The 255,718-nt window shown below is 44.9% G+C and overlaps 1 long non-coding RNA gene across 1 annotated transcript; it reads left to right on the top strand.

Moving 5' to 3' along the window:
• The first annotated feature begins 29,432 nt into the window (after nucleotides 1-29,432).
• Nucleotides 29,433-250,434, top strand: LOC144828973 (uncharacterized). The gene is made up of 3 exons (XR_013610567.1): nucleotides 29,433-29,549; nucleotides 62,098-62,209; nucleotides 250,304-250,434. It is a non-coding gene; the product is annotated as an uncharacterized LOC144828973 (long non-coding RNA).
• Nucleotides 250,435-255,718: the final 5,284 nt, after the last annotated feature.

Genomic DNA, 255,718 nt, shown 5'->3' with positions numbered 1-255,718 from the left:
GATTGTTGTTGGATTGGGTCGGATATTATGTAATTTCCCTATTTCTCGGGATCGAGGAAGCAATGAGAACACCACGGAAACCACACAGTATAGTTATTGCTGATAAGTGTTTGTTTAATGAACACAAGTACACACAGCAAAGAGGAAACTATAGAAGATGCAATGAACAGTCTTGCGAAATAAGCGTAAATTATACGATGCCCATCAGTCGCATGCCCATACCACTAGGAGGGCCAAGTTCCAACCGTCCTCTGCATAAACACCGGTCCCGGTATTCGTCCAACAGAGGACACCGTGCTAAGTAACGTCTGAAAATGCAGTTCGTTTGTGACTGATGGGTTGGGGTTAAGGTAATGCGTCCTGGCGCTGTGTAAGACGCTCGTCTCGGTAACACCCAGCCGGGCACTCTACCGAGGGTCTGGTATTATACTCTATGCCCAAAACAGAGACGCGGCAAGCACCTCGCTTGGTGTGCATCTCTGTTCCAATTCCTTCCAGGGAGCGTAGAAACTAACGCTCAACCTAGACTCCACGGCGTTGTCAATGGAATGAGCAGCCGCTCGCTTCCGATGCTCAGTTCCCAGCTCCCGATCAGCGGGACCGTGTTCTCGGCGAATGCAATGCTTGTTGTCCCTGAATCAAGAGTACAGCGGGACACTACCAAACGGACGCAAGTATTCAAAATATCCGACGGTGTTCCCGGCATTCAATGCGTCTTAAGTACGCCTTCCGTTGCGCGCGCTGATCGTGCTTGGCATGCTGGATCACGTAGTTTCTTGTTCCCCATGACGCGGTGATCGGCGTCTCTTTCCGACTGGTGCCGTCCGCGGTGACAAGCCGCATCCCGGGGATTCTTCCCGACTGGTGCCATCTGCGGTGACAAGCCGCGTCCTGGGGATTCTGACACTTTGATAACCTAAGTGCACGTCTTCTGTTCCATAGAGCTGGCAAGAGATTGGCAATATTATGATAATATTACGATAAACAAAGAGATAGGTCAGCGCCTTTGTTTGCCACAGCACCTACTTCCCTGTTCCCTACTACATGAGAAGTTCTGTATTTTCGTGATTAGTTGTCTTGTAGTCAAAACTTCTGTGTCCTTGCGATGTACGAAGGTGTGATAAAGAGGAATGATCACTGGGCTTCACATGAGTAAGTTGACCATATGAGAACAGTGGGGGAGAGGGCCAGGGTGCCTCGCTGAGAGAAGCTAGGAGGGCAAGGATACGGGTCTCATACCTCAGGTGTGGGCAGAGAGGGCCTGGGGTACTATATGATAAAATAGACCCTGCTTCATTCCCTCCTCTTATTCATTCTTGAACAAAATTCTTACAGCAATCTTTTAAGGCCCTCCTACTAGTAGGTGTATCCCAGGGGTGTCATTCATTGGAACATTGGTTCTCCTGTATCTTCCTTAACACCATAGAGACTACTTCAGGTCTGTCAATGTTGACATGCTGTTTTCTGTGTCGGTAGGCCAGTGTGTGCAAACATAACATCCTACTGTGTCAACTGTGCCCCTGTCCCATCTTTATCAATGGCTAAGTATTCATTTTGGTACAATATCTCTGTGTCATTTAAGCAATATCTCAGGTATAGCACTGTGATCACAATACACTATAAGGAGCTTAGTCATTATAATGGCAGTAATGGGGGTCAATACTGGTAATAACACCCATGGTCATTTTATCTAATTGTTCTGAAAGTCTTGAGGCATTGTTCCAATCGTTGGTACGTGTGGCTAGTGTGACTAGCTGGAAGAATATCTTATCTTCTGCTGTACTTTTACTCTTTTCAAACATTTGCTGAGGAATAATGCAGAGCCTCCGTTATCATACCTGTAAACAGAAAAAGTAACCGTTGGAGCCTGCCTTCAAATAGTTTGAGAGTTTACAAGCACTTCTATTACTTAGGCACTTTCAATATGAAGAAAACAAAGTGATGAAGAAGGTAAAGATGTCTTGTTGTCACAGCTTGTAGACTGAGGGGCTGGAGCATTGATGTTCCAGACGTCTTTAGGTGATGTATCGTCGGGGTCTGCTTACACACTCTTACTTTCTCTGCTGGGTAGCACGTGCAACCCTTCAGGATGGCTTGGCATACCATTCCCACTAGGTAGTTTCTGTGTAGCTCCTAGCCCCTTGCACAACCCCTCAATCACATGTTAGATGAACGCCGGTCCATTGTCAGAACCCAAAAGCATAGGTACTTAATAGCGCAGTATGAACTCTTTCAGGAGGCATTTGGCAATCGTTTGTACATTGCAGTTCTTGGATCGGTATACCACAGTCCATTTGCTGAACATGCACATAATAACCAACACATACTTGTAGTTTGAGTAGGGGGCTATGTTGAAGGTGTCCATTTCATGCAGGGAATAGAAGTGGCCTGGGGCATTGGAAGTACCCTTTCCATTTTACCCTTGGTACCAGCATTTAGGAAAACAGTCTGATCATTCCATCATGTCCTAATAGTGATGAACCATGAAAAAGACGCGCCATGGGAGCAAGCATTATCGTTGGTGAACATAGCTTTCCATTTGGGCCTCTCCATATTCCCTCTTCTGTTTGCCTTCATCCTCCCCTTTCCCATTCTTCCTTTTCTTCCACCCCTTTCAATAATATACTTAGGGACATAGTACATATCATCATCCTTTATCTTTATATCATGATATTATGTGTAGTAGAAGCAATTTGAACCATTGTGTACTCACAACCAGTTAATGCTATTCCTTTTTTACGTATGCACTAATAAAGTATTTACCTCATCATACATAATCCTTGGAGGAGGTGTGTGCAGCACATTCTAAAATTGAAACTTTGGTAGCAACAGGCCTTGCAATAGTTGTGCTAATAATGGTGCAAGCTGCATTTGATGGTAAACTGAGGTAAGGAGGGAACTCCAAATGAAAGAAAGAACCTAAAAATTATATTGGCACCCTAAGAAATCCATTATCTTCAAAAGCAAATGAAGAATTAAAACCTTGTACTATAGCTTGTCCCAACAGCAAACACAGATGAAGAAATCTGTCACAGTAACACCTTTGGGAATCAAGGTACTCATAGTTGTCAAACTGTGCCAATCCTTTATACCTTGACATCTAATTGCAAACACCTTGAAAGACTGCACCTGTATACTAAAAGACATGTTAAATCCGTACACACTGTATCCCAAAAACAGTACAAAATGAAGCACAATTATTCAACGCACACTGTTGTTCTGTATTTACATATACTTATATACTTATTACTAAACCTCAATACATAAATATAATATTACTATATATTATTCATTCTTTGTAGTCCCTGGTGAATGTACTGCATTAGACTGCATTTTAGCACATTCCACGTAAAATGTAATTTGGTACAACAATATTGTCTTCAACTCTGAAGGATCTAGAAATGAAAAACATTAATATACATATACATTATTTCTTTTAGATACACATATAAGATCGTACTTCTCCTTGCACCATTCAAGTAAGCAAAACCCTTCAAGACCGCAATATACCTAGTGCCCTTCTATATATATCTGCTTGTGAAGATGGCAGTGTTATATATTAGGTGGCGGTCAGAACATTAGAATATTTGTGAGTGAAAACAGGGTGATCAATGGGCAATAAACTATTTTAGCTTTCTCTTATTTATTTATTTATTTCCCTCAATTGTGGCGCTTATTTTGCCTATTTTATTTTTTAGCAGTCCGTTCAGGCATTGCTGAAAGTTGTTGCTGCTTTAATATCATAATGGACACATGGTCCAGCTGTGATCCAAATGTGTGGGAAATTGTAGCAGGGCCTGTGGCATGACAAATCTTTCCTGTTGCTGTCTGCTTATCAATGAAATTTAAGGCATCTGAGTGCACTCCTCTGTTATATTTTATTCGTATTTATATTTATATGTTATTTCCAAGCAGACAAGAGATAATACAAACAATATTATTGAGCTTAACTATGCAAACATCCCGAAGACAGGAAATCCAGTACTCTTCTTGGGGACGCAGGGAAGAACCTCATAATAATAATGTTGTAAAACCTCTAATCAATGATTCACTCCGAAAGCCGAAAGCGAAAGAAGAACCAAAACATTGTACTCTAATAGTTCCCAGAAGATAGAAACTTTTAAGGGAGATAAAAACTCATAGTGGTCGAGCTGTAAAATATATGCAACCACCTCTAAAGTCTGCAACTGTACTTTTAAAAGTTATTTTTTTTTAAATCTGCACATTTTCTTCCAAGCAATATTGCAATACTGAGTATTGCTTACTCCACGCATACTGTCCTTTAACACATCCCACAACTTATTCCTTCCCTCCTTCCACACAGCTGCACTCATAGAGGCCCTGTGTTATGAAGGCCTCTAATGTGTCACTAATTAGAACAACAGTGTATTTAATTAAGAGATGTCTCCATCTCTTTTGTTGGACATGTTCCTGTCCTGTCATATTTTGCCACTTTTTTGTGGTCATAGTCTGCAACATGTGTCACTGATTGACATTCGTACATCCACACACATATCTATGTATACTGAGCTTGCTTTATCTCAAACAGTGGTGATGCACGTAGTGATGAAAAGTGTTTTTCACTTTCCTGCTGCTGGCAAAAAACCACTTCACTACCCCTATTCCCAGCACAATTAATTTAATCGATGCCAGGCAAAGATACAACCAGTCAGTAGTGTGTTCAATACAGTTGTCACAAGGGAGGGAAGCATGCATGTACATATATAGATACATGCATACCTAGTCACTAAACTGCATAACGTTTTAACCTAAAACCCTTAATTTAATCCCTTCTTTTCCCTTTTACCAAATCGTGTGATCCTAGGCAATTTATTTCTCTTGTTCACTCACACTGCTCAACGTGTTCTAACTGTATTCAGATATATTTTTACATATATATATATTTTTGTTCTCAATCTCATGTTCGTTGCCAACCACAAGAACTCTCTTTCCTGCCTGGCTCAACACCCAGAATCTGTGGCTTAGCCAGGAAACTATTCTAATTATATAGATGGCATTTTTAGTATTTTAACATTGTGGACTATAGAACATTATTTTGTAAAGATCTATTTTCAATAAAGAAGGAGATATTTTTATATTACTGGCAAGGCACTTTATTCATCTTTAAAATCTTTGTTAATTTTTCTATTGTTGTCAATAATCTAGATGTCGTGGGGCATGTTGAATTGAATGAGGATCAAAAAATATCAAAGGGGATAGGTCCATTTTACCTGGCATTACCTCTTCTATCATTGGGCTCTGGGTGGTTAGGGATGGCAGTCCTTGACCTCAATTTATTATGTCATTTTTTTTCTTTTGTGGGAGGGGACGGGAGGTAACCAATGGCTGCTCTATCATTTGATGCTGGGCCAAGTCTTGGGCGTAATAGCAACCAGAAAATGTAGAAAGGTGGCTGTGTGTAGTGGCGAGAAATTCATGCAAAAGCCTTCCTCTCCCTCTTTCTACCACTTGACTGAATATTCAAGTGGGAGAATCCATTACTAAGGGTCCAAGCATGCCAGAAAGGTGAGGTGAGAAGCGTGAGGTGTGACGGTCAAGGAACTGAATGCACTTCATTCAGGGTATAATGAGTTAAAATAGGGGAGCCTATTTAAAACTGTGCTCAAAAAGACGTAATTAAGAGTCGTGAAGGAAGTTACTTGGAAGCTAGACACAGTATTCACTGAGTGTACTGCGCACCAGTTGCGTGGTCTCTAACTGAACCTGTCTCAGCTAAAGTGGGTGTGCTTGGCACGTACCCAGATGTTCCTGCTGATCCCTTCTCACTGCAGTACATAAGAGAGATTCACTCATATATAAGATCTCGCTAAACAGTAGAGAAAACCTGTGGTACCACTGTGAGAGAAAGAGATGAGAAAGGCCCATAAGTCAGATAAGAGAGGGAGAGACGCAAAATGCGGACCGAGAGAAGGAGAGAGATAATATATCTATTAAAGTACACTGAATGTAGCTGAAAGAAGGCAGGGAACAGAGGACACTTTTTACAGTGAGGAGAGAGAGGTCGAAAGGCATTGACTGCTGCCAGGCCTGAGAGAGGAAACCGTCCTGTTCCCAACAGAAGCGGTCGCTCCCCACGCTGCTCCCCGCCCTGCCTGCAGCCTGGTATCGTAGCGCTTCACCGCCAGACTGCTGTTATTGCCTGATTAATTTGCACATTTTCATAGTAGCGCTAGATTGCCTTGATTGTTTAGTCATTGAATTCATTTTTAGATCGTAGCGCTAGATTGCCAAAGTGCGCTGTTGCTGTGCTCTCAATTGTGCTGCGCTGCCTGTAGATTTGGTGTGTGCCTGATTGTGCCGGTGCCACTGCCATTTGCATCTCATTTGCATCCTGTATCGCTTTAGGCTGCCTGCCATTTTGTTGTTGTTGTCGTGCCTCCCTGCCCGGATCTCCACCGCGCTCCCGCCTCCCAGCTGCTCCTCCCTCACCCCTCCCCCTCCGCTACCCTCTTATGACAGATGCTATTGCGCGCAGCGTTCACACGCAGCGGTCGCGCCGAAGGTGCGCCAAAGGTAAGCCCGTCTACGCCCGTCCCCGCCTGGACCGCGCCCAGCGCCAACTCCCCTGGTCCCCGCAAAATCCTTTCCACCCACTTTACTTACGACGCCGCAACCCTCTCAGCACTTAACCCCGGCCGCACACCACAATGCTATCAAGCTGCCCCAGGACACACCCAAGGACCCTTCACCTGCCACTCCTGCAAACTCGACTGCATCAGGACCCACACCAAATCCACTAACTCCAGACATAACTCTGACTCTAACCACCTCAAGTGCATCCTGTTGAACACCCGCTCGGTCCACAGACACTCCATTGAACTCTGGAACCTACTCGACACCACTTCACCGGACGTCGCCTTCCTTACAGAAACCTGGATGAACGCCTCTTCAACACCCGACATCGCCATAGCCCTCCCGGACGGTTATAAAATCATCCGAAAGGACGGCATCAATCAAACAGGAGGAGGCATCGCCATCGTCCACAAGAACACCATCCGCATCACATCCAGCTCCGACGATAACCTCGCTACCGCCGAACACCTTCACTTCCAGATCCTCACCAACCCCAAGACCACACTCAGAGGCACCCTCATCTACAGACCACCAGGTCCCCGCACACAATTCAGTGAAGACATCACTGACTTCATCAGCCCACATGCCCTCACCTCCGAAAACTATATTCTACTGGGAGACCTCAACTTCCATTTGGAAAAGAAAAACGACAGCAACACCACCGCCCTTCTGGACAACCTGGACAATCTCGGTCTCAAACAACTTGTTGATACCCCCACCCACCTTGCCGGGCACACGCTCGACCCTATCTTCTCCTCCAGCAAGCACATCTCCTTCGATCACACCACAACACTCCATTGGACGGACCACAGCTGCGTCCACTTCAGCTACAAAAAGACCACGACCCACAACCCCCCACATCCTTTTCCTCAAAGAAATTGGAACAAAATCACCACCGACCAGCTCTTCACTTCGCTCCACCAAAACCCTCCTGCCATATCATCGGACCCAAACCAAGCAGCCACCAACCTCACACAATGGATCACACACAGCGCCGACGAACTAGCATCCTTGAAGAACCATCTATTCAAGCAAAGTAACAAAAAAGCCCCCTGGTTCAACGATGACCTTAAGAAATCCAAGAAGCTATGCCGCACTCTCAAGAAAGCCTGGAGAAAAAACCCAACCACTGACAACCTGGCCACCTTCAAGAACGCCACCCGCAAACACCACCAACTGATCCGATCCACCAAGAAATCAGCATTCAAGGATCGACTCGACAACAATGCCCAAAACAGCAAGGAACTATTCAACATCATCAAAGAATTTACCAACCCCACCGCCGGCACCAACGACATCACTCCCTCCCAAGACCTCTGCGACTCTCTATCCTCATTCTTCCACAACAAAATCGCCGACATACATAACAGCTTTGTAAACCAGTCCAAAGACCAGCCCACTCCACCCACCTCCGAACCAAAACCGCACTCTAACATCCTTTCCGCCTGGAACCCAATTACCACTGAAGACACCATCCGCCTGATGAACTCCATCCACTCAGAATCACCAACCGACCCATGTCCTCACCACATCTTCAACAAAGCAGACTCCATCATCGCACCCCATCTCCGCGATGTCATCAACTGTTCCTTCAACTCCGCTACCTTCCCGGAAAGCTGTAAACATGCCGAACTTAGCGCCCTTCTGAAGAAACCCACAGCAGACCCCACTGAACTTAAAAACTACCGCCCCATTTCGCTCTTCCCATTCCCTGCCAAAGTCATTGAGAAAGCCGTCAACAGTCAACTCGCCGCCTTCCTCGAATCCAACAAATCCCTCAACCCCTCACAATCCGGCTTCCGAGCCAAACACAGCACCGAAACCGCCCTCATCACAGCAACAGACGACATTCGAACTCTACTGGACAACGGAGAAACAGCCGCCCTCATCCTACTCGACCTCTCCGCAGCCTTCGACACAGTCTGTCATAACACCCTCATTCAACGCCTCAGCAACATCGGAATACAAGGGAAAGCATTGGACTGGATCATCTCGTTCCTCGCTGGAAGAACCCAAAGAGTCCGCCTCCCCCCTTTTAAATCAGAGGCCACTGAAGTCATCTGCGGCGTACCACAAGGATCTTCACTCAGTCCCACCCTCTTCAACGTATACATGAGTCCCCTCGCATCCATCGCTCGCCAACACAACCTCAACATCATCTCCTACGCAGACGACACCCAGCTGATCCTCGCCCTCACCAAAGACCCAAACACCGCCAAAACCAACTTACACGAAGGAATGAAAGAAGTAGCCGAGTGGATGAAGAAAAGCCGTCTAAAACTAAACTCCGACAAAACGGAAGTCCTCATCTTAGGCTCATCCCCCTCTGCCTGGGACGACTCTTGGTGGCCACCGGCCCTAGAAACCGCACCCAGACCTACGGATCATGCACGTAACCTGGGCTTCATCCTGGACTCCTCCCTCTCGGTGACCAGACAAGCCAACGCCGTCTCATCATCTTGCTTCAACATCCTCCGCATGCTCAAAAAAATCTTCTGTTGGATCCCCACCGAAACAAGAAAGACGGTCACCCACGTACTGGTCACCAGCCGACTGGACTACGGAAACACACTTTACGCCGGAACAACAGCCAAACTACAGAAGAAGCTCCAACGCATCCAAAACGCCTCAGCCAGACTCATATTGGACATCCCTCGACAAGCTCACATTTCCGGCCAACTGAAAGACCTCCATTGGCTCCCCGTCAACAAGAGAATAACGTTCCGTCTCCTCACCCACGCACACAAAGCCCTTTACGACCTAGGACCCGAATGCCTCAACACGTGACTGTCCTTCTACACCCCCACCCGCCAACTACGATCGTCCAATCAAGCCCTTGCCGCCATTCCGCGCATCCATAAATCCACCATGGGGGGAAGATCCTTCTCCTACCTAGCGGCCAAAACCTGGAATTCTCTCCCCACCCACCTCCGCCTTACACAAAACCACCTCGCCTTCAGAAAGCAACTACAAACTTGGATATTCGACAAGTAGAGCACACCCCTCCCTCAAGCGCCTTGAGACCCTCTGGGTGAGTAGTGCGCTATACAAATCTCTGAACTTGAACTTGAACTTGAAACCACAAGGCGATGTGATGAAGGAAAGTAGTTCCCCTTTTGGAAGCACTCAATTGAAAAAATACACTGTTAATCTCAATTACGATAAGATGCCTTCCATTCCATGCAGAATTAAACGTTCAACAATACAATTTATACCAAATAGTTCATCGAAATTCAAAACAAATGTGAGCTGCCAGATGCAGTCCCATAAACACGTATTTGTGGCACAAAGTGGGAGACGCCAGACGCAACCTCCTGTCGCCAAATACAGACACCAAAACATAAATATGAAGAACTATTTCAACAATTTAGTGTTGGTTGTTGTGCATTACGTGGTCAGTTATCTGAAAGTAACTTATGCTGATGAAATGTGGTACAGCACCACAGGGGCAAGGAGGGGCAGCTAGTATTAGCTGATCCTGATGATGTAATTCTACAAGTGGTAATGAAGATACTCGCACTTTCGCTGTTGGTGTGAAGATGTCTCCTAGTAGTTCCTATGCTAGTGATATCAGATTACTTTGGTAAGGCTGTAGTGGAGTTATTGTAACCACGTATTCTATTCATTCATTTGACAAAACTGTGGCACAAAAAAATGTTTTTATGAATAATCGAAGGAATCAAAAAGGACAACCAATATGCACCTGGATATTATGGTCTCAGTAAAAAATCACCCTAAGTTGGCCTTTGCACCAAGGCAGCGGCTCCCAATACAATAGTAAAAAAAAAAGCTTAACTGTCACAAATAAAGCTGAGGTACATACAAAGGTATTGCAACTTTGAAACTGAGTGCAATGGAGGCTGGGTCAGTGAGTGTGTGAACGAGGTCAAAGGCATGGCTTAAAAGCACAAACAATTTTGTTACTATTTTGTTGGTCTTTTTCCTATGGGTTACTGTATATAAAATGACTCCACACCTCACATGAGAAATACATTAAAGTTAAAATAATCGGTGCAAAATGCACTCTTTTAATGTCAGTGTGTGTAATCAGAGAATTAAAGAATTGAATTCTGGTTATCAGAGTGGGGAACAGTGAATTGTGAATTCATAAGACATCTAGGTCCCAGCCTGGGCCTAAAAGCACTCAGAATATGTAAGTAATTATTTTTTAATTGTATTAGTCACAGTAGTAGCAGACAGGCTGCCACAAAATAGCATGAGTTTTTGAGAGTGTTATATTGCGCAAAAACAGAGCCTAGAAATCAGGTATCTGAGTGCTTTACATGAGCACCAGTTTCCTTACAGATGGACACATTCCTTTTTGATATGCACAGGGATATTAAGTGATTTGCCCAGAATCACAGAATGTTGAGCGTCGTTGCCGAGACTCAAACACGGTTCCCCAGCTTCAAAGTCGACTGCTATAGCTGTAAGGATACATCCTCTCCCCATATGTGCTTTAATAACCTTTGCAGTTCATTATATTTCTTTTGTTTTAAATACAATAAGAATTCTGCAATGCCCGCGATCTTGAGATCAGTACGAGCAAAACTAAATTCATGGTTCTCCACAAGCATCAGGCAATCAAGGGGAGTGTATTTTTAAACAATGAACATCTTGACCAAACTGACATTCTCCAGTATTGGAGTGTCTTATATAGATTCACATGCTTGAATATCCTCCGGTGTCGAAGTGGGAGTCCCACGGTACATAACATAGCAATGTAGTCATAACATAAGTATATTATAAGAAAGAAAAAAGCATAGAGTTTTCTTATAGAGAGAATAGACTTGTCACTTCTATAACATATCACAGTCATTATGATTATGCCAAATTCCAGCCAATCAGGCACCAGTACCCTCTAGAATGCTCTCCTCAGAGGCTCAGGCCCTCATATTTTCTACCGCACGTCGTGTGAAGGGAGTCTTCCTGAGCTCTGCTCAGTTTTTTCTTTTTCTTCTTAAAGAACATCTTTATCATGTCTATATCAAGAAGTCCCTCTTTAGACCTTGAGGGACTTGTGGAAAACAGCGACTTCATTCAGAGGATCCTCATAAAAAGTGCAATTTTGGCCTCTACCCTGAACACCAGGTAAAGGGTTGTAAAATGTGTAGGACTTTCTCCAAAAAGACTCTAAAGGATAGAGAAGGGCGTCTCCTTCTGTGGCTACAGAAGTTGAAGACTAAGGATAACCCTCTATCAGATGTGAAGAGTGTGTCCTCAGCCACAACTACTTCATCCTTGAAGAGAACCAGTGAGTCTCAGAAGGTTTCTCGTAAAGCTAAAGTGGTGAAGAAACATCATATTGAGAAGTCCACTGACAGACCTTCAACATTAAAAGGGGTGATTTCTGCCCCTCAGAGTCTCTCATCACCTGCTACGCCCCCGAAAATTCTTCAGGAAGGGGAAAGGACCTCTTCAGAGATTATTGATTGTGCTGTTGATGTGTCTTCTACTGGGTTCCGTTTATTGGCAGGTGCAGCAGTCCTCAGGCGGCAAGTCTGGTTAAAGGCCACTTCTTTCCGTCAAGAGGTGCAGATGAAAATATTGGACATGCCATATGACGGTGAATCACTGTTTCGTCAATACATCGATGATGCCCTTCAGACAATCAAGAAGGAAACCGACACTGCTCGTGCTCTCAGCACTCTTCAATTTAAAAAACTACCCTTTCGGGATGCGAGAGGCCGTGGCTCCAAGTCTTCCTTTCGGGGAGGTTCCAATCAGTATCGACAAGGCCAACAACGTTACTCCTCCCAGAGTCAGCAATCGTACAGACAACTACTTTTTATAGACAATTCAGAGGTAAACCCTCTTACAGGGGAAAGGATTCCTCCAAAAAGCAATGACTTTTTCCATCCGCCATCCCTGACACCTCCTGCTTTTTCAAGGGTTGGAGGTTGAGTCTCCCTCTTCTACTCCAAATGGTCATTGATAACTACTGATCAATGGGTTCTGGATATTGTGCGCAGAGGTCACGCATTGGAGTTTGTAAAGGTCCCTCCCAATTCTCCACCCAAGGGCCCTCCTCCTGCCCATCTAAAGGAACTTTTGAAACAACTCACAATTTTACTAAGAAAAGGCGCGATCAAAGTCGTTCCGAAACTACAAAGGGGCAGAGGATTCTATTTGAGGTTCTTCGTTATTCAGAAAAAGTCGGGGAAATGGCGCCTATTCTGGACCTACGCGCCCTAAACATATACATCAAGAAGCAAACATGCTGCATGCTGTCCCTTCAGGAAGTGCTTCCTTTACTATCCCAAGGGGAGTATATGACAACGTTAGACCTTCAGGATGCTTATTTTCATCTTCCAATTCTACCAAGACACAGAAAATTCCTCAGATACAGAGTGGCCGGGAAGGATTTTCAATTCAAGGTCCTTCCATTTGGCCTTCAGTCCGCGCCCGAGTGTTTACCAAAGTCCTCGCACCGGTGGCAGCTTTTCTTCGTCTACAAGGAGTGCACATTTTTCCTTATCTCGACGACTGTTTTCTAAAAGCACGGTCATTCGAGCAGGCATCCAGACACACTCTATTTTGCAGGTCCCTCTTCCAGTCTCTGGGCCTTACGTTCAACATGGAAAAGTCTCATTTTCTTCCCGCGCAAAACAGACTGATCTTAGGAGCCATCCTAGACACCAAGCCGGCAAAAGCCTTTGTATCACACGAAAGACATCAACGACTTTGCAACCTATCGGGTTAAAAAAGTCAATTTCTGTTCGGCAGTTGAAATCTTTCCTAGGGATATTATCCTCTTGCATTCCCCTAGTCGCTCACTGCCGCCTAAAAATGAGGCCCATCCAGGAGGAATTGGACAAGCAATGGGCTCAAGTCTCAGTATCCTTCAACAATGTGATAAAAGTCACATCTCAGATGAAAACAGCTCTACTTTGGTGGTCTCTCTAGGAAAACGTCTCTTCAGGTCGTCCATTTTTGGTGGACACTCCGAATTTCACTCTCACAACAGACGCATCTCTCGAAGGGTGGGGTGCACATCTTCAGGATGTTACAGTAAAAGGAAGATGGGACATCCACCAAAGGACCTGGCACATCAACCTGCTGGAGTTATTTGCCATTTTTCTGGCTCTGAAAGAGTTTTGCACCATCATACAGGGAGCCTCAGTGTTGATCCAGATGGACAACACAACGTGCATGCACTACATAAACAAACAAGGGGGCACAGGGTCCACCTTGCTGTCCCTTCAACCCCAACAAATCTGGGATTGGGCAATCCAACATCAAATCACCCTCCCAGCAGTGCACGTTCCGGGAGCATCCAACTTTCTTGCGGATTCCCTGAGCAGGTCGACCTCGACCAATCACGAGTGGGAATTACATCAACCCACACTGGATCGCATTTTTCGGCTATGGGGTCCCCCGAATCTGGATCAGTTCGTAACACATCTGAACCACAAATGCCCATTCTACGCAAGTTGGCTTCCCCAAACAGAGTCGTGCAGGAATGCCTTTTTGATGAACTGGTCAAAAATATATGCCTACACTTTTCCACCAAATCCTCTGGTCCCAAGAGTTCTTCAAAAAATTAGGAAGGAACCCTGTCACATTATTCTAATTGCTCCCAGGTGGCCTCGACAAGTCTGGTTTACTGAACTCCTGCTCCTGTCTCAGTGCGACCTGATCATGCTTCGCCCGCTTCCGAATCTTCTGACCATGACTCAGGGCCAGGTTTGTCATCCCGACCCAGCATCTCTTAACTTAGTGGCTTTGAACCTGAGCACTATGAATTTGCAAATTTTAACATTCCTTTAGATTGTGGGGAAGTTCTTGCCAAGGCTAGGGCATCCTCAACTGTGAAGACATACAAGCTCAAATGGAAAAGATTCAGTCTATGGTGTGATGTGGCTCAAGTGCATCCTGTTCATTCCACGCCGAATCAACTCTTGCCTTTCTTTTTACATCTGGCAAAATCAGGCCTCTCGCATTCTACTCTAAAAGTTTTTTCTGGCAGCAATCTCAAGATTTTGTCAGGATGGTTCAGACTCTCTTTACTCCTCTGGAGTAATTCAACAATTCTTCAGGGGTCTCTTTCGGATGTTCCCACCAATTCGTCGATCACCTTCTCCTTGGCGTTTAAATATTGTATTGGCACAACTTATGAGGTCTCCTTTTGAGCCAGTCCATAAAGTCGATCTCAAATTCATTACTTGGAAGACTTCGCTGCTATTGGCCCTCACTTCCTCACATTGAGCCAGTGACATTCAGGCGTTTACCACTAAACCACCTTTTCTTCAGTTCACCAAAGACTCTGTTATGCTCCAAACCAATCCGGCCTTTATTCCCAAGGTGCCATCGGATTTCCACCTCAATGAACCAGTTATCTGGAAAACGTTTTTTCCTAATCCTCAAACATCAGCAGAGAGAGCACTACATTCTTTAGATATCAAAAGATGCCTAAACTTTTATCTTCATAGAACGGCTAATATCTGTAAAACTGATCAACTTTTTGTGGCCTACGGACGGATGCGAAAAGGGCATCCAGTCACCAAACAAACTATTGCACGCTGGATATCTACAGCGATTGCTTTTTGCCATCAGCAAGCGGGAAAACCACTTACTGCTACTGTTTGAGCGCATTCTACAAGAAAAGTTTCTTCTTCTACTGCGTTATTTGCTGGTGTGCCTCTTCAACACATCTGCAGAGCTGCAACATGGTCCAGCAGACACACCTTTACAAGGCATTACTGTCTGGATGCTGCTGACAACGCTGACTCAACCGTGGGGCAGGCAGTTCTACGTAATCTTTTTAAATAAGGTGAGCCTCTGTTGCTTCTCTCCTCCTGTATAAAAGGTACTATTTCTTTTATATATACGTCAGTCTCTTTGTACTGTGTATTATTGTTATATTGATTCATATGTACCTTGCATTATTCTGATGCCACTGCTCACTACTCTTATTCAAGCATGTGAATCTATGAAAGACACCCCAATACTGGAGAAGATCAAAAGTTACTTACCTGTAAACTGTGGTTCTCCAGTATTAGTGTCTTTCATAGATTTACATGTGACCCACCCTCCTCCCCTCAGAGGCTCTCCACTACAACTTGATACTTTGTCACTCTTGCGCTATGGAAATCTAAGGGCCTGAGCCTCTGAAGAGAGCATTCTAGAGGGTACTGGTGCCTGATTGGCCTGAAATTGGACTAATCATAATAACTGTGATATGTTATACAAGTGACGTCTTTTCTCTCTATAAAAAACTCTATTATTTTTTTCTTTCTTATAATATACTTATGTTATGACTACATTACTATGTTATGTACCATAGGACTCCCACTTCAACGACGGAGGATATTCAAGCATGTGAATCTATGAAATACACCAATACTGGAGAACTCCAGTTTACAGGTAAGTAACTTTTGTTCTTTCTAATTATCTAGGAATCACACTTGGAGAACTACTTAACTGGAAACCCCAGATAGAAACAATGGCCCTAAAGCATCACCAATAAGCAGGTGCGGTTGTATGTTTAAACAACTACTGCCGGAACCACGACTTCCTTAACCACGATTGCCTAACCACGATTTATCTTAACCACTACCTTTTTTTAGCACGACTTCCTTAACCACGAAATGTTATATCTCGTTTTTGCCCATTAGATGGCACTATTGTAATTATAATACTTCTTGCGTGAACCTTTCTTTTGAAAAAAAACGGATCTAAATGTATTATCTTATTATTCTTTTACAACGCATACCATTATCTCTTTTTTTTTTATTTATCATTTTTTTGCGGGGGGAGACCCCCCACCCCCCTTTTATCCCTTAATTATTTGGAGTGATTCTTTACAGGTGCAGAGTGTAGTGGAGAGACTCGTGGTTTAGGGAAGTCGTGCTTAATGAAATTCGTCGTTTTTGTAAGTCGTGGTTCCGGCTTCATTGTTCAGGTAAGTCGTTGTACAATCTTCGTTGTTAAGGATGTTTCCCAGCAGGTGCATTGCTGAAAAAACATAAGTCCTCACTAACCAAGCATATAAGCCCAGTTTTGAAGATTTATAACACCAAAGTCATAGCTTCTGGACTCTAGGGTTATGACAATTTGACTCCACTAGTTTTAGCCCAAAATAAATTTATGAGCGGCATCACCGGTCTCCCACAAAATACTCCGCTCAAGCCCATATACTATGACCAAGACTGTAATAGGTTGGATGAGATAGCAACTGTTGACCAGTGGGTCAACAGTTCCCCTCTAAAAAAGAAATGAAGGAGTCTACTGGTCCATGGTCGTAATGAATAGTACCCAAGCCATTGAGAGTGCAACGCTGATAGGAAAATGTATAGAGTTCTAGCCTTGTCCACAGTACGAATCATTCTGGGATGTTATATCTAAGCCCAGACTATGTATATGAAATTGACACTCTGCACTCCTTTCAGGAATCTATTTCACTTGAATAAGTACTGTGTTTGTATAGGTGCTGTCGCCTGACCTGACGGGCTCACGTCAGTAACAAAATGTGAACACAAACAGATACTGTTTGAAAGCGACGCACTATTCACATGCCCCCTCAGGGTGCTCTATATACCGTAGTGATGCATGTTTTCTCAAAGGTTTGAAAACATATCTCAAAACTACCCTATATCAGGTTCATTCAACAAAAAATAATGTAACAGAAAAGTATCAACAAATCAAATGAAAAACATTGAATGTTTAATTGAAATTTTCTTTTGTTCTCTTTTTCCTTTATATTCTTCAGTCAGATAATACATTGCTTCATGTACATCCCATCCTCTGTTTCAGTTACTCCCAATGCATTTCGGTATGATTATACCTTCATCAGGGGAATACTGTAATTGAAATGAATACAATGACAATAATCAGACTTAGAAATTGGGGAGCCCCAAACTCCACCCTGTGTACATTTTGACTATAGTGCAAGTTTGTCAAAACTAGTACCAGCTTAGCTCAACCCTCACCTACGTGCAAAACAAGAAAGTGCCAACACCAAAATCGTTGTATGGTCATGCACAGTGTAATCCCATGTACACATGTACCTGAGTCTGAGCACTGAACGACTTATCCTCTCAAAAAGGTGATTGTCCTGGATAAATAAAGTACAGAAAAAATGACTACCTGTCCAAACCACTGACGGAAAAAGTTCTACCACAGCACCTGGGGACCCACCGCCGCCTACCTTAATCACTGCGTGTCCTCTCGAAAAATGCAATGTAGCCCTGATCCGCTTTATCACTATCTGCGGGAAACACAAGAATCACTATGAGTCCTCCGCTGCTAAGATTACTGCTGAAACCTAACGCCTCCCCGCCTTGTGTCTAACCCCTTCTCTTCCGCGTACCTGTTCGTAAGAAACGCCTCTCCTCTGCCCGTCGTCTTGCGTTCACAAGCCGTTGCCCTTCCGCCTGCATTAAAAGAATACTGACGTGTTCGTATAGACATCGAAAACGGACTACTCAACTCCGTCTTCCTGCGGGCGCCATTGCTAGCTAGTCATTTGGTCAGAGAGTCTAGTGTGCAAACTCCTCATGAACCAATAAAAATCAAAAAAGAAACATAGGAAACTCTAAATAATGCTATCCTCCTAAACTAAGTAAGTGCTGGTTGTGACAAAGTTGCTAACAGTATTGCCAGAATAAAAACAACCACAACAATAACAGATGTTGCTCTCAATACAGATACGTATTTACAAGAAACAACTTAATTCAATTTTATCATTAAGCCCATCAGGTTCAAGCGTATTCAAATGGCGAATCCAGTATGTCTCCCTTTGTGCTAATTGGCGGTTGGTGTCAGCATGTACCTCTTGATTAATGCTTTCTAGCACTGTGAACCGTAATTGTGGGATTGTGTGGTGTCTCTCTTTCCAATGCATGGCTAGGTTGGATTTTGGGTTACTGGTTCTTATCAAACTCTTGTGCTCTGTTACGCGAACCTTGACCTTTCTTGTGGTCTTCCCAACATAGACCAACCCGCAAGGGCATTTAATGGCATAGACTACCATGCTTGTGTTGCAATCCGACGTGTGTCTCAATTGTATGTGTTTGCCTGTCTGGGGGTGTGTAAAAACATCCCCTACCATTACATTTCCACAATGTCCACAATTGTGACACTTTACCATACCTCTGTGCCGGACATCAGTCCTTTTTGTCTGAGACTGTTTTAATATCTCCTTAATGTTTTTCGACCTTGTGTGTGCAAACATAGGTTTATCAAAAAACACTTCTTTAAAATCATTTTCTTGTTCGATGACTTCCCATCGTGTCAGGATACTATTTTTAATGTGTCTACTAGATGTGGAGTGTTTGATTACGAATACCTCCCTCTTCAGTGGTTGTCTAACTGTTTTTTCAAGCAGTTGTTGTCTGTCTTTTTGGCTGGCTTTCTCTTTAGCCTGCTGTAATACTGTTTCTGGATATCCTCTCTCTCTATATGCCTGCACCATGACATCCATCTCATGTATACCTTGTTCTTCCTGTGAGCAAATTCTCCTAGCACGTAAAAACTGTGAATAAGGTAAGTGGTTTTTCAAGGAAAAGGTGTGAAAACTGCTGTAATGCAATGCGCTGTTACGGTCAGTGTTTTTCTTGTACAGACTTGTGTGTAAACCCTCTCCCTTGTTGTCTATCAGTATATCTAGATAGTTAATGGATGTGTGGTCAATAGAATATGTGATCTTGATTTGATCATGACAGCTGTTTAATTCTGTTATTCACAGTTTTTACGTGCTAGGAGAATTTGCTCACAGGAAGAACAAGGTATACATGAGATGGATGTCATGGTGCAGGCATATAGAGAGAGAGGATATCCAGAAACAGTATTACAGCAGGCCAAAGAGAAAGCCAGCCAAAAAGACAGACAACAACTGCTTGAAAAAACAGTTAGACAACCACTGAAGAGGGAGGTATTCGTAATCAAACACTCCACATCTAGTAGACACATTAAAAATAGTATCCTGACACGATGGGAAGTCATCGAACAAGAAAATGATTTTAAAGAAGTGTTTTTTGATAAACCTATGTTTGCACACACAAGGTCGAAAAACATTAAGGAGATATTAAAACAGTCTCAGACAAAAAGGACTGATGTCCGGCACAGAGGTATGGTAAAGTGTCACAATTGTGGACATTGTGGAAATGTAATGGTAGGGGATGTTTTTACACACCCCCAGACAGGCAAACACATACAATTGAGACACACGTCGGATTGCAACACAAGCATGGTAGTCTATGCCATTAAATGCCCTTGCGGGTTGGTCTATGTTGGGAAGACCACAAGAAAGGTCAAGGTTCGCGTAACAGAGCACAAGAGTTTGATAAGAACCAGTAACCCAAAATCCAACCTAGCCATGCATTGGAAAGAGAGACACCACACAATCCCACAATTACGGTTCACAGTGCTAGAAAGCATTAATCAAGAGGAACATGCTGACACCAACCGCCAATTAGCACAAAGGGAGACATACTGGATTCGCCATTTGAATACGCTTGAACCTGATGGGCTTAATGATAAAATTGAATTAAGTTGTTTCTTGTAAATACGTATCTGTATTGAGAGCAACATCTGTTATTGTTGTGGTTGTTTTTATTCTGGCAATACTGTTAGCAACTTTGTCACAACCAGCACTTACTTAGTTTAGGAGGATAGCATTATTTAGAGTTTCCTATGTTTCTTTTTTGATTTTTATTGGTTCATGAGGAGTTTACACACTAGACTCTCTGACCAAATGACTAGCTAGCAATGGCGCCCGCAGGAAGACGGAGTTGAGTAGTCCGTTTTCGATGTCTATACGAACACGTCAGTATTCATTTAATGCAGGCGGAAGGGCAACGGCTTGTGAACGCAAGACGACGGGCAGAGGAGAGGCGTTTCTTACGAACAGGTACGCGGAAGAGAAGGGGTTAGACACAAGGCGGGGAGGCGTTAGGTTTCAGCAGTAATCTTAGCAGCGGAGGACTCATAGTGATTCTTGTGTTTCCCGCAGATAGTGATAAAGCGGATCAGGGCTACATTGCATTTTTCGAGAGGACACGCAGTGATTAAGGTAGGCGGCGGTGGGTCCCCAGGTGCTGTGGTAGAACTTTTTCCGTCAGTGGTTTGGACAGGTAGTCATTTTTTCTGTACTTTATTTATCCAGGACAATCACCTTTTTGAGAGGATAAGTCGTTCAGTGCTCAGACTCAGGTACATGTGTACATGGGATTACACTGTGCATGACCATACAACGATTTTGGTGTTGGCACTTTCTTGTTTTGCACGTAGGTGAGGGTTGAGCTAAGCTGGTACTAGTTTTGACAAACTTGCACTATAGTCAAAATGTACACAGGGTGGAGTTTGGGGCTCCCCAATTTCTAAGTCTGATTATTGTCATTGTATTCATTTCAATTACAGTATTCCCCTGATGAAGGTATAATCATACCGAAATGCATTGGGAGTAACTGAAACAGAGGATGGGATGTACATGAAGCAATGTATTATCTGACTGAAGAATATAAAGGAAAAAGAGAACAAAAGAAAATTTCAATTAAACATTCAATGTTTTTCATTTGATTTGTTGATACTTTTCTGTTGCATTATTTTTTGTTGAATGAACCTGATATAGGGTAGTTTTGAGATATGTTTTCAAACCTTTGAGAAAACATGCATCACTACGGTATATAGAGCACCCTGAGGGGGCATGTGAATAGTGCGTCGCTTTCAAACAGTATCTGTTTGTGTTCATATCTAAGCCCAGAGACAGAAGACTCTATTTTCAATTTTGGGTGGGTACATTACCATTGAAATCTCTCTCACACAAATGACATAATTTAAATGACAGCAAATGCCAATTGTGTGTAGAATATGAAGAGACTCATTCACACATTCTATTTGTCTGTCCAGCTTATAAGGACCTTCGGGAAAAATGGTTAAAACCATTATGTAGAAACATGGGCACCAGGCTTAGCACCATTGCATTGTGAATAATGTTGACAAACACAATAGAACTGTGCGTAATAGCAACTGGCAAATTCTTAATCTGGATGAGGTCAATCCGTGACAAAATGTCAAAGACCTTTGTGGCCATACAATCCAATTGCCAACAAAAAGAATAAAGTTGATGTAAAAAATGGTTAGGCCACTGCTAATATTGGCCGAGTAATGATGAATGAAAACCTCTGTTTTTGTATAATTGCGGTTACAATTATAGAAGCCCGCTGTCACTTAGTGTTGTAAATGCTGGTGTGTTTCTTATAGACATTATGTTGCTCATTCTATGGCCCATTGGTCCAAGCACATTTTATACTATCTAATCTGCTGTTCATTTTTATGATACTTTTAGGAAATAGATATTTTAAATCTTAAAAACAAAATGAGTTTTATATATGAGAATATAATGGCTTTATGGTTTTTTCTTAACTTCTTAATCTTTACCTGGTCCTAAAGCTCTCAAACACCAATTTTGAACTTTCGTACATATACCAAGTACTATGGCTAAAAGGGTGCATACACCCCCAAATGAAATGTTGAGTGTACCGTTGTGAATGTCTTGTGATCTTGGTGATCGAAATCTAGATTATAAATTTAATAATACATTCCAGTAAAAAGTGCAAAATGTATTCAGTTTTAGTTTTATATTCCATGTAAAGAGATACACATCTGAATGTAAATGTAAATGTAAATGTGTGGGACTTGTAAAGCGCACTGCTGCCCGTAAGTGTCCTGGCGCTGAAGACCGCTGGGGAACCCGTCCTGGCTTTCCCCGTGAAATGATCCCTTCTGGGTATCTCTAAGGTGAAACCAGGCATCCCCGGCGTCTGTGGGAGGCCGCTGTAGAGATGAGGCAAGCTTAATGCCCAGAGTTGCCGAGTGTGATCCCTGGTTAGAGTAGGCACCGTGGCGAGAATTATCGAGTCCGCTGACCCTGGTCCACGATCCTGCCGCGTCGGGAATTGAACACTGGTCCTGGGCCATTCTCTGCTTCCGGGTCTGCTGCCTCTAACCAGTGAGCCACGCCCATCTCTTGGAACTCCTCTAAAGCCCTAAACAGCAAATGTTTCAGTGCTAATCATCAAGAGAATTACCATGACCAGCTATTCTTAACCTATTACTTAACCTAATTACTCACTAAAAGGAAAACTCACCTACCTAACGGCAGTGAGGGAATATAAAAAGGCTATTTCAATGACTAAAGCTGTGCACTTCTCCTCTAGAATCCTAGCCTCTAATAAAAATCTAAGGAAATCTTTACAATTGTAGATGAACTGTTCAACCCAGACAGAGTCCTAATTAAACCCACACCCTCCCAAGCTCTCTGCAACTCCTTGAATAACTTTTTTATTGAAAAAATCTCCCCCATTAAAGCGAGTATCCCCACATGCACCTCTCAGGAAACTTCCTCCCCTACGCCCGGGAACCCCTACTCCCTTGAATCTTTTCCGACCATCGACACCCAGACCTTCCAGGACCTCCTGTCCAAAGTCAAATCTGGTTCCCCCATGGACTGTTGTCCACCACATGTCCTGAAAGATGCCCTCACTGCCATCCCGGGTCCAGCCCTCACTCTCCTGAATGACTTCCTATTCCAGGGCTGTGTCCCTAAGGCCTTTAAAGAGGCAATTGTGGTCCCCCTCTTGAAAAAATCTGGGGCAGACCCCCAGATTTTGTCAAATTACCGCCCTATCTCCTTGCTTCTGTACCTGGCCAAGGTGCTGGAGGCCCATGTGGTGAAATATATGTCCAACTTTATGGAACAAACCAATTTTCTCGACCCACACCAAGCTAGATTTCGTCCTGCCCACTCTACGGGGACGGTCATTCTCCCTATGAGAGAAGGCCGATAGAGGTACTCCTCTGGCCATGTTGCTGTTAGATCTTTTGGCCGCCTTTGACATGGTCGACCATGGTATCTTGGAGGATCGTGTCAGGGAGGCAGCATCCAGAGCTCAGCCTTCAGCTGGATCAACTCCTTTCAAGAAGATCGCTCCCAGGCAGTCCGTATAGCCCAGTTTACTGCTCTCAAATTAAGAACCACGTGCGGGGTGCCACAGGGCTCCTCGCTTTCCCCTCACTTGTTTAACCTCTACCTTCTCATGCTGATTAGGTCCCTGAAGGAAAGGAAAGTGGCGACCTTTAATTATGCAGATGACCTACAATTAATGTTCACGATCTACAACTCACCACAATCAGTCTCTGACTTTCAGTCTACCATGCTGTTCATCTGCCACTGGATGGACTGCAACCACTTAAAGGGTAAACCCAGGCAAGACCGAACTAGTCCTGACAGGTGGCAGCCACAACTTCTGGGGCTCACACTATTGGCCAAGGGAACTAGGACTCCCCCTAACCCCTTCCTCCTCCGCCAAAAGCCTTGGTGTCACAATAAACAATGACCTATCTCTAAAAACACAAGTCGCTCTGTGATCTCCACCTGCTTCTTCCAGCTGCATAAGATTAGAAAGATAAGCAGGCTACTCACCCAAGCAGCTTTTATACAGGTCTTGACAGCCATGGCTCTGTCACACATAGACTACGCCAACGCAGTCCATCTCGGTATGCCACTTTTCCTAAGCAAACAGTTACAGATGGTACAGAATCAAGTGGCCAGACTGATTTACCAGCAACCTAGGTGGCAACATGGCTCCCCCTCTTGAGGAAGCTGCATTGGCTCCCTATTCCTCAATGCTGCACATTCAATGTAGGCTGTTTAGTGTTTAAATGCCTGCATGGCTGGAGCCCCAAATTCATAGACAGCCTTATATCACCGAAGAACTCCAGACCTCCAAATGTGCATGCTGGAAGCTGGAGAAAAAATGGCTCCACGACCACACACCAGACAGCCACGCAGCCTACAAGGACGCCACTCGCAGACATCACCACCTCATTAGAACAACCAAGAAATTGTCTTTCAAAACCCGACTGGAAAACAACGCACACGACAGCAAAGAACTTTTCAACATAGTGAAGTAACTCTCCAACCCCAGCGCCAACACCAACGACATCCCACCCTCGCAAGATCTGTGCGACTCACTGGCCACCTTCTTCCATCGCAAGATCGCCGACATCCACGACAGCTTCAACTCCTCATCAGCCCCGACCGCAACAGACCCCACCCCGAACGCCACCTGCACCAACCAGCTGACCTCGTGGTCCCACATCAACGACGAAGAGACACGCAAGGTCATGAACTACATCCACTCAGGATCTCCGTCGGACCCCTGCCCACACCACGTCTTCAACAAAGCTGACACAACCATCGCACCCCAACTATGGAAGGTCATCAACATCTCCTTCAACACAGCGACATTCCCGGAAAGTTGGAAGCACGCCAAAATCAACACCCTCCTCAAGAAGCCCAAGGCGGACCCCAAAGACCTTAAGAACTTCCGGCCCATCTCCCTGCTCCCCTTTCCGGCGAAGGTCATCGAGAAAATCACCAACATGCAGCTGACCAGCCACCTAGAGGACAACAACATCCTAGACCCATCCCAGTCCGGATTCAGTTGCAACCACAGCACTGAGACCGCCCTCATCGCCGCCACAGACGACATCAGGCGCCAGCTAGACAACGGCGAAACTTCAGCCCTCATCTTCCTGGACCTGTCTGCCGCCTTCGACACTGTCTGCCACCGCACACTAAGAACACGCCTCCAAAAAGCCAGAATCCAGAAGAAGGCCCTAAACTGGACCACGTCCTTCCTCTCCGGCAGAACCCAGATAGTCCGCCTCCCGCCCTTCCGATCTGAAGCCACCAACATCATCTGCAGCGTACCCCAGGGCTCATCCATCAGCCCGACCCTGTTCAACATCTACATGGCCCCCCTCGCACAAGTGGCCCGCCAGCACGACCTGAACATCATCTCCTACGCCGACGACACCCAGCTCATCCTCTCCCTCACCAAGGACCCGCACACCACCAAAACCAACCTCCAGGAGGGAATGAAGGCTGTCGCCGAGTGGATGAGGAGCAGCCGTCTGAAACTGAACTCGGACAAGACAGAGGTCCTCATTCTAGGCGCCACCCCCTCTGTATGGGACGACTCCTGGTGGCGGACTACACTGGGAAAAGCTCCAACACCCACGGACCACGCACGCAACCTAGGATTCATCCTCAACTCCACCCTCTCCATGTCAAAGCAGGTCAACGCTATCTCCTCCTCCTGCTACAACACCCTCCGCATGCTTCGCAGGATCTACAAGTGGATCCCGACCGAAACTAGAAGAACAGTGACCCAAGCCATCGTCAGCAGCAGGCTAGACTACCGCAACACACTCTACGTAGGAATATCGACCAAAAACCCGCAACGACTACAACGCATCCAAAACGCCTCCGCCCGACTGATCCTCAATGTCCCTCGCTGCAGCCACATCACATCCCACCTAAGAGAGCTGCACTGGCTCCCCGTCAACAAGAGGATCACCTTCAAGCTCCTCACCCACGCACACAAAGTACTCCACAACACCGGACCAAACTACCTGAACAACAGACTCAACTTTTACACCGCCGTCCGCCAGCTCCGCTCCGCCAGCATCGTCCTCGCCGCCGTCCCCCGCAAAATCATCCGACAAACAACCTCTGGAGGCAGATCATTCTCTTTCCTTGCCGCCAAGACCTGAAACACCCTCCCCACCCATCTGTGACAGACCCAAAACCTACTCACCTTCAGAAGGCTCCTCAAAACCTCGCTCTTCGAGCAGTAGCAGCAACCCCCCCCCACCCCCCACCCCCCACAGCACCTTGAGAACCTCACGGGTAAGTAGCGTGCTTTACAAATAGATTGATTGATTGATTGATATCACATCACACCCCCTCACGCAACCTCCGCTCGGCTCACCTCCAACTTCTGGCAATCCCTACCTTTAAGTTGAAGCGACAAGGGGGATGCAGGTTTGCAACTCTGGCTCCCAGACTATGGAATTCCCTTCCCCTGGAAATCAGGTCAAGTACCGACTTACTGAGATTCAGAAAATCCCTCAAAACATGGCTGTACATCCAGGCCTACGAATAACTTCCCACCAGGTTTGGCACCTCCTAGAATCAGTGCCATGAAACCAACCGGTGTACGAGCGCTTTATAAAACCCTTATAACATAACATATCACATACTGATATGTGCTTTCTTAAATGTTTAAGTACTACTTTGTATGTGTGTACATATATTTATAGATATATTTTTACACACATGCACAGTCTTCCAGAGTGTCCATTACAAGTGGCCCCATGATGTTTATCTGTGGCCCCTTGGGTGTCTCGCCCAAAAATAATTTCTAGAGAAGCCCCAGTTCAAAATCTTGTGTTTGGTCAAATTGAAACACGCCCAGAGAACACCTTGCTGGTGCGCAAGTCAGTCAGTTCCAGGTAAGTTTTGAAGTAATTCCCATCATGGTTCTAGCAGCTGCAGCTTTTCATATACCACCACTTGCACCAGTGTTACCCATAGGTCCCATGCTTGTAATTCCTCACTTGATATGTCTGCCGGGACTCAAGAGGTACTACGAAAGGCAAGGAAGTGGCAGACATTGTTTACAAAATTTAAGTTATACCACCTATGTCTTACTGCACAGCCTCATGTCCCTTTTTTCGCCTCTCATCTGAGTGGGGATTGGCAATAAGGGAGGCAGCTTTCTCTGGTTGGGTAACAACTGGCTGCATAGTCAGTTGGGCATATGTCCATGGGCTATTCCCTAGCCCCAAAATCTTGTAGAGCAAACACTCTGTGCAACAGAAGTAGCCATATTGGAGAATGGGAGCAGGAACAAAGGACTGCATTTATTGTGATGCAAAAATACATTTTCTGAAAGGAAAGAAGTCTTAGAAATGAGAATTTATCTTTCACCTGGAGGTCTGATGTTATCAGTGACATTCTCATACGCCTTCAGGAATGCCACCATGCACAGTTTAGGGCAGCTTCTAAATGCTGGGTATGAAATAAAGGAGTCAAAATTCTGCTCATCAAGTCTTGAGGACTGACGTCAGAAAATCTCCTACAAGATACCCAGCACATGAATGTTGGAAGTTTCCCTAATAGTTCCTCTCTAGTCAGATATTTATTCTCTGGCCAGCAAAACAATTAAAACTATGTTCTCGACCCACAATGTGGAGTAACATGGTCAAGGAGGTAAAGAGAGGCACATGACCCTGTGTAGATTTCGCACCATCGGTGATCGCCCACCTGTGTATCATTCATTTGGAGGTGACCTGCTGATATGGCAGAGCAGAAAGTGTTTGTTAGACCTGTGAGCAAAGCCCTAAGAAGCCCTTTCTCAAAGGAAATTCAGGACATATATCAGTTCTGACTGGATGCCACCAGTCGAGCCATCTTTTCCAAGCTGATCTGTAGAGCTTTAACCTTTCTTCTGCCTAGACCTTTTGGATGAGATCCTCAACTTCTCTCGATAAACCAGAGATTTCCCAGCATCCCCTGTAACCCCTAAGACCATGAGGCACAGAATGCCCTCCTTTATAAGGTGTTGAGGGAAACCCTCCAGATTCCTCAGTATGTGACGATCAAGTGGGAGATGGATTGGAGAATCACTCGAAATTCCAGAACACCTGCTACCAAACCTGAGATTTCCTAATCAGACTGACCGTTACCACCTCCACTTTCATTCTTCTAATGTAACCCCTAGCTCCATTATCATAGCAAATGGAAGAAATGTGTGCCCTTGTATTGTCCCATGTCATGGAGAAATTCATCAGTTACCATTGTGGCCGGATCTGATCTCCAACTAGATTGATGATCTAGCCTGGATGCAAAGAGGTTGAATGAGAAGGGCCCCCATGCCTGGTGCAATATGCTGTAAACTTCCAGATCCAGTTTCCATATGCTGGAATTCTTCATGTGTCTGGAGTGCCAGTCCGCTACTGTGTTCCTCAATCCTGGTAGGTATTCCACCATTACCATGATCTTATTGCCTATGTAGAAGTTCTAAAAATCCTTGGCAATGTCAGCCAAGACCTTCAATCTGGTGCCCCCAAGGGGATTTATATATCAAATTGCCGACATGTTGTACATCGTGAGTAGGGTTCCTCCTAAGAAAAGATGCTAAAGGAACAGGACTCAGATTTTGAGGTTTTGAGAGACAAGTCTATGGGAGAAAGAGTTCAGCACATAAAAAACTGCAGACATTGTTTAGATTTTTTCCATTTCTGAGGAGGGAGAACTCTTTTTTTTACGCACAATGCTTCACTTTATTAGTATGTGACCAGACCTGAGCAGAGACAAAAGCAGCAAGTATGACTTTGCTGCATCTTTGTTAATCCAGCAACTAATCACTAATTGTACTTCTAATTGCCAAAATCACCAGGCATGACCATGGGGCCCAAACCTTTGTCAATCTTTGTAGCTCAATCTGCTCAAACTACCCAACCACCTACTCTACAAGTAACCATATTTGGTTATAAAAAGGCTTTGATTTTCATAGGGTAGTGATCATGAAATACCAATTTGGACTCACACTTCATATACCGCTGACATAGCAACCAGGAGTAGCACTCTGAAAAACTCCAAAAATAAATATACATTTACCTTTGTAGATAGATTTGTAAATATAAAGCATCGGTCTGCTGCAGTGTCTAAAGATGGAGGTGAATACTAACTTTGTGAAATTGTAAACTGCAATTCTACATTAGGATGTTGCTTTAAAGATGCAATGCAATGTGGTTAACCTGATTTGATCAGGACATATACAATTTGATATTCTTCATCATTTAAGGACAAATGGGATTAAAATGTAACAAAGTCAAAGAGATTTACCAAACTACCCCGAAAACGTTTAGGTCTGTTGTGCTGTATTTCATTTTTGTCTGAGATTTAAAGTGAGACAATCAAGAGTTGAAGAGAAACTTAATGGTGATTAGGGTAATTTACATATATTGTATAATTTCCTCTGCAGCCATTTTATCCTATTGTATCATCAGTTCAACAGTGGTGCCCCTTTGCATGGAGAAGAATGTCAGGCTATGATTCCATTGGGCCTCTGGTCGAGTCAGAAACAAAGCGTCATGAGGTAACCTATACTTTAATGAGTCACTGTGCTTTTTTAACAGTCTCACAGAAATTCAGACCTGCGTTGCCCTTTGAGGTAATAATGCATTAGACCGATTAATTGGCTTAAAATGAGCTAAAATCAAATCAGGCTTCCCTGAATGGCAATCCAATCCCCTTATCTCTGTGTTTCAGAGTTCCAAAAAATATTGTCCAGGAGAGAAGGCCATAGGAATGCTAGTCCTTCACACACACATTAATACTTCATGTTCTAGGCCCCTAATAAAATTAACCTAGTGTGTACTTTGAGATTTGCTAAAAAGTGCAATTTTGTTGGCTTCCATTATTTCACTATGTTCCAAGACAGTATAATGCCTGTTGCAGATTACCAGACCCATACAACTAGGTTTTGCACTTATTAAAATGTGGAGGTACGTTATTGGCATTCATATAGCATGCAATTCTCCATCGCTTTTGGTTTTCTGAAATGATGATCCAAACAGTTCAGAGCTAACTGCTGCAGACTTTTGATTCCCATGTGTATGCAACTTTCTGACGGACATAATCTGTTAGCTGTTATGTGGACAATGCGAAATTTGAGAGGCATGCTGTTGGAAATACCATGATACCCAAGTAAATGGCATGCATGTGCTGTGCTGGATGCTCACAGTTCTCTGCTTATCATGTACTGCTAGTTGTGTGGGCATGTGATTAGAGATGGGTTGCACGTGCATAAAGCTAGTGGATCCATGCTAATATTTCAACACCAAAGCTCATCTCATCTAGCAGTACAAATGTTTCAAATTTGTGTTTAAATGTCTTTATTGATTTCCGATTAACCATGAAACATACAAAATTACTGTTTACTCTGTGAGTTCCATCAAGGGGCTGGCTTAAGTAAATAGAAAACAAAATTAAACAAACCCCCCCCCTTCCGTTCCCTTTGAGGCATAAAGCTGTACGGTAAGTACCCTCGGACTCGCCCCCTGGCTTGAGACTTCGGTCTCGAAGCAGCCTATGATCGTTGGTGTGTCGTATCTTCTTGTGGCATTGTTTGTGGTGGGTCGGCTAATCGCAACAGTCTCAAATACCTTGGGCAAGTGAGTTCTTTAAACTCAGAGGTTAACAGTGACAGGAAGGGTTTCCAGAGATCTTGGAACGAGGCCCCAGGATTGGAGAGCAAAATAGAGATCCTCTCCATCCCAAGGACATACCATAACCTATGAAGTCACCCCAGATAAGTGGGCAAGGTGGTTGTCCCTCAGTGAGATAGGATATTTTGTATAGCCACCCCCAACGCCAGTGCAATATGCCGACCACTACGTATTGTAAGTGGAAAGGTAAGAGGATTGGGAAGAGCCAGCAGAGTGTAATCAGGAAAGCGGGGTATCTGGGTGTCAAAGTGGGCGTTAATATCATCTAGGACTTGCGTCCAGTAGCTCGAGATTTGAGGGCATTCCCACAACAGGTAGGTTAGAGTGCCTGGCGAGCCACACAATCTCCGGCATTGGGGGCTGCGGGTCGGGTTGCCTCTGTGAAGCCTTGGGGTGTGAGAAATGCCAATAGGTTGCTATTTTCATTGCGATCTCTATGTTCGCAACACTGCATGCCGTGTGCCGAGCTCTGTGATAAATGTTCGTCCATTCTTTCAGCGAAAGTGTCCTGCCCAACTCTCCCTCCCATCTCAACTGTCCGCGGGATTTGTCTGTCTATGGTGTGCCTCTGAGAAATCTATAGAGTTCTGTTGTCAATCATGAGTCTGTGTGCTTCGTCACTAACCACTTCTCAAATGGTGTAAGGGCCCTCTGTGCTCCCTCCCGAACATCTGACTGCATAACCCAATGTCGGATTTGGTGGTATCGGAAGTGTTCCTTCTCTGGGAGACTCTGTTGTGTACGGAAGTCAGTAAAGGATAAGGGCCCCTCCACATCAAAGTAGTGTCCGATGAACCGGCAGCCCTCTTTTGTCCATGACTCAAATGCTCCCATGTCGAGACCAGGAGTAAAGTCAGGATTCTGGACTATAGGTGTAATTGGAGATGTGAATGTTGTAAGCCCACAAGATGTGGCCAACCTATCCCAGGCTGATAGTGTAGTGTAGAGTGTGTGACCTTTGATAAGTATAATTTGCGGGCCCTTGCTGCCTTTGTAAGAAAGGTGACTCCCCATTGGCTGTTCATGAACAGAGCATGAACAGAGCCTTAGCCAGACAGCCCCTATGGGGAGTCACCTTTGTTACAGTGACCACTTTACCAGGGTTCTCAGTTGCACCGCCCAGTAATGTAAATGTAAATGTAAATGTCCAGTATTTGTAAAGCGCACAGCTACCTCTGAAATGGTGGCCCTGCGCTGGGGGCCATTGGGAAGATTAAGCAAGCTATTCCCGTCACATGGTGCTGGGCTCATCTGCTGCCGGCACCGGGGATCGAACCGTGAGTCCCCGGTTTTGGAGTCCGTCGCCCTGGCCACTGCACCACACCTCTTGCAAATTTGGGATTGCTAACCCCCCTGCGGTTGGGGGCCTGTAACATAGTTCTCTGTGTAATTTGGGTCGCTGGTCTCGCCAAATAAATCGCTCCAAATCACGCTGCATTGAGTGTAGCAATCCTGAAGGGGAGGCCCATGGGAGGGTCTGAAATAAAAATATTATCTTAGTTAAGAGTGTCATTTTGAGCACCGCTATGCGACCCAACTAAGCCAGCGAGTGTGGTCTCCATCTGCGGAGACAGTAACGTCTATGTTTTTTTGCAATTGTCACCCCGAGTGGGACGGGCATGCCCAGACGTGGGTCCCGTCCTCTCCATGCCACTGGGGTCAAACTATCCTGGCTGATGATGGCTGAAAGCTCGAAACCGGTCCTAGAATGCTTGTTTCCAGTCCAGGGAGGACCTGGCCTGGCAGTTCGGGCTGGACTGTTCCCATTGGGCGCTGGGTTAAGACTGATTTGCATATGGCTGGGTCCAAACTGGAAGGGCATTGTAAGCAAAAAAATATGGATTTAGGCCCAGATCTTTGTACTGGGGTGAATGTATGACATTGTTCCGCATTCAGCCCATCAATTGTTCCTTTTGCAATTGTCACCCGAGTGGGATGGGTATGCCAAGACGTGGGTCCCGTGCTCTGCATGCCACTGGAGTCAAGCTATCCTGGCTGATAAGGGCTGAATGCCCGAAACCTGTTCCAGGATGCTTGTTTCCAGTCCAGGGAGGACCTGGCTTGGCAATTCGGCCTGGACTGTTCCTTTGAGGCACAGGGTCAAGACTGGTTTGCATATGGCTGGGTCTAAACTGGGGTGGCATGGTGAGCAAAAGAACAATGGATTTAACCCATATCTCTTGACTGGGGGTTAATGTATGATTTATTCAGCATTCCGTCCATCATTTGTTTGCGTAGTCCTGGTCAGTAGTCTGCTCTTGCCCAGAGTGATCGCTAACCGTGGGTATGTTGGAGGCCTGCTGCTGTACTCTTAATCTATTAGCCAGGAGTCTCCCACTTCTATCCCCCAGAGTAGAAGGAGTCTAAGCCTAAGTGCCGCATACTCTGCCCTATCAAAGTCCAGGCCTGCCAATTGGGTTTGCGCTGCCTTGAGCTGCCTCTAGACCCTGGGAGCCCCTGTTCTTTGGTGTATATGCTCTAATTCTTTCACCTCGCTAGAGAGTTGCTCCCTCTTTTCCCGCTGGGTTCTATTGCCGAACTCAGTGATAGCTATAAACTCTCCCCTGACTACTGCCTTCAGGGTGTCCCAAAGCGTGGCAATGGGGGTATTGGGTGTGTCATTCACATTGAGGTAATTCACCATTGCTTTAGTAATCCGTTGTACTACTGTGGGGCGTTGAAGCAACATCTCTTTGAACCCCCAAAAGGGGCGAGCAGGTCGAGGGCGAGTAAGGGCCAATGACAAACACACTGCTGAGTGATCTGACAATGTGCAAGGGAGTATCTTTACCTGTTGTGCCTGCTGAGACAGTGTATTGGTAGTAATCTGGTAATCAATCCTAGCGTAGGTATTATGAGGATGCAAGTAGAAAGTGTACTCTCTGTCCTTCGGTTGGTGGGACCTCCATATGTCCGTCAGCCCTGCCTCAGTCAGAAGCTGCTTCCCCTTCGGTGTGAGAGCCCCAGTCTATCTGTGTCGCTGGCTTGATCTGTCCATATCATTATCAAAAGCTAAGTTGAGCTTCCCCCATGGCCCATTATCTGTCAGGGGATTTGGATAGTTCCAGCACCACCTAATGAAGGAAATCCTCCTGTCCATCGTTTGGGGCATAGACTGTGCCGATGGTGAAAGAGTGTGGCCCTAGTGTGAATGTGTGCCAGCAGTCGACCCTTAATTTCGGTCTCTTTAAGGTCAATTTTGCCTTGAAACTTAGAGGAGACCACTCAAGCCATCTTCCTAGTGTGAGGCGAGAAAAGTTGCTGGGGGAACCCCTTGGCTCGTAATCTATAAGTGTCTTTTGACAGAAGGTGTGTCTCCTGGAGGAGACAGTTATGTGCGTCCGTGTTTTCAAGGAATGAAAGGACGGCCCTCCTTTTAACTGGATTGTTAAGGCCTTTCACATAAAGTGTGATAATCTTAAGGGCTGCAGTCATGTGAACTGTGTCTTTAGATCGCTATGCATATCTGGAAGTGTGTTGTGACCATGAGGGCTGGCCTCAGTTGTGAGTTGGCAGATGTTGTGCGACAGAGATCTGACCCTGGAAGAGCCCATTCGAGCCTAAAGTTGTATGTGCGGAGGGGAGGGAGACCAACGAACCCCAAAACATTATAAATAAAAACTAACGAACTGGCAAACTGAAAAATAGTTCTGGGTGAAAGACCAATGGATAGGCGTGAGATGTCAGCAGGACCTAATCTGTCTCCCTGTACCACCCAGTCCCTAGCAATTGAAAAGAAACGGGAAGTCCATGATACAGGTCTGCGATACATCTGGCCCAACCTGGCTAGCAGTGTTCAATCTGTGTTGGCGGAGTCTACTGCCAGAGAAGCAAAGACCGCCTTTCTCTCTTTGGCAATAGTCTCTGGGCCCGGCTGAAGGCGGAGCGGTGACCGGCCAACCTTCCGCCATCCCTCTGCTCTCTGGGACCTTCTCTTGGTTTCCTCCTGCGTAGAAGCGTTCAAAACGTCATCCGATAGGTTCAGCAGCCTTTTGGCCTCCTGCAGTGAGCGGATTTAGTGTACTTTACCGTCCCATTAATAAATTAAGGTAAGAGGATGGCCCCAAGAGTAGGGGATCTCATTGGAGCACAGGTGAGCAGTGACTGGTCTCCTCTTTTGCAATGTGGAGGCTGCCAAATCTTGATACAAGAGGGGCGTGAGGTCCGGAACGCGATAGGATGTTTGTCTCAGGCCTCTCGGAGGATCCGTTCTTTAAGTTGAAAGTCATGGACACACATGAGGATGTCGCCGCTCTCCTTGGGCCCACTCTGTGTGTTCTGTCTAATTTGATCCGCTGTTCCGGTGGGACTCCCAGTATAGAGTGAAAGAGTTCCTCCACGTAGGCTTCGATATCTGGCCCCTCCGCCCCCTGGGGAACTGCTCAAATTCGTATGTTATTACGTCTGGAGCGGTTTTCGAGGTCCGTCGCTTGTGCCTGGAGATCCAGATGCTGGTCTTGAAGATGGAGGACCTCTTGGTGGAGCTGATCTATCTTCTCATCCCTTGTAAAAGTTTGTATCTCCAACGTGTCAACCCTTTCGCCGGTTGAATCTAGATCCCTCTGAACATCTCGGATCTCTTGGGCCAGCTCCTGCTTGATAGAGCAAAGATCGTCTTTCAGGGAGGCAAACAGAGCCTGGGTGCAGCAACCTATTACACCAAGATGGGTGCCCACACTGCCAGGGCCAGCGCAGCAGGCGTTTCGTCCTTCAGGTCCCAGCCAGGCTCGGCCGAACCCCGGGCTTGTGGCCACCCCCACTTGGTCAGCCCTGTAGAGCGTATGGCCCAATCGGCCATGGCACGACTGCAATTCTGGGGGGGAGCTGTCTCTTAGACAGCCCTGTGGCTTGGATCCGGGTCCATAGATGGGAGAAGGGGCATATGTCACTCCACAAAACCTGCTTTGATCTCTAAGCCTGAAGCTATAGACTCAGTGGTGGTGGCGTAGCAATTAGTCTCTTGCTGTAGGCAATCAGAGGGTTCCCACAGCAGGCAAAATGCTTCCCCCTCCTCTTCCCCTGGCAGCACCAACTTCCTTCTTCGGAGATCACCCTGGGCTGCTTCCCCCGGCCCCTGCTGCACGCTGTCTTGGTCTAGGCCTTCCACGTTACCCAGGCCAGTCTCCGCTGCACTGTCAGCTGAACAGCCCAGGGGAACCAGCCTCATGCTCATTCAAATCCAGGCCAAATAGGCGAGGGACAGGGGGGCGTCCAAGCAGCTGGGTTTGCCCTACAATCGGGCGGCAGCAGGGTCAGCGCTCCCGGCCATCAGCCTCGACCCACCGCAGCTCCAAAAAGCCCCAGGTCCCTGCTGTGGATTCAGGCTCGTTGGAACAGGAATAACAGGAATTTTCACTGGGGCGTGATCATGGGGGGGGGGGGCACCACTCACCTCCCCCGGAGTCTTAGTATAGCCGTCCAGTCTCCTTGCAGATAATGAGGCTCTTAGCAGTGCAAAACGCCCACTCTCCAGATCAGGAGCAGGTCAGCACCCCTCTTTGCCCAGACCACACGTCATCTCTGCCTTGCGGCGCATCCGCTAGTGGCTCTGGTGCGTACGCTGCTGGGGAAAAGCAAGGTCCCAGGAGCAGACTGGCACCCTCTCCACTGAGGCCCCACACGGTAACCACCTCATGGTGCCTCCGCTAGTGGCTCCGTTACATTCGCCACAGGGAAAGGGCAAAGTCTTCCCGGTCTGAGCCCTGCAGCCCCTGCACCAATGCGCAGTCTGTGTCCCCTCTCCGAGTCATCTCGGTGTGCCCGGGCTGCCCATGCTCAACCAGACAGCTGTCAGGGAGACCCACTGGCTGCCAAGTCACCCACATCAGGGCACGCAGGGCCGGGCTCCACCTCCCCTGGATTTGCGGGAGCTAATGCGGCACCTCGGTGGCCTGTTTCCACCGGATCTGGCTTCAGGGTATCATCAAAAGGGGGGGAGAAGCTTCTACACCCTTTCCGGTCTGCTACTCGAAGCTGTGTCAAAGGGGCCCAGGCAGTAGGACGGAGCGATGAGCAGGCACATCCTACTCGGCACGCATTCTTGGCCACCCCCCAAATGTTTCCGATTTAGATGGTAAAATACTTTCTCCAAGTAGATGGATGCCACCATGGGCACCCAGGGATAGTTTGGTAAATGAAATAACTGCTTTTTGTTGGGAGGTATGCTACAGTTTGACATGAAACTGGATTAGCCCACATGTATCAACTTGGCTTGGCATGTTTCAGGCTATTTGTGTGTGCTTTACTGAGTATTTTGCAGTCCAAATTGGGCATTGATTCCTTATGATTGTGAGAGATTGGGCTGTTAGTTTGAGCCCTAGAAAAGCAACAGCCACAAACCCTGGGAGGATAAACTACAAAAAGTTACTAAATTAACCTGTGCTAAACCCTGGGTAACTTGGCACAAATAAGGCAGTCAGTCTTAACATAGAGGCATTGTGCAAAGTATTTATGAAGCACACAGAACATACAAATGGTGAAAACACAACTCTAGAAAACTCCTGCAACAATTTAGTAAACTTTAGTGAATGATTTGACAAAAAAAATGCAATCAGTAGAACTGGCATTATGAGTTTTGAAAGTTTTTTAGTAAAAACTAGTGCCTAAAAGATCAAGGTACCAATCACGAAATATAGTTACACAAGAGGGTCAAAGTTGAAAAATCTTCAAGATCCAGTCCAACGCCTGGGGAAATTCGTATTAAGGCATCTGCGGCTAGATGTTGTCTCTACCAGATAAGAGTTTACAGAAGGTAAGTACTGTGCTCTTTAATGGTAAAGTAGGATTTTAGATTACAGTTTTGAAAATGCCACTTTCAGAAAGCTGAGGGATTAGCGCAGCAGCGTGTGCACTCGGTAAACAACGTTAATAAGTTAAGCAAGTAGTATTCAATGATCAAAACTTAACTTTGCGTGCAAAAAGGTAGAAGGCCCTGCTAGACCTTTAATCTGAAAGCAAATTAAATATCCTGGGAAGTTACCCGGAACCTAATGCACTGCCCTGATCACTCAATCGAGTGTAAATTGTGAATTTTCAAACAATAAAAAGTCTGCTTTACGTTCACTCCAGAATAATTCCACATTGCATTTCACCAAGGACGACAAAGGTGGAGCCTTGGTTATTATGGACACATCTCAGTACGAAAACAAGGTCGAAAAATGATACAAGACACTACCACGTACCTACCTTTACCCAAAGACCCAACGAGCGAGTTTCAGGTGGTCTTAAATACCATCCTCACGAATGCCCTTGAAATGAAATGGATCAACTCGAAAACAAAAGAATATCTGTACACCATGTTTCCACGTAGACCCAGGCTCTACATGGTGCCCAAAATACATAAATCTCTCACAGACCCCCCTCTGAGACCTATCGTCTCGGGGTGTGGTTCGATTCACGATTCTCTAGGTCGCTATTTAGACACATTTCTTCAACCTATAGTCCAATCAAGCACGACATACATACAAGATACCACACATCTTCTCAACATTCTCAGAGAAATCACAATTCCCACAGACAGCCAGATCTGGTTGTGTACTATCGATGTCGTCGCGCTATACACCTCCATCCCACATTGTGAAGGGATGGAGGCTATAGAATGGGCACTGCTGAGAGCAGACAGATTACAAGCCAATCACATTTTTCTCACGGAAATCTACATTTTTGCCTGTTCCATAGCTATTTCAACTGGCAAGGTCGATATTTTTTACAGTCTAATGGAACTTCCATGGGCTTTTCGGGAGCCCCCAGTTACGCGAACATCTTTATGATGAAGTTCGAACAAGAACACATACTCTCACAACCCCAATGGAACACTCACTTACTCGCTTTCAAGCGATACATTGATGATATCCTCATCATATGGCGAGGCACACTCCAGGATCTTGAGCATAACATAGCACAGCTCAACACAATCAATCCTCGCATTCAATTCACTCACCACATTGCAGCACAACAAATTCCATTTCTTGACGTCTTGATTAATGTGACTGATGGGAACATTGTGACCTCCATCTTTTCTAAACCCACCGACACGAATAACGCTTTAGCTTATCATAGCTTTCACCCATGGTCACTGAAAAGGCACCTCCCGTACTCCCAGTTTCTCCGAATTAAACGCATCAATTCGGATCAAACCACTGGCATGCAGACCATTGATGTCTTTAAAGAAAGATACAAACAGCGAGGCTATCCTGAAACTGCCTTGGATCAGGCAGTCAATCGAGCTTCTACTGTAACTCGTGAGGCACTTTTAGAGAAAAAAACTGCGTCAAACTCTCCCTCTCTGGAAGTTTTTGTATCAACCTTTTCCACTCAATCCAAACAAGTCAAATCCATCATATTGAACCGATGGTCCTTACTACAATCAGAACCAGACTTTGGGGGCATGGTCAGCGCCCAACCACTTTTCGCTTACAAAAGGGCGAGTATCCTAAAGGAAATTTTGAATAACAAATCTTCCCAAACTAATGTTCAACACAAAGGTTTGCTCAAATGCATGAATTGCTCTAACTGCAATAATGCTATTACAGGGAAAACCATGAATCACCCAAGATCAGGCAAACCCATCACTCTTGCATACACAGCCACCTGCAACAGGAACCATGTTGTGTACTACATAAAATGTCCATGCGACCTATACTATGTAGGAAAAACCGAGCGTAGTTTGCGCACACGAATCACCGAACATAAGAGTAGAATACGCACACAGAACGCAAACCCCCCATTAGCCCAACACTGGGTCACTAACAGACACAACATAGCCCAACTAAAATTCGGCATCCTGCAGGTTATTGAACCCAACCCTGAACGTGATCGTGCGCAGACACTTTCACAGCGAGAATCATTTTGGATTTGGCACATGCAAACCTTGACCCCGACAGGGTTAAATGAGCTAGCATGCTTTCTGTAAAAGTCTATTCCTTGGGTCAACCTATTGATACTTTTACTTGTTTGTTCGACATTGTCATTCTCTATACAGCCACCATGAAGATTGTGCACACGCTGAGTGGCAGTATCACACTGTGGCTCTTTATGATCTCAATGTGGTAATTCCATTGCCATTGTTTGATTGCGTTTTTACATGTTAATTATCGGGACCGATCCTGAAGTGTATCTTATAAATCACAATAGTGAACAACATAGTTATCTTCACCTATTCGGTGTTTTTTTCACAGGTTTTTTTTCACATGTCTTCATTATCGTTTTAGCGTTTCTAGTTTCAAGATGGCGCACATTCTAACAGCCCTCTTTCAATCACTATTCGTTCCTTATAGTCAAGCACTTCCCCTCACGCATTTGCTTCACTCGCCGCAATCACTGAGCAGCCTGTTTGCAGACGAGAAACCCATACCGGTGAGTTTCTACTAGTTACCACATGCCCGCCCTAGCAGGCTGGTAGTGTCTTTAGGAGTTAACTTACAGCATATTCCCTTTTGCTCCCCCAGGGACGCTACCCTTACGCGACACCACCTAACTTCCGATATACGCCTATGGGTGAGCACACAAACTTATTTTACATTCTCAACTTCCCCGCTACTTGCCAACCTTCGTGTGACCTGTTACACATATTTTCCCCACCAGTTCATTCAGGCAACATCGCGCAGAGTCACTGACTCATACCGTCTCTACACAGCGCCCCCGGCCAGATAATGTAAGCACTCTTCCCCATCCCGCACATGTTTCTTCGCTCGAAGCAATGCACGTCTGACTTGCTTAAGCTTTCCATTCACATTCACCTGGACACGGCCATTTCTGGTACTATGGGCCTTTTCTTTGGTTATTCAGCATCTATTCACTATTTATGCAATGTTGATTCACACATGAGTTCCTGTCTTCTGAGCATGATGTGCTATCTAGAGCTCTGCCGATACAGGCTATTAATGCATATAATTATCGTTTTGTAGATTCCCCTGACGAAGGGCACGTTGTTCAGCCCGAAATGCATTGGGATGTATAAACAAATACTGTTGCTACAGTTCTGGAATTTGTGATTATACAACAACTTCACAAGAACATTTATTAAATATCCATCGAGCAACATACCACCGACAACGACTTCTGTGACATTTATTTGAATTGTTAATATTGTATGTTTACTGTTGTTAAATTGGAAATATTTACGATCAACATTTTTTATTGTTTGAAAATTCACAATTTACACTCGATTGAGTGATCAGGGCAGTGTATTAGGTTCCGGGGAACTTCCCAGGATATTTAATTTACTTTCAGAAAGCTGGCAGTTTCCTGGTCATATAGATTTGATGCTTAAAGCCTTCTCTGGGTCATGACTGGGTGTAGCTGACAGTTAGACTTTGTGAATTTCTCCCAGACAGTCACACAACAGGGGTATTAGATGTGCCTGAATAGGACATCTGCTGACAGGATGGAGGGGGCAAAGCACACTGAAAACTTAAGCATTTGAAACCCCAGAATTCAAACTATTGTCTGCACAAATTGCTGTGGATCTCCTCCCGTTATTACCAATATATGATACATCGTCTGGCGGGCAAACACTCACCATAGGATTATCAAAGTTTTTTTTATCTCAGCAATTTGAGCATCGAGTGCCCCACCTTCTCAATCTAGAAAGGTATCGATTGTAGTGGGAGGGGCATGCTTTTTGAATTGAGTAGCCTCAGACAAGGCACTTACTCATGATAAGGAATCCTCAATAAATAACAAAAAGTGGAGAAACCAAGAGGTGGCCCAGTCCAGCCATTTCCAGACTCCAACGGGACGAGTCTACTCTCGGGCAGGTCGTGGGCATGCCCATGTGCATCTCACACTGCAGGAGGCAATGGCGCTCTTTGCAGCACAGATTACTTGTGATACGCCTGCCTCCCTAGCAGGATTATGGGCACAGTAGTCATAGGCGCCCTCAGAAACAGAAAAAGAGTCCCGCACTGCAGTAGGTGATGGCACACTTTGTAGTACAGGTGACTTATCATTCGCCTCCTTCCCCAGCAGAATTATGGGTGAAGTAGTCCCAAGTGCCATCAGAACACTCAATACATCAGTGAAGAATAATATGAGTCCTGTGGCATAAGGAGCACAGGAGCTACATCTGGATATACCCTTCACACTTAGGGTGCTGACTACAGTAAAATACACAGTGATGGAAGGAATGCTTGAATTAATCTGAGCCTGAGGTGATAATTCGGTCCACAATCCCAATCCATGTTAGTTACCCACTTTGCCATTCTAGATAGTTATGGTCAAATCATGGGTAATAAAGCCTTCAAGAGGTAATTGGCCTTTTCAAATAATTATGAAAACATATTCAACCCCCCTTGGCCGTTCAACCAAATCCTTGAAACAAGCAGAATCAGAATACGCTTTATTCAATTTAAAAAAGATATTAAACCATAAAAGCACAGTACATAGTAAAAAGTCGTACATTTCATCAATATGATTTAAGTTAAAAAATGTATTAAAAAGAAACTCAGACAATTTAAAAAAGAGGGGGACCATCCATTGTCATCCGGTGTCTAACCACTTCTTTCAGAAATTTGTCAATATGTTCAGTCACGGGTCCGTCATTCAAATGTTGCAGCTTTAGAAGGGCGGGTCGACATTGTCTCAGGCCATACCTCATTAGAATAGGTAAAATCTATTTTTTCCTGGACATGGAGTAAAATTTGCAAAAAAACATTACATGAAATATCAACTGTACAGAGATGTTATCACACGGGCATAAACATAAAATGCGAGACCAATCGTTGAGCTTTGGAAAGGTGACCCTAATGTGGAAAATGCTGAGGTGTAAGCGGGTCAATAACAACCTGTCATAAGCTCCTACAGTGTTTAATAGGTATGGTTGTATTCCTGGTTGAATCAAGAGTAGTTGGTGTGCTCTCACTGACAGTTTTGCAATATTTCTAGCTAAATTAATGGACTCCAAATAGTCCAAACTTAATGATTTTAGATTGTTTCTAGTAACATTATTCATACTGTCAGGGTTAGAGAAATACTCGGGGTGTCCTAAATTCTCTAGGAATTTTTTTACGTAGGTTAACCAGGGGATGCGGTCCGCCCCGTCAAGGGACAGGCAATCGTTGTGCCACAGCAGGATAGGCTGCAATTTAATTTTAATCCAATCCGAAAGGTAGGGCAGACCCAGCTCAGCATGGCATATGAATACGGCTGTACTACTCGGGACCGCTAGAAGATATCTTAAGAACCTATTTTCAACTCGCTGCAGGCACTCGACGTTAACATAACCCCAGATGCCTGCTCCAAACATGACAACAGGTATACATTTAGCTTTGTAAATTGTTAATAGATCAGCGATTGAGTGCCTCCCCAACTTCCTGGCAAAGTTAATTAGTGCGCCAGTTGTTTTACAAAATAGTAATTGTCTGGATTCTACAGCTTTAGCCCATAGACCCCTTTTTTCAAATACAATGCCCAGGTATGAAAAGTGAGCTGTGAATTCAAGTTTCCTATTATCAATAAAGAATTAACAACACTTAGTGCTGGGCTTGCAACATTTCATTGTAAATGTTTTGTTTATATTTACACGGAGGTCAAGATCTAACATGTAAGCAGAAAAGCTAGAGATGACATTTTGTAGGTCAAGAGGGGTACGGGCCAATAGGACAGCATCGTCCATATATAGTAATGCTTCTATTGGTTGTCTATTTATGCATGTAAATCCTGACAGTCATTATTCATTTTTACTCCCAGGCTATTAATATAAAGAGTGAACAGGAGGGGTGCTAACACGCACCCCTGCCTCACCCCCTTCTTAACAGGTAATCTCTGACTGAGCTCACCACCCCTTCCGTAGCGCACCCGGTTCCTGGCGTCTAGGTAGGACTGTTTTAAAAAATTAAGAATGGGTGGATCGACACCCATGGCCTCTAAAATGATGCTCCATAGCTTCTGGTGGTTAACACAGTCAAAGGCTGAACTCAAATCAACAAAACACAGAAATAAGCTCTCCCTTTAGGCCTGTAAATATTTTCCTAACAATAATTTCAAATTCAAACTCTGTTCGACGGTTCCCACACCTTGGCGGAAGCCGTACTGTAAATCAGAGATTATACCATTTTCCTCCACCCAAAGCTGGAGGCGGTTTAAGACAACACGCCCGGCCACCTTTGCAAAAGAATCCAATAATGATATTGGTCTGTAGCAGGATGGGTCGTCACGATTACCCTTCTTGTAAACGGGGACAAGTCTCGACTCCGTCCAGGTGGCTGTGAATCCCAGGGTGAAGCAGGTCTTTAAGACCAAGGCTAACAAGGGTCCCCATAGCAGTGGATTTGATTTAAATAAATCCACTGGTATGCTGTTGGGACCCGGGGCTTTACCCCCACACTTTCATTTACAGCTAAAATCACCTTCTGGGCATCGAAATCAATTTCAATCGGAAGATAGTTTGGGGAATTTATGCATAAGGCTGCCTCATTTTGGGGATCCACCTGATTGTTATAAAGGCCAGAGAAGTGGGTCACCCATTTATCCTCCCCTATTGTGATTTTGATGCTGGGTGAATTACCTGAAGCAAGGAAAGGGGCATTCACTGCCTTCCGGAAACCTTTTGTGTCTTTTAGGTCTGATGCTCGTATTACGTTTTGCCATAATTCAAGCTTTATGGCTGCCTTGCGTTCCTTAAGGTACGTCTTGTAAGCTAATCATACCCTTTTTTATAGCTCCTTGGTCTTTTATGGGCTCATGTAAGGTAGTTATCAGGGCTGCATGGGCTTGAACATTTGGAATCAAACCAACCGCTTCTCTTGTCGGCCCGTTTCTTACATTTTGCCCGTAGTCTATTTTGTATGGACTGGGTATATTTTTAAAGGAGCAAAGAACATCTGATTTATCAGCCGTTTCATCAAGGCAGACTATGAAATTGTCTTTACAGGTGGTTAAAGGTGCTTACATAATTCAGATGAATTTACACCTGCCTATTTGACTGTATAGCCATTTTGTCTATTAATGACAATGTCTTCCGCCGGGTGAGTTACCAATATTTTGCTAGTTAACACCTTGGCGGGGAGATCTAAAAGAACACTAATAGGGTACTTTAAAATTGTGTATTCTGTCTGTATATCTATTTGATACCAATATGTGGTCTATAACTGAAAACAAGCCACGTCCATTAAAGGTACTACTAGAGGAATTGGGTGCGAGCACACATTATTAGCAAATCCCAAATCCAAAGTATATTTTAACAAGTTAAATAGATCACCGGGAGCAGAATGCAAAAAATGGGACGAGTCGTTTACATCATCAGGATCTATACCACAGACATCTCCCATGCTATGTGGGCAGGGTCCACAATTGAAGTCCCTGCCCCAGATTATACAATAATCTTTACCAGTACTTCTTTGAGTCTTGTCCAGATCTCTCTGCAGGTGCATTACAATTTATTAGATATCCACAGCTGGTATATTATTCTAAAAGTTTATCAAGACTAAATAATGACTATTATCTAGATTAATTTTAAGCACCTTCTTGGACTTCACGAGATCTATCTTGTGTGCGTTTAGCCTGTAGGACTCATAAATACAAAGGCCACCCTTTTTCCTCCCCTGGCTTGAGGGAACTGCTGGGTTGGAAAATGTCTTGAAGCCATTAATATGTAAAGTATTATCAGACCAGGTTTCTTGGGTGCATATAATGTCAAATTTGGGGATAAATTCCAGGCAGGCAGGGTTAGCCAACTTGGCTTTGAGGCCTACCACATACCAGAACAGGATTTCTATTTCTTTAGTTCTAGACCCAGACTGAGATACACAATTAGTGGGGGAAGGGGCGACATAGGGGCCGTCACGGCTATTTGGTGTTTCACTATGAATAATGCTAATGTTAGATTGGGTTGTTTCATTCTGGATATTGCAGTTATTAGTGATGTCTCTTGCCTCGATATCCGGTTGCTCGACGTTTACAGTTAGAGCTATACATGGCAAGGATTTTCCCGTGAGTTGACATTGAACCGCATTGCTGCTACTGTTGCGGAGTCAATCATTTTCTTCCAGGGAAGAAAGAACCTCAAATCTATTAAGCAAAGGTATGATAGGTTGAATATAATACATATTATTCATAGGATAAGCCGGGGGTTGCGTCTGCAGTCCTACGTAAGGAGGGTAGATAGTGGGGGGATAGAAATAACCCAGGGGAAGTACGTTTATGCCACGATTGGTCACATGGAGGGAGCCCTATTGGCGAAGGATTTCTTGTATTAAGTTTGTTGTTCTAAATGTAAGGACCATACAGTCACCCGGGATCCTCTTATCACTTTTCCCCACCCATCCTACTCTCCTTACCATTTTAAATTCCCCGAATAGGACATCAGTTAGGCCAGTTTTGGATCCAAGCCAGCCAAGGGACTTATTATGTAAGGACACCCAAGATTCAATTATTTTAGAGGTGGGTTGTGGTACATTTGCCAGTATTATTGTGTAAGGTGTGGCTTCTGGTGGTAAGTTTAAAATCACCCTCTCTTCATTTGTCCTGACCCTTTCCCTGGGTGTAACATCTGGGTTGGTCATTCTTTGGGTGACAATGGGTGCTATTTGTTGTGGTGCTTTGTTATGATTTAAATTAAGATGACTCTTGTATCCAACACTCCCCCCGGGTTGTGGGGCTGGTTGTAGGGTATCTGCCATGTGGGGGTTGGCTGCTTTTCCACTTTTTAGAGTACTCCCTGAGCAACTAAGCAGGATGTTATGTATGCCCAGGCCCTTTACTTTGCTCAGCAGGACCTCGATGACCAAGGTAATTGCCGACAATTTCTCTAATGTAACCAAGGCTGAGTTTTGGTGATCTAAAGCGTTACCAGAACTCTGTCCCTCACTAAGCACCTAGGGGTTCTCAGGGGTAGGACACGACTCTAAGCGCCCAGACAGATTAGTCAATGTGCCTTCCAGAAGCTTTAAGCGACCATCCAATAAGGCAACATTTTTGTCTATAGATTCCCTGATCCGTTCAAGGGCGATGTCCAATGCGGTCGTGCCGGCAGCGGTAGTGGCGGTATGGCCCTCCAAGGGGCAGGGTTGCGTAGGCATTGAAGCGTCCGTGGTTTGTGTGCCTACAGAGCAGCTTCTCACCACAGCTTTGGACTGAGTCTTGCACTGGGACTCTTTTTGATGTTTTTGTTTTAATGGGCCCATGCCCTTCTTACGATTAACGGATGCCTTCGCCTTTGGTTTAGCCTTTGTACCCTCTATAGGAAAATGGGAAGTCCGAGTCCTAGAGGCTATGCTAGGTCCATTAGAAATATCCATATGTAATCCTGGCGAGTCATCAAATACAAGGGCCGGAATGTCCAAGGCGGCGGATGCTGTCCCCTGGTTAAATGGGGATGAGCAAGATTGAGTTGGGTTTAAATTTTGAGGAGTACCAGATGGGTTAAGTGATCCTATTGAGGATCGCCTTGAGTGAGATAAGGGATCTAGAGACAGCCGCCTCTCTGTTAGTTCTATTTCGTGGCATAATAATGATTCTGCCCTCGTTATGAAGGTGTCCAAAGTCCCCTTGATCCCCTTGCTCTTAGTCACTGCGGGATTACTCATTTTATAAGCGTCAGGGCAATCGCTCCGCCACAACAATGAATACCAGTCACACTGCACACAGGACGTGGGGCGGGAAATATAATGAAAGTCAGTACCTGAAAGTCGATGTAGAATAGATGAACTAAGATGGGGGGGCCAGTTTTTAGAGGGGTACCCAGCCCAGCCTCCTACGGGCTCCAACGCGTTTGGACGGGCCCGCCCTTGGCCCAGGCTTTGCCCGGGCGTGGCACACGCGCATCCCGCACGGGACACCGGCTGCAGTTTTATGCGCCTCCTGGCGTGTTGCACTGGTGCTGGTGGACGCTGTAGTCCCACTCACGGTAAACAGATTGGTGGGACAGGCTGGAAGCGGTGACTCTCCCACGCTGCAGGACGCACAACGCAGTTTTATGCACCTCCTGACACGCTGCACTGGCACCTGTGCTGCTGGACGCTGTAGTCCCACTCACGGTAAACACATTGGCGGGACAGGCTGGACGCCGTGACTCTACCGCACTGCGGTACGCCGGCCGCAGTTTTAAGCACCTCCTGGCACGCTGCACTGGTGCTGGTGCTGCTGGGCGCTGTAGTCCCACTCGTGGTAAACAGATTGGCGGGACAGCTGGACGTGGCTCTCGACCAATGCCAAGTGTGGATCGGATTGTCTGTCCGTGCGGCTGTGCGGGGAGTACTCTGAAAAATAGAGTCCTTGGCTGGTTTTGCCCCCCCTGCTTTTGTCCAGGCCGAGTCTACCTCGGGACTACCTTCAGAGCAGCGTGAGAGCTACTCTAGTCCCCCTCCTCCTCACAGGTGTGCGCATTCAGTGGAGAGGCTACTGACGCCGAGACCGCAGATCCTTCGTTTCTCACAGGAGGCAGCGGAATCGCCGACTACGGAGCTCGCCCGCCTTCGCGCTTTTACAAATTGCGCGCCAGGTAGTTATCTCATCATCTGGGCTAGTTTAACCCTGTGAGGTCCCTTGGCCTGAAGTTTTCCCTGCACCCAAAATGGCGGCGCTGTAACTCTTTACGGGAGCAATTTTCATTGTTCTGGCTCGCTAACATACAGCAAGGATGGATTTTGCAAGCATCCCTATCAGCAAGCATCCCCATAACTAACAGTGCTGCAGCCTCTGAGATTGTGTTCACTGGATTGGTCTGCATGTAGCTTCTTTGCATTCCTTCTACGAGCACCGGCAGGCAGCCATCTTACCACTACAGAGGTAACAAAGGGAGCAGCCGACACTGAAGAGGTACTAATGCGAGCACAGGCAGGCGGCCATCTTACCACTACAGAGGTAACAGTGAACCAAGGGAGCAGCCGACACTAAAGAGGGACTGCACTGCGACCCCCGGCAGGCAGCCATCTTACCACTACAGAGAGGTAACAGAGAACAGAGGGAGCAGCCGACACTGAAGAGGGACTAATCTGCGAGCCCTGTCAGGCGGCCATCTTACCACTACAGAGGCGAGGGAGCAGCAAACACTAAAGAGGGACAAATAACATTAATCCCCGGGAAGAAAACACATTGGCAATGAGAAATTTCCTAGTTACACGAAGGAAAGTTTCAATTCTGTTAAGGACGCGGAGGCGAGGATTATGCATATCCTTTCTTCATTTATTAAACAGCATGCCCAGAACCTGGATGCCTGATCCTAAGATGGCGGCCTTTGCCACCAGGCAGTGCATAGAACAGAAAGAGGAAGGCTCCTTCAAATCTTTGATGGCCATCTTGGATTGGTGCTTCCTCTTCCTTTTTTAGAAACTGAAGAGGTATGCACTCATGATTCAATGCTGCTTCTCCCCTGTACCTTTCTACCTGTTTCTTGCCTTGTCGAGTATCTACCTTTGGTCCTGTTTTGACCTCACTCCTATTGGTTTTATTCTCACTGACTTCCGGAATTTGCGCACACCCTCTTATTTTACCTCTTTGCGCCATCACTACCCTAGTGGCCCCCCTTTTTCTGTCCACCACACCACATCTTCACCTCATCTCCTTATTATGGCTTCCAGTCGAATTAAGTCTGGATTCAACTGCTTCAAAGTAGTATATCCCCCTAATATGTCCAAAGCAGTAGCTAAACGGTTCAAACATAACATCATTGAACAATTTCCAGATTCCCTCTTTGTTGACCAATTCCATAATGGGCGCCTAGGGAAGATAAAAAATGACTTCCTTTTCTTCACTAATGACATCCCTTCCTGGTCCTCCAGCTTCTCCAATTCCCTCAACGTTTCCTCCTCCTCTTCTTTCCCGCATGGGAAGCAGTTAAAAATGTCTCCCTCCGTTCGCTTTAATGGCTTTCTCACCATTATACTTTATAACAATGACACTGTCATGATCAAAGCTTCTGACTCCTGTCTCTCTCTCTTTGACCACATCTGCCACTCCCTTCTTCCCACACCTGCGACTACTATCTCTCTAGATTCTTCCTCTTCTTCTTCCTCTAACTTGTCTTCTGTCTCCCTTTCTCCCCCCTTGACCCCCACACATTCATTCAGACCGCTCTCCCGGGAGTCACAGGTCGACCCTATTTTCCCCCTTTTCTCATTCCCTCCCTTCCAATTCTGCCACCTTCCCAACTGGACCTCCCCCTTACCTCATCTGCTTTACACCCCACTTCACCTCTACATCCTGCATCTCCCCACTATTCCACTGCCTTCTAATACCCCTCAACTCCCCTATTCCTTCCCAATCCCCCCCCTTTTAATCCACCTTCCTTACAATCTGAATTACCGATCAACTCGCCTTACCCTCCTCCCCCCTCCCTCCCCTCTACTCTTCACCCCTCTCCGCTCTTCCCCTTTCCTCGTATCCTCAATTCTGTCCTCACATCCCCCATCTCTCTACAACCTTCTCTCCCCCATTCCCATGCCTCACATCCCGGCCTCCCACTGATCTCACACCCCATCTCTCCTCATCTTACATTCCCCCCCTATGCTTCACAACCCTGTTTCCCCTCTTGGTAATTCCTCCCTCTTCCCTCCCTTTGACTGCTCACTCCTCCCACAACTTTCATTTTACTCGACCCCCCCACTCGGCCTGGTGCCTTCACCCCTACACTCACCTTTCATTACCCATGGTACCTGGCCTGCACCCTCTCTCTTCTCCCCACTCGTGTGGATTCCCTTTGACCTCCCTCCCTCCTCTCCCTGTTCAGCCCCTTCTCTCACCTCACCGTATCATGGCCTTCCCATTACTCCACTCCTTCCTCCCTCTTCCTCCAGCCATCCATTTCTACTTCTCAACTTTCTCCTCCTAGGTATGATCTCTATTCTTCACCTCTGCTCAACACCAGTAAAAATATCTCAGTCACTCCATTCACTCCTTTCCACCCCTTCTTTCCCCCCCTCAGACCCTTACATCACATATCTCTCCCCAGTCCCCCACAGCCCATTTCCCTTCTTCGCATACTTCACTTCCTCCCCCACCTTCGACCCTTGCACCCCAACACTCTCCCCGGTCCCCCACTTCCTCCTGTCCTCCTTTGCCTAGGCCACTCTCTCCCTTAACCATTGAGCCACCCTTCACTCCGTGCTCAGCACACCTCACTCTGGAAACTAAACTTGATTCCCTCATCGCGTCCATTTCCCAGCTTGAAGCATCCATTTCACTCCTATGTGCTAAGATATCCCCCTCCCCGAACAACCTCCAGAGGAGTTCCTTACTCCCGCGCCCTAATAGAGTCAACCACAATCTGTCCTCCACAGACATTACCAACCTATTGACTACCTACAAGACCATCAATGTCAATACCCCTACACTCGCCTCTCCTAACAATTCTACTCAATTTGCCATTCAGACCATCTCTTCCATCAGAACTTGCCAGCCTCCCCCTCAAAGGGCACCCACATTCAAGAATCTAATCCCTATCCCCCTCATCAGTCCAGACTCTCACATCACCAAAACAGTTGCGTCAGAGCTACACTGTATGCTCCATAACTGCAGATCTGCAACCAAACACAAACTGGAAATCTCCGACATCATCACTCACCACAATCTTGACATGCTCTTTCTCACTGAGACCTGGTTTAATGACTCCTCTCACACTTCATTTGATCTTTTGTTACCTACCGACTACTCTATTCTCAGAAACGACAGACCAGGCAAGATCAGAGGAGGTGTTGCGATCATCTTCAGAAACACCCTCCAAATCAAAAGCCTTGCCCTCCACCCTCTTTCGCACCTTTGAATGCCTCTCCCTTGAAAGAGGGAACTACAGCAGGAGGCCTGGGAGCATCTTACTCAGGCAGCAGAAACTGCGGATAGCCGCCTGTTTTGGTCCACTGTTAATTCACCCTTCCTCCAAGACGATAAAACCCCGCAACTTTCATCCAACGTTGGGAGTGAAGATTGGGTAAACCATTTCACCGCAATTTTCGCAGATAATGATATGACGCCCAATGAAAATAGAAGGTGGCATGTAGTGCCTTTAGATATTTCATTGGGAGAGGTGGAGAATGGAATTAAGAATAGTAAGGGTGGTAAGGCCCAGGGACCAGATGGTGTCCCGATTGATGTCTATAGGGACCAGCCGCAGCTTTGGGGTCCAATACTTACTTTGGTACTCAACGCTGCCGTAACCACCATGATTCCACCAACATGGGGCGATTCTATCATAGTCCCAATTTATAAAAAAAGGGGATAAAGCCCTGGCAAGTAACTACCGGCCCATCAGCCTGCTCGACTCGCCTGTCAAAATCATGAGCAGAGTTCTGCTTATCAGACTAGAGGAGTGGGCTGATGAAAACGGAGTTCTTGCAAACTCCCAATATGGATTTAGGAAGGGAAGAGGGACCCTTGATCAATGCCTGAATCTAGAGCTGTTGATAGGCAAGTACACCAGAGCCAAACTTGGGAACATCTATCTCTGTTTTGCTGACCTTAGCAGTGCTTTTGATTTAGTTAATCACTCACTTCTTTGGTCAGTTCTGCTTGACATGGGTGCCCCGAAAGAAATTATCTTTTGCCTCGCCAGACTCTATAGCAAGCTGGAAACATGTGTCCGCTATGGTGCTAGTGGGGAATGTACAAGAAATTTTAATGTGAAACGGGGAATTAGGCAGGGTTGTGTCCTTGCGCCCCTTTTATTTACCCTTTTTATTAGTGGGGTTGAAGCCGCCCTGAAAATTGTTAAGGCCGATTCCCCACAGGTTGCAGGGGATAGTGTACCAGTCCTGCTATATGCAGACGACGCGGTGCTCCTGTCACGGACACCCGTTGGTCTGCAACATTTAATGGATAAATTCACTGAATTTATCGGGAGCAGGAGACTGTTGATCAGTAAGAACAAAACTCACACGATGATCTGTGGAAATAAGGGGGGCAGAAACCACTCCTTCTTTATAGAAGGGGTTAAAGTGCAGAATGTGAGTAGTTTTTGTTACCTGGGGGTAACTTTTACCAGTGATGGCAGGTGGGGGAATGAATTAATGAATGTTCGATCTAAGATGAGCAAAAGCTGTTATGGTATTTTTAAATTTGCATCTAAGCTAGGGGACAGACGTATCAAGGATATGCTGGAAATCTACAAGGCTCGCAGCGTATCCATTGCCCTTTACGGGGCGGGGCTTTGGGGTTACTGCAAAACCGACTGCCTACAGTTAGAAAAAAATAACTTTCTGAAGAAATTATTGTGCCTCCCTAAGTCCGCTCCAACAGAGCTGATCCATAGAGAGGCGGGGGTTTTTCACCTGACTGAGCTCGCCTCACTTAGGCCTCTATTACTTTATCGTGCAATTTGGCTTAAGGAAGAGACAGAGTTCAATCAACTTATAATCAGGGATTGCCTTGCATTAGACAACTGTATGCAGATACCTTGGCTCAAATATGTGGTAGATTGTTACAAAAGTATCTTTGATATTAATTTGTTGTCAGAAAATTGTCCCCCTAGAGGCCTTGCGAAACAGGAATTTAAAAATATCTTTATGTTACTTAAAGCCCAAAAACGTTCAGTAATAACCAATTCCCTCGCTTCTGTTAAGATTTACAATAAATATATTTCTGCTGAGGGATTTCAATGTTATCTGAAAGTTGTAACTAGGCCAACTCACAGATTTGTACTAACCAGACTAAGAGTTGGTATTGCTCATGTATTGGTGGCCTTCCCTCACCCTAAAAAGCCCCCTGTGGGCCCATGTCCATGTGATGGACATTCTAAACAAAGCACAATGCACTTTATGCTTTTTTGTCCCCTATTTCAGAATGTTAGGATCTCCATTTTAAAACCATTATTCCTTAAGTATGGAGTTTTAAATGTGGAGGATGCTATGTGTTTGTTATATAACTTGGACCACCCTGATGTATGTTTTTATACTGCCAGTTTTATATGTAAATCAATGGCTTTTAGAAAAAGTATGAGTTTTTAATCACGTTTGTATTTTTAAGTCTGTTGCCTGTGCTATGCTTTTGTGGTCATTTTTATCATGTACCGAATAAAGCTTCATGAACTGAACTGCCTCTCCCTAGAATTCAAAGTTCATCATGGCACACCCTTCAGGTTCCATACCATCTACCACCCGCCTGGTAATTGCTCTTCTTTCATGGAGGAATTCATCGACTTCATTAGTGACCAATATTCACAGAGCGACAAGCAGATCTTCCTAGGCGATTCCAATCTCCACTGGGGCTCTGTGGAATACTCGGCTGCCAACAAGCTTGCAACCTTTCTCTCAGCTAACGATCTTGCACAACACTGCTCAGAAATTACACATGCCAAGGGCTCAATTTTGGACCTTGTGATTTCCAAATCAGACCAGATTACCACTGCTTCACCCATCCGTGTTGACTGGTCTGACCATTTCCTCATTCCCTTCTGTTTTCACCTCTCTCACATTTTAACGCTCAGCCAACCCAAAAGAGCCTCTACGTGGTTCCGAAACACAATAAACATTGATCTTGAGACTCTATGTGATTCTGCTATGTAGTCTCTTCCTAGGCTAGACCCCAATACGGATGTCAACGAGCTCACTTCCCTTTGCCTCTCAATCCTTGCAGTCGAAATCAACAAGGTTGCTCCACTCCAAAGCAAAAGGAAAAGACCCACCCCATCAGCTCCTTGGTTCAACAAAGCTCTCTATGACGAAATGAAAAACATTAGAATCTTGGAGAAGCACTGGAGACAATCTCCATCCACCCCCAACCTCTCTCTTTTACGTTCAACAAGAACCATATACCACAAGCACATCTTCCAGGAAAAAACATCACATTTCAGATCCCTCCTCGATTCAGCTAAAAACAGACCCAAAAAACTTTTCGACCTCATCAAAAATCCCAATTGTTCTCCCCAACCCATCAAGCCTGAGGATGCTTCTAAGAAAGCAACTGAGTGCGCTATATTCTTCGATCAAAAGGTAAAATCTCTGGTGGAACAGGTCACCCACCCCACCCCCATCGAGGAGCGAAAATCCTTAGTCACTTGGCAGAACTTTGCCGCCATCTCAGAGGTTGATCTCCTCAAATGCATCCGCGAAACCAAACCCTCCAACCATTCCTCTGATCCCATTCCCAGTGGCATCACCATTGATTTCTATACTAACACTCTCTCCTACTGGACCAGGCTAGTCAATCTCTTCCTCAGGCAAGGATCCCTCCCAATTGTCGTCAAAACAGGACAGGTTACCCCCCTTCTAAAAAAAACCTCTGCAGACGCGAATTACCTCAATAACTTCCGCCCCATCACCAATCTCCCTTTTCTTTCAAAGATCACAGAAAAATGTTTTGCAAAACAACTCTCCCAACACATTATGGACAATAATCTCCTCGACATGTTCCAGTTGGGCTTTATACAAAACTTAGCACTGAAACAACCCTGCTGCAAGTGATCGATGATGCGCTGCATATTCTCGATTCGGGGGAATCGTGCCTTCTGATTCTTCTTGACCTCTCTGCAGCTTTTGACACTGTTAATCACAACACCCTCCTTAACATTCTTCAACAGAGAATGGGCGTGGAAGGCACAGTACTCAAATGGTTTGCCTCTTTCCTCTCGGACAGATTCCAAATGATCAAGATTGCAAACAGTCTCTCGTCTCCACTGGTGGTTGGTCAATGCGTCCCTCAAGGTTCTATCCTCGCTCCCACTCTGTTCAATCTCTATCTGGAACCATTAGGGAACCTTCTAAACAAATCTGGAACCCTCTACCATCTCTATGCGGATGACACCCAAATCTACCTCAAGGTGTCTTCCCCTCATGATCTCTCACTACTCAGCTCTACTCTCAATACTATTCACAACTGGATATTAGTTCACCAACTCATTCTCAATCCCTCCAAAATGGAATTCCTCCTCTTATCTAGCTCTCTCTCTCCGCCTCCTGTTCAATCCTGGATGGATCAATCAAATCTACTCAACAGTAAACCCATCATTGTGGACTGCGCTAAATCCTTAGGTGTGATACTTGACAAAAGACTCAACCTAATCTCACACATCAACTCCATGGCCAAGAGCGCATGTTATCAACTGCCCCTTTTATGGGGGATTCGCCGGTTCTTCCCGGAGAATGACCTAAAAACCTTGGTGCAATCGCAAGTTCTCTCTAGACTGGATTATTGTAATTCTCTTCTGACTGGTCTTCCCAAATCTCACCTCTCCCCCCTCAAATCCGTCCTCCATTCAGCAGCTCACTTCATTACAGGGTCCAAACGTAGTGACCACATCACTCCTATCCTGTCTTCTCTCCGATGGCTTTCCATCGAGGCTAGAGCTATCTACAAAACAGCGTGCATCACCCACAAAGCTTTGCACTCTTCCTCCCCTCGCTATATGGCAATTAAACTCAAACTGTCTGGAGGCTCAAGACCTTCTCAAATGCGGAAAAGTTCCTTCTTAAACCCCCCTCCTTCAAAAGGGAAAAATTGTTGGCACAATCGTTCTCAGGTAATGCGGTGAGAATCTCAAACTTGATTCCTCCTTCGCTCCGTGCCATCACCTCCATCCAGATTTTCAAAGCGGACCTCAAATCTCTTTTATTCCAAAGACACTTTCAGAACTAATTCCCTCCTGCTCAGACCCCACCAGGAAGTTCTTTAGTCATTGTAAATTTGTCACAAATATATATATATTTTTTTGTACATCCTGTGCTTGCTGCGTTTGATATTGTGTTCCTTTTGCCTGCGTTGTTTTGATTCAATGGCCTGCTTTTGTTCGCCAGGAAGTTCTTTAGTCATTGTATAAGTTGTCATATTTATTCTTAGTTTTATCTGTCGAAATCCCCCCCACCGGGCCCCACCGCCCAATCGCTCTTACCTGCACAAGCCGCGGCTGGTGACGACTGGCTCTATTCAGCCAGAAACTGAGCCGAAGAGCATTGTTTGGTACGTGAAAGGCTGACACCGTCTTGGTCATTTGAAGGAGGTGTCAATTCTTGCTTCTTTTATGTATTTTATTTTATTTAATGCATTTTTATAAAGCGCGGACTTTACCCGAAGGTGTCAGAGCACTGTACAATAGAACCATGAGAGAACTGTTGCAGGAATAGAACAAACAAAAATAGCATGCCATAGAATCAGAGCATCGCAGACAAAAGGCACACAATCTCAAGCACAGCATGAACAGACTGTACAAGCAGATGACAATGAGGGAAAATGAAATATTTATTCAGATTTCCCTTGTGGTCGTCTGTCGAATCACCCCCCAACCCGACCCCACCGCCCCGCCACTCTTACCTGCACGGGCCGCAACTGGTCGTCACACACACCGGTCAAGGAGCTTCGGCACCAGCAGCAACGTGTGCTTGTGTGCTAGTGGCAGGGAAGATTTCCGGTGAACACGGGCGTCGGGCAAGCACTGTTCAAGAGTCAAGGGCCTCAAACGTCCACGCCGAGCAGAGGAGGCGCTCATCAACTCGGAGCAGGGAAAAACCTCCCCCTCACAGGTGAGCGAAATCCATGTACTGTCTGTACAGAAGCCCGTCTGCTTTACGCAATACTGGGAATAGGGGAGCAGAAAAAGAAGAACTGCTGCCGGCTCGGCTTGACCCGGCACGACCCCCTCAGCTCGACCCCGACTCCTCCAAGCACCGGCTCCAAGCATCGGCACCGGCTCGACCGCAGCTCCTCTCGAAATGCACAGGCTGCTGACTACGCAAGACTCCTCCTCTTCACACCAGCCTGACACACACTTGAAACAAGCATTTGTTGTACAAACACAAAACATTAGGCTGAAACTTTATGAATTATGCAGCTTTAAATAAGTAGAATGAAATTAATACAATCCTTGCCCATGAATGATTGTTATACGCCTAATAGTGCTTTGTGACTCTCCTCCAAATGATATTGTTTGGATAAAATAATCTGAAACTGGTCAGCCAAAATGCATGAATCAGTAACGTACGTTTGGCACGTTCCTTTGATTTTCATTGGTAACTTGTGAAATAAATCTGTGTAACCATTGTTAGTGTTAGGGAAGTGTTAGAAGCAGGCCTGGTTCTAGCGGGGTGGGCCAGGTGGGCCAGGCCTACCCAAACTTGAGCCTGGCCCACCCAAACAGGAGCCTTGGCCCTCGCGTGAGAGCTTGAAGGTAGGCGTGTAACGGCATTGTGTGTGAGCGCCCGGGCTGAGACAGCTTCCCGGGCAAACACACACACACACACAGACAGTTCTAGAGATCATTGCAGCCCACCCGAGTACTTCCCAGGTCTTTAAAAGACCATTTACATGTTAACGAGGCTTTGTTTATTTTTTCACCCCTTCATCTCCACTGGCGAAAGGCGACAACAGTCCCCTTTGCCTCCTGTTCTGCTGCGTGGATATTTCTTTTTCGATGCAGTGCAGGAGAAAAGATGTTTGTCTTTTCCTATTCACCTTTCCTGACCCCTGCAGCTGCTTATCATATTGGGCTGTGACACAAAGCTTGTTTTATGGAGTAGGTAAGAGAATGTATTACTATATGTGTTTCTTTTTTAAATCTGCACAGGCCCAGCAGGACACATACTTCTTGTGTGCTTCATTTGAACACTTTTTATAATTATCATGGCTGATGCAGGACAACAATAAGACAATGCAAAATGCCCAGATAACGCTCATGATTAATGATCCTGCTGGAGAGCATTCATTTATCTGTTAGTAGTTTTTAAATGCAGATGAACTGTATCGTATGTGGAAGCTCAGTGGGTTACTGCCTTTGTCACAGAGATCCTTATGTTGCTTGCAGTTCAGAAGTTACAGTCATACAAGGACAGTGACCAATGAACTGTCACCAAAGAGCTGCATTCAAACAGAACTTCGCTTTTTTTGTTTTGTGATACAGTTAGAACTTCCTCAGTCTTTCATTATTCTAATGTTGCTAAAATGAGTATTTTTGGGAAGATATACATTTTTTTATCAGTAAAGCTGACCCTATACTCTTTAAATCCTAAGGTTGTGTTTCTACAGACCAAACCCTCTTAAAATATACTGCCCACCAGTATGGACGACATGTGATTCATACACCTTGTAATCTCCATTGGCTTATGTGACATTCCCGGTAGACTGATTTACATACTTGTATGATTCATTGTCTCTGTATAATGTGTACGTGGTGGAAAGTACTGACACACACTACACTAATATTAGTAGTGCTATACAACAAATGAAATGCATATGAGAGAGGGGCTACATAAAGATGAGGGGCACTGGTGGAGGGTGGCAGTGCGGGAATCCGAGGAAGAGGTCATGGGGTGGAGGGGATGCTAGGGAGAGATAAGGGGCGGTGGTCATGAGGGAGTCTGAGGAGGAGGTCATGGGTGGAGGGGCTACAGAGAGATGAGGGGCACTGGTGGAGGGTGGCGGGTGGCGGGTGGCAGTGAGGGAATCCGAGGAAGAGGTCATGTGGTGGAGGGGTGGAGGGGGTGCTAGGGAGAGATAAGGGGCGGTGGTAGTGAGAGAGTCTGAGGAGGAGGACATGGGCCGAGGGGCTACAGAGAGATGAGGGGCACTGGTGGAGGGTGGCAGTGAGGTAGTCCGAGGAGGAGGTCAATAGGGGGGGCTATGGAGCGATGAGGGGCACTGTTGGAGGGTGGTAGTGAGGTAGTCTGAGGAGAAGATCATGAGGGAAGGGGCTACAGAGCGATGAGGGGCACTGGTGGAGGGTGACAGTGAGGGAATCAGAGGAAGAGGTCATGGGGTGGAGGGGGGAACTAGGGACAGATAAGGGGCGCTGAGGGTGGTAGTAAAGGTATTTACGGAGAAAGAGGTTATTGGGTGGCGCCAAAAAAGACTTTCGCATCAGCGCTAAAGCCGGCCCTGTCATGGCCTTTCTGTTTTTGTTTATTAAAGTAGCAGTCGGGTCATAGGGGCTACTGTGGAACATACTTTAAAAGTGGGTGCTAATTATATTTACCGCTATATTCAATGTTTTAAGTTTGAAGGTGATTTTACTAATGTGCACTGGAGAGGAGTAGTTGATAATCAAGCCTGTAAGGGAGTGCATTGCAGAGTACGGGGTCAGGTGGAGGTAGTAATAAAGAGGGATTCTCCCTGAGGGCTCGCACAGAGGGAGCCCGAGAAGTGTCACTTGCCTGATACTCCCACCTCAGAGACCTCCTCTTCCCATCAAAGGAACATTACATGGAAAAAACACTTTTTGAGAGTGATAATATTTAGAAAGAGACTTGCAAAAGAGTGCGTTTTACTGAGCCTTGTAAGACTAAGAAGAGATAAAGGAGGGCCCTGAAGCAGGCCTGCCCAGACATATATGCGACAATCGAGCCCGTAGTGGCCCACCCAAATGCACCCTTGGCCCACCCAAATAAAAATTCCAGGAGCTGGGCCTGGTTAGAAGTAGGAGTTCCCTGAGTTTTGGCGGAGGTCAGGCTAAACTCCATCAACTACCATGTGGCGACTTTCTTCTTACATGCGGCTCGCCAATGGTAGGTTGGCGAGCGAGAATTTGTGTCCCTTAGTGAGATTTTCAGGGGCTAGGAGGGCACGCAGCGAGATTTTCTCAACGTGTACGGTTGCAACTATTTGGGGAGAGAACGCTGCCGCTCAAGTAACAAATCTACTCGAGCGACAGCAAAATAGCAGCTCCCTCTGGCGTGCTGGGTGGTGTCGTTCGTGCCGATTTCGCAGTGTGGAACAAGCTCCCAGCATTAAGACTCAGTACAAGCAGCGCATCATGTCGATTTCTGCTCTGAGTTTTCATATACCTTCACGAATTTCAGCAGAGTGAAACTCTGCAAGTGCCGCCCACCCCAAGGTAGAATCCCCTCAAAGGCAATAAAAGTTCACCTTCTCAAAACTGAGGCTTTTCAGACGGATAAGAACTACCACAATCCTAGGTTATGAGGATTCAAGCACTAGCATAGTGTTTTTCTGCCCATTTACCAAAGGATGACTTGTTAGATGCATGACCTGATATTGCTGCATAGTTTCTAAGAGTGAAGTGTCACATCCCATTAGATAGCTGTGCAGAGAGAGAGACCAGGAAATATGAAGATACCAATATTTTTTACTTGCACATCTTGCACAAGACTTGCAGAATATGGAGTCCTGTCACAAAACTGGGTGAGGTGAACACAACTAAACACAGCTTTGCATAAAGAAGCTGAAGGGAAGGATGGCAGGGCACACATTGAGGTTGATGTCTAATACAATCAAGCCAAATCAAAAAACGAATGCTATGCACAAAGTTGGAGTAAAGGCTTTTTGACATTTTTAAGGATTGTAAATTGCTGGGGTTAACAGTATCCAAATTATTGGCCTTGCGAAGTCTGGATTGGTCATTCTGGGATTCATATCACACTAGCTTTCAGCAGTAACTACTTTACATACTAGTAATGTTTACAGTTTTATATTTGTGCATACCATGATAAAGGGTCCAAAAATCACTAAAACATGGAGGTTTTTTAGAATTTTGAATAAAAACAAATGTACTCCTTTCCATAAAAGATGCAGGGGGATATTTAGTAATTTTTCACGCAACAGAGGATAGCAAGCATAGTTGCCATGCTGTGTTGCATGAAAGGGAGACAACGGAAAGGCGCCATATCGTCTAAGATAATAGCACATTCCTGCTGTCTCCGAGAATTGGCGCACTGTGTTGTGTCTGTCGCCAACACAGGCACACTTGCACCATGGTCCAAAGGAGCCTGCATTAAGGCAGGTTTTTGTGCATAAAGGGATACCTTCTTGCCCAAAAATAACCCATAAAGGATTTTCCTCTTTCTTTGTGTGCTACAGAACGCAGCACACATAGAACAATTAAGTAATGAGAGAAATAAATATATTTCTCCTCGTTATGCGTGTTTCAGGCAGGCGTAGCTTTTTGGTGCAATCCTAAGTTTACTCACCTTAGCAATTGTGAGATTGTGTTAAAATCCATGTGTGGGTGCATGGAAAAGCCCATGCACACGTGTCACTTTTTCCTCATGGCACCTTTGCTACCTCATGTATTTTGTTTGCTCACAATTGTCACTTTTACCTCATGTAACTGAACGTCTGCTTTTGTAATTTGTTCACGTGTAATGTAACAGTTCTGTTCCTTGTGTGAAGCGCTCAGGCGCCTTCGGGTAAAGTCCGCGCTTTATAAAAACGCATAAATAAATAAATAAATGCTCTACCCATGGAATGCAATCGCTGATACAAAGCAACTCAAGGCAGCATTATGCGCTGGGGTCCTCTGTACCTACTAAACCACACAAAGCCATTCAAAGTGGCTTTGCGTGGCTAAGTAAATCTCTGAAATGAATTTTGCGTCAGGCTGCCCCACAGTTTATTGGTGCACTTCGGTGTGGAAGATTGGCTGGGATAAAAGTTTTTACTAGAAGAAGACATTTTATTGAAAATTTGAAAGAAAAGGCCTACCTTTATCTAGAAACATTTAAAAGGAGGGAGCAATTAGGAATGGTATTTCTTACAGGAATATTAAATTTTAAGAGGCACAAGGTAAAACTTATAAATAGTTCTCAAATTCACTATTGTTTTCCCCCTCAGCTGCTAAATCCTCTGCTATTATCAATCCATCAGCGGCGTCAGATGTTGTGGAGAAGGATAAAAGGATGTCCCCGGATTGGGCCTTGTCACGTCAGAAACAAAGCAACATGAGGTAATTTCTGCAGTTTACATAGCTCCATGGTACCACATTATCGCATTGAGAATAAATAGTTTGCAAGACAATTAATGTCAAATGGTTACAGTTTGCTGTGGGTAATCTATTGATTAAGCCTTCACCCGTCATTCTTTTCACAGTCCTTACCACATGCGGCTACCCGCTCCCCTGACATAGTTTGTGCCAAACGCATTTACAAAATCTTTCTTTCTTCTTTATAAAAATTTCTCATGACACAAATGCCCTTCCCTCATTCTGCTTTGATCTGTCTCCTAGCAGATGGAGGGAAGATTGTATGGTATTAATGAACTTACACTATGAATTGATGTTTCGCTCCAGGGAGTGTTGTGTACGGTGCACAGCGGACCCTGTGGCTACCTGTCCATGTGCTGGGCTGGGTTGGGGGCATTGTTGATGAAATTATTTGAGAGCCCTTGCTCTGCCATTTGGAGTGGGGCATAGTATTGTTATATTAGTGTGTTTAGTAAATTCATTTTGGCTGGCACCATGGGGGTACATTTTCTGTAGTATCCGGACCTCACAAGAAAAGATCTGGTTGGTATATAAACCCCCTGAAACAGGAAGCTGATGCTACTAGCTCAACAACAATGGAGCAAAGAAAATGCTCACATAAATACCGCCATGTGGGGTGGGAGAGGGGGCAACCAGAGGTCATATCCCTCACCAGAAATGATTTATAGGCCATGATTCGGGATCCAGTTTCAGATGACCGAAATGAGCCAACAACAAAAAAAGAGCTTAAGGACAGTGCAAATACAGATGAGCAGGAATAAATCCTGATGGTCATATTGGAAAACGTTTTGGAATCAGAAAAGCCTTCTCTACCATTGGAAGATGGGTTATGGCCTGTATTAGTTTCAAGACTCTGACAGCCTTCCCTTTCATGATGTATTAACAAACATTTCACTAAAAGAATCTCAAGATAGATAGGTCCAAAAATCCCTGCTTTCTTAACAAAAGATATTAACTACAGAACTTCAATCCTAAAATACCCAAAGTAAATACATTCATTTTTGTAGAACATGGCATCTACTTCTTCTCTGGCCTCCGAAGAATCATTGCTGTCAGACCCCTGTGATAAAACTGTGGAAAGTGCTCTAAAATGTTCCTATGTTGCCTTAATTTTGTTTTCAGATACGTTCTAATGTGGCATATGTGTCTCAAAAACTCTAAAACGTTAAATCCTGGTTTGACTGCCTGCAAGAGGACATGGCTCCTACAGCCATATTGGGCAATGTTGAGTTTTTGGTAACGTTTAGTTCAAACTCAATGCTTGACTCCTAATGTTCCTTTCCTACCTCACCTGGAACTTCTGATTCAGCTGGGAGGCCGTTTTAGGTAAATGTATGGAAGTTTGATGCAGGCCAATGATCTTTGATTCATCATCTCCCATTCTACAGTCCGAATCTGCTTGGGCCAGATTTGAATGATTTAGTTCAGAAAACAGAGGCAGAATGAAGATTTTGCAGCCATTTAGAGCTGCCCCACTAAAGTATTTTATTCAAAAGCAATCAACTTAGAATACACGGTAAGATTGTCGACCCCTTCAAGGCCATGACCGAAGAGCTGTGCTTGTTAACAAATCCCAGCTCCAGCGGTCTCAAACCCAGGATCCAAAATTATGACTGTTAAGTTAAAGTGATAGGGACAAGAACCTCTAAGTTCCCTCGACAAGTGGAGTCAACTGGTGAAAGACAGATTGGTACTGTCACTAGTAAGAAATTGATATTCTATCTAATTGAAAGAAATTGCAGTGTAAATTTGTCAGGAAACTCTACTCCCGCAAAATCAATTAAAATAAACAATCATTACTCTGAGGTATATGACATCTCAAGAAGGGTTACATTGTAGAGGTTTCATATCCACAGAAGCAGCAAGGAATATGTTCCATTCTGTTCCTAGTGCTGAAACTAGAACAGAGATTTTATGTTGTTTTGAACTCAAAGTTTCTGAACCTGTGTGCATGTCACATTTCATACATTATGACTGCCATTCAATCTGTAATCCTGTTGATATCCCATGGGGATTATTTAGCAACACTTGACCTGCAAGACGCTTACTTCCAGTTCTAAAAGTCAGTTGGTTTTGAGGTTTGCAAGGGAAGGTTATCACTTACAGTTAAAATAACTGTAGTTTGGTGTGTTATCAGTTCTAAGGGTGTTCACAAAGGTACTGCTCCTATTGTGGCTTCTCTTAATTTGGAGGGTCTTTGGCTTTTTTCCGTACTTGGACAAGTGGCTAATTTCTGCCCTTCATTTTCTAAGACACAGGTTAATATAAAGAAAGTCGATAACTACCTTCTGAATCTTGGATTTGTTTTACATTTCCAGAAGTCGCATTCCATCCCGTCTCAGACAAAACTCTTCATGGATGCTCTATTTGACACTCAAAAGAGTTAAGTTTTGCCAGAGCAATATGCAACATCTATTAACTCCTTCAGAGGCCCCAGCATGGCTATGATAATGGTGGCTATGACAGCTATGCAAGAAAAAATGTGTAATCAAGATATAGTCAATCCTTGATTTATGATGGTATTTATTGTTACAAAAGGAAACACCCAGCAGCTGACCCGATCTTTCTCTCCAAATATCAGAGAGACCAGTTTGCACCCTAATATCTTGTAGCTAAACCCATGATTTAGATAGAATAGCAGCGCTATTGTTTGGAGATTTGTCTAATATGGGATTAAGTATGATGTTGAAATCTCAAGCTAAAACTACCGGGCCTGGAAAATCTAACAGGTGAGAGAAGAGGGTTTTGAGAAAAGAAGGATCATCTTGATTGGGTCCATAATAACCAACCAAGGCAAACTGGAACCCCAAGATAATAACTTTCACAATGACCCATCTGCCACATGGGTCAACTAACTGGTGTAATATCCGAGCCTTAGATTGTTTTTTTAAATAAGATTAAAACCCCTCTAATATTTGCAGACTGATTTGTGCTGACATATGAGCCGACCCATCTTTTATTCTTAAAAAGGCTAACAGTCTCCTCTTGGAGCAAATATGTTTACTGGGGAACACTGACCTGCGCGGAGGAATCCCTAAGATATTGCAAAATCTTATCTCTTCTTGGTCTTACACTCAGGCCATTGACATTCCAGGACAAAATCTGTATAGAGCTCATGGCAGCTCAAATCCACGACCTAGTACCCATAAAAGACAAAGAGAAGACCAGCACCAGATCCATCGAGGTTCCAAACCTATTGAGATGGCTGAAACGTTTTTGAGACAAATGAGGGTATTTTATTTTTTACCCCTATGCTCCCCACCCCAAATCCAGTGCCCCAGACAACCCTCCCCCCCCCCAGCCCTGGAGAACCCTTACCCCGATTATCTGGACAGATGGAGTCCAGAAACTGCAACCCGGAGCAGCCTAGCCCAGCCTTAGAATGTGTGTAAACTAAAAAGCTCTAAAAAAAGGAAGTGAAAACTCTGATAAGTGAAATTTAAAAAATACTATTTGATTTTCTTTCAGTTTTTTCTTTTTTCTTTTCCTTTCTCTCTCCCTTTTTTTCCTTTCTCTCTTTTTCCTTTTCTCCCCCTCCCTTTTCTTCCTTCCTTTCCTTTATGAGATTCCCTATAGCTCTGACCCAACTATGTATAGAAGTGGAAAAAGGGGGTATCTACACTGAAAGAAAAGGAGACCCTAAACAATTCTCACTATTAAGGGGTCCCCTTACTGATCATACCAAGCAGCCTCCTGAACTGATCTTATGTTATGCATTTTATTATTATACATAACTTTCAGGAAGGCTGGAAACTTTAACTAAGCGACTGCACCGAGTTTCTTAAAATCGTCGATCTTCCTTTCCAATTCCCACTGCTTGTCAAGTGTACTCCTGGAAAGATCTGAACGACCTTCAAAAGAGAATTGTCTGGCCTTCAATGATTTTGTTTTCAATGCCATATTGAGTATCTTCTCCTTTAGAGTGAAGGTAAGGAAATTAATGAAGATCTTCCTCGGTTTAGATCTATTTGGGTTCCTGCGAAAGGGATCCCTATGGATTCTCTGTATATCATGGCTCAAGGCCTCTTCTGATTCCTCAAGTTGTAGAGACTCTTAGAGTAGAGAGATGGTAAAGGGTCTAAGATCGGACCCTTCGCTCTCTCTCGGGATGTTCAACAGACGTAGAATAATTCTACAAGCATTATTTTCCAATGTTTCCATTCTATCACAGAGGTCTGCTCCTCTTTTTTAACAACAGAATGTCCGCCTTTGCCACCCCAAGTTGATCTTTCAATTCACCAACCTTGTTCTCTAGAGTCTCAGTCCTAAAATTCCCTAGGTCTACCTTCCTCTCCAATGATTCACAAACGTTTCTGATCTCACCCTGGTTTACAGCAGAAACTGAGAATCCCTTCTTTATATCTTCGGACAGTGTGACAAAAAGGGCCTCCAGGGATGCAGTTGAAGACCCAATTGAAACCTGCTCCTTAGGGAAGCCACTGTCTTGGTCCGCATGCAACCGCATCTGGTTATTATCAACAGGGCTAACAATCCCTGTAGACTTTGATTCCACCCCTAAAATGCTGGCCAAGTTATCCTGCTGGGGAATCGGGTCACTAAAAGGCTCTATATTGTTTCCGACAACAGGTTCCAATAATGATTGTACAATTGGGATGATTGGACTTTTCCTAAGAACTTCGCCCTGTTTTACAATATCAAGAACCTCCGGTTCCACTCTAAAGTATAAGCGTAACGAAGGGGTAACCCTGACTTTAGTATCGGAGGGATTACTTTTGCACCATCCAGATTTAATGCTTCTGCCTTTAACCTCATAAGTTTGAAAGGCTGAGCTGCTAGTCAGAGCAGAGGACGCAGTGGGTGTAGTGGGTGCCTTAAATAAAACCTTGTCTGTGGCTTGTTCCACTGGGGGATGCTAATTAGATTTATTCTTTGGTTTTATTTTATGGACCCTAAACCTGCCCCTGCACGCTTCTTATGTTCTTAATGCCCTCTTTAAGAACAGTAGTAGATGGCAGCCTCACCTGAAATACAGGACAAATATGGTCTTTTTGATGGTCCTGAATCCCAGAAGCGGAAGACTGCTGTACTTGCTGATTTTCAACCCCCCTTCCCGACGAAGGCACTGTAACAGCTTGTAGCACCAGCTCAGTAATCATTGTGGTTTTACAAGGCAGCTCCTGCTGTCCTCTTTGCTCACCCCCCTGGAAGAGAAAGCCGCTGATACTGTCTCTGCCACCGCTAACCCGGAGGCGCCCGCGAGCAACTGCTTATCGCCCTTCCAGAGCTCCAGGACGGCCTCGGACCAGCGGGGCAAAAAGGAAAACCTAGGATCCGCTTCTCCAATACACATCCCCCGCCAAGCGTCCTCGTCGATAACGACGGAGTCAGAAAAGAAATCCCCAAAAAAGACACGATGAGATGTAACACGCAGGACTTAAAAGGGAAAATAACAAGCGGCGGGAACGGGAGCTCTGGGTGCAAGCGGCTGCTTAGCGAGCAGTCGCTATGTTCTCCCTCTCAAACTCTCAATCTCTAAGGGGCAGAGTAAAGCACATTACCTATTTCGCATCCCATCTGTCAGACCACTCTGGCATTTTAATATACTTTGAATGGCCACAGTCTTACCAAGTAAGATCATGGTATTTTGACCGATCCTTACTCTTGGAAGAGGAAGAGATGTTTTTCTTATCACAGTAATCTGAATACTTTTTGAAAGCAAATTTAGACTCAGGTACAATATCGGTCGTCTGGGATTCCTTAAAAGTATTTTTGAGTGGTCAAATCACAAGCAGAATGAACTTTAGAAATAAAAAAATATAAAGGGGAGATCGTGTCAATTCAGGCTAACTTGAAGGCAGTAGAGGTAGACCTTAATAGGCAGACTGTACCTGAAATAAGAACTCAGACTTCATAGATCTATCCCATTTTTTCTGATCCAACGTAATTTGGAGTCTGTACAATTAATCATAGAGGTTACAACTATTTACCAAATTGATATTTCACTGATAAATGTGAGCAATTGCTGTCTGACGAAATAAAGAAAGTGAAGTTCCGAGTGTTTAGAGAGCAGATTCAAGAACGCTTTTCGCCGACACAAGATTGGTTTGCAGCTAAAAGAAACAGTTTCCAAGAAGGAAGCCTTGGCCAAACCAACATTTTTCACCTTCACTATCGAATAATTAGTGAGAAGCAAATCTGAGTTCCGTCAGAAATTATCTTTATCTGTGGATCTTGACCTACACCGATTAAGGGTTCATCGTCACATTGTATTTAATATAGTCCTGAAGATGGTTTTCAAAATCGAATAAGAAGACCGAAACATCGACCATCAAGTCCATCTCCACACTTTTGATTAATTTCGCATTTGATACTCTCTATTATTCAGATATGAGTGTTCATCTTCCATTAATTGTGATTGGACTTGTGTTATTCAAATGTTCATCAGGATAATTTCTTATTCCTTTGCTCATTTGTCTCTATGATTAAATCTGTATGATCTGTGCCCTTTGTTTTATATATAAAGATATAAAGAATAATTTTTTGGATATAAAATCTTCCCCGTGTTGTTGTTAGTTTTTTTCTTTTAAATGTACACATTTATCAGTGAAATATCAATTTGGTAAATAGTTGTAACCTCTATGATTAATTGTACAGACTCCAAATCACGTTGGATCAGAAAAAATGAGATAGATCTATGAAGTCTGAGTTCTGATAAGATAACGAATAAAACCCTTGCAGGGACTTATTTCTTCTACATTTGCCCGAACCTGCAAGGGTATATTGGGTCTTCCACCCCCCCTTTTTCATGTACCTGAAATAAAGCAAAAATACTTGATTCAATTTAATAAATTGAAAGAACAGCTGGAGAGTATTCTGCATTCTGGGCTTAATTGAAGATGGGATACAAGTAAGATTGCACACTTTGAATATGGTGAAGGGGCAGGTAAGCTCCTAGCTTGGAAAACCAATTCAGATCGGTTACAAAATCAGATCAAAGAAATTGCTATTGAAGGGGAAGATGTCACTCTCTCTTAGGATGAAGAGTTTGGAGACGCCTTCTTTAAATTCTTTCAAGATCTTTACCAAGATGACAACGTGGTAGATAGATCTAAAGCAAAGGGTTGGCTGGATACAATTTCACTCCCCTCCCTGAAACCTGAACAGCAGGACTATTTAGATCAGGACTTTACGCAAAAAGAGGTTAGGAAGGCTATGTCTCTTTGTAAGAGTGGAAAGGCTGTAGGGCCTGATGGGCTTTCAGCCGAGCTTTACAAATTATTGAGCGATAAGATCGTCCTACCTTGACAAGGCTCTTCAATGAGATATTACAGGATGGCCTAAAGCCCCCAATATCTTGGAATGATACCACAATCATTGTGATTCTGAAACCTGGTAAAAAAAACATTGCGCTGTGGGTCATATAGGCCCATTTCGCACTTGAATTGCGGATTATAAAATCTTCACTTCAATCTTTGCGGCCAGGTTAGGGCTTGTGGTGGGTAATATTCATTCTGATCAGAAAGGGATTTGTCAAGGAAAGGCAATTAGCGAACCTTACCTATGATCGTATAGGAGCGATTGACCTGGCTTCTACGTACTCACTACCCTTAGCTGCTATGACTTCGGACGCTACCAAGGCCTTTGACAGGGTTAATTCGATCTACTTGTCGGAGGTCTTGGGAAAGTTTAACTTAGGAAAAAAGTTTTGTCAAACTGTCCAATTGATATACCAGGAGCCAACAGATAGACTTCTGGTCCATGGTAACATCACAAAACATTTAAAGATATCCAGGGGGGCGAGGCAGGGCTGCCCACTCTCCCCCCTCCTTCTTGACCTATATATTGAGCCGTTTGCTCAACGGCTCAGGGAATATCTTAATATTCAGCCTTTCAAGTATGGGGATTGGGAGAGGAAGGTGGCCCTGTACGCGGATGATATTTTAGTTCTGTCTGCCGACCTATCGACAGCTTTTTCAGCAGTGATTGATTTGGCACAATACTTCGGGCTAGTCTTGGGTTACGAGGTCAATGCCGCAAAGACCAAAATTATGGCATGGAATCTGGAGAGGACTCAGCACCAGATCAGTTCCAATGTGAGATATCTGGGGATTAGAATCGCCCAAGATATAACAAAGATAGCTGAGGTAAATCTAACTTTGGTGGCTAAAGAGTGTCAGAAGCTGATGAAGTCCTGCGCCCATCTCCCTTTAACCATTCTTGGGAGGGTGAATCTGGTTAAGATGACAATATTACCTAAGGTAACCTTTCTCTTCAATTGTATCCCTCTTCATTTTGAAAAATCAGCTATAGATAAGCTACAGCTGGACATAAATTCCTTTGTTTGGGCTTATAAAAAAACAAGAATAGCCTGGAAAAAGATGAGGCGTAGGAGAGAGAAAGGTGGTCTTACTCTGACAAATTTGCAGCTTTATGCTTGGGCTTTTCATTTTTCACACTCATGTATGCTCCTGAAAATGACAGTAAGCACGGGAGCAGGTGAGATGTTCCTGGCCATGCTGAGGAGAGCTGACTTACCTGAGGAGGGCTATCTGTTCATATTTGGGGACCCACATTTTTTAAAAAAAGGTTAAGCTGAATGTTCTTCACGGTCTTGCCAAGACATTGGCCAAACTTAAAAGCATGGTTGGACTCAACTATTTCTCTAGCTTGGCCACGCTTTGGGAATCTCCTGGTGCTCCGGAGTGTCTAAGAGACAGTGGCACTACCTCTCAGAGAAGCTGGGTTGATGGTCTTGGGGGACCTGGCCTTTGAAGGCACTCTTATTTCTTGGGAACAATTCAGAGATAGATAGTTGGAGAAGGCCTCTCAAGGTTTAAATATTTTCAGTTGAGGAGTTGGGCCCAATCGCTGCAAATCCTTAAAAAATCTATAGAAAGTGGCAACAGCTTAGAACATCAGCTTGTGGCTAAACCACCTGGGAGGAAGGAGGTTCCCTTTTGGTACCAAGCCATAATGGAGACTGTAGACGGTGAAACTGGCAGATGAATGGTGGTTGAAAAGAAATCATTTGTTTACTATTCATAGGACTTCTCTCTCCCCACAAAGGCTTTCCAAAATTTTGAAACATCCACCAGTTAGTTGTGCAAAGTGTGGTTTGGTTGGAGCCTCAGATATACATGTTTAAAGAGTGCTCTGCTTTGGCTACCTTTTGGGAAAGTGTTGGTAAATTTTTAGTGGACATCTCGGATTGCCCAATACGAATAGACTTGTCCCTGATAATCTTTGGCTTCACACATCAAGTTACTGGTCCATCCAGATCCCTGCTTTTTTATGCTATTTTGTTAGCAAGGCGACAAATATGCAAACGATGGACAGAATCTACTCCTCCCAGTTATTCTGACTGGCTGACCTCATTGCTTGAGACTTCTAAGATGGACTTAGCCAGATCTGGCAGCGGAAAGAAGACAGCATTTTGGGACTTGTTAAAATGGGCCCAGAACCAATTCATTAATTGAATTTGGTGTTTTTGTTTTTTTTCTTAGTTTTTTTGTACAGGGTCCTATGATTATGCTGCCGTGGCACTCTTTGGACTAAGTCGGTTACTCCCAGTTTTTTGGAAGTATTATGACGAATATGGGCTCATATGAGCTTAGTAAAAGAGTTACCTCATCTGGTGTTAGTAACATCCAAGTCTGTCAATATACCTGTTGGCGGGTCTTCCCCGAGATTACCACTTTCAAATGCCTACTTTTTCCCAGATTACTGAGTAAAGGTATGGACAGCTTGAGTGTGAAGCAAGGCTGGTGGCGAATGAGGAAACAAAAAAAAAACCCTAAGACAACAGGGTTTAAGCCGAGTAGGGACTATCACAGACAGATTTCTATGCTAGATCCTCACGAGGTATGTCTATGGTGCCTGAGGTGTAAGCATGATTGCAGGGCCTTTGATGACTCCCCATCGCAATCCTGGTTGCCTCTGTCCCTCCCTTGCTCCAAATTCTCTTTATCACTCATGATAGCTGTGTTATTAACCTAGAGGAGGGAAAGGGAAGAAGATAATTTGCTGATGTGAGACGTTTTCATAAAGATGAAAGAAAGACTTCACAAATGCATTTGTAACAAACTGTCTTAGGGAGGCGGGACGGCCTCATGTAGTAAGGACTGTGATGGGGAGGACTATGGATCAGGGTAATTAAGATTACCAGTAAGTAATGCATTCATCAATTGAATGACGCTACTATGACTCATCCATTCTGTACTCGTCGATGTCACAAATTTCAAAACATAAACCTGTAGTAAAGGTGAGAGGGACGTAATGACTCATACTTGTCCTGCACAATTCACCTAAAATGCACCTAAACCAACAGTATCACTGGCCTGATGTGATAGAGCTACTCTGTGTTTACCATTCTCTTGCTTTTCACTTGCTTAGTTCTCGCAATACTGAAGTGGAAATCTGTAATAGCAAACAAATGATGTAATGTCAAATACGTTTTTCAAAAATAGGCCAAAGAGTTCAATAAAAGGACTGTGTCTGTTTGGTGATAATCTTTCTGAAAATTTGTGCAATTTTTTGTATCTGAAAACCCCTCTTTAGATTCTAAGAACTGAGTTATTGTTCTACAATGACAACTGAATTAATGAAAACATATTCACAAGGTGATTTTGACTTTCACAGGGCACAAATGGGTACAAATGGTATTACATCCATTTTGCACTATCACAAATTATAAACATAGAGCAGTTTGGTCTAACTCGGGGATTGCACAGAAAATAAATTATGACTGAAAACCACACACAAATTATATTTAACACCATTATGCCTAATTTGCTCATATAAATGTAAAGTGGATGTAAAGCATGTCTCATGCTGCCAAGTGCAAATAGTATTTATGCTAGGATTGTTTTGAACCCATAATGTATTATGCAGTAGTATGCATTTCTTCTTTTGGTAATGCTTAGTCTATTAAAATATACATACACACACACATATATATATATATATATATATTACCTACTGGCGGTCGCCAGTAGGTATATATAGTTAGGATTTTTTCTCTATGGGATTTTTGAAAATTCTATGTCTAATAACTTTGGCGTTTGTGGACGGAATTGGCTGAAATTTTCAGGAAAATGGCACATTTTGTTTCTGAGCAGCCCTTGAAAATTTGGGGGGGGTTCGTCAAGGGGGGGCCGAGAAAAAAGGGGGGTCCCAAAACGTGTTTTTAACATTGAGTTTTCCATAGGGCGGTTGGCCTCACTTTTAGCCCGAACGGCTGAATGGATTTGCACGAAACTTGGCAAAATTGTAGGGACTGGTAGCCCGATGTGCCTTTTGTAGGTCTCAATATATGTGCTCCAGTGGATTTTGAGAAATTAACGTTTAAAAAAAGATATATATCTGTAACAGCGGACCAGGCAGCGTCCCAGGACGCGTACTTTTCGCGCAACGGAGCTTTGTGAAGCGAAGCTGATTGGTTCTCCGGCGTCTGTCAACATTCCAAACAGTCCGTAGCGGCCGCCATCTTGTCTCTCGGTAGGATCGAGAGACAAGAGGAGGCCAAAGCGAAGGGGCAAATGACCATAAGGGGGAATAGTAGATCCTCGCTGACCCCCTAGGTTTGATGTGGAGGTTTTAAAAGGGCCCCGCGGGGCAAAAAAAAAAAATAATAATAATAATCGAACGGCTGAATGGATTTGCACGAAACTTGGCAAAATTGTAGGGACTGGTAGCCCGATGTGCCTTTGCTAGGTCTCAATATATGTGCTTCAGTGGATTTTGAGAAATTAACGTTCAAAAAAAGATATATATCTGTAACAGCGCACCGCTTCGCGTACTTTTCGCGTTACGGAGCTTTGCGAAGCGAAGCTAATTGGCTCTCCGGTGTCTGTAAACATTCCAAACAGTACGTAGCGGCCGCCATCTTGTCTCTCGGTAGGATCGAGAGACAAGAGGAGGCCAAAGCGAAGGGGCAAATGACCATAAGGGGGCATAGTAGATCCTCGCTGACCCCCTAGGTTTGATGTGGAGGTTTAAAAAGGGCCCCGCGGGGCAAAAAAAAATAATAATAATAATAATCGAACGGCTGAATGGATTTGCACGAAACTTGGTAAAATATTAGGGACTGGTAGCCCGATGTGCCTTTGCTAGGTCTCAATATATGTGCTTCAGTGCATTTTGAGAAATTAACGTTCAAAAACAAGATATATATCTGTAACAGGGCTCCGCTTCGCGGAGATAAAATTATATCTGTATTACCTAGCTGTTGCTAACACCAGTTAGCGACGGCTAGTAGGAGATAGCGACCATCTTGGGCCCCACTTTGCATGTGAGTGATATTTATCACTAATGACATGCAAAGTGGGCATGCCAAGATGTTAGCGACTGGAAACAGTCGCTAACATCGCTATCTCCTATTATCAACTTTTGGAAATATTCGAGATAAGCGCGAATATCTCCAAAAAGTAACAGCTGCCCTGAGCAGTTCTTAGCCATGTTATGCAATGGGAGGTGGATAACATGGCTAAGAGTATTAGCTCGGTAATGCATGAATATCGCTGAGTTTTCAGCTATATTAATGCATTGCGGTCATTTTTTATCGTATTTGCGATAAACCTTGATAATAGCAAGGTTTATCTGCGATAATTTCTGACGGTAAAAAAATCTTTGCAATGCATCGTTAGGGATAAATATCGCTTAACTTTGGTAATATGCCCCAACGTCTGTTAACGTTCGATTCGAAGGAAATCAGGAAGTGTTGAAAAACATTGTCTGCGCCATCTTGTCTTTTTTCAAATGCCACACTTTTGTCGTGCACGGCAGCCATTTTAGATGCCTTGACCAGACCCACTCTGTGCACGCTGTCGATCCTTAGCATGGCTCCCCACCCTCGCAAGCATCTCACCCAGGCAGTGGTCACCCCCGCTCTCTGTCTTATGCATGGGTAATAAACCTCCCCCCATCTGCGCTGCTCTTCCCTGAGAATCACACCCTGTGCCCGCCCGACACCTCCCTTTCGCCCTATTCACTACCGCACCCTCTGACACTCCTTTTCCTCTGTGTCCGATTGTCCAGGCCGGTCCTAGGCTATCAGCTAGCCCTGCAGATGTAGTTTATGGCCACAGCTGTAAAGAATCACCCCTCTTCAAAGGAGTTATAGTAGATCAAGGCCCACACTCGATGAGATCCGTCACAGCAGAAGCGTTGCTATTATCTGAAAACCATCCTGTATTGTGATTGGGGAGGGGACCGAGCGTGAAGCGGAAGATTCCAGGGATGACTCTTTGTACATCAAAGTTTTTACAATTATGTGTCACATTAAAAATATATAGCACTCCGACAAAGTAGTAAGATTATAAAACTTTAATAATTTATAAATATATACAAGAAAACAAAAATAGTAATAACATATAAACATTTTTAGGGAAAAACAACGAAGTAGCGGTCGGCTGTGCGAATAGTCCCAATGCAGCACAACGTCCAGATTTCCGGCGTGGGGCGTCGCGGGGGGTGGGTCATCAGTAGCAAACTGTTGTGCGAATAGTTCCAAGGCAGCAGAACGCGCCGAAATCTAGATGACACGAAAGTGATGTCTAGTAAGTTGCCACCCAGCAAATAACGGCGTGGGGCGTCGCGGGGGGTGGGTCATCAGTAGCAAACTGTTGTGCGAATAGTTCCAAGGCAGCAGAACGATGGCACCAAGGTGATGTCCAGTAAGTTGCCGCACTGGTTTTGGTATCCTACAATGCTGCTACGAATAACGGCGTGGGGCGCCCCGGGGGAGGCGGCGTGAACGGGCCTCTCCAGGTGGAGTGTCATCTGTTGTAGTGGGGCGCCCCTTTACCGTTTCAGTTGCCATTCCGTCCGTTTTTGGTCCACTGTGTCAAAAGCCGCAATTCAGCTGAGTTGCGCCCACTCTTGCGGTGCAGCGATAGGCGGCTGTCACAGGACTCTCAAAATGGCGGCAGGCTCTTTCCTTTTTGGGCCTGGTCCACTGAAATGGCCCTGGGACACCTTGGAAATCGGACGTTTGTCTGCTAGGTCTTGGACCCCATTCTCGAAAGCGTCCCCTCCGCCTTGAGAATTCATCAAAAGTTTTGGGGGCCCCGACTCCTGCAGGCTTCTGGTGGGGAGCGGCTGCCATGATTGCTCGCGGAATGACCACGACGGAGCTACGAGATGGTGGTGCTCTCATGCTGACGCCAGTTTAGTCTGAAACATCCAGAAACAAGGTGGGGCTTTCATCGTTTGGGAAAAAAAAAAAAGTTTTCATCCAATGAAAAGTGTTGTTTTTAGGTCATATGATCAAGCCTTCCATCATTAGGAAACCAAAAGTAAAATGAACCAATGAAAAGTTTTATAAACAAGTCACATGACCTGTTATGCGGCATAGGGTATAAAATGCGGAGAAAATACGTTGGCACGTGAGGCGGCGTCAGTAGCGGACCGATGTGCGAATAGGCCGAAGGCAATACAACGCGCCAAGATCCGGATGGCACCGAGGTGGTGTCCAGCAAGTTGCAGCACTGGTGTGGCCATCCTACAATGCTGAAAGTCGGCGTGGGGCGCCCCGTTGGCCTGTGAGTTTGCGTCAGTAGCGGACCGATGTGCGAATAGGCCGAAGGCAGCACAACGCGCCAAGATCCGGATGGCACCGAGGTGGTGTCTAGTAAGTTGCCGCACTGGTGTGGCCATCCAACAATGCTGAAAGTCGGCGTGGGGCGCCCCGTTGGCCTGTGAGATGGCGTCAGTAGCGGACCGATGTGCGAATAGGCCGAAGGCAGCACAACGCGCCAAGATCCGGATGGCACCGAGGTGGTGTCTAGTAAGTTGTCGCACTTCTGTGGCCATCCTACAATGTTGAAAGTCGGCGTGGGGCGCCCCGTTGGCCTGTGAGATGGCGTCAGTAGCGGACCGATGTGCGAATGGGGCCAAAGGCAGCGCAACAATATTTTCTGACTGACACCACAAGGCGCTGAGATGCCAAGATCCGGATGGCACCGAGGTGATGTCTAAGTTGCGGACTGATGTGCGAATGGGGCCAAAGGCAGCGTAACAATATTTTTTGTATGGAAGATACCACTAGGCGTTGAGATGCCAAGATTCGGATGGCACCAAGGTGATGTCTAGCAAGTTGCTGTACTGGTGTGGTCATCCTACAATGCTGAAACTCGGCGTGGGTCGCCCCATTAGCCTGTGAGATGGCGTCAGTAGCGGACCGATGTGCGAATAGGCCGAAGGCAGCACAACGCGCCAAGATCCGGATGTCACCGTGGTGGTTTCATAGTTGAGAGGCACTTCATCTGCAGTGGGGCGCCGAGATCCGGATGGCACCGAGGTGATGTCTAGCAAGTTGCTGTACTGGTGTGGTCATTCTACAATGCTGAAAGTCGGCGTGGGGCGCCCCATTAGCCTGTGAGATGGCGTCAGTAGCGGTCACGCACCTACTAAATCCTTCATCCAGACACTTATACATCCACTCATTCTTCAATATGTAAGACATATTTTAACTTTACAGAAACATACAGTCACTGGATGTTGTCATCAGTGATGTCATCAGTGATGTCATTTGAGATGTCAGTGTGTGAGTGTCTGTATACACTGAGTGTATCTAAGGTTATATTAGAGTCTGAAGAGGTTTATCGTATTAGCACAAGAATGATGTCAAATGAGATGTCATCAGTGATGTCATCAGTGATGTCATTTGAGATGTCATCAGTGACGTCATCAGTGATGTCACTGACCATGTCATGAATGATGTAATATGTGACATGATCAGCAGTGGATTGCGGGTGCGCAATATATAGTTAGTGCAACTAACTATATATGGAATTTCAATGGTTTTGTGTGAGTAAAATAAGGTTTTTTAAATGCTAATTCCTAACTATATATGGTCTATAACCTATGGTTTTTTCAGTGAATATATATATAAATAAGATTGATGAAGGCTGTTGATTCAGCCGAAACGTGTTACTCCTGGTTACTGGGTCCTGGGAGGCCCATTACATTAAAAAGAAGCCTTATTCCTGCAGTCTTCGTGTGCGTGCTGGTTTCTTTTGAAAGCAGGGTTGTTTGATTGATATATATATATATATATATATATATATATATATATATATATATATATATATATATATATATATATATATATATTCACTGAAAAAACCATAGGTTACAGACCATATATAGTTAGGAATTAGCATTTACAAAACCTTGAAAATTCACTGAAAAAACCATAGGTTATAGACCATATATAGTTAGGAATTAGCATTTATAAAACCTTATTTTACTCACACAAAACCATTGAAATTCGCATATATAGTTAGTTGCACTAACTATATATTTCGCGCACCCGCAATCCACTGCTGATGATGTCACATATTACATCATTCATGACATGGTCAGTGACATCACTGATGACATCACTGATAACATCTCAAATGACATCACTGATGACATCACTGAAAACAACATCCAGTGATTTTATGTTTCTGTAAAGTTTAAATATGTCTTACATATTGAAGAATGAGTGGATGTATAAGTGTCTGGATGAAGGATTTAGTAGGTGCGTGACTGACTGTATGAGTGAGTGATTAAATGTGTCTTACTAAATGCATGGGTTGGTTACTAAACTATCTGAATGTGTGCATCAGCATGTCTGTTGTTGTGTAGGCTGCTGCATGTGTTGATCAGTAGCTATATGAGTGGCTATATGGGTTATTGATTGGTTGCCCAAGTATTTGAATGGGAGACTGAGTGTGTGTATGGGTGGCTGGGAGGTGTGTGACTCTGTGCATAGACGTGTGAGCAGTTGATTCACTAGGTGTATGAGTTCAAGAGTGCATGTGGAAACAGCTATATGGGCGGTTGTCTGTGTGCATGGGTGTGTTGGTGAGTGAATGGATATCTCAGTGCTACATGTCCAAGTAAGTACATATGTAAAACACAGTGCATGTGAGAGTTAGCATATATAAATGACTATACATGAGAGCCAGTGAATGTGCGAGTGGCTGTATGGATCATTGTGTACTTGTACCAGTGATTGTATAACAGATTAAGTATGTGTTAGTATATGTTTGAATAAGTAAGGTGTTGTGTGTATAACTGTATAGTTGAGGAAATGGAGGTGTGATTGATTCTTTGCATGACTGACTAGGTGTGTGAGTAACTCCATGGATGAGTGACAGTCTGTGAGTGTATGTTTACACTGAGTGTATATAAGGTTATATTAGAGTCTGAAGAAGTTCATCGTATGTTCACATGAATGATGTCATCAGTGATGTGATCAGTCATGTCAAATGAGATGTCATCAGTGATGTCATCAATGATGTCATTTGAGATGTCATCAGTGATGTCATCAGTGATGTCACTGACCATGTCATGAATGATGTAATATGTGACGTCATCAGCAGTGGATTGCGGGTGCGCGAAATATATAGTTAGTGCAACTAACTATATATGCGAATTTCAATGGTTTTGTGTGAGTAAAATAAGGTTTTATAAATGCTAATTCCTAACTATATATGGTCTATAACCTATGGTTTTTTCAGTGAATTTTCAAGGTTTTGTAAATGCTAATTCCTAACTATATATGGTCTGTAACCTATGGTTTTTTCAGTGAATTTCAATGGTTTTTTAATAGCAAATATTAAAAGCTGTTAAATGTATTCTTCTTTTAAAGGAAAAATATATTTTATATGTATTTAAAATAATTTTTTATGTATATATTTTTTTTCTTTTTTTTTTAGTTTCGCTACCGGTCCGCGCACCGGGTAGCTTCCCGTTAGCTCATTTTTATGCCGCGACCCGGTCCGCGTACCGGGAAACGTACCGTTTGCACAACTGCCGCGTTCGAGAACAACATCGTGACGCGTCGCGTAAACGCGACGTATCGCGTTGCGGCGTAATGCGTCTTATGACGTGCCGCGTTCGCGCACTCGGAAGTGCTCCGGTGCGCGAACCAGGCACGAAGCGCAGCAGACCGGAAGCGCTCCGGGTGCGGAGCGGGACGCGTAACGTAAGCGTAACAGGTCATGTGACCTGTAAATAACACTTTTCATTGGTTTAGAACTTTTTTTTTCCCAAATGATGAAAACCCCTCCTTCTTTCCTCACTCTGACTTTCATCTTTGTGAGAGGAAGACCTTAGTTAGGGCATCTGTAGTAGCTGCAGCTGGTGGACCCCCACCACCACCACAACCACCTAGGAAGAAAGGACCACCTCCACAGTTCCTTCCCAACCCAGAGGAAGACGAAGAAGAAGAGGAAGAAGACGTAGAGCCGGGGCAGTTCTTACGTGAAGAGCCCCGGAAATCCCAACACAAAGACAGTTTTATTTGGCAATTTTATTCATACCCTCAAGGCCAAAAAAAGGTTAATGCTCGACATGTGACATGCCTCATTTGTAAAGATGTTTTGTCTAGCGGTACAGACAAAAAGTATAGTTACGGTAACTATACTATGCACCGCCATATGCAGAGGTGGCATCCACTTAATTACAGTGTTGCAGAGATGCGTCACCTCCAAGAAAACCTACGAACTCCTGTGGCCAGTACATCGGCAGAAGTAACTCTATCGGGACCAGAGGCGAGGGAGACGGTCCCAAACATCCAACAGAATTTTGTGCACATGAAGATAGTGTGCCTTTATTGTGGTGACCTACTTTCATGTGCGAATATGAGTATCAATTTGATAAACAGAGCATTTGAAAACCACAAGTGCTCAAAACGCCCCAAGAAATAAAAACATTTTTTGCTCCTGTTGAGCCCTTTCTAATGCCTGTTTTTCGTTGTTCCCCCCCAAAAAAACCAAAAAAAACATAAAATTGTAAAAAAAATACAAAAAAAATAAAAAAATGTTCAGAAAAATAAATAAAAATATAAAACAACAAAAACATTTAAAAAAAAGTTCTTTTCAGAACTACCTCCCATTTTAAAAAAATTACAAACATTTTTAGCACTCTTGACTTCATTGTTCTCATGGGTGCGCTTCCCGGTACGCGCACCGGTGAGCGCCCCGTTAGCGCAACACAAAAAAAAATGAAAAAAAAAAACCAAGAGAAGGAGAGCATAAGAGAAAGAGAAAGAGAGAGTAATGTTAAGCGACAGACAGCAAGAGAGAGCAACTCAGATGTACTGTGTAATACATAGTAAAACAGTGTAAAAGATATAACAAAGTGTAAGAGAGAAAATGAAAAAAATATAAGGCTGTGAAACAAAGAAACAGAGAAGAAGAATACTAAAGCAGAGGCACATGAAGAATGTGAGTGGTTGTAAAGAGTAAAAGGAAAGAGAAAAAATGATGTACAAATAAAAGGTAATAACGGAACCAGATTTAAATAACACTGGTAAGGGAGAGAAAGAAAAAAGTAATGTGCATAACTAAAGAGGGATGAAATAAGATGGATAACATTGAATAAAGTTGAAACATGTGGATTGACAGAGAGAAAAAACTAAAAGAAGAAAAGAAGAAGTAACAGAAAGGGAATAATTGAAGCAGCAAAGAAATGTAAATAACGTAGTGTGCTTGAACTTCAGGGAGAAAGCATAATGAACAAGTAGTGAAAGAGTGAAGAGACAGAGATAATTACAGTAAGATAGACGGACTCAGTGAACGGGAATGAGGAACTGTGAGAACAGACGGACTGAGAAAAGGAGTGGAAGGAGTGCAGTAAATAAATCACCCACACAACACAACAGCTACCCTACCTCAAAGCACTCTAAAATATTATTTTACTGTTTCTCTTGGTTTTCCCCTTGTTACGCTCCCCGGTGCGCTACCCATAGTAAAAGTAAAGAGGGGTGATAGAGAAAGAAATATTGAATTAGGATAACACATGGTGAGTGACAAAGAGAGAGGACAAAGAGAGTAAAGGAAACAGTACCTGAATGGGCTTGAGTACAACAGCAAAAAAAGATAAGTAATGCAGTGTATGTGACTTACAGGGAGTTAGTGGGTGTAGATCAAAGTGTGGGTGTGTAAGGTGTGTCTGTGGGTGTGGTTGTGTGGAGTGTTTTGGTGTGGGTAGAAATGAGGGTGTGTGAAATATGTCTGAGAAGTGTATGAGTGTGGGGTGTATATGTGTTCGATGTATGTGTGTGTATGGAATGTGTGTGTGGGGTGTATGTTACAGGTGTGTGTATGTGTTGGGAGGGGGATGAGCTATATGTGTAGGAGTAAGGTAAATAATTAAGAAAAAGAGAATGAGTGAAGAAGCAAAGGAAGGGAACAGAGGGTAAGTGAAGTAAACAATAGGGATCAAAAGAAGTTGAATATGAGAGGGTAAATAGGGAAAGGGGAGTAAACATGGAGAATAAGAATAAGTGAAAGAAGCAGAGTAAAAACACAGGAGTGAGGTAGATTGAGAAAATGTTAGTGACCTTAAAGCAAAGGGTGATAACAAACTACATTTTTGTAGTCATACTTACCATATAATAAATGTATTTTTTTTTTTACTACAGTTGGTATCTGTGAAAGAGAGAAGAAAAAATAAGTTATAATTAATAAAATATGTATTTTAAATTAAAAGATACAAATGAAGAGCTAAAAACATCATAACACTCTATTTAGAAATAAAGTTATAGTGAAGAACACAGAAAGGGAAATAAACTAAGGTAGAAGGACAAAAAGAAGGAAAAAGAAATAGAAGGAGAGCAAATTACAAAGAGTAAGGCATATAGATTCACTGACAAAAAGAGAGAGAAGAACAGAGAAATGAACTGAAGGTAAGAAAGATACTAAAACAATGTGAGTTAACAAAACTAAATCAGGAAACAGAAGTAAGTAAAAAGATAATGACTGAGACAGAAAACAGTCTAATTAAGGATGCATTTAGAAGAATGAGGAATACAAGATAACTGAGAATAAGTGAAGAACAGTCATAGAGTGAAAGGATGAAGGGAGACAGAATAATATACAACAATTGAATGAAATGGACTGAGGAAGTTATAAGGTAGACACACTAAGAGAAAAACGGAGTGAGGTGGAGTACAATGAGTGAGAAAAGAAAAAAGTAAGTAAGCAAAAAAAAGGAAAGAGAGGAAAACACGACTAAAACAGTGCTACTGAGAGAAAATAATTTGGTGATGAAAGTAAAGAGAAGGACATTGAAAGAAAGGAAATGATGGATAGTAACGGAACCAGAGTAAAAGAAATGGGATGAAGAACGACGAGAGAGGAGCAGTGAAGTTGTTGTAAAAGAAGTGATAGAAGGTAGATAAACACAAGTGAAAATAACACAAGTAGAGTGAGGCACTGAGCACAGAGAAGTAGTGAATGAAAAATAGAGAGAAGAGGTCAAAAGTAAGGAGCAAACAAAGATAAGCGAGGGAGAGTGGATGTCAGAGAATGGGAATACAATTTAATTTACACAATCCAAAGTATAGAATAATTTCTACAACATGTTACATAGTTTATTTTTGCTGTTCTCAGAATATATTGAATTTCACTTAAAGCAGTGAGTTCAAATTACTCATCATATGACAGCGGGAAAAAAAAAACACAATCTAAAAGATTGTGTTTTAAAAAAAACCTTACATACTGACAAACGACAAATGTACGCTAATCTTTGATTGACTTACTTTTCCTTGAGGCCAAATAGTATATCATGGAGGTCCTTTTCTCGTTACATAGTATTTTGCTGTTCACTTAGAAATCCATTTCATCGACTTTCTACAAGAAAAGCTCCAAGAACATCTGAAATATTTTCAACATTTTAATATACTCCTTTTTTTCAGTCATGACTCGTTACTCATTCTTGCACCTTTCCATTTGGCCAAATAGTGTCAGATGTATGAGTATATATGAGTACTCCTCCCGTCTTCATAGGCCAATTACCTTTACCTAAATTTTGGCTGTAAAAACACTAGATATGAATTCATAAAGCCAAAAGGCAAACATTGTTTGAAAGTCAAATGATTGTCGTTACATTGGGTCCAACCTTTAGAAGTTTTTAAATAGCATGTGTAATGCCCTGATGTTGTAGAAGGACCGTCATGAAAAATAATAGCTACAGTTGCAAAGTTTCTTCCTGATATCGATAACTGAGAAGCCACGAAATTTTTAATAGAAGTTGTCAATTTAGTTCCATCAGGTCTACATCGTTGGAACATTAAAATAACATAGTGACCATAATTTTGTAGAAATAATGTGGACAGCATTGCAGACTTACATTGGGTACACACCATATTGTGATCCGCTGCTTTAACTAGATTATTGAAAGACACTGATTTGCAGTCTGGTAAAGTTAAATATATAAATCTTTCAGAGTCTATTCTAGTAGTACTTGATGAAGCACAGTTATCACAGTCATGTTGCCATTGATAAGAAAGGCAAAATAGATTTTTTATATCTACTCCTTCATCTTGTAATACATCAAACATATACATTAAAAATTCCTGACAATCCTGCTGAATATTCTGTGAAAATTGATTTTGACCTGAACATATATCTAGAAGATTTCTAATTTCTGAAACACTTTCTATTTTAGCTCTATCACTACTACATTTCTCTAACACAGAATTCAATAAACAGCACAATGTTTGTTCCCGATTTTCAACAATCTGTCTTTGTAAATTTTGAAGAAAAAAAACAACATTAACTACTACATTAGCATGGCAGTTGACACCAGAACTGTTTTCAAACTGAAATCCAACAACATCTTCAACAGAATCCTTTTTGTTTCTCTTTACAATTACACTTTTATCTACTTTATGCCTTTTTGCTGATACCTCACTGCAATTACTCTCATTTCTTCTTTTTCGGCCTACCACACGTTTTTCAATCAGAGGATATTGAGGCAAATGTGGAGCATACTCTCTTCTTAACCTATTGTATTCTTTTACACAATCTAAATCTGCACAAATCTTTGTTTCATCACACTCAATCAAGTACAATCCTGCTAAAGTTCTGACTCGTGATAATGCCACATATGCCATACCCTCTTTAAACACAGAACTTCCAATGTTCACCAAAGCGCTATCTACACTTAAACCTTGAGACTTATGAATTGTCACCGCATATGCCAAACAAATAGGAAACTGTTTTCGGCGAACATATAAGTCTTTCACGAGCAAAAATCTAGCTGAACAACGACAAATTTGTTCTATTTCATCAATGTCATCAAATTTAATTTTTAAAATCTCAATTCCATCTCTATTTTTGTAATTCAGAAAACCAGCAACATAACCCATTGCTCCATTTACTAGACCTCTTTCAACATTTTAATTCCTTCTTAAAATGACACGACAATTCAAACACACATTCAGAGTCTTTTCAAAACCAGCAGTTTTAGATATAGTCTTCTCTAATGAATCCAATTTTGATTTCAAATTTTTAGACAAAATTGTTGCTCCCATATGCTCTATTTTATCAATAGCTTCCAGTTTCACTATCTCTTCATTTTCTAACTGTAACATTTTGTTGTTGAACATGGAACATTCTTTCAGAGTTGGCAACAAACATATGCCAGATTTCTTCTCGTTAATTTTCTTAAATATGTTCTCTGGAAGAATGTTTTCATTTGGGTACAAATTTGAAATTAATCATGCATGTAAAGCTTCTTTCCCTTGCTGACTTACTTTTCCGATCCTTACATCTTGTAGAATATTTTTATAATCTTCATCATTTGCCTGCCGCATATTTTGAAGCAGTTCTGCATATTTAAAGTTTAACCATATATTAACGTTTCCGATGCTCCCTAAGCACTTCCTGGTATCTTCATGTGTGAGCATTTTGAACACAGGTTGTCCTTTCACTGGAGTCAACTGCAGAAGATCTCCAAAAACAATAATATGTTTTCCACCAAATAAGACATCATAGTCTGTTCTAAGAATTTCTTGCATTCTCAAATGCACAAAAGCAAGCATGATATTTGACACCATGCTTACTTCATCAATGATAAGAAGTTTCATTTTCTTCAGGACTCTCGAAACTTCGGAACACGCATCTCCTGATAGCTTGTGATACTCCAATTTGTTATCATGCTCCACTGGCAGCATCAGTAAACGATGTAAAGTAATCCCTTTAATGTTATGTGCTGCCAGCCCAGTTGGAGCAGTAACAACACAAGACAGCGGTGATTCAGTCCTTTTCTGCAGATAAGTTGCAATGGCTTTAATCAGAAAACTTTTTCCAGTTCCCGCTTCTCCACTCACGTACAGTTGGACATGCTTAAATGATGTACATGAGCACTCTTTTTTCTCATGACTGAATCCATGTTCAATCTGTTCTGTGACTTCGTCATATATCTGTTTCTGCTCAAGGTTTAGTTGTTTCACCAAATCTTCTAAGTTAACTTCATCATCTTGACCTTGTACCATAGCTCTTTCCACCTCATCCATGGCAGTAGCAGCTTCATTTTGGATAATTGGTCCTCCTAGTGGATCCTGACTCAATGAAGCAGAACTCTGACTGCCTTGAGAACTGTCTCTCGCAATCTCTGCAGAAATTGTGGCTTCTTGCTCTATTTCTTCATTCAACATTTGCAGATAATTTGGAAAAACAGGACATTATATGGTATCCTTCGTTGCATTAAAGGAGTCTTCATAACAGAGAAAATCTCCAAGAAGTTTCTCTTCTTCACGCCATGGTTTAAACAGTTGCAAAAGAGCCAAATAATAAAATTCTCTTTTATCTGGATTATCACAACTCAATTTGTGATAATTAATCAAATGACCTTTTTTCTGTTTCACTAGACATCCTTCACATGCAATGACTCCATATATTCCATTATTGATATCTTCTCTGATGTTCCTCTTATAAATATATCTCTGCAGAACTTCATAGAGACAAGCGTTCTCAAGGTGATGACTTCTATTTGGATAGTATGTATCCAACATGTTTGTCTTCAAAATATCTGTACTTTCTGGTTCTTTCTCCGCCAAATACTCTATCTCTTGTACAGATTTCAAAACTCGATTTCGTGTTGCAGCAAGACCTAGACTCACCCAAATGATGGTTCTAGATTTGGCATAGAGACTTGCTGACGACAATCGATCAGAACATTCATACGCTCCAATTTCTCGATGCGACAACATCTTCAGACTGTAACTGTATAATTTCTTGCTTAGACTCTTTTCATGTGAAATGTCCTCCCACATTTCCTTTAGTTCTGTCTTTTCTTTTTTTGTGATGTAAGACGTCACATATCGAGCCACAGCAATAGAGTTGTCAGCAATGAATTGAATATCCATGTTAGCATTCCACATGGACAAAATCACTGGGTTGTAGTCGTTGATGTACTTGGACTCTTCGTCTCTTTTTAAATTGTATGTATTTTTTGGTGATTTCCTCGTCACAGTATGTCGCAGAGAAGACATCAAATTATTTACTCTTCCTTTAGAAATCACTGGTCGTGGAAAGCTGAAACGACATTTTGTGTAGAACTTGTCCTTGTTTCTGAATTTTCGACGACAGTACTTTCCACAACGATGGGATTGAAAGCATAAAACTTGTTGCCTTAAACTGTTTTCTTCCGTAGTTTTCGGAACAGCACATGTTGAATACTCTTCAATGAAACTCATCACTGTCTCATCCGAATCTGTTCCAAATTTGGGTGCATCTTTAATCCACAACAACATATGTATGTGAGGAGCACCTCTCGCTTGATACTCCTCTCTCCAAAAGAAATCCAAAACCTCTCCAAGGGGAGGATTTTTTTTGTTGGTAATAAAAGATATCATAGCTTCAAATCTATGAATAAAATATCTGCATACATTCACTGGATCCAAAGAGCACAGTTCTCCAGGTGTTTTGAATTCTATATTTTATATATTAGCATTGGCCTCTCGTAGAAATTGAAGTAAGTCCTCCCATGCATACTCGGCACAGCTAAGAGTGAGGAACCATGTAGGAGTTCCTAAGTTTCTTAGCATACATTTCAATTCCCCATGGCGACGGTACCAATACTCATTTGTACCACGCTGACATGCCGTGAGATTGATTAGATGAGATTCTAAAATATTATCTTGCAGATTCACTTTCTCCATAAAGTCCCTCACCGAAACATTTTGTAGATGTGCTCCACTTTTCAGAATATGGTTTACTGCATAAGAAAGCCCAGACAAGTCACTTTCATACAGTAGATGAAACAAATAGGGAATGCATTGACGAAACCTTGCATCTTCAGCATATAATCTTACAGTTCGATATTCAGATGCAGGAATTTGAAGTGGTCGATTGTCATATCGTCCACCTCGACCTATTGGAAATAGCTGTGGAAAACAACAAGCTTCCAAACTTTCTTCCCATACACTAATGGGACTTCCTTTTGCTGTTTTTATTTGAAACAAGTCAATTGCATTCCCCATTACTTCTTTGGAATGTAAAGAATGAACAGTATAATGTTCATATATTTCTTCACTTCTAGACACATCAACTTTTTCAATTTGGCCGCCTGAACAATCACTGTCTTCATCTGTAGCTGTTTCCTCTGCTGCAACACATGCATCTTTGTAGTACTCATTGTTTTTGACTAAATACAACGTTGCCTTTTTCACTTTCCTAACATCCACTAAATCTTGCCAGATTTTTTTACTCTTTGTTGGAACCCCATTAACTAGAATAACTAAAGGTTCCTCTTCTACTTTTTCTATACCAATTGTATCAATATTTTTTTTCAAACAACTCTTCCCTTTAATCCTCTCTGCAAATCTGTAGGAGGCAATTTCCCTATCTTAGGCTACATGCGAACAATTGCCTGAAAAGGATGGACACATTGAATCAAAATAGACTCATATGTATTTAAATCTATCAATTCACGGGGAATGTCTATCAACTCCAGATTATTATGAACAGCTCTAGCAGGCATTCTGTTTTGATTTAATTTGTCATAACAATATTTACAAATACGCTGATCAGAACTCAAATCAAAAGAATTCTCCACCCACAAATAAGTTGCTAAATCTTTCCACTCATAATTATCCATCTTTTCACTTTTTGCATATAAATCAACTAACCTAGTCTGAATCTTATAATGAGTCCGTCGACAACACGCACAAGTAAAATTCGGCCTTTCACTTGATTTCACCTTAAACCTGGTAATTTCCTTCTCAAACTTTTCTGTATTTAAAATCTGTACATTGTCTTCCACATTATCTTGAATTGCTGTCTCAATTTCTACACTGTCCTCTTGCTCATGAAAATAACAAATCTCAATTTCTTCACAAATCTTCTTCACATCTTATTCTGTTCCATGCAAAAGAGCACTGTTTAATTGTTTAAGCTTAAGTGCTGGACTTTTTGCATAATACAACATTCTCACTAATTTCCTCATTTTGGTATGATGCACTGCTAACATCCTAAAATGATGAAAAACACTCTGACAGACTTTTCTAGAAAGACAAGCCAGTGAATGGCCTTGCAAACCTGTGATTCCTCTCACTCTGCAAGGATCTAAGTCTTGCAACAACTTCATTTTCTGCTTTAGACTTTTCTTACTATATGTACGTAAGAAATTACAAAACAAATCAATTGATTCCTGTCGCACACTACAAATACTACTACACTTCCAAGTGTACACTGGACCCTTAGTACGTCTCCCTAAAACTCCATCAGATAACACCTCTTCTGGTTCTCTAGGCACAAGTTTCTCTTTTTCAATCGGACAACCGTCTTTCACTTCATACGCTCGACCACTGGTGTCAACTGCATGCACTAAATCATTCTCCTGGAAGTAACTCTCCTCATTAAAAAATGGCTCACAACTTGAACTGTGCATCCATTCTCCAGAAAAAACTTTACAAAAATTAGTCCGATTAATTACTCTTTTCCATCTACTGTTTGATTTGAAAACATCAATTGTCTTGTTAAGTGTCCTAATTCTATTGATTATTAAAATAAATAATTTTTTCTTAACTTCAAAAGCCTGATCAACAATCTTCTCTACACTTTTCTTTTTCTTATAAAAAGCAGCTCTCTGTTTACCTTTCCTAATGTTTTTTAACAAATTTAAAACCACCCTATTGTGAAACATTCGTCTACGAATGTCTCTAAACTGATTCTGCCTTCTATTCCTATACATATTATTCTCTCCTGCTCCAGTTTTAGGATTCTTTGAAGTTCTCTCCTTCCTTTTCAATTTTACTCGCTCATTTTCTTTTTCTACATGGGGTCCATTATTTTTTCTGGATGTACATATGTTGCGTAAAAAAGACTTAGTTGTCTTACCAGGAGCTTTGTTCCTGTTTTTTGAAGTATCTGTTGTGGAAGAATGCTGTAATTCCGTTGCTGTTTTTGATTTTTCCCGGTTACGTTGTTTCTTTGTCCTTTCCTTTGTGGGCATCTTTGCTTTTTCTTCAAATAACGATTTCAATCTGTGTTAAAGAAAAACAGTAGCACATTATAGACCACTATTACCAAACAACAAAGCAATGACAAAAAGCAAACGATCAATACAGGGTTTCAGATCAGGTGAGGATTCTCCAGTGGTGCACAAAAGGTGAGGACTGTATTGAAAAATATAGTGGAAGACAGCTCTGTCCACAACTACAAAGAAGATCAGACCTATGTCTAACTCCACTGCACTCTTATACACAGGCTTCACTACCTATGCTTCCCAAGAAAATATTGAGTTATATAGTTATATAAAATTGTATTTTATAAAATTGTGAAGCTCCATGAGAAAGCGTTTGCCTCAGTCTTATTCCTGTTGTGAGGCACGTGCAAGATTTTGCCTCAGTCTTATCCCTGCTGTGAGGCAGATGATTGTAAATAGGATCTGTGCTGTGTTTCCTAAATGTGATGTCAAAAACGATTTTGGAGAAAATTATTGGTTTTTACATTTTTGATTATAATGTGGCACAGAGGTTTAAAAAGTGACGCATCTACCTACATGCATCAATTTTTAAATATGGAGCAAATAGGTACTTGTTTGGGTTTTCCTGGGGAGCGTAGTTGGTGAAGCTTGTGTCTAAGAGTGCAGTGGACTAGGCTTCATGAAGCATATACCTGTCTGCATTCTTAGACGCAGGTGTCAATTTGACTCTTTACAGTGATGTTAGCTGTGTTTTAAATCAGTGTAGGAATCATATTGAGCTTGTTTGCATAGAGGAATTGTATTTTGTAAAATTGTGAAGCTCCATGTGAAAGCGTTTGCCTCAGTCTTATTCCTGTTGTGAGGCAGGTGCAAGATTTTGCCTCAGTCTTATCCCTGTTGTGAGGCAGATGATTGTAAATATGATCTGTGCTGTGTTTCCTAAATTTGATATCAAAAACGATTTTGGGGAAAATAAATGTATTTTACATTTTTGAGTATAATGTGGCACAAAGGTTTAAAAAATGACGCATACATGCGTCACTTTTTAAATATGGGGAAAAAAGGTACATGTTTGGGCTTTCCTGGTGAGCCTAGGTGGTGAGGATTGTATCTAAGTGTGCAATGGACTAGGCTTCATGAAGCATATCCCTGTCTGCATTCTTAGAGACAGGTGTCAATTTGACTCTTTACAATGATGTTATCTGTGTTTCAAATCAGTGTAGGAAGCATATTGAGTTTGTTTACATAGAGGAATTGTATTTTGTAAAATTGTGAAGCTCCATGAGAAAGCGTTTGCCTCACTCTTATTCCTGTTGTGAGACAAGTGCAAGATTTTGCCTCAAAACACCTGTGTCTAAGAATGCAGCAGAGATAGGCTTCATAAATCCTAATCCACTGCACTCTTAGACACAAGCCTCAACACCTATGCTCCCCAGGAAAGCCCAAACAAGTACCTTTTTTTTCCCCATATTTAAAAAATGACACATGTTGGTAGATGCGTCACTTTTTAAACCTCTGTGCCACATTATATTCAAAAATGTAAAAACCATTTATTTTCCCCAAAATCGTTTTTGACATTACATTTAGGAAACACAGCACAGATCCTATTTACAATCATCTGCCTCACAGCAGGGATAAGACTGAGGCAAAATCTTGCACCTGCCTCACAACAGGAATAAGAGTGAGGCAAACACTTTCTCATGGAGCTTCACAATTTTACAAAATACAATTCCTCTATGCAAACAAACTCAATAAGCTTCCTACACTGTTTTAAAACACAGCTAACATCATTGTAAAGAGTCAAATTGACACCTGTGTCTAAGAATGCAGATAGGGATATGCTTCATGAAGCCTAGTCCACTGCACACTTAGATACAATCCTCACCACATAGGCTCCCCAGGAAAGCCCAAACATGTACCTTTTTTCCCCATATTTAAAAAGTGACGCATGTATGCATCATTTTTTAAACCTTTGCTCCACATTATACTCAAAAATGTAAAATCCATTTATTTTCCCCAAAATCGTTTTTGACATCACATTTAGGAAACACGGCACAGATCATATTTACAACCATCTGCCTCACAGCAGGGATAAGACTGAGGCAAAATCTTGCACATGAAGCTTCACAATTTTACAAAATACAATTCCTCTATGCAAACAAACTCAATATGCTTCCTACACTGAGTTAACACAGCTAACATCATTCTAAAGAGTCAAATGTATTTCTATTAAACATGCACACATTCTTTATTCCTTTTAAAAAATGTAAAAACAATTTTTATGCTTCATGAAGCCTAGTCCACTGCACTTTTAGACACAAGCCTCACTACCTACACTCCCCAGGAAAGCCCAAACATGTACCTTTTTGCACCATATTTTAAAAGTGAGACATGTAATTAGATGCGTCACGTCTTAAACCTCTGCGCCACAATATACTCAAATATGTAAAAAACATTCTTTTCCCCAAAATCGTTTTTGACATCACATTTAGGAAACACAGCACAGATCCTATGTACAACCATCTGCCTCACAGCAGGGATAAGACTAAGGCAAAAGCTTTCACATGAAGCTTCACAATTTTACAAATTACAATTCCTCTATGCAAACAAACTCAATATGTTTCCTACACTGAGTTAACACAGGTAACATCATTTTAAAGAGTCAAATGTATTTCTATTAAACATGCACACATTTTTTATTTTTTTTTAAAAATGTAAAAACTATTTTTCCCCCCCAAAATCGTTTTTTACATCACATTTACAAAACACAGCACAAGTCCTACGTAGAAGCATTCCATGTCACGACTAAAAATTCACAATTTTACAAAATACAATTACTCTATGCAGTAAAAACTTTTTACCAAGCATTATCAAAAAGCATGACACAAAGCAACATGTAAAGACCACAATTTTCTTCCAAATCTTCTCCATAGAGTATACAAGTCTCTATGTATATTAAATGAATCATAACTCACCTTTACAAATGCTTTAGGAGATTCACAACAGTGTCAGATACACACACCAATATTTCTTTAGCAGAGCAAAAGGTATGTTCTCCAGGCACTGCAAACCATTAAGGCACAGAAAACCTCTAATTCTACACAGATATCCCTTTTTGTTAACCAATTAAAACTCTTCCCTCTCTATATTCAAACCAACACCCTTCCCCCCCTCAGCCCTTTCTACCTGTTACCATAGCAACTCCCTCCTCACTGAGCTCCCAGGGTTAAAAGTTTATTCTACAATGTTGCAAATCACCTCTGCAAGGATGTTTGACCTGCAAATACACCAGCTTAACTGGTGTAAGGTTTCTTTAAATAACTTTTTTTAACCATTCAAATTACTTCTTACACAGAACACAACCATGCACCTTAACTTTCAGTTTTCACCTATCTTATTCTACCAATCATTGCTTGGGATTCAAGAGCACTGAAACTCCACAGGTTTTTTTTTGCAAACTCCTATTATTCCAACTGCCATTTCTTTTCCACACTTCATCTAACTGCACCAGAATCTCCTCTCACCATGTATTCTGTCTGGATTATTGGACATAGCTATATCCACTGGGCTCAAAGGTATGCTAGTACCAGAAATTTACACAACCTTGATTTATCAAACATGAAAATAAAATGGATTGGCCACAGAGGATTAAAATGTCACCAATTGATTATATTGGTGAAAACCTTTTTGCATTTGCCACACCCTAACCTGCTAATTGTGCACTCTGGAGGAAATGACTTGGGCACTTTGACTGGGGTAGGTCTGGAAATGCTTTTAAAGGACACCTTTGAGCAATTGATGGCACTTTTTCCACAAACTGCCTTGGTATATTCCAATATATGCCAAAGGCAGAAATGGAAGTGGTCCAACCAATTTTGTCCACAATTTGAAAAAGCACGGAAACATGTGAATAAATCTGTTTCTGCTTACATGAGAGACTATGGAATGGGTTCAATATACAACAACAACTTGCGTTACAACATGCAAGATATTTACAGAGAAGATGGTGTGCACTTCTCAGATGAAGGGAATAGAATATTCCTCCTGAATTTAAGACTGTGCATTGGTACCTACTTGTAGGTACCTAAATCAGCCACAGAACCCAAAAGCCCTTTTCAGGGCTACCCTATCTCTGATCACTCCAAATGATTATCTTTTTCTAACTTTTTTCACTATTTTTCACTATAGTACGCTCCCCGGTACGCTTCCCGGTGTGCGTACCGGGCGCCCCCCCCCCCGCAAATTTTTTTTTTTTTTTCTTGTTTGCCTATTTCGGCCTCCTAAGACCCCCTCAGAAAACCTAGAGGGTCAAGCAGTGCATACGATGCCCCCTTATACCCATTCCCAACGTTGTTTGTCCTCCATTTTCTGTCTGAAATCTACCAAAACACAAAATGGAGGACTCCCGTAGCACTGCCGGTACGCGTACCGGGGCGCGCACCGGTGAGCGCTCCCAAAATTTTTTAAAAGTTAATTTACATAAAAACCTCTGTAGAAAAGTTCACCAAATATAGAATAGGCAATACTACATACCAGTCCCTACCATTTTCCCAAATTTGGTGGAATTCCATTCAGCCATTTGGCCTGTAGCCCTGTCTAAATATCCTGAGGTAAATTACATGACAAAAACACATATGAAGAGTTAGGATTAACAACCAATTAAAATGTTACTTTCATTTTGTATTTTTATGTGCTGAAATTTCATTGGTTATGAACATGAATATATATGAAAAATGAGAGGGAAACACGGCCATTTTGAGTACCACTACCTGAGGTACATTTATAAAGGATTTCCGCTGAAAACATCAACTCCTTTCTGAAAGGTAATTTGTTAATTTTTAAGGGGAACTATTTTCTGCACTTTAAGTTAAATTGGAAAAACGTTTTCTGATAGTTTTTTTACTGTCCCTCTGTTATAGTTATAGATTTAGATAGGCTTCTCTGTTGTAGTTATGGATTGATATAGGCTTCTCTAGTATAATTATGAATTTACTTAGGCTTCTTCACATGCACTTTTTTATATTTCTACTTCCTGTCTGATAACATACACTGCCCAAAGATAACTTCACTGGTAAAAACTCAGAAGTACCTGTCTGAACTTAAACCCAACAGTGCCCTAACTCTTCTAATAAAGTTATTTTTTATGCAATTTACAGCAAAAAAATGGAAGGGGAGCAAGAAAATATCAATGTTTCCTTTGACATTACATATGAGGAGATTCTTAATGAAGATTTTGCTGAAGAAGATTTTATGGATCAGTCTTTGGATGAACAATTTATTGAATGTTTACAAGACATAGAAACATGCATGTTTGAGGAGATTCCAGATGATGTAATGCTGGAAGTTTTATTGAACTATGAAAATTCTGACCAATAAATTTTTATTTAATAATTAAAAATTGTTTGAGACATTATTCATTTTTATATCTAATTCATGAAGTACTACCAAAATAATTATGTTTATATTATAGTATAAAGTGAAACTTACAATATACTGTGCAATTTTAAAACATCATAAGGGAGCAGAGTAGACTACCCATGATCCTGTATGTCTTCTCAGGGAGTACTTAAAGGATCTGTTTCTGCTTTCCTGACAGACTATAGTATGGATTCCATATACCACAATAACTTCTGTAGCAACATGCAAATTATCTACAGAGCAGACGGTGTACATTGACTTTAAGACTCAGCATGTGTGTGGGTGTGGGGGTGTGGGGTTGTGTGCATGTGGGTGTGTGTTGTAGGTACCTAAAACAGCCACAGAACCCAAAAGCTCTTTTCAGAGCTACCCTACCTGTAATCACTCAAAATGATTATTTTACACTATTATTTTCACTATTTTTCACCTAAGTACGCTCCCTGGTACGCTCCCCGGTGCGCCTACCGGGCGCTCCCCCCGCGAAAATCGAAAAACATGGCCCCCACATCAAACCTAGGGGGTCAGGGGGGGTGTACCCTGCCCCCTTTTGCTCATTTCCCCCTTTGATTTTTGCCACCTCTTGTATCTCAATCCTACCGAGACACAAGATGGCGGCCGCTGCTGACTGTTTCAAATGTTTACAGACACCCGAGAACCAATCAGCTTGTCGTGCGCAAGTCGCGTGCCGCGCCCGGAGCGCTCCCCGGTACGCGTACCGGGGCGCGCTTACAGATATATACATTTTTTTAAACCCAAATTACTCAAAATCCACTGGAGCACATATCTTGAGACATAGCAAAGGCACATCGGGCTACCAGTCCCTACAATTTTGCCAAGTTTAGTGAAAATCCATTCAGCCGTTCGAGCTAAAACTGCGACAGACCGCCCTATGGAAATTAACATGGGGAAAACACGTTTTGGGACCCCCCTTTTATCTCAGCCCCCGCTTGATGAATCTCCCCCAAACTTTCAGGGAAGGAGCGGAGCCTGATTGCCTGATTGCTCAACCGGCGCCAAAGTTATTCCAAATAGAATGTTGCAATTTCCCTATGGAAATCGATCCTAACTATATATACCTACTGGCGACCGCCAGTAGGTAATATATATATATATATATATTACCTACTGGCGGTCGCCAGTAGGTAGTTATAGTTAGGATCTAGTTTCCATAGGAAATCCGCAACATTCTATTTGGAATAACTTTGGCGCCGGTCGACGAATCTTCGCGAAATTCTCCAAGAAAACGTCCTGCTCTGCTCCTTCCCAGAAAGTTTGGGGGTAATTTGTCAAGCGGGGGCCGAGAAAAAAGGGGGGTCCCAGAAGTGTTTTCCCCATGCAATTTTCCATAGGGACCTTTAAGTGAGGCTACAGCCTGAACTGCTGAACGGAATTACACCAAATTTGGCAAAAAGGTAGAATTTGGTTCGCAGATTACGCTTTTTGTTAAATGGTGCAAATCCTTTCAGTAGTTTCTTAGAAAATCAAAAGTAAAATCATAGATATATCTATAGAGGAAGTACCGTACGCGTACAGTACGCGTACCTTCCAGAGCACGAGCTCTATGCTAATTGGCTGTCAACACTCCAAACCTGGAAATGTTGGCAGCCATCTTGTGCCTCGGTAGAACCGGTAGAACCGAGGCACAAGAAAGCAGCAAAAGAAACGCGAAAAACACGCAAAGGGGGCAGGATAGAAATACCCTGACCAGCTAGGCCTGCTGAGGGGGTCCCACAAGGACCCCAAGGCCCAAAAAAAATAGTTTTTTTTAAAATCGCCTCGCGGCTCCCGCCCTACCATAGCAAACTGCTTTTGTTTTTGAAAGAGAGAGCACAAAACCTGCTCTCTCTTTCAAAAACCAAAGTGGATTGCTTTTCTGCATGGGGAGCAGCATGTTAGCTCCCCAAGCAGAAAAGCAATGCCGGCTCCCGCAGGATGCGGGGAGCCGGCAGGGATCGTGGGAGGCTTGGGGACATCCCCACGGCCTCCAACGAGGAGGGCCAGGCCCCCGCATAATGGAGGTTCCTGGTGGGCAAGTTGGCCCCCAGGGACCCCCAGTATGCAAGGAGAATTAGTGCAGGGAGGGGGAGTGGCCTCCACCCGATCCCGTTTTTTAAAAAATGTTTTGGTTTTTAAGAAGAGGGGCTGTGTAGCCCCCAATCTTTTTCTTTTTTTTGGGTCCTGGGGACCCCACCCCCCAGGGCCTCACCCCCAAAAAGTATTTTTATGTTTTTTTAACGGGAAGGGGGCCGTATGCGCCAGGGGGCTGTGTCGCAGAGAGGTGTTCTGAGGCCACGCCCCTTTTTACACCTCTCTGCGACACAGCCCCCTGGCACATACTGGAGGTTTCCTGGTGGGCTAGTTGTCCCCCAGGGACCCCCAGTATGCAAGGGGAATTAGTGCAGGGAGGGGGAGTTCCCCCTCTGCAAACACGCCAGGGGGCTGCATTGCAGAGAGGTGTAAAAAGGGGCGTGGCCTCATTGCACCTCTCTGCAACGTAGCCCCCTGGCGCACACTGGAGGTTCCTGGTGGGCTAGTTGGCCCCCAGGGACCCCCAGTATGCAAGGGAAATTAGTTACCCCTCTGCATATGCACCAGGGGACTGAGTTGCAGAGAGGTGTAATGAGGGCACGCCCCTTTTTACACCTCTCTGCAACACAGCCCCCTGGCGCATACTGGAGGTTCCTGGTGGGCTAGTTGGCCCCCAGGGACCCCCAGTATGCAAGGAGACTTAATACCCAATTTAGAACACGCAATGGGGCGCGTTTGCACAGTGGTGAAGGTAGCGGGCGGGGCTTGAGGTGATATGAGTGCAAACATGCCCTGTGGCGCGTTTTAAGTTGGGGGATTATTTCCTCTTGAATCCAGAGATCCCCTAGGGTCCAACTAGTCCAACAGGTACCTCCAGTAAGCGCCACGGAGCTGCGATGCAGAGTGTTGTAAAAAAGGGGCGTGCCCTCTGAACACCTTTCTGCAACACAGCTCCCTGGCGCATACTGAAGGTACCTGGTGGGCTAGTTGGCTCACAGGGGACTTTAGGATTGAAAAGAAATTAATTCCCCAACCTAAAACGCGCCACAGGGCGTGTTTGCACCCATATCACCTCAGGCACCTCCCCCTTCCTTCACTATTGAGCAAAATATTCCTCTAAAATCAGCTGAACTACGAATTCCGATTTACTCACCTGTTATCAGACGAGACCTCAGTTCTGCATCTTTCAGCCCACTACTGATCCTGAAAAGTAATTCTAATCGTAGTTACAGTCACTTGAATTTTTTCCATAGGCTAACATTGACTGGTTTCACCTGGAAAAAATTTTAAGTGTGGAGTTTTGGAACTTTAAAAAATTCCTCAAAAATCAGCCGAACTACGAATTCCGATTTACTCACCTCTTATCAGGAGAGACCTCGATGCTGCATCTTTCAGACCACTACTGATCCTGAAAAGTAATTCTAAACGTAGTTACAGTAACTTAAATTTCCATCTATAGGCTAACATTGACTGGTTTCACTGGAAATTCTTCTAAAGTGTGGAGTTTTGGAAGTTTAAAAAATTCCTCAAAAATCAGCCGAACTACGAATTCCGATTTACTCACCTGTTATCAGGAGAGACCTCAGTGCTGCATCTTTGATCTCACTACTGTTCCTGAAAAGTAATTTTAACCATACTTACCAGTAACTTGAATTTCCTTCCATAGGATATCATTGCCTGCTATATAAAATATATATAAATAAAAAATATATAAAATAAAAAAATATATATTACAATTTCAATATTTTTTAAAACATTTTTTTCAATTTATATTACAAATATGTAATGTAATTTAAAAAATAAAATATCAACAAATAAATACTTTAAAACAATGTAGTAAATCAGTATAAAAAATATAACAATTAATAGATTTAAAAATTATCATTTACAAACCTTTGAAATTCACTGAAAAAACCATAGGTTTCAACAACGTTATAGTTAGGAATTAGCATTTAAAAAACCTTAGAAATTTACGGAAAAAAACCATAGGTTTCACACATGTTATAGTTAGCTGGACATTTCACTCATACAAAACCATTGAAATTCCCCCATTATAGTTAGTTCAGCTAACTATAACTCGCACACCCGCAATGCACTGCTGATGACGTCACATATTACAGCACTCATGACATGGTCAGTATCAGTAACATCACTCATGACATCACTGATGACATCTCAAATGACATCACTGATGACCTCACTGATGTGCCACAAACCAATGTAGAACTCACAAGGGAACTTACAAAACAGGCTAGTAAAAACACAATATGTAAGAAAGCTACCATCCCACCGCCCAATACTAAAATAACGAAAGGACAAATAAAAAATCCTAATAATACTTCTGAAAATTTAAATATCATGCAACAATCACGGCCTGAGGTGACCACTCACGATCTTCCATCTTCATCCAAAATCCAACCGGGCTCAAAAAATATTGGGTCAAAAAGTACGATGGTTGCTCCTGAAAAAATTGTACCTAATAGTAGTAGCAATAACAGGATAGAGGGTACTCTGCTTAAAAACAAGGACACTCCCACACCCAGAAATAGCAATCCAACTCCCCAAAGGAGGGCAGAAAATAGAACTCGGCCAGAGATCCAAATTACTCTTCCCCCTGATTCAGCCCCTTATGTTGCTGTGTTGACGGGGGTTCCTGAACTCCTTGCAGATCAATATGAGGATTACAGGAGCCTCAAAAACAAGACCATTTACTGGTTAAAAATAAATAGACCCCTCCCTCCAAATATTAATGGAGACCTACTGCATGTGAGAAGGACAAAATGGTTGGGTGTGAGACCAAAGGACATCAGTGGAGATGTAATAATAATTAATTTTAAAGATCAGAGGGTTATGAACTACCTAAATGACTGGTACCAGGAAAAAGGGAACCTAGGTATATAGCTCCAGCAATTATACTATTTTTATCCTAGGTCACTCATAGTACCTCAACATCAAGTTAAGCTTCAATATCAGAGACAGCAAGAGGCCTATCACTACCCACTCTCATTAACAAACAGATATCATTCTCTACTAGGTTTGGATGGTTCAGACTGACGTACACAGGGTGATCCCAGTGAGATAAACCTTCAGCCTCAATCACACTTGATTTGTGAACAACTATCAGTCCCCACTCAATCCAGAGATAATATGAGAGATTCACCTGGCGCTTCCCCCCAAATGATTACAGCTGACGTGATGCCAGTGCTTCTAAATGATTCACTACCCCTTCCATCAGGGAAAATTTTGGTTCATTAATTACCTGGAATGTGGCGGGCCTTGCTGGAAACATAAATGATACCAACTGGCAATCAATAACAATGACTCACTCTATTATTGCCCTCCAGGAAACATGGGCAATAGAAGAATCCCACTTATTGGGATATAAAACGATTTTTACCCCAGCTATATCCAGTAGAAGAGGTAGGCCCAAGGGAGGTTTGACCCTCTATTTATCAATCACCACTGGTCCAACCATTTTAAAAACCTTCACAGATAGTAACTACTATCAAATCTTAATTACTACATGGGGCTCTGTAAAAAACCTAGTTTTGTAAATTTCTATAACAATATCCCCACCCCAGAAGTAGAGAAGGTCATTAAAAAACTTTCAGCTATCCTCAGTAATATCGAGGAAAGTTTATCAGCTGACATGGCCCTTATATGGGTAGGTGATTTTAATTGCTCCCTATGCCCGAGGAGCTTACAGGGGGTATGTGGTCTAGAGAATTTAAATCAAGGGGTGGGGAATCATTTTTCTCATACTAAGGTTGGGGATCTACTGAATAATATAATGGGAGATCACTCCTTAGCTTTTATTAACGAGGTCTGTATTCCCCCGAAAACGTTTACCCCAACTTTTAATGGCAGAGGGGCAAATTCAATCATTGATTTTACACTCCTTTCTTCTCGATATGCAGCCCTAGTTACTAACTGGGAGACCGTCCCTACTGGAGTGAGTGATCATTACCCCATCTCGGTAACCCTTAAATTTATCTCGAGTAAGTCAGTCCAAAATGACTCCTCCAAGTATGACTTGAATCCTATTCTTGGGCAACAAAATGGGTTCTGTATTAAGTGGGCGAAGGTAATCCCACAAAATGTTATAAAAAGTTTAATAACAAGTCCCAATAAGGAAATTAATACATGTCTGTCATCAGAAGAACATCCAACTTCCGTCCTTCAATCTTTTAATAAAATTTGCTCTTCTATTAAAGAGCTCCTGGTGAGAATCCCCCGTAACACAGTTAAGGGTTCTCCCGGGTGGTTTGACGCACACTGCACTGGGGCACTCTCTGCACTTAAAAAAGTATTACACTCTACCTCATCTACTAGAGCAGAGATTCAATTAGCAAGAAGCAGGTATCGCATTGCCCTGGCTAATAGAAAAAAAAGAGCTCAAATCTAAAGCCTGGTCCGCTCTCCATGCGGCCTCTGAATTAAAGGATAATGTTGCCTTCAGGAAGGCGGTAAATGCCCCGTTCTTACAAGACCGACTGGGCCCCTGTATAGATAATGCCATATCAGCCCAGGAATGGGTGAATCATTTCCAGGCCCTTTATAGCATTCCTGCCCGCCTAGAAGATTCCTTTCACCCAAGAATCATATCACAAACAACACGCACTTCCTTCCCCTTAGATATACACTTTGAGATTGAGGAGGTCCATAAAGCACTAAGGGAAAGTCCAGAGGCAAAAGCCCCTGGACCAGATTGTCTTCCCATCGATATCTTCGAAAATCTCCCTGAACTCTGGGCGCCAATACTCACAAAAGTTTTAAATTGCTCAAATAAAATTGGTTTTATTAAGACCTGGCAAGAGGCACTCCTGGTCCCGGTGTATTAAAAGGGGGACAGGAATGATCCTGCCTGCTATCGTCCCATATCGCTCCTAGATGGCCTTATGAAAATGGCGGGCAGGATCATTCTTGCCCGTATACAGGAGTGGCTCAAGGATCATGATGTTTTATCCAAACTACAATATGGGTTTAGGAGAGGGAGAGGGACAATAGAGCAAGGCTTAAACCTTTCCCTTATCACCTCTAAATACATACATGCCAAAAAAAACAATCTATACGTAACATTCGTAGACCTTAGCTCTGCCTTTGACTGCGTGAGGCATGATACCCTCTGGCAAACTTTGATGGATATTGGGCTAGATATTAGGAGACTTACCTTTATTAAAGAACTTTACTCCGGGGCTGGTGCACGCGTAAGATATGGCAGAAAAGGGGAATGCTCAGACTTCTTTCCTATTCATAGAGGAGTAAGACAGGGGTGCATTCTTGCTCCCCTGCTTTTTAATTTATATATAAATGATGTGGGTTCCTTTCTTACAAAACACTACTACGATTATCAAGTAGTTAAAGGTAACCCCTTTCCCCTTCTCCTCTACGCTGATGTTGCGGCCATCTTATCACAGACAAGGAGGGGACTACAAAAGGCAGTAGAGACTTTCTCATATTACATGAGGGAAAGAGGGCTACACATAAATGTTTCTAAGACATTTACCTTGTCATGTGGACCGAACAAACGTAGAGCACCTTGTCGGATCACCCTTGAAGACAGGCGTGTGGAGTTAGCGGATATATTCTGCTACCTGGGAGTGCACTTCGATAGACACGGCACATGGAAGCCCGCTGTAAACGCGAGGGCTCTAGCCTTTAATAGAGCAACTGGAGCACTCTCAAACTTTGCCAAAAAGCTAGGGTCTAGGCCAGCAAGGGAGCTTTTGCAAATATTTAAAGCGAAATGTGTCTCAATTGGAACCTATGGGGCGGGCTTATTGGGATCACAGTCTGTGGAAACTATTCAACGTATTGAAAACAAGTTCCTCCGATACCTATTGGCAGTGCCGATGAGCACATCTACATATGTGCTCCATGCCGAACTTTCCCTACATCACATTTCAGACATCATAAAAATGGCGCCGATTCTACTCTGGCATAACGTCTGGACCAACCCGGCCACAGAATTAAATAGAAATATTATAGAGGATTGTTTGGTCTGTGATGGAGCAAAAAACATTACATGGTTTACTTATATAAAAAAACTTGCATTTGAAATAGGTCATCCTGAATACTTCTCAAACCCAACTACCATGGAGTTCATCTCAAGATCTGTTCTAAAAAAAACTCTATTAGAATATCTTGAAATGAAAAGATGAAAGGAAGAAAGAACCAAGATAACCGTCAGCAACCATGATGACGTTACACTGCACAGGGACATCCAGTTATACCTTGTAGTAGACCAACCTTTTTTTTATCGCAGGCTCCTAACATGTTTTCTTTTAGAAACTTTCTATAGATTAGTAACCCTGCCTCGATGTAATGATTGGACGAGAGAAAATAGAATTTGTCCCTGTGATGAGGTCTCACTCCAATCAAATATTAATTGTATCCTTTATTGCACCCTCTATAGCCATCCGAGGCGGCAAATCTTGAGACCTCTCTTGTTATCTTGGGGTGTAAGAAACTCTAGAGAAGCATATAATAAGTTAAGGACTCTGGAGGATTATTATACTATCAACACTGTAAGTCTGTACCTGAGAGCAATACTAAGATTGAGAAGGTCTATTATAATTGACTAGCTCTAGTTTGTATTAATGTATCAATTTTTAACTTCTTAACTAGTTTGAATGTACTCTTTGAACTCTTAAATGTTCCCAAGAATTTTTATTGTACTGTACAAATAGCTTTTTCAAGAGTGTAATTGATAGGAATTTTAAACGTGATTTTATTGTATTTGCATTTATGAATTGTTTATACACTTCGAATAAAGCTCTTTGAACTTGAACTTGACATCACTGATGACATCCTCCTTGTGAAAGAGTGGCAGACCTCCTCTCACCCTAATATAACCTTTGATAGACACATTCAAAAATAGAAACTAACATTTTCAAAAAAATTGAGATACCAGTACCAGCTACAACAACCTATTCAGTAATTCCAACATCTACATACACATCCACTCATTCACCAACAGTTCTATATAGGCACTCATACATGTACTCACTCATAATATGTACTCATACACCTATTCATCCTGTTAGACTCCGATACTCATCCATAGAGTTACTTACACACATACTCACACATGCAAATAAACTATCAAACATCCATTTACTTGCATATACAGCTATACACACACCACTGCACCTACTTCTACAGAAACGCACATACTTACTCTCTTAAACAATCACTTATAGAAACACATACTTCTTTATACAGGAACTCGTTTAACCTGTCACTCTCATATTTACTCACTTATATACATCAATACTCACATATACTAGTTTAAAACATTTGTAGTTACTCATAAAGACACTATTGAGACAGTCATTCACTCACTAACACACCCATACACACACTCATCCACCCATACAGTCCTGCACACATGCTGTCTTCAAAACACATACAAACAGTGAGTCACTCATTCATGCATCCATACGCTAAGTAATATCCCTCACCGAACTATACAGACACTCATACTGATACTCAAAAAACAAAGTAATAACCCATATACACACTCATGTAGCTACTCACCAACCCATGCAGCCACTTATACACAAAGTGAGACACTGATACAGATATTTAAATATTTAAACATTACTCGTTAATACATGTATTCACTAAGATACACTTAATAAGTCAGTTATACAATCAATTTGACAAAAAAAACATCCATTTAGACACTTATTTACCCATTTATTCTTCCATCGACCTTTAGATATACATATATAAAAAATATTTATTTTTCAGAAAGACACAAATTCACTGGGTGATGTCATCAGTGATGTCATCAGTGATGTCATGAGTGATGTAATATGTGACGTCATCAGCAGTGCATTGCGGGCGCGCAAGTTATAGTTAGCTGAACTAACTATAACGGGGGAATTTCAATGGTTTTGTATGAGTGAAATGTTCAGCTTACTATAACGTGTAAAACCTATGGTTTTTTTCAGTGAATATATAGATAGACAGATAGATAGATAAATATTATTTTATTATTATTAATATTATTTTGTGTTTTATAGAGCGCAAACTTGACCTGTTAGGGTATCAGAGCAATTTACAGGATTAACAAGTTGTGTACAAAAGATTGAGGAGGGGGGATGGAAACATTTGGGATAAAAACAGGTACATGCATTTTCCAAGAGCGAGAAGGCTGGGATGACCGGAGGTGCTGGGTGGATAGCATCTGGTTAACCCAAGGTGTGGCAGTAGTAGGATATAAAACAAAGTCTCTGAGATGCATGCAATGCACAAATTAGGAGAGGAATTTGCCGATTAGGAAGGTTTTGGCCTCCTTTTTAAAGAGTGCCAGAGACGGAATTCTTCTAATGGCGGGTGAGAATGAGTTCCATATTCTAGCTGCGGCCCCAGAGAAAGCCTGATTGTAAGTTTCTTTTGCAAGCGCGGAGGCTAGAGCAAGAGGTCTCTGGCGGACTGGGAGTTTTTGGTTCCTCCGGATAGCACGAGTTTCAGGGCGAGAAATGCAGGGATTTAGTGTATAGAGCCTTGTGAGTGACACAAGCCAATTTAAGTTGGATTCTGGCCTCAAGAGGAAGCCAGTTCAGAGCTTTCAGGTGTGGTCAGATGTGGTCGAATTTCTTAGAATCTGTTAGGAGTCTAGCTGGAGCGTTGAGGCAGGCTTTTAAGGGGGCCAGGGAGATCTTGGGTAGACCCGAGATGGTAGAGCATCCATATTTGAGTCTGGAGATGACTAGTGCCTGGGCTGCCATTTTTATGTCTGGAGCGTCTAGGAAAGGTTTCAGTTTTCTTAAATAGCTCAGGTGAAATCTGGCGTTTTTGGCCATCGAATTGATGTGGGCACGCATATTCAAGCTGCAGTCTAAGGTTATTCCAAGGGATTTGGCAGAATCCACTTTGGTCGGTTGGCAGTTTAAAGCTGTGATCACCTTAGTCCATTCCTGAATTTCAGGGTTGGTTTTGGGTGGGGAGATTAGAAGAAATTCTGTTTTTTATGCATTAAGTTTGAGCTGGTTAGAGGTGAGCCATTGGACAGTCACCTTCCGGGCCTCATTCAGGGAAAGAATCTCCTCAGGAGAAGAGATTTTGATGGAGATCTGGGTGTCGGCGGCATACATGTGTAGGAGATATTGGTGATGCGTAGTATTTCTGCTAGCGGTTGGAGGTAAAGATTGAAGAGGGTAGGGGACAGGGTTGATCCTTGGGGGATTACCACCGTGATCGGAGAGGGAGTAGACAATTTACCATTGATAAGGAATCTCTGAGAGTGGTTCTGGAGGAAGGACCTAAACCATTCTAGAACTAAGTTAGTTTCCTACGGTAGTCATTTTGTCAGAGAAGGAGGAAAATTCCTTGCATGTTATTAGAGATTTAGGGCTTTCTTTGGAGGTTTTAGCCAGTTTGTTAGATTGGTGTTTGACCATTTCGAAGAGCCTGCGAGGTCTGTTCTTGGCATTCCTCAGTTCTGATCTGAAGAATTATTTTTTTGAATTGAGGATGTTCCTATTATAGGCATTTCTGGTCTGGCAGAGAAGTTTTAAATGGGAGGCTGAAGGGTGCTGTCTCCAGTTTCTTTCTGTCTGCCTGAGGGTTCTCCTTTCATTGTTGAGAGATCCGTTGAACTAGGGGTTTCTGTATTTGAATTGGGTTCTTTTTAGCTTTAGTAGAGCAAGATCATCAATAATGTTAGATATAGTCAAGGTATAGTGTTCTGTGAGGTTGTTGACCATTGTGATTTAAGGGGGGGAGATCAGTCTTGCAGTGTGCAGCCAGTTTCCCGGTATCAAGGTTCTTAGTGTCTCTAACCCAACATTTTGGAATCACAGGCTGCGGTGCCCTTGTCTTGTGGGTGCCAGGTAAATGGAAGGTAATAGCGTGGTGATCAGACCAGTTGCATGGTCTATAGAGATAAGCTTGACAGTGAATTCCTTAGCAATGATCGAATCTAGAGTGGCGCTTTTCGAGTGTGTTGGGAATGTGCAGGCTTGGGTAAGGGCTTGATCGGCCAGGAGGTCTTTGATGGCGTTGACCTGAGGGTCCTTGAGGTCGTTCCAGTGAAGATTGAAGTCACCAAGGAAAATGTCTTTAGAATTGGGGAAACCGTGGCTGTGATGATTTCCATGAGGTGGTCAGTGAGGGTGTCATTCAAGCCTGGGCAATGGTAAAAGATGTGCAGTCTGCACAGTTGAGTGGCTCTGCTGCATATGGAGAGTGCAAGGTATACACAGGAGTCTGTGGGATATGCCAGAAGTTCAGTTATGAGGAGGTTAGGGCGGTAGATGCAGGCAAGGCCTCCCCCCTTTCTTTTTTTATTGCCTGTCCAGCCTTGCGATAATATAGTCAGCAGGGACTAAGAGGTCTAGGGAGGGAGATGAGGATTCATTGAGCCAAGATTCGGTCAGCATTGTTAAGTCAGATTTTTTGAGATCGGCGACATCAGTGGCATGTTTTACTGCTGAGTGGCAGTTAATTAAGAAGCCAGGTAGAGGGGGGTCGGGTGTGTGTCATGAGTTGAGGCGTAACTGGGTACTTGCACTAGGTTGTTATTAGTAACTCCTCTGTTGCGGAGAGTAGCTGATCTGTTAGGGTTGATTGCAACAGTATGGCTAGCGTGTTTGTCACTTAAGTCCAGTGGACTTGGGGTTTCATGGGCGGATTTCAGTTATTTGAGATGTCATCAGTGATGTCACTGACCATGTCATGAATGATCTAATATGTGACATCATCAGCAGTGGATTGCGGGTGCGCGAAATATAGTTAGTACAACTAACTATATAGGAGCAATTTCATTGGTTTTGTATGAGTAAAATGTCCAGCTAACTATAACACAACTAAAACTTATAGTTTTTTGAGTGAATTTCAAAGTTTTTTTAAAAACTAATTCCTAACTATATAACTCCTGAAACCTATGGTTTTTTCAGTGAATTTCAAAGGTTTTTTAAATGCTAATTCCTAACTATATAAGGCCTGAAACCTATGGTTTTTTCAGTGAATTTCAAAGGTTTTTTAAATGCTGATTCCTAACTATATGAGGCCTGAAATCTATGGTTTTTTCAGTGAATTTCAAAGGTTTTTTAAATGCTAATTCCTAACTATATAAGGCCTGAAACCTATGTTTTTTTCAGTGAATTTCAAAGGTTTTTTAAATGCTAATTCCTAACTATATAAGGCCTGAAACCTATGGTTTTTTCAGTGTTTTTTTAAAATATTGATTGGTTAACTGACTTATTAAGTGTATCTTAGTGAATACATATATTAGCGAGTAATGTTTCAATATTTAAATATATGCATGAGTGATGTAATATGTGACGTCATCAGCAGTGCATTGCAGACGTGCAAGTTATAGTGAGTCCAACTAACTATAACGTGGGAATTTCAATGGTTTTATGCGAGTAAAATTTCCTGCTAACTATAACTGGTGTGAAACCTATGGTTTTTTCAGTGAATTTCAAAGGTTTTTTAAATGCTAATTCCTAACTATAACTGGTGTGTAACCTATGGTTTTTTCAGTGAATATATATATATATATATTACATTTCTATGGCAAAATGAAACCCCTCATTTTGTTCCTTTTCAAATTAAATGTATTAAGTGTTACCACTTTATTCCAATCAAGATGACTTCAGGTGTGCCATACTTTTGTCATAAGTAAGACTGTTAGCGTTCTAGTTGTTCTTTAGAACACTCTGTGACATTCTGTCATTGGGCTATAGTTGGGCTACATCTGGCTGATATTTGGGCTCTTTTGTCTCTGGTAGCCATCTTGGGAGACTGCATATCAGAATTTTTTTAATGAAATATAAGAGGATTTGAGAAGTCACTCAAAATGTGCCCTAATTTTTATTTCTTCAGCACTAATCATATTTTTTATGGCAAAATGAACCCCCTCATTTTGTTCCTTTGCAAATTAAATGTTTTAAGTGTTAACACTTTATTCCAATCAAGATGACTTCAGGTGTGCCATACTTTTGTCATCAGTAAGACTGTTAGCACTCTAGTTGTTCTTTAGAACACTCTGGGACATTCTGTCATTGGGCTATAGTTGGGCTACATCTGGCTGATATTTGGGCTACATTTGTTTTTTTGGTCTCTGGTGGCCATCTTTGGGCTACATTGGGCTACATTGGGCTACATTTGGGCTCTAACATATATATAGCCCAATGTAGCCCAATATATATTTTTTCAAAGTTAATTTTCGTAAAAACCACTGGAGCACATATCTTGAGACATAGCAAAGGCACATCGGGCTACCAGTCCCTACAATTTTGCCAAGTTTGGTGGAAACCATTCAGCAGTTCGGGCTAAAAGTGAGTCCAACCGCCCTATGGAAATTAACATGGGGAAAACACGTTTTGGGACCCCCCTTTTATCTCGGCCCCCGCTTGACGAATCCCCCCCAAACTTTCAGGAAAGGAGCGGAGCGCCGCGAGGCAAAGTTAAGGAAAATGTCAGGAAGATTCCTCAACTGGCGCCAAAGTTATTCCCAATAGAATGTTGTGATTTCCCTATGGAAAACAATCCTAACTATATATACCTACTGGCTATCGCCAGTAGGTAATATATATATATATATGTATATATATATATATATATATATATATATATATATATATATATATAGCGACCATCGCAGGAAAGCCCAAAAGAATGACGCCTCAGACAGACAAATAGCTCTTGCATTTTGATGGCAACATGTAAGCAGGCGAACGTACTGGATGTCAGCATCAACCTTCGAAATTCACTGAAAAAAACATAGGTTTCAGCTATGTTATAGTTAGGAATTAGCATTTAAAAAACCTTAGCAATTCACTGAAAAAAACATAGGTTTCAGCCACGGTAAAGTTAGGAATTAGCATTTAAAAAACCTTAGAGATTCACTGAAAAAACCATAGGTTTCACACATGTTATAGTTAGCTGGACATTTCACTCATACTAAACCATTGATATTCCCCCATTATAGTTAGTTCAGCTAACTATAACTCGCGCGCCCGCAATGCACTGCTGATGACGTCACATATTACATCACTCATGACATGGTCAGTGACATCACTCATGACATCATTGATGACATCTCAAATGACATCATTGATGACATCATCCTTGTGAAAGAGTGGCAGACATACTCTCACCCTAATATAACCTTTGATAGACACATTCAAAAATAGAAACTAACATTTTCAAAAAAATTGAGATACCAATACCACTTACAACAACCTATTCAGTAATTCCAACATCTACATACACATCCACTCATTCACCAACAGTTCTATATAGTCACTCATACATGTACTCACTCATCATATGTACTCTTACACCTATACATCCTGTTACACACCGATACTCATCCATAGAGTTACTTACACACATACTCACACATGCAAATAAACAATCAAACGTCCATTTACTTACATATAATGCTATACACACACCACTACACTTACTTCTACAGAAACGTACACATACTTACTCTCTTAAACAATCACTTATATAAACACATACCTATTTATACAGGAACTCTTTTAACCTGTCACTCTCACATATACTCACTTATATTCATCAATACTCACATATACTAGTTTAAAAACATATGTAGTTACTGATAAAGACACTATTGAGACAGTTATTCACTCACGAGCACACCCATACACACACTCATCCACCCATACAGTCCTGCACTCAAGCTGTCTTCAAAACGCATACAAACAGTTAAGTATGGGCGGAAAATTCGTTCCGCTCGCAGAATTTGCTGATTTTCTGCAATCTGCGATCTGCGAATCTCGTGAAATTGCAGAAAACTCAGCGAAATCGCGAGTGGAACGGATTTCGCAAAACTGAAGTACATGAAGCACTTACAGGGTTGCAGCAGGTGCCCAAGTTGAAGCTAATTTCTTTGTAACCATTTACAAAACGGTTAGAAAGAAATTAACTTCAACTTGGGCACCTGCTGTAACCCTGTAAGTGCTTCCTGAGCGGCGCCTCCAGAGTTCGTTGCCTACTTGCAACTATTCTCTGACCCTGCTCTGACCCTTGAAGCAGGGTCAGAGAATAGTTACAAGTATGGCACAATGCTCCTGTCACAAAAATTAAACCACAACAGGAAGCACTTACAGATAAGGAAGCAGGTGCTGGACTTGAGGCTCAAATTCAGTAACACATTAACCAGCCCCAAATTAATTTGTCTCGGTTGAGGCTGGGCAGGTGTGCTTTTACCCCATAATCTACAGTGGTGAACCAGAGGGTGCTGTGATGAACCAGAGGGTGACAGTGGTGAACCAGAGGGTGACAGTGGTGAACCAGAGGGTGACAGTGGTGAACCAGAGGGTGACAGTGGTGAACCAGAGGGTGGCGGTGGTGAACCAGAGGGTATTGTGATGAACCAGAGGGTGGCAGTGGTGAACCAGAGGGTGGCAGTGGTGAACCAGAGGGTGGCAATGGTGAACCAGAGGGTGGCAATGATCGACCAGAGGGTGCTGTGATGAACCAGAGGGTGGCAGTGATGAACCAGAGGGTGCTGTGATGAACCAGAAGGTGCAGTGGTGAACCAGAGGGTGGCACTGATGAACCAGAGGGTGGCAGTGGTGAACCAGAGGGTGCTGTGATGAATCAGAGGGTGCTGTGATGAACCAGCGGGTGGCAGTGATGCACCAGAGGGTGGCAGTGATGCACCACAGGGTGGCAGTGGTGAACCAGAGGGTGACAGTGGTGTCCAGAGGGTGGCAGTGGTGAACCAGAGGGTGGCAGTGGTGAACCAGAGGGTGCTGTGATGAACCAGAGGGTGCTGTGATTAACTAGAGGGTGGCAGTGATGAACCAGAGGGTGGCAGTAGTGAACCAGAGGGTGGCAGTGATGAACCAAAGGGTGGCAGTGATGAACCAAAGGGTGGCAGTGGTGAACCAGAGGGTGCTGTGATGAACCAGAGGGTGGCAGTGATGAACCACAGGGTGGCAGTGATGAACCAGAGGGTGGCAGTGGTGAATCAGAGGGTGGCAGTGGTGAACCAGAGGGTGGCAGTGGTGAACCAGAGGGTGGCAGTGAAGAACCAGAGGGTGACAGTGGTGAACCAGAGGGTGCTGTGATGAACCAGAGGGTGGCAGTGGTGAACCAGAGGGCGCTGTGATGAATCAGAGGGCGCTGTGATGAACCAGCGGGTGGCAGTGATGCACCAGAGGGTGGCAGTGGTGAACCAGAGGGTGACAGTGGTGTCCAGAGGGTGGCAGTGGTGAACCAGAGGGTGGCAGTGGTGAACCAGAGGGTACTGTGATGAACCAGAGGGTGCTGTGATTAACTAGAGGGTGGCAGTGATGAACCAGAGGGTGGCAGTGATGAACCAGAGGGTGGCAGTAGTGAACCAGAGGGTGGCAGTGATGAACCAAAGGGTGGCATTGGTGAACCAGAGGGTGCTGTGATGAACCAGAGGGTGGCAGTGATGAACCACAGGGTGGCAGTGATGAACCAGAGGGTGGCAGTGGTGAATCAGAGGGTGGCAGTGGTGAACCAGAGGGTGGCAGTGGTGAACCAGAGGGTGGCAGTGAAGAACCAGAGGGTGACAGTGGTGAACCAGAGGGTGCTGTGATGAACCAGAGGGTGGCAGTGATGAACCAGAGGGTGCTGTGATGAACCAGAAGGTGCAGTGGTGAACCAGAGGGTGGCAGTGATGAACCAGAGGGTGGCAGTGATGAACCAGAGGGTGGCAGTGGTGAACCAGAGGGTGGCCGTGATAAACCAGAGGGTGGCAGTGGTGAACCAGAGGGTGCTGTGATGAACCAGAGGGTGGCAGTGGTCAACCAGAGGGTGGCAGTGGTGAACCAGAGGGTGGCAGTGATCGACCAGAGGGTGGTAGTGGTGAACCAGAGGGTGGCAGTAATGAACTAGAGGGTGGCAGTGGTGAACCAGAGGGTGGCAGTGATGAACCAGAGGGTGGCAGTGGTGAACCAGTGGGTGACAGTGGTGAACCAGAGGGTGGCAGTGGTGAACCAGAGGGTGCTGGGATGAACCAGAGGGTGCTGTGATGAACAAGAGGGTGGCAGTGATGAACCAGAGGGTGCTGTGATGAACCTGAGGGTGCTGTGATGAACCAGAGGGTGGCAGTGGTGAACCAGAGGGTGGCAGTGATGAACCAGAGGGTGGTAGTGGTGAACCAGAGAGCGCTGTGATGAACCAGAGGGTACTGTGATGAACCAGAGGGTGGCAGAGATGCACCAGAGGATGACAGTGGTAAACCAGAGGGTGGCAGTGGTGAACCAGAGGGTGGCGGTGGTGAACCAGAGGGTGCTGTGATGAACCAGAGGGTGCTGTGATGAACCAGAGGGTGGCAGTGATGAACCAGAGGGTGGCAGTGGTGAACCAGAGGGTGGCAGTGGTGAACCAGAGGGTGCTGTGATGAACCAGAGGGTGACAGTAGTGAACCAGAGGGTGGCAGTGGTGAACCAGAGGGTGGCAGTGATGAACCAGAGGGTGGCAGTGATGAACCAGAGGGTGGCGCTGCTAAACTGCCCGGGAGCCCTGTCGGTGTGAACCCCCACGCTGCTGAGCTGCCCAGGGGTTGTGAGACCCCGCGCTACTGAACTGCCCCGGGGCCTAGTGGCTGTGAGCCCCCGCGCTGTTGAACTGCCCCGGAGCCCTCTCAGTGTGAAAATCATTTAGGCTCAATTGCCTGGGAGCCCTCTGGGTGTGAGCACACATTGTGCTAAGTGCCCCCCCGCCCCCATTACATATATACCCGTACTGCACAGCGCAATTATGCTCTTACACCATGAAGTCTGGTGCCTGGATGCTCCTGATCCGTGTAGGTAGTACCACCGTCTGGTGCAGTCAAATGTAAAGTCATAACTTGCTACACAGCACCAATAAACATGTGTCCCCCCTGGCACCAGTATGCGCATGTACCAGGCGTGCAGCACCCGCATGCCACTGCACCCTACTGCCCAGCATATGCCTGTACGGGGCAGTTTAGTATGAGATGGGACATTGTCCAGCAGCAGCAGCTGCATGCGCCTGACCCCCCTGAGCAGGATCAGAATGGCGTTGTACCAAAACACGCAGCAGAGCTATCTTGGACATCTGAAGGATTCTGGGGTCCTGTGCCAAACGTATTTTTGCATCCATGAGTTTCCCGAGCGCCATCCCCGTGTAGCTCCTGTGACCAGGAGGCTACTTTCTCCTCATCTGCTGCTCTGCTCGGTCTCTGACTCTTTATAAACAAGATGCATGTGAACTCGCATAGAAGACCCGCCCTTTGGCCCTGTCCACCACACACTAGCGGTATGAAACGTCTTCCCGCCCGTCCCCACTATAATGGCCAGCTCACACAAGGGACCTCGGCGCCTTTTGGCGCGCTGGCAAAGTTAGAGGCACACGTGGTCAAAGATTTGTGCAAATGGCAAAAAAATCCGCGAGTTCGCGGGAAAATTCGCGAACTCGCGGATTTTTTTGCCGTTTCACGCGAATTCGCGAACCGCGAATTCGCAAATTTCGCCCATACTTACAAACAGTGAGTCACTCATTCTTGCATCTATTTGCTAAGTAACATCCCTCACCGAACTATACAGACACTCATACTGATACTCAAAAAACAAAGTAATAACCCATATACACACTAATGTAGCTACTCACCAAACCTTGCAGCCACTTATACACAAAGTGAGACACTGATACAGATATTTAAATATTTAAACATTACTCGTTAATACATGTATTCACTAAGATACACTTAATAAGTATGTTATACAATCAATTTGACAAAAAAATCTATTTAGACACTTATTTACCCATTTATTCTTCCATCGACCTTTAGATATACATATATAAAAAAGATTTATTTTTCAGAAAGACACACATTCACTGGATGATGTCATCATTTGAGATGTCATCAGTGATGTCATGAGTGATGTCACTGACCATGTCATAAGTGATGTTTGGGAGGAACACTTCAAAATCCTGTATAAACCACACAATCAGGACCAATTGGAGAACCTACAAGAAGACACAATGCACCAACCTAATGAAAGTGCAGTTCCTATGAACGAATTCACCTTGGCAGAGGTTAGTTCGGCAATCAAGGCTCTGGCTCCCGGAAAGGCGCCAGGTCTAGATAGGTTGCCAGGGGACCTATATAAACACGAAGTCACAATTTGGGCCCCGTACCTCAGGGCGCTGTTCAATGCAATTCTGAATGGCATGACGATCCCCCCAACTTGGCTGGGGGCAGAGATAGTCCCAATTTTCAAGAAGGGATCACCTCTGCTCCCAGCCAACTACAGGCCAATAAGCTTGATGGACGTCTCCCAAAAATTGTTCGCCAGGCTGCTGTTGGACCGCCTGTCGGAATGGATGAGGGAATATAACATCCTGAGTCCCTTCCAAGCAGGCTTCAGGGAGAAGGTCTCAACCATAGATCAGGTCTTTCGGTTCGTCCTCATTTTTTGGAAAACGGTGCAGTTGGAGGGTGGCAGCCTCTATACTGTATTCGTGGACCTGAGGGCGGCCTTCGACCTGGTTCCCCGTAAAAAGCTTTGGGATGTGCTGGCCAAACTGGGGGTACCTGAGGGTTTGCTGGAGATGATTGTTCGTCTCCACACTGCTAATTTTGCACAGGTTAGGTGTGGCAAGGAGGGAGCCCTGTCAAATAGGTTCCCCGTTGGCAGGGGGGTGAGACAGGGTTGTGTGCTCGCACCAACCCTGTTCTGCCTCTACGTCAACGGGGTTATCTCCCACCTAAATGGGGTTGCCAACTCTGACGCGCCCAAGTTGGCGGGCGCAAGGGTGCCGGCGATTATGTTCGCCGATGACACCCTGTTGCTTTCCAAGTCCGCAACGGGCATTCAGCGCGTTCTTGATGGCTTCACTGACTTCTGTAGGGTATATGGTCTAGAAATTAATACCTTAAAGACTAAATTTATGGTGTTTAACCCCCCTCAAAATGTAGCTTTAGACCTAACATCGGGCAGAGCAGGCTCGAAAGGGTGAAAACTTTCGAGTACCTTGGAGTCATGCTAAATGACAGACTGACATGGAGCACGCACCAGGAGAAAGCACTCCTTAAATTGACTCAATACTCAGGGGCTACCTTGAATCTTCTGGGCAATAACAAATCAACTATTCGGCCCGTTGGTCCTCCTATACAGATTTACAAAACACAGGCTAGGGGGGCAGCCATGTATGGGTGTGAGCTTTGGGGGCATGCAGTAACATCGGATCTGGTAAAGGAGGAGAACAAATTCATTCGGAGGGTTGTAGGACTCCCCTCCAGTTCGCCACTAGTCCCCCTAAGGTTAGACCTAGGGATGCGACCATTAGATGAGGAATTGGCTTTCCGTCCCTTGGCTTTCTGGCGTAGGCTGTGGGTAACTCCTGAATTGGCCAGCTATAGACAGGGACTACAGGAGGTGCTTGCTATGCCCAATGCTGGGAAAATCAATTGGCTGAAATTTATTAAATCAGAGTTGGAGGGTCTGGGACTTTCAAAGATGTGGTATGATCCTCTAACCAATTGCCCACTTTTTCCCAAAAAGAGACTAGCAAAGATATACCATGACAGCAAACTGATGAAACTTGTACAGCACCAAAAACCTGGCCCACTAACAGAGCTTTTTTATGTATTAAGGACATGTATAGCTTTGAACCAGTTCTAGACAAACTGTATCCTCCCCTGCTTAGGAAGTTATATTTGCAATGGAGGCATGGGTCACTCCCACTTCGAGTATTTACAAGTAAGTGGAGTGAACAATCACCCAGCATGTGACCAGCTTGCAGAATGTCCGATGAGTCCGAACTCCAAATACTCTTTTTCTGCCCCATCTACCAAGGGATTCGTAAGAAATGGATAGTTCCTCTATGCAGAAACTTGGGATTTGGAGAGTGTTTGGTCGCATTTAGAGTCCTAAAAACAAATCTGACGGACCATATTGTTTTTGCAGTGGCCAAATATTTGGGTGCCATATGGTCTCTGAGAAGAAAACATCTCAATGCTGGTAATTGATTCCAACGTACCAAGGTTATGCATTGTACTGTGAAATACTGTTTTTTAACGATAATGGACAATTTTACAAAGTATAACTTTTATTTTTTAACAATATTATGGATGTACTAAATGTCTTTTATGGTGAAAAATGTTACCGAAATAAAGATTTATAAAGTAAAGTAATATGTGACGTCATCAGCAGTGCACTGCGGGCGCGAGAGTTATAGTTATCTGAACTATCTATAACGGGGGAATTTCAATGGTTTTGTATGAGTGAAATGTCCAGCTAACTATAACGTGTGAAACCTATGGTTTTTTCAGTGAATATATAGACAGATAGATAGATAGATAGATAGATAGATAGATAGATAGACAAATGTATTATTTTATTATTATTATTATTATTTTGTGTTTTATAGAGCGCACACTTGACCTGTTAGGGTATCAGAGCAATTTTAGGATTAACTAGTTGTGTACAAAAGATTGAGGAGGGGGGGTGGAAACATTTGGGTTAAAAACAGGTACATGCATTTTGTAAGAGCGAGAAGGGTGGGATGACCGGAGGTGCTGGGTGGATAGCATCTGGTTAACCCAAGGTGTGACAGTAGTAGGATATAAAACAAAGTCGCTGAGATGCATGCAATGCACACATTAGGGGAGGAATTTGCCCATTAGGAAGGTTTTGGGCTCCTTTTTAAAGCGTGCCAGAGACGGAATTCTTCTAATGGCGGGTGAGAATGAGTTCCATATTCTAGCTGCGGCCCCAGAGAAAGCCCAATTGTAAGTTTCTTTTGCAAGCGCGGAGGCTAGAGCAAGAGGTCTCTGGCGGACTGGGAGTTTTTGGCTCCTCCAGATAGCACGAGTTTCAGGGCAAGAAATGCAGGGATTTCGTGTATAGAGTCTTGTGAGTGACACAAGCCAATTTAAGTTGGATTCTGGCCTCAAGAGGAAGCCAGTTCAGAGCTTTCAGGTGTTGTGAAATGTGGTTGAATTTCTTAGAATCTGTTTGGAGTCTGGCTAGAGCATTGAAGCAGGCTTTTAAGGGGGCCAGGGAGATCTTGGGTAGACCCGAGATGGTAGAGCATCCATATTCGAGTCTGGAGATGACTAGTGCCTGGGCTGCCATCTTTATGTCTGGAGTGTCTAGGAAAGGTTTCAGTTTTCTTAAATAGCTCAGGTGAAATATGGCGTTTTTGGCCATCAAATTGATGTGGGCACGCATATTCAAGCTGCAGTCTAGGGTTATTCCAAGGGATTTGGCAGAGTCCACGATGGTCGGTTGGCAGTTTAAAGCTGTGATCGCCTTAGTCCATTCCTGAATTTCAGGGTTGGTTTTAGATGGGGAAATTAGAAGACATTCAGTTTTTTATGCATTAAATTTGAGCTGGTTAGAGGTGAGCCATTGGACAGTCAGCTTCAGGGCCTCATTCAGGGAGAGAATCTCCTCAGGAGAAGAGATTTTGATGTAGATCTGGGTGTTGGCGGCATACATGTGGTAGGAGATATTGGCGATGCGTAGAACTTCTGCTAGCGGTTGGAGGTAAAGATTGAAGAGGGTAGGGGACAGGGTTGATCCTTGGGGGATTCCCACCGTGATTGGAGAGGGAGTGGACAATTTACCATTGATAAGGAATCTCTGAGAGCGGTTCTGGAGGAAGGACCTAAACAACTCGAGAGCTGGGCCATCTAGTCCCATCCTGAGTTTGAGGCGTTCAAGGAGTTTATCGTGGTTGGCTGTATTGAAAGCCAAGGATAGCTCTAAGAGGATTAGGAGACAGGTTTTGCCTTGGTCAAGGGCTTGGAGGGCATCATCCACGATGTGGAGAATGGTGGTTTCAGTGCTGTGCCCAGTCCTGAACCCAGATTGGAAGTCGTCTAACAGGTGGAAGTTGGTGATGTGTGGCTCATCTACTGTTGCACACATTTCTCCAGGACTTAAGCTAGGAGTGTGATATTGGATATAGGTCTAAAGTTGTCAGGGGAAGCAGGATTCAGGGAAGGTTTTTTTTAAGATAGGGATGACTTGACTGGCTTTTAGAGAGTCAGGTATCAACCCCTGAAGAAGGGAGGCGTTGATTATTGCAGTCCAACTTGGAATGACAGATTGTGAGGCAGCGGCTAAGCAGTTAGCGGGGAGTGGGTCATGAAAGTTGTTGTTTGGGTTTAAGGAGGATAGAATTTTCGAGATGGAATGGTCATCATCAACTTTCTAGTTGGACTAGTGCGCATGGTTTTTGGGTGATATCTGGGGGGGCAGCGCGGAGAGATGAGGCAGTTCCGGAGGTGGTTGGGAGTAGGTAGCGGATCTAAGTTAGTTTCCTAGGGTAGTAATTTTGTCAGATAAGAAGGAGGAAAATTCCTTCCATGTTATTAGAGATTTAGGGCTTTCTTTCGAGGTTTTAGCCAGTTTGCTAGATTGGTGTTTGACCATTTCGAAGAGCCTACGAGGTCTGTTCTTGGCGTTCCCCAGTTCTGATCTGAAGAATTTTTTTTTTTAATTCAGGATGTTCCTATTATAGGCATTTCTGGTCTGGTGGAGAAGTTTTAAATGGGAGGCTGAAGGGTTCTGTCTGCAGTTTCTTACTGTCTGCCTGAGGGTTCTCCTTTCATTGTTGAGGGATCCGTTGAACTAGGGGTTTCTGTCTTTGAATTGGGTTCTTTTTAGCTTTAGCAGAGCAAGATCATCAATAATGTTAGATATAGTGGAGGTATAGTGTTCTGTGAGGTTGTTGACCATTGTGATTTAAGGGGGGGAGATCAGTCTTGCAGCGTGCAGCCAGTTTCCCGGGATCAAGGTTCTTAGTGTCTCTAGCCCAACATTTTGGAATCACAGGTTGCGGTGCCCTTGTCTTGTGGGTGCCAGGTAAATGGAAGGTAATAGCGTGGTGATCAGACCAGTTGGAGGGTCTATAGAGATAAGCTTGACAGCGAATTCCTTAGGAATGATCCAGTCTAGAGCGGCGCCTTTCGGGTATGTTGGGAGTGTGCAGGCTTCGGTAAGGGCTTGGTCAGCCAGGAGGTCTTTGATGGCGTTGACCTGAGGGTCCTTGAGGTTGTTCCAGTGCAGATTGAAGTCACCAAGGAAAATGTCTTTAGAAATGGGGAAACCTTGGCTGTGATGATTTTCATGAGGTGGTCAGTGAGGGTGTCATTCAAGCCTGGGCGATGGTAAAAGATGTGCAGTCTGCATAGTTGAGTGGCTTTGCTGCATATGGAGAGTGCAAGGTATTCGCAGGAGTCTGTGGGATCTGTCAGAAGTTCAGTTACGAGGAGGTTAGGGCGGTAGATGCAGGCAATGTCTCCCACTTTCTTTTTTTATTGCCTGTCCAGCCTTGTGATATTATAGTCAGCAGGGACTAAGAGGTCTAGGGAGTGAGATGAGGATTCATTGAGCCAAGATTCGGTCAGCATTACTAAGTCAGATTATTTGCTCGGGTTGAGATCGGCGACATCAGTGGCATGTATTACTGCTGAGTGGCAGTTAATTAAGAAGCCAGGTAGAGGGGGGTCGGGGTGTGTGTCATGAGTTGAGGCGGAACTGGGTACTTGCGCTAGGTTGTTATTAGTAACTCCTCTGTTGCGAAGAGTAGCTAATCTGTTAGGGTTGATTGCAACAGTATGGATAGCGTGTTTGTCACTTAAGTCCAGTGGACTTGGGGTTTCAGGGGCGGATTTGTAGGTAAGGAGGAGGGCTAGAATTTCCTCCTCCGAGATGTGCAGGGCTGCTTGCGAGGGCAAAGGTGTCTCAGGGATAGCCATAACGGGTGATGGAGGGGCTCAGTGAGAGGGGGGAGTAGAGTTCTGTGGGTGCTTGAAGTTCGAGAAGGAGAGTTCGGTGAGGTGAAGGATGTTCTTTAGTTCAAGAATGGAATTATGGATGCTCTGAGTTAGTTTGGCTGGAGAGTTTCAATATCCATAAATGAGGAAAGAGCTTTTGGGAAGGAGGTCAATGGTTGGGGAATGGTTCTGCTGGCCTCCGCTGGTAGCATGGTAGTGGGGCTAGATCGACCTGTGTCATAAACCCTTAGAGGAGTGGTTTGTGAGTGGCTAGGCTGTATTGGCGGATTAGTTGAGGGATCGTTGTGGTGGATGGGAGACGAGGGGGAGTGGTTGGGTGTTTGGTGTGACTAAGCGGGGGGCTTTTAACCTTACCCTTTGGGCTGCATTGAACGGAGCGCGGGAGGGGGTCTGGTGGCGAAAGTCGGTGTAGGGGGAGCGTGGACGGATGAGGGTCGTGCACATGTTTTCTGAGGAGGATGAAAAGGTCAGCAAATTTATTGAGGTCTTTGGTTGAAGCTTGGATCAGGACAATTGTGGTATTGGGTTCAAATCAGGCCTACATACTTTCCTAACCTTCGTCACGACCTTTCCTTCGGGCATCCGAGTCGCCGATGAGTCCCTTCGTGGTCGCCAATTGTGGTATCGGGTTCAAATCAGGCCTACATACTCTGCTAAACTCTCGAACACCTTAGTATAGAAGTTGGCACGGACACTGGAAAAGGTAAAAGACAAGTTTATTAAGACCCCATGGGGTGGTGATACATTCCTACAGCACCCTTCGGTAATGTAAGAAGTAGCACACCGAACATCGGTGCGCGACCTCTTTTATATAGTTTAATAGCAATAAAAAGATAGGCGGTTACAAGTTACACATTTTAGGTACATATAAGGTCATTTTTGGAACACAGCCAACATGTGGGAGGAGTTTCAACAGCACTGGTCAGTTAGCATGAGCATTCCTGAAGAGTGACCAATTGGTGCGTAATGCGCATGTGCGCTTGACCAGTACTAAAAATAGCTTGTTGCCGAGCAGACTAGTGACCATGGGTATCGAGAAAGGACAAAAGGGCACACTGACCACGAGGCAGCGTGTTCATTGAAACGGAAGTCAGAGGGATTCAAAATGGCCCCCGTTCGGTTTGGTCAAGTTTACAGAAAAGACCGTGTAGCTGTGCTAAACGCTAACTCAGGAGCTGTCAAAACACGACAGACGGCCCTTTTAGCGTTTAGCAAAAGCTACCTCATAGTGGACATAGTCAGAACGTTCATCCTCAATGTTAATAGCCATAATTTTCAATACTTCATCATTGCTCAGTTTCTCTTGCTTGACAATAGTTCGTTTGGACGGAATGCAGGCTGTGATACATATAGAACATAATGTAGGGCCACACTGAATACATAGACAAAGGAAAAATAGTACTCCAATAAAAACACAGAGAATCGTTAACAATTTCCAGCCCCAAGTACTAAGCAGGGTCCAGAACCAACCAGAAAAGGTCCATGTTCCATTCTCTGGGTGGATCTCAGCAGCTATCTTGTGTAATTTTGTAATCGAATCATATACAGAAGGTGAGTTATCTGGTACGTACACGCAGCAACTACTTCCGATGACGCGGCATGCTCCACCTCTATCAGCTAATATCACATCTAGAACCATTCTATTCTGGAGCGCTACAATTCTGGTAATTTGCAATTCCTCAGTAATGTTCCCTAAAGCAGAAGCAGTTTCGTTGGCAACGGCTTCCACCACACGTGTAAGCCGCCTTATCTTTCTACTATTTAATGCAGCTCCTACGAATGAAAATAACCCCAAATTGAAATCTACATATTGTTGTAAAGTGGTATCAGTCTGGTCTATTTCATCAAGGTCTATTGATCGTTTCACTCTATTCAATATGAAATCATGGTACAAAACATAATCATTGTGATACATGGGAGGAGCGATAAACACAGGTGGTAATACAAATGCTACATAACACGTTCCTAACCAACCCAATGGTAGACGATGGTATCCCTTATTTCCACAAATGAAATATGTGTTATGCGAAGCTACAAATGCAATTCCAGTTGGTGTATCAAAGGTAAGTGTAATATTACATTCACTGCGACCTACGGGGATTGTACCTTTATTTCTAATACACAAATCTGCTTTTGTATCGATGACGGTTATTATATGCATGTTCGTAACATTTATAAATCTTTGATTCGTATACACACGAGGTGTAGAAACATTGTCCGGACGATATTCTTCCCATTCAAATTTAGTTCCTTCAGCGTGTGGATAGCCATCTTTATCGTTATAGCATATTTTATTCAACCGAAAAAGTAATCCACCTTTCGTTGGCCATCGCAGAGTAAAAAGAAGAGTGTACCAAGCATGACAAGAACCATTATGAGAAAACGGGAGAGGAATGAGTGGTGTTCCTCCCTTCTTCTGGTGTCCGGGCAACATTCCACATACCCAACAATTGGACGTGTTGGTCATGTTATGAGTATGATGCAGAATCTTAATAAAACTGTTATTCAAATAAGTCTGCCTATGTCTTTCTTCGTGAAAAGGCAGAGTGAAATGAAAATGTTCAGACGGACTTGGAGTGGTGGGCAGTAAATGTTCTCGTGCAGGAAACAACAGTTCTATAGTCCAAGCTAATACTGCGATCACCACTACGGTCAAGACAAACAAAACAGCACCAAGAATTCTCCCTCTTCGTGTCGAAGGAGATGCCATAGTTCACAAAACAATACTCTTCAAAAGCAACACTAAGCGAGAAAAAATAAAACGATGGTTCTGAACCGAGGCTGCCGTTGATTTGTTCTCCGGGATTCAAGACGGGTGTCGCTACACTGGGCAGAACTGATCCCCCCCCCTTGATATTCCCGGCTTCCGTTTCACAAACCTCAGAGCGGTTACCAACCAGTTTCAAAAACACAAAAGAAATCTTATTTCCTGGGGCGTAGATTGTACTTCACTTTATCAGAAACAACGTGGTCCGGGAAGGCTCCCTCCAATTCATCAGGCGTGACAGCTGGGTTCTTTTCTGTATCCAAAATCTTTCTGTAGTCGGATAGCACCACAGGGCTCACCAGATCCGGAGAGACGCGTCGGCAGTGCGTTGAATGTATCCACCGCTTCTTGTTAGTGACTCTCACCGCAGTTCGCGTAGCCAGCAGCACTTGCTCAGGGCCATGCCATCTCGGTTCCAAACTGCTGGATCGCTCAAAGATTTTGACCATCACGTGGTCCCCAGGACGGAGATCGTGAGCCTCACCAGCGGAGTTATCAGGGAGCGCCTCTCGAACCTGTTGATGAATAGAAAGCAAATCATTTGTTAATCGTGCCAGATAATCGTTCATCATTATACAAGGCATATCATGTATCAAACGAGGTTTTGGAACTCCCCAAATATTCATAGGCCTTCCAAACACTACTTCATAGGGTGTGAGGCCAGACCGAGAATGTGGCACTGATCGAATGGACAGCAATGCCAGAGGCAAAGCGTCCGGCCATTTCAGAGATGTAGATGCCACTATCTTTGCCAGCTTCAGCTTCAGAGTTGCATTGTATCGTTCTACTAAACCTGCTGATTGCGGATGAAAGACAGCATGGAATCGTTGCTTGATTCCCAATCCTTTCAGGACATATTCCACTACTTTTCCAATGAAATGAGGGCCATTATCACTCCACATAAGTTTACAAACACCGTAGCGCGGGAAGTACTCCTTCAGTAACACCTTAGCTGTTGTCAACGCTGTATTGTCTTTCGTAGGGTAAGCCTCAATCCATTTGCTGAAGGCACACACCACTACTAGGACATACTTGAGATTATTACAGCGTTCCAGCTGGATGTAATCCATTTGTAGTACTTCGAATGGTGCAGTAGGTGGAACAAACCCACCTTTAGGAGTATAAGTCCCTTGTCCAGGATTGTGCTGCAAACATATCAGACAGGTCTGCACTACTCTCTTAGCCGTGCTAGCAATGTCAGTATTTTCCCAAACTCGTGTAAGCAATTTAGTAATTGCGAGAGCTCCAATGTGTGCCAGTCCATGTGTCATTTGCACCATTGTTTGTAAATAGGCCATGGGTAGTTTCCATCTCTCCATATCTTTACTACGCCAGCAACCCTCATCATCCAATACTCCCTCGGTGGCCCATTTCACAAGTTCTGCCTCTGATGCTGACTTCTGTATATCGAGTATTTCTTCTCTAGCATCATGCCACCGCTCAGCTTGTGACTTCACCACATACATGGGGCAATTATTTTGCAGCATAGCGGTCTCTCTCGCAATGCGGTCTGCAAAGGCATTGCCTTGCCCTATTTTGTCCGTCACCTTTTTATGTGCACTGCACTTGACTATTGCAACTTTCTTTGGGCATAACAGTGCATTCAGGAGATCGCGCACCAACTCTCCATGCATGATGTGTACTCCGTGTGAAGTCAGGAATCCTCGTTCCTTCCAAAGTAGGCCAAAATCATGCACTACTCCAAAAGCGTAACGACTATCCGTGTAAATGTTCACACATAACCCAGCACTTAACTCACATGCCTTCGTTAAGGCTATCAACTCAGCCGCTTGAGCCGATTTTTGGGGTATCCGTGCTGCTTCTACCACAGTCTTAAGTGTCGTGATCGCATAAGCTGCGGAAGTCGTACCATCTGGTAGCCTCACACACGACCCATCAACCCACAGTTCCCCATCCACATCTGGAAATGGCGTATCCTGTAAATCGATACGACCCTTTGTCTGTTCCTCAGTCAGAAAAACACAATCATGTTGTTCTTCCTTCTGGGTCTCAGCAACAGGATCCGGCAGTAAAGTAGCAGGATTTAGTGCTGCACATCGTTTTAGTGTGATGTGCGGCGCCAACAACGTTAGCTCATATCCTGTCAGACGGGCACTGGTTAGATGCTGTGTTTTCGTTTGATTTAGTAACGCATCTACCGCATGGGGAACTAGCACCAACAATTTGTGTGACAAAACTATTCCCTCACTTTGTCGTATCGCAACTGCTGTTGCTGCAACTGCTCGAAAACATCCAGGCAATCCTCGAGCCACAGGGTCGAGTACCGCCGAGAAGTATGCACAAGGCCTCTGTTTATCTCCGTGTGTCTGCACTAACATTGACAATGCACACCCATCCTTCTCGTGTACATATAATGTAAAAATCTTCGTGTAATCAGGTGTACCTAACACTGGTGCAGAACAAAGAGCTTGTCTCAATTGCTCAAAAGCATTCTGACATTCATCCGTCCATTCAATGGGAATCGGTGTATCTTTAGACAACAATGCTAACAATGGTTTAACGATATGTGAAAAACCCAATATCCATTGCCTACAAAAAGACGTCAAACCTATAAAGGCGCGAACATCCTTCTGAGTGCGAGGGACTGGAGTATCTAGGATTGCTTGAATTCGATCTGGTGTCAATGCACGGCCCTCCTTAGACAAAAGATGACCGAGGTAGGTCACCTTTGGTCTACAATATTGCAGCTTTTTCTTCGAAACTTTATGATTATGTTTGGCCAGGAAGGAAAGCAAAGCAAAGGTGCTCTTCTCACATTGTTCTGGCGTGTCTGCAGCAAGTAAGATATCGTCTACATATTGAATGAGAACCACTCCCTCTTGTAAGTCAAAAGAATCAAGCTGTCTTTTTAATGCTTGACTATAAATGCTAGGACTTTCAGTATAGCCTTGAGGAATTCGACAGAATCTGTACGATTTATTATTTAATGTAAAGCCGAATAGATATCGACTGTCAGGATGTACAGGGATCGAAAAGAAGGCATTCTTCAAATCAATGACCGTAAAAGTAGTCGCCGTCGGTGGAACCAACGTAAGCAATGTGGTGATGTCAGATACCACTGGATACTGAGGCACTACTATCTTGTTTATTTCCCTCAAATCAATAATGAAACGGTAAACTTTAGTATCGGTATCTCTCTTAAGGATCGGTAAAATTGGACTATTACAAACATTGTAAGGAACTTCCTCGACTACTCCTGCCGAAATTAAATCAGTTACAATGTGTATTAAAGCAAGTTCACCTTCTCTAGAAATCTTATATTGCGGGACACGTGGTAGAGATACTCCCTCCTTTACAGTAATATGTACTGGAGGGATTAACATCTGCCCCACATCCGTGTCTGAAGTGGCCCACAACGTGTTTGGTAAGGAGGCCAATACTTCAGATTCATGGAGAAAACACACTCGCTCAAAGTCTGGGTAATTCTCATTCAGCACAACTCGCACTCCTTCTGGGGCACAGCGAATAGTAGCTCGAAAGTGTTTTAACATATCGAGTCCAATAATATTATCGGGTGTATTTGGGGACAACAAAAAGGGACAAGGGGCAGCAAATTTATCAACATGAAATGCAACAGGTTGAGACAGTGGGCTAGAAGTAGGTGTTCCATCGAACCCTATTGCTGTAATTACCTCGCCAGACAGGGGAGCCCTTGGAACCAAGTGTTTGGACAAAGCGCTACGAGTAGCTCCTGTATCGACCAGAAATTGATCAGTAGAACCCAAAACATGTGCTTCTATGTATGGACCCCTCTGATCAACTGGTACCTCAACCGATTCCACACCCCATCCTACGCAATCCTATGCGTAATGCTCATCCCGTGGTTCAGCAGGATCACCCTCATTTATCTGATATTGATTGCGGTTATCAAACGTATTATAATCTGACTGACCACGACCCCTTGCTCCATATCCTCCACGATCGTTCGTGCCATAACCTCCTCTTGACCCTCCATAATAATTCCTAGATCTCCCACTTCCTCGTCCCCTCAAATTACGCTGCTCTCGAAACACCGGACAGTCTGCAATCCAATGCCCAAACTGTTTGCAGTATGCACATTGATTCACAGAAATGTCAGAACGAGGGGGAGGAGCATTACTGTACGATCCTCGCCCTCCTCTATTGGTCCCTCTCGTAGCCTGAACCTGAGCTAACATTACCTTCGTTTTCAATTCCTTCGCCTTCTTTTCACTACCTTCTTTCGCCTCCAATTCCTGTCTTTCATAATATTGAGCCATAGTCAATAAAGAAGCAGGGGTTGCTGTGGTCCATGAACTTTCACTCGCTTTTAATCGTTTCGCAATCTCCGGTAGGAGATTAGCTACATACTTATCAACGAATAGATGCCTGCCAGTATCTTCTGTCAATAATTGACCACTGTAATCATGGAACGCTTCCTCGAAGCGAGAGAAAAAATCGGAAACTGATTCATCCGCTTTCTGCTTACAAGAGGCTAATATAGTCCAATCAATCTTTTTAGCGGGAGCAAGAGTCTTTAATTTTGTTAGTATGGCACCTGGAAGGTCTAATATTAATTTACACGGTTTACATGCTGGTTCTCTATCTAAATCAGCCTGAACAATATCTTTCCAAGTGGCCCCGAGAGTCGTCTGGTCATCAAACCTACGAATGGCTCTCCACATATCAGGGGGCAATATCAACCCGAAAAATAGATCAATATCAACTAACGTCATGATACATGAAGAGATTGCACTTTCAACATTTTCATAAAAAGCCGCAGGGTTTTTACGGGGATCAGGTAACGCATTCTTAAGCGCCATAACATCTGCTCTATTCCAAGGCGTATAAACCCAATTATATACAAAATACCCTTTCGCGTCTTTGGAGCTTTTATCATCATCTGTGCCATCCCCTTTATGAGGGACATATAAAGGCGCAGCTTCTCGCATAGGTCTAACATTAATCGCAGCGATCTTATCTGTTTCAAAGATAGGGCATTCTTTGGATATCCCCGTTGCTCCGGACGTAGACGAATTCTTCGACTTTTCCAACTCCCGTAGCCGTGTCGTCTCATTACGCAGTTCAAGCAAAGGCTTGAAGAAGTCGTCCGCATCTGAAAGAACAAAAAGACCTTTACGAAAATTCTCACGATCCTTGGATATCTCCTTAGGTTCTAACTCGAGAGAATATTTTCTATATCGCTCAACAACTTCATCTCCAAAATGATCTAAAAAATACAGTCGTTCCTTATCAGACCACTGTTCCATTTGTTTAGTAACATCAGAAACAGTAACAGTATTACTATTTAGCTTTCGCGCAATCGAGCGCAATTCCGTAGCTCGTTCCGTATATAACCTGGTACGCTGTGTTCGATCACTATCCTCGTCCGAGTCCTCGTTCGGAGCCGTAGGTGCGACGTACGGAGGCGGACAACGATCTAGTAATGAAAAATCATCCGTTTCATTAGTAAGGACTGGATAGAGAGGACGCCTGATAGGGAATTGACCATTAACCTGTAGATTACGTTCTCGTCTCTCCCTCTCTTTCTTTTCCTGTAATTCCTTCTCCTGTAGCTGTAAAGCTTTGTCATGTGCAGCCTTCCGCTGCACTTTCTCCGCCAAGGCTTCCTCACGCTTCGCTCGTTCACGCACCTCTTTCTCCCACGTACGCACACAATCAAACATATCTTGTCTAGACCTTCGCTGAAACAAGCACTGCTCTACATATTGTACCTTTCGAAGGTCAAACGACCCATATAGTGGCCACTGTAATTCACGATCAGTCTTAGTATACTTATGCCATAATGCACTATACATTATAGGTGGAATACCGTATTTAACATACATTTCACGATTTGGAGTCCCCTCTGGGGGAGCCGGCTGTTTTTCACTTAATCGATAATTGGTACCATTTTCAGAACAGCACATCCTACGGAGTGTGCTAAAAACAGGCATGTTTCAAAAAGTACCACGAAACCGCGATACTACAAAATGACACCTAACACGGTGCACTATTCAAATCAAATAAATCAGAGAAATATCCCTACATGCCTGCCTATGTGAGGTGCACTTCACATATTCAAATTCAAATTCATAGATTCAAAACGTTAGCTAACAAATTCAAATTCAAAATCAAAGTTTCAAAAAGCCACAGTAAGTGTCAGTAGACTACCTCACCACTCAAAAGCTTACCAATTTTCTTTTCAAACGTCCAAAGTCCAACTGCCAAGTTCTGTGGTCGAATCAGCCAAAACGGCACATCACGACAATCCAAGATCAGAATCTCAGTCGAGGACCGGCGCCACCTGGAAGGTCAGATCGGAAGGACGGGAAAACACACCGTGGGTGCCGAGACTCGGGTCACTCAATGGCAGCGATCGCGTCCATGGCGAGTTTCCTAACCTTCGTCACGACCTTTCCTTCGGGCATCCGAGTCGCCGATGAGTCCCTTCGTGGTCGCCAATTGTGGTATCGGGTTCAAATCAGGCCTACATACTCTGCTAAACTCTCGAACACCTTAGTATAGAAGTTGGCACGGACACTGGAAAAGGTAAAAGACAAGTTTATTAAGACCCCATGGGGTGGTGATACATTCCTACAGCACCCTTCGGTAATGTAAGAAGTAGCACACCGAACATCGGTGCGCGACCTCTTTTATATAGTTTAATAGCAATAAAAAGATAGGCGGTTACAAGTTACACATTTTAGGTACATATAAGGTCATTTTTGGAACACAGCCAACATGTGGGAGGAGTTTCAACAGCACTGGTCAGTTAGCATGAGCATTCCTGAAGAGTGACCAATTGGTGCGTAATGCGCATGTGCGCTTGACCAGTACTAAAAATAGCTTGTTGCCGAGCAGACTAGTGACCATGGGTATCGAGAAAGGACAAAAGGGCACACTGACCACGAGGCAGCGTGTTCATTGAAACGGAAGTCAGAGGGATTCAAAATGGCCCCCGTTCGGTTTGGTCAAGTTTACAGAAAAGACCGTGTAGCTGTGCTAAACGCTAACTCAGGAGCTGTCAAAACACGACACAATGGCGTTTTTGTATAAGGTGATGGTAAGGTCAGCTCGTAAGTTTGAGGAGGGCGCGATCATGAGCTTAGTGCCGTACGGAATGTTCCTGGTTTCATGTACGTTAAGGAGGTTCGAGATGGTTTCGCTCCATAGGGATGTTTTTCTGGAGTAGAAGATGAAGTAATTTATTATTGTGACCATGTCAGCGCTATATCGTAGGTCGGAGATCAGGGTCTCAGAGTGTCTTTTCAGATATATATATATGTATATATATAATATATATATATTTATTTATATATATCCACCGTCGCAGAAAAGCCCAAAAGAATGACGCCTCAGACAGACAAATAGCTCTTGCATTTTAATGGCAACATGCAAGCAGGCGAACTTACTGGATGTCAGCATCAATGTACATTACACGCTATACTCGTTTCGGGAGTCTTCAAATCCCTTTCTCAGTGGCGTTAACACAGGAGTGAAAGCAATGTCTTTACGTTCACACGTTTTTAAACAGCACCGGCCCCAGTGGGCGTGGCCGCCGCTCGGCCTTCTGGTGTTTGTAGTGCACCATATGTCTTCCTCAGTGGGCTGCTTATCAATCTTGCACATTCAAATTAGTAGTTCCACAGTGGGTAGATGCATGATTCCAGCAGCCGTCTGCCCCGCTTTGTTGTTAGCCAGAATAAGCATCAGCCCTCTCACCACCCTGCATTGGTGCCGAGCTGACCTGTCTTCTGTAATTGCAAACCCCAGCGTGGGGCCAGCACGGACTCGCCAACACAGCACTGGGCGTCAATCCACGGCTGGGCGCCAGCCGTACAAATCCACCATCGCAGGAAAGCCCAAAAGAATGACGCCTCAGGCAGACAAATAGCTCTTTCATTTTAATGGCAACATGCAAGCAGGTGAATTTACTGGATGTCAGCATCAATGTACATTACACGCCATACGCGTTTCAGGAGTCTTCAAATCCCTTCCTCAGTGGCGTTAACACAGGAGTGAAAGCAATGTCTTTACGTGCACACATTTTTAAACAGCACCAGCCCCAGTGGGTGTGGCCGCTGCTCGGCCTTCTGTTGTTTGTAGTGCACCATATGTCTTCCTCAGTGGGCTGCTTATCAATCTTGCACATTCAAATTAGTAGTTCCACAGTGGGTACATGCATGATTCCTGCAGCTGTCTGCCCCACTTTGATGTTAGCCAGAATAAGCATCAGCCCTCTCACCACCCTGCATTGGTGCCAAGCTGAACTGTCTTCCGTAATGGCAAACCCCAGCTTGGGGCCAGCACGGACTCGCCATCACACCACTGGGCGTCATTACGCGGCTTGGCGCCAGCCGTACAAATCCACCATCGCAGGAAAGCCAAAAGAATGATGCCTCAGACAGACAAATAGCTCTTGCATTTTAATGGCAACATGCAAGCAGGCGAACTTACTGGATGTCAGCATCAATGTACATTACACGCCAGACGCGTTTCGGGAGTTTTCAAATCCCTTACTCTGTGGCGTTAACACAGGAGTGAAAGCAATGTCTTTACGTGCACACATTTTTAAACAGCACCAGCCCCAGTGGGCGTGGGCGCCGCTCGGCCTTCTGTTGTTTGTAGTGCACCATATGTCTTCCTCAGTGGGCTCCTTATCAATCTTGCACATTCAAATTAGTAGTTCCACAGTGGGTAGATGCATGATTCCAGCAGCTGTCTGCCCCGCTTTGATGTTAGCCAGAATAAGCATCAGCCCTCTCACCACCCTGCATTGGTGCCGAGCTGACCTGTCTTCCGTAATGGCAAACCCCATCTTGGGGCCAGCACGGACTCGCCATCACACCACTGGGCGTCATTCCGCGGCTTCGCGCCAGCCGTACAAATCCACCATCGCAGGAAAGCCAAAAGAATGATGCCTCAGACAGACAAATAGCTCTTGCATTTTAATGGCAACATGCAAGCAGGCGAACTTACTGGATGTCAGCATCAATGTACATTACACGCCAGACGCGTTTCGGGAGTTTTCAAATCCCTTACTCAGTGGCGTTAACACAGGAGTGAAAGCAATGTCTTTACGTGCACATGTTTTTAAACAGCACGGCCCCAGTGGGCGTGGCCGCCGCTCGGCCTTCTGGTGTTTGTAGTGCAACATATGTCTTTCTCAGTGGGCTGCTTATCAATCTTGCACATTCAAATGAGTAGTTCCACAGTGGATAGATGCATGATTCCAGCAGCCGTCTGCCCCGCTTTGTTGTTAGCCAGAATAAGCATCAGCCCTCTCACCACCCTGCATTAGTGCCGAGCTGACCTGTCTTCCGTAATTGCAAACCCCAGCATGGGGCCAGCACGGACTCGCCATCACAGCGCTGGGCGTCATTCCGCGGCTGGGCGCCAGCCGTACAAATCCACCATTGCAGGAAAGCCCAAAAGAATGACGCCTCAGACAGACAAATAGCTCTTGCATGTTAATGGCAACATGCAAGCAGGCGAACTTACTGGATGTCAGCATCAGTGTACATTACACGCCAGATGGAAAATCCCTAGCAGAAATATGAGTGACATTGCCTAGAGAACCGTTTAGAGTGGGAAATGGCAAGGGTTGGGTTGGTCTAGTGTACCCTTGGAAGGGGTGGGGGGACGAGGGGGTGTGGTTGGATCTTTGGTGGAATTAATTGGGGGGCTTTTAACCTTACCCTTTGGGCTGCATTGAACGGAGCGCGGGAGGGGATCTGGTGGCGAAAGTTGGTGTAGGGGGAGCGTGGATGGATGAGGGTTGTGCACATGTTTTCTGAGGAGGATGAAAAGGTCAGAGAATTTATTGAGGTCTTTGGTTGGAGCTTGGATCAGGACAATGCCGTTTTTGTATAAGGTGATGGTAAGGTCAGCTCGCAAGTTTGAGGAGGGTGCGATCATGAGCTTAGTGCCGTACGGAATGTTCCTGGTTTCATGTACGTTAAGGAGGTTCGAGATGGTTTCGCACCATAGGGATGTTTTTCTGGAGTAGAAGATGAAGCAATTTATTATTGTGACCTTGTCAGCGCTATATCGTAGGTCGGAGATCAGGGTCTCAGAGTGTCTTTTCAGATATATATATATATATATATATATATATATATATATATATATATATATATATATATATATATATATATATATATATATATATATATATATATATATATAGCCACCATCGCAGGAAAGCCCAAAAGAATGACGCCTCAGACAGACAAATAGCTCTTGCATTTTAATGGCAACATGCAAGCAGGCGAACTTACTGGATGTCCGCATCAACCTTTGAAATTCACTGAAAAAACCATAGGTTTCAGCCACGTTTTAGTTAGGAATTAGCATTTAAAAAACCTTCGAAATTCACTGAAAAAACCATAGGTTTCAGCCACGTTATAGTTAGAAATTAGCATTTAAAAAAAACATAGAAATTCACTGAAAAAAAACATAGGTTTCACACATGTTATAGTTAGCTGGACATTTCACTCCTACAACACCATTGAAATTCCCCCATTATAGTTAGTTCAGCTAACTATAACTCGCGCGCCCGTAATGCACTGCTGATGACGTCACATATTACATCACTCATGACATGGTCAGTGACATCACTCGTGACATCACTGATGACATCTCAAATGACATCACTGATGACATCACTGATTACATCATCCTTGTGAAAGAGTGGCAGCCCTCCTCTCATCCTAATATAACCTTTGATAGACACATTCAAAAATAGAAACTAACATTTTCTAAAAAATTAAGATACCAATACCAGTTACAACAACCTATTCAGTAATTCCAACATCTACATACACATCCACTCATTCACCAACAGTTCTATATAGTCACTCATACATGTACTCACTCATCATATGTACTCATACACCTATACATCCTGTTACACACCGATACTCATCCATAGAGTTACTTACACACATACTCACACATGCAAATAAACTATCAAACATCCATTTACTTGCATATACAGCAATACACACACCACTACACTTACTTCTATAGAATGTAATTTTTTATAATGGGCCCCGGGGACCACCACCCCCGGGGCTTTAACAATACGTATGCGGGGGTTACGGCCCCCCAGCAGCCCCGGGGACCGCCACCCCCGGGGCTTCTTTTTTGTTATAATAATGGGGGGCCCAGAGGGGCCCCGGGGACCGCTACCCCCGGGGCTTAAACATTATGTATACGGTGGGCTCACGGCCCCCCATAGCCCCGGGGACTGCCACCTCCCCGGGCACTAAATTCTTAAATTGGGGGTCCGTGACGGACCCCGCAGCCCCGGGGACCACCACCATGCTAGGCTTTTAAATTTTGGGGGGGGGGCCCTCCTGGAGTCTTGTGGTGGCCCAGGGACCGCCACCCCCCAGGGCCGGCTCCTGCAGTGTCCCGGGGTGCCTACCTCCGGGACACTGTAGTTTGCTATGGTAGGGCGGGAGCGGCCATAGGAAACTGCTTTGGTTTTTGGAAGAGAGAGCAGGAAACCTGCTCTCTCATCCAAAAACCAAAGACGATTGCTTTTCTACATGGGGAGCAACATGTTAGCTGCTCCCCATGTAGAATAGCAATGCCGGCTCCCGCATTATGCGGGGGGCCGGCAGGGACCGTGGAGGGATTGGGGACCCCCCCACGGTCCCCAACGGCGTGGGCCAGCCCCGGGGAAGGGGGTCCCCGAGGCTGCAAGAGGCCCAGGATGGGGGCCACGCGGCCCCCGTCCGCCAAAAAAATGGTCGACTATGGGGGATGGGGTCCCCGGGGCCAAAAGTGGCCAAAGGAGGGGGGCAAGACAGCCCCCCTCCTAATAAAAAAAATATTTTTAAAAAAAGTCCCATGCCCCAAGGGAATGGGCTCCCCGGGGCAGACTATGGCCTTGGGAGGGGGGCCAAGCGTCCCCCTTCCAATTTTTTTTTTAATTACAAATTGGGGGCAGGCCGTGGGGGATGGGGGTCCCCAGGACCCAAAAAATTGAAAAAGTAGGGGGCTACACAGCCCCCTTCTTAAAAAGATAAAATAAAAAAAAGACTGGCATCGCGCCGGAGGCCACGCCCCCTCCTTTCACCACTCTGCAAACACGCCCCTGGTGCGTTTGCAGATGGGAATACTGGGGGTCCCTGGGGGCCAACTAGCCCACCAGGAACCTGCAGTATGCGCCAGGGGGCTGCATTGCAGAGAGGTGTTCTGAGACCACGCCCCTTTTTACACCTCTCTGCAACGCAGCCTTGTGGCACTTACTGGAGGTACCTGGTGGGCTAGTTGGACCCCAGGGACCCCCAGGATTCAAAGGGACTTATTTCCCCAACTTAAAACGCACCACCGGGCCGTTTGCTCAGTGGTGAAGGGAGGGGGCGGAGTCTGAGTTCACATGTGTTTAAACACGCCCTGTGGTGCGGTTTAAGTTGGGGAATTAATTCCTTGTCAATACTGAGGGTCCCTGGGGGCCAACTAACCCACCAGGTACCTCTAGTAAGCGCCACGGAGCTGGGTGATGTCATTTGAGATGTCATCAGTGATGTCACTGACCATGTCATGAATGATGTAATATGTGACATCATCAGCAGTGGATTGCGGGCGCGCGAGATATAGTTAGTACAACTAACTATATCGGAGGAATTTCAATGGTTTTGTACGAGTGAAATGTCCAGCTAACTATAACACCCCTAAAACCTACATTTTTTTCAGTGCATTTCTAAGGTTTGTTAAATGCTAATTCCTAACTATATCAGGCATGAAACCTAAGGTTTTTTTCAGTGGATATATATATATATATATATATATATCATTTTTTTAGGGAGCTAGCAAAGCAAATCTGGCCTCCTCAGGAGAGGTTTTCCCCTGAAAAAGTTTTTAAGAAATTGTGCCAAATAGTGCATTTTACAGCATATTTTTTGTAGTTGATTATGATGTGCATGGCATATACAAATGACTGCTTCTTAACATTGTAAGTTAGCCAGAGTTCTCTGGCAGACTAACTCTTCAATTATGTTTTCACAGAACCATAAGTAGGTGCTGCATGGATGTATATGTGTGTGCATCTGCTATAGAACAACAGGAGTGGTATCAGCGAGTTAGTTTCCTTGGTCCTGAAGAAAAGCCTTGGAGAAAGGCCTAAAACATTTTAACCTACCCTTTCTAATTGCTTCTGTTTTAATCATACCGACTAGAGGCCTGAATAAATAATATTTTACCTACTAAGCAGGTATTTTTAATATCCCACTCTCTACACAATACACACACAACCTCGCCCGCTTCTATTTTTTGTCATCGATTTACATCATAAAAACCCAGAAAGTGTTCCCACATAACACGTAGGTTGAAGCACGCCCCATTCCACAGCAGAACGGGATGAACCCGATGATGAAGCATGCCACCAACAGGCAACCCTTGTGCGTGAGGGTTATCTAATATAACCCTACGTTCCTTCACTGTGGAGAGTTAGTGCATATAAATAGTAGGGGTCTTTTTTTGAATACCAATACTTACAATGCAAGGTCAGTGGTCATTATGGTCCTTAAGAAAAGGGAGTGCAGTAACAAATTACAATGATCTGATAGGATACATGTTGTTTTTTAATGTTTACATTGCCTTCACATATTTAGTAGGAGCCTGGGAAGAAAGAAGCTTAGACACTTTCACTTGTAGAATAGTGCAGGACATTGTGGGCCAGATGTGTGTAAATGTCATTTACCGATTCTTAAATACTGAATTTTACCGATTCGGTATTCAAGGATCGGTAAATGAGATGTAGGGAAAAAATCGGTAGTTTTTTACCGAATCTGTAAAATTCGGTCTCGGACTTTCGGAATTTACCGAATCGGTATTTACCGATTCGGTATTTACCGAATTAGTATTTCCATTCATTCCTATGGGCCAAAAGGGAAATACCGAATCGGTAAATACCAATTTGGTAAATACCGATTCGGTAAATTCCGAATCGGAAAGCAAGCAAAAGTGAAACTTAAGAAAACAGCCAATCAGGTGCTACCACCCTCCCCCTCCCTTCCAGGAAGTGGCTACCCAGGCAGCTGCAACTAATTAGAAGGTTCTGGAGAGGCAGTCAGAGCTGAGCAGAGTCACAGAGCAGCAGGGAGAGTTCTTTTTGAAACTTTACCAACTGAAAAATGGCAAGCAGCAGTGAAAGCCAGAAGGCAGAAAGAAAGAGGAAAATAAAGTTCAGGAGCATGGAGCTGCAGGTACCTGTGGAGGAGGTAGTGAGAGTGCACAACAAACTTTTTGGCAGGCACTCCCTCACTGTTCCCGAGTCTGCCAAAAGAAAAATCTGGCAGGCAATATTAGAAAAAGTGAATGCTGTGAGAGTCACGACCAGGAATACTGAGGATCTCAAAAAAAGATTCTATGACCTCAGGAGCCTCACCAAAAAAAAGATGGCTGAAATCCACAAGCAGGCAGGCCTAACCGGTGGAGGCAGGAACCCAGCGCCCCCCCTGACTGACCTGGAGGAGATGGTGGCCTCAACCATTGAGGCAGACAGCGTCTGCGGACTGGGAGATGTGGACAGCTCAGCCAGAGCTGCAACAAAAAAAGGTAAGACGCATGCGCTGCATTACACCCCATACCAACCTGCTTCCCTTTACCCTTTGTGGACAAGCAAACCCCAGTCCAGTACTGCTATCACTACACAGGAACAATGTATTATGGGAAATATAGTCAGCAAATGTCAGACCATGTGTAACAGCGCAGACATAAGCAAGTTAGTGAAATGAATGCAGATAAATGAAAGTGAAATGTGTAAAGCATTTATTGTAGTGACTGTGACACAGTAGCACTCAGTTGACATACGCTTATTTATACCTAAGGGCCAAATCACGCAGTGGACCCACTGACACAGAAGGGACTGCACCAGCGAGAGAGGAGAGTGAGGAAGCAGGTCCAAGCCAAGTGCAAGCCTCGCAGGAGGAAGGTGACACGACTGCCATCTCCCATGAAGATGACACTGTACAGACCCCAGAGTTGCTGCACTCCCCACAGCTTTCCCAATCCCCTCTCTTGGTATTCTCACCAGAAACTTCACCATCACTGCTCCAGTCCACTCCTGCAACCCCACCAGTCAGGAGGCGTGTCGTGGCCTCACTACCATTAATGGAGGCAGCAGAGGGTGAGGGGGAGGCTCAAGTCACCGTAGATGTGAGTTCAGCAGCACTGCAGTCCACAGATGAGACAGTCACTGCTCGCAGAAGACAACTCAGACCCAGCAGTGCAGGTGGACGTGGTGAGGGCACTGTGTTCCGTGGGCTGGAGGGGCGCATGGTACGCATTCAAAGGATCCAGGGCAAATCCATCCAAGCCTGCCAACGCCAATTCTGCGCCCTGAATGTGCAAATAGGAGACATGGGGAAGGGCATGAGAGACATTGTGGAGGCAAATAAACAGGTTGCCAAGACAAATACGGACATAGCAGCAGGGATGCAGCAGATGAGCAACTCAATTACGCAGCTATGCTCCAAACTTGATAGTCTGTCACACTCAAGGCGCAGGGATGCCCGTGTCCACAATACGGCCATCAATCGCTTGGCCACCGCCACATCTCTGCTATGCAGGAGGGGCATAAATATGCAGGAGGCTTTGACACAGAATACAGCTGAGGTCACCAGGGGCATGGCCGGAATAACGAGTGCACTAGAGGCAATGTTGATTTCGCAGACAGCACAGAATCCTGCCCTGGACGTGGCAGAGGCTGATGACACTAGTAGCCGGAGCAGCATAGCAAGCACTAATGTGGAGACACGGAGGAGTACCAGGCGCCAAGCTGAGGCTGCAGGGCACGCTGAACAAAGCGAACAACATCCTAGTGGCTCAGGGAAGCACCGGCGCAAGTGACATTAACGGTCATGGGTGAAGTAACCCGGGACATACAGTCCCCACGTGTATAATGTTTATTCTGTTGCACTTAAGTGCTTGAACGTTGTGGCACCATTAAAATACGTTGGTCCCATACACAACCTGTCTGTGTCTCATTACTTACTCAGAAATAGTTGTGTGTAATCTCCTCACGTCTGTATCTGATGTATCTGCCATCACTTGGTGTTGCCACTCCAGCAGGTTGTGTTTCAGGCACAGCAATCTCGTCATCATGATCCTCAAAGTCTGACAACTCCACCTCAGTGCCCTTCTTCACAGCAAGGTTGTGCATCATAGCACAGTCAGCAATGATTTTACAGCAGGTGATGGGGGTATACTGCCGTGCACTTCCACTCTTGTGCAGGCACCTGAACCTGCTCTTCCATATACCAAAGGTACGCTCCACAATATTTCTTGTGCTCTTGTGGGCCCTGTTATATCTCCTTTGGCTGGGTGTTGAGGGGTTGAGGTAGGGGGTGAGTATGAAGGAGCGGAGGGCATATGCACTGTCTCCTAAAAGGAAATGGGAATACATTACTCACATGCATAACTGTACTTCTTACTGCAATAGGTGTTAATGGGGTCGCACACTGTGTCTTACCTAGGAGGTATCCTTCACCAAATTCACCTGCTGTCAGCCGTGCATATATACCGCTGTTTTGAAATATGAAGGAGTCGTGGGTACTCCCAGGAAATTTTGCCACAAGGTCAGTGATGGTGCACTTGGCATTGCAGATCACCTGCACATTGATGGTGTGGGTGGACTTTATATTCCTATATATGTATTCGGTGCCAGCAGGGGGACAAATGGGAATGTGGGTGCCATCAATGCAGCCAATGATATTGGGGAAATGCGCCGTCAGATAAAAGTCAGTTTTTGTTTGGAGCAGTTCTGCATGGGTTGCAGGGAAAGTTATATAATGGTCCATCCTCTGTAACATGGGGTCAAGGAATTTGTGGAGAAAGCGTGACAGGCTGCTCTGGGTCACCCCACCTACCGCAGCAACCACACTCTGGTAGCTACCAGACGCAAGCAGGTGTAGGCTGCACAGCACCTGCACGAGGGGTGCAATAGCGTGTGCCCTTGGGATAGTGTGCTCCAACAAAGGTTGGAGGTCCCTGATGAGGTCCAAGATGGTGTCTGAGTCCAACCTGTACCTCTGGAGTATCTCTGCCTCTGTGAGCATGAACAAGGTGATCCTCTGTCTGTAGACCTGCTCCTGTCTCTGCCATTCCCTCTCTCCTTCCTCCCGTAGCCGTAGCCGTCTTGCAATGAAATAGAATGCCGCCATTGTGAAAAAAGAATTGCATTTTGGGTCCTTTTTTATAGGCTGCACCTGGTTACCACCTGAGTTCAATCCATGGTAAATACCGACTCTTAAATACCGAATTTCAAGCAAATTCGGTATTTAAGGGCTTACCTACATCTCAATATACAATTTTACCACTTCTTATTTACAGATTCGGTATTTTACCGAATCGGTAAATTGACCGATTCGGTAAATTTACCAAATCGGAAACTTTACCGAGTCGGTAACTTTACCGATTCGGTAAATTTACCGAATCGGACGATTTTCTGTCCCCTACATCCCAAATGATTTCGGTAACGGACGAAATTCGGTAATTTCGGCCGTTACCGACTGGTATTGGGCCACCTACATCTGGTCCTGTGTGTATACAGCGAGACTTGACCAGAGCACATTGTCAGTAACGTTGTGGCTGTTTGTCCATTTAGGAGAGGAGCCATGGCCAAAAAAAACATGCATTTGACATGTAAAATCTGTGCACACCTTAGACTGGGTGTATACCTTTGAGTAATATGGAGTAAGACAACGTTGTGGAGGTTTATTAATGAGTCCAAAAAGTATGAGCTTGAAAACAGCTCAATAGACATTAGCATTATCTTGGAAAGAGTACTGTATGTACACTCTTGAGATACACTGATCATAATGATATATTTTCCGGCTGGCTCTGACTCTTAGAGATGCACCTGTACTCTTTGGGAGCTAAATTTCACTTATTGCTTTACCTTATGAATACAGACATGAGCACTTCCAGGAGGTAAAGTCAAGCAGCTCGACCACATTATAAATAGTTGGATGACCCTACATTGCATGCGTACTCAATGAAATATTCCACATTTTCCATTTGTCACCTTCATTCAACAATTTCTGGACCACCCTAGTGCGCATGCTTCTTCGGCGGTACTCAGCTCAACTGGGACCATGTCAACTTTGACCATGGATTTGTCTTCCTTTAAATTTTACAAGTTGTTGGCCATATCAGCCCATGTTCAAACTGGATGTGCATAAACTTTGATATACCTTCCTTAAACCGAGGGCCACATCAGTTACTTAAGCCTGGCGAACCTGGTTTTGGTTCCTGTTTTCTAACCTTTACTAAAGGCTTATATCAACTTCCAACACCTGAAGCATGGCTGCATTAAGGCTTTTATTGGATGAAGTGGATTGTCTGGACCTTCCATTTGTTGACTGTCCTGGCTTCTCCCTCCTGTACTTTTCTAGACATTTTCCTCTGCTGAATAACAGAGGATTCCATTCCTAGACTTCACAGTAAGCCTTTACATTCAGACCTGATTCAAGACTGATTTGCATATGGCTGGATCCATACTGAAATGACATGGTGAGCAAAAGACTGATGGGTTGAGACGCTACCCTAAGCGATTGCTGGTAATTAGACAAATTGCAAGCTTTCCTCCTATCACATTTTGTGTGTTTGATACTCCATACTATTATCACCTCAATGGATTCTTCTGTAGTATATGCCTATTCTATGAAGAAGAGAAGTTCAGATCATGCCTGTGCAGCATTCTTCTTCTTCAGTAATAAACAGTGTTTTTATTTAAAATATAGCCATTACATGGGCCCAGGTGAGCTGAGTACTGCCGTAGAAGCATGCGGTTTGGTTGGGGCGAGGGGTTATTCTCACCATAGTTAAGCATCACATCTCACACTACACTTTTATAGCGAAACTTAGTTTGTGTCACAATACAATAGGGGGAGAGGGGTTGGCCTAACGGCTAAGGCGCTCGACCTCGGACCTGGGGAACTTGGTTCGAGTCTCGGTAACGACGCCAAAAAACCCCTGTGATTCTGGGCAAATCACTTAATCTCCCCCTGCCTAAAAAAATGAAAGTGTGTCCTCATGTAACGTAACTGGTGCTATGTAAAGCGCTCTGATAACTGATTCGGTTCGGTTCAAGTTCGTGCTATATAAAACTCTAAAAAAAAATAAAAAATAAAATAAAAAAATACGGCACAGCCATACAGAAAGCTATCCACACTTCTTTAATGCTCTGATGTCTGACACAACTCTCAAAATATTGACTTTGAATGTCAAGGGCCTCAATAGTCCAGTCAAACGAAAGGCAGTTCTGTCGTACCTCTAGAACTCGGGAGCTGACATATGCCTGCTTCAGGACACACCTCCTGTCCAGGGATTGCTACTGACTCCATTCACTAGCATTCCCACATCAATTCTTCTCCGCTGCCCCTTCTAAGAAGGCTGGAGTGGCCATACTGGTGGCGCGCTCCTTCAAGGGGACAATCGGACGTGGGCAGATTACTTACATACCACCTCATATTAGGGAACAAGACATACATTGTGGAATCACTATATGCACCAAACGAAGGCCAAGAAATGTTTCAATGCAAAGCCCTAGCAGAGGCACTCTCCACAGCAAATACAGAGGTTCTTAAACCTGGATAGATCGACACAACGACATGGACTGACTGGGACATTATCAAAAAGCGGTTATAAATAGATCAGAGACATGGGGCTCTGTGATATATGGAGAGATCTTCACGCAGAGACACAGGAATATACTTCCTACTCACATGCGCAGAAAATGTGTGCAATACTAGATCACTTCCTTGACACAAGGGATAGTCATAGCTCCACCACAGAGATAGAAGTTCTCCCAATGGCCATCTTGAATCACTAAATGGTGATGCTCTCAATGTCTCTACCCCCAATACAGCCTTCCCACCGGACATGGTGCTTGCTTGAAATGATGCTGCAACATCACGTAGTAATATCCCAGATTCAAACAGCTAATCTAAATTATCTCACACTCAACGATACACCTGAGGTATCTATAGCGACATTATGGGGAACACTGAAAACAGCGATCAGAGGGGAACTCCTCTCTATCGCGGCTGCTGATAACAAATTGCAAAGGGAAAAAGGGACAGTCTCTCTGTACAGGTTAAGGAGTTAGAACATATTCACCAGCACACCAGTGCTCCAAGGGTGTGACAGTTAACGACACTACGTGCACAACTGGCAAGACTAGACCTTGATCAAGCAGAGTATGCAGTGCTGTGCCTATGACACTCATACGAACAAATGTGGCGGTCTCCTAGCCAACAAACTGCGTATGAAACGCCAAGAGACAGGAATTCCATCATTACAGTCTCAGAGGGAAGGGCTTTTTACTGGCGACAGAGCTATAGCACATGAATTCAAGGAATTCTACTCACAGCTATACACGGGACAAGACCTAGATCCCCAAGTTAACGCCAGCTGTATTCAGGGAGCGAATACAACCAGCCTCACCCTGGAGCCAGCAGAGATATTAGAAGGGGACATCAGACCAGAGGAGATAATCTCAACCATTTCTCGCTTAAAACTCCCCAAATCACCAGGCCTGAGGGATACCCTCCTATTTTCTATAAGACTTTCTGGTATGCTTTAGTCCCCACACTAACAAGGCTTTTCAATTCCTTCACACAACCTAGTGCAATTCCTGCTTCAATGCTGGTTGCCTCTATTGCAGTGGTGCCCAAACTGGAGAAAGATAGACAGTAGTGTAGCTCCTATTGCCTATTTCTCTGCTGAACTTAGACTTTAACCTATTCACCGTTATCTTAGCACACAGAATAAGTCCGCTCGTAACCGTTATCATACACCCAGATCAGGCGTGGCTTATACCACACAGACAAACCAGTGACAACACCAAATGCATATTACACATAATTGAAAAGGCGGCTGGGATTCCAGGGGAGACAATGCTGCTAGCCATAGATGATGAAAATACCTTCAATAGGGTACATTGGACCTACTTAGAACAGGTTATAGCACACTTTGGTCTAGGTGACAACTTCAAGACGCAAATTATGAACTATTACCATTTCCCTACTGTGACAGTGAGGGTGAATGGCCATACCTTAGAACCCATTTCAAATAGGCAGAGGCACAAGACAGGGTTGTCCGTTCTCTTATTTGCTCTATGTATAGAGTCTCTATCACAAAGAGTGAGGGACAATCCCCGGATAGTCAGTGGCATCTTTGGGGGTGAGCAACATAAGTTGAATCTATATGCAGATCAAATACTGTTCATGTTGGGCATTCGTGGAGGAACTAGAGGCATTTGGACGGACATCAGGGTTTAATGTTAATGTAGAAAAATCACAAGCATTAGGCCTATCGATATCCCAGGAATTGGTGCACAAGTTACTTACCTTCAGTAACGATATATCTGTAAGAAACCGTAGTTAGTATTAGATTCCTTAGCTTAGAATATCCCCAGGCATCAGACTGGATCCGGAAACCTTTGCGTAGCAGTACCCTTGCGCGTCGGTAGGCGTCGTCTGCGGCTCCGCGTCCTTCGTCGGCGTCGTTGGCACCGGGATGACATCGCCGGAGTACTTAGACGCCGCCCTCGCGCGCTGACGTCAGTTCTTATACACAGCTTTTCCGCGCCAAAAAACGCAGAGCCATGATAAAAACCAACACTGGTGCCATAAAAACTAGGGCCCTGAAAGGGGATGATCTTAACCCTAGATATCGGTTCCCAGAACGGGGAGGATGGGTGGGGCGGTAAGGAATCTAATACTAACTACTGTTTCTTACAGATATATTGTTACCGAAGGTGCACCGCCCGTCCCTTCTTAGCGCCCACGTAACCAACAAAGAGTTGGTCATCCACCCGGAACTGGCGTGTGCGATCCAGATAGTATGACAGCGCACGTTTTGGGTCCATACAGTGGAGCCGTTCTTCCTCTTTAGAATCAAACACTTTATTATGCGGCCGAACAGCATTGTACACAGCCCATCTGTCTACATCATCTCACCGGCAGGGCGTAGTCCCACTAGAATCGTACACTGCGTCTGGGCCTACAACCCGGAGGTCGGCCCGCTTATCTGTGGCAACATCATCACCCCAACGGATGCACAATTTCCGCCATTTTTAAAGGAGAATAGTCCAAAGAAAACAGAAAAAACATTACCAACTTCCCGACCCCCCCTCCCTTCCCTACAACCCCCCCGCCCACCGCCCCAACCCGACCCCAACCACCCCACTCCGCATCAGTCAAATCCAGGATCAACCATCGCATATGACCACCCTTCCCTTGGGGCGCACCTCTCAAAGTCTCAAGTCCATGGTGCGGCGCCGACCGGCTCTAGAGGGATAAGCTGTAGGATTTGCAGATATTTCGGGCATGTCACTTCTAAGCATGGGCGGATGGCGTACGCGAACTTGCGTATTTACGGATTCGCAATCCGCAAAATCCGCGAACTCTCGCGAATTTGCGGATTTTTTTGTTTTTTTGTGTTCGCAAGGGTTTCTGCCAGTTTGCGAGGTTTGTTTACCAGTTCGCAATTGCGAACTTACTTTTCGGCTCGCAACGGCCACGACTATGTTGTTTCTACGTCTGGTTCATCATCACAGGTTCACAGCACCCTCTGTTTCACCACTGCCACCCTCTGGTACACCCATGCCACCCTCTGGTACATCCTCACTGCCACCCTCTGGTTGGTTTATCACTGTAGATTATGGGGGTGAAAAAAAGCAAGCACACCTGCCCTGCTTCAACTGCCATGAAGTAATTTGGGGTTGATTAATGTTTCACTGATTTTTAAACTTCCAGTCTGGCTGGCACCTGCTTCCTTCCTTATCTGTAATTTGCTTTCTGTTGCAGTGCAATTTTTTTTTCACAGGACCTTTATGGCCTACTTGTAGCTATTCTATGAGCCTGCTGTGAGGGTCAGAGCAGGGTCATAGAATAGTTGCAAATAGGCAACTGAACTCTGGAGGGGCCCCTCAGGAAGCACTAGAGTAAATGGTTACTAATGTTAAGATTGAACTTTTGCACCTGCTGATTGCTTTCAGTTTTGCAAAAATCGTTTTTCTGCAATTTCGCGCAATTTGCGGGGCGCGAATCCGTGCGAGACCGTTTTTTGAAGCCGCGAATTCGTGCGAATACACGATTTGTTTTTTGCTGCGTGTTTGTTCGCAAGATTTTTTGCATGTTCGCAAGCCGCTTGTAGCGCAACGTTTGCGAAGTTACCCTAGCGGTCGTACATGGGCGTGGCCATCTTGTTTGCGTGACGTAATTCCGTTTCCGGGCGCTATGTGTAATCTCGCAAAGTGTGCGGCTCGCTTGTACATGTTCGCATGTGATCGCAAGGAAAATCTTGTGCGAACTTACCCACGCGGTCGTGAACGGGCGCGGCCATCTTGTTTCTCATTCATTGCTATGGTTCTGGGCATGCTCTCTGTATCCTTTCTTAATCTCTGCCATCCTTTGCTTGTTTGAAGTTTTTTTATCTATTTTACTCATTATCTATCCCTCTATTTTTCTAGCTCTATATTTTTGTGTTTTCTGCTACTTTTTGTTCATTTTAAACTACTTTTTAAACGCTTTTCTTTTCTTCTTCCCTGTTCTATTTCTTGTTTCTTATTTTGCTTCCTTTCTGCCCAGACCATGGCAAAGGGAGCCGGGAAGAAGCCCGCAAAGGGGAAGGGTCCCGCACCCCGTGCCCGGCTCCCGTGCGGGCGTTTGAGGGGGGAGACAGTTGTAGCTCGGGAGATTTTTAGTGCGGAGGAGGTGGCCGCACTAGTCTTTCACGTCCAGCGCCGCCTCCCCAAGACCATCATGGGAGGCGGCAGGATCGCTACCGGCTACAGGATCCGGGAGCGCCGGAAGCGGTGGGAGAAGGTGTGCCGGGCCATGTTTGAACACTCTGGGGTCCGGCGCACCTATAACCAGGCCACCCACCGCTGGACGGATCTCATGGACCGGGAACGCGACTTGCTGGACGTGCTCGGCGTAGAGATTCCCGGGCTTGGTGAGTAGAAGTAGCTATTTCTAGCTATTTCATCACTACTCTGTTTTATCCCGCTCTGTGTGTTATTATATTGCAAATTTTTGTTTTTTACCAAGAGCAATAATGCTGCCGATTACATTGTAGGTAAATTATATTTCAAAATCTTCTATGCATTTCAGGTGCACTGCTCTCCTTCTCAGTAGCCTTGCTACTATGCTTATTTGTTTTCTATTTTGTGTTCATTTCATTGGCCAGAGAAATTATGTATGAGTGCAGTGTAAAGAACTGCGTAATGCCAGTAATTGTGCGCCATGCCACCACCACCCATGGTGCGCCGTATTTACAATGTGGCGCACCATGGGCCCAAAACATCACAGAAGCCTTACGCATCTGTGCCGTAAAGGCGGCACATTGCTGGAGTTGCGTGCCAACGATGGCGCAGCTCCAGCAATGCTCTGGGGTGCCCTATCTCCCCAATGCTGCATCAAGCCGTACGTCGGCTTCAAGCAGGCGCAGGGTTTGAGTCACGCATCATTGTCCTAAAAGTGACTGATTGACATCTTGTAGATTTCCCTCAGCCACTTTTAGGATTCGTTCCTGCGCAGGAACGCCCTCCCTTGCGCCGGAACGCCCCCTGATGGCGCAGGGCTTTACAACGTGATGCATCTCCCATATGCGTCACTTTGTTAATATACGCCGCACCATGGCGCCTCTTTTGTTCTGCTGCTGCGTCACAAAAGTCACGCAACAATGGAGCAAAAGAGCCGCAAGGGGCTTCTAAATCAGCCCCTACAGACTCAAGTCCAGTCCTTCCTTTAGACACATGGCTATAAGAAGAAATAGTGGTGGTGGTCGGTGGATTGATAGTTTGAGTATTCACTGATCTGCAAGCACGATGGACTTTGTCTTTCACTTCGCGTGCTGCGGACTGCTGCATGCCAGGCCTAGGCAAACCTTTTTAGTAGTTTGTTTAGTGAGTTACATAGGAACTTTCCAAGTCAACGGTCCGCAAATCAATAACGTAGTAGACCACATGAGATCAGTCAATATATCCCGTGGAATAGTTGTCTATTTGCTATTTCGCCAAAATATTTTGTTATTGTTCATTTGAAATGTTTGATTTGGTTGACAAATATCATCCATGTTTTCTGGTCTTTCTTTCTTTCATGTACATCAGCTCCCCCCAGGGGCAAGAGGACACAGGAGGAGGAGGAGGGTGCTGTTCAGGATGCAGGCCAGGATCGGGCAGGCGAGGGCTCCTTTGCTGGCCCCAGTAAGTTTTAATTTTAATATAGAGTACCTAATTTTTCCTAGCGTTCCTCATTCGATTTTTTCTAAATCGTCTTTGATCTTCTTGTAGACTTTTGGTTTGGCTAGTAGGACAATCCATTCTACTACTGTTGCAGGGACAAATCTACACAAACAGAACTATGGACACTGAATAATGCATTGCTTAGCTTATCAATTATAATAGGTGCTGTTAGACTTTCCACATACCTCAGTGATAACAGACTTTGTAGTTGAACCCCCAATCTCCTTACTGACTAGATAGTGTGGCAGAGTCATTTAGCTCCCAAAGTCACCGATGATTGATCCCCAATGATGATTAGATTATCCAACGCAGGACAAGAGTACGGAGTCAGAGTCAAGAAGTGTCAGAGGCACGGACTCATGCTTGCAAAAATTCCACAACCTTTAGCTCATCCACTCTAGTCTGGAGGACCAAAAACCACAGAGTCTATTTAAGTTTAAAAGCTTTATTAAAAGTAAACACATTTATAAAAATCATCTTTGTCAAAAAACTAAACGTTTAACTGAAAATGGAAAAGTGCTTAGTGCTGACGATTAATTGGACACATTTCTTGTGGTCGAGCCGAGCTCTCACCTGGTTTGAACTTGATCCTGCTCGTGTTCTTAGAAGTCAAGCTTCTGTCTGTTAGGAGAAAAAGTGGTGCGTGTTAAAAATAAAAAGCAAGCATTCATCAGTTGTGCCAAAAAGTGCAGCAAGACAACAGCCTTCCCTGGAAAAAGGGACATTTTTACTTTAGAGTAGACAGACACAAATTATTACATTGTATTCTGTTTTTTTCACATTTCTTTATTCCTCCTAGACCAAATATTATATAGTAGTGAGTGGTGTATTCTAACATTCTTAAATGTACTTTGTAGGTGGAACATCTGGTGGCGGGGCCAGCGCGGAGGTGGTGGTATTGGACGAGGGGGACAACTCTGGGGAGGAGGCGGTGCAAGTGCCGGACGTGCCTGTGAGGGTTCACACGGTGGTGGCGGGCAGAGGTAAGCTATATATTCCTTACTTATTGAGATTGAAGACTGCATAGTGTGCTTTCTGCATGGGTGTATTATAAATCAACCAGGTAGTAGCCTCCTCTAAATGTACTTCGACTTAGCTGTGAAGTTTTTGGCGAGAAGAATCCCAATAAGATCTGAGATGAACTTGATTGATGGGATGAACGAAAAGCGAAAGAAGGGTGTAAGTAAGTGTGGAAGGATGAGAAATTTAATGATGACTGGCAAAGGAGAAAGATATGTGTTTGCTTGGTCCCCGAGGTGGCTGGGAAGGAAAGAATATGGTATGGTGCATGGCTGGGTGAATGATGAAGCAAGAATGGGTGGAAGGAGAACAGCCTGGGTGGGTGAAACAGAAACTGTATGTGTGCATATACTTTGAATGGATGGATGCCTGGATCATGGTATTATCTGACTCTTAGATAGCATATGTGTATCTAGAGAAAGTAGACGGTCACTGGATGAACTAAGTGTTAATTTGAAGAGCATGTAACACCGCACCCGTACGTCCATTCCAGTGTAGGAAAGGCAAGGAAAAGAAGTTGTAATTTTGTCCAAATACTACCATGAATAGTAGCAGTAGTTTGTATTGCAACTGCAAGCACAGCATATATCCGGTTATTACGGTGGACACTCCCTACCTCTCTTAATAACTTTAGTTTAGTAGTAGTACGTCATTCATGTGTGGGCACACTGTTCACTCAATAATAAGCAAAGCACCTAAAGTCATCCCATATGTCATCAAATACATCCCATGTGAAGTGATAGATAATCAGATTATTTAGCTTCTTCATTTTCCTTTTCTAGTACTCATTTGCACTGTAGGGTGAAAGCTAAATTAATTAAGCAGTAGCCCTTTTAACAGAGTATTCTCAGTGCCACCCGTAATAGAAAAGTAAGAGCTTCACCACCTGCATGTACTGGACCGGTACAGTAACGCAAGTCTGTCTCACTCATCATGTTGTGCGTCTGTTTTGCTCGGGTGCAAGTTCACTGCGCTGGCATTATGCCGGCTTGCATAAGATAACGTACCAATTTTCCTAAACAAGAGAGAAGAAGAAGAATAAGACTGGTGTACTGTCATAGTCGACTGTAATGGAAGTCCATAGTGCTCGTAGAATTTGTTCCTTAAACTCCCACTAATGTTAGAGCAAGGATGAAGAAGTGGGAGGTTAGATAGATACTGTCCTCAATAGTTAAGTACTGTGCTTTCAATTTGCTACTTGTACTGTGACACAACTTTCTGCTCAATCATTTTGTGTTAATCTTAAAGAGCATTGGTTACAGACTATGTCCTTCTTTCTTCATATAGTTGCTCCTTCCAAATCAACCAGAAGATCATCAAGGAGGGAGCTGGCTCAAATGGCCCGGCAACGGAGGCTGGATGCCACTGTCGCCGAATATCGGCGGCTGGTGGCCCTGGAGGAGGAGGAGACGCAGTCTACCGGTACAACAACAACATCCACTGGGACAGCTGCATCCTCCTCCTTGCACCCACGGTCTGCCAGCCAGCGCAGTGCTCCAGCGGTACGGAGCCGGGCTACCAAAGCCAACCGCCACCGCCCAGCAGCAAAGACAGCAGCTGCCCCCCACAGGAGTTGCAAGGCACGCCAGCGCCGCTTATCCCTAAGAGTGTCCTACCTGGAGCAGGAGGTCCATACCTATAAGAACTTGGTGGAGGGCCTCCGCTTCGACTATGCCACCCTCCGCAAGGAGTATGATGCCCTGGCCGCTAAAGTCAACAGCACCCTCCCGTAGTGTAGTGTCCCTTGCCCCTTTTTTAGAGACTTTTGGGGGGTGGGAATTGGGAGTTGGGTTGTGGGACTTTTGAAGGACAATCGTTGGGGTTAGGGAGGGTCTTGCGGGAGATTATTTTGTTAGGGTTACAAAAATATACTTTTTGAAACTTTATCTGACCATACCTGTTTTTTACTGCTTTTGAGTCTGGTGGGTGGGGGTTTAACAGTAAGTTTGTTTTCCTGAAGAGTCCTAGGACTTTAGTAGTACTACCGTCAATCTCTCGTCTATTCCTAATACTCCATTATACTACCTCCCACCAAACGCTTATCTTACCTGTAATTTGTGTATGAAAGTAGGGCTAGGCCCAGGGCTGGCTCCACGGGAAATGGCGATTAAGGTTGGCAATCCTGGGCGGTTGAAATGTCCTCATTGCGGTGGTACTAGTGGTGTGACACAGTGGCAGTTGCATGCCTATGGAAAAAAAGAAAATGAAACCTGGTTTGTCCTTACTGTAGCATTACAACGGTACGATAGAGAATATAGCAGGTGACAGTACACTAGAACAGTGCCACACAGAGCCTAACAAATGGTAAAGTATTGAAAGTATAACTAGTACTTGCGTTGAATTTCTTTGACATTGGCTACTACTACAAGAAATAGTACTGAAGCTGAGTAAGTCTAGAATATATCCTCGGATTCCTTCACCAGCCTGTTGCTATGACCTTATCCTCCCCAGCAAGTGTGTGGAATTATTGATGTCATTTAGTTACACATCAAGCAAAACCACACAGCCCGGGGGAAGAGGGTAGGGTTTGGAAAATGGATGAGAATGGGGGTTTCTTTTTGGGTAGGTTTTGTTGAGAGAAAAAAAAAGCACAGCATGGACAAACAATAATTCAAGATAAATAAATCTTTGGGTACAAAGCTAACCATAAATCTTTTTAAGTGACATAAAGGAAGTGCATGCCCTACTGCATGCATTGTTACTGAAAAGTAAGTAGTACTAGAATGCGACAGTACAGGGCTGCAGCGTTTTCACTTGCCTATCTCTGCACTCAGAGAAACACTTCTTATTTTTACATTAAATTAGGTTTAAAAATTAGCCGAAGTAAAACCTATAGAATGGCTGTAGGGATCAATTTAGAAGCAGAGAGAGATCCAAGAAATGGAGTCACACTCATAGAAGAAAACAATGGATACTGTATCTGTATGTTGTTGTAGTTGTCCTGTTGAATTTGGTAAGTAAGTTGCATGCAGCAAACAATTCCTCTTATTAGCGGCACTCCTCCATTCCAGCTTACGCTTCGTCCATCAATGTTGGTGACCAGAAGACACCCTGTCCACTGCTTGCCTGGCGGATGCTGAATTGCGGCTCGCTAATGTGAAGCTTGACTCCATCCTTTTTTCCCCATTGCACAGACTGAAACCCGGCCTGTAATTATTGAACGAAAAATAGGAAGTGCTATTACAACACCACTGATAAATAAATACAAGGTGTGTACGCTGTGTAGTGCAAAAAGTCACACTTTGATTTTCCAAATAGACAGTACAATATTTTTGAAAGTGCGTACTCTGTCTGAGTCACCTTTTGAAGGATAAATAAGTATGGGCAATATAATTTAGCAGATCTTTCCCCTCAAGGTAGGTGTACTGTAAACTGTGTTTTAGAACAAAATTAGACCTTCCCAGCAGTGATCCCGCCTCCCACCCAGACCCTTACGAAAGCCAGTCGCAAAAATGTAGAAGACCCCCAATCAGATCTCAAAAAAAGAGGCCTAGCAGATAACTGGTGACAAAACGTACTTTGAAAGTAAAAGTAGGCCCAAATACCCCCTTACCCACCGTGGATTGTATTTCCAAACCACTTGCAAGCAAGCAAAAGTATCCATAGCCAGCATCGCTCCAAGACTCGAAAGCCCCCCACCCAAACACATGCAATAGAAATACTGTTAACCCTAACGAGCCCTAAGTTAAGAATAGTGGCAAAGGCTTTCTTTAACTATGCCAAATCCCCCCTTTCCCACCATACTACTGGTTTAGAGTCTGGTGGTTGGTGGTTTAACAGTAAGTTAGTTTTCCTGAAACTCAAGTCTGTGTCATTTTCTTCCTTTAAGTGTAAATGGCTAAATGTTTTCAACAGTAAGTGCCTCTCACCGAGTAAGTGATCCCCCTTTCCCACCATGGATTTTCTTCAAATCGCTTGCAACAAAAATTACACATTCCCACGAGTTCTCTAAAACCCCAGAACTCAGTTGCAAAAATCAAGAACACCCAAACACAGGCAATCCTGCTGCTAGGGCTAACCCTAACGAACCCTAAGTTACAAAAAGTGCCTAAACCTTTTTTCCTCATGGATGTTGTTTAAACCAGTTTTATCCGGTATTAGACCTTCCCAGCAATGGCCCCAGAGCCGTCAACCCAGGCGAAAACAAGTAGAAGACCCCCAAACAGCCAAAAAGCAAAAGTACAAAAATGTGGACTTGGTCACTTTTGTGAAAATTTCCAAAATCACTCAGCGCGCGCTCTGCAGCTAGGCCCTAACTCCCCCCTGCCTCCATGGATTTCCTTCAAACCTCTTGCTATCTAAACTATCCATACCCAGTAGTGCTCCCAGACCCCGAAACCCACCCACAAACACCAGGAAGCCCCCCAAACAGGCCCCTGAAAACGCTACATTGAGCGAAAAGTCAGAAAAGGCAAAACCTTTATTCCTCATGGATGTTGTTTAAACCAGTTTTATCCGGTATTAGACCTTCCCAGCAATGGCCCTAGAGCCGTCAACCAGGTGAAAACAAGTAGAAGACCCCCAAACAGCCAAAAAGCAAAAGTACAAAAATGTGGACTTAGTCACTTTTGTGAAAATTTCCAAAATCACTCAGCGCGTGCTCTGCAGCTAGGCCCTAACTCCCCTCTGCCTCCATGGATTTCCTTCAAACCTCTTGCTATCTAAACTATCCATACCCAGTAGTGCTCCCAGACCCCGAAACCCACCCACAAACACCAGGAAGCCCCCCAAACAGGCCCCTGAAAACGCTACATTGAGCAAAAAGTCAGAAAAGGCAAAACCTTTTTTCCTCATGGATGTTGTTTAAACCAGTTGTATCCGGTATTAGACCTTCCCGGCAATGGCCCCAGAGCCGTCAACCCAGGCGAAAACAAGTTGAAGACCCCCAAACAGCCAAAAAGCAAAAGTACAAAAATGTGGACTCAGTCACTTTTGTGAAAATTTCCAAAATCACTCAGCGCGCGCTCTGCAGCTAGGCCCTAACTCCCCTCTGCCTCCATGGATTTCCTTCAAACCTCTTGCTATCTAAACTATCCATACCCAGTAGTGCTCCCAGACCCCGAAACCCACCCACAAACCCCAGGAAGCCCCCCAAACAGGCCCCTGAAAACGCTTCATTGAGCGAAAAGTCAGAAAAGGCAAAACCTTTTTTCCTCATGGATGTTGTTTAAACCAGTTTTATACGGTATTAGACCTTCCCAGCAATATCCCCAGAGCCGTCAACCCAGGCGAAAACAAGTAGAAGACCCCCAAACAACCAAAAAGCAAAAGTACAAAAATGTGGACTTAGTCACTTTTGTGAAAATTTCCAAAATCACTCAGCGCGCGCTCTGCAGCTAGGCCCTAACTCCCCTCTGCCTCCATGGATTTCCTTCAAACCTCTTGCTATCTAAACTATCCATACCCAGTAGTGCTCTTAGACCCCGAAACCCACCCACAAACACCAGGAAGCCCCCCAAACAGGCCCCTGAAAACGCTACATTGAGCGAAAAGTCAGAAAAGGCAAAACCTTTTTTCCTCATGGATGTTGTTTAAACCAGTTTTATCCGGTATTAGACCTTCCCAGCAATGGCCCCAGAGCCGTCAACCCAGGCGAAAACAAGTAGAGAAGACCCCCAAACAGCCAAAAAGCAAAAGTACAGGTGATTAAAGTTTTAATTATATTAATTTGTGCAAAACAAAGAAAGACAGAAACACAGGAATAAAAGTCAATAAGTACGAAAAAGAAAATGTCTGAATTCATTGGCTCATTTTCAGGCCTCGGTGTCAGGGAAGAAGATTTCGTCCTCATACTCTGCGAAATCATCAGGCAGGAGTAGGTCAGTGTCACCTAATACAGAATAAATTCCCTCATCTAAGTTGCTGTCCTCCTCATCTTCTTGCGTCGTGCGATCTGGTACTTTGAAATCTGGTGGTATGAGGTGCTCATTCATCTTGATCATTGTCAATATCTCCACATTTTTGGGCGAGAGGCGGGTCCGTTTGCAAGTTACAATGCCACCAGCAGCACTGAAAACACGTTCAGAAGACACACTTGCGAGTGGGCAAGACAAGTAATGTATAGCCAGGCGGGAGATCTCTGGCCACAATTCTTTTTTCCCATGCCAATACGCCAATGGGTCAGCATTAACATAGACCTCTGTTGAGTCATTCAGATAGTCCTGCACCATCGACTCAAAGTTCTCCACGTTTCCTCCACTTTGCTGAATTTTCGCTCGGACCTTTTCAGAACCATAACCAATCTCAGCTAGCCAATCCTCTTCATCACCCGATATTTCTGTTGTGTCTGGTGCAGATGATGCGGTTGCCGGTGTCTTTAACGGCTGAGAGGTCACTTCTGCCACAGCCACAGGTGCAGAAGTGGAGTCTTCTGACTGGGGATGGCCTGCTGATGCTGATGTACTGCCTTTTCCTTCAATTTGCTTCCGTTCTCTTTCAAACCTGATGGCTGACCAGGCTACCCAACGTTTGTACTTTGTAGCATCTTCATCACTAAAAGGAAATAATGCAGAGCCTGCCAGCGCCTTTTTGTAGCGTGGATGCAGAATAGTAGCACAAATGTAATGCTGTTCTGAGTGGATCTTTTGAAGACGTTCATCGCCACGTAGACGCTCTAACAATTTCTCCGCCAAAACTAAAGCTTCTTGCTTTTCTTCATCGTTTTGAAACTTTGAAGACACCGCCTTCAGTTTGTGCTCCAGCATGCACAACAATGGGATAGCTTTTCCCAAATTACAGTCCTCCCTGCTGACTGCACGCGTGAAGAACTCAAAAGGACGAAGCATGTCTGTCAAGCTTTTAACTAGCTCCCATTGCGCCGCATTTAACCTCAGGTCCTCCTTCACAGCTGTACCCATTGTTAAGAAATACTGATCGAGTACCGTAAACTGCTCATACAGACGCTCAAGCATGTAGAAGGTTGAGTTCCAACGTGTTGGCACCTCCTGGATGAGTGCTTTCACTGGCATTCGACGTTCATGTAGCAGGCTCCTCAGATGCTTCCGGGCCTTAAAAGAATGGCTGAAATGGTTGCACATTTTTCGGCAGGTGACCACTAACTGGCATGCTGGACTTTCTTTATCCAAGAATTTTTTAACAACCAGGTTAATACAGTGTGCCAAACACGGCACTCTGAAATAGTCACCCAGTTCCATGGCCTTAACTACATTGGCGCCATTATCCGTGGAAACATAACCAATGCCGCGTTTTTTTGGAGACAGCCAGTGAAAGACCTTTGTGTTGAACTCATTCAAAATGTTTTGTGCTGTATGACGTTTCTCCAAGCCAAACATGGCTAGTGTTGCATGTTTCCGAGCAGCTTTAAAAACTTGGTCCAGGTCAGCACCTGCGTTTAGCTTTGCTTTAACCCCTGAAAAAGAGACCCAGTGTGCAGTAATGCACATGTAATCAGTGCCTGCGCCACTGGTCCACATGTCTGTTGTGAGATGTATAGTGTGAACAGCACTCTTCTGCAAAGCTGCCCCAATCACCTCCAGCACATCTTCATGTAGTGCTGGAACCGCAACTCGGGCAAAATAGTACCGGCTAGGAACCTTCCATTTAGGGCAGAGCGCTGCCACTAATTCGAGAAAACCAACCCCTTCTACAAAAGAAAAAGGGAGAAGATCCAGCGCTAGCATTTTAGCCAGCTTAGTGTTATACAGACGCACCATTGGGTGGTTGCGGTCATATGGCGCGTCTGAAAACAACATTGTTTTAATGTTGCCCTGGACCATTTTACGGGATGATGATGATGACTTCTTCGACCCAGTTACGCTCGCTGATGAACTTTTTCGCATTGGTGTCTCACTCTGTCCCACACTCTTAGTGTGGCTCCCAGGGGTACTGGGTGTAAGTGAAGTGTGTGACACTTCTTCCTCCTCGTCATCATCAGATGGAACATCAACGTTTTCTCAACTTGCAATTCGGGCTTCCTTGATCTCCTTTAGGTGCGCCAACCATTGGACAGTGTGCTGTCTCTTAAGATGACCTCTCTGGCCTCCAGTCCCATAGTTGGTACCAAGCTTACCACGGCTAACTGCAAGCTTACAAATGCTACAAATGGCTATGTTTTCCCTTTTTGTGGAAACACTAAAGAAGTCCCAAACTGCGGACTTGAAATGTCTGTGGGGGCCGGAGGAGGCGATACTGGTGGTGGCTGTGCTGCTAATGCCAGACGAAGTGGAGGATGTGTATTGCTGAACTTTACTATTTTGTGCACTTTCACCACCACTAATTGAGGAGAAGGTGGATGGAGGTCCCTTCTGGCGAGTAAGACATATGGAAGCGGTAGGTTGTGGTGTACTAGTTAACATCAATGATTCTGGTGTTCCCATTGCCTCCTCGTCGACTTCATCATCACGCTCAGCAGCCTGTCGGGCTAGCGTCAAAATGTCTGTTTGCTGCATGCCCGCTGGGGCTTCAGTGACGTTAGTGATGATGACTGCGTCGTCGTCGTGAGAGTCTTCAGCAGCAGGAGTATACGCCACTTCTTGTTGAGCGTCATCACACTCCATAACTTTGAGAGTTTCGACGACCTTCCTTTTACGCTTAGCTACCTTTGTCAGATCATGGTGTGCCTCCTCAACCTCACTCTCAGACGGCAGTGGTGCTGGTTCCCAAGTAAGATCCATATCATCAGAAGGAGGTGGGCTTGAAGAAGATGTAGACACCAACACCCTTGATCTTTTCCTTGCTCGGGATGTGGAAGACAATGAATGATCATCAGGAGGAGTGGCTTCCTCGAATGATACCTCGGCTTGATTTTCGATTTCCAGATGTGCCCCTACTTCTGGAGGAACAACTATTGTGGCCACTTGTTGTGCCCCTCCATGCACCTCTGCTTGCTCCTCTCCTTGCACCGCCTCTCCTTCCACATGTACTTGGGCTTGTACTTGCACATGTGATTGTTGTTGCGGCTGTGGTTGTTCAACACTCGTCAGATGAGTTACAACAACCTGTGTTGATTGAGGGACATTGCTGCTACTTTCTTGCGATGAGCCAACATCACTGGTCGACGGTGATTGAACAACTATACTGGCTGCCTCTGCAGCACTCAAGGGCTTGGACCTAAGTTGGCGTGGTGGTGGTGGCACTGAGCCCAATGGAGCGGAGGTGCTGCTCCCAGCTTGGTCCCCAGCAGACCCCGCTGCTGCAGCAGGCGTACTTTTTTTTCCCCAAAAAATGTGGCGGTCGTCATCACACCAGTCTCCTTGGTAAGTGGCGCCACTTGCTTCTTCTGCTCCTTACTGGCAACTTTCTTGCTAGAGGAGCTACGGGCAACTTTTTTTGGGGCCATCTTCTTCAGATGTCACTCTGAACAGCAGGCCGCAGTTGCACAAGTTGCAGAGTTGTCTGTGGCCACATGTGACGTTGTGCTGCACACACCGCAGCAGGACTTCTTCCTGGCACTGGTGGTTCTCTTGTGCACCTACAAGCAATGGAAGACAGAGGAACATCAGTTATACACCCCAAAAAGTCGAAAAAACACACAAAAATCAGCACAATCCCAGCCCATCCATGGCCTCAATGGTGTTTAAATTGAAGAAGACAACCCACAGAAAGACTAGGCCCATGCACCACTCACTACCCCTGGGCAAAAGGCCCCAACAGCAGCCCCAAAAAAATCGACAAAAACCACAAAATTCAGCACAATCCCAGCCCATCCATGGCCTCAATGGTGTTTAAATCCAAGAAGACACCCCACAGAAAGACTAGGCCCATGCACCACTCACTACCCCTGGGCAAAAGGCCCCACCAGCAGCCCCAAAAAAACCGACAAAAAACGACAAAATTCAGCACAATCCCAGCCCATCTTTGGCCTCAATGGTGTTTAAATTCAAGAAGACACCCCACAGAAAGACTAGGCCCATGCACCACTCACTACCCCTGGGCATAATGGATGAAAGCTAGGCAAAATAAGTGCAGGCCTCAGACACTGCCTCTCTTCAAAATGGCCCCTTGCACCCCAAGCACATGTTGCCTCTACCAGCACTCAAGATGGCCACCACCACCACCCACATGGCCAGTCCAAATCAACAGTAGCACCCCAAAAAAACCGAAAAACACACAAAAATCACCACATTCCAATGCCATCCTGGATGTTTACATTAAAGAGAGTGAGACCCCACAGGCAGACTCAGTCCATGCACCACTCGCTACCCCTGGGCAAAAGGCCCCAACAGCAGCCCCAAAAAAATCGACAAAAACCACAAAATTCAGCACAATCCCAGCCCATCTATGGCCTCAATGGTGTTTAAATCCAAGAAGACATCCCACAGAAAGACTAGGCCCATGCACCACTCACTACCCCTGGGCAAAAGGCCCCACCAGCAGCCCCAAAAAAACGACAAAAAACACAAAATTCAGCACAATCCCAGCCCATCCATGGCCTCAATGGTGTTTAAATTCAAGAAGACACCCCACAGAAAGACTAGGCCCATGCACCACTCACTACCCCTGGGCATAATGGATTAAAGCTAGGCAAAATAAGTGCAGGCCTCAGACACTGCCTCTCTTCAAAATGGCCCCTTGCACCCCAAGCACATGTTGCCTGTACCAGCACTCAAGATGGCCACCACCACCACCCACATAGCCAGTCCAAATCAACAGTAGCACCCCAAAAAAAAAAAACACACAAAAATCACCACAATCCAATGCCATCCACGATGTTTACATTAAAGAGAGTGAGACCCCACAGGCAGACTCAGTCCATGCACCACTCACTACCCCTGGGCAAAAGGCCCCAACAGCAGCCCCAAAAAAATCGACAAAAACCACAAAATTCAGCACAATCCCAACCCATCCATGGCCTCAATGGTGTTTAAATCCAAGAAGACACCCCACAGAAAGACTAGGCATATGCACCACTCACTACCCCTGGGCAAAAGGCCCCACCAGCAGCCCCAAAAAAACGACAAAAAACACAAAATTCAGCACAATCCCAGCCCATCCATGGCCTCAATGGTGTTTAAATTCAAGAAGACACCCCACAGAAACACTAGGCCCATGCACCACTCACTACCCCTGGGCAAAAGGCCCCACCAGCAGCCCCAAAAAAGCGACAAAAAACACAAAATTCAGCACAATCCCAGCCCATCCATGGCCTCAATGGTGTTTAAATTCAAGAAGACACCCCACAGAAAGACTAGGCCCATGCACCACTCACTACCCCTGGGCATAATGGATGAAAGCTAGGCAAAATAAGTGCCGGCCTCAGACACTGCCTCTCTTCAAAACGGCCCCTTGCACCCCAAGCACATGTTGCCTGTACCAGCACTCAAGATGGCCACCACCACCACCCACATAGCCAGTCCAAATCAACAGTAGCACCCCAAAAAAAACGAAAAACACACAAAAATCACCACAATCCAATGCCATCCAGGATGTTTACATTAAAGAGAGTGAGACCCCACAGGCAGACTCAGTCCATGCACTACTCACTACCCCTGGGCAAAAGGCCCCAACAGCAGCCCCAAAAAATCGACAAAAAACACAAAATTAAGCACAATCCCAGCCCATCCATGGCTTCAATGATGTTTAAATTCAACAAAACAGTTGTGTCATGCACCCATAACCAACCCTGGTCCTACTGGATACTGTGGCTACCCACAATATATTTTATTTAATGTTCTGAAAAAGTTCCAAAATTGTAGTTGCAGCAACTGTAATGCCCCAAACAAACTTACTTGTGAAAGTTGATTTCTAATCCAAAAGTGATCCTAAGAAAGTCAAAAAGGCCTCAAATCCAAATATCCAGCAGCACCCACAAAAAGTTATCCTTCCAGGTCAAGGTCCAAATGAAAGTGACCAGCACATGAAGAAAGCACTGGGAGGAGCCTGCTGGACAGGAACAGGAAGTTGGAGACTGTGGGGCACTTCCTTCCTCCCCCCCCCAAAAATGGACTCCTTGCAAAAAATAGTGCAGGCAAATGTCAACCTGAGGAGTGATTGTGATAAAAATCATCATTTTCTGAAGGTTTATGCTGTTTGCTGGTGGATTTCTTGTGCAGAATTGCAAAATCTCTATTTCGCGAGTGCGAGATTGTTCCTGCCCGCCGCACCTACGTGTTCGCAATTGCGAACTCTCGCGATGCGTGCTGTGCAAGGTAAGGTGGCAAGCCGCGATTACGTATTCGCGGGCGCCAACTCCCGCGGGATCCCACAATAAGATCCAAAATGGCGCAGCACTCGCAAAATATCGAGAAAAACAACTCAGCAAACGCTGAATGACGGAAAGTGAACGCCGTGCGCCACGCCGCGCGCCGCAATATTGTATCACCAAGCAAAAAAATCCGCCGCGTGCGAATCGACGGATTTTCGGCAAATTCGCTAGAGTTCGCGGATTGCGAATTTACCGAAAATCCGCAAATTCCGCGAGCGGAACGGATTTTACACCCATGCTTAGTCACTTCCCGAAGGTCTTTGGACAGAAACTGCAAAAACCGCGCCCATAGGGTAGCATATTCCGAACCCCTCCCGTTCATACCCAGGGAAAGACGTTCCATAGCAAGGGTGTGCCACAAACGCTGAAGCCAATCTCGTATGTCAGGCACTACCGGGGAACCCCACCGCACCAACAGCACCTGCCTCGCAGCCAATCATGCCAGCGCAAGTTGCCGGCCAACAATCGAGCGTAGTGGGAAACATTTAGGATGAGGTAGCCCAAGTAGGGTGTGTTCGGGGAGCCGGGGCAATATTAGCTTGAACGCATTGTCCAACTCATCAAGCACCATCGTCCAGTAGCGTTCTAATTTCGGGCAGTGCCACAGCAAGTGAATCAGATTCCCAGACATCCCGCACCTCCTCCAGCAGAGACCTGATTTAGCTTTATCCCACTGTGTGACACGCGCCAGCGTGTAGTACCAGTATGTCGCTGTTTTATATGCAGATTCAGTCCTTGCCGTGTTGGATGTCGTGTGATGTGCTCGATAGAACACTTGCTCCCATTCCTTAGTCGAGAGGGGTCGCCCTAGCTCCACCTCCCATCGAACTTGCGCCTTCATGCGCTGCTTCCGAGAGCAACGTAGGATCATAGCATACAGCTCCGAGATAAGGCTCCGGTCGTCTTTTTTACTAACGAGCCACGCTCAAAAACTGTGAGAGGCCGCGACATAAGGGCCACATTGGCCGGGCGGGTCACCCAGTGCGCCACTTGAGTGTGGTAGAAAGCGTCCTCCGCATCCAGTGGGAAGTATTCCGACCGCAACACGGAGAACGGGATCAGTCCATCCAAGTCAAAGAGCATACCCACCCTCTTGCAGCCCTTCTCCCGCCATCGGTGGAAGACCGGCGACGAACGCCCTGGGGGAAAATCAGGGTTGTCCACAATCGGCGTCATTGGTGAGGGAAAGGAAGTCCACCCCTTCGAAGCACCAGCTGGTCCCAAGCCCGTAGCGTCGGGGATGTCACCGAAGAGGAGTATAGTCCCCACGCTCTATTTTTACGCTGCAACCAAAGCACTCTCCAGATATTGCATCCTGCTATCGTTTGATCCATGAAAAGCCAATGTTTACTGGACATGGGCCTATTCCATTCTACTACATATCGTAGGCAGGATGCCTGAAAGTATGCAGAGAGCTGAGGGAAGCCCAAACCTCCAGCTGCCTTCGGGGACGTCGTCACTGTGAACATGGTACGTGGTCTTTTATTGTTCCATAAGAACTAATTAAGCAACCCCTGGAGTTTCTTCAACATGCCCCTCGGTGGCGTCAGTGGCAACATCTGAAACATATAAAGTATTCTAGGGAGGATTGTCATCTTAACGGCAGCTAGTCTACCTAACCAAGCCAAATTAAGGCAGGTCCATTCCGATAAGGACTTAGAGACCTGGTCAGCTAGCCCAGAATAATTCAAGGAGAGCGTTCTGGTCAAGGTCGGGGCCAGGCCAATACCAAGATATATGATGTCGGACTGCATCCATTGAAAATCAAAGTCCCTCTGCAGATCTGCCACATCAGCAAGCGGGATTGATACATTCAATATTTGTGATTTAGAGAAGTTGACTTTAAACCCTGCCGCTTTGTGGAAGGCCTGAATCTCTGCTGACAAGTCCCGCAGGGAGGGGTAGGGATCCTGCAGCGCCAAGATAACATTGTCTGCATATAAACTTATTTTATGCACATTAGCCCCAAAGCGGAGACCGATGATATCGGAGTGTGACCTGATACGCTGGGCAAATGGCTCCATATAAAACGCGAAGAGGAGCAGCGAGAGGGGGCACCATCTGCCCTGTCCCCCTGGCAATGGAGAAGGATGCCGATTTGCATCCATTGACTCGTACCACCGCTTTGGGAGTTGCATAGAGTCATTAGACCCAGCGTAAAAAGTTGTCACCTAAGCCGAATGCTCTCAGCACCTCGAAGCGGAAACCCCAGTCTACTCGGTCGAAGGCTTTCTCCGCATTGATGGACAGCAGAAAAGCCTGCGCCTTCGACCGATGCACCAAGTCCAGCAGGTGGAGCAGCCTCTTAGAATTATCTCCACCCTGCCGGGTGGGTATGAAGCCTGCCTGATCCGGATCAATCACTCCGTCCATTAGGGGACTAAGGCGCGCGGCAAGTATTCCCGCGAACAGCTTAGCATCTATATTAAGGAGCGAGATCAGCCTATAAGAGCTGCATTCGGCAGAATCCAGACATAGAAGGGGTGACCGACCCGGTGTCAAGGAAGGAGTTGAAGAGCCGCGTTAAAAATGGGGCCAATTCCCTGCAGAAGGTTTTATAAAAAATGGCAGAGAACCCATCGGGCCCTGGAGATTTAGTCAGCTTAAGCCGGGAGATGGCCGAGATTACCTCCTCCACGCAGATCTCCGCCTCCAACGCCTCAACTGAATCAGGGAGCAGGGGCGTGATACCAGCTGTCGTGAGATATTGCTTTATGTCTGCAGGCGACGCACCCTCCCTCGTATACAAGGACTGGTAGAAGTGGCGAAAGGAGTCGACAATGTCCGCATCATTAGTATGGGACGTCACCCGGTGATCCCTGATTTCCGTGATGGCAGAGGCCTGGGCCCTCGCACGTAAGCAGTGTGCCAACATCCTGCCTCCTTTATCTCCACATAGATAGAATTTGTGGCGCAGGCGTAGCAAGGCGTATTCTGCCCTATCAAGATCCAGATGCTTGAGCATGCGCCTGTTTGTTTCTAGTTCTCTCCACACCCTAGGCGCACCTGTCCTCTTATGTATAGCTTCCAGTCCCCGCACTTCACCCTCCAACTCCCCCCGTTTCTCCCTGTGCAACCTAGCTCACGTGGCCGCTAGCGCAATGAAATCCCCCCTAACCACTAACTTCAGAGCCTCCCAGATTGAAGCTATCGCAGTGTCCCCCACCGTGTTTTCAGCTAAATAGTGAGTGATTGTGTCTCGAATCTTCGCAACGACTGAGTCAGCGTGCAGCATGGAATCTCTAAGCCGCCAGCCAGTCAAAGGGGGTCGTGGGCTGTTCAGGGAGACCTTCACCGATAGGAGCGCGTGGTCGGACAGAGAGCGAGGGGCAATGTCAGCCTCAGAAAGGTGTGGTAAAAGGGCCGATGTGGCCAGGAAGTGGTCCAATCTCGCATACGTCTTGTGCGCAGCAGAGTAATATGTATAGTCACGTTCCTGGGGCTGCTTCAAGCCCAACACGTCATGAAGCCCTCCCTCCGCAAGCCATTGCTTCCCTTCTTGGGACCTAAAACCGGCGTGGGACACCCTGTGCTCTGACCTGTCTAAACCCCCATCCATCACAAGATTAAGGTCCCCACCTATCAATATGAGCGCATCGGGGAAAGCAAGAACCTGCACTAAGGCCATGCGCAGGAAAGGCTCCTGATGGGTATTCGGGGCGTATAGGGACCCAATGGTGAAAATCGTGTCCCCCCACTGAACCCGCACCGCAAGAAACCTCCCTTTGATATCCACAAGTTGGGCCAAGACTTTACACCTCACACGAGAGCTAAACAACAGCGTTACTCCATTCATCCTAATGGGGCTCGAGGACCAAAGCTGTAAGGGGTAACGCCTGTCCCGCATGCGCCGGACATCTTTAGGGAGGAGGTGAGTTTCTTGCAGGAGGCACACATCACCATATGCATTCTCGAGTAGGAACAAAACCGCAGAGCGCTTCACAGGATTGTTGAGCCCACGGACATTGAGGCTCACCACTTTCAACTCCCTAGACATTACACCACAAATAGGAGAGGGTAGCTATCGTGCAAGACTCTGTCAGAAATGAACAGCATGCCACTTACCAATCGAGTAACCGGGGCCTGCTCCCAGCAGCCCCTTGACGGCACCACCGTCGGACTGACCTCCCAGGCACCCACCCATAGCAGATATGAGACAGTCACACCCCAGACTCTTCCAAAAGCCCCCTGTATCTGATGCGGAGCCCCCCCTCTCCTTACCCACCCACCCCCAACCCCACTCACACCTAAAAAAACAAGTCCCAGCAACACAGAACATAATAGGACAAAGAGAAAGCAACCAATGACAGTTCGTAGAACAGGCCCCAAAGGCAGGGGGATGTGGCACCAGTCATCATTCCTCCAATTCCCGATACAGGACTCTCTCTCAGATAAGGACATAGAGTACAAGTAGTACCTGTTGGGGTTGGCCCCCCCGATGCCAGTGATCCACCCTCTTAGGACCTCACGAAACCGTTGCATCGTCGTCCGTTGCTGCTTTTGTCACTAGGGCCACGGAAGCCACCGCAGCCCCTCTCTCTTGAAGGCATGCTGACAGGTCGGGCCTCTTTGCCGACACGGGCCTGCCTACTCTATGCCAATCCGAGGGGCATCGCCGTTGCCCATTGGATGTGCCACCACCTTCGGACGCGGAGTCAGGACTTCCATGGCCGCTGCTAGGGACCGCACCTGAACCAGTTTATTCTGCCATCGGACGATGAGCCGAAACGGGTGCCCCCAGGAGTAGGCAACATTGTGCTCCCGCAAGGGAGCTCTAACAGGTCTAAATTCCCGCCGTTTCAGCAGTGTAGATGCTACCAAGTCCTGGAATAGCAAGGGACGATGGTCCCGGAACTGCAGGGGGTTAGAGTTGCGTGCCTTCCTGAGAATGCGCTCTTTCAGCTGAAAGTCATGCACGCATACCAGTATATCGGGGGGGTGGGGCCTTCGGACCCCGCGGTAATCCAACTCGGTGCACTCAGTCCATTCGTATCACTTGTAAATCCTCTTCATTCAGGACATGTTTAAAAAGGGCCTCCACGTACTCTCGCAAGTCCGACCCCTCACCCTTCCAAGGCACTGCACAAATCCTTATGTTGTTGCAGCGGGACCTATTCTCTAAGTCTTCAGCATGGGCTTGAAGGTCTAGATTCTGTTCTGTCAGCCGAATGACATACTGCTGGAGCTGTTGTATGTCCTCCGCTGTCCCCAAGTCGTGCTCCTCCAACGTCGCAACACGTTCCCCCACTCCATCCACGTCCCTCCGGATTTCCCGTAGGTCCGATGCCAATTGGGAGCGCAGCTCCGAGATATCTTCCTTAATGGCTGTGAAGAATTCGATCATAAAGGCTTTGGTTGCAGGTTCCTCATTCCCACCCCGTCGTGGTGACTCATCGGACACTGGCGATACAGGTTGCGTTGCTCCCTTCGGCATCCCATCCTTCCCTGGTTTGTCCTTCCTCAAACTAGTTGTTGCCATGTCGCACGTCATCAAACCCCACTGTCAGGTCACGCAGGAGTCAAGGGGTTGGCACCACGACTGATCAGGGATGCTTCGCTTCCCACACACCTGTGGGGGGACCCCGACGTCAAACCAACTAGGCCCCTTGCGCCAGTTCCCGGGCTGAACTCCACGTGCCAACAGGTCTGCTACTCCTGCACTCCACGTAGCTTTTCCTCCAGAGGCCCCACCCCAGGCAGCAAGCACATGCGGGGGGCCGTGTAAAGGCTCCACGATGTACTTGACCCACCAGTTTGGTCACACAGGGTGCACTACAGGCCGCCTCCTCCGTGGACTGCTTCCAGGGTGTCCGCCAGACACCGACCACTGCTTTGCAGGCCGCAAGGCATGTCCGCCCCCGCTGCCTCTCACCTCCTCTGTCGCACTCCGGAAGGGCCGGGCTGGTTCTCTTACCCCTGGAGCCAGGCTTCACCAGGCCGCAAACCACTCCAATGCAGGCCCACCACCACACCTCGGCCCACGATATTCCAATGCACTCCAGGGGCGTTGCAAGATGGATCAGAGCTCCTACTCAGGGAACCCACCTCTGCTGTCAGCACGACGAGCCCCAATCACCGCCTCGCTCTGTCAGGGTGCGCTGTTGCCGGCGCCAATATCGGCGATGCGGGAGATCACAAGCTTCACCGGGAAGGCAGGCCCGCACAGGCCCGGAAGCCCCGGCCTCGAGTGGTCAGCGTCGCCGAGCCTCTGCCCTCCGAGCCTGGCGCCTGCTTACTGCACCACACACGCACGGGCGCCGGGGAATGCTGTCGCTGCACCTCCCGGCCCTTTCTTCCGGAGCCCATGGTAATCAAAGGTGCCGATTCCGCTGGCCCCCGTCTGGGTGGCTCCTCCGCTGCGCCGCACTCCCCGACTCGGGCTCTCCTGCCGCCAGGGCCCACACCGGCTACAGGCCGCTCCGTCAGCAGCGTCGAAACATCGATTTGGCGGGCGAAATGGGACCTCCAGCCGGTCCTATGCAGCAACGGGATATCAGGCGGTAAAGAATCACGGGTGTATGGGGACCCCAAGAGGGTGCTGGACAAGGCTGATGAACTCGTGGTGTCGGAGGGACTCAGAAGCACGTCCTACTCCGCCGCCATCTTGGCCACGACCCTCTGTTCTTCCTCTTTAGAGGGATGCGGAGGTGGAAAGAAGGTGGGCAAGGTGATGGACTGCCCGATGTGGAAGGCTGTGACCACCTTGGGCAGGAAAGAGGGTCTTGTCCGCAACACAACCTTGTCCGAATGGACAGAAAGGAAAGGAGGCTTAGAGGAAAGAGCCTGGAGATCACTCACTCTCCTGGCAGAGGTGATGGCAACCAGGAAAGCAGTCTTAAGTGTAAGAAGACGGAGAGGACAGTTATGAAGCGGCTCAAAAGGAGCGCACATCAGGTACGTCAGAACCAGGTTCAAGCCCCACTGGGGCATCACGAAAGGAACAGGGGGGAACATATGAGTGATGCCCTTCCAGAATCTGTTAACAATCGGGGACTTGAACAACGAAGGCTGGTCAGATAGCCTCAAGAAGGTGAAAGGGCAGAAAGGTAGCCCTTGAGAGTGCCCAGAGCAGAGCCCTGCTGAGCAAGAGAAAGAAGGAAGAGGAGAACCTCAGAAAGGGGGGCAGAGAGTGGATCCACAGCCTTTGCTGTGCACCATGCCACAAATCTGTTCCACCTGCAGGCGTATACCGACTTTGTGGAGGGACGCCTGGCTGCCAGAATCACAGTACAAACTTCAGGAGGCAAGTCAAATGGCCTCAACTGTCGCCGCTCAATCTCCAAGCATGGAGGTCGAGACTGGACAGGTTCGGGTGGAGGACCATCCCCTGCTGCTGCGACAGAAGGTCCTCCTGAAGGGGCAGACGAATCAGGGGATCGACAGACCTGCTGAGAAGCTCTGGATGCCAATATATTCGTGCCCAGTCCGGAGCCACAAGGATAACTCGGGCCCGTCGCGCCTGATCTTCTTCAGCACTCTGGGCAGAAGTGGTATATGCGGAAAGGCGTACAACAGACCGCAGCTCCACTCGCGATGAAAAGCATCTCCGAGCGAGTGCCGCCTTGGAAATTCCAACGCGCAGAACTGATCACATTGCGCGTTCTCTTCTGTGGCGAATAGATCTAACCAAGACTCTCCCCACTGCTGAAAGAGGCCTTGCGCCATGTCTGAGTTCAGACGCCATTCGTGATCCATCATGCACCGACGGCTGAGTTTGTCCGCCCTGGCGTTCAGGGAACCTGCCAGGTGTTGAAACACCAGGGTCACGCCCTGATGTTCCAGACACAGCCAGAGGCGCAGAGCCTCCTGGCATAGGGTCCACGACCCCACAGTGCCCTGTCGGTGTAACAGTACCACATGACGGTGGTGTTGTCCGTGAACACCTGCACTACACTCCCCCGGACAGAGGGGACGAATGCCTTCAGTGCAAGCCGGATCGCCCGCAGCTCCAGAAGGTTGATATGGAGCTGGGACTCCACCGGAGACCAGAGGCCTCTGATCTGTGTCTCTCCCATGTGGCCTCCCTAGCCGAGCTTCTGAGAGGGGCACAAGTGCGACTTTGGCACATTGATGGAGAACCCCAGCAGATGCAGGAGGTCGGCCGTAGTCTGGAGGTGGCTGATGACTGTCTGGGGCGAGCCCGCCTTCAACAACCAGTCGTCGAGGTAGGGGAAGACTGAAACCCCTAACCTGCGCAGATGAGCTGCGACCACCGCCATCACTTTCATGAACACCCGTGGGGCGCTGGTAAGGCCAAAGGGGGGCACGGTAAACTGAAAGTGCTCGTGGCCTACCCTGAACCGCAGGTAACGCCGGTGGGCCGGCAGGACGGGGATGTGAAAATAAGCGTCCAGCAAGTCCAACGCTGCCATCCAGTCTCCCGGGTTTAGGGCAGCCATGACCGGAGCCAGTGTCAGCATCTTGAACTTCTTCTTCCGGAGGAAGCCGTTGACGTTCCACAGGTCCAAGATAGGGCGTAGGCCCCCTTTGCCCTTCTTGGGTACCAGAAAGTAGTGGTAGTAACAACCACACCCTACTTCTGGCCCAGGAACGTGCTCAATGGCCCCCTTGGCCAAGAGGGCTGTAACTTCTTCTTGTAGAAGTTTCAAGTGATCCCCCAACACGTGGTGGTACTGCGGTGGCATGGCTGGAGGGGACGCCTTGAAGGGGAGGGAGCAGCCCCTTCGGACGATTTGCAGCACCCACCTGTTCGATGTGACAGTGCACCAGTGGTGGTGGTGATGGCGAACCCTGTCCCCCACTGGCATCACATGGGTCTGAAAGCTCAGACTAGGAGGGTTTTTGAGGCGGATGCTGCAGGGGCAGGTGTGGACTGGCCTCGCCGTTGTCCCCGACCGCCGCCACGGTCTGGTCACAGAAAATACAAAAGGTCCAGTGTTCTTGATGTTCCTCATATTCGTGAAGACATATGATTTCGAAATATTGTCCGGTTGATACTTTTCCCATTCCCATTTAGTCCGTTCAGCTTGAGGATAACCATCTTTATCCTGATAGCATACTTTATTTAAGTGATATTTCCACCTACTGAAGGTTTTTCGGAAGCAAACAGAAGTGCATACCAAGCTTGACCTAACCATTATGGGGAAACGGTAGAGGAATAAAAGGTGTTCCTCCTTTCTTTTGGTGTGCAGGTATCATCCCACAACACCCAACAGTTGGTAGCATTTGTGGCATTGTGTGTATGATGCAACATCTGGATGAATGTATTATTTAGGTAGGATTGTCGATGCTTCTGCTCATGGTAGGGAAGCGTGAAGTAATGATGTTCCACTGGAGCTGGAGTAGTGGCAACAAAAAGCTGTCATGCAGGAGCCACTTTCTCAACAAACCAGGTGATTAATGCAATAACCACCAGAGTAACAACAAATCCTATAGCACAAATGATTCTTTTGTTATTCATTTCAGCAACAGCGATAATTGATCTTTCTAAAAACTCGTTGAAAACAATCGTTGGAGTTTTTATCCCTGGGCAGCCGTTGATTTCTTCACCACGGGCCAAGACGGGTGTCACTACACTACGCAGGACTGATCCCCCCCTTGCCACATCGGCATTCCGTTTCACTAACTCAGGGCGGTAGCTCAACCAGTCTTTTTTGGCGAAGCAGATTCTTTTCTTGGCCTCAGCTGAAATCTGGATTCTCCAGCGATCGTGTGGTCCAGGAAGACTTCCGCAGATTCGCCAGGTGAGACAGCTTGACCTTTCTCTGTCTCCAGAATCTCTCGATGGTCGATCAACACAGCAGGTTCCAACAAGGCAGGCGACACACGTTTGCAGTGTGTGCTATGGACCCAGTTCTTCTTGTTCATCACTTGAACTGCTGTCCTTGTTGCTAGGAGCACCTGCTCCGGTCCTCGCCACCTCGGTTCCAAACTGTTCGATCTGTCGAAGACCTTGACCATCACGTGGTCGCCAGGACGGAGTTCATGGGCCTCACCTGTAGATCTGTCAGGAAGAGCTTCTCGAACCTGTTGATGAATAGAGATCAAACTGTCAGTTAACTGTGCCAAATAATTATTCATCAGAACACATGGAACATCATGTATGGGGCGTGGCTTAGGAACTCCCCAAATGTTCATTGGTCTCCCAAAGACCACTTCATATGGGGTAAGGCCAGATCGTGAATGTGGCACTGATCCTATGGACTACAATTCCAAGAGTAGCGCTTCCAACCACTTCAAAGACGTGGAAGCCAGTATTTTCGCCAACTTCAATTTCAAGGTAGCGTTGTACCTCTCCACTAATCCTGCTGATTGCGGGTGGAAGACTGCATGGAATTTCTGCTTGATCCCTAATCCTTTCAGGACATGCTCAACAACTTGCCCAATAAAATGAGGTCCGTTGTCACTCCACAAAAGCTTACAAACACCATATATAGGGAAAAACTCCTTTAGAAGCACCTTTGCTGTGGTGAGAGCAGTATTATCCTTTGTAGGGTATGCCTCTATCCAGTTGCTGAAGGCACATACCACCACTAGGACATATTTCAGATGATTGCAGCGTTCAAGTTGGATGTAATCCATCTGCAAAACTTCAAAAGGTGCGGTTGGTGTAGCAAACCCTCCTGTAGGAGTCTGTGTCCCTTTTCCAGGATTATACTGCCAACAGATCAAACAAGACTGTACTACTCTTTTAGCTGTGCTGGCAATTTCAGGATGCTCCCAAACTTGTGTAAGCAATTTAGTTATTGCTAGAGCACCAACATGTGCCAGCCCATGTGCCATTTGAACCATAGGTTGTAAACAGGCTGCAGGCAATTTCCACTTATTCATTTCTTTGTTACGCCAACAGCCCTCATCGTCTACCATTCCTTCTTTAGACCATTGCTCAAGTTCTTCCACAGAGGCAGATCTCTGTATATCCAATACTTCCTCTCTAGCATCATGCCAACGCTCAGCTTGTGATTTCACTACGTACATGGATGTAGTGCTTCGCTGCATCGCAGTCTCACGGGCTACGCGATCTGCAAGGGCATTGCCTTGTCCTATTTTGTCAATGATTTTCTTGTGCGCGCTACACTTCATAATAGCAACTCTCTTTGGGTATGTAAGTGCAGTCAAGAGATTATGCACTAATTCTCCGTGCATTATCTGCATCCCGTGGGATGTAAGAAAGCCTCTTTCCTTCAAGAGTAGGCCAAAATCATGGACCACTCCGAAAGCATAGCGGCTATCCGTGTAGATGTTCACACACAAGTCAGTGCTAAGTTCACAAGCTTGTATCAAAGCTAATAATTCAGCTGCTTGAGCCAACTTCTGTGGTATTCGCGCTGTTTCCACTACTGTCTCAAGTGTAGTAATTGCATAAGCAGCTGAAGTCGTGCCATCTGGTAACTTCAAACAGGACCCAGCAACCCACAGTTCCCCATCTACATCTGGAAGGGGCTTATCTTGCAAATCGATGCGACCCTTTGTCTGTTCCTCAGTAAGGAATACTATGTGGAAAAACAGGGGCCCCTGCCTAAAAGGATAAACCCTAGCAAGGAAATTAAACTTATTTAGAAAAAGAGAGATTAGCACCGGGTTCTGTGCACATATTTACATCATACTAGTGAACGCTAAAAAAATAAAGTCAATTACTTGGTGAATTTAGTAGGAAAGTATTTTTCTTTTATTTTATTTTAATTATAAACTGTATTCCCATATTTGAATCAATTAGTCTCTAATTGGAAGGTTATTTACATATATATAATACAGTTAGTGTTTTACAATTCAAAACCAATTTGCAAAAAATAAACTATTTCAAATAATACAGAATTAATTCCCCTTCAACGCGTTTCGGCGGTTGGCCTTCCTCAGGAATTCTGTATGTACAAGTTGATACTTTTAGCAAGGCTGGAGGAAGCCTCGATTGATGTCTGTTCCCGGAAACTTTTGCTGAACTTCTAATTAGTAGGTGCTTTTTAGCGGTTGCTGTGGCGGACCTGGATTTATGCCCCGTGAATTGGTTGCTCAAGGTTGCGGTCCCCAATTGATTATATGGCCGATATCCCTCTGTTGGGCATCGCAGGGAAGATGTAGATTCCCAGGTGGTTAGGCGGAGCTGCCGTGATTGCTAATCCCGATGTGGTCCGTCCGCACGGTAGTCTCCCGAATACACTATTATAGCAAAAGTTTCCGGGAACAGACATCAATCGAGGCTTCCTCCAGCCTTGCTAAAAGTATCAACTTGTACATACAGAATTCCTGAGGAAGGCCAACCGCCGAAACGCGTTGAAGGGGAATTAATTCTGTATTATTTGAAATAGTTTATTTTTTGCAAATTGGTTTTGAATTGTAAAACACTAACTGTATTATATATATGTAAATAACCTTCCAATTAGAGACTAATTGATTCAAATATGGGAATACAGTTTATAATTAAAATAAAATAAAAGAAAAATACTTTCCTACTAAATTCACCAAGTAATTGACTTTATTTTTTTAGCGTTCACTAGTATGATGTAAATATGTGCACAGAACCCGGTGCTAATCTCTCTTTTTCTAAATAACCTCAGTAAGGAATATACATTTGTGAGGCTCCTTTGACTGAGACTGAGCCGCAGGATATGGCAACAAAGTGGATGGGTTCAGTGTCGCGCACCTCTTCAAGGTAATATGAGGTGCTAACAGTGTCAGTTTGTATCCTGTCAGGCGAGCACTAGTTAAGTGTTGTGTCCTAGTCTGATTCAAAAGGGCATCTACTGCATGAGGTACTAGCACCAACAGTTTGTGTGACAAAACTATCCCTTCACTCTGACGTATGGACACAGCTGTCGCTGCAACTGAACAGAAGCACCCAGGCAACGCACGAGCAACAGGATCGAGAACTGCAGAAAAATATGCACAGAGACGCTGCTTGTCACCGTGTGTCTGTACTAAAACTGACAATGCACAACCATCTTTCTTGTGTACATAGAGAGTAAAAGCCTTCATGTAATCTGGTGTGCCTAACACTGGTGGAGAGCAAAGAGCGTGTCTTAACTGACGAAAATCATTGTGGCATTCATCTGTCCATAGAAGGGGAATCGGAGTGTTTTTAGTCAAAAGCGCTAGCAGGGGTTTAACAATGTGTGAAAAACCCAATATCCATTGCCTACAAAACGAAGTCAAACCAATAAATGCACGGACATCTTTCTGTGTGGAAGGTACTGGTGTGTCTAATATTGCTTGAATGCGATCTGGTGTCAGTGCACGGCCCTCCTTAGGCAGAAGGTGACCCAAGTAGGTTATCTTCGGTCTACAATATTGCAATTTCTTTCGTGATACTTTATGGTGGTGTGTAGCAAGAAAAGAAAGCAAAGACAAAGTACATTTCTCACACTGCTCAGGTGTATCAGCTGCCAACAAGATGTCATCGACATGTTGTATGAGAGCCACTCCTTCAGACAAGGTAAAGGAATCGAGTTGTCTTTTTAATGCTTGACTATAAATACTCGGACTCTCAGTGTACCCTTGAGTAACTCTACAAAATCTGTATGATCGATTATTCAAAGTGAAACCGAACAAATATCGGCTATCAGGATGAATAGGAATCGAGAAGAAAGCATTCTTCAAATCGATTACAGAAAATGTTGTTGCTGTTGGAGGGACCAGGGTAAGTAATGTCGTTATGTCAGAAACCACAGGGTACTGCGGTACTACAATCTTGTTGACGTCTCTCAAATCAATGATAAATCTGTAAATCCTAGTGTCAGTATCTTTTTTCAAAATGGGAAGAATGGGACTATTGCAAACTTTTTAAGAAACTTCTTCCACAACCCCCACTTTAATCAAATAATGTACAATGCGTGTGAGTGCTTCTTCTCCTTCTCGAGAAATTTTATACTGAGGCAGTCTTGGCAATGAAGCACCCTCCTTGACACTAATATGCACTGGCGGAATAGCCATTTGTCCTACATCAGTGTCTGAAGTAGCCCACACAGTACTAGGTAGTGAAGCTAATGCAATGTCCTCTTTAACAATACAGGATCTCTCCATAACAGGGCAGTTGTCATTCAAAATAACCCGTACTCCTCGCGGAGAACATCGTATCGTAGCCCTGAAATATTTGAGCATATCAAGACCCACAATATAATCTGGTGTGTTTGGAGAGAGCAAAAAACGGACATGGAGCAGAAAAACTTATCAACATGGAATGCAAGTAGTTGTGACAATGGGTATGTAATAGAAAGCCAGACAGGGGAGCCCTAGGAACCAAGTGTTTAGACAAGGCGCTAAGAGTAGCTCCTGTATCAACCAGAAACTGATCAGTAGAACCCAAAACATGTGCTGTAACATAGGGACCCCTCTGATCTACTGGAACTTCAACTGATTCCTTACCCCATCCTAGGCAATCCTATGCATAAGCAGAATCTTGTAAATCAGAGGGCACATAGATATTGGTTCCGTCTATCAAAAGTGTTAAACCCATCCTGTCCATGTGCATCAGCATCAAACATAGCACGATCATTTGTGCTTCCTCTAGGCCCTGGATATCTCGAACAATTTCTCATTTGTCCCCGACCACGTGGACACTGCTGAGCACGCAGTACTGGACAATCAGAGAGCCAATGTCTAAATTTCTTGCAGTACGCACACTGATCAACTGATTATTCGAACGATTATAGGAAGGAAAGGACGAACCATAAGATCCACGTCCACCTCTATCATTACCTCTAGAAGGCGGGCCATAAGCTTGAGTCAACGTAACCTTTGTTTTTAACTCATTAGACTTTTTATCCTCATTACTTTTAGCTTCTATTAATTATTACTGAGCCATAGTTAGGAGAGAAACCGGAGAAGAGGTAGTCCATGAACTTTCACTCGCCTTTAGGTGACTAGCTATTCCTGGCAAAAGGTTTGAGACATATTTGTCGACAAACAGATGCCTACCCGTGTCATCTTTCAATGACTGGCCACTAAAATCATGGAATGCTTCTTCAAAGCGTGTGAAGAAGTCAGAAACTGATTCATCTACCTTTTGCTTGCAAGACGCCAACACTGTCCAATCTATCTTTTTAGGGGGAAGGATCGTCTTTAACTTAACTAATATAGCTGCCGGAAGATTTAAAATTAACTGACACGGTTTCTGTGCAGGTTCTCTATCTTCATCCAACTGCTCTAAATCTTTCCACAATGCTCCAAATGTCGCACGATCATCAACTTTACGCACAGTTCTCTACGTATCAGGCGGTAATATTAGTCTAAAAAACAAATCAATATCAGGCAAAGTCATAGTACAAGAGCTAATGGCACCCTCAACTTCCTCATAAAAGGCTGCTGGATTCTTTCACGGATCAGGCAATGCATTTTTAAGGGCCATAACATCTGCTCTATTCCAAGGAGTGTAAACCCAATTATAACTAAAATACCCTTTTGCATCTGTAGTAGCCTTATCATCACTTGTACCCGTTCCCATAGGAGGAACATATAAAGGCGTGGCTTTCCGCATGGGTTTCACATTAATTACAACATTCTTATCTGTTTCAGGAGTAAAAGTTTGTGCCATGTTGATTCGGATGTTGGTGAAGCTGCGTCTGCTGCCTTTTTCTCCTCTCGCAAACGGGCTGCGTCAACACGCAGTTTAACCAAGCGTCTGATCGTGTCAGCCACCTGGGAGTAGACAAAAAGACCTTCACGTAGTTGTTTACAATCAGCTGCTACATCATTGGGCTCCATTTCTACCGAATATTTTCTAAACCGTTCAATAATCTCTGCGGCAAATGTATCAGTAAAATATATTTGCTCCCTTTCCTGCCAATCGTTTATACTATCTAAAAGTTCAGAAGCAGCTTTAGTACTAAGAACGGCTTAACGCGCAGTGGATCTAATCTCAGACGCACGTTCAGCAGATAACATTGAGCGAGTATCTCGAGCTTTGTCCTGATCTGTAGAATAGTCCTCATCTGAAGGAAGGAAGAGTATACGGAGGTGGACAGTGATCAGCGTATTGGTCATTTACCTATAAGTGACGCTCCCTATCTTCCCGCTCTTTAATTTCTTTAATTTCCCTATTTTTCATTTCCAATGCTTTCGCATGAATCCTCTTACGTTGTTCTTTTTCAATCAAGGTTTGCTCACGCACTTCTTTCTCCCACATTCGCACACAGTCAAACATATCTTGCCTAGCTTTTCGCTTAAACATTCGCTGCTCCACATACTGAATCTTTCGCAAATCAAATGACCCATGCATAGGCCAACGCAACTCAGGATCTTTACGGGTGTATGTGTTCCATAACTTGCTGTACATTATGGAAGGAATACCATACTTAATATACATGTCCCTATTAGGCGTCCCCTCCGGGGGGGGGGGGGGCGGGGGGGCTGTTGTGCATACGTCGAGTCTCAAATTGGTACCACTACAAAAGCAACACATCCTACAAAGTGTGCTGGAAACAGGCATGCCAAAAATAGTGCAGAATATGCAGAATTATAATCAAAGTAGCGCTTAAGGTACTCTTCGTACGTTGCGCCGTTCAAACAAATTCAAATAGAGAAAAATCTCCTCATTACCTGCCTATATGAATTGCAATGCATATATAATTGTCAAACAAATACTAATATTGGCCAATCTTACAAACAAAAGCTGCAGTAAGTGTTACTAAACTACCTTACCAATCAAAGGCATCAAAAACCAACAGCAAGTGCCGCAGAACGGCTCTTACCAATCAAATGGTGTCCAGGTTCCAACTGCCAAGTTCTCAAATCGACCAAATGGTCACTGCATGGCGAATCAACAGAAGAGATCTCAGTCGAGGACCGGCGCCACCTGGATGGTCAGATCAGAAAGAAAGGAAAAATGCAGTGGTTGCCAAGACTCGGGTCTCCTCAAGCAGCGATCGCGTCCAAAGCTAGATTCCAATCCTTCGTCTCGACCACTCCTTCGGGCATCCGAGTCTCCAATGAGCCCCGCGTTGGAAGCGCCAATTTGTGGTGATGGGCCTCAGCAAGGCCTACCAGTGCTAGGTGTTCTCCCTTCTTTGCACAGAGTCCTCAGACCATAGAATAGAAGTTGGCACAGAAACTGGAATAGAAATTACAAAGTTTATTAAACCTCATGAAGTAGCACACTGAATGGAAGGAGCTTGGTTTTTTATACCCACACAGGGGCTCAAATGAAGGCGGTATAAGTACAAAATGCTGGTTTTAGGTACATATAAGGTCATACAGAAAATGCACATTCAACAAGTGGGAGGAGCTAACAGTTGCTAATTCTGGTGAACACATCCTGGGGGCAGCTGCAAGGACAGCTGCAAGCTCAACTGAGCATGTGCGAAGCAGAAAAGGCTAAATATATCTCGTCTCTAGGCAGATTTCAAGAGCAGTTAACAGGAAGGTAGGACAGAGCACATAGTGAGCACATGGTAGCAAATGGCAAACAAAATGGCTGACAGAAATACAAAATGGATTCCACAAAACGGACAAGAAAGTCTCTAAATGCAGGATGGCTTCCGCTAATGCTAACCTAATCGCTGCCAAATTACAACAGTCCCTGGGGCATATATGGAGTGCAGACGCTTCGAATGTTGTTCCATGGGGCACAGGATAGAAGAAGATGGGGTGATTCCCTTGCAGCAGTTGAGTGGGTACTTTTCCCTTCCTGAATCTTAAAGATTTCACTATCTACAACTCCGTCACTGGTTAACGCATCCCAGTAATAAACACTCCATACAAAGACCATTCACGATGTACGAATACTGGTTGGTCACCCATACTTTAGGTAAAGATCTCATCTCAGAAATATATGCGTTTCTGATCCAACGCTATAAACACATGTACAAAGCCAGTCAACTCAGATGGGAGCAGGAGTTGGGGAGACAGCTAAAGGAGAAAGAATGGAGAGATATATATTTTAGAGCAAGACACAACGCTACAAACACTTCCGTCACCAAAACATTTGTTAAAATCACCACGTACTGGTACCTCACTTCATCTAGATTACATGAAATGTACCCAAATCTTAGTAATAGGTGCTGGAGGCGCTGTGGTGCTCAGGGGACTTCGGGTATGTGTTATGGGACTGACCCGATTTCAGTGACACTGGACCCAAATATTTGACGAGACTGACATTTACTTAGAGATGCAAATACCTTGTTATGTCTTATTAGGGCTAGCAAATCCCTTAACATATCTCTTGAAATCCAGGTGGAGCAGGCAGATAGGTCTTGCACTGGGTGCAGCTACACACAATGTCCTAGCACACTGGGTCACGTTGCACCTACCAACCCACACAGGATGGTTATACATGTTAAGGAACATACTGGGCATGGAAAGGATATCCTTGACACTCACAAACCAAGGTGAGGCCTTTGAGAAACAGTGGCGCCCTTACATATCTCTCCTATCGCAACACTTTAGAGAATTGACATGCCCTAAATGTCTATGACTTTTACGGCTCTCTGAAGTGAATCCTAACGTATAAGCAGTTACAACTAATTATGATGTGAACTATTCAGTCTCAATTATCAGGAGCAAAGTGAACCTGATTTTGTGGGTAGGGGAGGGATTGGGAAGGGAATGTTTTAGTAGAATTGTTTTCACTCTGCTTTCCTTTCTATTCCTTTCTTTCGGTTAATGCCTTGAGTTCTAGCAATGGTATCTAATGAAGACAATTGTAATGATGCATACTATATGTGCTGGCCATTCTTTTCAAAACAATAAAAGTTTTAAACCATAAAATAGCCAGGACATTTCTGTTGGGTTGTAAAAGTAGTAACAAGTATGAGAAGTTAGCCTGGCATATGATGTCCACTAGTTCTAGTGGGCACCTTGCACCGGTCTAATCGACCCTTATTGATGGTGGTTGTAAAGTCAACCTTATAGAAAGCTATCCTAGTGGTAGCATGAACCAGCAGTCTTCAGGCTAAGACTTCAGTAGGCGAGTTAAGCAAGTTGTTTTACCACATATAATCCCTTGAATACCAAATGAAAGGACACCACACAAGGTATATATCAAATATATATGTATTTAATCTATACACAATCCCTCTGCACTCTTTATGAGGTCAGAGGTAAAAATACAATACAAGTCACAGAGTTAATATACAATAAGTTGCACGTTATACGTTATGCCCTAGGGGCCTCACAAACCATATACTAAGAAAGTGGTATAAGTACCACGTGAGAGTTAGAAAGCAGGCCTAGGGCCTGTGGAATCGCTGGGGCTACACTAAACAACCAAAGGTTAGGAAGTAGGAGGCCCACGGGAGGCGCGTGCAGTGTCTAAACACCGCCGCGGGTTCCCATTGACTTTTTATGGAGATCGTAAAAGTTACAAAGTTACAGTTTAAGGACACTTCCGGATGGACAAGGATGGAACCCTTTTAAACTAGGACACTTTGAGAGTCAAGACCCACGGGAGCACCGGAGTACTCATGTTACCTCACCCAGGGAAGCCGGGCGCATAGGTGTCTTTTTGTGTCGGGTTTCGTCGTCATTTTCTATGGAGAGCTGCAAAGAAGTGTTTCAGGCGACCAGAGGAAAAGTGTCGGGGTGGATCCAAAGGTGTATCGGAGATGTGATGAAGCTGAAAGCAGAGGGGACACAGTCTGGATCACTAGCCAGTGACCAGGAAGGTAACAGGAAAGAACCAGGCAATGTCAGGTGCTTGAAGGTGAAGAAGGTGAGTTTGTCTTTTCAGCCACGAGGTCCAGGAGGCATCCACGATGACCAGGCGCTGGATCCGAGCTGTCCCACAATGGATCTAGAAGACTGCGGTGTCGGTATCCGGATTAGACCCAACAAGCCTTGGCAGTCACAACCCACGCAGGATGTCGAGATTGGCTCTGTTGCAGACCAGCAAGGTCTGTGGTGCTTCTCCTTTTATGGGAAGCTGGAGCAACCAGGAAAGCAAGTTAAATTCAAAAGAAGGTTTTCAGCGGGCTCATAAGCCAATGGGCAAGGAACCGGGAAGATGCATCAGGCTCAAACACAAAGGCGGGGCCCATAGGACACTCGCGGAGTGTGGGGGCCTGAGCTTCAGTGCAAATGGTGCTCAGGGATAGGGCTTCTTGTATCCCAATACACAACGTACTGAGGATTCAGAAAAGGAGTGCAGGTAGCAAAATGCAGGATGTCCAAGATGTCTGGTCCCATGTCTCTTGTGTCTGCCACGAGTCTCAGCTTTACTGTGGATGTGGGTCGGGGTCAGAGAAGTCTGGAAGTCTAGTTCTTGTGTCACAGAGTCTTCGGGTTCCAGCAGGACCCTTGAAACTGCAGACCGGCAAAGTTGCTGTTGGTGCCTGTTTGCACAGGGTGGTCACTCCTTGAACACAAGGGAGATGTCTTCCATCTTCCACTCAGAATGGAATGTCGAAGATCCAAGATAGGTCTTTCAAAGATTCGTCCAGGATAATCTAAAGTCCTGGGGACACAGCTCCTATACTTATACTAAGAAAGGGGGCTGGATTACCTGACTAGGTCCCTCCTATGGGTGGACTTGAAAAGGGGGTGGTTACACCCCTTTCCCTTTGTCCAGTGTTGCACCAGAGCTGGTGCTGGAGTGCCCCAGCAACTGGTTTGAACCGAGCTATTCATGGAGCACCTTGTGTGCCCCAGCAGTGTCTAGATGCATTCACTGAATGCAGCCCTCCCTGCCCCAATACACAGAACCCCTGTCTGGGAAGGTGCCAGCACCTCCCTAGACAGGAAACCTATTGTCCAGGCCTCCCCTGCCGCAGTTTCCCCCAGCAACAGGAGGTCAGACTCGTGTCTGTGGCAGCAGCATCCATTTTGTGATGCTGAGGCTCTGTTTAACTTTAACCGGGTAAAGCAGTAACTTACATGTCTTTTCCCTCTAGAAGGGTAGAATGCTACCACCGCCGCCAGAATTGGTGGGGGGGGGTAGTATTCCAAAGTATTTGACACCTTACATGACATGTTTTGATAAAGCCAAACCAAAGTTAGCATTAACCGCGAGGATTACAATGCACTTAAGAGTATATGGTATGGCTATATCATAGAACAGCTATAAGGAGATGATTCCGAAAGCTCCAGAGGGGCTCAGCTCATGCCAGAGCACCCTCTCACATAAAACCAAGCACTCTGCCTCCAGGATTGTCGAGGCCTACCATAGGAGTTGCTTATAGGTGTACATGTGTCTATATCTAAAGATAGATATAGGTATACTATATCTAAGTAAAGGGTGATTACACCACCTTACCCAGGCTGTGTGAACAGACCTGTGGTGTCAGTTTGGAAGGCAAACCAGGGGTGGCACAATACATGCTGCAGCCCCTGGTAAGCCTAGGGTGCACCTAAGCCCTGGGAACCCATGGTACACTATACAGGGGCTCACAAGGGTGACCCAGTAACCAATCTGGTATGCACCTAAAGTGCATGGTATGAATTTAGAGAGAGAACAGTTGGGCTGTGGATCTGATTAGCAGGCCCACAGCCACATTAAAGTCGAAAAACCAGAGAATCACAGCAAAAAGTGGGGGTGACCATAGGAAGCAGACCCTACTCTCCTACAACGAGTACAAGTTAAGAGTCAGACACACTTTCTGTGAATGGCGTGGAAGCCCAGGAGAATAAAGCATGACTGCCCTTGACACGCCTCCACAGAGTTCTTTTCTAGCTGAAGCAAGTATTGGCAGAAGGACTGGAAGGGCACCCAGTGGCTTTTACAACATTCCACCAGTGCCATCAGATATCCTCTTACCCTGCTGCTGTCTATAGATGCACAGTTTGACCGGCAAAGGATTTGGGGGACCAACTGGACAGTACTTTAGGAAAGCACGGTAAAGGCAGCTGGCCACCTATTGATACTTATTATAGCTACTCCTTCAAGGCTTAGATGGCGCTGAGCAGCTGGAGGAAAGTGCAAAATGTTTCATAAAAACTCAGCCAAGTTTTCTGAATCTTGTATTGAACTCTGCTGAACTGCACTGTACTATGCTGTGTCATTTACAAAGAAAAAACAACAAATGCCTATACCACTCTACTATTTTAAGATAATATGTTTGCTTGTTGGTCAAACACAATCCTTTTATGTTTGCACCGGTATTTTATTTATACCCTTTGATTTTTTTTGTTAAATTTGCATATATATGTCTGAAGAGGAGAACATATTTACACAATTTTTACAAACACACACATATATATATATATATATATATATATATATACAAATATTTACAAAAACTAATTTACAGTCCACATTTTGACTAAGACATACTTGACATATTACATCAATAATACAAAAACATTTTACACAAAAAAAACAATTATGACCTTCTTGAATTATAACTGATTAGATCAATATCCAATTGTAAGACCAAATTTTCAAAAGGAGCAATAAACCAAATATTAGCACTTTTCATTGATAGCAAAACTTAATTGAGGCTACCCCTAAACAACAATCATGGTTCCTTCTATTTCTTTTGCTCCTTTTGATTGTGCCGACATGTTTCGAGGCAAGGGCATTAAGTACCTAGACTCCCATCAGGGCTTCCTCTATTTTCTGTATAGAGTGTAAGAAAAAATAACAATAACAATTTTTTATTTACAATTTAACACTTCAATACTGTACACCAACTATGTATAGGGCTTCAAATAGTACCTGAGTATTGTACAGGAGAGGTTTTCTGTTTTAATTGCGGGCTCTCATCTGGCTCTCGCTATTGTGATTTATGTTGGGGGTTCACGTTCCGATTTTAGGGCAACCTGATCTTGTTCCTGTAAAACATACAATATTTTTTGCAAAGGCTTTTTTGGGAAGTAATCTCTGTTCATACTGCTATTTAACTGAGACCATAGTGCCTACCTCAAATGTATTGTTCCATTTCGTTTAACACTGGTTGCTACTTATTGACATCAGCGAGGCCGCAATCCCTTCGTTTTCTCAATCTACCGGGAAATCAATAGCTATTGTTAAATGCCAAGTAACTTCCTTACAAAATCCTTCTTGAAAATTATAGATACGTGGCATGTACCTCACGGGATGCTGTGTCACGCTTGCTCTACTTCAATGTAAAACTCTACAAGTAGCATTCATTTCCTCCTCCGCATCCGTTTAGAGGAGAAAGCTGGCGAAAGAAAGATGTGCTTGTAAAAGTCTTATTCGCTACATTTGTATCACTTAAAGCCTTTACCGCATTTGAGACAAACGACGCATTTACATACCTTATGAAGGCGCTTTCACGGATTGCGCTGCTGCTTGGGGTTCGTGTTCTTTAATTCCACGATTCCTACTGCGGAAAGAGGGGTCGTTTTAGATGTCTATTAAGCCAGCAACTGGCTTTAATACGATTTAAGCTAAACTTGACTAAATCTTACCTTCGTGACATGCAAGGGTGTGGTTCACTACTCCACGGACGATGAGAGCGGACATCTTTGAAGTAGAAATGCCACCCCTTTATGCTATTGGATTGAGTTACAGAAGTTGTAGTACCCTATCTATGGAGCGATTCTATTTAACTCGAGGAGTTTATTTGTTTTATTATCCAGCAATGAAGCAGGTGGTTTCCGTGCCACTCGTTCTTTAAATAATTGCCATAACATCAGCTCTGAGATCAGGTAGTCATTTCTCAAACAGTATGGCAGATGGGATCGGGTTGGGGCCCTGCTGCCAGTTCCCCTGAATTGTGGGGAATGTAGTGCATGTTTGAGGAAAGTGGCTCTATTAAGCTCAAATAAATAATATGTACCTGGAACTACAACCATTGGACAGAATCCCACTAAGCACCAGGGAATTGTGTTTTAAATCCTCAATATTTTGGACAAATTATTCAGCCCTGTCTGTGCACATTTGAATTTCAAAATCAAATACGCAGTTTTGGATAGCGGAGAGGAATAATTTACTATTCCCACTCCAACAAGTGCAACAGTAGGGAAAGTGTAGGATAGCGGAGGGGAATAATTTACTATTCCCACTCCACTGAGTGCAACAGTAGTGAAAGTGTTGGATAGCGGAGGAGATAAAATTGCTATTCTCACTCCAGCGAATGAAACAGTAGGGAAAGTGTTAGATAGCGGAGGGGAATAATTTACAACGCAACAGTAGGGAAGGTGTTGGATAGCTGAGGGAAATAATTGACTATTCCAGCTCCAGGGAGTGCAACAGTAGGGAAAGTGTTTGATAGCGGAGGGGAATAGTTCACTATTCTAACTCCAGCAACTGCAACAGTAGGGAAAGTGGTGAATAGCGGAGGGGAACAATTTACTATATGCACTCCAGCAACTGCAACAGTAGGGAAAGTGTTGGATAGCGGAGGGGATGAAATTACTATTCCCACTCCACCAAGTGCAACAGTAGGGAAAGTGTTGGATAGCGGAGGGGTATAATTTACTATTCCCACTCCAAGGAATGCAACAGTAGAGAAAGTGTTGGATAGCGGAGAGGAATAATTTACTATTCCCACTCCAGCAAGTGCAACAGTAGGGAAAGTGTTGGATAGCCGAGATAATAAAATTACTATTCCCCCTCCAGAGAGTGCAACAGTAGTGAAAGTGTTGGATAGCGGAGGGGAATAATTTACTATTTCCACTCCAGCAAGTGCAACAGTAGGGAAAGTGTTGGATAACAGAGGGGAATTATTTACTAGTCCCACTCCATGGAGTGCAACAGTAGGGAAAGTGTTTGATAGCGGCGGGTAATAGTTTATTATTCTAGAATCAACCGCAATGGATCGCACACCGCTAGCCCCTCCTCCGAATCGCCCCTGAGGATTCTGGTACATATAGTTCGTGAGTGGTTCACCTCAGTAGGTACAAGTGAGTACTTGTTGTTGTGAAGATCTCTAGACCCGAGACAGGGCCCGGGTTTCGGGATATCTTCCCTCATCAGTAGAGAACGTATTTGGGTTGGAAAAGAAGGCCCCCAAGCAACCGTCACAGGCCTTGATGCCTAACCGGCACGCAGGTGCGTCATCCAGAAGCTCGTCAGCTTAAAGGCTCAGGGGAGCCCATTTGTAGAATCAACCGCAATGGATCGCACACCGCTAGCCCCTCCTCCGGATCGCCCCTGAGGATTCTGGTACGTATAGTTCGCGAGTGGTTCACCTCAGTAGGTGCAAGTGAGTACTTGTTGTTGTGAAGATCTCTAGACCCGAGACATGGCCCGGGTTTCGGGATATCTTCCCTCATCAGTAGAGAACGTATTTGGGGTGGAAAAGAAGGCTGCCAAGCAACCGTCACAGGCCTTGATGCCTAACTGGCACGCAGGTGCGTCATCCAGAAGCTCGTCAGCTTAAAGGCTCAGGGGAGCCCATTTGTAGAATCAACCGCAATGGATCGCACACCGCTAGCCCCTCCTCCGGATCGCCCATGAGGATTCTGGTACGTATAGTTCGTGAGTGGTTCACCTCAGTAGGTGCAAGTGAGTACTTGTTGTTGTGAAGATCTCTAGACCTGAGACATGGCCGGGTTTCGGGATATCTTCCCTCATCAGTAGAGAACGTATTTGGGGTGGAAAAGAAGGCCGAAGAATATTTCTTACCTGCATGTCAATATTCTGGTCGATGATATTCTTGCATGTCGATATTGTGTCACATCGATATTTAAACATTGACATTATGGCATATCGATATTTAAACATTGATATTTTGACTCTATACCGCCCAATTAAGCAGAATGAACCTGAAGCTGCTATAAGTCTCTTTCCAAATATAAAGCTGCAGGTGAGGATGGCATTCCGTCAGAATGGTTTCAACTATTTTATCCACAGTTAAAAATTCACGGGCATATTTATCAATATGTTGCATTGCCCTTGCACCAAGCAAGGGGGGCCCAAGGGTGACGCACACTAAAGTATGATTTATCAAGTCACGCAAGGCACATTGCGAGGCCCTGCATGGCTTGATAAATCTGTTATCATACAGCTCTGTTAAAATTGTTGTGTTGTGTGTTACTCTGCTCCAGGGAGGCTTTCCATGGGTGCTGTGTGTTCCTATGTATCCACCCATGGATTTTGGCGCATTTCCAGATTTATCATTAGTGGTAGACCTGGGAATGCATCAAAGTGCTATGAGTCCCCAGGGGAGGAGCAGCAAGGAGAAATATCTTTATTTCTCTTCATTGTTTCCTCTGTCGAAGGTTGCTGCATTCTGCAGCACACTTAGAAAGAGGCAAATGCCTCTGGATTGTGTCTGTGCAGGAAGGTGCCCCTTCCTGCACAGGAAAAATTCTGCCTGCAACATAGGCCCCCATGCACCATGGCACAAGGGTGCCTTCGTTGGCGCTAGGCATCTAGAAGGGCGCAACAAAAGGACAGGAATGTGTAGTATAATGTTACCTACGGTGCATTACCACCCTTTCCCTTTTGCGCTGCACAGCAAGGTGGCTTGCTGCTCTGCACTGCATGAAAGTTGATAAATATGCCTCTCAATTATTAAATCTTTATAACCAAATTTTGAAAGAGGCCAGTATTACACACTCTTTTTTAAAATGAATTCTTACTTTCTTTCCAAAAAAAGACAGAAATATGAAAGAGGTAAATACTTCTCCCTCAGTTAGTCCTGTAAATGCAGATTATAAAATGTTCATGAAAATCATAACATTACGACTTGCTGTGTAAATATTGAGTCTCATAAATGATGATCAGAATAGATTCATCCCTGCTTGTCAGCTATATTCTGGTACACACTTCTTAGTTGAAGCCAAACTGATGTTTGAACAGTGGGAAAAGCCAATTGCGAGAGTTGTTTGTAAATTTTTTATCTGTGACATGGTCAATGAGTTAGATTTTTTTTTTATTACCACCATGCACTTTTGTTTTTATATTGAATCATGTTTTTAACTGTGGTCTCAGAGTTCGGGGAGAAAAAGCACAGGGGAACAGGAAGTGAAGCCTCATCTAGCAGCAGTAGGTGCTCTAAATAGGCCAGGGAGGGGAGAGAAGCACGCTTGGTTTGTGGATGCGCAGTAAATGAGCGCAGCGGAAGCGCTACAGGCCTGTGTGTGCCAATCAACACTAAGGGGCCGATTCTGATCTGGGTCGGAAAGCACTCCAACCGAGCCGGATCCGGGGTGTTTTCCGACCTTCCCCACCGTACATGCCTGTGTTGGGGAGACCTATGGGTCTCCCCCTGTGTCCGAGCCGTAAGGCTGCAGGTAACAGGGGGTCCGATGTGGACCCTGAAAGTTGAGCTCTGGGAGCTATTGCGAACCGGAAGCTCCGACTCGATCCGGCTGCCCGAATCGAGCATCATACTGGCTCAGTCGGAATTCGTCTCCATTTCACGCCACTGTGAGCTTATGGCCGAGACGTACGGAGCGGTTTGGACCCGGAAACGATTCGGACGGAGATTTTGCACCTGTTTGCATCATACGTCGATGTCCGGACCCTTGTACGAACCGGACGGAAATTCAGCCTCCGAATCTGACCCGCTAATGCCGAACCCGGTTCGGAGCCCTTCCGACCAAGATCGGAATCGGCCCCTAAACTGAGACCAGGGGCCAACCAATAATCCTGGTCTACGAACATACTGAATTAAACAATTATACACCTGGAATCAGGTAAGGCTAGGCCCATGTCTGAACATTCTAAAAAATCTTTCAAACTTGGGCATACTAAAACACCAAGGTACTCAGTACGGCATTTTAGGAAGAAAGTGAACCCTGATAATACACTGAGGCGCTGTTAGTTAAATACCAGGGGGGTTATTTACAAGTCCCTTGTGCCGTGCTGCACCACTTTTCCCCATATTAAAAGTGATGCACAGGGGGTCCAAGGGGCTTGTAAATATGCCCCCAGGTCATTAGCGAAACATAGCCTTGAAGTCTTTGATCTCTTTATGTTCAACCTGATGTTCCGCTACTGACAGAACTGTGGTTAACAGACACCTCCTTTCTGTCTGTTCTAGAGGCTATACCAAAGTGTTATTTGCTATTAAATGTCAACTGCCCCAAAATGAGTGGAGGTGTAGAAGCAATTATAAAACAATCACTAACGGCTAGGGAGTTGCAAATGGAGCCAATTTAAAAGTCAGATGTGCTGCTATTTACCTTATTGTTTGGGGATTTGACTGACACTGTTCTAATGGTCTAATGATCTCCCTAATAAATGAATGATTTTCCAGTATAATTCTATGATTTGGTGTGCTCATTACTGAATAGTTCTAGCAGATTGATTATCGTTGGTGATTTTAGCTATCAGGTGGATGAATTTGAAACTACCCCTAAATGGCAACAATTTATAGAACTCATGACCTCCCTCAAACCAACACAATATATACATAAACCCATGCATCAAATCGGTTGCATCCTAGACCTTGTCAGGCATTTTGATTGTGTATTGAAGAACTTCTATAATATAGAACCATTTGCCTGGTCCTATCATTACCTTATTCAGATGGACCTACCAATCCCATGTATTATTAATAGCCAGACAACTGAATTTAAGTGTTGCAAGAGGTGGGACACAATCGATGATGAGAGGATGGGACAAAATTGATACTAAGAGGATGATGGATCCCTTAGAAGAGAGTAGACCTGTCCTTAGTAACAACATTGGGGGAGCTGCTCAAGCTTTTAATAACTCATTTGACGAGGAAAGAACTGGCTCCTCCGGTTAGTAGGTGGCAAGTTAAAAAACGTCCTTTCGACCCTTGGTACTCATAAAATCTAAAAGAGGCCAAATTGACCTGAGGAATTAAAAGCACAAATGGCGAAGCAACTGTGAAGGAAACTGGAAAGTTAACTGTAGGAAGGTCTTATTATACTATAAAAAGATAATCATTCAAGGTAAATCTGCCTACTATTCCAAAAGTATGTGTGGAGACCGCAACTCCCAGAGAAAACCCTTTAACATTATGTGTGATCTCTTGACTATAGATAGTTAGTCAGTCGATGGTGGTCTCTCAAGTATGCTGCAATAATTTGAATAGGCTTTTTGCCAATCAGATAGATCAGATAGATTTAAGGGGGCGGGTTCCATGGCCTGGACTTACCCTGGCAGATGTCTCTTTTTGCCTGCTTGAAAGTGTGGAGAGAAGGAAAATTATAATTAGCCAATTATGAATTATAGTTCCAATGACCCATGACTCTGAAGAATCACAGACTCTGAGTCAGTTTAGTTAGTTTATTACAAAGCCAAGAATGAGGGTATAGAAATACATTGGAACTAATACAAAGCCAAACCTACGGGTAAAGTTAAGATGATGTAGCAGACACAGAATAACCAATTCAAGAACCAGGACACAGAATATCACAGTGCTCTCATCCAGAGTCCCCTTCATCGGAGAATCGTAAGTAAGCATTAGTCTGTCCCTACACTACCACTAACGTGAAATCCCTACTTAGCATTCCCCAAGGCAAGTTCTGGAAAGGTGTCAGCTCATGAAGGCTTCCTAGGAAGACCTTTCACGTTGAATGGGTCAAGTAACATAAAGCTACAGAGCTCGTTCTAAGATGCTCTTTTCTCTCAAGGCAAGGCTGGTAGTCCTGGACTCCGTTCCCAATTCCAATACAAGAGTGTAAACTTCCATCAGGTTGTGCGGTATCACCCCATCCACACAAGACTACTCTTCATAGGTAACTTTCCATGCGGGCAACAATGCTCCAAGGCCTTGGCTCAATGATCTTGATTCCCAGGCTCTCCTCGGTGAGAAAGAACATCATCTCACATTATCAGCAACGTTGTTCAACTCCTAAAACGAAGACATTATTCTAACTAACAATAATGCATTTCTCCCCCTGCAACTGAAAACACGAGAAAGAACAAGTTCTGCACACGCATGAATACTACTAGCAAACTCGACTCAAGAGCAACAGGGAGAAATACACATTAGGCCTACAGAAATCGGCCAATATAAGAAACAACAAATAAAGACCTAAAACACGCGTACATGAGCATTATTACTGTGTACACTTAATTTAATGCATTACATTAGCATACGAATTATAACGTTCATTAGTCACAGTTGCAATTCTTTACGTTAAGGTTTTCATCTAATCATACATAATTGCAATATTGATTTCTCCACGTTATATGAAAATATGCCTATCACTTCACCTTCCACATTATTACAATACATGAGCGAATGGCACAAATGTTAACACGATGAAGAGCATATGCGGGTGCGGACTACCCATGAGTATGATGCACCCCTACATATGCCAGACAGAGTACAATTATGCTCTATCAGTTCCCCCCTCTGATGACTAGTGTCATCACACTCACATTACTCCCTGTAGAAAGAACCGACCTAAACAGAAGTCGTAGCCAGTCTTCCCTGTTGACAGTCTTCCCTGTTGAAATATATCCAAACTCTTGAGATTCTCATGGTAACTATCCTGCAGTCTCTCCAGTCCCCTCTCTTGCTATCAAAGTGAATTCCCAACTTGTCTGGACCTATGCCACTTGAAAGCCTTTACTATCTCCATCAAAAGAATTACACAACTCACAACTATGACTATTGGCTTCAGGATATAACCACAAATTCCCTTCCTAAGATTAGCAAACCAACTTCTAATCTTTCCAGATCCTTTATCTACCTAGCTCCAAACTCCCTCTGTGCCAAGTCATGTATCTTACGATGTATCTCAGTGATGTTATTTATATACTTCCTCAGATCCGTACTATGGTCTGGGATACAAGTACAGCACTGTTGAACCCTCAGCATTTTACAGACTCCACCTTCTTTTGCCAAGAACACATCTAAAGCAAGATGGTTTTGCATCACCATAGCTCTTATCGAGACCATCTCTCCATCCACGCTTAGTAATGACTGAGAGACGTATTGACTAACAACGTATCTACTATAGTTGACAAGTTCCTAATCTCAGCATCATTCAAGACTACTATCAAACTTGATTTCAATGCTCCAAACACATCTCCTGCAATCTCTACTGCACTTGTATCATGTGTTTCTCTCTATGCAGTGACTTCCCCTTCAACGACTACAAATCCTTCACATGGTGTATCTTAGGAAACGCTACAGCCACATAACATGTTTCATACTAATTCAGTGGCAATCGGACATGTGAATTCTTCCCACAAACAAAATACACATTTGGCACCACTTTGCATTTGCTTCACTTGTGAAGATGTGATCACACAAGCTTAGCCCCACCAAGATCTTGTCATAGTACGCCTGTACCTGCCTAATGCAAAGCTTTCCTCATTGTTCCCAGTCTAAAGCTATTGGACCATAACTTCCGTTAGCCTTGTGAGCCTACTCCTCCTTGGTACATTCAAAATGTATGTTTCTACTGTTGAGTTTAACTGTTAGTTACCTATGTCTATCTTCTACTTGATTTACGAACTTGTATTTTATGTCAGTTAACATGCATTTCAAAGTATGTCTATGTGCATAAGCCATGTTAACGTAACAGTAGGTATGAAATTCTCTCTTCTTGCTTGCAATAATCATACTTTTTCAGGTGCTTATGAGCTGGAACCTCCGAAAGCACCACATCATAATTAGAGAAATAGTTCTTGTAATGACCTTTACCATAGAACATGCTAAGTAACAAGCTATAAGTAATACCATACGTCAAAGGCAAATGATGCTACCTAATACCCTCCTCAACTGACGCTGGTAACTGCATACACACATAACAATCTCTCACATCTATCGTATTCACATACTCATACAACAGTTTTGCGCAAGCATTCTCCGTATAATCATCTTTAGAAAACTCTGTGTGCAGCAAGTGACTAGCCGGATCAATCATAGCACTGTCAGCTCCTAATGTACCCTCTTTTGTACTAGAAGTGGTAGGTGTGGATGTCCCATGTACTCCCACCCCATCAACTTCTGTTTCATATGAACCTATAACAGACATGGTAATGACTACTGCTATAACTATTATCACTCCTACTATAAAGTGTACCTATCACACATTTATTTCTACGGTTTGAATTTCCAGACTCCATCTTCGAATGAATTTGGGTAGCCACAGCAAGAGGATCAATACAAAGTCTCTTTCTCTGCCTCTCACTGCGAACACAGTTCCTTGAAGTCGTGGAAACAGTTTTCACAGTTCGTTGTACAAGTATTTACAAACTCGAAGACTTCCTTAGCCCTCTTTCTTCTTCTACGGAATGTTCCCCAATTTTGTTCTTCTTCCACTCGGGCATAGGTTATCTTCTTCTGAACAAATAATTTTTTATTTACAGTTCACAGTTCAATTTACATCTCTTATAAGATCAGAGCCAATTTCCTCAATGACACACTGAAAAAGTTCAAAATGAAATGCTGTAATCTCCTGAGCTGGTGGCTGATATCCAAAAGTCGGGAACGTAAGGTCTTCCAGAAATGAGCTCTGCAAGCCACTTGGTCTTCGAGGATCTCGCACAGTCTGAATCAAAACTCCATTGGCTTCTACTCCAGGGACCAGGGACCAACAGTTCAATCACTATTATCAGCACTGCTGCTCCGCGCCTCACTCGTCCGGAGCTCACTCTCCCAGACCTCACTGTTCCCGGCATCTGTAAACAGGTAAGTCCACTCCAGCATATCTCTGTCACGTGACTCTCGCTCTCTGCATCTCCTCAAGCTCCCCTGTGCTTGTTCCCAGTCACTTTGCTCTGATTAAAATGTTTCAGATACAGGAGCAAGATCTCTTTCAGGTGCAAGTCTCAAGTTCTGCCTCCTCTGTCTCCCAGGTCACAATTCTCTTGCAATCTCTGTTCTTTTTTGGTGCACCAAACTACTTTCCATACCAGTCTCTTCAGCTTAGCTTGCCCTCTCCTATGGTCTTGTAACCATGGCTGGAATCTCTTCAGGGAGAGGATCTGTTTCTTCTGAGGGTCCTGAAACTTTGCGGGTATGGGAGGCATGAATCTAGTAACGCAAGCCTCCTCAGTTCACAGCAGTGTTCGTTACCAAAATCACTTGATACGGACCTCGTCAGCAGGCATGAACAAAGTCCTTCCTCACGCGTTTCCTGACCAGCATCCACTCCCCCGGACACAAATCATGGCAGAGGTCCTTTGTGGTCGGTGCAGTCGTAGCTTCAACCTGGTGAGACACAGAACGGACCACATCAGCCAGTCCCTTGAAATAATCAAGGATCAGATCATCGGTGATGTTTATCAACACTGTAGACAGGACTGCAGGCAAGCGTATCACCCTCCCCATCAAAATCTCATGCGGAGATAATCCATTCCTCCCATCTGGAAGGCTGGAAGGCTGAGCAAAATCATCAGCACCAAAGGCAACACATCAAGCCAACTTAAGTCGAGGAGCACACCTTTGTCATTCTGATCCTTAGAGTTCCATTTATTTGCTCCACAATGCCCAAAGCCTCCGGCCTGTAGCTAGAGTGCAATCTCTGATCAACTTGTAAGGCAGTACACAACAGCTTCAGTATCTCACTATGGAAGTGAGTTCCTCTTTCTGACTCCAATGAAGTTGGAATTCTGAACCACAGAATCAACTCCTCTAAGTAACAGCTTGGCTACGGTAAGGCTATCACACCTTCTGGTTGGGTATGCTTCTACCCACCGTGAAAAGACAGACAGCATAACCAAATGTACCTCAGCTCATTGGAGCTAGGCATCTGAATGAAATCGGGTGTATCCTATTAAAGGGACCTCCTGACTTCCCAATGTGACTTAAGGAGACCACAGTTTTCTTTCCAACATTCATCTGTTCACATGTAACACATCTGTGGCACACTGCTTCTGCAAACACACAAAACCTTGGTTTAAACCATGTTTGTCTGAACATTCGCACCATTGCATCTCTCCCAATGTGCATAGCTCCATGAATATGTCTTGCCATAAGGCTCAATAGACAATCCGGCAACACAGCTCTACCATCGGTTGAGACCCACATGTCATAATCTCTCTTTTCGCAACCTGCTTTAATCTAACCAGCTTCTTCTTGATCAGACACCTCTCCCTGCAGACGCTTGACCTCATCCCAAGTGTGCTATGGCTAACATCAAGCTAAGCGCAGTTCTTTCTGTGCTCTCGCCTGAATAGTCCCTATTAAAAATACAAGCATGGATAGCACAAAAGCGGGTGACTTCATTCACGTATCTGTTACCCAAGGTGCAAAAATCTTCCCCCTTCCCATGTGCAGCACACTTCACTATAGCCACTTCCATAGGCCGCTATAACGCTTCCAACAGTCGTCTCACATATTCCCTATTCCTCATAGGAGATACTGATGACGTTAAGAACCCACTCTGTGACCATAACTGTCCAAAGTCATGAACCACACCGAAACCGGCGTACAGGGTATCGTTATAGATAGTGACTCGGATTTGACCAGAAACAAGGCATGCACAGGTCAAGGCAATGATTTCAGCCACTTGTGCGGAGTGTGTTCCCAGGAAACAAGCACCTTCCACAACTCCAGAAATGGGACAGACAGTGAATGCTGCTCTCAAGTAACCCTCATTGTCTCTCAGACACAAACCATTGACAAAAAGGACTTGGTCTGATTCAGGTAGAGGTTCATCGACAATGTTGGGTCTCGGTTTGGTACAGAGTTCAGTCATAAGCAGATAGGCATGGTCCTCACAATCTTCTCCTTCAGTACTTGGAACAGGCATCAAGGTAGCAGGATTTAGCACAGACATCTCTTCAATGTTACATTCTCAAAGGCCAATAAGATATGTTCATTTTGTGTAAGCCTGTTATTAGTCAAGTGCCCGTATGCTGATTTTAGGGGTCTTAGACAGCCTTAGAAAGCTCTCTAAGTGGTAGCTGTCCAGAAGTCCAGTCTGCTTTAGTCCAGAAGGAGTGTAAAGCCACTTGTTTTACCAGAGTATAATCTCATTGGTATTGATTAAGTGAAAATGAACCACAGTCTTGGAAGGACTTGCAGGAAAACAAGACCAGTTGTAGTCTCGGTACCCAGAGCATGGTCCAGTGAGGTCCAGAGTGCCCAGATGGTCGAAGAAGAAGTGGTGTCTTGATATGAATCTTGTCCTACGATGGATCAAGGTACCCACCTACAGGTAAGCCTTAAGTACTCGAAGGAAAGGGTTGGGACGATTCAGGGTTCGCTCCCAGGGGAGGGGTCGGACAGTGGGGAGAATACTCCCATGTCCTTTGTCCATTTTGCACAAGAGCAGGAGCCAATGGCTCCTTGAGATGGTTTGAACTGGTCTATGCAAGGAGGGCACCAGATGTGCCCCTCAAGTAGACTGAGGGGTGCTGGCAAGCCCTCCCACCCTGCCCCAATACACTAAACCCTGTCTCGGAGGTGGTCACATCTCCCTGTGACAGGATACCTATTGTTCTGCCTTCCCCTGCTCGAGCTTGGCTCAGCAGTAGGAGGGCAGAATCGTGTCTCTGGTCGGCAGCATTCATGTTGTGCTGTCTGGGTCTAGAAGACTGGTACTGGGAGCATGGAGGGCCTCCCGGAGAAGCTTTACAGTGCATAGAATCATACCTCCCACACTGTTTATGTCGTGGAGGTATGATTCCAACATAGTTGATACCAAACATGCCAGGGTTTGTTACAGCCAATTTAGAGATGGTCATTACATAATGACGCCTGCCCACTCTATGTATCTTATGGCTGATGCACTTACGACCCGGGAAAAAGGATTCAGGAGGTTTTAGGGGTGTCCTGCTCATGCAGGGGCACCCTCATCCTTAGAACCATGCACCCTGCCCTCAGGGTTGAAAGGAGTGCCTTAGGGGTGACATAGGTTTTAAGTGTAGTGACCTCAGATATAGGGAAACCTATATCTGTCTTAAGTGGTGCTAGCACCAGTTTACACAGGCTGTGATGGCAGGCCCGTAGTCAAGTCAAGTCAAGTCAAGAAAGCTTTGTTTGATTGTAGACAAACAATCATAAAAGCGCAATAGCAGCATTTCATACATGTTAAAAATATATATAAGATACACTTAGACAATTTTATAAAACATTTATTAAACTATACATCCTTTCCTGAAATTTATGAAAAAGGAAGATTAAGATAAAATCAATTATTTCTTTAAACGCAGGACTTGTTTCAAATAAGTGACCATACTGAAAACAATGTGGACATTATCTAGTTGTTTTAGTGCCAAAAGAGCAGATCGACATTGACGAAGCCCAAACCGTTTTAACACAGGGACAATGCTTATTCTTCTGGCGTGCAAGTAATATTTGCAGAAGAGAATAACATGGATTGATGTCTGCTTAGAGCTGTTATCCCAAGGGCACAACTGTAAAGTTTGGATCAGTCATTCGCTTTAGGCAGGGTAACTAATCTATAGAATATTCCCAAACGAAAGCGAATTAAAAGGAACCTATCAAAATCACTGAGGACCAGGTAGGGTTGAATATTAAAAGTAGTTAAAATCAATTGATTATTCAGGACTGTAGGTTTTACAATTTCATTTCACAGCCTAGCAGAGTCAAGTAGAGACAGGTCCATTAGTTTTAATTCCTTCCTGGTTAACTCCTTTATGGTACTGGGGTTGATAAAAATCTCAGGGTGATCGAGATCTTGGAAAAACTTTTGCACATAGCACAACCAAAGGAATTCTCGAGGCCCTATCCAATTTTCAAAACGTCCAAAATGATATCTCTATTTAATTTTGTCTCATCCTTTGACCAGAGTCTGTGCCATAATAGCACTGGCTCGAGTTTTATTAAATCTGAAACAAAGGAGAGCCCCAGCGCCGCATGACATATAGTCGCAGAGGTACCATTAGGGACACATACAATATAAAAAGTTTTCTACTCTTTGAATGGGGGGCAAATCAACGGGTCCGCAAACCCCAGTCCCATAGATTGCCGCACTTAGCTCTATCAATTTTAATGAGTGCCTCCGGTGATATTTTCCCGAGCTTAATCGCAAAGGCTCTAAGTGCGGACGTGGTGCAAAGTAATGCCAATTTTTTGGCCGCCACCGCCTGTGACCAGGAATCATTATGGGCAAAAAGGATGCCCAAATATGAAAAATTCTTAGTGACCCCTATCTTTTGTCGAGACACAAACATACTTTTAGGTTTTTTAGTACTCGAGCCACAGTGCATAGTGAAGGTCTTAGAGGAATTCATTCTTAGGTCGATCTCATGCATAAATTTGGAGAAGCTATCCAACAGCCTCTCCAGTCCAATACTGGTGCGGGACATCAGTACCGCGTGGTCTGCGTATAAAAGGGCTGGGATAGGGGGGGCGCTAGAGGGCACACACGCAGAATGGCCGCACTAATATGAGGCTCCTGCAACCTGGAACAATGATCCTTCTTTTATCCTAATAAGCCGACTCCTTACCCGAGAAAAACAACACGCAAGTGCCGAGATTACAATTTGGTGACCTCGGCGGAAATTTGGAAGCTCCACGATATCCTACGACGAAGTTAGAGGCAGTGGAGTTTTTCCCGGCACCTGGGCTGGAGCTGTGTGTGGAGAGCTGAGGGGACCGGAAGATCACGCCAGGAGGCGGCGCACCACGAGGCGCACAGGCCTCAGGGCGACTGAACGCCGGAAAAGCGCCCTCCTTTCGCCGCTACTGAGAGGCGACGCACCGCACGGCACCAAAACACTACTGCCAGCTGCCGACATTGGGTTGCGGAGCCCGGCGGGGCTACTGTACAACGGACGGCTGCACTGTGCAGGGCCGGACGTTGTCGGTCTTCAGTGAAAAGAGTGCCCGAGGAGGGTGACTGCGGGCGGCTGCAGACCGCGAGTGCAAGGCGGCACCTTGGGAGACGATCTACGGTCAGCGGGGCACGGACACAGATAGCGCCCCCGTGCAACTAGCAATCGGTCAGCGGGCTTTGAGCGGTGGCGGTGGCGGCTCGGGGTGCGGCGCGGCCCCCCGGCTGTGCTGCCTCGGCGTGTCTGTGCGGCCCGTGTGCATCCTTCTGACGAGGCCTGGACATTGCTGGTGAGTGGAGCGTTGCTGATTTGACCTGCATTTGTGGTTGCTTAGGGAAGTAGCTGCGGGGATATTACACAGCCTCACCTCCAAAAACCGCAAGCTACGAGACCTACGGGCTGCGTGTTGACGCGCCCTGGCATAACAGCTGCTGAAAGTCTGATCTATGCTCTGAAGGGGCCTCCAACAATTTAACAAAAAAAAATACACGACCGTGGTGCGACTAATAGGAATTGGATAAAGTGCCTACACAAACTTTAATACTACAGTGGTGGCGGTGTGGTGACCTTGCGCAGCCAATGCGTGCGCGCGTTGGCAGCCCCGGCGGCCGGATTGCGCCCAGGAGCTGAGATATTGCGCAGGAGAAGAACGCCTCACAACGGTGCGAGATTGTATTCCATATGGTCTAGGGCGCTGCCTGGTGCGATGCTGCGGCTGTGCAGTCGGGCCTAGGAAGCGCTGGACATTAGCTGAAACACGCCTTGATAAGACAGAGGGGCAGTGGTGGCACGCCATTCGCGATACCGCGTGACACTGGTGCAATACATCTACGTGCTGGCGTCTGCGGACATAGTGGAGGTACTACCGTGACACGGACTCAACATGCTCTGACCGCATTCTCTTGGCCTACAAGCGGGAAGAAACTACTTGAGATACCGGATGGACAAGCCCCGGTTGTTGCCTTGAGCGTGGGCGTCTATGCATGGTGCCTCATTGAATGCGGAGACGTTGCGGTGGGGATTGCTTGCTGCCTTTATAAACCCACCCACCCACTGATATTGATATAAATGCCACGTGGTTGTATAGAACTGAGACTACTCCACTAGACGAGGGGGGTTGAACCTCCTTTCCCGCCTGCGCGCCGAGGCGGATACCACCAGCTCAGACTTCTCAGCACACTGGTGGTGAGTACGCCCTGTTGCACTGCACTGTGCTGATAAGTACAGACTCCTTTCCTCTCCGAGAAAAACCTGGTGGGGGACCCTCGCCAACCGCTACAAGTCCCTACAAGAGTCCCGCTATGGGGAAGCCAGTTAACCGGCAATCTAAGCTGTCATTCGATTCCACCGCTCCCAAAAAAGGGCTGCGAACTGCACCAGACTCGGGGGGATCCCAAAGTCCAGCGACCACTGGTACGAGCTCTAGCTCTTCAACATCGGACATACAGCAACTGATGCAGGAGATGCGGCAGGGGTTTGCCACAATAGTGGACAAGGTCGACTGGATCTCGTCGAGGATGGACGCCATCGCACAGAAAATGTATGTCCACGAAGAGCGCATCACGGAGGCGGAAAGGCGAATATCTGATAATGACAACACCACGGCCTCGCATACCACGCAACTCTCAAGAATGGACAACGTCCTCAGAGTTATCGCTGCGAAGAATGAGGAGTTGGAAGCGCGCAGTGGGCGAAACAATATTCGCGTCATAGGCGTGCCGGAATCCACCAATACAGGGCGAATAGAGGAATACGTAGAGAGGATACTTCTTGCTGCAGTCGGACCGGATGCGTTTTCTAAACAATTCATCATTGAAAGAGCGCACCGCTCGCTTGGCCCTCGACCTAAGGCTGGAGCCCCACCAAGACCCATCATTGCACGGCTTTTAAATTACCAAGACCGAGATACTGCCTTGAGGGCGGCACGCACCAACCAAAATCTCTCGTGTGATGGTGTCAATTTTTCTATTTACCCGGACTTCACGCCCATAGTGCAGGAACAGCGACGTAAAATCCTGGATGTCAAGAAAAAACTCTGAACATTCCAGATTGACTACGCGTTGCTGTACCCAGCTAAACTAAGAGTGACCCACCAAGCAAAGCAGCATTTCTTCACAAATCCGCAACAAGTGGACGATTTCTTGAAAACTCTACGACAGGCACGTTCTGGACATAGGAACAATGACGAAGAAGAGCAGGAAGATGCATAATTGCTGAACGAGGACAGCTAAGCTGAGATCTGATTAAGTGAGTGCATTGTTGGCCCACTGCCCCTGGCCTAGGGGCTCACAGGAGGACTTCGTTTGTGAAAAGACACTGCTGCTGATCGAGTATACCATGGACGGGTATTGGACTGTTGGTGGTAATGTATTCCAGGCACCACCCCCTTCCCTTACTTGTGCCCACCTGAGGCCGAATAGGACGAAGGGCAAGGTGTAGGGGGTGGCTATGTGTATTCCCTAGATGACCCTCATAGGGTGTACCCCATTGGACATGTTGACTGCATTGCAGATGTTGGGGTGTTTACTTTTTGTTGGGGGTGGAGGGTGGGACGGGGATTCTGGCAAGTTGGGGCTGCTTCAGTGGGAGGTGGGTGGGGGAAGGACCTCTGTGCACGATTTGAAGCTTTATGCATCCAGGAGTGTTCTTGATGTATCTCTGACAAAGATACGTGGTTCTATTTGGTCCCTAACTGGGCAATGTAACCTGTTAGCAAATGGGAAGAGGAGGCCATGTTCTCGGGCCTCAATTGTTATTAAGCATGGGCGTAAAATCCGCTCCGCTCGCGGATTTTTCGGATTTTCGGCAAGTTCGCAATCCGCGAACTCTCGCGAATTTGTCGAAAATCCGTGAATCCGCTCGCGGCGGATTTTTTGCTTGGTTGCGGCGCGCAGCGTGGTGCACGGCGTTCACTTTCCGTCATTAAGCGCTTGCCGAGTTGTTTTTCTCGATCATATTTTTCTAGTGCCGTGCCATTTTAGATCTTGCTGCGTGATCCCGCGGGAGTTTGGCGCCCGCGAATACGTAATCGCGGCTTGCCACCTTGCACAGCACACCTCGCGAGAGTTCGCAATTGCGAACACGTAGTTGCGGCGGAAAGGAACAATCTCGCACTCGCGAAATAGAGATTTTGCAATTCTGCACAAGAAAATCACCAGCAAACAGGATAAACCTTCAGAAAATTATGGTTTTTATCAGAATCACTCCTCAGGTTGACATTTGCAAGGCCTTTTTTTTTGCAAGGAGTCCATTTTTGGGGGGGGGGAGGAAGGAAGTGCCCCACAGTCTCCAACTTCCTGTTCCTGTCCAGCAGGCTCCTCCCAGTGCTTTGTCCATCTCCTGGTCACTTTCATTTGGAGCTGGAAGGATTACTTTTTGTGGGTGCTGCTGGATATTTGGATTTGAGGCCTTTTTGACTGTCTTTGGATCACTTTTGGATTAGAAATCAACTTTCACAAGTAAGTTTGTTTGGGGCATTACAGTTGCTGCAAGTACAATTTTGGAACTTTTTCAGAGCATTAAATAAATTATATTGTGGGTAGCCACAGTACCCAGTAGGACCAGGGTTGGTTAGGGGTGCATGATACAACTGTTTTGTTGAATTTAAACACCATTGAGGCCATGGATGGGCTGGGATTGTGCTGATTTTTGTCGTTTTTTTGGGCCTGCTGGTGTGGCCCTTTGCCCAGGGGTGGTGAGTGTTGCATGGGCCTAGTCTTTCTGTGGGGTGTCTTCTTGAATTTAAACATCATTGAGGCCATGGATGGGCTGGGATTGTGCTGATTTTATTGTTTTTTGTCGTTTTTTTGGGGCTGCTGGTGTGGCCTTTTGCCCAGGGGTGGTGGTGCATGGACTGAGTGTGCCTGTGGTGTGGTCTCACTCCCTTTAATGTAAACATCATGGATGGCATTGGATTGTGGTGATTTCTGGCTGGTTTTCTGTTTTTTGGGGGTGTACTGTTGATGTGGACTGGCCATGTGGGTGGTGGTGGTGGCCATCTTGAGTGCTGGCTGGTACAGGCAACATGTGCTTGGGGTGTAAGGGGCCATTTTGAAGAGAGGCAGTGTCTGAGGCCTGCACTTATTTTGCCTACTTTTCATCCATTATGCCCAGGGGTAGTGAGTGTTGCATGGGCCTAGTCTTTCTGTGGGGTGTCTTCTTGAATTTAAACATCATTGAGGCCATGGATGGGCTGGGATTGTGCTGATTTTATTGTTTTTTGTCGTTTTTTTGGGGCTGCTGGTGGGGCCTTTTGCCCAGGGGTAGTGGTGCATGGACTGAGTGTGCATGTAGTGTGGTCTCACTCTCTTTAATGTAAACATCCTGGATGGCATTGGATTGTGGTGATTTTTGGCTGTTTTTCTGTTTTTTTGGGGTGTACTGTTGATGTGGACTGGCTTGGGGTGTAAGGGGCCATTTTGAAGAGAGGCAGTGTCTGAGGCCTGCACTTATTTTGCCTACTTTTCATCCATTATGCCCAGGGGTAGTGGGTGTTGCATGGGCCTAGTGTTTCTGAGGGGTGTCTTCTTGAATTTAAACACCATTGAGGCCATGGATGGGCTGGGATTGTGCTGATTTTATTGTTTTTTGTCGTTTTTTTGGGGCTGCTGGTGGGGCATTTTGCCCAGGGGTAGTGGTGCATGGACTGAGTGTGCATGTAGTGTGGTCTCACTCTCTTTAATGTAAACATCCTGGATGGCATTGGATTGTGGTGATTTTTGGCTGTTTTTCTGTTTTTTTGGGGTGTACTGTTGATGTGGACTGGCTTGGGGTGTAAGGGGCCATTTTGAAGAGAGGCAGTGTCTGAGGCCTGCACTTATTTTGCCTACTTTTCATCCATTATGCCCAGGGGTAGTGAGTGTTGCATACTTGCATGGCCCTAGTCTTTCTGTGGGGTGTCTTCAATGTAAACATCATGGATGGCATGGGATTGTGGTGATTTCTGGCTGGTTTTCTGTTTTTTGGGGGTGTACTGTTGATGTGGACTGGCCATGTGGGTGGTGGTGGTGGCCATCTTGAGTGCTGGCTGGTACAGGCAACATGTGCTTGGGGTGTAAGGGGCCATTTTGAAGAGAGGCAGTGTCTGAGGCCTGCACTTATTTTGCCTACTTTTCATCCATTATGCCCAGGGGTAGTGAGTGTTGCATGGGCCTAGTGTTTCTGAGGGGTGTCTTCTTGAATTTAAACACCATTGAGGCCATGGATGGGCTGGGATTGTGCTGATTTTATTGTTTTTTGTCGTTTTTTTGGGGCTGCTGGTGGGGCCTTTTGCCCAGGGGTAGTGGTGCATGGACTGAGTGTGCATGTAGTGTGGTCTCACTCTCTTTAATGTAAACATCCTGGATGGCATTGGATTGTGGTGATTTTTGGCTGTTTTTCTGTTTTTTTGGGGTGTACTGTTGATGTGGACTGGCTTGGGGTGTAAGGGGCCATTTTGAAGAGAGGCAGTGTCTGAGGCCTGCACTTATTTTGCCTACTTTTCATCCATTATGCCCAGGGGTAGTGAGTGTTGCATACTTGCATGGCCCTAGTCTTTCTGTGGGGTGTCTTCAATGTAAACATCATGGATGGCATGGGATTGTGCTGATTTTTCTGTGTTTTGTCGATTTTTTGGGGTGTATAACTGAACTGATGTTCCTCTGTCTTCCATTGCTTTTAGGTGCACAAGACTCAAGAGAACCACCAGTGCCAGGAAGAAGTCCTGCAGCGGTGTGTGTGTGCAGCATAACGTCACGCGACGTCACGTCTGGACACAGACAACTCTGCAACTCGTGCAACTGCTGCCTGCTGTTCTGACCTGCTCTGAAGAAGATGGCCCCAAAAAAAGTTACCCGTAGCTCCTCTAGCAAGAAAGGTGCCAGTAAGGAGCAGAAGAAGCAAGTTACCAAGGAGACTGGTGTGCCTCCCGCCCCTTTTTTTGGGAGAAAAAAAAAAAGTATGCCTGCAGCGGGATCTGCTGGGGACCAAGCTGGCAGCAGCACCCCCGCTCCATTGGGCTCAGTGCCACCACCACCACCACGCCAACTTAAGTCCAAGCCCTTGAGTGCTGCAGAGGCAGCCAATCTACTTGTTCAATCACCATCGACCAGTGATGTTGGCTCATCGCAAGAAAGCAGCAGCAATGTCCCTCAATCAACACAGGTTGTTGTAGCTCATCTGACGAGTGTTGAACAACCACAGCCGCAACAACAATCACATGTGCAAGTACAAGCCCAAGTACATGTGGAAGGAGAGGCAGCGCAAGGAGATGCGCAAGCAGAGGTGCATGGAGGGTCACAAGTGCCCACAATAGTTGTTCCTCCCGAAGTAGGGGCACATCAGGAAATCGACAATCAAGGCGAGGTATCATTTGAGGAAGCCACTCCTCCTGATGATCATTCATTGTCTTCCACACCCCTAGCAAGGAAGAGATCAAGGGTGGTGTCTACATCTTCTTCAAGCACACCTCCTTCTGATGATATGGATCAAACTTGGGAACCAGCACCACTGCCGTCTGACAGTGAGGCACACCATGATCTGACAAAGGTAGTTAAGAGTAAAAGGAAGCTCGTCCAAAGTCTCAGAGTTATGGAGTGTGATGAGGCTCAACAAGAAGTGGCGGATACTGCTGCTGATGAAGACTCTGACAACGACGACCCAGTCATCATAAAGGTCACTGCAGCCCCAGCGGGCATGCAGCAAACAGACATTTTGACCCTAGCCCGAAGAGCTGCTGAGCGTGATGATGATGATGTTGTCGATGAGGAGGCAGTGGAAACACCACAATCATTGGAGTTAAGTAGTACACCAACTCGTCCCGCTTCCATATTTCTTTCTGGCAAGAAGGGACCTCCATCCACCTCGACCTTAATTAGTGGTGGTGAAAGTGCACAACGTACAAAAGTTGGGCAATCCAGATCCTCCACTTCAACTGGCATTAGCTTCATGACCACCACCACCAGTATCGCCGCCTCCTCCAGGCCCCACAGACACTTCAAGTCCCCAGTTTGGGACTTCTTTACTGTTTGTCGAAAAAATCCAAAGTTTGCCATTTGTACCCTTTGTAAGCTTGCAGTTAGTCGTGGTAAGTCAGGTACCAACTATGGTACCGGAGGCCAGAGAGGTCATCTTAGGAGACAGCACACTGTCCAATGGTTTGCGCACCTAGATGCGATCAAGGAAGCCCGAATTCAAGAAAACGTTGATGTTGCATCTGATGATGACGAGGAGGAAGAAGACGTGTCAAACACTTCCCTTACACCCAGTACCCCTGTCAGCAGCACACCCAATGTGAGGCACACTAAGAGTGTTGGAGCGAGTGAGACACCAACGCACAAAAGTTCACCAGCGAGCAAAATTGGGTCAACGAAGTCATTATCAGCCCGTAAATGCTTGGTCCAGGGTAACATTAGAACCATGTTTTCTTCAGACGTGCCATATGAACGCAACCACCCACTGACGCGTCTGTATAACACTAAGCTGACTAAAATGCTAGCTGTGGACCTTCTCCCTTTTTCTTTTGTAGAAGCGGTAGGTTTTCTGGAATTAGTGGCAACGCTCTGCCCTAAATGGAAGGTTCCTAGCCGGTTCTATTTTGCCAGAGTTGCGGTTCCAGCACTACATGAAGATGTGCTGGAGGCGATTGGGGCAGCTTTGCAGAAGAGTGCTGTTCACACAATACATCTGACAACAGACATGTGGACCAGTGGCGCAGGCGCTGATTACATGTGCATCACTGCACACTGGGTCTCTTTTTCAGGTGTTAAAGCAAAGCTAAACGCAGGTGTTGACCCGGACCAAGTTTTCAAAGCTGCTCGGAAACATGCAACACTAGCCATGTTTGGCTTGGAGAAAAGTCACACATCCGAAAACATTTTGGACAAGTTTAACAAAAAGGTCTCGAAAATGCTATCCCCAAAAAAACGCCAGATTGGTTATGTTTCCACGGATAATGGCGCCAATGTAGTTAAGGCCATGTCGCTGGGTGGCTATTTCAGAGTGCCGTGTTTGGCGCACTGTATCAACCTGGTAGTTCAAAAATTCTTGAGTGATAGAGACAGTGCGGCGTTCGCGGTAATGGCCACCTGCCGCAAAATGTGCAACCATTTCAGCCATTCTTTTAAGGCCCGGAAGCATCTGAGGAGGCTGCTACTTGAACGTCGAATGCCAGTGAAAGCACTCATCCAGGAGGTGGCAACACGTTGGAACTCAACCTTCTACATGCTTGAGCGTCTGTATGAGCAGTATACGGTACTCGATCACTATTTCTTAACAGAGGGTACATCTCAGAAGGAGGACCTGCGGATGGCTGCGGCGCAATGGGACATAGTTAAAAGCCTGACAGACATGCTTCGTCCTTTTGAGTTCTTCACGCGTGCAGTCAGCCAGGAGGACTGTAATTTGGGAAAAGCTATCCCATTGTTGTGCATGCTGGAGCACCAACTGATGGCGGTGTCTTCTGAGTTTGAAAAAGATGTAAAAAAAAAAGACCCTTTTATTTTGTCTGAGAAATTATTAGAGCGCCTACGTGGTGATGAACGTCTTCAAAAGATCAAGTCAGAACAGCATTACATTTGTGCTACTATTCTGGATCCACGCTACAAAAAGGCGCTGGCAGGCGAAGCATTCTTTCCTTTTACTGATGAAGATGTTCAAAAGTACAAACATTGGCTAGCCTGGTCAGCCAAGAGGTTTGAAAAAGAACGGCAGGTTATTGAAGGAGAAGGCAGTACATCAGCATCAGCATCAGCAGGCCATCCCCAGTCACAAGAATCCACTTCTGCACCTGTGGCTGGGGCACAAGAGACCTCTCAGCCGTTAAAGACACCGGCAACTGGATCATCTGCACCACACACAACAGTAACAGTGGCTGCTGTAGAGGATTGGCTAAGTTTGCTTGGGTATGGTTCTCGAAACAAAGTCACAGGCACAGCAAAAAGTAAGCAAAGTGGAGGAACCGCTGATGACCTTGAGTCGATGGTGCAGGACTATCTGAATGACTCAACAGAGGTCTTTCTTAATGATGAGCCATTGCAGTATTGGCATGGCAAAAAACAATTGTGGCCACAGCTCTCCAACCTGGCTATAAACTACTTGTCTTGCCCACTCGCAAGTGTGTCTTCTGAACGTGTTTTCAGTGCTGCTGGTGGCATTGTAACTCCCAAACGGAGCCGCCTCTCGCCCAAAAATGTGGAGAGGCTAACAATGATCAAGATGAATCAGCACCTCATACCACCAGATTACAAAGTACGAGAAAGCACGCCGCATGAAACGAGGAGGACAGCAACGTAGATGAGGGAATTTGTTCTCTGTTCGGTGACGCTGACCTCATCCTGCCTGAATTCGCAGAGTATGATGACGAACTCTTATTCTTATTCCCTGACAGCGAGCCCTGAAAATGAGACAATGAATCAATAACTTTCTTTTTCGTCCTTATTCACTTTTATTCCTGTGTGTCTGTCTTTCTTTGTTTTGCACAGTTAATTTAATTCAAACTTTAATCACCTAACCACAAAAACAAGCCCATCAGCAGAACTGTCTTCACTTGTTTGCTTATTGATTTGAAGGTGCCGCAGTCTACATTTCTCAGGTTCACAAGTTCAGAAGAACATGCTCCTCTATCCTCCTCCTCCAGACTGCGATTTCCCTCAAAGCAGAGTGCTGGATTACGCCCAATGAAGAAAGACTCAGCACTTGTGGGGGTGTTCTACTTCTTTGCGGGTGAGTTGACGGCTTTGGGCCCATTGCTGTCAAGCTCTAATAATGGATAAAAGTGTTTTGGACCAAATATGAGGTGGAAATTTCTTGCCGTTTTTGCTGACTTGCTTGCCTTTGAGGTGCTCTTTGGCGGGGTTCCGGGTGTTTGTGGGTGAGTTTTGGGGTCTGGGAGCACTGCTGCGACAGTCTCATCTTGATTGCATTTGCTTTTCAGGAAATCCGTGGTGGAAAACAGGAGTTATGATGATGACCTAGCTGCACAGCGCGTTTGGACCGAAGGCCGAGAGATATAGTAAGTATGAGATTTATCTTTTTCGCTGTTTGGGGGGGTTGTCGCGTGCTTTTTTGCGGGTGGGTTGGCGGGTCTTGGCTGGGGCATTCCTGGGAAGGTCTAATACCGGATAGAAGTGTTTTGGACAAAAACCTTAAGGAAAAGCGTTTTTTTTGCTATTTCTTCTGACATCTTGCTCAATGTAGCGTTTTGGGGGGCTTCCTGCTGTTCGTGGGTGGGTTGCGGCCGGGGTCTCTGTCGAAGCACTGCTGCGACAGTCTAATCTTGATTGCATTTGCTTTTCAGGAAATCCGTGGTGGAAAACAGGAGTTATGATGATGACCTAGCTGCACAGCGCGTTTGGACCGAAGGCCGAGAGATATAGTAAGTATGAGATTTATCTTTGTCGCTGTTTGGGGGGTTGTCGCGTACTTTTTTGCGGGTGGGTTGGCGGGTCTTGGCTGGGGCATTCCTGGGAAGGTCTAATACCGGATAGAAGTGTTTTGGACAAAAACCTTAAGGAAAAGCGTTTTTTTTGCTATTTCTTCTGACATCTTGCTCAATGTAGCGTTTTGGGGGGCTTCCTGCTGTTCGTGGATGGGTTGCGGCCGGGGTCTCTGTCGAAGCACTGCTGCGACAGTCTAATCTTGATTGCATTTGCTTTTCAGGAAATCCGTGGTGGAAAACAGGAGTTATGATGATGACCTAGCTGCACAGCGCGTTTGGACCGAAGGCCGAGAGATATAGTAAGTATGAGATTTATCTTTTTCGCTGTTTGGGGGGGTTGTCGCGTGCTTTTTTGCGGGTGGGTTGGCGGGTCTTGGCTGGGGCATTCCTGGGAAGGTCTAATACCGGATAGAAGTGTTTTGGACAAAAACCTTAAGGAAAAGCGTTTTTTTTGCTATTTCTTCTGACATCTTGCTCAATGTAGCGTTTTGGGGGGCTTCCTGCTGTTCGTGGGTGGGTTGCGGCCGGGGTCTCCGTCGAAGCACTGCTGCGACAGTCTAATCTTGATTGCATTTGCTTTTCAGGAAATCCGTGGTGGAAAACAGGAGTTATGATGATGACCTAGCTGCACAGCGCGTTTGGACCGAAGGCCGAGAGATATAGTAAGTATGAGATTTATCTTTTTCGCTGTTTGGGGGGGTTGTCGCGTGCTTTTTTGCGGGTGGGTTGGCGGGTCTTGGCTGGGGCATTCCTGGGAAGGTCTAATACCGGATAGAAGTGTTTTGGACAAAAACCTTAAGGAAAAGCGTTTTTTTGCTATTTCTTCTGACATCTTGCTCAATGTAGCGTTTTGGGGGGCTTCCTGCTGTTCGTGGGTGGGTTGCGGCCGGGGTCTCTGTCGAAGCACTGCTGCCAGTCTAATCTTGATTGCATTTGCTTTTCAGGAAATCCGTGGTGGAAAACAGGAGTTATGATGATGACCTAGCTGCACAGCGCGTTTGGACCGAAGGCCGAGAGATATAGTAAGTATGAGATTTATCTTTTTCGCTGTTTGGGGGGGTTGTCACGTGCTTTTTTGCGGGTGGGTTGGCGGGTCTTGGCTGGGGCATTCCTCCTGGGAAGGTCTAATAACGGATAGAAGTGTTTTGGACAAAATCCATAAGGAAACACCTTTTGGCTCTTTTTGTATTTTAGGGTTCGTTAGGGTTAGCCCTAGCAGCAGGATTGCATGTGTTTCGGGGTGTTCTATTGCAACGCAGTTCTGGGGTTTTAGAGCACTGTTGGAGCGATGCTGGCTATGGATACTTTTGCTTGCTTGCAACTTGCAAGTGGTTTGAATACAATCCACGGTCGGAAAGGGTGTATTTGGGCCTACTGTTACTTTCAAAGTACATTTTGTCACCATTTTTCTGCTAGGCATCGTTTTTGGAGATCTGATTGGGGGTCTTCTACATTTTTGCGACTGGCTTTAGTAAGGGTCTTGGTGGGAGCATTGCTGGGAAGGTCAAATTGTGTTCTAAAACACAGTTTACAGTACACCTACCTTGAGGGGAAAGATCCGCTATAATATTTTGGCCATACTTATTTATCCTTAAAAAGGTGACTCAGACAGAGCACGCAATTTCAAAAATATTGTACTGTCTATTAGGGAAATCAAAGTGTGACTTTTTGCACCACACAGCGTACATACCTTTTATTTATTTATCAGTGGTATTGTAATAGCACTTCCTGTTTTCCGTTCAATAATTACAGGCCGGGTTTCAGTCAACATCCGCCAGGCAGGCAGTGGACAGGGTGTCTTCTGTCAGTGGTCACCAACATTGATGGACGAAGCGTCAGCTGGAATGGAGGAGTGCCGCTAATAAGAGGAATTGTTTGCTGCATGCAACTTACTTACCAAATTCAAAAGGACAACTCCAACAACATACAGAATACAGATACAGTATCCATTGTTTTCTTCTATGAGTGTGACTGCATGTGCTTAGCTTTAGTTTGTACCAAAAGATTTCTTTACCTTCAATTATTGTTTGTCCAGGCTGTGCATTTTTTTTCTTCTCTCCACAAAACCTACCCAAAAAGAAACCCCCATTCCCATCCATTTTCCAAACCCTAACCCTCTTCCCCCGGGCTGTGTTGTTTTGCTTGATGTCTGACTAAAATGACATCAATAATTCCACACACTTGCTGGGGAGGATAAGGTCATAGCAACAGGCTGGCGAAGGAATACGAGGATATCTTCTAGGCTTACTCAGCTTCAGTACTATTTCTTCTAGTAGTAGGAGCCAATGTCAAATAAATTCAACGCAAGTACTAGTTATACTTGCAAGCAAATACTTTACCATTTGTTAGGCTACATTATGGCACTGTTCTAGTGTACTGTCACCTGCTATATTCTCGATCGTACCGTAACTGTTGTAATGCTACAGTAAGGACAAACCAGGAAACGTTTTCTTTTTTTCCATCGGCATTCAACTGCCACTGTGTCACACCACTAGTACCACCGCAATGAGGAAATTTCACCCGCCCAGGATTGCCAACGTTAATCCCCATTTCACGTGGAGCCAGCCCTGGGCCTAGCCCTAATTTCTAACACAAATTACAGGTTAGATAAGCGTTTGGTGGGAGGTAGTATAATGGAGTATTAGGACTAGATGAGAGATTGACGGTAGTACTACTAAAGTCCTACGACTGTTCAGGAAAACAAACTTACTGTTACACCCCCGTCCCCCACCCACCAGACTGAAAAGCAGTAAAAAACAGGTATGGTCAGATAAAGTTCAAAAAAGTATATTTATGTAGCCCTAACAAAATAATCTCCCTCAAGACCCTCCCTAACCCCAACGATTGTCTTTGAAAAGTCCCAAAAAGAACCCAACTCCCAAATCCCACCCCCCAAAAGTCTCTAAAAAAAGGGCAAGGGACACTCCACTACTGGAGGGTGCTGGTGAATTTTGCGGCCAGGGCATCATACTCCTTGCGGAGGGTGGCAAGGTCGAAGCGGAGGCCCTCCACCAAGTTCTTGTACGTAAGGACCTCCTGCTCCAGGTAGGACATTCGGACTCCTAGGCGGCGCTGGCGTGCCTTGCAGCTCCTGTGGGGGGCAGCTGGTCTTTCTGCTGCTTGGCGGTGGCGGTTGGCTTTCTTAGCCCGGCTCCGTACCGCTGGAGCACTGCGCATGCTGGCGGCCCGTGGGGTCACGGAGGAGGATGCAGCTGTCCCAGTCGAGGATGTTGTGGTGGTTGCACCGGTCGACTGCGTGTCCTCCTCCTCCTCCAGGGCCACCAGCCGCCGATATTCGGCGACAGTGGCATCCAGCCTCCGTTGCCGGGCCATTCGAGCCTGCTCCCTCCGTGATGTTGATTTGGAAGGAGCAACTATATGAAGAAAGAAAGACATAGTCTGTAACCAATGCTCCTTAGCATTAATAACACAAAGTGAATGAGCCGAAAGTTGGGTCACAGTACAAGTAGCAAATTGAAAGCACAGTACATAACTATTGAGGACAGTATCTATGTAACCTCCCACTTCTGCATCCTTGCTCTAACATTAGTGGTAGTTTAATGAACAAATTCTACGACCACTATGGACTTCCATTACAGTCGACTATGACAGTACCCCAGTCTTATTCTTCTTCTTCTCTCTTGTTTAGGAAAATTGGTACGTTATCTTATGCAAGCCGGCAGAATGGCAGCACAGTGAACTTGCACCCGAGAAAAACAGTTGCACACCATGATGAGTGAGACACACTGGCGTTACTGTACCGGTCCAGTACATGCAGGTGGTGAAGCTATTACTTTTCTATTACGGGTGGCACTGAGAATACTCTGTTACAAGGGCTACTGCTTAATTAATTTACCTTTCACCCTACAGTGCAAATGAGTACTAGAAAAGGAAAATGAAGAAGCTAAATAATTTGATTATCTATCACTTCACATGGGACGTATTTGATGACATATGGGATGACTTTAGGTGCTTTGCTTAATATTGAGTGAACAGTGATACACCCACACATGAATGACGTACTACAACTAAACTAAAGTTATTAAGAGAGGTACGGAGTGTCCACCGTAATAACCGGATATATGATGTGCTTGCAGTTGCAATACAAAGTACTGCTACTATTCATGGTAGTATTGGACACATTTACAATTTCTTTTCCTTGCCTTCCCTACACTGGAACGGACGTGCGGGTGCGGTGGTACATGCTCTTCAAGGTAACACTTAGTTCATCCAGCGACCATCTAATCTCTCTAGATACACATGTGCTATCTAAGAGTCAGAGAATACCATGCTCCAGGCATCCATTCATTCAAAGTATACGCACACATACAGTTTCTGTTTCACCCACCCAGGCTGCTGTCCTTCCACCCATCCTTGCTTCATCATTGACCCAGCCATGCACCATACCATATTCTTTCCTTCCCAGCCACCTCGGGGGCCAAGCAAACACATATCGTTCTTCTTTGCCAGCCATCATAAAATTTCGCGTCCCACTTACACCCTTCTTTCGCTTTTCGTTCATCCCATCCATCACGTTCATCTAAGATCTTATTGGGATTCTTCTCACCAAAAACTTCACGGAGTACATTTCGAGGAGGCTACTACCTGGTTGATTTGTAATACACCTGTGCAGAAAGCACACTATGCAGTCTTCAATCTCAATAAGTAAGGAATATATAGCTTACCTGTTCCCGCCACCACCGTGGGAACCCCCACAGGACCGTCCGCCGGCTCTTGCACCGCTTCCTCCCCAGAGTCCTCCGAGTCCTCGCCCAACACCGCCACCTCCGCGCTGGCCCCGCCACCAGATGTTCCACCTACAAAGTACATTTAAGAATGGTAGAATACACCACTCACTACTATATAATATTTGGTCTAGGAGTAATAAAGAAATGTTAAAAAAACAGAATACAATGTAATAATTTGTGACTGTCTACTCTAAAGTAAAAATGTCCCTTTTTCCAGGGAAGGCTGTTGTCTTGCTGCACTTTTATGCACAACTGATGAATGCTTGCTTTTTATTTTTAACACGCACCACTTTTTCTCCTAACAGACAGAAGCTTGACTTCTAAGAACACGAGTCCAGGATCAAGTTCAAACCAGGTGAGAGCTCGGCTCGACCACAAGAAATGTGTCCAATTAATCGTCAGCACTAAGCACTTTTCCGTTTTCAGTTAAATAGTTTTATGACAAAGTTGATTTTAATAAATGTGTTTACCTTTAATAAAGCTATTAAACTTAAATAGACTCTGTGGTTTTTGGTCCTCCAGACTAGAGTGGATGAGCTAAAGGTTTTGGAATTTTTGCAAGCATGAGTGCCTCTGACACTTCTTGACTGTGACTCCGTACTCTTGTCCTGCGTAGGATAATCTAAAGATCATTGGGGATCAATCATCGGTGACTTCGGGAGCTAAATGACTCTGCCACACTATCTAGTCAGTAAGGAGACAGTGCATAGAGCTATTGCTGAATAGAATGGGAGTACAATGGAATTGCCAAATGTCCAATCTTAGTTAGCTACACAGACAGACTAATAAGAATAATCTAGTAATACCACATGGAGTCATATTCGAGGCAGGATAAGAATTTATATCCAGTCTACAAGAAGATCAAAGACGATTTAGAAAAAATCGAATGAGGAACGCTAGGAAAAAATAGGTACTCTTTATTAAAATTTAAACTTACTGGGGCCAGCAAAGGAGCCCTCGCCTGCCCGATCCTGGCCTGCATCCTCCTGAACAGCACCCTCCTCCTGTGTCCTCTCGCCCTTGGGGGGAGCTGATGTACAACATGAAAGAAAGAAAGACCAGAAAACATGGATGAGATTTGTCAACCAAATCAAACATTTCAAAAGAACAATAACAAAATATTTTGGAGAAATAGCAAATAGATAGACAACTATTCCACGGGATCTATCTCATGTGGTATACTACGTTATTCGTATTGCCTGATTTGCGGACCGTTGACTTAGAAAGTTCCTATGTAACTCAAAAAACAGAGTACTAAAGAGGTTTGCCTAGGCCTGGCAGGCAGCAGTCCGCAGCACGCGAAGTGACAGACAAAGTCCATCCTGCTTGCAGATCAGTGAATACTCAAACTATCAATCCACCGACCACCGCCACTATTTCTTCTTATAGCCATGTGTCTAAAGGAAGGACTGGACTTCAGTCTGTTGGGGCTGATTTAGAAGTCCCTTGCGGCTCATTTTCCTCCATTGTTGCATGACTTTTGGGACGCAGCGGCAGAACAAAAGACTCGCCATGGTGTTGCTGCGGCGTATATATGCATCACGTTGTAAAGCCCTGCGCCATCAGGGGGCGTTCCGGCGCAAGGGAGGGCGTACCTGCGCAGGAACGAATCCTAAAAGTGGCTGAGGGAAATCTACAAGATGTCAATCAGTCACATTTAGGACAATGATGCATGACTCAAACCCTGCGCGCTTGAAGCCGACGTACGGCTTGATGCAGCATTGGGGAGATAGGGTACTCCAGAGCATTGCTGGAGCTGCGCCATCGTTGGCACGCAACTCCAGCAATGCGCCGCCTTTACGGCACAGATGCGTAAGGCTTCTGTGACATTTTGGGCCAATGGGTGGTGGTGGCATGGCACACAATTACTGCCGCACCCCTGCTACTTTGCAGGGATGCGCCGGTAATTGAAAATATGACCCTTAGTGTCTAGCATTACGCAGTTCTTATCTTTACACTACACTCATACATAATTTCTCAGGCCAATGAAATGAACACAAAATACAAAACAAATAAGCATAGTAGCAAGCAAGGCTACTGAGAAGGAGAGCAGTGCACCTGAAATGCATAGAAGATTTTGAAATATAATTTACCTACAATGTAATCGGCAGCATTATTGCTCTTGGTAAAGAACAAAGATTTGCAAATGACAGAGCCGGATAAAACAGAGTAGTGATGAATAGCTACTACTACTCACCAAGCCCGGGGACCTCTACGCCGAGCGCGTCCAGCAAGTCCCGCTCCCGGTCCATGACATCTGTCCAGCGGTGGGTGGCCTGGTTATATGTGCGCCGGACCCCAGAGAGCTTAAACATGGCCCGGCACACCTTCTCCCACCGCTTCCGGCGCTCCCGGATGCCATAGCCGGTTGCGATCTTGCCGCCTCCCAGGATCGTCTTGGGGAGGCGGCGCTGGACGTGAAAGATGAGTGCGGCCACCTCCTCCGCGCTAAAGATCTCCCGTGGCACCACTTGCTCCCCCCTCAAACGCCCGCACGGGAGCCGGTCACGGGGTGCGGGACCCTTCCCCTTCTCAGGGTGCTTCCCGGTTCCCTTTACCATGGTCTGGGCAGAAATAAAGTTAAATGATAAAGAAGAAATAGAATAGTGAAGAAGAAAAGAAAAGAGTTTAAAAAAGTAGTTTAAAAGTAACTAAAAGCAGCAGAAAACACAAAAATATAGAGCTAGAAAAATAGAGGGATAGATTAATAAGTAAAATAGATCAAATAAACTTCAAACAAGCAAAGGATGGCAGAGATTCAGAGAGGATACAGAAAGCATGCCCAGAACCATAGCAATGAATGAGAAACAAGATGGCCGCGCCCGTTCCCGACCGCGTGGGTAAGTTCGCGCGAGATTTTCCTTGTGAGCACGCGCGAAATTGTACTAGCGAGCAGCACAGTTTGCGAGATTACACATAGCGGCCGGAAACGGAATTACGTCACGCAAACAAGATGGCCGCACCCGTGTACGACCGCTAGGGTAACTTGGCAAACGTATAGCTACAAGCGCCTCGCGAACACGCACAAAATCACGCGAACATACACGTCGCAAAGAAAAACTTAGTGTATTCGCAAGCATTCGCGGCTTCCGAAATCGATCTCGCACGGATTCGCGCCCCAAAAAATGCGCGAAATTGCAGAAAAAACGATTTTTGCTAAACTGAAAGCAATGAGCAGGTGCAAAAGTTCAAACTTAACATTAGTAACATTCACTCTAGTGCTTCCTGAGGGGCCCCTCCAGAGTTTGCAACTATTCTATGACCCTGCTATGACCCAAACAGCAGGCTCATAGAATAGCTACAAGTAGACCATAAAGGTCCTGGGAAAAAAAATTGCACTGCAACAGAAAGCAAATTACAGATAAGGAAGGAAGCAGGTGCCAGCCAGACTGGAACTTTCAAAATAACTGACACATTAATCAACCCCAAATTAATTCATGGCAGTTGAAGTAGGGGAGGTGTGCTTGCTTTTTTCAACCCCCATAAACTACAGTGATAAACAAACCTAATGGGTGGCAGTGAGGATGTACCAGAGGGTGGCATGGGTGTCCCAGAGGGTGGCAGTGGTGAAACAGAGGGTGCTGTGAACCTGTGATGATAAACCAGACGTAGAAACAACATAGTCGCGGCCGTTGCGAGCCGAAAAGTAAGTTCGCAATTGCGAAATTGTCCCAAAATCCGCGCGAATGCTCGCCAACACAAAAAACGGGAAAATCCGCAAATCCGCGAGAGTTCGCGTATTCTCGCGGATTGCGAATCCGTAAATACGCAAATTCGCGTACGCGAGATCCGCTAGATCCGCCCATGCTTAATTGTTATGTTCGTTAGGGTTGAGGTGGGAGGGGACGTAGGACCTCAGTTGCCTCAATGCGACCAGGGCAGGACTCGAGACCTTGTACTGCTTTGTGATATGCTTCCTGGGCTTAAGACATACAATTTGCTGAGGGTTCCTACTTTTGCCAGGTTGGAAGTGTTTCAGCTGGGAAGGGGAGGAAGAGGGATGTTTGACAGCACTGGTACGGAATATGCATTGTATTGGATAAGACCTATGGCAGTAGCTATCAGAAATGCAGCTAGGGTTTCTTCTGTTGGAGGATTGGGGTTGTTTCAGGGGGGGAAGGGCAGGGTTGGTTGTTTACAGATTACGATATAAATTTGGGTGCTCTGACTGTCAAGAGATGCTACACTTAGATCTGACAGGATGTCGGGATGATGATGGGCGGGGAGGTATTCTCGCGGTGCATTTTGTACACACAAGCATTGATCCAGAAGACTGCGCTAGCATGTATGTTACTATAGGGCCCGGTAGGCTTGGTCATTGGACTCTACCAGATAAGTCGCCTAGTGTTGAGAGATTGCACCACTCATGGGGGACACTGATTTGAATGTATTGACATGGAATGTAAGGGGCTTTGGAGACCCTAGGAAAAGACGCCAAATTCTATCATACTTGGACCGCCATTTGGTGCACATAGCCTTTCTCCAAGAAACTCACTTCAGGGAGCAGACTGCTCACACATTTGCCAGCAGATGGGCGATTCATACGATATTCTTGTCCTTCTCCACATACGCTAGAGGTACAGCGATACTGGTAAAGAGAGGTACGCCCTTTGCTATGGCTGGTACCAAGGTGGACTCTCAGGGGAGGTACTGTATGATGTGGGGCAGACTAGGACACATTGCAGTCACGTTGGTGTGCTGCTACGGTCCCAACACTGATGATCCTCAGTTCTTCACGGAGCTGTGGGCGGCGGTTGTGGAAACCGGTCCGCAATACCTCATTTGGGGGGGAGATTTCAACACTACACTAGACCCGGCAGCGGACCGGTCGCACCCATCCCCTCACCATTACTCTAGGGCAAGGACGGCACTGCGTGCGACACTTACAGATAGCAACTTGATCGACACCTGGAGACACTTACACTGACACACGGGAAGGTACACATTTTACGGCACAAGCACGTTCATGGGCAAGGCTTGACTATATATTTCTAACACCACAGCTTTATACTTCACTTGTTAAAGCACAGCATCTCCCCAGAACGTACTCAGATCACTCCCCTGTGAAAATCACTCTACGTTCGGCAGACTTAGGCCCCCCGACAACTGCTTGGCGATTGCAACCCACGATGTTGCTTGATGCTGCCTTCCGAGAAGAGCTGCGTGATGAATGTTTAGACTTTTTTAAGAGGAATAAGGATTCTGTAAATGACGTGGGGACTGTCTGGGACGCGTTCAAGGTAACTTTGAGGGGGTTTTGTATTGCTAAGGGGTCCGGAGTTTTAAAGAGCTTCATGACACGGTTGACGATGCTAGAGACGGAACTTAAACGCCTTGAGGCGTCCTTGGCTACAGGTCCCGATGATGCCGCCCTCTCGAATATACGTGAGAAAGTCTCTGAGTACACTGATGAAGCCGCTAGGGAGTCGAAATTTAGGGGCGAGTACTGGACCGCTCGCCGATATGGCGAAGGCGAGAGACCAGGGAAGGCTTTAGCTGCCACGATTAAACTGACACGAGCACCTAATGTTATACTAGAACTCGAGAACTCGGAGGGGGAAGTGATTAAAGACACCGCACAAATCCTCAGTTCTTTTGTGATGCACTACAGCACGCTATACACTTCCACTAGAACAGGTGACCTTCACTTACAAGAATATCTGGCCGATGTTTCCCTTGGTTGGCTTAGTGATGCGCAGAGGGCGTTTTTGAGTGCCCCTTTCGAGTTGGACGAGGTGAGGGACGCGATCATGAGTATGCGGTCGGGGAAGGCTACAGGACTAGACGGGATCCCGATAGAATTTTATAAAACGTACATAGACTTTATGGCTCCGGTACTGCGTGAGGTCTACGAAGATGCCCTTGAGGTGGGCCACTTGCCGCCCTTGATGCGTGTGGCACTTATTACATCGCTACTTAAACCCGGGAAACCGGCGAACAAATGTGACTCTTACCGGCCCCTTTCCTTGCTAAATTGCGATGTAAAAATACTTGCCAAACTAATTGCTACTCGTATCAGCCTCCTACTCCCTACCCTGATATTACCCGATCAATCGGGTTTTGTACCTGGCAGAGCGACATCACACAATCTGCGGACTTTCTTTTCCGTCCTAAACTCGGTACACGAAAACCAACCGATGGCTGCCGTCTTCCTTGACGCCACTAAGGCTTTTGACTATCTGGAGTGGGACTATGTGTTCCGGGTCCTGGAGAGAGTGGGCTTTCCGGCAATATTAATTTCATGGGTTCAGCTCCTATATGAGCGTCCTGTGGCCAGAGTACTTATTAATGGCAGACTCTCCTCTAAATTCCCCATCACCAGAGGGGTTAGGCAGGGGTGCCCCCTATCGCCGCTTCTATTTGCTATAGCTACGGAGCCCCTAGCCGCGAAACTGCGACAACATCACAGGGACAGCGCGCTGCGTTGTTTTCAGAGGCAAATACTAATATTGATGTATGCAGATGACATCACTCTCTATGTGCGCGACCCCAGCGAAAACCTGAACCCCATTCTTAGAGAGTTTATAGACTCTCCGGAGTTCAGATCAATTGGAGTAAGTCATGCATATTCCCACTTACAACGTCCACGACGCAGTTTGGGCTAGATTACCTCTCACTTGGTGCGAAGGAGATTTCAAGTATTTGGGTATCCGCATAGAGAAGGATAGAGATGAATTACTAAGAGCCAACTATGGCACCACTATGAATCGCATTATTGATAACATTACAAGGTGGATCACCCTGCCCCTTTCTATGGCTGGTAGGACATCTTTGATTAAGATGGTGATCCTTCCTCAATTGCTATGCCTGTTTTTGAATATCCCTTTCTACCCTGGCAGGTATTTTTTTCAGCAACTCCGGACGGAACTCATCAGATTGGTGTGGCGTGGGAAATCGCCTCGACTGAAATGGGACACTCTAATTAGGCCCTACAATCGGGGCGGGTTTGGCATACCAGACTTTGAATTGTATTACCAGGCTGCTCAGGCTCACTATGCCTATTTTTGGATATATCAGCCTAGATACATTCCTCAACTAGCTGCGGAGCACTGGCTGGCCCATCCTATCCCCATAGAAGGCGCATTGTACGCCTTGGTGCCAGGCAGCGACAAGACGCCCACGACAGTGATGAGCACGGTGACCACGTGGTCTCGACTTTCTACTAGGCTGGAGACTGCAATGCTCTATGCGCCCCTATTGCCACTAGCTTATCACCCACATATGCCCTTATTACAGGAGGCGGGATTTCGCAGGCTGCTCCACAAGGTACAGGTTGCGACATGGGGAGACTTGTATCGCAATGGCAAATTTCGCTCTATGGAGCATTTATATGAAGGAATACAGCTATCTCTGCTTGATGTCTTCCTATATATTCGGCTTCGTCAGGGACTGAAGGCACTTACGCCTGACTTCCCACGTGAGCCTCTGACCTTCGCTCCTCTGCAGCTCATACTTCAAACTGACACCCCTTGTAAACTGGTTTTGACAATATATAGATCAGTACACACACAAATAGATTACCTACCATTGGCGGCTAGACTAAGATGGGACCAGGAATTGGGGACACCACTCACGGACAGGCAATGGGAATTTTGTCTCCAACAGACAGAGCGCATATGTAGAGCCCCTACAGGCAGCACATCGCAAATTTATCGCACTAGCCCTCTTGGTGGCCAAAAGGAGAGTTACATGTAGATGGGGCAGGGGCAGGGCCCCCAAATTCAAGGAGTGGCTGTGTGACCTTACTTATTGCCAAGAACAGTTGAACACATATTCCGAGCTGCTGCCGATCGCCTCACGGCCCAGGGATGTCTGGGCCCCGTTGCAATGTTACCTATTACAGGAGAATGATGAGGCCAAGGAAGGGGCGACCAATTGAGGGGTCCATTGGGGGCCTCATTAAGGTATTCTTTCAATGTGCGGGTGTGTACAGGGCACTGAGAATGTAGACCCGAACTGCTGTGGAGGGTATCGGGTGCCATCTTGTCCGACTGGTGGGGATGTGTTGCTATACGAGCATGCCTCGGCTTAATTGTTCTGATATTACTTATGACCTGGGTGAATGTGGATCAGGCGCCTTTTTTCGGATATGCTAATTTATGGGAGATCTCCCTTTGTAAAACTATGTCATTAATACGTGTCGCCTGTAATGTACTGTGCCCTAAGGCTGCGTGTAATGCAAGACTGGCTGACAATGATACAGTATTATTGTGCTGAAGAGTATGTATCTGGTTACCTGATTATCTACATGCATTATGGATTGTGGACTAAAATGTGTACATGTGAATGCACTCTTTGACGATGTATTGTAACTGAAAATTTCAAAAATAAAGTTTAAAAATAAATAAAGAAATAAAAGGGCTGGGATAGGTCGTCCTGCCACTTGGGGAAAATCATGGTTATCTTTTAGGAGAGCCTCTCCCAGGCCATTTATATACAGGTTAAAAAGAAATGGAGCAAGGACACAACCTTGCCTGACTCCACTATTAATTGGAAAGGAGGCTGTGCGTTCACCCTCCAGCCCGCAACGCACACGAGCGTTAGCCTCGCTATAAAAACGTTTAAGAAAATAAATAACCTGTGAATCAACCCCCATCGAGTCCAAAATTGACCAAAGTTTATCGTGGACCACGCAGTCAAATGTGGCTGTGAGGTCCACGAAAGCTAAAAATAAATTCCCCCCCTTGTCCCTAGTATATTTTCCAACTAAAAGGGACAGGTTCAGGCCCTGCTCAACTGTACTTACACTGGCTCGGAAGCCGTATTGTAAGTCCGATAGGACTGATTTTTCCTCCGCCCATGCTTGGAGGCGTTCTAATATTATTCTACCTACTACTTTTGTTGTAGCATCTAATAATGAAATGGGCCTATAACATGTCGGGTCCTGTCTGTCCACCTTTTTAAAAATGGGGACAATAGTTGATTCTACCCATGTAGGAGGGAAATCTGCTTCGCAGCTAGCATTTGTAACTTGCGTTAGAATGGGTCACCAGAGGGTAGTATTAGATTTAAACAAATCAATGGGTACCCCATCAGGGCCAGGTACCTTGACGCCCTTACTTACGGACAGGGCCCGTTCTACTTCATCCAAGGTGAACATGAGAGCATTTGCTTGGGCGGGGGAGTTCAAATTGCGAACATCCTGGTTAAAACAGTTTGTCAAAATAGAGTTACGCATGCCCTGGTAGACCTTGGTGAAATGGTTAATCCATTGCTCCTCGGTTATAGCTATTTCGAGTGATGTACTATCCTCTCCAGACAGGAAAGGGGCCCTAACCACTTTCCAGAGGGCCACACTGTCATTAAACGTTGACGCAGAGATTAATGCTTCCCACAACTCCTTTTTGATAGTGGCCTTCCTAGCCCTTAGTGCTAAATTATATTCGTCTCCAGGGAAACCTATATCTGTCTTAAGTGGTGCTAGCACCAGTTTACACAGGTTGTGATGGCAGGCCCGTAATCACAATTTGAGTGGTCTCTCATGGGTGACATAATACATGCTGCAGCTCATTGGAGACCCCTGGTGTACCTATGCCCTGTGTGCCTCAGTACCATATACTAGGGACATATAATGGTACACCAGTAGCCAATCTGGAAGGTACCTAAGTACTCACCATAACCAATTTAGGGGAGAAAGCAGAGACTGGGGTCCTGATTAGCAGGATCCTAGTCAGATTAGTCAAAAACAGTGTAGCACCAGGCAAAAAGTGGGGGTAACCATGAAATCAGAACCTACTTTCCTACAAGCATAAACAGTAAGAGGATGACCCATTACAATACTTTCACATCTTTCTATGCTGACACCAGTTGCAGCAAAGTATTTGAGAAATCCGGGCAATACTGAAGCTACAGGATCTAATGTAGCTGAAAAGTAAGCCACTGGTCTATGGACACCTCCATGTACCTGGGTGAGTACAGATAGAGCACAACCCTCCTTCTCACAACAGAATAGCGAGAATGCTTTGTTGCAGAGTCCGTCACTCACTGAGCGAAGTAACGCAAATCCCGCTTTCGAACGACGCTCTGAACTGTCTAAGGTACCGAAAGTACGATTGAGGTTTTTAGACCTGGCCCTTATTCTGGCAGTGAGAGCCATCACCATGAGGTGGAAATCCCCCAGATGTCACACAGTATCTATTTGGCAAGCCGACATGCTTCACTGGGGGAAGGCAAAGGGTGCAGCTCTTCGCAGGAAAGAAGAGAGGGGGCTGAGAAAGCAACCCATCTCAATGGACTGGGAGACTATGCTAATCGCATTGGAATCACTGGATCTATTAACACCATGTGGTACCCCAACCCTATAACACAACATGTTGCCTTTTGACTTTTTCTCTCTAGGGCCCGAGACCCAGACACATGCACTATACCCAAGGGCGCTAAAGCCTTTCCAGAGATACATTTCTAACATACTACACTGCGTATCATAGAAGCTACATTCAGACAGACAAGGAGTCGGGCTAGGGAGGGTGGAGACGCGGTTGAACAAGTTTTTACAGTTAATTAAAAATGTAATGACCCTATACTGTTAAGTTTTGAGCTGGGACTTTACTGTGTCAGTGCCAATGATGGTTTCGGAAAACATTGCACTTCATCTTCTATTTCTATTGCATTAAACAGCATGTAGGGAATTTGCATGCATCATATATGCGGAATTATTACAGATATAAAAGACTGCCTCTGTATGATATTCATTGCATTGGATGGAATGTCAAAGTCACCAATAAAGTATGTTACAAAAAAAAGAGAATGCTTTGTTGTAATCAGGCATTTCCAGAGCTGGGGCGTGACACACGCTTACCCTCAGCTCTAGGAAGGCTACCAAGCAGTCGTTATCCCATGGTACCGGTTCACTCACATCCTTGTGCGTCAGTGAGAAGTTGGGAATCTACTGTCGGCAGTAACCAACCATTCCCAAGAACATTCGGACTTCTTTCTGCGAAGTATTCAGATTAATTCTTATGATCGCCTCAATGCCGTCTGGTGTTACCTTACTCTTGCCTTTCTCAATGCGATGACCCAAATACTGAACTTCTGGCAAGCAATGCTGAAGCTTGCTTTGGGACACCTTATGTCCATTCTCTGCCAAGTGATTCAGCAGAACATTGACATCATCCCTACAAGCCTCATCAGTCTATGAAGCAATCAGGAGGTCATTGATGTACTGCACAAGCACTGAGATTTTCGGCTGCATCAAGCTTTTGAGGTTCTTTTTCAAGATCTGGTTAAAAATAGATGGACTCTCAGTATACCCTTGTGGAATATGATATCATGTTAACACACGGTTCTCCAGTCGTAAAGCAAATACAAATTTACTTTCCTCATGTAAGGGTATCCAAAAGAATGCTTGGCACAAATATCCAAAAGAATGCTTGGCACAAATCAATCACAGTAAACCATTCAGCTTCACAAGGAATCTGGAATAAGATCACAGATGGATTCGGTACCACAGGACAACATGGAATCACAATCGAGTTGGCCCTTCTCAGGTCCTGCACCATCCTATACTTGCCACTTGGTTTCTGTAATCCCATTATAGGTCAATTGCACAGACTTCCCATGATCTCTTTAGGATACCATGCGCAATCATTGACTCAATCACTGGTGTAATTCCTGCAAACGTTTCCGGGGTCAGGATGTACTGAAGTGTTCTTAGACATTCATCATTCTGCTTGACCTGTACACAAACCGGCACATCCGCTCAACTCAGTCCTATCTCCTCTCCTGTGACATTCCACACTACAGGAGAGACGGTGTCTCTCAGATCATATAGCATGTCATCCGCTGTTAGCAAGGGAAACATGTCTACACAGGGATTCTGAATCGCTAATTTGAATGCAATGTCATCATCAGTAGTCTGCAATTCCACTCCATTGGGCTTGCAATAGATGGTACAATTCAGCTTACACAAGAGATCACATCCCAACAAACAGACCGGACTCAAATCGCACACCACAACCTGGTGGCGATCCTGAAAGGTTCTTATTCTCACGGGTAGCTCATCTGTTAATGGATTTGTCATCCTCCCATTGGCAACTCCTACAGCTTGGATCAATTGTCCAGAGAGGGGTAGGTTTGGGACTACTGCAGATCTCACAGTAGAACCGGTGGCACCTGTATCAATCAAGAACGTACTGGAATGACCATTTACGTCTGCGTCCACGTAGGTCTACTTCTAAGACTGCTCCAAGGTTACAGTCTTCCTCCCTCCTCAGGCACCGTCATTGCAATGGGTCTGGATCGGATCCGTCCAGAGTCTCCATGAAGGACATTTGATGATACGCTTGGTTACCTTGTGAAATTCTCGGAGGTTGGGGTACTTGCACTAGCTGATTCAGACCTCCCCCAATTTAAAGATAAATCTTGTTATGGTATTGATAACATCAGGCACCTGTATACATTCCTCATCCTGAAACTGATTTGCTGGGTTTGCTCGACACTTGCCCTTCCAGTGTCCGATTCTGTGACAATACTGACAAGCAGTGGTTCTCTTTAATATACCAATGTCTACCCCTAGCTTGGGATCTGTTCCTTTCCCTTTTCCCTGTCCTGTATTGTTCAGTGCATTCTGAGTCCCTCCTTGATTATTCCCCTGATTTCGACCTAAAGTCCCACCAATAAGGAACCTCTAAACTCACCTATATTATTTCAAAATGACTCAATCTACAAATGTTAATGGATGCAACACATATGAAAAAGTTTCAAACAGACATATTGTTTTTCATTTTATTTATTTTTCTTTTCCTTTACGATTTGTTTTAATTTAATTTTCAAAGAACAAACACATTTGTAAAGTTTTTAGAAATATATTATAAGAATATATGGCTAGACAAATTCATTAAATACAAGAATTAAGGCAAAAAACTCGACATAGCCGCCAGATATAGTTAAATAGTGCAAAAATCACATCAACATTCATTCCTAAGCTATCTCACCATCACACCCACTTGTGCATACTCACTCACAAACTCTATAGAAACAATTAAAATGACAAGGGAAGGCAATACAACTGAGATACTCCAGATAATGACAAATGTTTACATCCGCAATTTTGTATATTTCGACCTAAAGTCCCTCCATTTGTCTGTGCCTATTCTACCCTGTTCGCATTCCTCATCTGGACCAACATTAACTTGTCCTTCATCTTCAGGTGCTTTATCGCTACAATAACTGGCATACCGTAGAACCTCATCCACAGACTTGTTTTGCCAGCAGATTAGGTGTTGTGAATCATGATAATAATCTCTGGTCTCAATGCCAGCACAAACATGGACACAAACTGTCCCATATCTTTCAAATCTAAAGTATCCAACCCGCTGTATTGCTTGGAGGCTTGCAAAAGCGTTAATAGTAGGCATGTACTAATTCCTTGGATGGTTCGATCCATCTTAACCCAGTCAATATCTTGTGTCACAATTTTAGACTGTAACCATGTAATTACCTGTTCAAACTTTTTCATGACAAAAGGTGAAGGTCATGAGTTCTGGGGTCTCTGTCTAGTTCATTAGAAGTCCAATCAATAGCAGTTTTACAAGCAGACCACAAGTCACTAGGAGCCGTAATGTCAAACAATGTATTCAAATCAATCCACAACACCTTTGAAAACTTTACAAAACGATCGACTTGCTTATGCCATTCAGCAGGTTTCTCCCCCAGCCGAGGAAAGTCATTTGTGAAAGCTGCCAAATCACCCCTGCTCCAAGGTATAAGTCAATCTATGGTTTCCCTGTAGCATTTTTGTCTTAGACAAATCCACATCGTACCTTTGAGTCAATTCTGTCAGTTTCTCGTTTGCTCACCTTGCTTTACGAGTGACAACCTGTTCTACGAACAACAATTCATCCTGTTCATAAAGTTCTATCCACTCCAAAGACAAACTCCCCATGATTATCTCATCCACCAGTGCTTTCAGCCTTACCATGTCTAGCAATTTCACCTTCACTGCAGCTTTAATCGTTCCCTGACTTGACACACTACTCTGTCCTTTCTCTTCATCACTCTGCTTCCTTTGTCAGTTTTCCGATGCTGTAGTCTGCAAGACATGCTGATCTCCAGAAGATCCCTGATCTGTTCCTACCTCTGATATCCTTCCCATGGGTCCTCTAGCTCGAACTTCCCACATCCTCAAATTGGATTTCAAATTTGATAATGACACTGATCATATTGCACTAGGCCCAACACGATGTGTTGTCGAGTCTGTGGTTGCTGGCAATGGGGTACTAGCTTCTACAGGCACCAGAAATTGACCTTTCCTATTCACCATCATGTCTTCTCCTGGGTTGACCCTTTCTCCCAATCCTGACTGCTGTTGACTAGCGTTTTCTCCTAGGCTCCTACACAGAGACTAAAGGTCCGATGGGGACCGGTACCATAAGGGCTGCAGGCAACCTTATAGCAGCGTTGACTCCAATCAACTCTGCACCTCCAAATACTGGTATCCCTGTCCCTTCCGCTCCTGTTGAAATCTTCCCCACTACTCCTATACTGTGGCCTATCTCTTGCATTACCATTCTTTCCATACTTGCTGCATTTGCCAATTCTCACCTTCCCTCTTCTGAATGTGGGTTTTATGGTGGAGGACGCTCTGCTAACAACCTGTCTAACAAACTGTCAATGGTGTCACTCCCATCATCTCCATCTCCATTCCTATTTCAAACGCCTCCCTCTTTTACCAACAGTAGGTGCAACCTCTCTCCCTCGATGGTATCTACATTCCATCTATTTAACTGTGCATCTCATCGTACATCCTGATATACTTTCATTGTCTTCCTCATCCTTCCCTGACATATTTCCCTGTTCTTTGCCTGAGCTGCTCGCAGCCAAGCAGCTAATGCCTCAAACTATGTTGGTCTGCATGGAGGTTCTAATGAAAACGTCATTCCCCTCAACTGATACAACACCTCTAATTAAAATGAACCATAACATGGAAAAGCCAAATCTCCCTCTTTTTCAGTAATATTGTGCCACTTTTGAATCCAAACTATAATTTGCTAATTCTGGCCACTGACATAGCTCTCCATGCCAATATAATATTGGTACACATGAAGATTGTGATTCTCTACGACAGGTTCTGCAGCATATGCATTGAACTGGACGCATATGCCCCCAGAGTTATTGAAGCAGTCAAATATGAAGCAGTACTTTTGAAACTCCGGAGAATATTTCCCTTTGCAGAAGGGATCTATAACTTGCACAGAGTACCACAGTGAGGCTTCATTGACTTCAAATGCCGTGGTTGGTGAAGGGCTATTTCTCATGCATTGTAAAATAAAAGTCCTACATTCATTGCCTGTAATATGCTGCGGTATCCTCAGGCAGTGCTTCCTCACCCACTCGAGTCACCACTCCCCTATGTCCCCTACATAGATCATGTAACACCTTAAAACACCTCATGATTAATCCAATTTCCTTCAACCTACAAGATTTCCCACTTCAACTTTCCTGGTTATCACCAACCAATCCCAGTGCAATGTTACACCAACCAACCTATCGCAGCACTGCACACTCCGGCTCACCCTTTCCTCCTCGCAGTGGTTCACCCTCCTTCACATTCTCAATATACACATTCACTTTCGCAATCATCAGAATAAGTCATTGTCTGCCTTTCTAAAAGATCTATAGAATTCAATCACTCAACAACATCCACGCATAGTGAAACTCGAATTGCGCTGGGCACTTGAATAGATGTAGTCCACCCCTACGCACAAGGCTTTCCACACGATCCTAACAAATTCACTCACACAAAGGGGTATATGTACAAGAACTGCTACTAACTAATGCTAACGCTAGTTGGCGGTAGTTGTCTTAACCTGGCCTATTACCAAAAACTATAGCCCTGTTAGCGATGTATTTACAATACAGCGCTACATGGCAATAGTTTCAGGTAGCCGCGGTGAAAACTGACGCTAACACTAGCATGAAGGCAATACAAATTCTGACGTTAGCGGGCAAAAACTGACAAAAGGCCCATTAGCGGCAAAAACCCCACATTAGACAGCCCAACGAGGCTTTTTTTGCCTCTAGAGGCAGAAATAGCCTATAAGTCCACCCCCAATGAAAAATAGGAAACAACGCCAATGGAGCAGCCAGGGCCAAATGCAGCACTGATAAACAACCCCCCCAAGCTCCACAACAGCCAAAATGACTAAGCAGAGTCCCAGGAGAAGTGGAAATTCAGGGCTACAATCATGAAAAGAGGTGCATCGCTGGACAAAACCAGTGATGCATCACTTATCATTGTGGACTCTTTGCAACACCATGGCATCCAAAACTTTGAAAGCACAGACAGTCCCAGGGGCCCGGAGGCCTCTCTGGGCCTGTATCTGGGACAAGGAGTGAGACCTGAATGTGCTGTGGAATTGCTGGGCCGTGGCGGTAGACATTGAGGCGTCGTTGATCACTCTTACCTAGTGGTGAAGTCTGCCCAGTCACATGGAGACACGTTGCTGACCTGTGTGAGAGGACAGCCTGGTGCCCCTTGGAACTGTGAATGGTAAGTGGTGCTCTTGTGCACCAACATAGGGAGGTCTGCATCTCATACCACGCACCACCACTATACCGGGGAGCACTCAGGAGATTACCAATGGTGGGCTGCTCCTCTCAGTATCAAAGGCCGGAGGATGTTGCACTGGCCAGACGCTGTGGAGAGTGAGGCCTCTGAGCTGTGCCAAACTTGTGTGGTCGGAGGGCTGCAGCTTCATGCCTAAGGGGGCCCTGTTGCATCACCTGCATCAGGAGGTTGCCCAGTGGACTTGGCGGTGACTGCTGTATCCAGGCTTGTGAAATCCCGCCTAGCTAAGGCTCCTGCTGGCTGAGTCACAGATTTGGATAGAGTGCAGCGGATTGCACCACGATTTCAATGTCCAGGTGAGGAGAAGGTGGGACACGTAGCGGAGGAGGCCCAGGGGTCGAGTCGTACTCAGGACTAGCCAGTGCTTAATTTGTGCCGGTGCTTTCCCGTGCTTAGCACCGGCACTTAATTTTCAGGGCCGGGTCTACAGTCTATACGCATCTGCACGTCGATGACATGATGTTATAATTACCATTACACTGCCAATACTGACTCAGTGACACGAGTCAGCGCAGAGTGTTGTTCTGGGTCTCCCGAGTGAGTCCCAGTGTGCTTCGGTTGAGTCAGTGTTAATGTGAGCCGGTCCGGAGCAAAGCAATTAAATTGCTGCATTCATTAATCACAATAATGATACTTATCATGACATGGCGGCAGGCGGGCGCGGCGTCACGCGGGCGCGGCTTTCAGTTCAGTGGACTGCAACTGTTGTCGGTGGTGGGCGGGACTCTGGAGCAGTGCTGGGCGTGAGTGTCAGACATTGATTGGGCATTAAGTTGTGCGCACTGCGCGCAGATATTTTTCCACTTGCCAATGCCACGCCCCGGCACACGCGCAAATTAGAGACAGCCAGGCCGACCATGTTGAGGGCAGGTACAACCACCATGCGGTTCCCCGCCTATTAATAAAGAAGTGCCCGCAAGCCCGGCCGACCACGACGAGTGTAACCGTAAGTGCTACTAAGTAGCAGTCAGAATTCATGCCACCTGCGACATGCCTAGTCAGTGAGTCACTCAGTGGTGTGTGGTGGGTGGTCGGGCACCGGGGTAACTCCGGATCCGTTCAATGACGCCTTAGTCTGTTCCTGGCCCTGCCCCGACCCACAGTACACAGTCATTTTAAATCAATTTGAATCATTATATCAGACTAGTGACAGTTGTTAAAGAAGGGAAGTCCGGCCCGGGCCCGGTCCTTGAAGTATCATTTGTAATGTATCGGTCCTCACAAGATTCGAATTCGATGATGGCGATGCATCCTCCTGCCACCCTGGGCTCAGCTGGCTTGTCCTAGTAGCCGCCGCCGCCAGCCGTGTGTACATACACTTTATAGGCCATGCCGCCCACTGTACACATTGATTTGAATATATTATATATCACATTAGAGCCGCCGCCGGCCGGGGTTACGTTGTTAAAGAAGGCCCTGCCTGCCCCTTGAGGTATCCTCAGTCACACTCACAGGCCACCCCAAATAAGCACTGAGAATACTATTATTCCACACTCCTAATATAATGCAAAAAGGAAACACACCACTGTACAACTTATCACGTTATTCGTTCATTGCCACTAAGCAACCCGAATTGACACTATCAATCCATACACCAACAGTCTTGCGTTATGTCGCTGTTAATTGTTAAGTGTACACATCAGTCAGCGTCGCAATGATTTTCAGCATGGGAAAAGGGGGCATCTGCCTTAGCACCACCTTCCAAAGTCCCTTCTGGTGAACGTTCATTGTTGTGTCAGGAATGGCAGCTGTGATATGGGGGTTATTTTTGATTATAAATATCAAGCGCTGGGTGCCTATGTTTTATTCTGAATTTGAATTCCGCAAGACAAAAAATATAGATTCATAACAGTTTTATCTATGCTTGTTCACGTTTGCTACTTTGCTCTTCTTGGCATTAAATAGAGAAACGGAGCAGCTTGAGCTTTCTGTAATTTTGTGACTCCCACTTCTAAAACTTTAACTTGTAATGTCATATTATTTGGAAATATAATTTAGTATTATTTGTCACCAAGGCATCTTGAATTATCTGGAACACATAACAAATTCAAAGTTGTTTCCAACAGTGCACCAACGAAAAAATTACTTGCTCCTCGCCCCAAAATATATTAGGAAGGCACTGACTTCAGTCTGGCATTCAGTGTCAGGGCAGGGAATGGGGAAGTAGGAGGCACCACCGAAGGGTTAACTTCAGAGACGCAAAAACGCCCACCTTCTCAGCCTCCGCCTTGGCCTGCAGCATCCGTAAAATAAGCAGTGCCTTACATGATTTAACAAAGCAAATGTTCATTTCCCGGCAGCCTTGACAAAATAAAGATTTGCATTCGATTGTGCATGCACTCTGACTCTGCCTGGGCTTGGTTGGCCTAGTAGGGGATGCGGACGCCGTACACATTATAATCAAGATAGGGCCGGGCCGGCCTGTGTTAAAGTTAAACGCCCTGCCCGGCTCCTGCCTTGAAATTAGTAGTATCATAAATAATCCTCCCCTCCTAAACAGTTTACTGCTTAACGTTAGTGGCTATCTGGGTAGGAGACGGTGCAGAGTGTTGATCTGGCCTGGGTGAGTCTCCATCCCTCCTGAGTACCTGTGTGCTTTGGTTGAGACCACCCACCCGCCTGGGTTAAGTTGTTAAATGCCAGTATGCCTGATGGTGTATGGGCTGTGCGGCAGGCCGCGCGGTGCATACAGATTTTTTTCCGATTGCCACCAGACCACGGCACTCCCGCACCCCACAAGCCATCAGCCGAACAATTTTGAGGCCAGGGTTGAGGGGCTCAGGCAGGGCAGCCTAGGCAGTCAGGCAGCAGCAGCACCAGGCAGAGTCTATAATCTATATGTGGTAATAAATAAAGGCAATGTCCCGTAGCCCCAGACGACTTGAGTATAATAATTATTATAATAACCAACCGAGTCTGTAACTGTCTGTAAGTACCACCAAGTAAGGGCTAGAGGTTACCTTGGATGATTCTCTGGAGTCCTTGTGTGACTGGTCTTTAACACATTCAAGTAAAAACAGAGGTGTTCGTGTTCAACCACAGCCTCCATTGAGCAGCATGCATTGCAAGTTGTAGTTAATGAAGAAAACACAAGTGTTGGTTCCCACACGTGGTACAAGGTGGCATTGCTGTTTTTGGGCGATTGTGTTTTTAACTGATAGACTTTATGGTGAGGTGAAGACAAAGCCAGACCCTTGTTGTCTGGAGTTGCTCTGACAGAGTCAGTGTTTTTTTCTCTCTCTCTCTCTCTCTCTCTCTCTCTCTCTCTCTCTCTCTCTCTCACACACACACACACACGCACACACGCACACACACACACACATATGGGGTTTATTTACAAGCCCCTTACGTTGCTGGTGCCATTCAAGTGTATTTCATGATTCTATTCAGATTTACTGTTATGACTAGTGTTTTCACAACATTTTGGTTTATTTTGTCACATAAGCTATGTAAAGGTTGTCTCTTTGATCTCATAGACTATTAAAAAGGGCATACCCTACCCCAGTGTTGTCCTTTCCCCAAATCAGCACATAGAGCACTAGAATTGTCCCTTTTCAATGCATTAGGGATTTTAGCTAATTTATTCCAAAATTGTGCTTTAAATGCACTTTTGATTGAATCTTTTAAAAAAATTTCACAGGGCAGGGAAACCTCATATCAAAACCTTACTATGAGGGAGGCTCCCTTGCTGAAATTCATCTGACTTTTCACAGTCCCAGTTGAGGATGTAGGTGGAGCTAATAGAGGAAGTGGGTGGAGCCGGTGGATGAAGTGGGTGGAGCCAGAAAAAGTAGGTGTGGCCTCCAACAAAGATTTGAGCACCTGCACTTCATATTTTACAAATTAAGCACTGGGACTAGCACCTGTGGGTGATGTACCCCCAGTGGCAGCTCATTCGCTATGGCGGAAGAGCGTCGCCCCTCTTCTTTCAAGCAGTGCAAGAAGAGGAAATATAACATGATGACAACTTTTTGATGTACTCATGCTATGTTTCGTTTGCGGGTGGGAGGGTGGGTGGGGCTGCTCTACTCATGGAGCACGGCAGGGGCAGAGTGGTGTACTCACTCAAGTGCACAATGACTGTTTGGTCAGCACTCTCAGGCCGCCCAAAGCAGTCATGGGCACTTCCCTGTTTGCTTACAGCCTGCATGGAGTACATGCCCACCCCTCTGGCCCTTGGCTGAACGCCTTGTCACAGCGCTCAAGAATGATCACAACGCTGCATTGCATCATTGTGATTGGCTTAGGGGGTGGGAGCCTGCTGCCTTCTTCCTGTTCCTGGAAGCAGACTCAGGAGAGCAGGACCACAGAAAACACGGGCCCCGGCCTCGAGGTAAGAACTTTTACAAATATATTTACAACACCCCCGCATCCCTCCAATGTCCTTTCTCGTGTTTCCTGCCTCCCTGCTGTTCAGTTTCCCTCGCAGCACTACTTAATGGTGGCTCCTGTACGGCCATGCACAGCAGGTGTACCACTGGTGCATCAAAGGCAAGCCTGTCTGCATCCGTCTGCTCTTGGACTTCGCCCAGCACCAAGGACCCTTCCTCTCAGACACTCCACGGCTACAACGCCAGCACCCTCATCACCATCAACCCTTGACACCGCACCGCCTGCCATCCAGCTACACTGTAGAATTCTCTTTCACCCTGCGCCTGTCGAAACTGCAAACGCATCTTCTGCCACGCCCGCATCTCTTGCTGCCCAGCCAACCAACAGCGCAGCCAACCAGCTCAACTGCGTCCTCCTCAATGTGGGGTCCCTCCACAAACAAGCATCAGAAATCTAAGACATCCTCAATGCCACCTCTTCATACATTGCCTTCTTCACAGAAACCTGGACCAACCTCTGCTCCGGAACGGACATCGCCATCACCATCCACAACAGCCACAAATTCACCCGGACAGGCTACCCTGAGCGTGCAGTAGGAGGCATTGCCACTGTCTAAAAAAGCGCACTCCAACTGACCACGCACTCTGATGACCCAACGGTGACCATGGAACACCTCCACTTACAGATCTGGACCAACCCCAACACCACCCTCCACGGCATCCTCATCTAGAGGCCCCCCGGGTCATGAAGACCAATTTACTGATGCCATTGTAGACCTCAGCGCACCCCAGGCTCTCCCATTGACTGACTACATCCTACTCAGAGACCTCAAGTTCCACCTGGACAACCCCAGTGACCAGAACACCTCCCCCCTCCTGGTGAACCTCGCCAACATCAGACTCAAGCAGCTAGTCACTGCACCAACCCACATAGCCTGACACACGCTCGAGGCTGTCTCCTCCACCTGCTGGAACTTCAACTACACCCACACCACAGAAATCTCTTGTACTGACAATCATTATTTACATCATGCCTTAACCATGCCCACCGTACACCATCGCCATCATTACCCCCCGTCGCAGCTGGATCAAGGCCACTGAAGAACTTCTCGTCAACTCCCTCAGCACCACCACTCCGCCAACGCTTACAGTCGCCATCACTACAGCGTGCAACCTCCACCAATGGCTCTTCAACTGTGCGGACACCCTGGCACCCTTCAAGAAATGACGAGGCAAACAATACTCCAAGAAGGCCAACTGGTTCACTCCTGCCCTCCACTATTCCAGTCCCGCCTTCAGACATCTCGAGAAGAGATGGAGCCACAACATCAATCAACTCCACAACACAGTCACCCTTGCACCATGGCACAAGGGGCCTGCGTTGGTGCATGGCTGCCATTGTGCGCCAACGTAGGTGAAAAAGAAAGGGGGGCTTATTCAAGAGCCACTTCTGACAGTTTCACCCACTGGTGTGTCATTTTCTTGACATACTTGCAGCATGATTCTTGCAGTACGTTGCACCGTATTTGCAAATCGATGCAGCTAGGCATATGCATGACCTTGTGAAGCCCTGGTCCTCATTATACCTGCATAAGGTATGATGGAAGCAGGGTGGGCCCACCCAACAAAGCCTCATAGGAGTGGCTGAAACAACTGTAGGACGCCACTGTGTCAGTACATTATGCCTGCCTCATCGCAGGCATAAGGGTGACGCAATGCCACAGGCCCAATGCATTGCTGGAGTTGCGTCATGCTTGTGACATAAATGCAGCATTATGTGACTTTAGTGCTGACAAATATGTTAGAATTCTCGACGTATCTGTCATTAATTGCGACATGGAGTGCCATACAGTGATTACAGCGCATCCATAGTGTCGCAAGAAGGACATAGTGAAATGTGTTGCAACGCTGTTTTGGTGCAGCGATGCAACACTTTTCATGAATGAGGCCCATGAATGAGCCTTATCTTATTAATGGTGTGCATTCCTGCCCTGTAGTTTTGTCACAGGGCAGTGCAACAACATTCCTTGGAGTGCTGTCCAGCGCCAAAACCTTCTGAAATGAGGCCCCAAGTAGTTGCACCATTTTTAAAACCAGCTATTTTCTGGTAGTAGAAAACTGCCTCTAGGGGCGTGGCTTGAGCGCCGCACAAGATGGCGGCTTAGCGTCAGAGCTCCGCTAATCGAGCACCGGCACCGGCGGATTTCCTCGCACTCACCGGAGTTCCGCAACTGTAGAGCCCTGCTTCACTTGTAGGAGCATGAGGTGAGCAAATACCTCTGCTCCTTTCTTCTACAAACCAGCGTTATGCGCTAATTTTCGCTGTGACGCAGTCCGCTTTTGCCGCGGCCGCCATTTTCTTTTTCTTTTACCGAGATTTTCTACGAGTGCAAATTCCTTCATGAATGCCTCGTTTCTGTTATCTGCGATACCTATGGTTGTCTGCCTCCTCTTTCCTCATCCTCTGAATCACTGTGGAATGCGCTCTCAGTCACAGTTCTATTTGCTCCTTTTTTCCTACTGAAGTACTGATGCCATGTAAATGTCACTGCTTCTCCCCGCATTTCATTGCCGCTTTGATTATTGGTTTACCACAGTGTTTTTCTTGCGCAATATTTCTACAGAGGCTTTCCTAAAGACGATGAATGTGATGTACATCTACCATGCTAAATGAACCTGCGTCTTCTCAACATTTGCTGTCTCTGTTTGGCGCCTTTTTTGACCGCTTGTACTCTACGCATTGTCTAATGGTGTGCCAAAGTCTTTTCTTTGCGCACTACTTCTACAGAGGTTTTCCTGAAGAGGGAGGTTGTCATGTACAGCTGCCATATTGAATGAACCTCCGTCTTCTCTACTTTGCTGTCTCAGTTTGATGCCTTTTTGAACGCAGTTTCTGTACGCATTAAATATTGGTGTGCCACAGTGTTTTTCCATTGCACACTACTTCTACAGAGGTTTACCTGAAGTCTGTAGTTGTAACATTGTCTATCCTCTTCTTACATGGGGAAATTGCGTACCCTCAAGCTTACATCTTCGGTCAAACCACGTAATTCCTCGGATTCTGATTCTACACCTCCAAATATGGATGATCCTGCTTCTCATAAGCTTGACTTTGCTCATGGGGCGATTCCAAAATCGACTTCCTCAAGCAAACTTTTGCAACCTGCTTCGACAAAACGCTTGAAAAAAGATCCCCCCTCCCCAGGCTCCTCATCACATTCTGCTTCTATAGATCTCATTCTTGAAGAAATTTGTGCGCTAAAACCCTTCATGGCTGAGACTACTAAGACATTACAATTTCTTCACGACAAATGGTCCTCTCTTGAATCGCGTGTGCTTTTAGTAGAACAATCCACGGAGACCTTTCAAGCCTCATGCTCTAGGATTTCACTTCTGGGAAAAGATGTTTCACTTCTGAGGAGGCAGAAGGAGGAGTTAGAAAATCGTAATCGCAGAAATAACCTACGAATTTATGGACTTCCTGAACATACAGAGGGGTCCAATCCAACTGCATTTTTTCAATCCTTTTTGCCAAAAATTTTGGACCTTCCTCCATCCTCTTCACTCAATATACAACGTGCGCATAGACTTGGTCCTAAAATCTCCGCTAAACCTCGTGGCGTCATCATGCTGTTCCTGCAATATACCGATCTCCTTCAGGTTCTTTCAGCTGCCAAAGCTAAAAAGCAAATTATGTGGGAAGGCCATCGGTTGTATCTATCCCAGGATGTGGCCAAGGTGACAGCGGACCGTCGGAAGCAGTTCCTTGATTTGAGACCACAACTACGAGCTCTAAATGCCAGGTTCGGTTTGCTTCACCCATGTCTCTTCAAGGTGACCTATAAGGACAAGACAACAACTTTTGACGACCCACTTGTCCTTCAAGAATTTCTTCGTCAACAAGGAGCTGATGTCATGGACACTGCAAGAGCTGTTTAATTCTGTCTGATTTAACTATTTGTTTTTTCATTATCCTATCGTGTCATTTTATTGTTCTTTCTTCTCTGCTGATTTTGTCCTGCCCTGGTATATTGTACTTTTCTCTAATATTCTTCTTTATTTTTTATTTTCCTTGCAGATGCTCTCCCCTTTTCTTCACCCCGGTGTTATCTATTCAGTTCAGTCCTATGCTGGTTCCTCAGGTGTTCGATGGCGTGTGTTCCGTTGTTGATGTCGTCATCTTCTTGCGTCGTCACCCCCACTCTTCGTTCTGTATCTGTTGGTATGTTTCTATGTTCTTCTTATATTGCTCTGTTCTCTCTACTATTATCTCTTTTCTTCACTCTTTTCTCTCCTTCTTTCTTCCTGGATTCTCTCTGTTTTCTCTTTATTTACTTCTCTTACCTACACTTTGCCTTCACTTTCTTCTCTGCTATCTCTTTTCATCATCTCATTTCTCTATTTTATCTAATTGTTCCGTATCATTCTATCTTGATTTACATTCCGAGTAGTTACTTGGAACGTTAAGGGGTTAAATAACCCCATTAAGCGTCAATGAGTTTTGACACATTTGACTAGACTTAAAGCTGATGTAGCTCTCCTCCAAGAATCCCACCTTTCGGAAACGGAGGCTTTGAAACTCAGACGTTGTTGGGTGGGTCATTTTTTTCACTCTCCTGCTCCGGGTAAGAAAAATGGCTCTGTTATATTGTGTCATAAAAAGTTAACTGTTTCCGTTATATCCCAAGAATGTGATGTTAATGGTCGTTGGGTACTTGTTAATCTACTCATAGATAAGATTCCCATAGTTATTTTTAATGTTTATGCTCCCACTGGAGTTGATAAATTGTTTTGGCCTGCTATTTCTGAAAAACTTGTTACGCTTGATGAGAAATATGTTATTTTTGGTGGTGACTGCAACCAAGTACTCGACCCCATTTTAGACAGAAATTCTAAGGTCAAATTTGTTACCTCCAAAATGCACTCCCAATTCACTGCTTCTGTTCATAACAATGCATTAGTAGATATATGGAGACTTTGTAACCCCGACCTCAGAGAATATACTTTTTATTCCCCTACCCATCACTCCCAATCTCGTATTGATTACCTTTTCCTTAGCAAATCCTTAGCTCAACTTGTCCTTCACTCAGACATTGGTTCTATTTTATTTTCAGATCACGCTCCTGTTTTTGTTGATATTGACCTTATCCCCTTTTCTCCTCACCCCGGACGCTGGAGATTTAATAATTCTCTACTCCTTGATTCTGATTTTTGTACCCAATTTACTGTTTTTGCCACTGAATTTTTTACACTTAATCATCTCCCTGAATCTCCCTTTGTGATGGTATGGGATTCTTTTAAGGCTGCTGTTAGGGGTTTTGTCATTAATTATGTCTCTCAAAAGAAAAAGAAATCGATATCTAAGTCAACTCAACTTTTGGATAAAATTAAGCAGTTAGAATACACTTATTATAATTCTGGTTCTGAAAATTCGCTGCGCGAGCTCATCTCAGCCAAATTCGATTTTAATAAATTTACCACAAATGCTGCTTCTAATTCTTTACTTAAACGCAATTCTCGATATTATGGCGGTCAGAACAAAATGGGAAAGTTATTAGCCAACTATCTTAAACTACGGAAAGAAAGGACAAAGATTGAATCTGTCCAAGGCCCAGCTGGAGTATCTCTGTTTAAAGATAAAGATATATTACATGAATTTGTTTCTTTCTATCAAAACTTATACACTCCTGAATCCCGTCCTGATCCCACTGATCTTCTTACTTATTTTCAAAACATTCCTCCCCCTCTTTCTTCTCATGTTGATTTTCACACACTGGATTCGGATGTCACCCTCTCTGAAATTTCACACGCCGTCTCTGTGCTTCGTCGCGGTAAGATGCCTGGACCTGACGGTTTCACTATCGAATTTTACAATCACTTTTCCTCTCTTCTTCTTCCTAAACTGCTTCTGTTATTTCAATCTTTTGTTGATTCTGGATCTTCTCGGGGGACCTTTCAAGAAGCATTAATTTGTCTAATTCCCAAACCAGACAAAGACCATACCCTGTGTAAAAATGTTCGCCCCATTTCCCTTGTAAATACAGACTATAAGATTTTCGCCAAAATTTTAGCTCTCAGATTAGACCCCCTTTTACCGGACATTATTGGCCCAGAACAATCAGGTTTCGTTAAAGGTCGTCTCTCGTCGGATAATTCCCGTGTTTTCTTTGATATTTTAAGTAAGGCTCCCTCACTTTCCTATCCATTAGCTGCCATTTCCCTTGACGCCGAAAAGGCTTTTGATAGAATAGGATGGGACTTCATGTTTTAAGCTCTTCGCTGGATTGGTTTCTCATCTAAATTTATTTCTCTTATTTCTTTACTTTATTCTAGCCCTCACGCATCAATTTTTGCAAATGGTATAACTTCGGATTATTTTCCCCTTCAGAGGGGCGTACGTCAAGGTTGCCCTTTATCCCCTCTTTTGTTTGTTTTAGCTTTAGAACCCTTTTTGACAAAGATCAGACTTGATGAAAACATTTCTGGTTTTCATTTTGGCTCACAAAAACAAGTTAAATTATCAGTTTATGCTGATGATATTTTGTTATATTGTTCTGATCCACACTCCACCTTACCTTTCTTTTTAAATCAAGTCTCCTCTTTTTCTAATGTTTCTGGTTACCGTCTTAATATTGATAAATGTGAAATTTTACCCCTAAATCCTCTTTGTCAAAAGCATCTATTTGATGCTTCTGGATTCTCTTGGCAACCTTCTAAGATCAAATACCTGGGTGTTTGGTTTGCTCCACGTCTCTCAGTTATTCTTAAGTTTAATTTCGATTCCCTTTCTGCAAAACTCAATGCGGCAATTGTCCGATGGAACCCTCTTTTCCTTTCATGGTGGGGCCGTCTTGACTCCATCAAAATGATGTTGGCGCCTCTGGTGCTCTACTTCATCTCAATGATTCCCATTCACATTCCAGACTATTCAAATCGATAGACTCTATCCTGCTAAAGTTTTTGTGGAAGGGTAAAAAATCTCGAATAGCTCTTACTTCCTTGAAAAAGGATAAATCACTAGGAGGGGTTAAATTTCCTAATTTCAAATCTTATCATAACGCTTTCTCATTAAAGCAAGCTTTGCGATGGCTTTCTTCTACCCTCCCTTTTTATCCTCCTCTTTGGCTTAAATTAGAATCTTCCTTCCTTCATCCTTTTGAATTTAGCGAGGTTCTCTCCTTTTCTTCCAATGTGACGTCTCTTCGCTCCCCCATCATTTCTCGTTCTTGTTCTCTTCTTCAACCATACTTACCATCCTCTTACCCATCAGCCTCCTCCACTCATGTCCAACCTATTTGGCATAATAAACACCTCAAAATTCGTAATCGCTCTTTATATTGGAAAACCTGGCACTCTCTTGGCCTAAAATGGATCTCTCAACTTCTCTCTGGCAATCAACCTCTTCCCTTTCAGGATCTCCAGAAGCTATTCTCCTTACCCTCCTACAATATCTATCACTTCTTTCATCTCTTACCCAATATCTACATTCACTCCCTGCTACGAATTCTATTCCGATTACCTATCTTCCTGTGTCCGTTGCGCTCGATCACTCACCCTCTGCTTTTTTCTCTATAAATCAATTCAATCTTCTACTGATCGAATCAAATCCAAGGTTGAGTTGGCTTGGGAAAATGATTTTTCTCAGATTTGGTCTTTTACTTTATGGGATAAAATTTGGTCAAAAATCCATAGTACCTCCAGAGCTGCTAACACTACTCAAACCCTATTTTTCATTTATAATCGTACATTATTTACTCCATTACTATTGTCATCTTTTTCCCCAGACACTCCTTCCACTTGTTGGTCCTGTCCCTGCTCCTCAGCTGATTTGAAACATATGTTGTTCGATTGTCCTCCCATTTTACGTTTTTGGCAATTGGTTTGGTCCCAGTTTAAGAAGATTTTCAATTTCCAGTTCCCTTTTTCCATTGATAACATTTTTCTAGGTTCTCTTTCCCCTATTTTTGCCAATTCCTTACACGGCTATACATTAATTGACCTTTTCATAGCTATTGCCTTACATCATATTACCTCTCATTGGAAACAAGATAATGATGTTTCATTTCGTGCTTGGTGGAATGCAGTATGTTTTAACCACCGTCTAGATACTAATTTTGTCTCCCACATTTCCCTTGCAATCAAACGTGATCTTTTATGGCTTCCCCTCACTGAGTATTTATCCAGAGTTGATACAATCCCACCTGTTTCCCAAGTTCGCACTGATGAAGTTCAAAAACCACCATGATTTCAGTTTCTTAACTGCATTTAATATTTTTCATATCATTTATGTGTCTTATTTTGCAGGTTATGACCTCATGACTTCTTTTTTAGTAACATTATTATTTAATACATTTTCATGTATTGTTTCATCAATCATATATACTTTTATGTAAGAGAGATTTCTTGTTTTTTATAACTTGTGACTGTATTTTCATTTCCTGTCTTTGTTTCTTTATACTTCAATAAACTCAAACTTTAAAAAAAAAAGAAAACTGCCTCTAACTGGAGTTAGAGGCAGTTTTTGGGGGTTTTGCACCATGCAAGGAATTCTTTGTAAATATCACACAGTGGGGTTAGCTACAGTTTTTACACAAGAATTCCCACCTTGCATCTCATTTTCGTTAAGTCCCGCTAACAGAAATGGCAATCCTAAAAAATGCACGTTTACTCCGGAAAACAGCCGCTAACAGCGGTTAGCAGCAACTTGTAAACATGACAATAAAAAAAACTGCCGTAACGGCAAAAAATTGACGCTACAGCGGCCTTAACTCCTTGTACATATGACCCACAGTTCTCTGTCTCGGGCGAGTTATCAATAGCGCTTCACAACTTCCCAACAAACCAGCGGTCAGACAATTACAACAAATAGGTGAACTCTACACCACAAAAATATCCCAGGATCTTAGGCTATCCTGAGCCCAATAAACAAAACCAAGCAAAACTCTTGGACCACATTCATCCGGTCCAAAACCACATTTACTCAACTCTCATCCCAACTCAGCTAGACATCACACAATCAAAATCATCACCGTAATCTATCACACAACGCATCCCTATTGATACTTACTCCTCTGTTCACCGCTGTTCTCACCGCACTATCAATTTCCATTGGTCTCTGTAGAAATCTGTTGTTCTTCGTTCTCAATCATTAGGCTCTATTTTGGGGTTCTCTGGGTCGATTTTGTTTTAGAGTTGTCTAGATTCTACCCTCACTTCAAGAGACAACCATCCGACACTGCTACCAACTGAAGGAGCTGGGTTCTGTGTTCTCGACTTACTCTAGAACTCCTGGCCGATGTCTCTTTTTGTCTGCTTAAAAGTGTGGAGGGGAGGAAATTTATTGTTAGACAAGTATGCATTACAGTTTCCATGACTCCGAAGAATCACAGACTCCAAATTAGTTTAGTTAGTTTATTACAAAACCAAGAACAACTGGACATGCAAACACCTCAAGATGAGGGTGTAGAAATACATTGGAACTAATACAAACCCAAACCTACGGGTGAAGTTAAGGTGATGTAGCAGATACAGAAAAACAAATTAAAGAATCAGGACACAGAATATCACAGCGCCTATATCCAGAGTCCCCTTCATCGGAGGTTTGTTAGTAAAAAACATTAGTCTGTCTCCCAACTACCACTAATGTGACACCCCTACTTAGCATTCCCAAAGGCAAGTTCTGGAAAGGTGTCAGCTTGTGAAGGCTTCCGAAGAAGACCATTCACTTTGAATGGGTCAAGTAGCATAAAGCTGCAGAGCTCGTCTCGGACTCTGTCCCTAACTCCAATACAAGAATGCAAACTCCCATCAGAATGAGCGGTTTCACCCCATCTACTCATGACAACTCCTCATAGGTAACTTTCCATGCGGGCAACAATGCTCCCAGGCCTTGGATCAATGACCTTGATTCGCAGTCTTCCTTCAGTGAGAAAGAACATCATCCCACATTATCAGCATCGCTGTTCAATGTATCTTCTCGTCCCTGAGCCTAACTCCTAAAACAAAGACATTATTCTAACTAACAAAGATGCATTTCTCCACCTGCAACTGAAAACGGGAGAAAGAACACGTTCTGCACATGCATGAATCCTACTAGGAAACCCGACTCAAGAGCAACAGGAAGAAATACACATTAGGCCTACAGAAATCAGCCAACATAAAAAACAACATATAAATTCCTAAAACACGCATTTACATGAGCATTACTACTGTGTACACTTAAATCAATGCGTTAGAGGAGCATACGAATTATAACGTTCATTAGTCACAGAAGCAATCCTTCAGGTTAAGGTTTTCATCTAATCATAAATAATTACAATATTGATTTTTCCACGTTTTACAAAAATATGCCAAAAACTTCAACTTCCACGTTAATACAATACATGAGCTAATGGCACAAATATTAACACAATGAAGAGCATATGCGGGTGCGGACTACCCGTGATTATGATGCACCCCTACAAATACCAGAGCAAAATTGCACTCTATCAGTTCAAAGAGTCCATTCTGACAGCCCAGGGATGAGGTTTATGGAACCTGAGAAGAAGATATATGATCCTATTGTGTTAGCTACCTTTACTCCCCTAAATGAAAGATCCTACTGTTTTTAATGATCAAAATAAAGTCTGGCTTCCCTTATGACCCATGTCCGCCTAGAGTTATGCAGGCTGTAGCTCCGACTATAACGACTTAATTCCTCATTAAGGCCTCTTTAACCCGTTCACTGCGGCGGCTATTCCGCCGCAGTGCTAAGGGGGCGGGGCGGCCGTGTGACGGGTGCATGCTGGTGATGGAACCGCTCCGTCACCAGCCGCGGTTGCGCTGTGCTCATGACGGAGCGGTTCCGTCACGGCCCCACCCGCTCAATGAAACGCTCAGCGCAGGCGCGGAATCTGCGCTGCGCAGGCGTGCCGAGCGGGCCGTGACGGAACCGCTTCATCATCAGCACAGCGCGACCGCAGCTGATGACGGAGTGGTTCCGTCACCAGCAGGGGAGGGGTTAAAGATGGGAGTAGTTCCCGATCTCTTAAAAAAAGCCATTGTACTACCTCTCCTGAAAGAACCTGGTGCTGACCCAGAGGTATTGAAGAACTATCAGCACATTTCCGTAATATGCTATGCCTGCCAGCTTTCCTGCAGTCATCAGTGACGAACTAACCTTCATACATTTTTTCTCAACTCATTACAAATCAAACTGTTATTAGTCCTGCGCTGCAGTCTGTCGCCTGCCACACAAACTCAGTTCAGCCACCCAGTATGACTAGTGTGTGGATTCCACCAGTGATATTTCCATCAGCCTCCTTGCCCTTAACCAATGTAACTGCCTCATCTGTTTCTAGAGACAAACCACAGCACCTCTTCCACTACGAACAAGGCAGTGAGTCAGCCACTCAATTATCTAAACCCAGTATGTGTCTGGCGCTGCACTGTATGTTCCATCGTAAACACAGCAAGACACATTTCCTCAACAGCCTCAGCACATGCTGGTCATATACCGTCTAGCACTGGCACAGTGAAGAATTCTAGGTGAGTGATACTGTATCACATCTGTCGCCATGCTCCTTACCATGCTTCAGTGCACCATCTCCCTTTCTGATACAGTCCAAAAACGCCCGGCCTGATGTGTCCAAAAGTATCTTGAGTGTCCAAGTTAGTGGGTCTTCATCTTGCCATACCATCACTCCACTGTAGGTTCTCAAGTATGTCTGCCACATCTGTAAATCTCACTAAATCTTGTATGTCAGCCTTATCCTGTGATGGCCTTCAATGCTCCATTCATCCCAAAAGCCATCTGTCTCCTGAAGGCCCTCCTTGGGGACACCACCCTGCAAGCAAAGTGTAAGTGTCCTTGTATTTTTTCAATGAAGCACATCTCCCACTTGATTTTTACTAGAGCCTGCACCAGCAGATTCTTTAATGCTGTTAGTTTTGTCCTTTGGCAGGCGCAACTCCATTTCTATGGAGTTGAGCTTCATGCCCAAAAATGTCAAACTTGTGGTGAGGCCTTTGATGGTTTCATCTACCAACATGATCCCAGGAGTGTTATCACTTCCTTGAAAGTTGCATTATTCTGGCACACTCTTCTACCTTCTCATTCAACACTATGATCAAAAAATCATTGAGACAGTGCAGCACACATTCTGACATTGCCACCACCTGTACTGCCCACTCCATAAACGTTCTTAACTTTTTGAAAGCTGCTCATGCAATTCACAGCCCATCGACGTGGCTCTGTATACATAACGTCGGCACTGAAATTGTACTCCCTGCAACTGCACGTCTCGGAGATGGACGGTTTTGATTGAAATGTAGATTTAACATACGTCCGGGCGTACTCTTGTCATGCCGGACAACCTTAACCCTTGATTTCTACTCTCCATCACCATGCTCACCCTACCACTATGCTTAAGGACCAGTACTACAGCTGACCATATAGCTTTTCTGCCCCCACCATCTCCAGTATTCCCCTCATCACCCTTGCCATCTGCAAAAGAGTGCAGTGCCCTTGTCTTCTCTGCCAGGGATCTTCTTGAGGAAAGAGGTGCCCTGTCCTTCTCCGCCATCTCTTGCTCCAACTAGACAGCCACTCCCTACCGGATATCTTCTTTGCTTGTGTTGGGGTGCATGTGCCCTTCACACAAGAATTCTCAATTTTCTGTATGCCTGGAGGCTGCCTTAGTCCTGGGCTGTGCATATGGGGGCTCCTGCCTCCACTACTCCCTTCTGCTCCTCTCAGTGGTTTCCACCATCCAACTGTGCCCTCCACTGGTCTGTGCCATAGATACACTCCCTTGGTGCTGTTGTCCCTTGCTGGTCGCAGTGTGCTCCACCTATCTGAGGGGGTGGCACCCTCTGTGAACATTTAGGGGGAAGTCTGCAATTCCTGGACCTTACCATTTAAAAGAGGCCTCCAGGGTGGCGCAACTGTGCCACAACTGCAGACAGGTCTAGAGTGGGGCCCTCTTGTTCCCTGCCTGCAAACTCCTTACTGACCTGCAGACTCCAAAGAAGGGGGGGAGATACCAGGATTGCGGCTGCTATGCTCCTGGGGGATGAAACACATGCACTGACTGTCCTAAAAACACTAGATGAAACAGCCCTCTCCCTTTGGCCTACCTCTAGGCTTCGGCTGCTCAGTTAAATGTGACTCCGGCATGTTTCCCACCCCTTGCAGAGTTGCGAGGGTGGCCTGCATTACTTGGGATGAAGTGCTAGTCAAGTCCATTGTTCTTGCTTCCTTCAGAGTAACTACTCTGCAGCGAAGAGGGAAGCTAATGACGCAATCACGGCGGCCACCACATCATGGCTTCCGCACCTTCATATAGCCAGACTCTGCCCGGGACCCTTCTTCCCACTAAACACAAGGACCCAGGAAAGGAACCCTTTGAAAATTTGCTTTACTCCTACTATTTATACCAGCATATGAATGCTACAGTGCTGTGCGCTCACCCCTGTATTGTTCAGGTTTACAAGATGTGTTATCTCCACTGTCGAATGTGGTATAATATTAAAACTAGTAGCGCATTTAACAAAAAACATTAATGTCATGGTCGGAGTCTTCTTTTTATTATTTTATTTTTATTGGTTGATGGTCAAAGTCTTGAACAATGGCCCACTTTTGATCGAGGGTAATTTAATGTAAGGGCTGTATTTTAAACCCATGGAAATGTGCATTAAAATTGCCATTGATAAATACAGTTATAAATATAATACATTTCACCTGAGAAAACGTAAAATGCATTTATGATGAAGGAACTAATACATGTTTGAAGTGTAAATAATTCCAAATCTACGACATATTCAAAATAATCACATATACGAAGTAATGTATATATAGGACATTGCAGTGTTCGAAGCATTATAGAGGCTCTGCATTTGCTACAAAAAAATAAGCAGTTACCTTTAAGTAGCACGGGTTAAATCAGTTCAGTGAATCTTGATAAAATATTTTAACATATTTGACACAAATAGATGTTCAAAGTATTTAGTATCGGTTGTTTGTTTCCCCCTACAGGCTCCGATGCGTGTACGGCCGCAGGATGGGTTCTTTCTAACGGCAAAAGAGTCTGCTTAGTTAGCAACATGGTTTAAGATAAAAGAAATTATCCTGACACATTCATGGAAATTCTGAAGACGTGTACCTCATCAGCCATCATTCAACTTAATATGTTTAGCTTGGCTATTTGTAGTGCATTCTGTTGTGTTTGTGTAGTGGCAAATGCATGTGCATCTTAATAAAAATGCAATTCTTGAATAAAAACGTCTTCATTCTCGTAAATCTTCTGGTGACCATGCAAGTATAATAGTCAACTCTTCTGATTAGCAGATATGCTACAAACACTTTCAAATATGTTTACCACATTGACCAGATTACAGAGTGCACAATTAAGGGAGTGTAATTCGCTACCGATCGAGCAGTGCAAATACAACTTTTGGAATCACTATCCGATGTAAAATTACATTTTTTTGAACCAGTTTTCACTTTGTAATTTGCCATCTTCTAAAAGTTCTAGAGTATATTGTTTAATCCAACATGGCTTTAACACTTCAAGTGGATTTGTTTTGATGAATACATATATCCAGTGCCATGCTTATGGTGGGCGGAACATGTTGGGGGAAGGCTCCGGAGGGAGCAACCGCTCAGAGTTATAACTGAGCACCCCATGTAAGTGATGTGGCTTCTTTAACATTGGATGTGCCCACTACAAGTGGCCTAGATCCCCTTCTGCTGCTACAGACCCTCATACACACATGTGTGGCTTTCCTTGTGGTCATGCCCTGATCCTCTGGTGGTCCTCGAAGTAGTGCGCTCTACAAATGTTCTAATTGATTGATTGATTCTCACAATCTTCCTGAAACACATTTTTTAGGTTCTCTAGTGCTAAGAGTGGAAATGCAGTAAAGAAACAGATCTCATCTGGCTAGACCAGTCTTTGTATAGCATGTGCTATGTCTTGGCCAAAAAGCAGCCACCTTGGATTTTTCGGGCTCATTCTTCCAGAGCTTAGGCAAGTACTGTGGCCTTGCTGAGGAGTGTGCCGGTGCTAGACATCTACCAGGTGACTGCATGGGCTTCCACCCACATCTCCTCCAGCCATTACTACCTTGACTTTTAGGTCTGCAGGGATGGCCATTTTTGTCTGCTCTGCCCTGCAGGGTTTCCTGTTTTGAAGTGCACTCCTCAGACTCTCCACCTGTTGGGAGCTAAAGCTTTGGTATCCTTACAAAAAATGAGGAATCTCCAATTCGAAGTATGCACTGCGTTGTGTGAAAGGGAGGCAGCAAAAATATGCCACATCAACTAAGATATGGCACATTTCTGCTGTCTTCTAGTGCTGCCACACTGTGTGCTGCCTGGCGCCAAAGCAATAAAGATACTTCTCCTTGTTACGCCTGCTTCAGGTAGGCATAGCATTTTGCGATATTCCCACGTTTACAAGTCTTTATAAATCTGGGCATGCGCCAAAATCCATTAGTGGATACGTGACAACTCCCATGCTCCACCCATGGACGGCCGCTCTAATGCAAAATAACACAAGGCAGCACTATGTGCTGTGTGCATTACTTTTTGGGAAAAATCCACGCAAGTCTGATTTGCATGGCTTTTTAAATCAGAAATAACATTTTGTGCTCCAAAAAAGTGGCGCACACACCACACAAAATGTTACTAAATCTGTCCCTAAGTTTCCAGATTAGATTTTGTTCACTGTCACAGTCTTCAATTTGTTACTGATGATCCACATCTAAGGGCCTGGAATGCTTTGTTGTAAACGAGGTCAACATGTATGGGTAGTGCCTATATATATATAGGTCTTCTGCCATCAGTTCTGGAGGCCAAGCGAGACTGATGAAGAGTTGTATGGCGCCACCTACCGAAACATAGCATCAGTTGATGGGAAAAAGATTACAGATCCTGTCTGGTGCTTGGAGGGATTTCAGAAGGATAAGAATCTGCAGTAAGAAGTATCTATCAGAATTGTTTTTGTGCCTTACCACTTCCAAATGTGTATACTGCATGAAAGGGCTGACACAGATCCATCTCAGCCCTCATTAGGTCTTGCCTGCAGACAGTGTGCATGCGCTGTCGCTATGGCAACAAGCTCTTGTGCTTTAAAAAGAAACTCTAAAAGGGGGCTTTTAGCCCGCCCATTACTTACCATTTGCTGGTATCATTATTACTCTTCCTGCTGCCTTGTTATTCAGCAGCGCCCATGGCTGGTAACTTTCTGCATCACTTCCTGGTCTTTGTGTTGCGCAAGTACTAAGTACAGATTGATTAAACGTAATTTGTGTCCATCCGCTCCTCGCTCTGTGATAGAGGTACTATTTCCTTTTTTATTTCCCCATTTGATATATCGGGCCCATGATCCAACACAAATGTATCATATTACACAAGTGCACACAATTTTTTTTAGGCATGGGAGATTAAGTAATTTGACCAGAATCACAGAATGTTGAGCTGATGTGTTTTTTTGTGAGAGGGTGTAGAGTTGCCCTTGTGCAGCATTGGTTGGTTAACCCGTACTCAAGCAAGGAAGCTCTTGGATGGGCATCACTTAATTTAGTATGTATCACTGGCCGCCTGCAATTTGTTTTTCATTACAAATGTTCATTAGCATTCCTACACGAGGTAGGACTTTACTAACATGGCCACTGGAGGGCACGATAGTACCACAGACATAGCCCATAAAGGTATTATGAAACAAAGTAATGGGCTGCAGTAGACTAGGAAGAAGAGTGGAATTCAAGCACTGGCAAAGCCAACAGGTCTCCCCAACGCAAGAGCTACCGGCTTTGTCAATATTTTGGGGCAAAGATACAACAGAATGGAGAAGCATGATGTTAAGCAAACATTGCTAATGCCGTATTCACAAGAAATGTGGCACAACCCTGTGTTTCACCTGGCGCTGGTGCTCAGTTCAGCTGCCTAGCACAAACGCAGGCACCATAGGTCTCCCTTCCTGCATAAAAACAATCATTCATGGCGTTATGAAATTTCTATATGTGCTACTAAATGCAGCACACATAGAAGTTGTAAGGCATCATTTTTTTGTTGATTGTTTATGTGCAGGAAGGGTCCCCTTTCTGCACATAAACAATAAATGGCAATTTGCTGTCACTTAGGAAAGACATATTGGCTCTGCTGATGCTTGTTTTTAGGTCTGGCTTGCTGGTACAGCAGTCTGCAAAACATACTATTTCCAATTCTGTGAACTACACATAGAGTGATCTTTTGCTGTGCCCAGAGAGTACCTCTCTCTCATCTCATGCTGTTGGCTGTTTGGTGCTTCATTCTTCCTCCCATGAGTTTTATATCTAAAAAGTACATTCAGTCATTACTCTTTACATTTTTTTTATGTCCTACATGCATTGTATGCATAGAGCAATCACAACCTTTTTTGTTATTTATTTACTTAAATAAGTCTTTTTTATTCTAGTTTTTAGGTCGAGCTACAGCGCGCATGCACTGTCTGCAAGACCTGCTATAATAGATATTCCGACTTTTTACTGCCTGCTACTTACCATTGGCTCATTTACACTGTCCTTCTTCTTTGCTGCCTCCTAATTTGTTGTGTTTGCTGAAAAGTCACTTCCCTTCAGGCTGAGACACACCGGTAAAGTACTGGTTCATTACGCTTTGTTTCTTCAGCTCTTGTGTTTGAGAACTCTGTTTTTTTAATTTAGATTTTCTTGCTTGTCATTTTCTTTTCAGAGCACTTTACGCACTTTCAGTTTTATTTTTAATTGATTACAATGGTGCCGGTGGGTGCCACACACACCACTCACGGGCCGCTGCCCTTGAGCAATGGCGGGCGCTTCTCGTGTTCATTTTCTGCACAGTGCCCACATACAGTTTTATTTTTAATTGTTTACAAAAGCAGCGGTGGGTGTCCCACACACAACTTGCGGGACGCTGCCCTTGAGCAAAGGTGGGCGCTTCTCGTGTTTATTATCTGCATGGTGCACACTTGAAGTTTTGTTCTTAATTCTTTTCAGTGGCGCGGTGGGCGCCACACACTCACAGGATGCTGCCCTTGAGCAAAGGCAGACGCTTCTCATGTTCATTTCTTGGGCTTTAATTTTTATTTTAGTCACTATGGCAACGGTGGACGCCACACACATCACTCATGAGAGGCTCTCTGAGGTAGTGAACGGCCTTCTTCTAAACTGCACTTATCAGGTTTATTTTCTGCGCGTCATGCATGCTTCCACTTTTATTATTTGGTCACAATGGCGGGCGCCGCCACACAGATCACTTGCGGGAGGCGCTCTGCGTGGGTGAATAGTCTTCTTCTAAAATGCACTTCTCATGTTCATTTTGTGCGTTCCATGCGTGCTTTCACTTTTATTTTTTGGACACAATGGTGGAGGTGGCCTCCGCACACATCACACGCGGGAGGCGCTGTGAGGAAGTGAACTATCTTCTTCCAAATGCACTCAACCTCAATTGTGGAGCAAATTAGTGCAGTGATTAGTCTGCCGAAGGTGATTTGTGGTGGCTGGTCTGTTGGCTCGAGAGCCTACATAATAAGGAAAAGACAACTCCTGGTTGCCTGCTTGACTGATGGCTTTTACATGTGGCAGTAAGTGGGCATTTAATTTCTGACTACATCTTGGAGTAACAGGTGAATAAAGCACATCCCAGAGGATCCATGATGCATATAATCATCTTTGGAGTACTAAAGCAGACTCTGCCAGGCTGAACCATATACTATTACTGATACGGATATCAGGCTTTCAGTTTCGGCTTGTTGCGGTGCAAACAGCCTTGTATTTACTAGCCATATTTATGGTCTTCTCCTCATGCAGGGTTGCTGTGGCAAGAATGGTGAGTATTTACCATTTGTACATTTTGTCAGATGACGGCACACTTAACAATTCAATTCAAAAGGCTTTATTCGAGGATTTGTCTCATAAAAGCACAAACATACATTTAAAATAATACATCATTAAACATTTGTTTCCTCGTTTGATACAATGGTTTAAAAAAGATTAAAAACACATACACAATTGATTAGAAATGAATAAATATAAAAGCTTTGATACATAATTACACGGGTGCCAGAAGAGGTGCTCCATTCAGTGTACTCTTGAGAACAGCCCTCCGTCTAATAGACCATGCCCAACCCAAATACTTAGCTGTTGCTAGGACTACAGGCATGTGAGTGGAGGTACAAATGATTCGTAAGGCCTCTACACCCCTAGATGTCCCTAGGTTTTTACAGGCAGGGACTAGCCAAACTTTCCTCGGGATGGCATAGGCTTCACAAGAAAATAAAAAGTGGCCTATACTTTCATTTGATGCACCACAGGCTGGACAATATAAAGTAGAGGAGCTCCTCCACCTACCTGTCAGTGATCTCAGTGGAAGGGCACCTGATCTGAACTGGAAGAAAAGCTTCCTGTCCCCAGGGTTGGTTATGCTATC

Source organism: Lissotriton helveticus, chromosome 4_1, assembly GCF_964261635.1.
Source record: "Lissotriton helveticus chromosome 4_1, aLisHel1.1, whole genome shotgun sequence".
NCBI lineage: Eukaryota > Metazoa > Chordata > Amphibia > Caudata > Salamandridae > Lissotriton > Lissotriton helveticus.
Note: the sequence above shows the minus strand (reverse complement) of the source record. Positions and strands in the feature narration are given on the sequence as shown.